The sequence below is a fragment of the Talaromyces amestolkiae genome (genome assembly GCF_001896365.1).
Source record: "Talaromyces amestolkiae strain CIB chromosome Unknown scaffold14.1, whole genome shotgun sequence".
NCBI classification, from domain to species: domain Eukaryota; kingdom Fungi; phylum Ascomycota; class Eurotiomycetes; order Eurotiales; family Trichocomaceae; genus Talaromyces; species Talaromyces amestolkiae.
This window is the reverse complement of record NW_024468050.1, coordinates 665,608-925,568: the sequence shown is the minus strand read 5'-3', so window position 1 is coordinate 925,568 and position 259,961 is coordinate 665,608. Positions and strand designations below refer to the sequence as shown.

General features: G+C 47.0%; 71 protein-coding genes across 71 annotated transcripts in view; 42 read left to right on the top strand and 29 right to left on the bottom strand.

Moving 5' to 3' along the window:
• Positions 1 to 4,624: 4,624 nt before the first annotated feature.
• On the top strand, positions 4,625 to 6,391 carry BHQ10_007252 (uncharacterized protein; the record flags this gene model as incomplete). Its single annotated transcript, XM_040879928.1, has 5 exons — positions 4,625 to 4,694; positions 4,757 to 5,022; positions 5,078 to 5,192; positions 5,256 to 5,658; positions 5,716 to 6,391. The coding sequence occupies 5 exons, from the start codon at positions 4,625 to 4,627 to the stop codon at positions 6,389 to 6,391; spliced, it is 1,530 nt and encodes a 509-aa protein (XP_040735756.1).
• Positions 6,392 to 7,554: 1,163 nt separating this feature from the next.
• Positions 7,555 to 10,441, bottom strand: BHQ10_007251 (uncharacterized protein; the record flags this gene model as incomplete). Its single annotated transcript, XM_040879927.1, has 4 exons — positions 7,555 to 9,488; positions 9,560 to 9,727; positions 9,952 to 10,225; positions 10,286 to 10,441. The coding sequence occupies 4 exons, from the start codon at positions 10,439 to 10,441 to the stop codon at positions 7,555 to 7,557; spliced, it is 2,532 nt and encodes an 843-aa protein (XP_040735755.1).
• Positions 10,442 to 11,216: 775 nt separating this feature from the next.
• BHQ10_007250 (uncharacterized protein) lies at positions 11,217 to 12,350 on the top strand (the record flags this gene model as incomplete). Its single annotated transcript, XM_040879926.1, has 3 exons — positions 11,217 to 11,588; positions 11,660 to 12,082; positions 12,153 to 12,350. The coding sequence occupies 3 exons, from the start codon at positions 11,217 to 11,219 to the stop codon at positions 12,348 to 12,350; spliced, it is 993 nt and encodes a 330-aa protein (XP_040735754.1).
• Positions 12,351 to 13,709: 1,359 nt separating this feature from the next.
• BHQ10_007249 (uncharacterized protein) lies at positions 13,710 to 15,774 on the top strand (the record flags this gene model as incomplete). Its single annotated transcript, XM_040879924.1, has 3 exons — positions 13,710 to 15,293; positions 15,349 to 15,610; positions 15,668 to 15,774. 3 exons carry the CDS (start codon positions 13,710 to 13,712, stop codon positions 15,772 to 15,774), a joined length of 1,953 nt encoding a protein of 650 aa, XP_040735753.1.
• Positions 15,775 to 16,421: 647 nt separating this feature from the next.
• BHQ10_007248 (uncharacterized protein) lies at positions 16,422 to 18,149 on the bottom strand (the record flags this gene model as incomplete). Its single annotated transcript, XM_040879923.1, has 5 exons — positions 16,422 to 16,934; positions 16,992 to 17,144; positions 17,198 to 17,641; positions 17,698 to 17,934; positions 17,988 to 18,149. The coding sequence occupies 5 exons, from the start codon at positions 18,147 to 18,149 to the stop codon at positions 16,422 to 16,424; spliced, it is 1,509 nt and encodes a 502-aa protein (XP_040735752.1).
• Positions 18,150 to 18,768: 619 nt separating this feature from the next.
• Positions 18,769 to 20,192, top strand: BHQ10_007247 (uncharacterized protein; the record flags this gene model as incomplete). The annotated part of the gene is made up of 2 exons (XM_040879922.1): positions 18,769 to 19,069; positions 19,126 to 20,192. 2 exons carry the CDS (start codon positions 18,769 to 18,771, stop codon positions 20,190 to 20,192), a joined length of 1,368 nt encoding a protein of 455 aa, XP_040735751.1.
• Positions 20,193 to 20,481: 289 nt separating this feature from the next.
• BHQ10_007246 (uncharacterized protein) lies at positions 20,482 to 21,277 on the bottom strand (the record flags this gene model as incomplete). The annotated part of the gene is made up of 4 exons (XM_040879921.1): positions 20,482 to 20,559; positions 20,618 to 20,985; positions 21,082 to 21,186; positions 21,274 to 21,277. The coding sequence occupies 4 exons, from the start codon at positions 21,275 to 21,277 to the stop codon at positions 20,482 to 20,484; spliced, it is 555 nt and encodes a 184-aa protein (XP_040735750.1).
• Positions 21,278 to 21,758: 481 nt separating this feature from the next.
• Positions 21,759 to 23,085, bottom strand: BHQ10_007245 (uncharacterized protein; the record flags this gene model as incomplete). The annotated part of the gene is made up of 5 exons (XM_040879920.1): positions 21,759 to 21,981; positions 22,031 to 22,167; positions 22,222 to 22,500; positions 22,562 to 22,873; positions 22,978 to 23,085. The coding sequence occupies 5 exons, from the start codon at positions 23,083 to 23,085 to the stop codon at positions 21,759 to 21,761; spliced, it is 1,059 nt and encodes a 352-aa protein (XP_040735749.1).
• An 860-nt stretch (positions 23,086 to 23,945) lies between these two features.
• On the top strand, positions 23,946 to 25,077 carry BHQ10_007244 (uncharacterized protein; the record flags this gene model as incomplete). Its single annotated transcript, XM_040879919.1, has 5 exons — positions 23,946 to 24,031; positions 24,356 to 24,412; positions 24,468 to 24,567; positions 24,622 to 24,955; positions 25,028 to 25,077. 5 exons carry the CDS (start codon positions 23,946 to 23,948, stop codon positions 25,075 to 25,077), a joined length of 627 nt encoding a protein of 208 aa, XP_040735748.1.
• Positions 25,078 to 25,608: 531 nt separating this feature from the next.
• BHQ10_007243 (uncharacterized protein) lies at positions 25,609 to 27,813 on the bottom strand (the record flags this gene model as incomplete). Its single annotated transcript, XM_040879918.1, has 5 exons — positions 25,609 to 25,640; positions 25,701 to 26,683; positions 26,746 to 27,437; positions 27,499 to 27,709; positions 27,791 to 27,813. The coding sequence occupies 5 exons, from the start codon at positions 27,811 to 27,813 to the stop codon at positions 25,609 to 25,611; spliced, it is 1,941 nt and encodes a 646-aa protein (XP_040735747.1).
• A 1,518-nt stretch (positions 27,814 to 29,331) lies between these two features.
• BHQ10_007242 (uncharacterized protein) lies at positions 29,332 to 32,069 on the top strand (the record flags this gene model as incomplete). The annotated part of the gene is made up of 2 exons (XM_040879917.1): positions 29,332 to 30,827; positions 30,878 to 32,069. 2 exons carry the CDS (start codon positions 29,332 to 29,334, stop codon positions 32,067 to 32,069), a joined length of 2,688 nt encoding a protein of 895 aa, XP_040735746.1.
• Positions 32,070 to 33,493: 1,424 nt separating this feature from the next.
• Positions 33,494 to 36,482, top strand: BHQ10_007241 (uncharacterized protein; the record flags this gene model as incomplete). Its single annotated transcript, XM_040879916.1, has 2 exons — positions 33,494 to 34,059; positions 34,115 to 36,482. The coding sequence occupies 2 exons, from the start codon at positions 33,494 to 33,496 to the stop codon at positions 36,480 to 36,482; spliced, it is 2,934 nt and encodes a 977-aa protein (XP_040735745.1).
• Positions 36,483 to 36,728: 246 nt separating this feature from the next.
• On the top strand, positions 36,729 to 37,274 carry BHQ10_007240 (uncharacterized protein; the record flags this gene model as incomplete). Its single annotated transcript, XM_040879915.1, has 2 exons — positions 36,729 to 36,998; positions 37,071 to 37,274. 2 exons carry the CDS (start codon positions 36,729 to 36,731, stop codon positions 37,272 to 37,274), a joined length of 474 nt encoding a protein of 157 aa, XP_040735744.1.
• A 354-nt stretch (positions 37,275 to 37,628) lies between these two features.
• Positions 37,629 to 41,904, bottom strand: BHQ10_007239 (uncharacterized protein; the record flags this gene model as incomplete). Its single annotated transcript, XM_040879913.1, has 5 exons — positions 37,629 to 38,315; positions 38,373 to 38,554; positions 38,611 to 39,096; positions 39,149 to 41,798; positions 41,866 to 41,904. The coding sequence occupies 5 exons, from the start codon at positions 41,902 to 41,904 to the stop codon at positions 37,629 to 37,631; spliced, it is 4,044 nt and encodes a 1,347-aa protein (XP_040735743.1).
• A 1,981-nt stretch (positions 41,905 to 43,885) lies between these two features.
• BHQ10_007238 (uncharacterized protein) lies at positions 43,886 to 46,878 on the top strand (the record flags this gene model as incomplete). Its single annotated transcript, XM_040879912.1, has 3 exons — positions 43,886 to 44,050; positions 44,122 to 46,636; positions 46,691 to 46,878. 3 exons carry the CDS (start codon positions 43,886 to 43,888, stop codon positions 46,876 to 46,878), a joined length of 2,868 nt encoding a protein of 955 aa, XP_040735742.1.
• Positions 46,879 to 47,292: 414 nt separating this feature from the next.
• On the top strand, positions 47,293 to 48,708 carry BHQ10_007237 (uncharacterized protein; the record flags this gene model as incomplete). Its single annotated transcript, XM_040879911.1, has 1 exon — positions 47,293 to 48,708. One exon carries the CDS (start codon positions 47,293 to 47,295, stop codon positions 48,706 to 48,708), a length of 1,416 nt encoding a protein of 471 aa, XP_040735741.1.
• A 256-nt stretch (positions 48,709 to 48,964) lies between these two features.
• BHQ10_007236 (uncharacterized protein) lies at positions 48,965 to 50,484 on the top strand (the record flags this gene model as incomplete). The annotated part of the gene is made up of 3 exons (XM_040879910.1): positions 48,965 to 49,131; positions 49,195 to 50,227; positions 50,278 to 50,484. The coding sequence occupies 3 exons, from the start codon at positions 48,965 to 48,967 to the stop codon at positions 50,482 to 50,484; spliced, it is 1,407 nt and encodes a 468-aa protein (XP_040735740.1).
• A 295-nt stretch (positions 50,485 to 50,779) lies between these two features.
• On the top strand, positions 50,780 to 53,114 carry BHQ10_007235 (uncharacterized protein; the record flags this gene model as incomplete). The annotated part of the gene is made up of 10 exons (XM_040879909.1): positions 50,780 to 51,115; positions 51,170 to 51,254; positions 51,313 to 51,523; positions 51,578 to 51,695; positions 51,749 to 51,868; positions 51,918 to 52,043; positions 52,097 to 52,110; positions 52,159 to 52,387; positions 52,453 to 52,949; positions 53,000 to 53,114. 10 exons carry the CDS (start codon positions 50,780 to 50,782, stop codon positions 53,112 to 53,114), a joined length of 1,851 nt encoding a protein of 616 aa, XP_040735739.1.
• A 126-nt stretch (positions 53,115 to 53,240) lies between these two features.
• Positions 53,241 to 55,513, bottom strand: BHQ10_007234 (uncharacterized protein; the record flags this gene model as incomplete). Its single annotated transcript, XM_040879908.1, has 4 exons — positions 53,241 to 53,779; positions 53,837 to 54,004; positions 54,901 to 55,103; positions 55,158 to 55,513. 4 exons carry the CDS (start codon positions 55,511 to 55,513, stop codon positions 53,241 to 53,243), a joined length of 1,266 nt encoding a protein of 421 aa, XP_040735738.1.
• A 394-nt stretch (positions 55,514 to 55,907) lies between these two features.
• Positions 55,908 to 57,172, top strand: BHQ10_007233 (uncharacterized protein; the record flags this gene model as incomplete). Its single annotated transcript, XM_040879907.1, has 3 exons — positions 55,908 to 56,003; positions 56,069 to 56,989; positions 57,044 to 57,172. 3 exons carry the CDS (start codon positions 55,908 to 55,910, stop codon positions 57,170 to 57,172), a joined length of 1,146 nt encoding a protein of 381 aa, XP_040735737.1.
• A 294-nt stretch (positions 57,173 to 57,466) lies between these two features.
• BHQ10_007232 (uncharacterized protein) lies at positions 57,467 to 58,257 on the bottom strand (the record flags this gene model as incomplete). Its single annotated transcript, XM_040879906.1, has 3 exons — positions 57,467 to 57,667; positions 57,778 to 57,965; positions 58,047 to 58,257. The coding sequence occupies 3 exons, from the start codon at positions 58,255 to 58,257 to the stop codon at positions 57,467 to 57,469; spliced, it is 600 nt and encodes a 199-aa protein (XP_040735736.1).
• Positions 58,258 to 58,494: 237 nt separating this feature from the next.
• Positions 58,495 to 60,015, top strand: BHQ10_007231 (uncharacterized protein; the record flags this gene model as incomplete). The annotated part of the gene is made up of 5 exons (XM_040879905.1): positions 58,495 to 58,543; positions 58,590 to 58,777; positions 58,831 to 58,941; positions 59,000 to 59,095; positions 59,149 to 60,015. The coding sequence occupies 5 exons, from the start codon at positions 58,495 to 58,497 to the stop codon at positions 60,013 to 60,015; spliced, it is 1,311 nt and encodes a 436-aa protein (XP_040735735.1).
• Positions 60,016 to 60,262: 247 nt separating this feature from the next.
• Positions 60,263 to 61,240, bottom strand: BHQ10_007230 (uncharacterized protein; the record flags this gene model as incomplete). Its single annotated transcript, XM_040879904.1, has 4 exons — positions 60,263 to 60,331; positions 60,393 to 60,813; positions 60,863 to 60,963; positions 61,022 to 61,240. The coding sequence occupies 4 exons, from the start codon at positions 61,238 to 61,240 to the stop codon at positions 60,263 to 60,265; spliced, it is 810 nt and encodes a 269-aa protein (XP_040735734.1).
• A 377-nt stretch (positions 61,241 to 61,617) lies between these two features.
• BHQ10_007229 (uncharacterized protein) lies at positions 61,618 to 62,641 on the top strand (the record flags this gene model as incomplete). Its single annotated transcript, XM_040879902.1, has 2 exons — positions 61,618 to 61,836; positions 61,892 to 62,641. The coding sequence occupies 2 exons, from the start codon at positions 61,618 to 61,620 to the stop codon at positions 62,639 to 62,641; spliced, it is 969 nt and encodes a 322-aa protein (XP_040735733.1).
• Positions 62,642 to 63,091: 450 nt separating this feature from the next.
• BHQ10_007228 (uncharacterized protein) lies at positions 63,092 to 64,833 on the bottom strand (the record flags this gene model as incomplete). Its single annotated transcript, XM_040879901.1, has 4 exons — positions 63,092 to 63,706; positions 63,759 to 64,435; positions 64,482 to 64,516; positions 64,580 to 64,833. The coding sequence occupies 4 exons, from the start codon at positions 64,831 to 64,833 to the stop codon at positions 63,092 to 63,094; spliced, it is 1,581 nt and encodes a 526-aa protein (XP_040735732.1).
• Positions 64,834 to 65,296: 463 nt separating this feature from the next.
• Positions 65,297 to 67,013, top strand: BHQ10_007227 (uncharacterized protein; the record flags this gene model as incomplete). Its single annotated transcript, XM_040879900.1, has 4 exons — positions 65,297 to 65,481; positions 65,535 to 65,814; positions 65,880 to 66,356; positions 66,408 to 67,013. The coding sequence occupies 4 exons, from the start codon at positions 65,297 to 65,299 to the stop codon at positions 67,011 to 67,013; spliced, it is 1,548 nt and encodes a 515-aa protein (XP_040735731.1).
• Positions 67,014 to 69,082: 2,069 nt separating this feature from the next.
• Positions 69,083 to 70,414, top strand: BHQ10_007226 (uncharacterized protein; the record flags this gene model as incomplete). Its single annotated transcript, XM_040879899.1, has 1 exon — positions 69,083 to 70,414. The coding sequence occupies one exon, from the start codon at positions 69,083 to 69,085 to the stop codon at positions 70,412 to 70,414; it is 1,332 nt and encodes a 443-aa protein (XP_040735730.1).
• Positions 70,415 to 71,288: 874 nt separating this feature from the next.
• On the top strand, positions 71,289 to 72,086 carry BHQ10_007225 (uncharacterized protein; the record flags this gene model as incomplete). The annotated part of the gene is made up of 1 exon (XM_040879898.1): positions 71,289 to 72,086. The coding sequence occupies one exon, from the start codon at positions 71,289 to 71,291 to the stop codon at positions 72,084 to 72,086; it is 798 nt and encodes a 265-aa protein (XP_040735729.1).
• A 677-nt stretch (positions 72,087 to 72,763) lies between these two features.
• On the top strand, positions 72,764 to 75,271 carry BHQ10_007224 (uncharacterized protein; the record flags this gene model as incomplete). The annotated part of the gene is made up of 6 exons (XM_040879897.1): positions 72,764 to 73,084; positions 73,140 to 73,943; positions 73,994 to 74,066; positions 74,122 to 74,386; positions 74,436 to 74,548; positions 74,598 to 75,271. 6 exons carry the CDS (start codon positions 72,764 to 72,766, stop codon positions 75,269 to 75,271), a joined length of 2,250 nt encoding a protein of 749 aa, XP_040735728.1.
• Positions 75,272 to 76,947: 1,676 nt separating this feature from the next.
• BHQ10_007223 (uncharacterized protein) lies at positions 76,948 to 78,446 on the bottom strand (the record flags this gene model as incomplete). The annotated part of the gene is made up of 2 exons (XM_040879896.1): positions 76,948 to 77,599; positions 77,659 to 78,446. The coding sequence occupies 2 exons, from the start codon at positions 78,444 to 78,446 to the stop codon at positions 76,948 to 76,950; spliced, it is 1,440 nt and encodes a 479-aa protein (XP_040735727.1).
• A 1,359-nt stretch (positions 78,447 to 79,805) lies between these two features.
• BHQ10_007222 (uncharacterized protein) lies at positions 79,806 to 95,563 on the top strand (the record flags this gene model as incomplete). The annotated part of the gene is made up of 8 exons (XM_040879895.1): positions 79,806 to 84,129; positions 84,180 to 84,428; positions 84,487 to 84,671; positions 84,732 to 87,146; positions 87,200 to 88,164; positions 88,525 to 90,503; positions 90,561 to 95,278; positions 95,423 to 95,563. 8 exons carry the CDS (start codon positions 79,806 to 79,808, stop codon positions 95,561 to 95,563), a joined length of 14,976 nt encoding a protein of 4,991 aa, XP_040735726.1.
• A 3,234-nt stretch (positions 95,564 to 98,797) lies between these two features.
• Positions 98,798 to 102,142, top strand: BHQ10_007221 (uncharacterized protein; the record flags this gene model as incomplete). The annotated part of the gene is made up of 2 exons (XM_040879894.1): positions 98,798 to 101,362; positions 101,420 to 102,142. The coding sequence occupies 2 exons, from the start codon at positions 98,798 to 98,800 to the stop codon at positions 102,140 to 102,142; spliced, it is 3,288 nt and encodes a 1,095-aa protein (XP_040735725.1).
• A 1,123-nt stretch (positions 102,143 to 103,265) lies between these two features.
• BHQ10_007220 (uncharacterized protein) lies at positions 103,266 to 106,812 on the top strand (the record flags this gene model as incomplete). Its single annotated transcript, XM_040879893.1, has 3 exons — positions 103,266 to 104,780; positions 104,882 to 105,156; positions 105,219 to 106,812. The coding sequence occupies 3 exons, from the start codon at positions 103,266 to 103,268 to the stop codon at positions 106,810 to 106,812; spliced, it is 3,384 nt and encodes a 1,127-aa protein (XP_040735724.1).
• A 500-nt stretch (positions 106,813 to 107,312) lies between these two features.
• On the top strand, positions 107,313 to 107,655 carry BHQ10_007219 (uncharacterized protein; the record flags this gene model as incomplete). Its single annotated transcript, XM_040879891.1, has 2 exons — positions 107,313 to 107,492; positions 107,578 to 107,655. The coding sequence occupies 2 exons, from the start codon at positions 107,313 to 107,315 to the stop codon at positions 107,653 to 107,655; spliced, it is 258 nt and encodes an 85-aa protein (XP_040735723.1).
• Positions 107,656 to 108,799: 1,144 nt separating this feature from the next.
• On the top strand, positions 108,800 to 109,906 carry BHQ10_007218 (uncharacterized protein; the record flags this gene model as incomplete). Its single annotated transcript, XM_040879890.1, has 1 exon — positions 108,800 to 109,906. One exon carries the CDS (start codon positions 108,800 to 108,802, stop codon positions 109,904 to 109,906), a length of 1,107 nt encoding a protein of 368 aa, XP_040735722.1.
• A 165-nt stretch (positions 109,907 to 110,071) lies between these two features.
• BHQ10_007217 (uncharacterized protein) lies at positions 110,072 to 110,852 on the bottom strand (the record flags this gene model as incomplete). The annotated part of the gene is made up of 2 exons (XM_040879889.1): positions 110,072 to 110,316; positions 110,375 to 110,852. The coding sequence occupies 2 exons, from the start codon at positions 110,850 to 110,852 to the stop codon at positions 110,072 to 110,074; spliced, it is 723 nt and encodes a 240-aa protein (XP_040735721.1).
• Positions 110,853 to 111,396: 544 nt separating this feature from the next.
• BHQ10_007216 (uncharacterized protein) lies at positions 111,397 to 115,329 on the bottom strand (the record flags this gene model as incomplete). The annotated part of the gene is made up of 2 exons (XM_040879888.1): positions 111,397 to 112,292; positions 112,341 to 115,329. 2 exons carry the CDS (start codon positions 115,327 to 115,329, stop codon positions 111,397 to 111,399), a joined length of 3,885 nt encoding a protein of 1,294 aa, XP_040735720.1.
• A 5,114-nt stretch (positions 115,330 to 120,443) lies between these two features.
• On the bottom strand, positions 120,444 to 121,600 carry BHQ10_007215 (uncharacterized protein; the record flags this gene model as incomplete). Its single annotated transcript, XM_040879887.1, has 4 exons — positions 120,444 to 120,506; positions 120,559 to 120,677; positions 120,748 to 121,437; positions 121,489 to 121,600. The coding sequence occupies 4 exons, from the start codon at positions 121,598 to 121,600 to the stop codon at positions 120,444 to 120,446; spliced, it is 984 nt and encodes a 327-aa protein (XP_040735719.1).
• A 569-nt stretch (positions 121,601 to 122,169) lies between these two features.
• BHQ10_007214 (uncharacterized protein) lies at positions 122,170 to 122,715 on the bottom strand (the record flags this gene model as incomplete). Its single annotated transcript, XM_040879886.1, has 3 exons — positions 122,170 to 122,368; positions 122,418 to 122,497; positions 122,554 to 122,715. 3 exons carry the CDS (start codon positions 122,713 to 122,715, stop codon positions 122,170 to 122,172), a joined length of 441 nt encoding a protein of 146 aa, XP_040735718.1.
• An 819-nt stretch (positions 122,716 to 123,534) lies between these two features.
• Positions 123,535 to 125,693, bottom strand: BHQ10_007213 (uncharacterized protein; the record flags this gene model as incomplete). Its single annotated transcript, XM_040879885.1, has 5 exons — positions 123,535 to 123,581; positions 123,632 to 123,900; positions 123,997 to 124,925; positions 124,975 to 125,282; positions 125,333 to 125,693. 5 exons carry the CDS (start codon positions 125,691 to 125,693, stop codon positions 123,535 to 123,537), a joined length of 1,914 nt encoding a protein of 637 aa, XP_040735717.1.
• Positions 125,694 to 126,982: 1,289 nt separating this feature from the next.
• Positions 126,983 to 128,169, bottom strand: BHQ10_007212 (uncharacterized protein; the record flags this gene model as incomplete). The annotated part of the gene is made up of 5 exons (XM_040879884.1): positions 126,983 to 127,047; positions 127,102 to 127,381; positions 127,429 to 127,886; positions 127,942 to 128,071; positions 128,131 to 128,169. 5 exons carry the CDS (start codon positions 128,167 to 128,169, stop codon positions 126,983 to 126,985), a joined length of 972 nt encoding a protein of 323 aa, XP_040735716.1.
• A 1,551-nt stretch (positions 128,170 to 129,720) lies between these two features.
• On the top strand, positions 129,721 to 131,875 carry BHQ10_007211 (uncharacterized protein; the record flags this gene model as incomplete). Its single annotated transcript, XM_040879883.1, has 2 exons — positions 129,721 to 130,311; positions 130,373 to 131,875. 2 exons carry the CDS (start codon positions 129,721 to 129,723, stop codon positions 131,873 to 131,875), a joined length of 2,094 nt encoding a protein of 697 aa, XP_040735715.1.
• A 109-nt stretch (positions 131,876 to 131,984) lies between these two features.
• BHQ10_007210 (uncharacterized protein) lies at positions 131,985 to 133,681 on the bottom strand (the record flags this gene model as incomplete). Its single annotated transcript, XM_040879882.1, has 5 exons — positions 131,985 to 132,208; positions 132,278 to 132,713; positions 132,769 to 133,391; positions 133,442 to 133,525; positions 133,579 to 133,681. The coding sequence occupies 5 exons, from the start codon at positions 133,679 to 133,681 to the stop codon at positions 131,985 to 131,987; spliced, it is 1,470 nt and encodes a 489-aa protein (XP_040735714.1).
• A 647-nt stretch (positions 133,682 to 134,328) lies between these two features.
• Positions 134,329 to 135,703, top strand: BHQ10_007209 (uncharacterized protein; the record flags this gene model as incomplete). Its single annotated transcript, XM_040879880.1, has 3 exons — positions 134,329 to 134,377; positions 134,433 to 135,630; positions 135,685 to 135,703. 3 exons carry the CDS (start codon positions 134,329 to 134,331, stop codon positions 135,701 to 135,703), a joined length of 1,266 nt encoding a protein of 421 aa, XP_040735713.1.
• A 228-nt stretch (positions 135,704 to 135,931) lies between these two features.
• On the bottom strand, positions 135,932 to 137,075 carry BHQ10_007208 (uncharacterized protein; the record flags this gene model as incomplete). Its single annotated transcript, XM_040879879.1, has 2 exons — positions 135,932 to 136,766; positions 136,831 to 137,075. The coding sequence occupies 2 exons, from the start codon at positions 137,073 to 137,075 to the stop codon at positions 135,932 to 135,934; spliced, it is 1,080 nt and encodes a 359-aa protein (XP_040735712.1).
• A 441-nt stretch (positions 137,076 to 137,516) lies between these two features.
• On the top strand, positions 137,517 to 139,507 carry BHQ10_007207 (uncharacterized protein; the record flags this gene model as incomplete). The annotated part of the gene is made up of 5 exons (XM_040879878.1): positions 137,517 to 137,581; positions 137,659 to 137,852; positions 137,908 to 138,637; positions 138,687 to 139,281; positions 139,355 to 139,507. 5 exons carry the CDS (start codon positions 137,517 to 137,519, stop codon positions 139,505 to 139,507), a joined length of 1,737 nt encoding a protein of 578 aa, XP_040735711.1.
• A 372-nt stretch (positions 139,508 to 139,879) lies between these two features.
• Positions 139,880 to 141,998, bottom strand: BHQ10_007206 (uncharacterized protein; the record flags this gene model as incomplete). The annotated part of the gene is made up of 4 exons (XM_040879877.1): positions 139,880 to 140,340; positions 140,410 to 141,288; positions 141,344 to 141,739; positions 141,800 to 141,998. The coding sequence occupies 4 exons, from the start codon at positions 141,996 to 141,998 to the stop codon at positions 139,880 to 139,882; spliced, it is 1,935 nt and encodes a 644-aa protein (XP_040735710.1).
• Positions 141,999 to 143,174: 1,176 nt separating this feature from the next.
• Positions 143,175 to 145,253, top strand: BHQ10_007205 (uncharacterized protein; the record flags this gene model as incomplete). Its single annotated transcript, XM_040879876.1, has 1 exon — positions 143,175 to 145,253. One exon carries the CDS (start codon positions 143,175 to 143,177, stop codon positions 145,251 to 145,253), a length of 2,079 nt encoding a protein of 692 aa, XP_040735709.1.
• Positions 145,254 to 145,504: 251 nt separating this feature from the next.
• On the top strand, positions 145,505 to 146,764 carry BHQ10_007204 (uncharacterized protein; the record flags this gene model as incomplete). Its single annotated transcript, XM_040879875.1, has 1 exon — positions 145,505 to 146,764. The coding sequence occupies one exon, from the start codon at positions 145,505 to 145,507 to the stop codon at positions 146,762 to 146,764; it is 1,260 nt and encodes a 419-aa protein (XP_040735708.1).
• Positions 146,765 to 147,143: 379 nt separating this feature from the next.
• Positions 147,144 to 150,787, bottom strand: BHQ10_007203 (uncharacterized protein; the record flags this gene model as incomplete). The annotated part of the gene is made up of 4 exons (XM_040879874.1): positions 147,144 to 148,211; positions 148,269 to 149,978; positions 150,517 to 150,626; positions 150,685 to 150,787. The coding sequence occupies 4 exons, from the start codon at positions 150,785 to 150,787 to the stop codon at positions 147,144 to 147,146; spliced, it is 2,991 nt and encodes a 996-aa protein (XP_040735707.1).
• Positions 150,788 to 151,569: 782 nt separating this feature from the next.
• Positions 151,570 to 153,836, bottom strand: BHQ10_007202 (uncharacterized protein; the record flags this gene model as incomplete). The annotated part of the gene is made up of 4 exons (XM_040879873.1): positions 151,570 to 152,787; positions 152,846 to 153,343; positions 153,424 to 153,561; positions 153,618 to 153,836. The coding sequence occupies 4 exons, from the start codon at positions 153,834 to 153,836 to the stop codon at positions 151,570 to 151,572; spliced, it is 2,073 nt and encodes a 690-aa protein (XP_040735706.1).
• Positions 153,837 to 155,965: 2,129 nt separating this feature from the next.
• On the bottom strand, positions 155,966 to 156,777 carry BHQ10_007201 (uncharacterized protein; the record flags this gene model as incomplete). Its single annotated transcript, XM_040879872.1, has 2 exons — positions 155,966 to 156,634; positions 156,700 to 156,777. 2 exons carry the CDS (start codon positions 156,775 to 156,777, stop codon positions 155,966 to 155,968), a joined length of 747 nt encoding a protein of 248 aa, XP_040735705.1.
• A 7,854-nt stretch (positions 156,778 to 164,631) lies between these two features.
• Positions 164,632 to 165,180, top strand: BHQ10_007200 (uncharacterized protein; the record flags this gene model as incomplete). Its single annotated transcript, XM_040879871.1, has 3 exons — positions 164,632 to 164,718; positions 164,770 to 164,957; positions 165,024 to 165,180. The coding sequence occupies 3 exons, from the start codon at positions 164,632 to 164,634 to the stop codon at positions 165,178 to 165,180; spliced, it is 432 nt and encodes a 143-aa protein (XP_040735704.1).
• A 126-nt stretch (positions 165,181 to 165,306) lies between these two features.
• On the bottom strand, positions 165,307 to 167,164 carry BHQ10_007199 (uncharacterized protein; the record flags this gene model as incomplete). The annotated part of the gene is made up of 5 exons (XM_040879868.1): positions 165,307 to 166,448; positions 166,501 to 166,638; positions 166,695 to 166,788; positions 166,850 to 166,906; positions 166,988 to 167,164. The coding sequence occupies 5 exons, from the start codon at positions 167,162 to 167,164 to the stop codon at positions 165,307 to 165,309; spliced, it is 1,608 nt and encodes a 535-aa protein (XP_040735703.1).
• A 573-nt stretch (positions 167,165 to 167,737) lies between these two features.
• Positions 167,738 to 170,672, bottom strand: BHQ10_007198 (uncharacterized protein; the record flags this gene model as incomplete). Its single annotated transcript, XM_040879867.1, has 6 exons — positions 167,738 to 167,754; positions 167,806 to 168,868; positions 168,918 to 168,959; positions 169,391 to 170,036; positions 170,090 to 170,338; positions 170,434 to 170,672. 6 exons carry the CDS (start codon positions 170,670 to 170,672, stop codon positions 167,738 to 167,740), a joined length of 2,256 nt encoding a protein of 751 aa, XP_040735702.1.
• A 2,414-nt stretch (positions 170,673 to 173,086) lies between these two features.
• On the top strand, positions 173,087 to 175,014 carry BHQ10_007197 (uncharacterized protein; the record flags this gene model as incomplete). Its single annotated transcript, XM_040879866.1, has 9 exons — positions 173,087 to 173,245; positions 173,473 to 173,502; positions 173,568 to 173,790; positions 173,862 to 173,896; positions 173,956 to 174,061; positions 174,118 to 174,172; positions 174,251 to 174,313; positions 174,379 to 174,477; positions 174,537 to 175,014. The coding sequence occupies 9 exons, from the start codon at positions 173,087 to 173,089 to the stop codon at positions 175,012 to 175,014; spliced, it is 1,248 nt and encodes a 415-aa protein (XP_040735701.1).
• A 1,168-nt stretch (positions 175,015 to 176,182) lies between these two features.
• BHQ10_007196 (uncharacterized protein) lies at positions 176,183 to 180,640 on the top strand (the record flags this gene model as incomplete). Its single annotated transcript, XM_040879865.1, has 8 exons — positions 176,183 to 176,284; positions 176,341 to 176,411; positions 176,479 to 176,537; positions 176,601 to 176,655; positions 176,706 to 176,797; positions 176,851 to 177,222; positions 177,289 to 177,609; positions 179,943 to 180,640. The coding sequence occupies 8 exons, from the start codon at positions 176,183 to 176,185 to the stop codon at positions 180,638 to 180,640; spliced, it is 1,770 nt and encodes a 589-aa protein (XP_040735700.1).
• Positions 180,641 to 181,953: 1,313 nt separating this feature from the next.
• On the top strand, positions 181,954 to 185,029 carry BHQ10_007195 (uncharacterized protein; the record flags this gene model as incomplete). The annotated part of the gene is made up of 3 exons (XM_040879864.1): positions 181,954 to 182,858; positions 182,910 to 183,472; positions 184,749 to 185,029. 3 exons carry the CDS (start codon positions 181,954 to 181,956, stop codon positions 185,027 to 185,029), a joined length of 1,749 nt encoding a protein of 582 aa, XP_040735699.1.
• An 800-nt stretch (positions 185,030 to 185,829) lies between these two features.
• On the top strand, positions 185,830 to 189,234 carry BHQ10_007194 (uncharacterized protein; the record flags this gene model as incomplete). Its single annotated transcript, XM_040879863.1, has 4 exons — positions 185,830 to 186,126; positions 186,188 to 186,446; positions 186,500 to 186,642; positions 186,697 to 189,234. The coding sequence occupies 4 exons, from the start codon at positions 185,830 to 185,832 to the stop codon at positions 189,232 to 189,234; spliced, it is 3,237 nt and encodes a 1,078-aa protein (XP_040735698.1).
• A 3,343-nt stretch (positions 189,235 to 192,577) lies between these two features.
• On the top strand, positions 192,578 to 194,526 carry BHQ10_007193 (uncharacterized protein; the record flags this gene model as incomplete). Its single annotated transcript, XM_040879862.1, has 3 exons — positions 192,578 to 192,647; positions 192,729 to 193,290; positions 193,341 to 194,526. 3 exons carry the CDS (start codon positions 192,578 to 192,580, stop codon positions 194,524 to 194,526), a joined length of 1,818 nt encoding a protein of 605 aa, XP_040735697.1.
• A 1,565-nt stretch (positions 194,527 to 196,091) lies between these two features.
• On the top strand, positions 196,092 to 198,770 carry BHQ10_007192 (uncharacterized protein; the record flags this gene model as incomplete). Its single annotated transcript, XM_040879861.1, has 2 exons — positions 196,092 to 196,850; positions 196,902 to 198,770. The coding sequence occupies 2 exons, from the start codon at positions 196,092 to 196,094 to the stop codon at positions 198,768 to 198,770; spliced, it is 2,628 nt and encodes an 875-aa protein (XP_040735696.1).
• Positions 198,771 to 199,169: 399 nt separating this feature from the next.
• Positions 199,170 to 199,985, bottom strand: BHQ10_007191 (uncharacterized protein; the record flags this gene model as incomplete). Its single annotated transcript, XM_040879860.1, has 1 exon — positions 199,170 to 199,985. The coding sequence occupies one exon, from the start codon at positions 199,983 to 199,985 to the stop codon at positions 199,170 to 199,172; it is 816 nt and encodes a 271-aa protein (XP_040735695.1).
• A 914-nt stretch (positions 199,986 to 200,899) lies between these two features.
• Positions 200,900 to 202,897, bottom strand: BHQ10_007190 (uncharacterized protein; the record flags this gene model as incomplete). Its single annotated transcript, XM_040879859.1, has 3 exons — positions 200,900 to 202,329; positions 202,379 to 202,576; positions 202,630 to 202,897. The coding sequence occupies 3 exons, from the start codon at positions 202,895 to 202,897 to the stop codon at positions 200,900 to 200,902; spliced, it is 1,896 nt and encodes a 631-aa protein (XP_040735694.1).
• A 10,397-nt stretch (positions 202,898 to 213,294) lies between these two features.
• BHQ10_007189 (uncharacterized protein) lies at positions 213,295 to 218,108 on the bottom strand (the record flags this gene model as incomplete). Its single annotated transcript, XM_040879857.1, has 9 exons — positions 213,295 to 213,519; positions 213,569 to 213,899; positions 213,951 to 214,164; positions 214,213 to 214,597; positions 214,649 to 214,790; positions 214,844 to 215,629; positions 215,681 to 216,574; positions 216,641 to 217,304; positions 217,364 to 218,108. 9 exons carry the CDS (start codon positions 218,106 to 218,108, stop codon positions 213,295 to 213,297), a joined length of 4,386 nt encoding a protein of 1,461 aa, XP_040735693.1.
• Positions 218,109 to 218,423: 315 nt separating this feature from the next.
• On the top strand, positions 218,424 to 226,716 carry BHQ10_007188 (uncharacterized protein; the record flags this gene model as incomplete). Its single annotated transcript, XM_040879856.1, has 7 exons — positions 218,424 to 218,544; positions 218,606 to 219,577; positions 219,635 to 225,571; positions 225,624 to 225,779; positions 225,830 to 225,911; positions 225,966 to 226,107; positions 226,159 to 226,716. The coding sequence occupies 7 exons, from the start codon at positions 218,424 to 218,426 to the stop codon at positions 226,714 to 226,716; spliced, it is 7,968 nt and encodes a 2,655-aa protein (XP_040735692.1).
• A 282-nt stretch (positions 226,717 to 226,998) lies between these two features.
• On the top strand, positions 226,999 to 228,121 carry BHQ10_007187 (uncharacterized protein; the record flags this gene model as incomplete). Its single annotated transcript, XM_040879855.1, has 5 exons — positions 226,999 to 227,016; positions 227,107 to 227,237; positions 227,397 to 227,666; positions 227,739 to 227,889; positions 227,966 to 228,121. The coding sequence occupies 5 exons, from the start codon at positions 226,999 to 227,001 to the stop codon at positions 228,119 to 228,121; spliced, it is 726 nt and encodes a 241-aa protein (XP_040735691.1).
• Positions 228,122 to 229,034: 913 nt separating this feature from the next.
• Positions 229,035 to 230,379, bottom strand: BHQ10_007186 (uncharacterized protein; the record flags this gene model as incomplete). Its single annotated transcript, XM_040879854.1, has 2 exons — positions 229,035 to 230,071; positions 230,127 to 230,379. The coding sequence occupies 2 exons, from the start codon at positions 230,377 to 230,379 to the stop codon at positions 229,035 to 229,037; spliced, it is 1,290 nt and encodes a 429-aa protein (XP_040735690.1).
• Positions 230,380 to 231,661: 1,282 nt separating this feature from the next.
• BHQ10_007185 (uncharacterized protein) lies at positions 231,662 to 233,047 on the top strand (the record flags this gene model as incomplete). The annotated part of the gene is made up of 1 exon (XM_040879853.1): positions 231,662 to 233,047. One exon carries the CDS (start codon positions 231,662 to 231,664, stop codon positions 233,045 to 233,047), a length of 1,386 nt encoding a protein of 461 aa, XP_040735689.1.
• A 9,723-nt stretch (positions 233,048 to 242,770) lies between these two features.
• Positions 242,771 to 246,467, top strand: BHQ10_007184 (uncharacterized protein; the record flags this gene model as incomplete). The annotated part of the gene is made up of 6 exons (XM_040879852.1): positions 242,771 to 243,502; positions 243,553 to 243,665; positions 243,725 to 245,260; positions 245,347 to 245,436; positions 245,499 to 246,167; positions 246,233 to 246,467. The coding sequence occupies 6 exons, from the start codon at positions 242,771 to 242,773 to the stop codon at positions 246,465 to 246,467; spliced, it is 3,375 nt and encodes a 1,124-aa protein (XP_040735688.1).
• A 7,607-nt stretch (positions 246,468 to 254,074) lies between these two features.
• BHQ10_007183 (uncharacterized protein) lies at positions 254,075 to 255,391 on the top strand (the record flags this gene model as incomplete). Its single annotated transcript, XM_040879851.1, has 1 exon — positions 254,075 to 255,391. One exon carries the CDS (start codon positions 254,075 to 254,077, stop codon positions 255,389 to 255,391), a length of 1,317 nt encoding a protein of 438 aa, XP_040735687.1.
• A 3,040-nt stretch (positions 255,392 to 258,431) lies between these two features.
• BHQ10_007182 (uncharacterized protein) overlaps positions 258,432 to 259,961 on the top strand; it is a gene marked incomplete at both ends in the record, with an annotated part of 2,805 nt that continues 1,275 nt past the window's right edge. Inside the window, one exon of the mRNA XM_040879850.1 lies at positions 258,432 to 259,961. This exon is cut by the window's right edge and continues 1,275 nt beyond it. Coding sequence (XP_040735686.1) covers positions 258,432 to 259,961 — 1,530 coding nt within the window.

Below are 259,961 nucleotides of genomic sequence, written 5' to 3'. Positions count from 1 at the left end.
TTATTATTATTATTATTATTGTTATTATTATTATTATTATTATTATTATTGTTATTATTATTATTATTATTATTATTATTGTTATTATTATTATTATTATTATTATTATTATTATTATTATTATTATTATTATTATTATTATTATTATTATTATATAATATAGACTAAGTTAGCTAGCACTAAGCTAGGAGTCTTAGCACTTCTTTTCTTTATATGATAGTATGCCCACTGCCTAATCAGAGGTGCCGCTGGCCACTAGGCTTAGATGCGTGTATGAATCAATCAATCAATCAATCGATCAATCAATCTAGTATTCCTGCTGCTTAATAGGAGACGCTGCTGGCTATTAGGCTTAGATGTGTGTATGAATGAATGAATCACTCAATCAATTAATCAATCAATCAATCAAACGTCTTTCTTATAAGTAGCAACGGCCTCTTCAAATCTAACAATAGCGAGGTATACGCCTCCAAGATCGATATATATATTATGTCTCGCGCATTTCGATCAGGTTTTTATCTATTTAAAATCAATTCATACGCTTCAATAGCACGAGACCACCCTTCGGCAGCGGCATTTGTGTTAGCTATCATCGTGTGATAATGTGCTCTGTTATCCGGCTTGTCTTTTATTGCGGAGCGAAGGACTTTTATGGAATTATCAAATACAAAGCAGTCTCTCAAATCTGCTGCTAAACAATATATATTCTTATAATGTATGTAACGTTCGATATGTTGACCTATGTCTCACAAGGCTTCAAATAGAATATTGAGCGCGCCTCTTCAATCCCCCCACTTACTATACGCTTCTGAAAAACCGCTCCAGTGTAACAGCCAAGACACTGTCTATTAATACATCTGCATAAGTCATTTTCACTTCATCCCAGCACTTCCTGTCCTTCAGAATCTGAGCCATGCATTTCCAATACTGATGATACGCTTTTTGTTCTGAACAGAGCTGCTCCGCCTGGAGGAATGTCTCGATGGCCCCTGTTACGTTGCTTGTTTCCAGGAATGTTCACATTCTGTAGTCCAGTATGATTTTCTGGTTGATAACGCCGATCTAGGGTCGCACTTCAATGCCTTCTCGAGAGTCTCAGCGGCTCTCACCTTGTCATTGTCCGGCAATACCAGTTTTCAAGGCCATCGTGGAGATGCCACCAGTCTGGGTATTCGGCTAGCGCCGATAGAAGAAATCGAGGACATGATGGATCGTTGGCCACTAAGTGGCCAAAGCCAGAGTTACCTGAATGTAGGCCGACGAATGGTAAGAACCCTCCGATTTCTCCCAGACGTTGAATTTGCGATACCTTTGTCCAGGCGTAGTCGCTTTGGGTTGCGGATTGACCAGTGTCTCCAGCAATCTCGTCCCACAAAAATATTTGCGCAACCTGTTTGGTCTGGAGAAACACAATTGAATTGAGTCCAGATTCTTTTCAATTCGTTCCTAGCCAAGCTCGTGCCAGAATCTTGCATATAAAGTGTGCTAAGTCTTGCACTTCGCTATTTGCCGTATGATTCCTCCAATTCAGAGCCGAACTGTATGTTTCATCTTCTGGGAAGCGTTTTGAAATGCTAAGAGCGAATTCCACAGTTTTTCTGAAAGCCAGCCAATGTAATATACTCTGGTGTATGTCGGAAAGGCAGTAGCGTTAGGGGAATATTCTTGTCTTGTCTTTGGTGAGAAATATGAACCATTTGAGCCTGGCACAAAGCAGCTCCTCAGAGGTGAAGAACTCGCGCACCCTGGTCGGTAGTCTTGTAATGAGCATAGGGTCATGCATATCCTGTTCCTCTTGATCCTGTAATTTTGTAAAATGTATGACCTAATTAAGCACCGCATAATCATTTTGCAGACAGCCTTTTAATCACTCGACTCAATTAGACAACTGAAAAGAAGCTATTGCAAGGTAAAATTGATAATGTGGAGCTGATAATGATCGAGACTGTGATGACTCTCGACTACCAATGTAGGCTCTGAAGGTTTCATGGGCTATCTGCACACACCATGTCGGCCATCTTTAGCAGCAATAATTGTCATAGTCGACCCGCAATCTACTTCAAGAAACTCACGGAGCGCATATACCTTTCTCTGAAGCATAGACATCATGATTTCCACAGCCTCGCTCGTCAAATCAGATTGGCTAAAAAGGACTCATCCGACGATTATCCGTGCCAGCTCTAAATTGCTGGCTTCATCAACCCGATTGAGGACTTCGGTATATATCCGAATCAATTTGCTGGGAGCATCGCTTTGATAGACCGTTGTATTCTTGGGTCGAGAGGCCTGGCTTGTCGAGAAGGCTTAGCATGGTCGATGCCTATAGAAATTGTTCCGTCCCTTTTCGACTACCAATGTCTCTGCGTGCTGTCCAAGACTTTCAAAATCTCTCTGTAAAACAGTAAATTCACACACCCGCTTTGACGTGGATAACCTTATATCATCCAAATTTCCGGTCGTAAGTCGATGATGTAACCATTAATTTGAATTCCCTTCTAGATATTGGTATCGGTCTACTTGTCTGAAGGGATTGACATTGGCACGTAGACAATAAGTCAAGAGTAGCACTGGTTTTGTTATGAGGGTGAGGCGGATCTTATTCCTTAAGCAGGCAATCATCAATACCGCCAATTACGATGAATACTTGCGACTTGATTTTGGGCAAGGGTGGTAAAGTCTGAAAAAGAAGCGAAGGATCCTTACACTCTTTCTTTTGGTCTTGTAAGTCTTGGAAGTATTCCTGAGAAGACGTAACAATCATCACAAACTGTGCTGTCAACATCTGAACTAAGCTCTTCTATGTATTCAAGTGCGGATTATTGCGTCGGTAAAGGAAAATGGAACAGCCGCTATGGGATGCACGGCATTCAAGTAGCTGTACTATATGTGCCGCTAGCACTGACTTTTCAAATCCTGGGGCCGCTGCTAACCACGGACCTATAGACTCTTTCCTTCTCCATTTAGTGAAGGGTTCTAGTCTCGGTAACCAAGCGAAAGAGCCTTCCTGTAGCCGCTTGCAGGAAGCCATAAACTGGGCCTCTCTCCCAACACGAGGCTTTTAGCCACCTCAGAAGCTCTGCGTTGCCCGGCTTCTTCGTTATTTCGTGAAATTTGCATTAGGAATCAATCGGTTGTTTCCCTTTCGATATGGTATGAACTGCAATCTGAAGCAGGAGTGCCCGATCGTACTCAACAATGGCTTGATGAAAAGCTGCTCCGACACCAGCATATTTATCCTGCCTTAGCAGGAAGACCGTTCCAAGTACCTGCGTTGGGCCTTGGTTAAAAAGATGATGCTTCTGTTTTAATATTAAATGCTTGCTGTAAGTAGTTGAGTAGACCTTTGTATGACTAGCTGATTCCAATCCCTATCGACTGTAGTCTTTTGTACCTCTGCTATGTGTGAGCACTGATAAGTTATTCTTTGGAGGATGCGCTAAAAGTCCTTGGACCGCGAGCGCTTCTGTTCCGAGAGATCGAGGACAATAATCTATGAGCTCATCAAAGACTTTACGGGTAGGAAGGCCTTACCAACATCACTTTTCAGTCTCAATACCAACGGGATGAGTGGATAGATTCTACCAGCCGTCTAAGATAATCGCCTGAGCACCCCATCTTCTTGTTTGTCTTGAGAAAGAATGGTTTGTATCAGGGCTGCCAGTTGCTCTGGAGTCGAAGTAGCAGTGAACTCATATTCTGCCGCATCAAACAAGACTCCTTGTGCGCCATGTGATATTCGCTCCTGATATTTTTGGATTGTTATCTGAAGCTGTTGCGATCCTAATTGGAGTTGCTGCGCGTGATCATCTGATAGGATGTTGTTATGATCGTTCACCTAGTTTCATGGAGAAGGCTCCGGTGGTGTTGCAGCTGCCACTCCTCCTTTCCTATGCTTCCTCAGCGACTTGATGAACATTTTGACAACCGAACAAACCCTTCAGGGCAGCAAAGTCTGTATCGAGCCATGATTCTTCAGAGGATGAAACCGGTGTGGTCCTTCGCCTCGTAATTTGGTTTGATGTGGACGCCTTTGAGGCTGCGCTAACTTGGCCGCAAACCCCGCCACCGGTATGAGGCTGACGCTAATGGCTCAGGCCACAACCAGGGTTATGATAGGTAGCTCCTAGATGCTAGGAAAAGGTGACTAAGAACGTCATTGTTTCTAGTTATGGCTATCTGGGTTCCTGGCTCCAACTGTAGCCAGCCGTTAACCTTGACTAGCCCTAGCCCTAGCCCTAACCAGGACTCCGAATCAGGGGCTTAGTTGGGAGCTCGTCCCATCCCACCACAAGCAGCATAGCTAGGCGGCATGCTGCTGATCTTAATTAGACTAGGCCCAACAAGCACGGAAACGAAAACGTCGCGGATTGGTCGTTAAGATAGCGTTGCATGGGTCCGGTCCTTCAAACCTGCGACATAGCAAAGATTTAAATAGCTACGGGAAGGGGCTAAAAAGTCCACTAGGACTGCAGCAAGAGCCTGGTCCATTTGGAGACTACCGAGTGTTCGCAGGGTGAGAACCTAAAATCCAAGAGTGACTACATAATGTTGAACATGCCTCAGGTTTCTCTTTTCCTTTCCCAGGCATGCTGGAGCTCTCACATCTTTGCCGCGACATCGAAACATGGCGTTTCCAGTCGTGACAGTCGCGGGAAATGGCTTCCTGAAATCGAGCGTTAGGTTTCAGATCAAAGGTAGCTATTTTTGATGGGCGTTTTGTACCATGAAATCTCGCAGGCTGACCTGCGTGAGATAGGCGTTGCGTACATCGGGGACAGCTCGGGTTCTAGTATAATCGATACGTTGGCCGATTCCAATGCCGACCAGTGTGCGATCGATGCACCACTTATTAAGGAACTAGGGGCCAATACCATCAGCGTGCACTATGTAGATCCGACTCAGGGCCATGATAAATGCATGCAGTCTTTCCAGGACAATGAGATATATGTCATTGCAAACATGGCAACCCAGAGAGATTATTCCGACACGGATATGTCAGGACTAGACCCCAGCTCGAATCTGGTAAGTGCGAGAAACCAATCGCTTTTGTTTGAATATTGACTTCTCTGCGTGCAAGGGTAACTCGACATGGCAGACGAGCGTCTTCAACCAATATGCGGCTGTACTTGATTCAATGGCCTCATATGAAAATCTATTAGGCCTCATTGTAGGCAACGAGGTAGTTGACAAATGTACGTGATGTTCGGCGACTGATCCGGGTCTTTCCCATACATACGATCTAACCGTCGATGTAGCCACTCAAGTCGACCTCGCTCCCTTCTTGAAGGCCGCAGTTCGAGATATGAAAGCATACGCCGTAGCTAGGCAATACCGTACTATACCCATCGGATACTTCACAAGCGACGACGATAATTGGGCCCAGCAAATGGCAGATTACCTGGTTTGTGGCGGCAATACGAGCGAAGCAATCGACTTCCTCGGATTTAACGACTACTCCTGGTGTGGCCAGTCATCAATGAACAACTCTGATTATGGGCAGTTGACGTCGGATCTAGAAGACATAGGCGTGCCATTATTCTTTTCAGAGGATGGCTGTACTTCAGTCCAGCCACGGACCTTTGATGACCAGGCTGCAATTTTTGGATCAAATATGTCTGACGTTTGGAGTGGTGCGATCATATACGAGTGGCGAAAACAGTAAGTATCTTCCCTGGCGCTCCGTTGAGTTTGAAATGAACTGACATGCCCTCTAAGAAGTGGCTCGGAGTCGGAATTCGGAATTGTCTCTTACACCACCTCTGCGCCCAGCACGCCGACACTTCTTTCTGACTACAGCGCCTTGAGCAGCCAGTGGGCTTCAGTGACCATGGCCGACAACGCACCATCGACGTTACCTACTCCGTCCTGCCCTGCGTCGACTGGATCTTTCTGGCCCGTCGACCCCAGTGCTGCATTGCCGACGATAGCGGGCCTCAATTTTGCGAACATAAAACCGGCCAGCGCTAGTTCGACTGCGACGAGTAGTGGCGCCGGCACCAGCACCATCACCAGTACCAGCACCAACACTGGCAGCCCCAACCTCGCTACCTCGGATTCTGGGCTCTCGACTGGTGCAAAGGCCGGAATAGGCGTTGGTGTTGCCTGTGGCGTAATTTTGGTATTGAGTGTTTTGTTCTGGGTTTTATATAGGCGCCGACGGCCAAACAGCAAGCTAGAGTCATCGTCAGCCCCCATTTCGGCAGGACCGGTGCCAGAATTACCAGCTACCAAGACCTGGCGCCATCCACCAAGCGAATTGCCGGCTGGAGAAGACGGCCAAGCACAGGAGCTAGACTCTGTTGCGGTCCACGAGGTTGGTAATGAGGCTCACAGGCCTGAAGGGGAAGAAGTAAAGCGACCGTCGAGTCGTGACAGAACCGTGTATAAGTAGTTGTGGCTTAAGTGTACATATATCATTTTCTTCTTACCAGCTAGCAGATCTGCGATACCTCCTCAATGCTATCCATAGACTATTATTGACAGCCTTCAATTTTGCCAAACATGCACCACCAATTAACTAACGAGCGTGGAGAAAAGCAGTGAACTGTCTTCTGCGCGGCATAGATTCCGTTGTGGCGGTGCATTATTACCTTCTAGAGTATGTATGTACCGGTAATACCAGCAATCTACGTGGCATTTGCGGGCCGTGGCAGTCAGATTAGATAGCACTAGCGTGCTGCAACATCAAGCTATGGCATTTGGACAGCTATACTACATCGCTACAACAACAATCAGTTTAAGTTATACACCTCATCCAACTTGCAACGTGACCTGATCAATTCCGGACTCAATCAGGCAGACACTCGTTAAGATTCTCTATTTATGTTCCCCCTTCCTTTTTAGCACACCTCCCCTTGTTGTTGATATTCAGTCGTAATTATCGCCGCCTGTTGTATCACATACCATCGCATCAAAATGGTGAGTTCACAAGCTCGACACACTACCAACCAGTTTACTGACTCGTATGCTGTTTTCCATTGTCTTAGGCTCAAACACCGCGACAGAAAAAGGCAAACGAGAAGTTCGCAAAACACGAGGCCTCGAAGAGGGGAAAGCCGCAGACGGCTGTCAAGAAGAGCACAAAACAGAAATCGCCGGTATCCATAGGATGGATAGGTTAGTGTAGCATTTGCCATGAATCGATGCACTTTCGATGATAGGATCGCTAACTGTCTTTGTGACTATTAGTGCTACTTGCGTTTGTCGTTTGCGGAGGATTGATCTTTGAGCTTCTACGAGTCGTGCCAGAACTATGGTCTGCAATTATGTCCTTTTTTAGACGGTGATTCATCGCATCACGGACTGGAATCGACATTACATCTCGGAGAGGGAATGAAAAGGGGGAAAAAAAGCAAATTTTGGAAGTGTCGTCCACCCTTGGAGTTATTACTATTACCTGATGTTTGCTGCGGCTTGTCGTCATTTCTTCATTTCAGGGTCAAGAAGAGCGTTTGATTTGAGTTCTGAATTTCTTATATACCCGTCCTCTTGCCGACGACTACTGTACAAACTCTCACTATCAGATATTGTTTCCTAAACAATCTGTGTATCTTGTCAGGCTTCTTCGCTTTTGACTTTCTTCTTCTTTTTCTTCTTGACGGCTTTCTTCTTGATGAGTTGGCCATCAGAAGGTAACCCCTGAACGTCTATTCGCTCAGATGCTCGTTGCATTTCCAGCCGAACACGCTCTATCTTTCGCATGGCCTCCGCCATTTCCAAATCTTGCTCTTCCCCTATCTGATCAAGTTGCAATTCACTATTCGATGGCAATCTGTGCGCTTCGCTCAGAGCCAAATGTTCGATCCCGCTACTGTCAACTTGCAGGAGACTTCGTCCTGTTTGAGTCCTCATATCGTTTTTTTTATTCTTTAGTCCCGTAGATAGAGTTCCATCAAAGTCAATAGTCTCGTCAGCTGCTATGTGGAATTTCCCTGGCTTGACACGACCTCGACTGTTTTTGTCCGGCCCTAGAGAGGGGGTGTTCGACGGTATGGTTGTAAGATCGATAATAGGAATAGAATCTATATCCAACTCGTCCCTATTCGACATATCGTGGACCTGATATAAGGGCGTGACTGCATCGAGAGAGGGCCCGTCGTTGTGACCAATGTAAAAAGGATCATCCCTATTCCGTTCCCGACGACTGAACCGTTCTTGACCGCTATTCGTGCTGGCATAGCTGATATCTGCATTTTCTAAGGTGATGTCCACTTGAGCATCAAGCCCCATCTCTTTCTGGGGGGGCAATGGCCCACTAGAGATATAATAGAAGCTCTTGATGTCATTGTAGGCATCTGCCTCAACCCACGTGTCGTATTTTTCATCTGCAGCTTTTGGTATTATGCCATTTATCGTTTCGTCCAGATTTAGATTCTCCGGAAGTGGGACCCTCTTTTGAGCGTCTACGGACACAGAGTTTAGATCTAAACCCCTGAAGAGACCAGGAATGACATCCGCAAGTAAGAACGGTAATTCGTGAAGATCTTTCACGTCCGGGTGCAACGCCTCCTTTGCCAAACGGAGAAGTTCAAGAAATTCAGTCGCTCGTTCTTGCACATCCAAGTCCGGGTGTGCTCCTAAGCCCTCCAGGAAAGTGATCAGACGCACAAGAATGAGAGAAAACTCCGTGTAGCTGCTAGCAGACCATGAACGCTCAGACGAAATCAATCGCAAGAACACCTTGGGTATCGCTTGTAAGTAAAGAATAAGGGCTGCTCCAGGAAGGTTTTTGTTATTCGGGCTGATGAGGATGTTCAGAATACGATCGGGGAAAGACAGAAGCTGCGAAAATTCACCAGCTATCCAAGCAATCGGACCGAGCGCTCCAACGTAGGCGAATAATGCGGTTTGATAGGCCTGCTGCACATCAACTAAGAAGAGAAATGATTCCCCCGCTTTGGTAGCCTTCTCACGAACAGCCTTAACGCGCACTGCAACACTTCGCAGTTCCGCACCTACTCTTACTGCAATATCCGTCTCTAGAAGGAGGCTCAGAGCGCCGTCACCCTGAGCCCGTTTGTGCGTATTGAGATGAGGCAAAAGCTTGAGCAGTTGCTCTAGGATTTCGACGTACCACTCAAAATCAATGATATCCGTATAGTTGTCACGTGAACATATGTCCAATATACGGCTAACGACGTCGGTCTTGTAATCAGCTGGCAAGTCATATGCTGCTTGACTTGGAACTATCGAAGATGGAGTATCCACGAATTCTGTATCGCGCCAATCATTCAGGCCTTCAACAGTATCATCCCCAACGTTTTCTTGAGATTCCGGCTTTTTGCTATTCAACAACTGCTTCAACAGGCGGTTGACGATGTCCTGTAATGTATCTGACGTTGCCATTTGCACGGCGAGCTCAAGTGATTGAAGCCTTATAGAAATATCTGGATCGTCCAAGCAGTCCATGATCACATTTCGTTGCATTGCAACAAGATACGGGTGAGAGATGACAATGCGGTTGAACGCAAGAAGTGCGACATATCTCACTACATTGATTCATTTGTCAGTCCTGAATCCTTATACTATCAATTCGAAAAATAGGCCATGATTTACTCACAATTGGGATCGGCATCCATGACAACCATGCCCCTAAGTTTCGTCACACACAAGCTTGCAATTTCATCACCTTCTTGTGTCCCTTCAGCCTCTGTAAGAATGCCTCCTTGAATTATACCATTGATACATTCATAGAGCAGAGACATTGCGGTTGTGGTTTGAATAATGCCTATCAGAGGTCTAAGTAATTTTCGTACAAGACGAGGTTCTAGTGGTGTGAGAGTTGCGAACTAGGTCAATTAGCGAGCATGAACACTGATCTTTGGCCTTTGAGGGTACCTGCCAACTTGATTATTTTGATTGCCATCCAATTATTTCCGCTGTCAACCAGGAGTTCAAAGAATCTTGGAGCTAGAGGCAGAAAGTCATGAGGTCTCCTCCAACCGAGCTCACAAATGACGTTCATAACGGCAGCAATGACGCTACTATCTTCATTATCGTCCATAAGGCGATCCTTCAGCTTTGGCCAAGCCAACCGGAGTGTCTCGGGATAAACCAAGGCAAACCTGTAAAGCACAACAATCGATTTTTTGCGAACGACTGCATTCGAATGCGAAAGCCGGGGGAGGAGATCGTTCAAAAGCGACATGGCGAGCGACGGAGTAACAATATGCGGTAGCGTTGCGAGTGGTAATGACAGATTCACGATGGACGATGAGACAACATCCTAAAATTTTTCGTGAGATTCAGATCAACCTAAGACTGATTAATGCACATTATTCCTTACCTTCTTCAGCAGATTCGTCGCCAACATCAGTACTTCTGTCTCGGCGCGAAAACTTTGAGCTGCCGCCAAGTACCCAATGCGCTTCTGTAAATGTTTCGACGAAGACATTACTTCAAGAACGTGGAAGGATGCCCAGGACATGTCGTATCCGAACATTTCGAGGTATATCAGCTTTAAAAGGGCGATTGTTTTCTTGTCTGTTTGACTGACTGTCAGACCCAGAAAGGAAACCAAAGTCGGTAAAACCAATTATGCATGTCAGCAAAAAGGATAGCACGAACCCATATCTGGAGACTTGATTTCTGACTTGCATTCCTTCAAGCTATTCTGTATATACTCCGCCTCGCTACCCTTGTGGCTCCGGAGACCTCTAATGAGGTCATAAAGAGATTTTTCGAACCTATGTTCCTTATCAATCTTGAGCACCACAGAAAGAGAAGCGTATAAGCACGTACATGGTAAGGATATTCCTCAAATCCCATAAGTATCGTGGTAAAGTATCGCGACCAGCGACGACAGCTTGAGCACCCCACCACGCCGCTTCGATGTTGTATCTATGACAGGTGGTGGAACTTCATTCATGGAGAAGGTGATGTCTGTATGGTATGTACCTATGTTCGGGCTTTCTCCTTTTTTCTCCTCTCTTAGCCCTTGAAGGCGCGGGCTTGAATGAAGGAGGAGCACGCTGTGTTTTGTGTATTCTGGGGATTCGGAGGAAAGTGGTGCCTTCCTCATTAAATCATACATCATCATCCAGTCCATATTTTGCCAGCAGTTCCTCACCGCCTACGGCGGCCATCGAGAAGCGTACGGACTGGTTGTCGGCTTTTAAGCTTAACGACCATCCTCTCATCAAAGAGGAAACATGTGCTTCCTCGATCTTTCTTCTACTTTCGCATGTGTATGATTGCGCAATAGGAGGATTTGCAGAATGGCAACCATCAAAGCAGATATCGAGCGAGGGCTGCAGCTGTCGAATCCAGCGGCTGCTCTCCATCTTTCACAACAAGCCTCCGCCCTCTTGAAGAAGCCCTATTCGTCGTCGATATTACCCTTCGCTACTTCCGAGAACCCCGAACAATGGATTGAGTATGAGCAACTTTTCCTCATATGTTTACGGACCGGCGACGACAAAGCTGCGCATCTTTGCCTGGATCGTCTTACAGAGCGCTTTGGCCCTGCCAATGAACGGATTATGGGGTTAAGGGGTCTCTACCAAGAAGCGACGGCAAAGGACGCCTCTGCCCTTGAGGCGATTTTGAAGGAATATCACAAAATACTTTCGGGGAATGCCGTTAATGTGGTGAGCTGGCTACCATCGGACTGTGATTTCTGAAGAAAGGACAAGTTATACTAAGAGAAAGCACTCAACAGCCCATTTTGAAGCGTCGTATTGCGCTCCTGCGCTCGATGAACAAATACGATGACGCTGTGTCGGCATTGGTGGATTACCTGGAAGCTTTCCCAACAGATGCCGAGGCATGGTGCGAACTTGCAGACTTGTATCAATCGAATGCAATGAGCGCCCAGGCGATTTTCAGTCTTGAAGAAGCTCTTCTCGTCACGCCCAACTCATGGAATGTAAATTCTCCTTCACCCCCGCATAAGAGGTATGAATCAGTGTCTGACTTCGAGGAACAGCTACATGCACGACTCGGAGAAGTTCTATACATCTCTACGACACCCACCGACCGAAGTATTTCCATCACGCAAACGTTATCGAGATCGGTCAAGCATTTCCTACGAAGCCTTGAGCTATGCGACGATTATGTGAGAGGATTATACGGTCTCATCATGGTACGACACCCCGTATTTGTCTAGTCCTTGAGCTTTAGCTGCAATTCGAGCGTATACTGACTGGGTTTAGACTGCGACGGAACTGATCAAACACATACAAAGTCGAACTGAGCAAAGCACTGACCTCGAAGTACCGTCCGTCAAGACGCTGGAGGAACTAAAGACTATAGCTATCCAGAAAGCAGAGAAGCTGATCCAATCACAACAGTCGACTACTCACCCGCTAGATGGTCTTGTGTCGCTTCGAGAGCTAGTGCAGCAGAAATAGAATTAGTGTTTCCATGTTAACGCATGCAATACCATTTAATCACGATCCATGAGGTTGTAAACTCTCCGGGGCCGTCTCTAGTTAGGAGCCTGCCTATCGGGTATACGTTGATTTCCTGAATGTCTGTTAGCTGCATAGTGGTTGCATCGGGTGAGCCAATAATTCGTCTGTAATGTAATTACACTTAGATCACAGCCTGCAGATCACACCGCATCGTCTTCTTCCATTCTCCAGACACACTCATACGGCCAATGGCTCATTAACTGGTGCTGGACTGCAAGTCAGACTGGATACTCATTGTCCCTAGCCAACCACGCACCAACAAAGTCATTCTGCTGCTGTCTTTGGGCATTGTCATCTGTATGGCTCCTACATAGGCAGAGACCGGCAAGGCAATACATGCATAGGTGAGTCAATCTCATAAGGCTGCACTGGATTATCTATTTCAGCATCTCAATTGACGTCCTCGTTGGGTAACGTTGGCATGAAGTGGGCTGCTTCGGGCAGCCAAACAACGCATGGTTGGGAAAACAAGTCAATGGTAACACTGGACAACGTCATCCCAGCCTTGTGTTTTGTTGCATCTGTTTCGCTTTCCATATTGTTCTCTCAGGTTCGCTCTCTGTTCGGTGTTTGGCCTGTATGACTGAGCAATGTGATACAGCAACTATCTCGTAGACCTGTGGAATGTTCGTTCGTAAGTAACTGCGGAGTGTAACCGAAGAATGGGGAGCTAACCGTACTGTCACTGTAATACAAATGTTATATTACTGACACATTACCACTGGCGCCCAATAATGTCTGTATCGGCATTACAGTCTAGTCCTAAACAGTCTGTTTAGGTTCCAGATCGCCCGCGGCCCCTCCCTCGCTGCTGCCCTGTGCCCAACTTCGCTCTTTCCTCATGGCTTCAGGCACTTAATCCCCATCTTCGAATCCCAACATCAGAAGAATCCAGTCAAAAATGTCTTCTTCTTCCCACAGTCATCCCCGTGCGAAGAGGCAAATTTAGGTACACACAATACCCAGCCTACTATAATTATCGTGTACCTTGCATTCATCTTTTCCTTCATCTACAAATTTCGTCCTAGATCTCTCACCATCATCCCCTCATCCGAGCCGAGCACACCACTTACTACTCATACCATGAAGAGCATATTAATAACAAATACTACAACTACTTCAATCTCTGTTCACTAAATTTCTGGCCTCCGGTTATTGACCTATACCTGTTTACCACTGTATGGACCCGGCCTGAAGAGCAATCGATCCCGACTCTACAACTATAACAACAACATCAACAACAACAACAAATCAACGTTCCGCCCAAGACTCTTATCGATGCCGTGAGTTGTTGCCATGATCAACCCGCGTTCAAGATACCTTGCTAAATCGTCTTCGGTTCCAAAACAAAGGCTCAATATCCAAATAAGCGATTCAGGGGAAACGTCCGATTCGGATCAGTCGTACACTGACGACGAAGGCTCCTCTGGTGTTGATGTTTCTCCGCCATCCGTCTCAGGCAGCCACCAAGAGTTTGGTGAATGGGCGGAATTGTCATACCCTGATGAGCTAGGATCCTCGGATGTAACATCTCATTCTCGCGCTTCCCGTCATAGTCGTGATCGTGGTGTCTTGCCGGCTTCTCGCTCTAGATCTGGCCGACGATACTCGCGCAGGGACGTTCGTCCACAGAGAGAAGCGTTTCACCAAAGGACACAGCGCCGTCATCGGTCGCCTGAATCTCCTGATAGCGCAGATTCGGCGGAAGATCTTGTAGAGGATTACGGTCATCATCGACCGGATAGAAGGGCGTGGCCMCCTGCCGCTGCCGCTGCCGTCGGCGGATACGCTCAGAGTTCATCATCGGGACCTTCCTATAATGTGTTTCCGAACGGAACAGCTGCACATCAACCACCGCATTATCCTCATCTCGGTGCCGCACTTCCGCCATCAGATCAATTAGTTCGCTTTGGTCCTCTGGCTCACATGGGGCGCTCAGGCCAATATGGAAATACATCACCGCCTTATGGCTACGGTGGTGGCTCTCATTTTCCTCCACCCCACGCTGGAGGCATGCCACCTTTTTTTGGTCACGATCAATTACCTGGTCACCCTGGCCCTCATCCCGCGCATCTTCCACCACACCAGCCGCGCGATCGAAGTCGGGGACAAAGTCCACCAGAACCCCCACCACTATCCCATATGGTCCCACATCACAGCAATGCACATTTTGGCGGCCCCCCCTTTAGCAGCCCTGACTTGATTCCGTATGGCGCAAATGGATATATGCCCTTCAATCCAAATTTCCCGCCGATGCCTCCTGGGATGCTCAGTCACCCGTTATTCGCGCCAATTCCTCGTCAACCCGAGTCCCCATCGTCGACTTCCCATTCAGAAACTGCAAAAGAGGCAAAGGAGGTGAATGATGCCAAGGATGAGGCGATTGCTAGACTAGAGAAACTGATATTGGACGAACGCGCAGAGAGAGAGGCGAGGGATGCAGCTCGTGAAGCTGCTATTGCGAAAGCTGCGGCAGACAAATTGGCGGCGGAAGAAAGGGCGGCTGCAGAAAAGAAGATTGCAGATGAAGCGGCAGCAAATGCGAGAGCCGCAGCATTGGCAGAGGCAGAGCAGAAGGCTGCAGAGGCAGCTGTCGCAGCTCAGAAGGCCGCTGAGGAATTAGCCGCAGCGGCGGCGGCAGAAGCTAGAAAGAGTGCCGAGGAAGCTGCGGCTGCGGCTGCTGAAGAGGCAAAGAAGGCTGCAGATGAAGCTGCTGCGGCCGCCGCTGCGGCTGCTGCTGCTGAAGCAACAAAGGCCGCTGAGGAGGCCGCAGCAAAAGCTGCGGCGAAGCCCCCACCCGAGAAGAAGAAACCTATCAAATTCAAAGACGCCGTTGGAAGAAAGTTCAACTTCCCTTTTCACCTATGTGCCACTTGGCAGGTATGTACCTCATCGATAATCGACTATAAGGCTGAAATACTTACTGGTCATTTAGGGAATGGAGGAGCTGATTCGTCAAGCATTTTTGCATGTCGAAGTCATCGGACCTCACGTTGCAGAAGGGCACTACGACCTCGTTGGACCGAGTGGTGATATTATCTTACCACAAGTCTGGGAGACCGTTGTAGAACCTGACTGGACCATAACCATGCATATGTGGCCGATACCCGAGAAGCCAAAAGAACCCGATCAACCTCCAGCAGAGGAGGCCGCTGCGCCACCGCCAGAGGAGCCCAAAAAGAAAGCGGACGCTGCAGGTAAGTTGACCGAGTCACACTCATCCACCTAGAATCGAGATCTAACTTTGATAATAGCTGCGGCAGCGAAGAAGCCAAAGGCATCTAGAGCTGAAGCTGGCTCATTTGCGATGTGGATGATGGGTAACAATCGACCAAAACCGAAGCAGCCTTTAAAAGCGTGAAAAAAGCTTGAGACTATACAGCAGCAAGACGATCCTTGTAGAAGCACGCCAGTGATTCTACAACTATTAACAATGTCAACTACGGGGTAGACCAGCGACCAGCGCGATGAGGCCTGCAAATTTCAAATAGCACGGTCTTGCATCTCACGTCCAATCGCGCCATTTTGGCGATTGAGGTTCGATATATCTCGCAACATGTCGCCGTCAGTCAGTATAGTTTCAGGGAGGCATGGCTTTTCCTCTCGAAGCCTCGGGATTGGTTTTTCATGTCTCAGTTTTTATTTTATTTCTCTTACTTATTCCATTTCTTGTTTCTTTTACATACAACTTGGAAAAGCGGATTTGAAAGCATTGCGTGGTCGTTCTGCAATTTGTCGGCGGTATTGTAAGGCGTGTTCTCGGGTTGGTTTTTCCTTGATTATTCGGGTTGCTTGATACCCCTTGCCCATCAGACGATAATGATAGAGACGTGAAAAGATTATGAGAGTTTTGATATATATTGTTAGATGCAGAACATTTGTAGCTCGCCAAATATGATGATACAATACGTCGAAATGTAGATTATCGTGGAGTCAAGCATATGCTTGGTCTGTCGCATTCGATTTCTTGCACCTCTATCTAGACCTGAATGTCTATCTAGAATGCATTCATTGCAATTCATCCATCATGTCCTCATCAATATCAACATTCTGCTCCCTCTTCCTACCACCACCACCGAATCCACCAGCAGCATCCCTCGAGGCGCCATCATTTCGTTTCTGCGCTTTACGCAAATGGCTGATATACTCCTTAGTAAACTCCAATTTCCTATCACTATTTTTTATGTTTTGAATGAGAAGCTCCAGCTTTTTATGCTGTGATCGCAATTGTTCCTCCAGGGAGACTTCGAGTTCGATACTGGGTTCGGAGGATTGACCTGTCAAGAAACGGAGCATCGAGGTATTTGAGTCTTTGGATGGGTGTATCAAGGAAGTCGAGAATCCTTCCTGGGCTGTGAGGGCCACGATGTATCGTTCAGTTTCTTGTACATTCATGCTGTTTGACAATGCTCGCTGAGAGACATCTGCTGTTGTGACTGCAGCAAAAGTGTTGCCGAGATTGCGCACTGCCTTCTTGCGAAAAGTCAGAAGCACTTGTTGTACTAGACCGTTGTTATTGTCCTTGAATGATGTCAATTCTTCAGAACTGAAATGCGATAAATACGTTTTAAGACTTACGTTACGCCATACTGTGTCCCCAATTTGTGCTTCATCTCTCAATCTTTCCCATTTTCCTGATATGAAAGTAGTCGCTAATGCGTCGTAAGGACGTGCAAGTGCTCTGTACGTCTTTAGTGCAACAGGCGAGGTAATCTTGGGCACTGACGCGGTCTTGAAATATTTAGTTAAAACTCCCTCGGCATGGGATAATGGGAAAATCTTACCGTGCCATTTTCGAGAAGATTTACTAATACCCATTTCTTGTAAGCTTCGACCATGATCAAGCTAACAGCATTCACCACAGGACAAGATATCACAATGCTTAAGAAATGACGAGCTTTGCTCCACTCTTTCAGTGCCATGTAAATCATTCCACCGTAGAGAAAGTACTGAAGATGATCCGTGTATGTGATTTTCATGGGTGGTTCAAATATATATGGAGGTTTGGCGGCGTTGGTGTCTGATTCACCCTGTGAGTGCTGTATAAAGAGTCGATCTGCTGAGCTTGGAATTGCAAATATCGTTCGATCAATAATTGGGCGTGCAATCTTGTATGCCTTAGCCAACAGACACAAACGAGTCAGGTACAGGTGGGACACGGTAAAGCTGGCGCATGTTGGATCCATTCGGATGATTGAGTCTCGAATAGGGCGAATCGCAAGGAACGGCTATTTGGACAATCATCAGCTTCCTTACTCCTTTCTAGCATTGCTGAGAAAATCACCTTGTTGTCAACTTCAGCAACTCTCGAAATAAACTCTATTACGACGCGCCATTCGCTTGCTGCACATCGGACCTGATTCGGGTCGAACGTTTTCAAAAACGTCACCGTCCTCGACCAAAGCAAGTTTCCAGGTTTCAGGTCCTCTGGTGACACATTCAGGCCTTTTCTTCTGATTCGGTTGACGTAGGAATGTAAGACGAGCAGATAGGCGAGAGAGTGGGCCGAAGGATCAAGAGCCTGTAACCATCAGTAACTGGGACACTCTACGTTATGAACGTCTAAAAACGCACGTCTAGTAGACTTTGTACTTTCTCTGGGGAGTCAAGGATACTACGGAGATTCTCTCGCGTAGAGATCAGGAATTCGTAAGCGTGCGTATCGTAGAGTTCGTAAGATGTTGTGTCCGTGTCCGCTGGGGGGAAAGAGCGGAGTCGATCAAGAACATCTTCCATGTTGACTGTACGGATGAGGGACTTGTAAGATGAAGTTGAAGGACGAAATAAGTGACTGGCTAGCTGGAGAGGAATAAGCCTTGAATGGTCACAGTGCAAGTCTCCAGTCAGCGCTCTTGACCAGTTTTCTCCAGCAAGCTGTTGAGTTGTGTTGAAGGGGTTTGTTGATTGTTCTGCTGGTTTGAGATGCGTCATTGATAAGCCGAACTCACCGCCTGCCTCATTGGCCACGCTTACCCCGCGGAATTTATTTTTTTTTTTTTTTTTTTTTTTTTTCATTATTATTTACCTTTCACATCCTATGCTGTATAAATGCACTGCCAATATATCTAAAATTCCGAAAAAAACAATATATTTCATAACGAGGAGTTGCATGATGTTTGCCAAGTTCAGTGTTGCTGCTGTCGTAGTCTATCAATTTCAAAATGTTGAGTCATACCGCAATCGGAAGATCCACAATATAGTTTCTGAAGATTGTACTCTGCGCATCAAGCACTCTACTTCAATATCCGATTGACTCTGAACGCACTACCTAGAAACCCTTACATCCGAGAGAGGATAGTTCACACAATCCGAACTCACGATCCTTGATACACATTTTGCCAAAAAGGCAACAACGATGTCTCTGACAGAGTCATCCGCCTCGGAGATCGCACAAAGCGCGTCTATTGCCTCTCGCCGACTAGCTACCATCTCGAACGATGGACGCAATTTCGCATTGACTACGCTCCACGCTGCCCTGTCCGAAAAGCGTGATTATATCCTTCAGGCCAACACGAAGGATGTCGCCCTGGCGACTCAGGCAGCGGCAAATGGCGAACTCAGTCAAAGTGTCTTGAAGCGGCTCGATTTGACCAGACCCGGCAAATACGATGATATGTTGAGCGGTATCTTGAATGTGAGAGACCTTGAAGACCCAGGTATATAGATTCTTCAGCATTCAGACATGGAAGACATATGCTGAGATTTCATGCAGTTGGTAGGGTTACGATGCGAACGCTTTTGGACGACGGACTGGTTCTGGAACGGATTACTTGCCCTCTCGGAACACTTCTCATAATTTTCGAAGCTCGCCCTGAAGTCATTGCCAATATCGCTGCTCTAGCGATCAAGTCTGGAAATGCAGCTATTCTCAAGGGTGGAAAGGAGTCCACCGAGTCCTTTATTGCTATAGCAGAAGTCATCTCAGCAGCTCTCTCAAAGACTGAGATTCCTATTCCCGCCATCCAACTCGTCAAAACTCGGGATATTGTCTCCTCATTGCTCTCACAAGACACACTCATTGATTTGGTCATCCCCCGCGGGTCAAATGAGTTGGTGCGATACGTGAAAGACAATACGAAAATACCCGTGCTTGGCCATGCTGATGGTCTCTGTTCTGCATATATCCACTCCGATGCTGACGTTTCGACCGCTGTGAAAGTCATCATTGATTCCAAGACTGATTACCCGGCGGCCTGCAATGCCTTGGAGACTCTCCTCGTCCACGAAGATGTTCTCGAAAGCATATTGCCAGCCGTTGCTGAGGCCCTGCTCGCAAAGGGCGTTTCCCTTCGCTGCGACCAAGCTTCCAAAGCAGCTTTGACCAAGTCTCTTACACCATCACAAGCGGCTCTTATACAAGACTCTGTCGAGCAAGACTATAATACGGAATTCTTAGATCTGATACTCGCCGTCAAAACGGTCCCTACGCTGTCCTCGGAATCGTCCGCCGTCCAAGCAGCTATTGCCCACATCAATGCACATGGGTCCAAGCATACCGACATTGTCCTTACTACCTCTAGGCAAGTTGCTGACACTTTTATGGCCGGCATTGATAGTGCAGGTGTCTACTGGAATGCATCCTCACGCTTTGCGGACGGCATGCGGTATGGCTTTGGCACGGAGGTGGGCATCAGTACAAACAAGATCCACACCAGAGGACCCGTAGGATTGGAAGGGTTGACCATCTACAAATATCTTATCAGAGGGGAAGGTCACATTGCAGCGGACTATGGCGGGKCAGGAAATAAGCAGTGGAAACATCAAAAGTTGGAGATCTAGAAAGCCTTGAGCATCGTCATGATTTTTGAATGAATTTCATTAAAAAGGAAACAAGAACACTCGAGAAAATAGACAGTGCACAAAATGATCATTTTGAACTCGTGAACCATAATTGCAGTCCCGTTCCACCAAGTGTGCAGATTTTTGTAGTTTTTTAGAGCACGGATATCCACCGACAAATAGCCCGAGAAAGTATGGTAATGCAATAATCGCACATATTTGTAGGCATACTTGGTGGAACCCCGCGTCCTTAATTGTCTGAGCCATTCCTCTAGTAAACTCTCGTTCCTCAGACCTTGAAACCGCGAGAACGTCTGCGACCACGAGCACGCTCGAATTTGCGACCCTTGCTTCGGACATATGGTTTCTAAGTTTTTCATTAGTAGCCCGATACAAAACAGATCGCTTCCCCAATTTTCACGTACCTTGTGGCTGTGAGGGCCCATGCCGAAGTGCTTGACGGCTTCGCGGGCGTTCTTAGGTCCACGGAGCAAGAGAGTGTTGGATCCAGTGGGGGCACGGAGAGCGAGCTGGTCGAGAGTAAGGATCTCACCACCGGCCTTCTCAATACGGGCGCGGGCGGTAGCGGTGAAACGAAGGGCAGCAATAGAGAGCTTGGGGACAGTCAACATGCGGTTGTCGTCGGTGACAGTTCCAACAACGACAACGGTCTTTCCCTTTTGTTCCTCAGTCACGTTGGAGACGATGCGAGACAAGCTGACGGGAGGTCGGTTTGTGCGAGACATGAAAAGGCGTCGGAGAATGACCTTGTTGAAGTTGGCATCGGTACGACCTATAAGAGAGAAAATTTGTTAACCTCCTGGTCTTGTCCTCGGCTGACGCCCGTTTTTTCTTTCGTGATTTCATTCGAATCCAAGGGGAAACATACGGGCCAGGAAGCGATAGAGCTTCACCAAGAGCTGAAGGTAGACGTTCTCGCTCTTGGGCGCCTTGCGGTGTGTGCTGCGCACATGGTGACGGTCCAAATCGATACCTGCCGCAATCTTAGTATTCGTTCAATATCAATGACATGATGGCTCAATTATCCTGTAGAGAGAATACGCCATTGCGATATACATACCCATGGCTCCTGATGTGCGGTGTTGGCGTTCGAGTTCGTATCGCACGTCAAAACTTGATGAGATTGATTCTCTAAAATTCGAGATGGAACGGGTTTGTGTGGGCTGAGCCCTACGCTAGTACGCTTTCGTGTTGTGGGTCCTACAGCAAAGCCAGAGCCGAAGCAAAAGGCACTAACTATAATGAGTATGGCCGAAAGATATATAGCTGTCAATGATTGGCCACTATACAAAGTCTGTATTTACTACGTTCGTATCTGATCTTTAGTATGGGTATTGTGTTTCATCTAATACAGCTAGTCCTTGTAATTACGGAGCTATGATATAGAATAGTAATTTTTAGAATGTACTCTGTAGGTAGCGAGCGGAGGGCCAACTTGTAGATCATGATTGTTGATGCTTATTCACAAGGTATAGACATATGAGTCTTTTGATATGTGTGTGCAGATTCGCAGTATTTTCAGGCAATATTAGCGTATCTCTATTTTTACTCTTCCCTCATGCCGACAAGTAGATCGCGTGTGATCTCAAAGCTGAGCCAACTGCTGGCCATGCTCGGCGCAACTTTCAATAAGTTAGGAACGATGCCTTTATAAAGACCCTGGATACCCTCTTGAGTTACGATTACTCTGATCGCATCCCAGATGGATTTGTATTGGTAGCCCATGCCAGTCATGGTATTGATTTGGAATCTACGACGGAGGACGTCACTGTCAGAATAATTAGTGGCATGTCTCTGTGTCGTAGCGTAAGACTTACAAAGGATATGTGCATGTCTGAGCAACTGCTCCAGAAATAGCTCCGGCAAGGAGTTTCCGCGCAGGGCTGGGATTCTTTTCTCCTTCGGGCGTGAGGTAAACACGAACGGACTCGTACACCATGAAGTTTAATCCAACCTAAGCACGTTAGATAGCTGTAAGTTGCTGAAACGTAATTCACGTCTAACTCACATATGGAGCCACACCGGCGACGGTCGGGACGATACCGCGGTAAAGCGCAAGCATGCCGCCTTCATTTTTGTACATACTGACCATAGTTTCGAACATGCCGGGCAGCTTTTCGCCGGCTTTTCGTTGGCCCAAGTCCGCGAAGGAGGCAGACTGTATCGAAAGTCTGGTGCGAACAATATCAAGAGGGTAGGTGCATGTGACGGAGGTGATTCCAGCAAGGGCTCCGCAATACAGTCGTTGTATGGGATTTAGATCAGCTCCAGGCGTTGCTTCTATGAACTGAGTGGGACATTAGTACCGCCTACATATCATCATGTGTGATGGCGAGTGGGCGCATTACCTTTTTGTAGAAATTATAGCTCCCAAATTGCACTGCCGAGTATGGAATGATTCGAATACAATTGGTTCCATTGCCGCGCATGAAACCTCTCCATCCTTCTTCCTTTCGCATCTTGACCAATGCCTTCCATATCGACAGTCTGTATTCTTCTCTACCAACGCTCTGAATTTGGAGTAGAATTTTCAACCTCTCGAGAGGTGAAACGATTGTTCTCGAGACGGCACCAGCGACACCGCCAGCAATGAAAGCTGCAACGACAGGTTCGGAAAGATAGGTTTTCGTCCTCTGCAAAAAAGGTGATGTGACAGGCTTCTGCGGGTTACGTCAGAAAAGGCGAACGTAGCGCTTTTTGCCATACAAGACGAATGCTTGCGAAAATGAAAGCAACAAACCGAGCTGGATGTATATCGACTTACTGTTGCATATTCGCTAGCTAAAGTCGGTAGATGTGAAGACTCGTGGAGCTTTTCGCCATCCCTTCGCAGGTTGTCGTCCTGTGCCGAATCCTGTCGATTGAGGCTCATTGTGTGGGATGAGGACCTACTTCCTCGACGGAGTGTCACTCTGCTTTCTAAACCCGTATCGTACGCCGGAGTTATGAACAGGACGCCGTGTATTGAAAATGGAGCTCGACAAGCTTGATCAACTCGGCTTTTAAGGGCGCTAAAACTCAGATCCAAATGCGAACAGTCGTTGAATCGGGTAATTTGACCTTGTCGCTACTGATGCCGGCCATGAAGGAAGATAGAAAGCCCAACGTAGCATAAAATAATCGCCAAGTGGCTCAAGAAAATATACTCAAAATGTGCCTAACCAAGGATGCAGAGTGTTTCTTCGGAAGCTTACGATAACGCCGGCCTTGTGAGCGGAAGTTTGCTCGTGACGTGGGATTTGAGAGTCGATTGATCCGCCGTATGCCTTGCTTGCAATGTTGGAAAGTAAGCCGCAACTGCTTCGTAAATATATGATTCGACAAGTGACTGCGATGTAAGCTGACAAGGGTGACTGACAATCAAAGATCCCCAGTTGTGACTTCAGAGATGAGACACGGATAGAGGCGAACCTTTGCCCGATAGTCGGTGGTACGGTACTGGAATTACGGGACGACTTCCGAGTTCTTGCGCAGGAATACACCCACAGCTGTACTACTACGTAATGATTTACCAGGCCCGTACCAGTCGTAATTTTTTCTCTCCTTTTTCTTACGAGTGTCAAGACCTGTGACGCCAGGCTTGGCATTTAGCCGCCCAGCCGCCCGGTCCTGCCAAAAGCTTCGTTCGACTGGCTGCTTTCGGTCGGCTTCTGTCTTCCACACACAAAGTCGACTTCCTATCGACGTTCGTCCATCCACCCATCATCATTTAGCTCTACTGAGTAGGGTATCATGTCTCGCTCCGGTGGCACAACTCTTTACGTCACTGGCTTCGGCCACGGCACTCGAGCGCGCGATCTCGCCTACGAATTCGAACGGTACGTCCCAACCGCCGATGGTCCACGACCACGACCTCCTCGACCCCTGCCCGATTGACTTCTATTATCCCCCTCCTCCGTACCTTTCGGCCAGATCTATCGGCTTCAGAAATCGTGACGCGTTCCTATTACGCTCCTCAACGTCGTCCTTTACCTTCTTCCCCTGCTCTAGTGCGATAGTGATTCTGACGACGTCGAAACACCCTACTCTCCTCCCGCTCATCGCTTTACTTACTCAATTTCATCGTTGACTACGTCTATATGTCTTATAAACGTGACTCTCTAAAGGTTCAAAGTTGAAACTTACTGACGGGAATTTCGCAGATATGGCCGACTTGTTCGGTGTGATATCCCTGCCCCACGAACAGCTTCCAGTCGCTTGTGAGTATTCCATGTTCCACGCCATGATAATATTTACTAACACGTTGCCGGTCAGGTTCGCTTTCGTAGAGTACGAAAGCCGCCGTGATGCAGATGATGCTTACCATGAAATGCACAACAAACGCATTGGCCGTGATGACCTGCTGAAGATTGAGGTGAGTTGCGCAGCTTGATGATTATGATCTTTTCCCATTTTAATCGTTTCATAGTGGGCCCGCACTCCGCCATCTGCATCCTGGCGCTTTGACTCTGGCCGTGACCGTCGTCGAGACAGAACTCCTCCTCGTCGAGGTCGTTCTCCCTCTCCTCGCCGCGGACGTGGTGACTACTCGCCTCGCAGAGATGAGAGACGCGACAGAGATTATGACCGACGCGACCGAGACCGCGATCGTGATCGCGAGCGCGAGCGCGAACGTGACCGATCTCGCAGCCCTGATGAACGAGACCGTGACCGAGACATCAAAGAAGAACGTGACAGACACGAGGACCGCGAGCGTCGTGATGATGAGCGCGACACTGCTACGAACGGTGAAGACAGAAAAGGTAGGCTTGCCACCAATATATGAGGTTGTCGAATTATGCTTTGAGTTGAAGTGCTAACTCTTCGCAAAACAGCCCTCGACCCGCTCCCATCAGCCCATGATGAACTCGACACAGCCGAGTAAATCTGATGCGCGACAAAATGTCTTTTTGCCATGGTTGCTCGGTAGGCGTTCTAAATACCTCTACTTCAAGTCTTCCCTTGTTGTAGCGACCAAGTTGCGCTTCATCTGTCGGTCCAACTTGTGCGAGGCATTAATTAAAACAGATCCAACTCGAGCAGGACGGCAAATGATCAGCGTAAGATTCTCCCTCGTCGCTATGCCATGAAAATTCTATCTTTCATCTTTTGAGGGTCTGTATACCTTTCGTAAATTTACAGGTTCTCTTTTCTTCTCGTTTGTCCTTTACAACTTTCTCGTCTTCGTGTCCTATGTGAAATAAAACGTATTACTAGTCTTTACAAAATACAACTACAATTGTATCAACACAGAATGTCTATCTTGCACAACTCATTGGGTCACAGTCACAATGTACTACTATTCATCGAATACTACCTGAAAAGCTGAATTGTCCAGAAGATCAGAGAGGTAACTATACTTTTCCAAAGAAAAAAGGGCTGTTAAAATGCGAAAGTAAGGCAAAGTAAACACATTTCACATCTTCTCGAAAGTGGCCATCAATGAACCTAGATACATAATTAGCAAGTTGATTCCACCAAGGGTTCGGATACATATCATATACTTACCGATGAAGGTTGTCACAAGACGAGATCTGACTTGACAGATATCTTCAGGCACCAGCCATATGGTCGCGCCCATCTTTCTAGCAATACTGATACTGAGCTTGGAATTGGCGTATGCGTCCTCAGGAGTGCGTCCGGGGGTAACCAAGTCGTAATCCACATAGCTGCTCTTCATGCCGCTCAAAACATCCAAAAGGAAGATACCAGTGCCGATAGACCCATCCTTGAAGCTGCGTATCGTCGATTTACCGCTTCCCTTTTGTGACATGTCATTAGCCCACCGAATCATTTCGGCATCCGTGATTTCACGCTTGCCCAACCGTTGTGCTAGGGAGGATAGAGTGTTTGTGATATCTTTGCGCATAAGCTGCCACACCAAGCCTAATGTCAATGTTCGTTGACCATCAGTAATATCAGCACCCTGGATACCGACAAGGGAAAAGCGGTTCTGCTTTCCGAGTTCGATGGCATAGTTTGTATTCTCCACAGCCTTAAAGCGGAGGATTTCTCCACCAGAAGCTGGAGGTTTATTAACATGCCTCCAGTTGACGCTGCCAGGAATAACCTTGTCGTAAGCCTGTAGAAGAATCGTGCCATCGCGGAGGTCGTCGAAGAGGGAGTTGACAGCGGGCTGTACGTCCAAGGAATTCAACCACAAAGTGAATACGCGAGCCTCTCTTTCGCCTTCTGCATCGAAATCTTCGACCTCGAGCTTCTCTTCTTCCGTAATAGGGTCGAGACCGGGGTGAGTGTTGAAAAGATTGGCAACGAAGGCCAAATTTAGTTTGGGGTTTCCAGCGACAAGGGACGTCGGAGTCAAAAACTTGCGACAATCTAACCTCTCGGCGTTGGTCAATACCTGCTCCGCGCGTTGAAGAAGGTCTCTTGTCTGCAAAGGTGATCGAGAACATAGATCTGGAGCAAGCTGGTTAAGTAGCACAGTGTAATTCTCGCCATCTTTGACATCAGTGGAGAAGTTGTTGACCCTATATTACAAAAGTCAGCCGCTGTACAGACTTGCAGACAAGCACGAAATTCTCCTACTTACCTTCGTTCCCACTTAGCATTCTTCAAGTGATAGTTGAACCACCGAAGCAAAATCTGCTCAGGGGGTAGTCGCAAAAATTGTTCCAGAGTCTCATCCTCCTCAAGCAGTCGGTACAATTCAGGGTGTAGCTTAATATCAATCTTTCCCAAGAGACCACGACGAATGATCTGCCAAATCAAACCTAAAATCAAATGTTCTCGGACCTCAATAATGTCGCCGCTACCGATGTTGACAACCGAGCAACCGATGCCTTTTGCGGAGTTGATAACGATGTTGTTATTCTCTGTCATGTGGAAGGCGTTCAATTGTTTGATCTTGGTGCCCTGTTTGTTCAGGACACGTTCGTCAATGGTATCAGGCACGCTGTCATTGATAAGTTTTGCTAAAACCAAGCCATCTTTGCATTTATCAAACATCTCGAAGGTGTCGGTCGGGAAAGGTAAAAGATTGCCAATGTCTGGATCGCCGGCGAGAACCGCATTGATATGCCTCGTGAATTCGGTTCTCTCATCCTCGTTGATTGTATGCGTCACATTTGCAGATGAGCCTTGAACGTGGATCTTACCGCCGATGCTTCCTTTGGATACATGGCGAGAACCGCCGCTGACAGGGCCGGCAGCGGGACTAGCTGCTTGGACTGGATTGGGAACTTTGGCTGGTGCTGCACCGGCGCCTCGGACCTTAGAAATGAGCTTTGGATGTTGTTAGCAAAATCGAAATCGAAGCTTGCATTCAAAATATTGCCAAGCATACATCGACATAGTCCTCAAACTCCACGCGGCGGGAGCTGTCGAGCTCCACCTCCTTGAGCGCTGCTCTCACCACATCGTACGGCTGACGCTCCGACTGCTGGGTGGCCTTAATCGCTGTCGACTCATCGAGGTAGCCTTTGTCGTCAATATCTAGCTTACGAAAAGCATCCTGTAAGCCGAACAGCTCGCTTTGCGGGAACTCCGGGTATTTCCTATATCATTGTAAGCACGCGAGCGCCAGCGCAAATAGGATGATACCAGGGAACACATCGCGATAAAATTTCAGGACATACCTTTGGAGTTTGAGGAAGTTCATCGTGGAAATTTTGCCGTGGCTGAATCACCAGGAGCGCGTCGGACAACGAGCCAAACAAGGCGGGGTAAGCTCAGGTCAACACAATGGAAGAAAGGAGAAAAAGTTCGTCAAAGAGCTGAGAAAAGAGATGACAGGAGGTCATTTAAAGAAACAAAGACAAGATATCAATGTTGCCTAGGCGTGGTCGTAAGAGGAGAGTGTAGGGAAAAGAAGGTATGTGGTCGCCTAGTAGGTACCGCCAATGACGCTGGCTGCGAAGGCTTAGACCGTGGAAGGCGCCAAGGATTGAGGTGGAAGGGGAAGGAAGGAACGAACGACTGGCGGGGKACCTTCCGTCTCCAATTGGATTATCCCTGTGATTGTATGTACGATAGTTCCGCGCATTATGAAACAGAGCATATTTCCATGAAACTACATACAAACCTCCTTATAGAGCAACCATAGGAGACTATACGATACGACCAATTTGATTTGGCATATTCACATAGACCCTGCTGCTTTTCTTGTGTTGCGAACCAGTCCAACCGATGACGTAACCGGGCTGTCCGTTCGCTCCCCCAGCTGAACTCAGCAGAGATTCGAAAGATTCGCCTGGTCTATGCCAGTCTTTTACCATTAAATGTGTTCTCAAGGTCTGGGGACAGCGGGAAGTCAAAGTCATCTGGTATGGCAATTGTCTCTTATAACATACGGTTGCGATTCTACCGATTCGTCACTTGGCCATACAGCCCAGCACCGAAGCGTCTCATAACATACACGCACACACAATGCTTCTAAGGTGGCTTAGTATTGTCACCATGTCGATAGGCCGGTTTTCAGTCTATCCTCCTTTTTGGTATAGAAAAGGGGTGTCATCGATGGGGGAACCGGTGATCTTTCTGTTCACCTGAGGACTATGCTATCCGCTTAGAAGAAGCATGCCGGGTGTGTTTGTTGTTGGAACTCCTGGTAGCTGTTCTTTCGGTAGCCTTTGACTTCCTCGATGATTGTGGAAGGTGTCATCCCAGGAGATGCTGTACATGTCACTATTGTGAAAGCGGAAGGCGCATGTGCCAAAGCGGGCCGTTAGGGAGCAACGACTGACTGGCGGGGCAGGTCGCACCTGCCAATTGCAGCAACCTCCTTCCTTCTTCCCCCCAATTACCTCACGCGCCTCCTTAAGGCGACGAGGTTATTTTCTTCGCTCATTTGTATTGCCGAGGAATCGCATTGAGGTGCTGCGTGTTGCCCAGTAATGAAACAAGCGCGCTCTTTCCAGGTGATGACGTAGACGGGGTTCCAGACGCTGTGGGGCTGGCCAGCTGTTGTTCCTGCCGTATGTATGTCCTCACCTCACGTGGCTGTCAGTTTGCCAACTTTCCAGTTTCTTCCTCATCATCAATTCGAGCTAGAAAGTACGTACAATGAAATTATTGAGCATCGCCGCCCACCCATCCTCGGCCAGCCCGTCAACCTTCTAATATACTATCAGACACATTGGCTCGTCTACCACGTTTTCCGAGGCTGCAAAGGGKGACCATGCCCGCCACGGATCCGAAGCCATCCTTTCTCGAATCGATTTCCCCGTGGTCAATAACTCGAAGTTCGACGCCGCAGAATGGGGCCGGTAACGCGTCGGAAACAGATACTTTGAAACAAGGCGCTGGAGAAGATCATATCACATCCTACAAGAAACGGCTCAGTTCTCTGCGATATCCACCCGATTGCCCACCCCTACAAACAAGATGGTTCTACGCTGTAGATACCCCGAAATCGAAGCCGGCGTTCACGGGGTTGGAGAAGAAACCGCCGCCTAAGCCCTTTCCTCCAGCGAAAAAGTTCATTCCCTTTTATATCAAAGACTCCCAGTCGATCGAGAAGGTCTTTCAGCAACTCCTTCAGCAAGAAGCAGAAACGCCCTCACAGGATGCGAGAGAGAACGAAACGACACAGATTCCAACCAAAGTTCCCGTAAATGAGGACTACCTGTATGATGTCGACGTGGAAAAGCGAGAACTTGGACCGGCCTACTGGTTGGGGCCTATTTATGAAGTTAGACGTGGAACGTGGTTCTTTCAGGAAGGCTCGATCCTGAGGCCATGCGAAGAAAATCTCGCTACTCAACTCGAAGAGGGTTACCTGAAAATGAGACCATGGCAACTGCAGAATACACAGAGCAAACTCGCATCAGGAGCCACTGCCCTGCCAGACGCAAAATCTCCAGCAGATCTGCCTCTTAAAGAGCCAAAATCGGTACATGGCACGCCAGTCAAGAAAATTAGCGATGAGCCACCAAGGGAGCGCTCGGATAGTCAGGGACGGTCTGGCAGTCAGGCGCTACTTGTTTATCGTCTGTTTGGCTCGTACATGAATAGCACCGTCACTTACCAGGATTCAACTGTGGCCTGGCTGAATTATGATGACTTCATGTCTCGCGTTAGTAGTACTGTCTACCAGAGATTTGGTGCTGTGGGAGGTACAAAGGTAGTGAGAGGATACGTTGAGCAAGGGGCTCAAAAGGATGTAGCAGATACTAAAAGCGCGCTACCCAAGAACTCAGCCGCAGTGACTCCAGCTACGGTTGCGGATGCTAAAGGAAAAGAGATTTCCCAGTCAGACCAGGAAAAATCTATCACATCAACCGACTCTCACGGCACTGAGTCGGTGGGACTGAAGTCCAAAATGTCAACCGGCGTCCGGGCAACGCTACAACGTCAGATGTCTTCTTTAAATGGAGAAACTGGAGACACTGCCGAGCTCGAAGAAGAGGCGAGAAAACAAGAGGAACAGGAAATGGAAGAAGCCAGAGAGACAGAGGGCGAAGAGAGGGACAGAGAGATCGATCACCTCATTCTAGTTACGCATGGAATAGGTCAGCGCCTGGGACTTAGACTGGATAGTATCAATTTCATTTCCGACGTCACCACTTTAAGAAAGACTATGAAATCTGTTTATGGCGCATCACCTGACTTACAGGCGCTCAATTCGCAATTTCCGGACGCAAAGAACAACTGTCGCGTACAAGTTCTCCCTGTGTTAGTCTCTTGTGCTTAAATTGTGGGATACTTACTGACAGGTGTATTAGGTGCTGGAGATATCTCCTAGACTTTCCTCGTCAGGGTTTGCGCCAGAATCGCAAAGAGTTCGACCTTGCTGACCCCGACAGCTTGTCTTCTGAAGAAGAACAGTATCCTAGCTTGGCCGATATCACTTTAGAAGGCGTACCCGCTGTCCGCAATTTGATTTCAGATCTGGCTATGGATGTCCTCTTGTATCAAAGTGGTTACCGGGAGCATATTATGGGCATTGTACAGCGGGAATGTAATAGGATATTCCAGTTATTCAAGTCCCGTAATCCATCCTTCAAAGGCTCGGTCAGTCTATGTGGGCATTCCTTAGGAAGTGCTATCATGTTTGATATCCTCTGTCGCCAAAAAGAAGGCTATCAGACAGGTTTCGAAGAAAATTGGAACAGACAGATTTCGAAGAGCAGTACACGCGACGCAACGACTGACTACCCTCTGGACTTTGACTGCAAGGAATTCTTCTGCCTTGGCTCTCCGCTTGCACTCTTCCAGATGTTGCAGGCGAAAACGATTGCGGGGAGGTCGCTCGCAAAGGGCTCAACTGAGAGGAAATCGACCTTGTCTCACAGCCCTGGTGCAGCAGCTCCACCTATAGGTAACCCAATGGAACAGGCGGTCTTCGAATTGAATCCAAGTGTCTCCTCTCCTCGATGCGATGAATTATATAACATTTTCCACCCTTCCGACCCAGTCAGCTACCGCCTTGAACCACTGATTACTCCGGCGATGTCAGCGCTGAAGCCTCAGCCCTTGCCGTTTGTGAAGAAGAGTATTTGGACAGCATCTGGCCAGAGCCTGTCAAATATTAGTTCTCGCGTGGGGTCACTCTGGACGAATTTCACAACCGGTGTCGCGAGCAGCTTGCTGAATCGAAGCTTAGGTATCCAGTCCGATGGAACATCCGGCTCGACGCATTCGCGCAGTGCTTCCCAACAGTCGACGACGTCGGACATAAATGCGTCTGGCTTGAAGGTACACGACCATGAATTAGAATTTCCAACCCTTATAGATTCAGGATTGGAAACACTCTATGAAGGGTTTCAGAAAGCAAGGCGGAGTGAAAATACGGCTACCTCCGGGGGCAGTAATAACGACGACGTAGAAGATCGCTCTCGAAAACTTAGAACTGAGGAGGCCAAAGTGCGCGCTCTGAATTCTAATGGCAGGGTAGACTACAGCATTCAAGAGTGAGTCTATCTTTTTCATATATCAAGCATTGATCGAACAAATTGCTGATGACATCAACTTGGATTCAGGGGTGTCTTTGACATATCACTGATCGCGAGTATTGCTAGCCATTTGAGTTACTGGGCGGACGAGGATGTGAATCACTTTATGTTGTCACAGATGCTATCAAGGATGCGAAGGAAACGCCAACGATGAGCTGTTGGACCAATTTAATCTTGAAAATACCCCACGGAAGATGTATAGAAAAATATACCAGTGACCATTCGAAAGGCATTCCCAACCTTCTTGCTACAATATATTCGAGATAGAAGCAATGGCTGAGGTAATAAAAATGACTTCTTCACTCTTATAGTTTAACAGACTAAGGTCAAAAACAACCCTAAACAATCTTGTAGCCCTAAGCTTGGCAGTGTGGAGCCACCAAATCTCTTTTCTGTTTTCTTTCCGCGCGTTGATTATTTTCCTTTTCTTTCTTCTTCCCAACCTCACCTCAATGATCTCCGACAAGTCAACGACATGGCTACCACACTAGAGAATGTTCTTAATGTCTGGAACAGGACTCGACAGAATAGCCCCATATACAATTTTCTTTTGGAAGATGTGGAAATTTACGAAGCCAGCAAAGGCCTAGTTCGCGCGAGACTACAAGTTACTACACGCCAATTGAACTCCAAAAGCGGCTTGCACGGCGCTTTCTCAGCCTGCGTTGTTGATTGGGCTGGTGGGTTGGCCATCGCCTCACACGGTTTCGAATCCACTGGCGTAAGCACGGATATCCATGTGTCGTACATATCGAAGGCAAGTCTTGGAGACTGGCTTGAGATTGAAAGTCGCACTGACAGAGTTGGTAAAACACTCGGGTTCACCAGTGTGACGATTTCGAAATGTGGTGAGGACGGCCAGCTCGGCGTAGTTGCGCAAGGTTCTCATACCAAATACATAAGACAATAACACTGGATAAAATCATTTTATCTGCAAACCCGCTTTCTTCTTTGCATCTGGCATGATCGCATTCTCTTTGATTGCTGGATTCACTCGGATCGCGGAGAGGAATTTCGTCCAATATGCTTTAGATACCTTGTGTTTTCGCTTTCTATGTGAGGCAAGGAAATGAGAAGACGATACATAGTTAAAAACAGGATCGCAAGAATATACTTACCATGAATTTCGTGGATAATTGTAATTTAACCATCGGGGCTGTTGTATATGTTCTAGAGGTTGGGTTCGTTGTCCGCGTATAAGCTTCACCTGAGGCGATCCGCCGTCACTTGCCGTCTCTGACAGCGGTTTGCGACTTCCCAACTTCCCTCCGTTTCCTCTTCGTCTGCCTATCTCGATACCTCAACAACACCTTGTAAACCACATAACTCCGATCGGTGCGATCTCCTTTTCCAGCATCAACATATCCGCCAATGTAGATAGCTACTATGGATGAAGCGGTTGCTTCTTCACCTTCCTCGCCCCCGGAAAACGGACAACCTGTCCAGACCTCCACAGCCGATGACGCCGGCACGAAAACAAAGACCGACTTAACGGCACCCCCAAATGCAGAAACCTTTCCATCGTTGTCCGGACACTGGCTTTTGAGCTTTCTCGAGACGGCCGACAATACTGTGCTCCTTGGACTACTCGGCGCTTCGGCGATTCTCATATATCTCATCCTCGGGAGACTAGGACTACTTCTCATCGGTCTGGTTTCAGGATTCTTCTTTCATGATTATTGGTTAGGACTCATCACGGAAAAGAGTTCAGGAGATGAAGGAAGTGTCATTGCGTTATATTTCTCACGCAGGCGAAGAGAGCTTGGGATTGAAGTCGCCTCTCGACTTCTCGACTGGAAACCTCAGAATGATGTTCTTAGAGGGGATCAAGAAAGAGCCGAAGCTGCATCAGCCGATGGGGATACGGCTGTATTAGATCTATCCAAGTTTCCTCCCGCGACTGCTGCTGCTCTTACGGAGTTAATAGATTCTATGATGAATGACTACGTGCTGTGAGTGTTCATGTCTGTCCGGCTTGCGGCCTTCCAGCTAACTTTCTGAGTACAGCCACTGGTACAAGCCTATATTGCCCACCGACGATTCGTTCCCTCTTTCCTGCAGAAAAATCATTGTCAGATTTGTTAACTCGCTTTCGACGCATATGACCCGTAAACGCTCGGCGGACACATTTCTTCAGTTCGTTACCAATTCGAGTTCCATGATTATCGTGTTCCTCAACGAATTATCTCTTGCCTTGCCAGAGGCAGCCCCCGATTCATCGTCAACCGAAGAACATGTCAGGCAATACCTGAAAAATTACCCTGACAGTAACCTAGCCAATGTACTGTCAATAGATCAACAGCAGAAGAAATTGAAAATGGTCGCGGATGATGTGCTTTTCAACTTCTTAGACTCCTCTGTTTATAACTGCGACACGCTGAAACAATTCCTTCGCGGGATCTTTGCCGGCGTCGTCCTTGAATCAATCGTTACGAGCTGCTCAAAACCAGACTTTATTAATAGCTGGATAGTTCATCTTTTGAGGGAAGGCGAGCCGCAGATTATGAATGCGATTGATGCCGGGCTCGAAAGCGCCTCTCAAGGTGATATAGCTGCTCTATCAGGAATCGCAGGAAACGCATCACAGGATCTAGGAATGGCCGTGCGTGGTGTGAAAGCAAAGAAGACGGCGCATCACAAACAGGACATTTCCATGATGCCTAAGTACGACAGTGATGGGACCGTCCTATCAAAGGACCTTTCTGAGGAAAAGAAGAACGGGGAGCCGTCCACAAAAAGTTTTCCAGGAACTGTGCCAAGCTCCACCGAAGGAAAAAAGTCAAAGGAGAACCGAGAGGAAGCCTCGCAACGGCTGCTTGAAACTGTAAGCCAGGAGCATAGTTTGGCCGGAACAACGAACATCGGTGCTCGAGAGGAAGTGGAAGATGCTGTGCATGTTCTATACGGAGCTTCTGTAATAGTTGACGATGTTTCTATGCCTGGTGATAGGACAGCAATGAAAGCCAAGCCGACGACTGAATATATGCTTCAGATAGAACCGGCTTCCACACGGTACCCGGGCTGGATGATCTTCCGAAGGTATCAAGATTTTGAGTATCTGCATGAAGGGCTCTCGACATTATCCAGATACCATCATGTTCCCTTTCTAGACGTCCATCCTGTGCTACCTAGTTATCGTGACCAAACAAAGTCGTCGCTGGCGAAGGCACTGGAACGATATCTCCGGGATGCATTGGAACATAGAGAATTTGCTAAGTCTGAGCGCCTTAGACGATTTCTCGATAAGGATACTGAACTCAGTCAAACACCGACTTCTGGAAAAGCGGCATTCAATCTGCGTGCGTCAAGCACGTTTGAGAATATGGGAAAGAACGTGTTAGGCGTCTTGTCGAATGCGCCCAAGGGAGTTGCAGGAGGCGGTAAAGCCATGTTAGAAGGAGTGACTGGAGTTCTCGCTGGTGCAAACAGGAGCAGAAAGAGTTTGGATATCACATCGAGAGAATCAAAGAACCCCTCGGCTATTGACTTAAACGACTATCTTGGTGCGATCCAAGAACATTCACCCGAGGCTATCTCGCAAGATCTATCTCAAGGCCCGGGTAGCCCGACAGACACCGATCAACCTGCCAGTGAATCATCTAGCGATCCCATCGAAACACCCAGAACAGATGCAGGAGACCAGGGACTGGCTACAGATCAATCATCAGAGCAGATCCCTTCGTCGAACGCACAGAGTGGGTCAATCAGCCCTAGATCATCTGCGGCCTCCCCGATATCGATGACAAACCTTGAAAAGGACACTGCAGGTCTTGAGATCCCCAGTGATTCTGCCCAAGTGCAAGAGGGAGAAGTAAACACGGCAAAGTATCGAAGAACGAGCGTTAACCAGCCCCGCACGACCTTAAAGCCTTCAGGAAATCCCATCACTGAAGACGAAACTCGCGTAGCCGTCGAGCTTATATTTGCGGTCATTAATGAACTATATACATTGTCTTCTGCCTGGAATTTCCGAAAGACACTACTAAATGCGGCAAAATCTTATATTCTACGCCCACGCAATCCACATTTGGAACAAATTCGTGTCCTGGTTCAAGACTCGATGATTGACTCCAACACGACGGACGAAGCGATCGCCGCCAATCTTCTTAAAATCCGACAAAACTCTCTACCCACGGAGGAAGAGATGAAAGCCTGGCCACCTCCATTAAGCAAGGAAGAAAGCGATAAACTCAAGGACGAAGCGAGAAAGCTGCTGATTGAGAGGGGTATGCCTCAAGCCCTGATGAGCGTGATGGGTGCAGCAGCATCTGGAGAAGCGCTAGGGAAGGTCTTTGATTGTCTTCAGATTGAGGAGGTTGGACGAGGATTCATGTTTGCTCTCATTTTGCAGGCATTAAGAGCCGTGATCCTCTAATCTTTCCCGTTTAATAGATTATGCCGTTTTTACAGCCTCATTGTACTCTGTAAGTTAGTCGGTAATGTATGGGGCTCTCCACAAACAGGGCGATAAGATAAGTAAATCACATGGACCCACCCGATTAATAGCTACGGTGATCGCGCTTCTATTTATCAACAACCTCAATTCACATCACAAACCGCTTCTCTAAGCCGTCGATTCCCAAAAACTTACACCCTCCAGTTACATACGATCCAGCAGAAAATGTCCTACAAATCCAAGAAGCGCTCCAACGATTACCAATCCGACGACTTCGTCGTGGATGACACCAACAAGAACGATCGCGGCGCAAAGAAAGCAAAGACAGCATCGTCGGGCGCATCATCAGCAACACAAAAGATAGACTCCAACGGCGACATTTACTGGGATATTTCAAGCCACCGCAGAATCACAATCTCCGAATTCAGAGGGAAGAGTATGGTCAATATCAGAGAGTATTATGAGAAGGATGGGCAGGAACTTCCTGGGAAAAAGGTACCCTAATTCACCCTGACTGTTTTCCTCCTGGCGTGAAAAATGAGCTGACTCTCTGTTGGGTTGATACAGGGTATTTCGCTTCCAATTGAACAATTCAATGCGCTCATCGGTTGCCTACCCGAGATTGAGCAAGTGCTTTCTGCAAAGGGGATTTCGGTGCCCCGACCTGCGTATAATGGGGCCTCAGGGGTTAAGGAGGATGAAGGAGAGGCAAGCGGGAAGAAGAACATTGATACCACAAGCGATGAAGACGAGGACGAAGACGATGCGTGAATGGTTGGCTGACTGTCTTCCAACGAACTCTAATACTCGACGATCTTCAGTGAACTGGCGGAAGAATGATACGCAGGTGTAACTTCGGACACTCTACCTTATTTCCTATCCCTTCGTCACTCAGAATGTGGTTATGTTTCAACAACCGAGATGAAAGTGACATCGCATTTGAGTAGTCTGCGCTTCTTACAGTCGATGATTTTTTCTCGGGATCAAGATGGGCAGGCCCTTTCTTGGCTTGGTCACAGCTAGATCAATTCACACCTTCAGAAGTCTACACTCAATGTCTTAGTCATGTTCAATTGGTCGTAAATCTATGCACATTAACCAGCCTAATCTATTTACATTCTATGGCTAAATACTCGCCTCCTGAGTTGCCAAAATATTCGCAATCGAACCCCCCTTCCACGCATGTCGCGCGTCAAGCTTCTTCTGCGCTATACTTTCCTCACCAGGAACACCCCACCCACCACCACCAGGCGTCATAATCACAATTCTTTCTCCGGGCTGCATCTTGATACTATTCTTACCTCCAAGGTTGATGATCCTATCTTCCATGACCTTATTGCCGTCTTTATCCTTTTTGGGGATCTTGCGAACCCACAGATTGTGGCCTGTTTGTGCGTCTTCGCCTCCCTCTAGGCCATAGGGTTTGTAGACCCGTCGCTCAGAGAGGATGGATACTTGGACTGGGATGCGGAATTCGATATCTCGTATAACACCGTCGCCACCGCAGTGCTGTCCCAGTCCACCAGACCCAGGCCGTAGACTAAATTCACGCAATATGACTGGATATCGTCGCTCAAAGACTTCGGCGTCTGTGATTCGTGTATTGGTCATGTGTGTGTGAACTCCGGATGTGCCTTCCCAGTCTGGTCCGGCACCGCTGCCTCCGGCTATGGTTTCGTAGTATCCGAAGCCCTGGGTTGCTTTTGAGCCGGAGACGTTGCCGCCAAAGCCGAAGGTGAGATTGTTGGTGTCTCCTTGGGAGGCTGCGCAGGCATTGAAACATCTGAGGATTACATCTGTGACTCGTTGACTCTGCATCTGAACTTTAGTCTTCAAATCCGGCAGATAATCCAGCTTCAGCAAACTTACGGTTAAAACATTTCCACCAACAACGGCTGCACTTTCTGATGGTGACAGAAAGGAGTTCTTGGGGATGTGAACTTTGATAGGCTTCAAACATCCTTGGTTGAGTGGAATATCCTCGGAGATAAGACATCTCAGACAATATATGATTGCTGAATATGTAACAGCCTCTGGTGCATTAATGTTGCCTATTGGGAAAATAATCGTTAATCTTGGTCTTATATGCCAATGTATGTATACATACCATAAACCTCAGGACCTGTGCCCGAAAAGTCAAAAACAGCCGCTCCCTCTTCTGCATCAATTGAGATTCTCAATTTAATAGGACTTCCATCATCCATGTAGTCGACAGCCGTGAGATCCTGGCCCTCAAACCTCTGACTCATCCCCTTGAGCAGATTCCTGACACTGAGTTCGGCATTTTCCTGGATCTTGATCATATAATGCTGCACCACATCTTGACCATATTCATCAATCAAATTAGTAATTAGATTTATGCCCTTCTGGTTTGCTGCAATCTGCGCTTTCAAATCGTTCAAGTTGTCTGCAAGACACCTCGTGCCACTACAGTCTGGGTACTGAGCCGGTTCGTGGTAAAGCAGCTCCGTGATACGTTCTTCATTGAAACGGCCTTCTGAAACCAATTTTTCGGATTTGATTGCTGCACCTTCTTGATAAAGCTCTTTGGAATGAGGTGGCATACTCCCAGGCAGAATGCCTCCAATATCGGCTACCATATGTAAGCATGAGACTCCTCAGGAGAGCGACTGCGCACAACTTACCATGATGTGCTCGAGACGCTACGTAAAAGATAATCTCCTCACCGGCAAAGGCAGGTGTGATTACAGTAATATCTGGAAGATGGGTACCCCCAAATTCTGGATGATTGGAAACAATCACGTCCCCCGGTTTGAGCCTCCCCCTCCAGATATTTGCTTGAGTTCGCACGCATGTAGACATACTTCCTAGATGCACTGGAAGATGCGGTGCGTTGGCAACCAGCCCTCCCTCAGAGTCAAACAAGGCACATGAGTAATCGAGTCTTTCTTTAACGTTTGTGCTCACGCTCGTCTTCTGGAGAGCACGACCCATCTGTTCTGCAATAGCCATAAATCGGTGACCAAAAATACTCAGCATGATGGGATCGACTCCACTGGTATCAGCCTTGACACCAAGAACATCATTCTCGCCAATGTTGATGACTACGTGTGTCTCTGTGACAAGCGCAGTAGCGCCAGGAGTCACAACTACTGTTTGTGTATTGTCAGCGACGATTGCGGGTCCTTTCACGCGGTCATTGACTTCAAGATCATCGAGTTTATAGATGGGTGTATCAAGACGTCCACCCTCGAAAAACACTTTCTTGATCTGGTATACTTTCTTGCTATCGACGTCACGAGGCTTTGCTTCCTTTAATTGCTGATCAACGGTCTTGTCCAATCCTTGGAAGCTTCTGCCAATACCACGAGCTCGGACATCGTCGACAATAATGTCTCTGTCCGGCAAAACAAAACCGAATTCTCGCTCATGTTGCTTGACGAAGGCTTCCCCAAACGCCCATTCATCCCCTTCGTAGAGAGCACGAGCTTCTTTGGGAGTTGGTTTGATGATCATGAGCGACGATTCAGTACCTCGATACCTCATGTTGAGGTACTCTTCAAACATAATTGACTCCTCGTCGAAGCCTTGGGCACGAAGTTTCTCCTCGGATTTGCTCTTGAGCTCGGCCATTTTAGACTTCAATTTCTTCTGCACATCGCCTGTAGACCAAATCTGAGATTCAGGTTCCTGTCTTTCGTCCACAACATCCGCCAAAGCCATGCCATATGCCGAGAGCACAGAGGAGTATCGGTGCACAAGGATTTGCCGTATGCCTAGACCCTCGGCGATCGCTACGGCATGCTGACCACCGGCACCACCGAACGTGGCGAGACGGTGTTTTGATGTGTCATGGCCTCGGGCTTCAGTAAGTGAACGGATAGGTCTGGTCATGGTTTCGTTACTGATCTTGATGAAACCGTAGGCAACTTCGTCCGGAGTCATCTTATCTTCATCCGATTTGCACAACTCCTCGTTGATCTGTTTTGTGAGGTTCTCAAATTTCTTACGGCTAGCCTCTTCGTCCAGACCTTCATTTTCATTCTTGCCAAATATTTTGGGGAAAAAGTCGGGCAAGAGCCTGCCTAAGAACAGGTTGGCATCCGTCACAGTCAAAGGACCTCCTTTTCGATAACAAGCAGGTCCAGGATGAGCACCAGCAGATTCAGGGCCCACTACGAAGAGACCGTTGCGAAAGAACAATTGGGAGCCGCCGCCAGCAGCGACGGTGTTGATATCCAATTGTGGAGATTGGATAGTCACCCCTGCAGTGGTTGTTTCAAAGACATGCTCGTATCTCCCTTCTCCGTAACGGCTAACATCGGTACTTGTACCACCCATGTCAAAACCAATGACCGGAGTCTTGGTCTTAGGGTCATAAGAAGTCAGAGCGTAGCCAACAACTCCTCCCGCTGGCCCTGAAAGTATAGCTTTGAGTCCTGAAAACTGGCTGACGTCGACAAGGCCACCATCCGATTGCATGAATTCGCAGCGTGCGCCTTTGTGACCACTGCTATTCTGCACAGACTCTGCGCCTAGTCCACCTTCAAAGCCAGCCTGAAACCCAGCAATATATTTCTTGATAGTAGGTGTCAGATATGCATCTGCACAAGCAGACGTTGTTCGTGGGACTAGCTTAATCATTGGCATCAATTCGTGGCTTAGACTGATGTGCTCAAATCCGATTTCTCGAGCCAATTCACCAATTAATGCCTCATGGTCTGGGAAAGTATATCCGTGCATGAGACAAACAGCCACGCTGCGGAAACCATCGTTGTACAGTTGCTGCAATTGATCCTTGACGGTGTCATTTTCTGGCCTCCGCAGGATCCTCACTGCTTCCGATGAAAGACCGCGGACGACTTCTGCATCTGACGACGTCTGTTCACGGGTCTGAGTTTCTGTTCTTGTTCGTTTCGGGTCCTCTGCGTAGTCTTCTAGAGTCACCCGTTCCTCAATCTCAACGACTTTCTCATAAAGAACTTCCGGACGTCTAATTGCCAAATCGAAGATTTTCGGACGAGACTGGTTTCCAATCTGCAAACAATCCTTGAACCCCTTTGTAACAATCAGTGCAATTCTTTCGCCCTTTCGTTCGAGCAGCGCGTTCGTTGCCACCGTCGTGCCCATACGAATACTTTCGATTTGGGAGGTATCGAGAGGTTCGCCTCGGGGGATCTCGCGACCTGTGAACTTCGAAAGCAAACGGCGAATGCCCTCCAAGGGTGCATCACCGTAGTTCTCCGGGTCGACTGAAAGTAGCTTGATTATGATATCGTCTTCTAATTTTCCAGTGCCCGGGTTTCCGACACAATCGGTGAAAGTGCCACCGCGCTATGGTTGATGATTAGTATGCAAGTAGGCAGAATCGCCGATATAAGAATAAATTCGGAAACTGTACATCGATTGCAATCCGTATCCCTCTATCAGACGTCGCCATTTCCAAATTTGTTTGGTCGACGATTTTATATCCCCTCGGTATCTATATGTATTCGTTCCCCGCAGTTCGACACTCGACCCGTGCAGGCAAGGAGCTGCTCAGAAACGAAGTCGCGAAATCTCACGTCCTTGTTTGTGCGAATATCATACAAAGCTGTATCAACTGCAAAGACCAGCTGAGGACGGTATACGTACGTGGGAAGGTTGATGATATGCCAGACTAAATGATGACGAAATAGCAGAGCTGACCAGTGGTTCTGCCACCGCCTCTATACTTTAGGCTTATATACTGTACAATGTACATACTACATATTCATGTCCAATGGCACAGCGACTTCAATAATAGAACTATGATAGGGTTTCTGGTGTATGTTCCGAGCGACTACTGATCGTTTATCTCCGTTGATGCAAATAGGCAGCCCGCCGTCTAGTGCTGAGAGCTGGCACATACATATAGAAGCCGAACGGAGCTGCTGCCTTTCTCCTTCCTCTGACCCAAGGTTCCTGCTTCTCATCCACCGTTCCACAAGCAACGGAACCATTGATCTTGTCCCTGTTCCTGTTCCTGTTCCGTGTCCTTCAACATTTCGTACGTTGGAACCGCGTGTAACTCATCCACCACAGGTCCTTCAATAGACATGACTCGGGAAATTGTCAATCTGTAAATATGGGTTGAGAATTCCTCATTGTGCCCATATCAAATTCGATAATGGGATGTTATCAAGGCCGATGCAGTTAGGGCGTCTCCTTTGTCGGCGGGATTCGATTCGATGCGCGTCTGAATCACCGTTGATGCGGGGCCAGATTTGTCACTCCTTCCCAGCAGCAATTCAATAGACTGGGTACTGACACAGAACCTAAAGTGTCAATAGAACAGATACACATTGAGATGCAAGTAGAGAGAGAGAGGAAAGAAGATGGAGGAAAGAAAGCAAGAAAGAAAACGAAAGAGCCCCAAAGGGTGAAATTGCAAAACATGCACCAGCGACAGTGTTATTGGGCAGGTGCCTGGTGGGTCGCTCCTGCCGTGCGTAGTCCTCACAGTTTCCCCCTTTCTCTTCAGCCCAGCCAATGAAACAGCCCACGTCCCTTCCTGTTCTAGAGCTGCTTCATCTTCTTCTTCTGCTCTTCTTCGTCAACCGTATTCTTCCTGTTGTGGCTTKTGTGCTTCGTCCTGGATGGACGCTTTGCTGTGATCTATCATCTTATATTCCTGAACGTGCGAGCACTCTTCGAGTATACTGGTATATACATTTGCATTTCGCTTCGTTGCATCTCTTCCGTTGCATTTCCGATTAGCGAGCACCACCACATCGCGGCTTGACCGATTTTGCCATTTGCATACACCACTCGTCGAATGACATTTTGGACCGCCGGATATACGTCGATAATAAGTGACCGGACTGTAGAAACTGCACGGTTACATTGAGGACGCCGTTACACTGCAATATCGCTCAAGATACGGACGACGATTACTTACACGATACTCCCCATCGATCGGTAATGGTTTAGAGTGAAGAATCCGCCGATTGGATATATATTGGAGAATACAATACGTGAACCTCGGCGCCATGATTGTTGAATCATGAAAACGCCGGTCTGAGTCTGGTTGCACAGCAGAGACACCTCGTTGCACATTGACATGCTTCGACCGCTCCTCTCGGACCCTGAACAATAACAGCAGGATTATATATGATACTACATCTAGTCGCATTCCGAAGTCTATATTCATTTATCAATATTTTGGTGATGAAATCCAGTCGACTGGCATAATCTCTTTTCAGATCGACACAACGTTACCAGACATTTCGAACATACAGCCATTTCTACTCCAACGGACGCCGAATGCTAATATGGAAGACCCCGTAAATATATCGAGCTCTTATAGTGGAGAGCACAGCGCAAGACATGATCATGAGAGAACCGAGTCCAGCTCCACGTCGCCACAGCGTCGCCGACCGCGTGGGTCATCGCAAAAGGCAATGCTTTCCAAAGCTTTGGCTAAAGCGAATACTGCAGTATTACTAGACAATGCAGAAAACTTCGAAGGTGCCATTGAAGCCTACCAAGATGCGTGCGAGTTACTGCAATTTGTTATGCTCCGGAGCAATGGAGGTGACGTGGAGAAGTACAAATTATTGGAAATAGTGAGTGATCCACGTGGAATTATCGTCTCCTGGTCTATCTCAGAGTGAGAGTTCGCTGACAGAACTCATAGCGCAAAACTTACCTAAATCGCATTCAAGAACTTCTTCGGATACAACTTCCTTCCAATTTTAATAAAGACAAGGCACTGCCTGAAAGACCGCCAAGCGGCCAAAGTTCTACACCTCAAGAGGAAGAACTGCCAGTTGAGCGGCACTACACCGATGAGGAGGGCGTAGAATATCTTGCGGGACAAAACACTGATAATGATGTGCCCGCGGTACCTAGTCTCAATACCGTGCGATTGCCATCTATATCTGGCCCAGATCTCAATTTCTCGTTTGAAGAATCGAGTACAGATATGAGCGGTGTCAACTCACGGGAAACTGAAGCACGGGGATCATCGCCTTCTCCTACCCGTCAAAGATTCATTTCGGACCCGGCTGATTATCATGATGATCCAGAAACACGAAGTTCGACAGCGCACGCATCGCATACCTCTGAAGGGCAGGCTCCAGTCAATGATAGCCAATCTACTTCATGGCTGGACACTATCGACGAGTCCGGGGCTTCTTCACCTGTGTCCACAAAACTATCCTTGTACATAGGTGGTACGCATTCACATCATGCAAGTAATGGTACAGAGGCTGAATTTGATGCTGCGCTAGACGCAGCCGTTGAAGCAGCCTATGATGAGGGTTTGGAACCCGCGCTGAACGAACAGGAGGGCTTTTATGATGATGACGATGATTATGATGATCACCGAGATGACGATTACGATCACGATGATGTAGTATCAAACGCTAGACGAAACATTGAAATTGCCAAGCAGCGAGTGCGGGAAGCCGAGATGGAGGCCCAAGCTGTTATGGCACGAGGCTTGCAGCAGCGGCTTATGATGCAGGACGAATCTGCGCTCGTGTCCACCTACAATGCTGATGCCGATTATATCGATGAGGAGGCCGAGGAGGAAGAGCGCATGTTAGAGGAGATGACGAAAGGCTATGTGATGGATGATTTTGAATTCAATCTTCATACCAAAACTGCACTTCCTAGACAGTCAGATTCAAGTACAGTCTCCGGCAGAACATGGGGCAGCTCGATCACATCAACTTCGGCAAATTCAGCCACGGCCGGTACCTCTCTTTCGACGCTGGCAGAGGAAGGTATTTTCCCCGGTGCGACAATGCCGACCAAGCGACTTCCCCCGGTCCCAAAAATACCATCGGGAACCACACAGCAACCTATTGCACCTAACATGTCACCATCTGCGGGCGTACGAGCTCGTCGCTTCTCCGGATCTAATACGAAGCAATTGAAAATCGACACTAAGCGTGTGACTGCGGGCTATGAGCCAACCAAGAAAGAGCCGTTTTCAGCACAACCGGCCGGTCCTCCATCGCCAGTACTACAGGTTGAACCCAAGACAAGCTTACCGATATTGACTAGCTCAATGTCCAAACCATTGCCGACTGGACCTTCTCAAAAGAAGGGTTCATTCGACGTTTCAGCGGTAGGCCAGCGTAGTGCAAGTCTGACAAGGATACCTACTCTTGAGGGAGATTCTGTTGCGCGATCTGTACAATCCTCGCCTCCTAGAACAATCAACAAGATAATTTCTGCTCCCGGCATGCTTCGCAAGAACACGTCATCGTCTAGTCTAGCAGGCATGAGAGCAAGGAATATGTCAATTTCGACCCCCGACATTAATGAATCTCCTAATACACCATCAAGCAGCTATTTTCCTGCTTTTGATTTCCAACGGCAATTAGCAAATGGCCTCGTACCTGCAATGCCAACGCCGAGCGGAGCGTCATTTCCCTTGCTGACTTCTAAAAGTCTCCACCTCTTTGACAACGATATACATTCGCCGACTACTCCCGGATCGCCTAGCTCGACGATCACCAACGCTCCTATACCTCTGGAACCTTGTCCAGAATCCTTCTTGTTGCGCCCTTTCTGGCTTATGCGATGTCTTTATCAGACTATTGCACATCCACGTGGTGGATATCTGTCTACCAAGCTGTTCATACCTAGGGAGGTATGGCATGTGAAGAACGTCAGGATCAAAGCTATTGAGGATAAAATCTCACTCTGTGACTTGTTGACGGCAGCTCTTCTGAAAGTCGCTCAAGTCGATACATATGACGCAGATGCTGTTTTGGAAGAAATGCAGACTTTTGAGAATATTCTAGATCAAGTCCAAACAACATTTGCAAAGAAACTTGGCAATGAGGTTGGGGTTCAAGGAGCGCTTCCATTGTTCAAAAACGCAAACATTGCTGAGGAGTCGCCGATAAATACCGAGAATATGGCGTCCAGGAGTTCGAGCCAATCTAGCAGGTCTGTTCTCACTTCTTGGCGAAAACTTCGATCGAAGAGCTCGGCAGCAGCGAGCACTAGCACGGCTCCATCGACATATAGGGATAGTGGTAAAAGCGGTTTGAGTATGAGTACGTTACCCATGACAGCTTCTCCTCCTAGTGGTCGCTTCACGAAGCGGGATGTCATGCAGCTTCAATTGACTGGCCCGAATGCGAATTTTATGGGAGCATTGGCGCGATTATTCGATGCCGCCCAAGTTCTGGGTAAGTCCCTTTTGGTCAGACACCTCTGTAAAGATAAAACTAATCATCAATCAGATCAAATCGCGCGCCAAGTTGAAGACCCCGGACTGAAGCATTCATCGCCCACGCATGTCGGACTGGAGTTGAGCACTCGTCACGCCGCAGAATTCTTCGGATTCTATGTCTGCCGCTTCGCCCTGAATGATGTGGGCTTGCTACTCGATAAATATATCAAACGAGGCACTGAATGGGTGCTCGTATAATGAAGCCGATTGATTTTTGGCGAATACTTCTTGTGTATCTATCTTTGATCTATTGATGATGATGAACGATATTGATGAGCTTTTCTTCTTTGAGATACCAAGACAGCCGTTGATATTGGATGTATTTACATTTTGACCTATCACGAGGAATCTAAACAATAAATGGAGTATTAGACAGTCAATGATTGATAAAGAATAGTACGTAGGTAGCTTTACTGTATGCGGCAAATTGTGATGGCATTGGCCCGTCGGTGTGGGGACCAATGCGGGAGCACGGTAAACAAACACCACGCGTCTTCTCTAACTATTCTTAACCACCACCTTGCTCCGTTACGAGACCGTCATATTTCATACTTCTGTCAGTTGACTCCTCACTTACAGTCCACAAATTAAATATCCGTCGCGTAACCACTCATGCCACGCCCACCAGTACGACGGGCTCGCACCGTGCGCCAGGCGCCGGAAAAAGGCTCTATCAAGCCAGTCGAGAAGAAGTATAACACAACAGCAGATGAATCGCAAGCCAACATCGCAACGCCTCGACGAGCCGTCCAGAATCAAGGGAAAAAAGGCCAAACCGATACCCAGCACGGCGCTGACTTGACTCCGACGAGAGACCCCAACGAAAATGTCATTGCTTCCTCACCAGCAGAAAACACAACTACGACCAGTATTCGACCCCCGACTCGAGCACGCGGCTACTCCTCTACATTATCTCTAGTTGGACGAAAGGGGGATTTCAATTCACGAATCGGCAGTACCCCTGGATTTGAGAGCTCTATTCTGAGCAATTTCAAGAAGCGATCGAGACAGCCGAGTCTGTTACAAATGATGCAGGCAGATGATGAAGACTCATCAGATTTTGACGATGAGGATTTTCTGGGTGGCTTTAGTCCCCAGGACGAATCGACGCCATTGAATGTTGCTAGAGTTTCGAATGCTGCGGAGAGGCAATTGGCCGTTTCTCCTTCCCGTCCTCCGCCAATTATTGTGTCGCCGTCATCTACGGAATCCAGGAAGAGGAAGCGCCAGTCGGGAGCAGTAAACGATAAGCACGTCGAACCAGTCTTGCCCTCGTCGAGAAGTAGTTCAGTGTCGACACTTACTCCAGTTCCAGAATCTCCAGTGGCCGGATCGAGTGACGAACTTCCCAGTTTTACTATGGCTACACCTATGAGTAATTCTACGGCAAGTCCTGTACGATTGATGACCGTCGAAAGGCGGACTGCTGCAACATCAGAGGAAACGAAGTCTTTGCCGAAAGTGACCACACTCAGCCTACAAACCAGATTTCTTCCACAACGCCGTATCCGCCGTCGTCAGCACACAGATGGCAGCGATGACGAAGACATTGATTCAGCCAATGAAGATCCGGACGAGGACGAATTGACTCGTGAAGTCATGAGGAGACCACACCGATCACGAAAGAAGGCCTTGTCTACCGCGACATCTAGAAAGACGAATGCGAAACTGGGCGAGTCCAATCGAGGAGGCAAAAAGGACAAACGCGACAATACCAAGGGTACAGGTAAGGCTGTTGATACCCAAGGCAGCAAGTCGCAACGGACATACTCTCGTCAAACCGCAGACAAAGAGAACGACAAAGAAAACGACAAAGAAAACGACTATCTCTCTGACAACTCTTCGCTTCTCTCCTCACCACCGCCATCGGAGGATCTAGAATCAGATACTGATCTGCCATTGCATGCCTCGAAGAAGCGGATAGGCAGTCGCGAGCTGCAAAACGCAGCGCTCAAGTTTGCAGAGGTGGATCAATGGGAGATGGAGTTTGAAGATGTTTCCAATTTCGAGAGCAGTCCTATGCGATGATTCTGGATAGGCACGGAGTAGTATATATGATATCCCTGTTTCCGCTTTGTTTTGCTATGTATGTCCAATTACGAATTCTAGCTTTTTTTGAAGCGTTTTGTTCTGACTGATTGTTTAATATCGAATGCGGGGCCTTATCTAATGGAAAATCGCGCGGGGTCCAATGACAGCCGATGCTACCCTTTTGTTCAACATCAACACAATCAGAGCTTTTCATCTTTTACTCATCGATAATTGTCTTGAAATTTGAGCAAACATGACTTCTACCGAGGGCATCCTCACCGGTAAATACCCTGCGAAAGCACACGCTCGTAGAGTCGTCGAGTATCTGCGACAGAATGGTTTCCAGGGCGACGGCGTGCTCTATCTGGAAGCCCAGAAGACAAAGATGATTGAAGACAATGACTCTGAGCAGCCATTTAGGTAGATTACCCTGAGACGTCGAACGTAACATGATTGGGTTAAAACATAGCTGATTTCGACAAGACAGCGTCGGTTCTTCTTCTATCTCTCCGGATGCTTGCTCCCAGATGCACATCTCACCTACCACATCAGCACCGATAAGCTCMCCCTCTTCATCCCGCCTCTAGATCCAGAGTCTGTCATCTGGTCTGGTCTCCCCGTTTCGCCTGCTGAGGCCAAGGAGCTTTACGATGTCGACGAGGTCTTGTTCACGACCGATATCAACCCTACTTTGGCCCACTTAGCATCTAAAGTCGGCACAAGCGGATTCGTGTTTGCCATTGACGGGCAGATATCCGGTGATGTCTCCTTCAAGGACTTCCCAGACACCGATAAAGTAGCCCTAAAGACGGCAATTGAAGAATGCCGAGCTATCAAGGATGCATACGAAGTGGCCATGCTTCGCAAAGCGAACGACGTTACTGCTCAGGCGCATGTGGCTGTTCTCAAAGCAGCCAAGTCGGCTACTAATGAGCGAGAGCTCGAAGCGGCTTTTATCGGAACTTGTATTGCTCAAGGATGTCGCGAGATGGCGTATCATCCTATCGTTGCTAGTGGAACGAGCAGTGCGACCTTGCACTACGTGAATAATGATGAGTCTCTGATCGACGCATCGACAAACAAGAAGAAACTGAATCTTCTACTTGATGCTGCGGGGGAGTACAAAGCTTACTGTGCGGATGTCACGCGCACATTCCCTCTGTCAGGCAAGTTCTCACCCGAGTCTCGAGAGATCTATGACATCGTACTTGAAATGCAAACCGAGTCACTTGCCATGCTCAAGGAAGGCGTCCTATGGGAAGATGTTCATATTACAGCTCACCGGGTCGCCATCAAGGGATTGCTAAAGCTCGGTATACTGCGTGGCTCGGAAGAGGAGCTTCTCGAGAAGCGGATCAGTGTCGCATTTTTCCCGCATGGACTAGGTCACTATCTTGGAATGGACACCCATGATACTGGTGGTCACGCAAACTACGCGGATAAGGACAAGATGTTCCGGTATTTGCGAGTGAGAGGTAAACTTCCTGCGGGAAGTGTGATTACTGTCGAACCCGGCGTATGCCTTTACTTTCTCTGGAGCTTTACATGATGCTAATACTCTTGCAGGTCTACTTCTGCCGATTCATAATAGAACCTTATCTCAAGGACTCTGAGCTCTCAAAGTATATTGACGCTGACATCTTGGAGAAATACTGGGAAGTTGGTGGTGTGCGTATCGAGGACAACATTCACATCACCAAGGAAGGATATGAGAACCTTACGACTGCACCGAAGACTGCTGATCAGGTCGAATTAATGATCAATGGGTCATAGGCTAGTAAAATGATGTAGCTTAGAGACACATACAGAAACTTCAAAGAATAAAAGGAATTAATCTAATTAGATGACTGAATGTAACATCATGAGTGAAGCACGGCTATTCGCGGACAGCCCCGCCTGACTGATAGCTCGCGATAGCACAATTAAATGCTTTTCTTCACCTCCACAAATCGACTCCATACATTCACAGATGCAAGCACTTCGCAGCTGGAGGATACAACTACCATCAATTACCTTTTATCAAACTCCCAGAAGATTTGGCTGCAATATCCAGATTCGCGCGTTGAACATGGCCGCAGCAACCACGACGCCCATCCTCCGCCCTCGTGACCCAAACACGTTGAGCAACTACACAGCTTGGCGCTCTCGCCATATCACCGCGAACTTCGAGATTGACTTCAGCAACAAGAGGCTCGCCGGCAATGTGATTCATCAATTGCTCTCCAAGACGCAAGCCGCGACGCGGGAAATCGTCCTTGATACGAGCTTTTTGGATATCTCGCAGGTGAAGGTGGATGGCCAAAAGGCGCAGTGGGAGTTGCTGCCGCGCTTTGAGCCGTATGGGAGTGCTTTGAAGATTGTACTCGAGACGGGTGTTGAGGAGGGTAATATTGTGGAAGTTGACGTAAGACTTCTTTCTACTTATCGTTGGATACAGGCTGATGAAAAGAGGGCGTAGATCTCTCTCAAAACCACCGAAAAATGCACTGCGCTGCAATGGTTGACAGAAGCGCAAACATCGAACAAGAAACACCCATACATGTGTATGTCTCTTATCCAGTATGATAACTTTAAACATATTTCTAATCATCCAGCGTGCAGTCTCCCAATGCCAGGCTATCCACGCCCGCTCCATCTTCCCCTGCCAGGATACGCCCGATGTGAAAACCACATTTGACTTCAACATCACCTCTCCATTTCCTGTCGTTGCTAGTGGATTGCCTGTGCGCGATGCCAATGCGAAGTCTAACAATCTCTACAAGTTCAAGCAGAATGTTCCAATTCCTAGCTACCTTTTCGCCGTGGCTAGTGGGTGCGTACTTCACTTTTTGCGAGCTTCGATACAATGGCTGATGTTTTCTTCTAGAGATTTGACCGAAGCCCCTGTCGGCCCACGAAGCGTGGTTGTGTCCAGCCCGGACAAGATTGATGATTGCAAGTGGGAACTCGAAGCGCATACCGAGAAGTTTATCGAAGCTATCGAGGTGGGCTGAATGCAGTTTATAATTGAGAGGAGAGCAGAACTGATTTTTCGCAGAGAATAGTATACCCCTATGCATGGGGCGAGTACAATATCCTCATTCTTCCTCCCAGTTTCCCATACGGCGGTATGGAGAACCCTATCTATACATTCGCGACTCCGAGTTTGATATCAAAGGTACTAGCCTTAAAACTATGGCCGAGCCATGCTAACCACGATTTATCAGGACCGAGAAAATGTAGATGTCATTGCTCATGAATTGGCTCACAGTTGGAGCGGTAATCTAGTGACCAATGCATCTTGGGAGCACTTTTGGTTGAACGAGGGCTGGACTACTTATTTGGAACGTAGAGTGAGTATCTACCTCTTAAAGAATTTGCAAATCGACTAACAATCGTGTCATAGATAATGGGTGCAGTGTGAGTTTCTCAGCCAGGATCATCGACTTACATCACTAACCCTGGTAGACACGGTGAAGCACACCGTCATTTCTCAGCCATCATCGGCTGGGACGGGCTCACGGACTCCGTCAAAGAGTTCGGAGAGGACAACGAGTTCACCAAATTGGTGGTTGACCTGAAAGGAAAGGATCCCGATGACGCTTTCTCCAAGGTTCCCTACGAAAAGGGATTCACCTTCTTGTTCTACCTTGAGAATCTATTGACCAAGGACTCCTTTGATAAGTTTATCCCTCACGTACGTAGACTCTCTCTTGTATCCTCTCATACAAGACTCTGTGAAAGACTAACGAATGATCGCAGTACTTTACTGTTTTCAAAGAAAAATCCCTCGACTCTTATGAATTCAAGTCCACCATCCTTGACTTCTTCGCCAATGACCCCGTAGCCACCAAACGTCTCAACGAAGTCGACTGGGACTCATGGTTCTACTCGCCCGGTCTTCCCCCCAAACCAGACTTTGACACCTCCCTCGTCGATATCGTCTACGAATTAGCCGACAAATGGAAATCTCTCTCGTCTTCCTCGTCAACCTTCACCCCATCAAAGGAAGACATCAAGGGTTTGAGCGCCAACCAATTCATTGTTTTCCTTGAGCGAGTCACCCTTTTCGAAGACCCAGCACTCAGCTCAGACTCGTTCCGTTTGATGGGTCAAGTGTACGGCTTTGCAGACAGCTCGAATATCGAAGTTACAAATCTTTATTTCAGATTGGGGTTGAAAATTGGCGATAGGTCGGCCATTGAGCCTACCGTGAGGCTCTTGGGAGAGATTGGCAGGATGAAGTTTGTTCGACCTTTGTAAGTCTTTGACCTTGAGATCCCAGGTGGTTGTACTAATTGCATAACAGGTTCCGTGCTCTCAAGAATGTTGATCGTCAGGTTGCTGTTGAGACATTTGAAAAGTACAGAGATTTCTACCACCCTATTTGCCGTGGAATGGTAGAGAAAGATCTCGCAAAATAAATAGCTAAAAGAACTACTGTATACAGGAAAGTACCAAATATGTGGAGTTAGGTGTAATAGTGATGAGATTGTCATTTGCATCAATGCATCATAATGAAAGTATTATAGTACAGATAACGAGGCACCCTACTTCATCCCACCGAGCTTCATATCAACCCCCCTAGGTCCGAATATAGCCTTCTTCTCCTTTCCTCCAACAGCAGCAGCAACAAAGTCCGTACCCACGAGATCAAAGACCAAATCCGCTTCATTCGTCTTGGCCAATTCCGAAAGCACACGACGCATATAAGCCACCACAGTAGCGACTTGAGACCAGTCAAGGTCGCGGCCGTCATGTGATGTGCCGCTTGCTTTCCATATATTTCTCCATACGGCTGCGCCCAAGACTGCGTCGCCTTTGACGAGTCCCTCGTCGTAGGCGGCAAGAACGCCGCGCCATTGGATGAAGAGATCTTTGAGGTATTTGTTGCGGATGCTACGGCTGGAGATGTTGTGGAGGGTGGCCATGCGTTGTTCGGCGTTGTGCGAGAAGTGGTCGAAGAGATGGCGGGAGTGGGTTCGTACGCTTTCGGGCGATGGTAGGGCGCGGATACGGACCGTCAGCAGGTACATGTGCAGAAAGGTCACCTGCGACCATGTGGAAAATGTAGGAAGCAATTTGAGCTCTGTAGGAGTTTCAAATAAGTAAACCTGCAGATATAGAAAAGATTGCTTAAGCTTACCTTTATACCACCATCCCTCTCCGACTCCAAGTTCCTCACCATTGGCGGTCTTCGGTACTTCGACTCCTTTTAGGGCTAATTGTGGGATCTCATAATCCGCTTGAGACGAGCAAGCCTCGTACAATTTTTGCGTAAAACCATAGGATACATATGTCTCGGCTGCACCTCCTGATGTCAGGCTCTTTAGTATGCCAGAGCTGGCACTGGCGGCAGGTGTTGACGAAAAGTTTCGACATGAAGGGATCAACGCCGATCGCGCCTCGGATCGTCTAGAAGAAATCGTGTTGTTTTTTGCTGTAATTATGTATCCTGGGCGAGTCGGCAACGAATGGCTTATTGTATGTACGGATTTGGACTGTTTGGGATAATCGAGTTAGAACGATGGCATGCGAAAATTATCAATTGATGCAAATACCTGTTCTTTCACAAACACGCCCAATCGTAAGCTCAAAGAGCAACTAGGACAAAATAATTTGCTTGACATCTTGACTCTGCTGGTTTTAGGATTGTATGAATAGAGCTGTGAAGATCGCAGCGTTGGCTGGTGAAGTCATAGAAAAAGAGATTATTCAGCGCGTCAAATGATTTGCTCGGCGGTCTTGGGAAATGTTTGCAGTGTTTGACCCCGCGGGAGCCCACCAATCACGATCGCGGATTCAACTGATATTGAATCACTGAACGAGAATCACTGCAAGTCTCGAATGATTATTGAGTGGGAAGAACAGTTCGTTCCAGAGAATGATCAACAATTGGTAGAATTTGAGCGAGTCTGTTGGGATCCCTCATGACTGCCGCAACATCCTCGCGACCGCTGGCCAGGGCCTAGCAACTGTTAGCGCGGAAAACAACTCGGGTCCATAGATCGAATTTACATACCTTTCGTACATCTTCATAGCCCATTTCTCGAGCTTGGTAATCTCTAATCACTTCGGCTTTGTTGAAATCTACGTATATCCTCGTATCCCTGAGCCTGAAAACAACGTTGTCCAAGCGCATAAAAAATCGAGCAAGCAAAAGAAGGCAATCAGGCATAACACGTATTTTGCAAGACAACATAGAAATACCATTGTCGGCCAGTTCGTCCTCGTAGAGCATCACATCATCGAAGAATAAGATTGGGTCTGGTCGTTTGAGAAGCTCGATTGGGATTTCAACGTCGGATGGGCCGAGTGCTGCGACGTCAGGTTTCTCGGTCCCTTTGTAGTCGGTGCTATACGACCAGTCGAAAGGCTTCACAACCTCTTTGATTCCGTCGTGGGTGTGTTCCCTTGAAACGGTCAGTCCTACTACTCAGAGTGTTTGTAAAGAATAGTATATCTACCGGCTCTTTTGCCATTCCTTCGAGTATGCAACTTTGAGCATTGCGGCTCCAGTCTTGTCAACTTTGTCCAAAGCATCGAATGTATTGAATGCTATGCCCCATCCACTGGCGTTGTGCTCGATCGCTATGAAGTTGTCGCCGAAGATCATTTCCGGAGGGGTGATTCCAAGTCTGTTCGTCATGCTTTCGATGGGACCCGCCTTGAGGATGGGTAATTTTTGAGTCGTGATAGTGAAACCTTTTCGAAAAAAGGTTTGTGGTCGCGTATCCATCTTTGTTTCAACATTTGGCGATGACCATTGGGTTGACGGGGTTGGTGGAGTTGACGTTGAGTTGCTGGTGTTGGCTGTGGCCATGCTGAACAATGGGATATGTAGCGTCTGTTGTGTCGTTCGCGAGAGTTGATAATCCGAAATGTAGACAGAAGAACAAGAAGCCTACAGTGATTGTCGCAGTCATCGATAAGTTCATGTCTGCCCCGCAATGGATGATCCGCGCTAACCCTCCGAGCTCAGCGGGAGCCGTTGCCCAGGCGATGGCTGGCTTCCCGTCGCTAATAAACATACCTTCCCAGTTCCTTCCTCTAATATCACTTCTTTCTATAACTACCTCTCTCTTCCTCATAGCTCCAGCTGGAATCCCACATCAGTCGACCACCTCTCTATGAGTGATTATCACTCATAACACTTGTTGTATTTGTCTCTTCTTGTTCCTTGTCCACCGCAGATCTTCTCTTCTCTACTCACCACGATGGCAACGAAGACTTTGGAAGCTCGGTTCGAGCATCTGTCGGTCAACGATGAGAATGAACACCATGGAACAACAAAAGGCCACATCAAAGCCAAGGTAAAGACTTGACTAGGAGCTATTCAGCGGTCTGTGCTTCGTCATCATATGCTAACTTACCAAAGGGATCCTTGTCAACCGCTGTGTCTTTGACTGGCTTGGGTGCCGGAAACCCTTCAGCAACAAACTCAGCCCGCAATCAGCTTCTCAAGATGGCTTTACAAAACACAACCGAATCAAAAGCAAACGCTGGATCGCCTGCCAACAAAGAGCAACAGGGCCGATCTGAACACAGCGCCACGGTGCTCTACGACCAACCAGCCCCTAAGCAACTACACCTCGGCATGTTTGAGATTGGCAAAGCCCTTGGAAAAGGAAAGTTTGGTCGCGTCTACCTCGCTAAAGAGCGCTCTACTGGATTCATTTGTGCCTTGAAGGTGCTTCACAAATCCGAGCTCCAGCAAGGAGGAGTCCAGAAGCAGGTCAGAAGAGAAATTGAAATTCAAAGTAACTTGAGACATCCCAACGTGCTACGACTATATGGTCATTTCCACGACAGCAAGCGAATCTTTCTCATCCTTGAGTTTGCTGGCAAAGGTGAACTGTACAAACATCTTCGCAAGGAGCACCGTTTTCCCGAGTGGAAGTCTGCTCAGTATATTGCACAGATGGCGGCTGCTCTGAAGTACCTACACAAGAAACACGTTATTCACCGAGATATCAAGCCGGAAAATATCTTGGTTGGTATTCATGGAGAGATCAAAATCAGTGACTTTGGCTGGAGTGTGCATGCGCCAAATAACCGAAGACAGACAATGTGTGGAACACTCGACTACCTCCCTCCCGAGATGTTGGTGCGAGGATCGCAGGAGAACTTTTACAGCGACAAAGTCGACCTTTGGAGTCTCGGAGTGTTGACTTATGAATTCCTGGTCGGAGAAGCACCGTTTGAGGATACTCCGGTCATGACTCAGCGAAGAATTACCAGAGCCGACATGACAATCCCTTCATTTGTCAGCCCGGAGGCCAGGGACTTCATCAAGAGGGTAGGTTCTCAATCTTCGTTTGTGATTATTGACAGTTAGCTAACTTCTTCACAGCTCCTTGTTCTAGACCCTGAGAAGCGCATGTCTATTGACGAAGCCCAACAGCATCCATGGATCTTGAAGCATTGTGCCAAAACAGAAAAGACTACGCAGCGTAGCTCGAGCCAGAAAGAAGGCCGATAGGCATATTTTTTGTGTTACTTATTTTTGCATTTTATGTTGGAGTTTAGGGTTTTCAGTGGGTACGGGGATATTGGAGTTATGCAGGATAAGCGTCTCGGGTACACAATTTCAGCTGACAGGAATTGAGTTATGTCTTCTATTTATATATGCTTCAATTGGGAGAGTCATCAAACGCCGTCATAAGCAGTAATGTACAGGGTATATTCGAGGTAAATGGTTTATGGAATCGATCGAATCATCGATAGATCTCGTCAAAGGGTCGCGTATCGCGGAAACAACTTTCCCACACCTCATTCACGACCTTTTCAGCATGTGCTTCATCTTTGCAGAACGGTCTTGCGCGTACGGAGAGAATTGCCCTTCTTCGAACGCATTCCTGGTGTTGTTGCGTGAGTTTCCATTGACCTCGTCGGAAGAATTCTCGAGCCCATCGACACTCGCCGCTGAGAGAACTAGCGCGGATCTGGAAAGCACCGTCAGTACATTGACCTTTCGCTGCATGACCGAGAGATAGTAGATTAGGAAAGAAATACCTCGGTGCATGCCGCATGTCTCAAATCACTATCCCAGTCCAACTTAAATCGTAGATGGTCATACGCATGTACCATCTCGTGTGCCATCGTATCCTCCAGATGACCTTGATCACGCATCTCGTTTGCGCAAATCTGAATACCGAACTCGGGGTCGAAACCGCCTGCTTTCCGTTGTGTACATCGCCGGCAATGGATATTATGACTTCCGAGATCGCCGCCTAATTGGCGAATGTTGTCGCTTAGATATTTGACAGTAGGACCTAGACAATTTGTAAGCTGACAGATTCACGGCAACTACAAAGCCTACCCAATTTCCCGGGTGTATATATGTGTAGACTCACTGAATTGCAAAAGATAGTCACGCTGGTCTTCACAACGCTTGCAATCTGCGGCCTCATTTCGAATGTCTTTGGCAAGACGGAATTGCTCTTGTCCTTCGGGGGTCATTCGGCCAGTCAAAATGGAGAATATGTTCCTCCATTGCGTCGAGAAGTCGTCGCCTGGTGTATAACCTGTATCTTTGGCGGGCGTTGGCGAGTTTGAGTCCGACATTTTTCTGTATTTATATGATCTGTGACAATCAGAAAAAAAGCAATCAAGCAGCGGAGAAAAACAATCTGAAATCGGGACACAAATTGAGCGGTGACTTCTGGCAGAATAATATTTGGTCCGATATTACTCCGCAAACGACGAAACTTTGTTTTGTTGGTGTTCTTCTTAATTTTCTCTATGCTTGGTACACTTCCTCGGAATTCATAGATTTGCTTTTCTTGTTTGTTTTGGACAAAAATGGAGACATTCAATGGATCGCAGAGCTTGACAATCGTCATAAAATTAGGTATGCTGCTCGGCACTGCGTGAAATTATATACTAATGCGTCACAGGAACGAGTTCAATTGTGGATGAACGCACACACGAACCAATTCTATCTATATTATCCTTGATTGTTGAGACAGTCGCAAAACTTCGCAAGAATGGTCACAGAGTCATTTTGGTATCTTCAGGTGCCATTGGAGTTGGACTGCGCAGAATGGATATCGATGAGAGGCCGAAGCACCTGCCGCGGATACAGGTCACTAACCTAATTGAATGAATGAATTTTATTTGCTAACTGGCATGATACAGGCGCTTGCTGCTGTCGGTCAATGCCGGCTCATGAGTTTGTGGGATAGCCTCTTTGGGCACCTCCGAATTCCTGTCGCACAGATTCTTCTTACTAGAAGCGATATTGCAGATGTAGGAGCACATGCACCGAGTTTCCAGGATATGAGACACGAACTAACATATGTTTCAGCGCACACAATATATAAATGCTCAAAACACCTTTTCAGAGCTGCTAGACATGGGTGTACTACCCGTTGTCAACGAGAACGACACTCTTGCCGTTGCAGTATGTATTCGACAATATGTCATGTTTGTAAATCTTGCTGATCCACGTATTAGGAAATCAAATTTGGAGACAATGACACGCTATCAGCTATAACCGCCGCCATGGTCAGGGCAGATTATCTCTTTTTAATGACTGATGTGGACTGTCTATACACTGCCAACCCGAGACACGATCCGAATGCACAGCCCATCGAGGTGGTTTCCGACATCTCATTACTAGAAGCTGATGTCTCGACATCCGGATCTTCGCTAGGCACCGGAGGCATGAGCACAAAAATTGTTGCTGCTCGTCTTGCTACTAGTGCCGGCGTGACGACTATTATTACAAAAAGTTCGAAGCCGGGCAATGTGCATGATATTGTGAATTATCTGCAGGAATCTCAGACTGGACTACCTGTGTTCGAAACAAGTACCCAGCCAGATTCGGCACAGCAATTGACAGACAAGCCGATCTCTGGTCTTTCTTTACCTCCGCTGCATACCCGCTTTATCCCCTCAGCTACACCGATTCAATCCCGTTCATTCTGGGTTCTGCACGGTCTCGCTCCTCATGGAAGTCTATATATCGACCAAGGCGCATTCAGCGCCTTACAAAAGAAAGCCAGTCTTCTCCCGGCAGGTGTCCTTGCCGTCGAAGGCCATTTCGGCCAACAGGAAGCAGTGCGCCTATTCGTCGTGGAGAAGCGTTCACCGACCGCCATCGATGGCGATTTCATGGCTCATGCCGAGGAGCCCCGAGAGGTTGGCAGGGCTATTGTGAATTATGGCAGTCTTGAGATCAGTCGGATCAAGGGTGTGCGTAGCACTCATATACAGGCTGTTCTCGGATATGCGGACAGCGAATATGTGGCTCTACGCGAGAATATTTCTTTCTTCCCGAAGGAGCTTTCGAGTGGTACTGCTACTCCTAGCCTTGCATAGTGATTACCGCTGGTGAACACACATGGTTATAGCCTATATGAAGCAAATTTGATGAAGATGAGTACGCGGACGAGATACTAGATGTATCTAAAAGGTTCCTGTCTGAGGTCGCCAGGACAGAGTTTTGCACAATATTCATTTCATTTACATACAGATACAAGGTGGACAAAAAAGTTTTCTCAGAATTATTGCTCAAATATTCCAGCAGTCCAACGACAGATTTACCTCAGAGCCTCATGCTAGCATCTCATTCCTCGTCAGCCCATCTTTTGAGAAACTTTTGCATATCATTCTTGGGGTGCGGCGCCGGGGTTGCCTACGCGGATCAAAAATAAGCACCGTTTCAGGGAGCCATCTCGAGCAGCAACGAAACTTACAGGATTTTCAATGAGAGAATCGGCCCAGGTCCTCGAAGCAGTCAAGGTAGTTTGCCATGTAGGAATTGGCAAGAACGCGCGAGCTACACTGAAAGTACTCGTCGGAAACTGGGGGGGGCCGCTCTTTGCTGTGATCGTGGTGGCCGGACGTTTGCCCATAGGGGCATACTTGGTTAAGCCCTTGGATTGTTCGGGGTACGGAACGTCATAGACTTCTTTGGCCGGGACGATGGCCGCGGGGACCACCTGTCTCTTTCGCAGTTTCAGGTCCTGGTGGGATTCGGAGGTGTCGTTTGCGGTGAGCGATAGTCCATATTGGACCAACTCTGAGAATGCGCCCGTCATCCCGGTTACGGAGAATCGCTCGGAATAGTTGACGACTGTTATGTTGTTTGGTCCTCTAGATATCATCTTGAGGAAACTAGACATCATGTCAGTGGGGAACTGGAAGGGCTGATGGGGATTCATACTAGGCATCTGGGTATTCAGGGCCAAGGTCAGGTCGGATTTGAAAAGAGACAGAATAACCTCTGTCGAAAACACCATTTAGTACAAGTAGCGCTAGGTCCTCCTATACATTCATACGTCAGTCCGTGCCAGCTCATATGTCAGAATCTAATTTCACAAACCGAGTACTCAATATCAGGACCCCCAGCACATAGGAAGAGATCATAGTCATGAAGGTCGAGGAGACTGGGCGCATCTCCAGAATCTTTCCAGTAGGCAGTCAATATGTCATCACTGTTGACAGTTGAACCCGCGCCGGGCTCTACAAATTCCACGTCAGCAAAGACTGCTAGAGGGAGAGCTATGAATGCGAGAAATAAGGTTGCTTTGGCCAATTTCATCCTGCCTTCTAGATCGCGGTAGTGTATACTTGGTCGGCGAGTTTAGATTGAAAACGACTACACGAACGCGTTCACAAACGGTACAAGGTAGAAGAGCATCCTGATAAAGCTCCTGGCTGAATTACCGGGCGATTGTACGTAGTTGTGTATGCCCTTGAATGCCAAACAAGAGACAGGGTAGAAGGTGATTGGCTCTCAGGGGGCTCCGGGCCCGCCTTACATACCAGAATTAGGGCTGCTGAGGCCACCGGAGAGTCTCCCATCCGCTACGCATGTCAGTCCTCTACATACCTCGACTACGTATTTCCAACTGAAGATTTAGTAACGATAGTGCAACAGACGCGTGGTCCGCCCGCCGGCCACTTTTCGACTATATCATGGATCACTTCCCCGCAGACTGGAAGGCTTCGCTCGAGTCCATCGCCACTACTCTCCTCGATGGCAACCCAATTGCCATCCTGCTGGCCCTCGTCGCTACGCTCAGTCTTCCTATTCTCTTGCACCTATCCTTCTATCGCAAAGTAGCGAGTCAGTCTCTGTCTACCTTTGTGTTACTTGGACCGAGCGGATCTGGAAAGACTGCTTTTCTGTCGTTGGTATGTTCTCAATTCAAGTAACAGCTCGTTTAACCTCTAACATGTGTTTCTACAGGTCGAGTCGGCTTCTCTCCTCAAAACCAAAACACCATCAACTGCAACCCACACCTCTCAAACATCCACATCTACGACCGTGACTCTTTCCCCCTCCATCCCCGTATTCTCCAATCGCTACCGCTCCGTGAACGACCCCAGTCTCCCCGACGCTAAACGAAATGCTGTCAAATACATCCTGCGCGACACACCGGGCCACGGTAAATTGCGATCCGCGCAATTGACTCAACTACAAGCAGAGCTCAGCTCAAAGAATAAGAAAGAATCATCCGTGCGAGGAATTATCTTCTTCGTGGATGCTGCATCTCTAGCGGAGGGAGCGGAGAATTTGCGCGATTATGCGGGTTACTTATACGACGTCCTCCTCGTGCTACAGAAAGTGATCTTGAGTAAAGGGAAATCGTCCGTGAAAGCCGGGGCGAGGACTCCGATATTAGTGGCTGCCAATAAGCAAGATCTATTCACGGCCCTGCCACCGGGATCCGTTAAGCAGAAACTCGAGTCGGAGATCGATCGGATTCGACAGACGCGTCAGAAGGGATTGCTGGATGCCAGTGCTGGTCCTGAGCATGATGAGGATGAGGATGAGGTTTTGGGTGGAAATGGTGGTGTGTTTACGTTTCGGGGGTTGGAGGATGATATTGGTGTCAAGGTTGATGTTGTTGGTGGATTTGCCACGGCCGAGAATGAAAAGGATACAAGTACGAATGGAATCCGGAAGTGGGAAGAATGGATTGGGTCGTGTCTGTGAAGGGTTCGATGTTCGGCCATAATACGTGAAATTTCGGAATCCAAGAACGGTCCTGGGTCGAGGCACTCGGCTCCAGCTCTTTGGACTGGTACTGTGAACCGTTTTTCTATAGCATCGAGCGTCAAATTCCAGCCATTGCTATGAAGACGGAACCAAGGCGTCGTACCTGTCATGAAGCTCGTCCAGGGATTATATCATAGCTGAGAAAAGACTGGGCTTCGTGCGCGGCGTATCGCAAGCGAGATCTGCCGAAAATCGGTCGGTATACCAAAGGCACAATTAGCCTGGAGATCTCGTTTAAACGTCCATTATCGTCCTAATCCATTTCTTTGTACATATTCTATAGTCTATCAAATAAGTACCAATGACGAACAAGCAAAACAAACCCCGGCTATTAATAAAAGAAACATCACCCCATAGTAATCATCAGCAAACGAAGTACAAACATATCTAGGCTTTGGTATTGCTCTGATGCAACAACCAGGTAAGCAAATCAACCTTGGTCGCGACTGCAACAGGCTTGATCGTTCCCTGCTCGTCACGCTCAGTCACAATCGCCGCACTATTCCATTCAAAAAATCGGTTGAGTACGCTGAGAGATGTATCCCAGGTAATCTCAAAGAATTTATTGCGATTCTTAGTTTGGGCAGCCTGACCGTCTGTCTTGTTGGAGGCAGCCTGCAACGATCTAGAATCGGTGACGACTTCCGGTATTTTTGAGAAGTCAAACATGACCTCTGAAACGGGGCTCTTGCCTGCAGCGCGGCCGCGGGAAATCCAGCTCAAGACATTACCCAATGTGACGAGGCCCGCGAGTTTCTTGCCATCAGCGGTGAGAACAGGGAGTTGGTCGAAACCTTTCTCGCGCATGAGTTCGATTGCAGCTTGGCAGGTGTCATTCGCTCGGACTGTAGTCACGGGTTTGAGTCTCAAAGAGCTGACCTTGCCGTTGGCGAAGACGTCCTTTTGTTCGCGAGTTATAGGTGTTTCGGATGTGGTAGTTGAGAGTTCGGATGGCACAGTAGGAAGTAGATCATTGGCAGCTAGCCAGTCGTCATCGGCAAACTATATCCTTGTCAGTCGTTGCCATTAACTGTAAAAGTTTAAATTGACATACCTTGGTGAGATAGCTACGAATACTGTCCGGGCAGATAACCACTACGACATCATCCTTGGAGATTTGATTATCCTGGTGTGCTTTGACAAGCGCAGCGATGGCGCTTCCACTGCTTCCTCCGACCAAAAGACCCTCCTCGGCGATCAATCGTCGAGCGTACTGGAAAGACTCTTTATCATCCGTCTTATACCATTTGTCAACCGCAGACTGATCGAGGACTTGAGGAATAAAGTCATAACCAATACCCTCGACTTTGTACGGCTCATTCTCATGCTCAACATTCAGCGATGCAGGAAGCGCGAGAATCGAGCCTTGTGGATCCGCAGCAATGACCTTGACTGCGGAATTCTGTTTCTTCAAGCCCTTTGATATACCGGTGATGGTACCTCCAGTACCGGCACCGCCGACAACCGCCGTGATCTTGCCCTCTGTTTGAGCCCAGATTTCTTGCGCGGTACCGAGTTCATGCGCTAGTGGATTATTCACGTTGCTGTATTGGTCGAGAATATGCGCGTTGGGGAGTTCTTTCTCGAGGCGCTTCGCAACTCCGATGTGGGATTCGGGAGAGTCGTATGCGGCTTGTGTGGGAGTACGGATGATGTTGGCATTGAGAGCTTTGAGTACGGAGACTTTCTCGGCGGACATTTTCTCGGGGAGGGTGATGATGGTTTTGTATCCTATTTAATTAGCACCTGTGCAGACAGTTCGTTTTCAAGAGCTCACCTTTGACTGCTGCCACAAGCGCCAGACCAATACCACTGAACAAATCGTCAGTTATCCTTCTTAAAATCTGTCATAGGCAGCACAATGGTAAGTCTTACGTGTTGCCACTTGTAGGTTCAATCAATGTATCTCCGGGTTTTATCCTGCCCGACTTCTCGGCCTCCTCGATCATGCGGAGAGCAATACGATCTTTGACACTGCCGCCGGCATTGAAGTATTCGAGTTTTGCATAAACAGTGGCTTCAATGCCGAAGCTCTGTGGTAGGCGATTCAATCGGACAAGTGGCGTGTTTCCGATGTGTTCTGTGATGCTGTTCAGCACCCCAGGAGGGACGACCGATTGCGAAGCCATCTTGATTCAATAGTGATATTCGTAAGGATATCAAGGAGATGAGCGCAAAGAGAATGAAATTGATATTTGTTATAATTGGTCTGTCTGGCTGATTCAAGAAATGTGAAAAGAAGTAGGTAGTACTATGGGATTAAAAATTGCGCAATGGGTTCGGCGAGTTCCATGATTGTTGCCCCTCGCCGCTTCTAGCCGCCTCAATCATACTTTGCTGTCGATGTGGATCTCCGTACATCATCTGATTGAATGTTTTCTTCTTCAGGTCGGTAAATTAGTCACAAATAATATCAAAGATGGGGAAATAAAAGATTGAGAATAAAAAAAGAATAGAAATGAATGGCGGGAGATGATCAGCGCCTTCCTCATCAGCCTAAATTGGTGGAGCTGGGGCAAGTGGAGTTTGCAGCTGCATCAACATAAACAACTTCACCTTCTTACTACTTTACGCTTTTACAATTCATGAACAATGCAAGACCTCTCTAGAGCGAGCGCTCTACTTGCCGCAGCTCTTCAGGATCATGACATTAAATTCAAAAAAGAGGCTATCGCCGTCGAGCTGGACGATGGATCACCACAAGGCAGAACCAATGCTCAGTGGGTCATGGAGCATATCAGTTCTAGCACATTGCTCTCCAAGGATGAAGTTGCTTTGTGAATATGCCCTGGCACTACGAGGTACGAATAATACACACTAACAGCAATAGAGTGAAGAGCTTAGAACGATCTGGGGTACTAGAGACCCTTCTCCGACAATCCGATTTGACATCCACGCGAGCCCTCACCGAAGAAGAGATTCGCGAAGCTACCGCAACGTTAAAATTATCAACTGCAACTTGTGCGAAACAGGTTTCGACATTAAAGTCTCAATTGGAAATCACCGAGCGGCTACAAACTGGCAGTCGAGCGGCCGATCGAAATCAGGACCGATACATAAATGCGCTGAGCAGGCAACATTTGTTAGAAAAGCAAAAATTAAAAGCTATGGTACGCTCGACCAATCTTCAAAGCATATTCGCATTGATCATATTGAGTTGACTCATATCGCTTAGTCTGAAGACATAAAGAATGATTTTGAAATCAGAATGCAGGAATATCAACAACAAAAGCAGGCAGAAAGAAAGCAGCTGCTACAAAGCATAAGCTCAAAACTAGTGGATGATGACGAGGTCCTTGTCACAGCGGAAAGAATCATGGCGGATTCGGAGTCGACAGAGGCAGACGGAAAAATGGAGAAACGGGCATTGGATTTGATATCCGTTCTTTCGAGATTGACCTCTGAAGAAATTCGTTGTCGATTAGACCGATTATATCTCGAGGTAATTTTGTCGGATACTGAAGTCATGGCGGATGTATCTGGAAGCAAGGATGTGAAGATTGCATTAGAGGAAGACTTGGAATCGCTATATTCGGAGATTGAAGTCCTGTCTGAGATGTCTGCCAGACAAGAGTTTGGACAGCCTATGCTTGGCGAATTGCGAAGGAACAAGCAGTTTTTCGCTCACTCATTGGAAGAGAACCTGGATTCGGTATGTATCCGCATGTGACCCCATTGATAGCCTGTTGTTTATGCTATTTAGATCCTGCAGGTCCTTTCGCAGATGACACGCTCAACCGAACAAGAAATTGCTAGTATGCAATACCGTCAATCGCATCGCGACACTCTGGATCAATTGTCTATTCTTTTCAAGGAAGAAGTGGCTAGCAGAGAAGCAGAACAGATTCAAACCAAAAAGGCACACCGCAGGCAATCTTCCCTATCTTCACCTATCAAAGCTTCACAACCGCGAAGCTCAAACGTCACTCAATCCTTGCAGTCTTTGGAAAGCTTTTTACGACGCCTCGGCATCTCGCCCTCAGCTTCCCTATCCGCAAATGAGCTAGCTCTAGAGAAGCGGGCAGAATTGGCTGATATCCTCCACCACAATCTGAGTGTGGCGGCTATAATGCCACTTTATGAGTCTCTCGGCCCTAGTGACGAGGCGAAGGAGCTTCTAACGTCTGTTTTACATGCTGACTCGCATGCAGAGCCATCATTAGTTGATGTCACCCAAAAAGAACATCTTAGTGATCTCGAGAGAGAACTTGCAGCTATCCAGAAAGATATTGAGCACGTCAATCTGAATGTCCTTGTGGAGCCAGATAGGTCTCATGATAAGTTTATGGAGAAGTGGGGACTGTCGTGATTCTAGCTTGGCCATTCATGCATGTTGTATGAATTCGTTATTTCTCAAAACCTGAGGTCTAGACTGGCTTAGTTGAGAGAAACATTACTCTCCAGAACTCTGGTCTCTCGCCATGCCGAGATACTGAAAGCTCTTCCGGGGAACTATCTAAGGGAGTGATCGAGACATGATGTTTAGACTAGATACCTGCGGCTGAGTGACTTCAATGCCTTCGCAAGGAGGTCTTCATATCGTGAATGCAACTATGACCATTATTCAACAATGTATAGGGCTGCACGGAAGTTTTCGTCAAATAATCGAACGCTCAGTGACGTCTTTAGCGTGGCAATACAACCATGAAGCCAGGTTCTCGCGAGTAAAGAGCTTCAAGTCATAGTCCAGTCTGCAAGACGGTACATGGTGATACTATTAATATCCGAAGATACTTGGCGAAAAGCCTAGACTACCATTTTCAAAATTGGACTCGCTCTTTATTTTCTAATCAGTAAACACCGAAAGTCCGAAGAGAATACTTCAGTAAGCAGCTTGAGTCGATGGGCTGTGGCTGTGTTGCGTATACCCAACTGCGCCACACCTTCACCATCTGCGCTCACTCTGTATGGCCAAAAGGCGCAGAAAAACTTTTCTTAGTACTTACTATAACGTCACTGACCTGCTTAGAAGTAATATCCGAGCGCCCAAGCTCTTCAGTTCGTATTGTAGTCTGATAGACCAGACCCAGCCACCAGTTCGTATGCAACGGCCCGTCGCCCAAGTCAAAGTCCGCAGCGGACCTGCATGAGTCCGAGCTTATTTTTTCTTCCTACTCCTACATAGTATCTCACGACTAGACTCATTCGACGGTTTACGAATTGGCAAACTGTGGCTTGCAGCTGAATCCTATTCCTTGCACATATCGTACTCAAGTGGAAGTCAAGCCACATGACTTGACCAACTGAAGTTGGGGGCATGTGCCACACTTACTATGTAGTCCCTAGTCAGTGTGTGCCTTGAGGATACTCGCCACTGCACTGACTTTTTTCGTCTTGACTAAAGCGACTAAGGCACTCAGCTTGTCAGCCTTGGTGGAGGTCACCTATAGAATTGTTATTAATTCGCTTCCCTCTAAACCCATCCGAGCTAAGTCTGTGATCTTTTGGACCCTTGCCTAGGGCCGCTAGGCATACATTCATACTTATTACTCCGTACTTGCATAGCACGACTGCATACCGTCGTACAGACGCATATGCAGGATAGAGCCTCTAAATTCCTTTATGCAACTTTAATCGTTGCTTGGGCCCCCTGTCTAGGCGCAAAGCTGGACGTGACTATGGTAGCTTGGCAGGCAGTAGGCAGCTGAAATCAGTACGTATTCACTACTTAGTCTGTAGCACTAAGATCGTGTGACATAATTGCATATACTTTTTTCTATTCTTATTTTTTTTTATAGCTCTGAAATTTCTCTTATGCTTTTAACTAAGGGCATGGTAGTAAAGACGTGCTTCATCATACTGTTGGGGCCGGCTGACGACTTCCATGAGATTAGTAGCGGCTTTCCCGTGACATGCGAATCGAATCATCCGTTGGATTCTCTCATGCTACACTAAAATCCTCCGAGAAAATATACAACCCTGCTAGACTCAGGTCGAAAAGTGGAGAGGAACTGAGAGCAGGAAACATTTATGCTCACCTTTACTTACCTATCTTGAGAATTTTGCATGCAACGGCTCGTACCATCTACGATACCAACAGACCGTTATACCCGAAGCTAGTGTGGCTGAAATTAGCCTGATGGGTTAGCAAGCAATGCTTGATAATTTTGGGTTGTACGTGAAGCATGTGAGAGAGCTACCTAAAAATCGCATGCTCAAGCCTCATCAAGCCACACTATATAAGCGGCGGTGCGCCTCAACACAATAAGAAGTCATGAAGATTCACATCAATAACTGACAAGGCTTACAACCTCAGGTAAGTTCTTGGTGGTGGCCTCTCCCCCTAAACTTCTAACAAGTTAAATGACCGTGTCTGATCATGTCATCTAATAGGATCACCTGCTATTCGAGCAAGCCAAAGTTTGAAATCAAGTTGAAATGTGTTTAGTCAAGCGAACAAAACGTATTGTTGGTGACGCTGAACGATCTCAAACAACCACATACTACTGTTCTCGAAGCCGCAACGGTCGCACATGTAGCCTCACGCGCTACGAAGACGTCGAGAAACGGTATCAGGAGTCGTCCAAAGTCGTATCCCCCGAAACCCCACGTCGTCGTCAGTCAACAACCAAAACATCAAAAGACAGTATCTGGAAAGTCTTGAGTGGTCCATTCTCCAAAGAGAGAACCGGAAAGGCGCACGACGATCAGGCCCGTAGCCATAGAGACCAACAGGCTACCAGTCATCCTCAAGCGCAACCGCCACTGTCGACTCAACCTGACCCCATGCGCGATCCTTTTCGACCTCCAGAGCAAGCCGATCACAGAAGGATCGTCAGTACTCCGTTGGTCATTGATAGATCACCTAGAGAAACAGTTGAGTGGGTTCGACCTGCGACAGCACCCGCTCCTAGGCCGGCCAGGCCTCCAAGACCGAGAACTCCAGTGGAAGAGCGTCCTCGGGTGAGGCAGCATCCGGTCTATGTTCACCAAAATGAGCCGGGGGCAGAAAGACATCCAATCTCTATACACCAACTTGAGCCCGAACCAGCCAGGCGGCACCCAGTTTCTATACATCAAACTGAATCGGACCCAGTGAGAATCGAGATGACTGGTGGCCGGCGACCAGAAAGTGACCTTGATGATCATTTCTCCACCTTTGCTACTTTTCCTTCTTCCTCTTCCTCTTCTTCGTCTGAAGTAGTAACGGAGTTTGAAGAAGATGAGTCATATGAAAACGATACAATCGACGAGCCCTATCGACCTCGACCTCGAACTCCAGAGGTGGAAGGCACATTACGCCGCCGACGAGATCGTGAGTACCTCAATGCTCGACTAGAAGCTCTTCAGGCACAACGCCGTATGGAAGATGCAATTCGAGAGCGGAGGGAAATTGAAAATCTGGCCAATGACGTGCGTCATGTGTTGATAAGCGGCCGCGCTGGTGGTGCTGGCGCTGGTACCTTGACACGGCGTCCTACAAACACAGTCAGGGAAAGTAGACCGATGATAACAGCACCGCCAGAAAGAGCAGGAGACACAGCGGAAGACATGGGAGGCTTCCGCCGCCACTCGACCGTTATTGCACGACGGAACTTTACTCCTCCATCATACGTGATACAAGAAGAGAATCGTCGTGTGAGAGAGGAGAGCGAGAGAGTTATTGAGAATGCGCGCGCTAGGCGCAACACGCAGGACCCCCTGGATCCTGCTCCCTTTCTTCGCGAGAGACATGGTGGAAGTAACTGGAGGCAATCCTACTACCGATAATCATGCATCCTTCCAATTGTTCCTAGATTGTTCGATGATATCGAGGTCATGATGGCACACGGCTTGTATGATTTGTGAATTTGGTGTCAATCGTTAGGCGCTCGGTTGTCATGTTACGAGTGATGGCGTCTGTGAGATGGATTTTGGTTTGTACGACATTGCTGACCATGGTTGCTTTTCCTTTGTAAGAGAGTGTGTTTTACTCAAAATAGGTAGATAGATAAATGACAATGATAATTGCTCGTCGCAGCATCGAGAGTGTTGTTGGACTAGAAGTTGTTAAGGAGAGAGGGAGCGGGTAAATGCAATTGACTCGATTCGAGGATCACGTGTTGTGATTGGTCTGAAAGATAAGGTGGATCACCCGAATCGGGTTGGACCCTTCAGCAGAGGGGAACAGCCAGAATTGGAGAAGAGAACAGAACACAATCTGACGGACAACCTCCTTATCGCGTGTGGATCACTGATCATGTTTTTCACCGATTGTGGACGTCCTGTTCAATTGTTGCCACATTTCTGTGAGTTGACTACTGCACCGCTGTCGCCTTCTCTGTTCTAATCGGAGTCGGAGTCTTTCCACCCCCTCATGCTAACGACGAGATAATCGCCAATCTAGAACATACCCATATCTACCGCCGCGACCCTCGATGCTACCACGACCACGGCTATAACGATTTCAAATCGACTTTCTGTCTACTGCTTTCTACCTTAGATCGTTCAGCGGACGGTACTGGTGTTCAGATTTCAAGCCAGAGGACAATGAGAGGTTTATTCAGAATATCACTGTGCGCCTGTAGTCTCAGGTGTACTCAGGATACTCTCGTCTTGGATATCCTCAATTTTTGACCGCTGAGCACCTCCAACTCCCTCCACAATGACCGTCCAGACAGAGCATGATGGTGCAAAGGAGCTCCTCCAGCATGAAAACGCGCAATCCGGAGCGTCTCCGATTGACGAACGAGATGCGCCGGTATTCCAATTGCCTGCGATCGACGCATTGAAAGCAATGACGGCTCATTTGACGGAATTGGCGCGTGTTACCGGAGATGTCCCTACGACGCCTTATGCACAGCAGCAGCCTCAGAGCTCGGAGGACCCAAATCAGGATATAATCGCCGAGAAACAGATGCCGACTGTCAGTATTACCGAGTTACACTGTGCAAGCGACGCCTCTGCGGGCTCTCCTTCCGCCGGAGTGATCCAGCATAATGTTTTGGTGAAAAGATTCTACTCGAAGAAAGCTCCACCCATCTCACTGGAGGATTATCTTCTTCGCCTCCACAAATACTGCCCCATGTCGACTGCTGTTTATCTTGCAGCGAGCCTTTACATTACGAGAATGGTGTTTACGGAAAAGGCCCTGTTCGTCACTCCCCGCAATGTCCATCGTTTGGTGCTTGCCGCTCTCCGAGTGGCTATGAAGGCATTGGAAGATCTGAGTTATCCTCATGCTCGCTTCGCCCGAGTCGGTGGTGTAGCAGAGCGCGAACTTACCCGGCTTGAAATCACGTTTTGTTTTCTTACAGATTTTGATCTACGTGTCGATGCACATGCACTACTATGTCAAAACAATCTACTCAATGGGACGCCCGCACCGACGGAGAGTAACAAGAATACAAGCATTGGCGCTTCAAATATTCCTACAACGGAAGCCGCCGAGGTTCAGGCATAATTTTGGATTTGGTTCGTTTCTATACCCGCACTTTACATCTTGCATATTTCGGCCTCCTCTGTCGCACATTCTTCTGCAACTGGTTTCGACACCAGACGATTCATTATTCTTGAATTTTGTCAAGAATTTGTCCAGATAGCCATAAATGAACATATATTGAAGCAATCTCGTGAATATACGCATTGCATGTACTATATCTTGTCTGCTTCATCAGTGTATATTAGTTACGATCATCTATAGCGATTTTTGATACTTATACATGGAATCATCATTTTCGACAGCAGAAATAGTATTAATATATACTCACTCAGGATAATGAATCCGCTAAGCCTCAGCGCGACGGCTCAGCCACAGGCAGGCTACCGCAATTCCGACCAAATAGTAAAGAGTTAGCGCTCGCCGTTCAGCCCGCGGTGATAAATCATTCAACAGCCATCGTTCTTTCTCTGCCACTGACCATTTTCGCAAGCTTGATGCTCGCCTCTTTCTCTTCGTCTTTTTTTTATGAATGTTATGTCCGTTACTTTGGCGATCCATTGATGTAAATTTCCTCCTGCGCGGCAAGCCACTTATCCGATCTTGATACCGTGTGCCCTTCCATTGCAAGCGCAAAATCGAACTCCTCCTCCTTGACGATCGACTCCGCCCTTATCTAGAAAAAGAAAACATACCGGAAAATGTCCTCATCCACCTCGGTTGGTCAGTCAAATGGCACCCCGGCGCCGAATCCAGGCATGCAAACAATATCGATGAACGGGAAAGCTTCCGTGGCGCCGCCACAACCTACGACAGACGGCGTCGAGCTCAAGAGCATGACTGCCAGTAATGGTAATGGCAATGGAAATGGCGCAGGAGAAACCGGCAGACCTCCGCTGCCCATTGAATCAGATATCATGCAGTTGGCGCGTTTAGGCGAAATTGGCGCCATGCAAAAATTGTTTGATTCGAAGAGATTCAATGCCAAATATAAAGATGAAGAGGGTATTACGCCATTACACGTGAGTCAATGACCCCCCGGGCTTGAATATTTGTCCTAATTGTCCGATTTCTTAGTGGGCAGCCATCAATAATCAGTATGCAATGTGTCGGTTCCTGCTCGACTGCGGCGCAGATGTTAACGCAAAAGGAGGCGAGTCCGTTGCAACACCGGCCATGTGGGCTGCACAGAGATGTCACTACTATATAGTCGATTTACTCTTGCAACGAGGCGCCGATCCTCTTCTCACCGACGTTCAGGGTTACAATATCTTGCACTTGGCCACTATTGACGGAAATGCTTATTTGGTGTTCTTGCTACTACACCAAGGTATACCCGTTGATATCCCGGACCCCCAGGGACATACTGGCTTGATGTGGGCGGCATACAAAGGACTTCCGGTCTGCGTGGATCTGTTCCTTCAATGGGGCGCAAATGTGAATGCGGCGGATGAAGGAGGTCTGACGCCATTACATTGGGCGTTGGTAAAAGGGTCATATATGTGTGTTCAAAAGGTGCTCGAGTATGGCGCGGATCGATTCGCAAATACCAGAGATGGGAAATCTCCGTCTACCGTGGCCAGTGAAATGAGGTCACTTCGAGTCTGGCAGCGAGCCTTGAATGATTACGGCTACGATAAGAGTGGCAACTTGAAAACCCTCCCCATGGGCATGACCATGTTTGTGCACAATAAGAGTGTCCTCACGAAATACTTTTTTCTGTGGCCATTCCTGACGATGTTTATTGCCATTTGGTTACTGAGCAATTTGGCGATCTACATTGGGCTTCCAGTGGCTGCGGTTTTTATTTTTGGTATGCATTACGCCGCTCAACAAGTTGCCAACAATGGCCCTGGAGAATTTCGAGTCTTGCAGAAAACAGTAAGCTTCTTTGGTTCTGCTCTGCTTCTATGGCTAACCAAGCTTTATAGCCGTATCTAGCTGGTGTCTTTGCGGCGAGCCTTTTCTGGGTTAATGTTACATATCTCTTCCGTGTACTTCCCGGTAAGTTTTTTCCCTTGAGAATGCGAGACATAGGATCGGAGACTCATATAAGCAGTGACATGGTCTACACACCCCATTCTCAATGTTCTCTTTGCCGTATTTGCAGTCACTACGACCTATTTCTATATATTCTCCATGGCTGAAGATCCTGGCTATATCCCGAAGCTCAGCAGCCGAAACCAGCAAAGGGAAACCATGCGCGAGCTTGTCGATAACTGGAAGTTCAACGAAGAACATTTCTGCATTCACTGCATGGTTCGCAAGCCTGTGCGAAGCAAGCACTGTCGACGATGCTCGCGATGTGTCGCCAAACATGATCAGTCAGTATTCTAGATTCAGGCTGTCAAGCGTGTGACTAACATTGTCCAGTCATTGTCCATGGATCTACAACTGTGTAGGCGCCAACAATTTACGACACTTCGTTATCTACATATTGTCTTTGGAAGTTGCTATATTGTTCTTTATTCAGCTAGTAATTCGCTGTAAGTCCTCCGCAGAAAGTATGCAGACCATGCCTAACATTGATATTAGATATCGAAGTTCTTCCCGCCCCAGAAACGCTCTCATGTAATGTTATCAACGATAACCTTTGCACAATCATATCTAAGGATACCTTCACCCTCTTCCTCACCTTCTGGGCCGCTCTGCAATTAGTATGGGTCACGATGCTCTGCTGCGTCCAGTTAGTGCAAATCTCCAGAAACCAAACCACGTTCGAAAACATGCGAGGCTCAATCAGTACAGCCGGCGGAGCCTCACAAGCCATCACATCCGCTCTTGTAGCCGGAACCCCTAACCCAGCTGCCGCAGGTCTCACCGGTGCCGGTCACGGCCCAACACCAGGAGCCCCCCCTGCTGGTGGTCATGGCCACGGCCACGGCCATCACCACGGACGTAAAGGCGGTTTCCTAGGACAATGGATGGGCCTACTCGGACTCGACACATTCTTCGCAACAGCGCAAGGCCGCTCAACCCGTCAAAAGAACCCCTTCTCCCGTGGCTTAGTGACTAATTGCCGCGATTTTTGGCTTGATTCTGCACCTGTATTCCGTACTCGGAAACCCGGGTCTGGCATGCTTGACGGCGAGGTAGTGGATTACTATAAAATGTACGAGCCACCATTGCGAATGTCACATGGGGGCAGCTCTCGAAATGGTGGGAATTATGTCAGTGTTGCTGGCGATGAGCCTGAAAGCGCTGTTTGAGAGCCAATCATGTATCCGTGCACGTGGCACCTGCATGCATGATACGATTAAATGCTCCCCCTCACCATCTTCTCTATTTAATCGATTTTAATCTCTGAGCGTTTCCGTCACGGGTGACTCCAACCCGGTCTCTAGCTTAGTTTTCCAGCATCTGTAATTTTTCTTTCTTTCTTGTACGTATGTATAGAAGGACACAATACGATTTAATACATGGACTCTTACGAAAAGACGTGACATTACATACACATATCCCCGCTGAACGAGACTCGATACTCAGGCACCCAAATATGAAGTCCCAACGTGTTCATCAAGCAGGCCCTCTAAAGCTCCAACACATGATGGAGCAAGTATTTCGGGTTAAAGCGTATGTCATCGAAGACTAGCGAGACGTAAGCTGAAGAAGACAAGAGCTCTTGGGAAGCTAGTACCAAGACATGAGACTTGTTTGGTGTTGTGAAGCCTTAAATGTCTGTGACAGGTGCTAGTTAGAGACCTTGTCAATCGCTATACATGGCATGCAATTTTGTATGCCGTTCTATTTGCCAATTTTTACATCAATTCGCTAGTATCTATGCCAAATCGCATGCGAATCTGTGTACTAATTTGTACGTCAATTGGTACGCTAGATGTAAAGTATGTGGCTCAAAGAGTCTGGCTTGTGGTATTAAATTTTTGCGATTTTCACAGCCAAATCCCTGAAGGGGTAGTTGGTTAATCACGCTCGACTGTGATAGTAATGCCACCGAGAGGCCCGCGGATATTTTGCGTCGGGGGATCATTCTTTTTTGTACTCTTCGCTGAATTCAATGTTTTTGTGGACAGGCACTTGCTTGCGTGTTCTTAGCGCAAGGATGCATCCTGCGCAGCCTTGAATATATGCCGTATTTTGACTGTTAACCACGTGCGAGTGCACATTCCTTACGGTCTTTCTACCTCCGATTCGTCTGTCTCGCCGGGTATAGTCGATCGGCTAGAACAGGCACGTCGTTAAATTCCAGCGGCAATCGCGTTATGTGCCAAATTGGGCATGTGCCTAATGTTTAATCAAATGGAAAGATTTTTCTCTTTCAAGCCATCTGATTTGTGTACAAATGGTGTATACAGTTTGTAACTTCGTACTAGTGCGTACTGAATATTCGTACTCGCATAATTTGCGAGTCATCGGATCAACCTTATCTAGTGAAATACGGATTGATGCACTGAATTATAGGAAAGTGGAAAAGGAAGAAGCGTAATCGGAGAATTTCAAACGTGGCTGTCATGCATTTCCTACATACTCCGTAGACGAGGCCGTTTATCGGCGTCAACATCATCGTGTACGGCATGAAAATTGAGGTGGAGCAAATCCACTTGGATTGTTATCTGATCATCTGATAAAAATTTTCAAGCACTCAGAATGAAACGAAGAGGACAAATGATTTGTGGATTTGATCAGATAACACGAGGATTGCCGGTTCATGTGGAGGCGTCTAACAGTAGTGCGTGCTACGTACGTAGTCACTGCCATATATAGCTAGCTGATTGTTGTGATTTCCCACCTACTTCAGGTTGCTCAGGATTGAGCCGGTAGAACCGGGATCATGTCTCATTTCGTTGTCCTAACGCCCCGAGATCCATACTCATGCTTCATGCTTCGCGAAAGGAAAAGGTCTACGCTATATGACACGATGCAAAGGCTATAACATGGAACGAACACCGCTCTTTCCACTGCCAGCAGTCCTTAACCCATTGAGGTAATCACCAAATATCGATTCCACCATCTCCCCACTTCGTGTAGCCAGCACGGAAAGCAAACTGTCACTGATTCCATGAGTGCTTTCGTTGCAACCTTGGAGCCAAATATTAGTGCCCGAGCCGACTTTGTCGCGGTCTAGGGCCAGGCTATAATCGCGATTCACTTTCCAGCTGCTCACTTCCGGATCCGTACCTGCATATGACGGCTTGAGGTGCTCAATCGAAGCGCACAGTTCCTCGTGCGTACTTCGTGTGTAACCTGTTGCAACGATCAAAGCGTCTAGATACAGGACTTCCTCTTCTGTGGTGTTGGCCCGATTTTGAATCGAGCGGATATGAACTACGAGCCGGCCATCCGGAGCCGACTGGTCGATATGTACAATTTCTCTTCGTGGAAGAACGACTCGCTGCCAATCGTTCTGGTCTTTGCTCTTGACCTTTTGCATATACATATCGTGGTATATCTGCTCGATGAGCTCCATTCGAACCACACCATAGTTTGTCGCACGGTCAGAGCTGATTGACTTTTGGCGCTCCTCGTCGGTGGTAGCGTAAAACGCGTCAATTCTTTCCGGATTGAAAATCTCATTTACACTGCAAGTACATGATCAGTAGATAGAACAGATCAGTTGGAGGAGTAGAGGCTAGCTTACAAAGGTGAATCGTCACTTGGTCGCAGAGCGGAATCCCTCATTATCAGTGTCGTCTTCGCATTCGGATACCGTTGATATAGATCATGGAAGATCTCCGCTGCGCTCTGCCCGCTTCCCAAAACTGCAACGTGATACGGTTTTGAAGTATCTCTCAGCACGTCGAGGATTCTCGTACAGTAATTGGACGAGTGCAGAACTCGTGGATGATGAGGAATACCTGGCGGGATCCTAGGCTTCCCTCCAACCGCAATTATCACATTTTTGGCCTGCCGCGAAATTACCTGACCAGATTTGACGTCTCTTGACTTGACGATAAAGGATTCGATCTTTCCAGATGAACCAGTTCCAGAGGCAGCTTCTGTAACTTCCAACACCTCCTGACCGTACGCCACAATATCCACAAAACGACTGGCACACCAGCGCATATAGTCCCCAAACTCCAACCGTGACGGCAAAAAGGTTCCTAGATTCGTGAAGTCCACAAGCCTTCCCTGGCTTTTCAAGTAGTTCAAGAATGTAAACTCACTCCGTGGATCACGGACCGTGGCTAGATCTTTGATGAATGATATTTGCATCTTGGATCCGGGGACCATCATACCGGCATGCCATGCAAATTGCTGCTGTTTTTCTAGAAAGCAAATTTTGAGTTTCTTGTAGTGTTTTCTCTGAATTGCACCTTCTAAAGCATCGTGTAATGCGATGGCAATTGCTAGAGAAGCTGGCCCGAATCCCACGCAGACCAGGTCATAAGATTCACTATGACCGGATTTTGAGGACGAAGATGGCATATTGATCTTGTATCGTCTCGTTGTTGAGAGTGAGTAGCTTAAATCTGGCTGAAAATTCTAGTAGCTATCGTTCTGTGTACCTGCACCCCGCTAGTCTTAGTATCAAGTACCGAGGGTCGACTGGTAGGGAAACTTACATATTCTAGAAAGTCAACCCTGTGTATACTATGTTGAAAAATACTTTGAATATTCACTGACTGGCCTCGTGATATATCATGCCCTAATGTCAAACTGCAAGGTAGGGTATTCAAATTGACTACTGAGGCAAAGTATCGGTAAGTAACTTTTTGACGGAGATCGAATTGAGTAATGACGAAATTCGGATCGTCCCCGAGCTTAATTCCCTTTAGGTAGCCTGACTATCTGGTAGGGCGGCCTAAATGAGGGACCAGAGGGTCAGTGCTAATGTGCGATCCATCCCTCGATTTTGTTCATCGATCTGAAGGCAAATGCAGTACCCCTCCTACCACACCACTTCTATGGTATCCATCGAGGTCATTCGCCCGACTTGCCGATCGAAAAAGTATGTATATCCGAGACCGAGCGTCTCGGGTTTAACTGGAGGCTGGTCAACTCGAATATCAATGTGATTCACACTAAGTGGGATGTATCATTGGAAGGAAACTCTGCGTTCATCGACGGCGTTGATGACTTTCTGCTAGTACACGCCCACCATCATCAATCCTACTCACGGCGTTAATTTAGCCCCTCGGCCTCTGACAACGGGGACAGGGATTGCGCAAGCTACGTAGCAATCAGGTATAGACGTACGTATTGAAGCTGTACCGTTGTTGACTCCACTTTCGACTTGATATCCACACCACGGAACCAAGGCCAAGGAGGAAGTTGTAGTCGAAACTTGACAGACCAAGGTCGAGAGTTCTGAGCTTGTTTTAGTTGTGTTGATGGGTTTTTCGTAATTACGTACTTTCCTCAGGTAATTTGGTTACCTTGGGTAGTCGCGCCTTCCGTGTGGGAGAAAAGTTGATGATGACACGGTCCGGGTGCTTCCTTCCTTTTCCGACAACCGTTCTCGATGATGTCGTAACAACTTGGTATTTCCTTGGTAAATAAGTATGTAATTATCGCGTATCGTGTATTGTGTATGTTTTAATGATCCAGTCGTCTACCTCAACAAACTACTTCCCATAATCATTACTCACTCCTGTCAAACATCTGACTGTTCACTGCTCACTGCCCCTCAGTGGGGATAGCTTCTTCCCTGGCGCCCTCGGTGGAATAAAGTGATATACATACACCATCACGCTTCAATCATGACATACAACAGTCGACGGTAAAAGTCATAGACACCAACACCGGAGCTGTCATGATCCAGCTCGCATCAGAGCTCTCGCCATCATGGATAACACACCAACCCAGTTTCCAAATATTTATCCAACAACGGGGGACGATTCCACAGCGACAGAGGTCGCATGGTGCTGCACTATCAAAGAACAAAGTATCTCATTCGAGGCCTTGGGAATATCATGGGCGGCGCTTCTCCATGCTTATACGGGTGAGGAGGAACCTGTTTTCGTGCTGAACCAGCGCACAGTCAGGGCGAACCTCGGTCAAAGGAATTTTGCTCCGATCCCGTTGGACCAAACAGGGCAAGCCGAAGGCACTTCATATACAGCCATAACTATCACCGGGCAAGGTGTAGATGATCTCTTGAAAGCAGCCACAGGCCGTACGCTAGGCAAGTGTTCACTATCTATTGATGTCAACCTCACGACAGGCATTGGTGCTTTGCGATCACAGGTTGGCATCTTACCTGGTCATCTGCAAGAGATCGGACTGCAATTCGCAGACTGCCTGAAAAATTATACTGGGCTTGTGGTCTCGGATACGAGCTCTAATGAGGAATTGAGGCTATCTATCGCCAACCCAGAACCATATGAGTTGCCAGGTCCTTCATTCCTCCATCAACTGGCTTTTCATCACGGACAACTAAACTCTCCAGCCTTGGAGTTTCTCAACGTTGATCATTCCGTTCAGAAACTATCGTTCCATGAATTGGACAGCCTCTCAACCCAGTTAGCGCAAAGCCTAACCCAAAAATTTGACTCTTCACGCCCATCTCCCATAGGTCGAGTGGTTCCGGTGCTCCTTCCCCAGTCAGTCGAACTGTATATTGCATGGTTGGCTGTTTTGAAAGCTGGTGCAGCATTTTGTCCGCTGAGCACTGATGCACCCGAAGACCGCATTCGCTTTATCTTAAAAGATGTCTCAGCAGATGTGATAATCACCCACAGCACATATGAAGACAGAGTCGGCAGAGCAGCAGATACTCCACTTCTCTTGGTAAATAAAGATGTTCTGCAACCTCCTCTCTTCTGGCAAGAGCCTAGTCTCTCACCTGAGGATGTCGCCTATGTCATGTACACTTCTGGTTCAACGGGCAGACCGAAAGGCGTGGCTCTATCGCATCGAGCGGCTACACAGTCACTACTAGCGCATGATACCATTATTCCGCCTTTCAGGAGGTTTCTTCAATTCGCTTCACCAACGTTTGATGTATCGGTTTTCGAGGTTTTCTTTCCTTGGTTTAAAGGGGCCACACTCATTGGATCAGAGCGAAGCAACATGCTTTTAGACCTACCTCAGATTATTACAGAGATGCAAGTTGATGCCGCTGAACTAACACCGACTGTCGCTGGAGAGCTTTTGCGCAGTCGTCAGAGCGTGCCATCTCTCAAGGTTCTGCTTACGATAGGTGAAATGCTAACGAAACGGGTGGTGGAAGAATTTGGCACCTCGACAATGCAGGAGGGCATACTCCATGGAATGTATGGCCCGACTGAGGCGACGATCCACTGTACAGCTGCACCGAACTTTCACTCAGAATCGAGAGTCAGCCTCATTGGCCGCCCTTTAAGGACTGTCTCAGCCTTTGTGGTTTCGTTGGAGGGCTCGCTACAAGGTTCATTGGAGCCTGTGATATTGCCTATAGGTCAGATTGGAGAATTGGTCGTGGGCGGGCCACAACTAGCCATTGGTTATATCAATCGTCCTACAGAGAACTCCAAGGCTTTCATACGCAGCAAGAGATATGGTCGGCTATATCGAACGGGGGACAAAGCACGGTTGCTGCCCAATGGGGAAATTGAATGTTTCGGTCGTGTGTCTACAGGGCAGATTAAATTACGAGGCCAGCGCGTGGAGCTTGGAGAAATTGAAAGTGTTGTTTCTATGGCTTCAGGAATACGAAGTGCTGTTGTAGGGGTTGTCAGTGGAATATTGCTTGCATGGATCATTACCGATGATGGCGCTCTCCAAATCAATGATGTCAAACAATTTTGCCGAAGCAAACTTCCTGTTTATATGGTCCCCAGAGACTTTCTGGCTGTTGATGAATTCCCACGTCTTGAATCTGGAAAGGTAAATAGGAAGGCTCTGGAAGCCGAGTATCTCACCCGGCAAAAAGATACATTTGCGGAGATAAGCAGGTCTTTTCGAGATCCGTTGGAGGAGAAAATTGCCGGGATCGTCAAGAGCGTAGTCGGTACGTCAGATGATAGCCTTTCGGCTGCAGGGCTAGACTCCTTGAAAGGCATCAAACTGGCTGCCAAGCTACGAGAGGTTGGAATCAATTTGGACGTCGGTACACTTGTTTCTGCCGACTCCGTGAGTGATATATGGGATCTTGCTCAAAACGTTCGACAATTACCAGAGCCGAATTTTCGCGCTATTGACAACATATTGCAACCTGTCGTGGAGGCAGGACTTTCTGTACTCAGATCAGAGGGGCTGGCGTCTCGAGCCGAGAGCGTGGAATTATGTAGCGATGTTCAAGTGGCTATGCTTTCGGAATCACTTCGAGACAGTAAAGCCTATTGCAACTGGGTTGAGCTGAAGTTTTCATGTGGCGTTGAGCTGTACGAAATAAAAGCCGCATTCAGTAAGCTTATAGAACACAATGGCATGTTGAGATCGGCGTTCTTGTTACTTGATGTACCTGATCATCCTTTCTGTCAAGTTGTATGGAATAGGGATACTTTGACAGACTACTTTCAAGACACGACATGTTTTGACTATGAATGGGGTATGAGTAATGACTCCAACCTTATGATCCCATTTAAGGTCCAATTGATCCAGAATAAGTCATCGGTTCGAGCTTTGCTACACCTCCATCATGCAATCTATGATGGCTGGTCATGGGAACTCCTGCTTGACGACCTTCAGGCACTCATTTCTCAGAAGCCCTTGATCAGCCGAACACCGTACTCCGCAATAGTGAAGCATTCCATGACAACGGCTTCGTCAGATGCGGCTTCAAGATCAAGATCATACTGGGTGTCTTACCTGCAGAATGTAACTCCAGCAAACTTTCCAAACTTTCACGGCCGACACGGCGTCTCAAGAGGAAGCAAGAAGGTTACCCGGATCATGAAAATCTCCTCAACGGATCTCGAAACTCAGGCCCAGGCATTGTCAATCAGTCGACAAACGTTCTTTCAATCATCGCTTGCATATATTCTTTCATGCTATCTCGATACACAGGACGTGATCTTCGGTACTGTCTTCTCAGGTAGAACGATACCAATTGAAGGGATTGAATCAATAGTCGGACCATGTCTCCACGTCTTACCGAATCGGGTCAATCTCTCATGGGTCAGGACAGTCGCTGATCTGCTATCTGTCATTCATAGGGACAATCGAAAAGCCCTAGAGTACGGAAATTTGTCACTACGTGAAATCAAGAAAGCTGCCGCGATCGAAAGTAGCAGCAGGCTGTTTGACTGTATAGTTGTTTGGCAGGAAACCCTTGGAGCATCTTCCAGCTCATGGACCTTTTTCGAACAAGTCGCAGCTGCAGACTATCTGGAATTCCCACTGACCGTTGAACTACAGCCAACGAACGGGCAGATAAAAGCTGCTGCCATTTTTGACAAGTCGATCTTCCCTGAAGCTCAAGTACATCTTCTACTAGAGCAGATCGAAGCAATTACTGATATATTTGTTCGCTCCCCTAAAGCATTGCTCAGTTCGATCAATATTCAGCTACCTTCTACTGTTTTATCCATTGAGAACAGCAACTTTGCACATCTAGAGAACCTTCCACATTTGGCATATCATCTTGAGCAGACTGCGATCAACTATCCTACCCGAATTGCCATTGAGTTTGTTTCTACATTCGACCCAGATACTGGCTCTATAATTTCGAACGCTCTATCTTATAGTGAACTTAATTCTCAAAGCAATCGTCTTGCCCGCTATCTCCTCAGCCGTGGCATTTCAAATGGGGACCTTGTTGCTATAATATTGGACAAATCCATTGAGCTGTATATTGCAATATTAGCGGTCATAAAGATTGGTGCAGGTTACGTGCCCTTAACGCCAGTGACTCCTATCGAAAGAATCCGTGCTATTCTGGATGAGACGAATCCCAAGACAAGTATTATTGATACAAGTCTTCTCGCGGAGCTACAATCTATGAATTGGCTTTCTACTTTGGACTTGAGCAGTGTTGACATGAAGCAGTATTCCGGAGAGAATGTTATCACAACTCACCACGCCTCTGATATTTCATATGTAGTCTATACGTCTGGAAGTACCGGAAAGCCTAAAGGAGTTGTCATCACTCACCACAACCTCCAGAGCAATATTGCGACACTTGCCGAGATATATCCTACCGGTCCAAACTCGAAGGTTCTTCAAGCGTGCTCACAAGCTTTTGACGGTAAGTTGAATTTTGAAATCCTGATTAGGAAGCTCACTGACAAAGTTAAGTATCGGTTTTCGAAATTTTCTTCGCATGGAATACTGGGATGACCCTCTGCTCAGCAATAAATGATATAATGTTCCGTGACATTGAAGCCGTCATCAGAAATATGCACATTACACATCTGAGTCTCACCCCGACTGTAGCCGCCTTGATCCGCCAAGAAAATGTACCAGAAGTTAGATTTCTAGTCACAGCTGGTGAAGGGTTGACGGCAAAAGTTCACCGCGAATGGGCAGACAAAGGGTTGTACCAAGGTAATTTCAATATGAGAAACCAAATCGTCGAAGTGCTTTAGGTCTAATCACTTCTCAGGCTACGGTCCATGCGAGACTACCAATATCTGTACTGTCAAACCCAAAGTCACCCAGCTTGATGACTTGAGAAACATAGGCAAGCCATTCAAAAATACCTCTGCTTTCGTCATCTCTGATAGTCCTGTCTTTACCCTTCTACCCAAAGGAAGTGTTGGTGAATTTTGTTTTGGTGGCGACCAAGTCGTAAGATCATGCTTGTATCTTTCAATTGAGTGAAATCATGGTAGTTAACCACAGTTCCAGGGTCGGGAATATATCAAGCAAGCTAGTTTGACAAAAGAAAGGTTCATCGAGCATCCAAAGTTCGGCCGTTTGTATCGATCCGGAGACTTTGGACGACTATTGGCGGACGGGTCATTGATGTTTACGGGCCGTCGAGATGACCAAGTCAAACTGCGTGGCCAGCGGATTGAGTTGGGCGAGATCAATAGCACGATCTTGCGTAACACCCTGGTTCAAGACTGTACCTCAATGATAGTTGGCGACAAGGATCGAGGTCAACAGCAACAGCTTATATCCTTTTTCGTTGCACGGCGCCTTAGTTCAGGTGAAGGTGAGGGTGATGATCAGCAAGCCGGTTTGATAGATGCTATTTTTAAAGACTTGTCCGCTAATTTACCACCTTACATGATTCCTTCGGCCCTGATTCCTTTGGACGTGATCCCAATGACAACCGTGAAAAAGATCAATGTCAGAAAACTCACGGAAATGTTTAGTACATTGACTCCGAACAATCTTCAAAGCTACTCGCGTGAGCAAGGGTTATCCGCTACGAACGTTCTAAGTCCTACTGAGCAGGAAATTGCCCAAATCATCTCTGAAGCAACTCATACACCCTTGGAACAGATCAGAGTCAACACCTCCTTGTTTAGTATTGGCCTTGACTCAATATCCGCCATATACGTGGCAAAGAAGCTTAGAAATTCAGGATATGGTCAGGTTGATGTCTCGCTAATATTACGCCATAGTTCAGTTGGACAGCTTTCGAGAATGGTTGCAAAAACAACAGATTATCAGAGCCTCTCAAAATCATCGAACTCCATTGCAGAAAGTAATGGCATAGATGGGTTGGACGTCAAGGCGATTCAAGAGATCAAAGATGACTTTGAAGGTGCCGGCCATAGAGTTCAATTGGTCATCCCATGTACTGCTCTACAGGAAGCAATGCTATCCCGAACAGTTTCTCATGGCAAGAATGCTTATTGGAATCATATATTGTTTGATTTCTATGGAGAAGTCGAGAAGCTTCGTGAGGTCTGGCAACAAATGGTAACAAGGCATGATATACTACGCACATGTTTTGTTGCTACTAAGGATGCAAGGTTCTCATTCGCGCAAGTCATAATCGAGGACATCTCGCTACCCTTCTCAGAACTGAAGACAACAAGTGTGAATCTCGAAATAAGCAAGCAGAAGTCGAATCTTGCACAACAAAATGACGAGAAGCACAAGGTTCCATATGCTCTGACGCTTATAACTGACGTTGAAACGGGACAAAAAATGCTACTCTTTTCTCTTCACCATGCAATACATGATGGTGAAGCAATGTCTCTGCTCTTCAAGGAAATGGAGAATGCTTATGAGGGAAAACCGTTATCACCTACCATCCAATTCCACGAGTTTGTCGATTACATCACAGTATACCGAGGTCTCGACGAGTCATTTTGGTCCAGCTACTTAAGCGGCATGGCTTCTTCACATCTATGCGGCCAGGGAGCACTACCCAACAGCGATGAGGTGTCCCAGATACGGACAACTAGACAAGTACTTGAAATTTCTCTCACAGATTTCGAGACAGGATGCAATAGTTTATCTGCAACACCGTTGAGTGTGTTTCAAGCCTCGTGGGCACAACTTTTATCAGCTTACCTACAATCTCCCAACGTATGTTTTGGTACTGTTTTTAGTGGCAGAACAGCACTCTTAGATGGTGTGGAAACCATCATCGGACCATGCTTCAACGTGCTTCCTATACGTGTCAAAGTGCCCCCGAAAGCACTAAACACCGATGTCATCAAGGCCGCACAGGAAGCCAATGCGGATATACTGGCGCACCAGCATACATCTTTAAGACAAATACAGAAGAAGTTTTCTAAATATGGGCGATCTCTTTTTGACTCTATTGTCTTGTTTCAGCGTCCTGCTGCTGAACTAGACTCTCGGCTATGGGAAGTGGTGTCAGAAGAAGGTGAAATGGATTTTCCGGTCATCCTTGAGATTGTGCCATCTACATCGCTTGACACCATTTCCATTCTCCTTCACACTGATACTGCCCAGGTATCACATGAAGATGCTCAAGTAATCATGAAAGACTTCATTGATACGGTGATCCATACGATTGATTACCCGCTTGCCAGAACTTCTGAGGGTACAGGAAACCATGGACTGCCGTCAATTGCGCTGATGGCTAGGGAGAATTTGGTCAACGATTCGATTCACACGCAAGCTTCATCAACTCTAACGAAGGGTTACGTGGAACTCACTGATAAGGAGAATCTAGTCAGAGAGGTCATGTCTGAATTATCAAGATACGAGCCACAGACTATTAGACATGATACAACCATATTTCAGCTGGGACTTGACAGTATAAATGCCGTACAGATTTCGAGGATGTTGAAAGACAAGGGTTATGCAGTATCAGCTGCAGATATTCTCGAGGTAAGCTACTGTGATAATACTTTCGAGGCCGATACTAAACAATAACCATACAGAATCCGGGTATGAGTCAGATTGCAAAGCTACTCACGGAACCTACGAGCGAAGCATTACTTAAAACTTTCGAATTTGATTCTTTCCAATCAGAGCACAAAGATTATGTTTTGAACAGTTTGGATCTCGAAGACACGGACGTTGAATCAATACGACCGTGTAGCCCTGCACAGTTGGGTATGCTGGCTGACTTTATCAAATCGAACGGTGACCTTTACTGCAACCGCCTGGTACTTAGAGTCAAGGAGGATGTAGAAATTCATCTATTGCAAGATGCGTGGTCAAAGGCCATGGCTCGTCATGAAATGCTGCGAACTGGATTTGTCCGTCTTAACGACCCGAAATCTCCATTTGCGATGGTAACATATACCGCGAAATATGCAAACCTTCCGTGGGTTGAAGGCAGTACTACGCCATCGAAAGAGGATAAGCATAAACTACGAAGGTCACTTTTTGAGAAGCTGCATCTGCCACAATGGCAGGTCACTCTGCGTCATTCACCAGCGAATATCGATTTTGAGTTCACGGCTATGCATGCTATCTATGATGCCCAATCCCTAGATTTAATACTCACTGATGTTGCCCATCTATACAAGGGGTCCCAACTCTCGCCGCCGTTATCTATCAATCCAATTTTGGGACATATACTCACAGCGGCATCGTCAATCAGCTCCGAAGCAGAATCATTCTGGAGCACAGTCGGCTCGGAGTATCAAGTCACCAGATTTCCAAACTTGACTCCTTTCAATGTTCGAAATCGTGACCTGACCGTGAGCAGTCAAGTGGCATCAAAGTCACTTACGGCAATCAGCGAAAAATGCAAAGCCCTCGGTGTGTCTTTACAGGCAGCAGGGCAAGCGGCATATTCCAGACTGTTGGCGAATTATACTGGCGAGACCAACGTCTCGTTTGGAGTTGTTCTTTCTGGTCGTGATATACAAAACAATGCTGAAGGGGCAGTATTCCCGTGCTTGGTTACAGTGCCTTTCCAATGTCGTGTTCAAAAGAGCAACAGAGAGCTCATTTCATCAATTATGAAAACGAACGCTTTATTAGTGAAATATCAATTGACGCCACTGTCGAGAATTCGGAAATCTTTTCAACGAGAAGGTTTTCTCTTTGATACGCTGTTTGTCTATCAGAAAATGTCCCATAAAGAAACTAAGGGGCAATTGTGGGACATCGTGGATGATGATGCTAGAGTTGATGTAAGTTACTATACATATTTTCCTCTTTTGTCAGTGACTCCTCTAACACCTTGGCAGTATCCTATATCTGTAGAAATGATTCCTCAGGGAGAACAATTATTGCTACGGCTGACCTGCAGAAACGATGTTATCCCACCACCACAGGCTAGTCTTATCCTCAGACAATTGGACCGTCTCCTTTTGGATAGTCTTTTCTCCGAAGACTCGGACTGTACAATGATACCTGAGGTACAATCTGAATTACTCTCAGTTACGCCTGCTAAAGAGCCGTTTATCCCCTCTCCAGTTTCCCTATTGCACGAATTTGTCGAGAAAACCGCGTTAGAGACACCACGCAAGCTCGCCCTTGAGTTTGCTTCGGGTGTTACTTCACATGAGATCACAAAGCAGTCATGGACATATCTCGAACTCAACCAAATGGGTAACAAGGTTGCAAGACTCTTGCGATCGGGTCACTCTAGGGAAGGCAGTCTCATTGGGATATGTTTCGATAAATGCCCCGAGGCTTACTTCTCTATCCTTGGGATTCTGAAAAGTGGTCATGCATATGTAGCCCTCGATCCCACCGCGCCGCTTGCCAGGAAGCAATTCATTATTGACGACTCCGGTGCCAAAACCGTATTATGTGCTTCAGACAGGTACGATGAATTACGACGATTAACCGGAGCTGAAGTGATTGCGATGGACACTTCCGGTCTATTAGACAGCATCTCATCAGAGTCTCCAATTCTATCCAGAGCAATCGACCCTCAGGATACATGTTATTGCTTGTATACATCAGGAACAACCGGAACGCCTAAAGGCTGTGAAATAACACACGAGAACGCGATACAAGCGATGCAAGCCTTTACAAGATTATTCAGTCCGAACTGGAATGATGATTCGAAATGGCTACAATTTGCATCTTTTCATTTTGACGTTAGTGTCCTTGAGCAATACTGGAGCTGGAGTGTGGGAATATGCGTCGTATCTTGCCCTCGTGATGTCTTGTTCCAGGATTTGCCCGATACTATCAACCGTCTTCAAATCACCCATATAGACCTGACACCAAGCCTTGCTAAGCTGGTCACACCCGAAGAAGTTCCATCACTCTGCAAAGGAGTTTTTATTACAGGTGGAGAAGCCCTCAAACAGGAGATCCTCGATGCATGGGGAAAACATAGGGTTATTTACAACGGCTATGGGCCGACCGAGGTCACCATTGGCTGTACCATGCTTCCAAGGATGGACGAAAGTAGCAAATCATCTAATATTGGACCTCAATTTGATAATGTGGGCTCATACGTCTTTCAGCCAGGCACAACTATTCCCGTCTTGCGGGGATGTATGGGTGAATTGTGTGTATCTGGAGCTTTGGTAGGTCGAGGCTACCTCAACCGCCCAGAGCTGACCCAGGAAAGATTCCAATATCTGGATGCCTCCCAACGAGAACGGTTCTATCGTACAGGAGATCTCGTCAGGATATTGCATGATGGCAGTTTTCAATTCAATGGCCGAATTGATGATCAAGTTAAACTTCGAGGACAACGGCTTGAGCTTGGAGAAATCAACTCCGTGATTCAGGAAGCTTCTGATGACGTATCAGAGGTGACAACTCTTGTCACAAAACATCCAAGCCAGCAGAAGGAGCAACTTGTAGCATTTGTCTCGAGGAAAGGGGTTCGGAATAGTTCAGCCAATTTACTAGAGATTATCCGAGACGAATACGTCAGGGAGTTTCTCACGTGTATCAAGAAGGCAGCTCAAAATAGGCTTCCTGGATATATGGTACCAACTCATATCATTCCTGTTCTATTCTTGCCTTTAACCCCGAACAACAAAGTCGATGCAAAGGCCCTAAAGACTTTGTTCGCGGAACTGTCTTCGGAACAGCTACAGAGCTTGAGTTCACTGACCAGCGAAAAGAAATCGATGGCTGAAAAGGAGATTCAAGATGTGATACGGGTTCTTGCTGAGTATGCTAGAACTGAGCCAGCTGAATTTTCGCCCAATACAAGCATATATGATGTTGGCCTTGATTCAATTTCAGTCATTGGACTTGCTCAATATTTCAGAGATGCTGGGTATCAGAATGCGCAAGTTTCGCTAATCATGAGGAGTAAGTATATCCATTCTCTTTTTAAGGAACCTCTTGACTGATGGACCTAAAATGAAGGCCCCACGGTTGCAGGAATTGCAACTTCCTTGCAAAAGGACGTGTCCAAGACGTCGGCAGTGAATGGCGAAATCGAAGACTGTAAACAAAAACTCAAAGCTTTCGTTTATGAAAATACTGTCACTGCAGCAGAAAGAATTGGCAAGCGCCCTGAAGACGTCGAGGCCATTGCACCCTGCACGCCACTGCAAGAGGGAATGATAGCGCGGTTCCTGGAGAGCTCGCGAAATCTCTACTGTTCTTCGTTCCGATTCGAACTGAAGCCAGAAACTGATATTGACAAGATGCGGCAAGCATGGTTTGAAACTCAGGCGAGCGTTCAATTGCTTCGACTTCGCCTGGCTGCGCTAGCAGATGGATATACTCAAATCGTGTTGAAGCATGACCAGCTACCATGGATCGAGGCGACTGCCGCAAATGAGCAAGAACTTGAAGCTATTGCTGATCATGAGTGGCAAGCATGGTGCAATAGCCTGAACCATCTTACCAATTCTCTATGGCGCTTGGTCATTGTCAGGTCGTCCAGCCGCAGCTTGCTGAATATAAACATATTCCACGCCTTGTACGATGGAAACAGTCTCCCGCTATTATTGGAACAGGTTTCTTTAAGATATCATGGACAAACAGTCCCAAAACAAGGACCGTCTTTCATAGAAATTCTGCCCTACGGTCCATTACGAGTGTCCTTGAAGGCAAGAGAATTTTGGAAGGGACAGTTGGTCAATGTTCCAGAAGATCGAGTGTTCCCAGTGGTCGCAGATACTGCATCTGAAACGATTTCATTGACTCATGATTTCCATGTTTCTGGTCTCGAAGAGATAAAAGGTGCTCTACAAGTCACCGAGAATGCTATTTTCCATGCGTGCTGGCTTCTTACGCTACACGAACACTTTTCGAGAACTCCGTCTTTAGGAATCGTGGTTTCCGGCAGGGCACTCGATTTTCCTGGTATAGAGTCCGTCGTTGGTCCACTTTTCAACACTATACCCAGTTACATACCTTTCCATCATCTGAAGACAAAAGCCGACTTGATAAAATCATGCCACCACTATCATGTCTCAGTACTTCCTTTTCAGCACACCCCTCTTCGGGATATCAACAGATGGGCAAGACGAGGAACAGTTAATCCTTTGTTTGAGATATTGTTTGTGTTCCAAAAGGAGTATGGTAATTCGTCTCTGGCTTTATCAGAAGATATTTGGACGGAAGTCGATTCAGGGGTTGCAAATGCTGATTTCCCTCTATCTTTGGAAGTCAGGCAGAATAATGGTTCTGTAACTGCGACCTTGGCATCGCAAAGCCACGCAGTATCGGAAGATACGGTAAAAGCACTCGTGGCTACTTTCCAGCTTATATGCAAGGATATCCGGAATAATTACTTGTCTGCTGTTCCTGAGACAGATATCCCTTCGAGCCAAATCAATTCAGCCCAAGGAATCTCTCTGCAAGACAAAGGTAAAGATTCCAATGCCACCATTGCAGAGTTTGACTGGAACCCAGCATCCATTGAGGTTCGTAACGTTGTTGCAGATCTTGCAGGAGTAGGTGTCGCCACAATCAATTCAGCGACGTCTATCTTCGAATTAGGTCTGGATAGCATTGATGCTATAAAGCTGTCCTCGCGGCTAAAAAGCCGCGGATTTGATATCTCCGTCAGCTCAATAATGAAATTGCAAACTATTTCTAAGATGCTGGAGACCCTTTCCACACTATCAATATCTTCGAGAGTTAAACCGCAGGTTTCTCTTTCTCGAATCCAAGAAGAGATTACGATCAGTCTGGAAAAGGCCGGAAGATTACCAGCAGATGCAGTCAAGGTCTTGCCTTTGACAGCACTTCAAGAATCAATGGTTGCCGAGATGATCGCGTCGGAGTATCAGCGTTATTACGGCGTTGAGGTTTTCGAGGTTATGGAAGGAACAGACTTTTCGAAACTTCTTGCTTCTTGGAAAGCCGTGATAAATGCTCATGATTTACTACGCACAACATTCATTGAGATCGAGGATCCCCAGGTCTCCAGCTCATATGCCCAAGTCGTGCACGCACTGAATGAGCAGAAAGCAATTCCTTTCGTTGATTTGGAAGAGCGTTCGATAGATCATTTCGTCCAGTCGACAATCTACAATAGTACTCGTTCCGAGCTTGAAATTTATGGAGTCCGAAAAAGCGACAAGTGCTACATTGTTCTCGCTATGGCGCATGCGCTTTACGATGGCTGGTCGCTTGACCTTTTGCATTCTGATGTTGAGCGATCATACTACGGAGAGGATGTGGTTCGTCCATCATACGAACCAGTCTTGGAATCAATACTCAACGAAGCAGGAAATAAAAGTAAACAATTCTGGTATGCAACACTAAAAGAATTCAAACCACGAAAATTCCCAGGTGGTAAATACCCTGGCGGCAACCAATCCACACTGCATCGAACTGAAGCATCTTTTGATGTACCTAGCGAGGATATAAAGAAATTCTGCCGGGACCATGGCGTCACAGTGCAAGCATTAAGCGTCACGACTTGGACTGTCGCTCTCGCAAGCTTTGTCGAGGCCCTTGATGTAGGCTTTGGACTTGTTCTTTCCGGTCGAAGCCATACAGATGCCGATGAGGTCATGTTTCCTACAATGAACACCGTCGTCTTCCGGTCTATACTTCATGGTACTCGATTGGAAATGCTGAAGTATATACAGAGCTCTCTAAATGCGCTAATCGAGCATCAGCATTACCCACTTCGCAGAGCTAGTGGTGAAATTACAGCTGGTAGTTTGTTTGACACTCTTTTCATCTATCAGAAACGGCCCTCATCGCCGTCGTTGAGGAGGCCCCTGTATCAGTCTATCAGTGGAACAGCCGACACGGGATACCCACTATCAGTAGAAATGGAGCTCATGAGCGAGTCCATGGTTTGCCGTCTTGCAGCTCGGGACGACCTATTCGGCACGAAGGATGCAGCTAATATTCTTGATCGTGTAGCTCAAGTTTTTCAGTGGATAATAGCTGAGCCACAGCATGCGACAGTTGAGTTTGCCGATGCTGGAATGAGTATTTGCGGAGGGGCTTTCTTCACGGACAATCGAAATGAACCTGGGATAGCTTCAGAACATAGAGAGACCTTTGCAAACCAGGATGAATCACAACCATGGTCTGAAAACGAGTTGAAAATCAGACAAGTTCTTTCGACTGTGTCAGGCGTACCTCAAGATAATATCAGCAAGGACAGCACACTATTCCATTTAGGTCTTGACAGCATCAGTGCAATTAAAGTGTGCTCATTGTTGAGAAAGCAGTCCGTCAACTTGCCAGTCAGCGCAATGCTCAAAGCCGGATCCATTGCAGGCATGGCGGTAGTCGCAGTGTCGGAAAACCAAAGCTCCCAGCAAGATATATCCAGCGGAGATACAAAGGCTACTTTGGAACAATTATTGGGTGATTTTGAGATCGAGAAGCTTTTATCATTGAACAAAATCTCTGCAGATGACATTGAGCGTACGCTACCGGTTACTGCGGGACAAATGTATTGTCTTGCAAGAAACGCACAGAACTCGCGACAATTCTACGCCAGCTTTTATTACGAGATTAAAAGAGTCTCGAAACCTCAATTAAGCCGAGCATGGGAGCTTCTGATCAAACGGCTCCCTCTTTTGCGCACTACATTCATTGACACTGGTATCAGAGAAAGGCCTTGGGCGCAGATTGTTTGGAAGCACATAGGGAACCCAGTTCAGTGGCACGAAACAAAACAAGACCCTAATTTCCGGAATCCACCTTCCCGGTCTATCACTACAGGCCCTGTCTCTTTGCACGCGGCAGAAAGTGGGCAAGGAGTGGTAATCAACCTGCATATCCACCATGCGCTTTATGATGCAGCCAGTTTGCCCTTGTTGCTTGACTATCTTGAAAGATTATGCAGCGAGGTGGAAACACAAGTGAATAGTGGTGCGGACTTTGCCAAGTTCATAGCATACCAAAATATATCTTCGCCTTTGGAAGTGCGGGAGGACTTCTGGAAGGGATACCTTGCTTCGACTCGACAACGGCTCTTGCCGAGGGTTGATCAAGGTTCGTTTAGAGTCAATAGAGTTGAAGCCTACCGGCCAGGCCTGATTGAGAACGTTGAGGCCATAGAAAGCGCTGCACGGCAACATGGCCTTAGCCTTCAGTCTTTGTTCATGGCAGTATATGCAAAGGTACATTCTGAATTGCTGTTAGAAGCATTAAGAAAAGACGACGCAGAAGGCGATGAGGATACAAAGGCAAACGATTCCGTCATTGGGGTCTACTTGGCAAATAGAGGATTCCCTCTTGAGGGACTACAAGAAATGATCTCGCCCACTCTAAACATGGTACCACTACGCATTGCTAATTCCAGGTCATCACCGTCCTCTTCACGTTTGATCGAAAGCGCTCACCAAATCCAAAGAGACCTCCATGAGATTAGCGGTGTGGAACACTCGGGAGCATCACTACTCGAGATCAGCGACTGGACCGGTGTCCGTGTCGACACATTCGTCAACTTCTTGCGACTCCCAGATTCGGTAAATAATGAGGACAACACAAATGCAATTACCGCAACATCTAGCAATATCCGGTTCACCCCCTTACAACTTCGTGATATCGCACATGGCGACCATCCAGCACCATTTGAAAATACACGTGGAGATCATGAGCCAGACGGATCTGGTCAGGTCAAGGCCAAAGACGAAAAGGAGGCAATTTACATGGTACGTTTTTTCCATCAACACATATTTATCCCTTGCTTCACAATTCTTGAAGCCCAAATAAACCCTCCATTTGCCCTCTCTCAGTCTCGGCCGCTCTAGAAGTATATGATTGCTCAATTTTAACGTCAATATTATTCCAAACAGGATTGCATAGATATCGAAGCCGCCGTTCGGGGTGGAAAACTTGATGTTGGCGTTTTTGGCCCCGAGACACTTGTCAGTCAGCTGAAGGCCGAGGAGATTTTGGGTAGTGTACGAAGAGAGTTGGAAGAGTTGTCGTTATAGTTGTGAGCCGTAAAGCGGCGTTCTGGTTGATAGTCTTTTTTGTTTCATTCAATGTTTGTCATTAATTTATGCGTTCTCCTTATAAATATGATTTAACGATATTCTTGTATATTTCCTCTTTTGGATCACAATATATATAATGCATTCGTGTTTACTGGTAGACGGCCGACTGAAATCCAAGCACAAACTTCTGTCGATTTTAGGAGGTGCCCTGATATTGATGCCAATAAGAACTATGTGGCTGTTTCAGACGTTACTTAGCTAGATCCTTGAAGATGAGCTTCGGAATGAAGGGGCCACATTAGGGCAACTAGATTTCGGACAATGCACCCACTATGTACGTACAATTTCGCATGGGCCACTTAATGGATCTCAAGAGGTGGATAAGGGTCAAGCGTCAAATAATTAAATGGATGTAACATGTGTGATGCTGTGTAGTAATTGAGAACAAAGACGACAAAAGGTGGCGCATTTTTTCATCCCTTGAGCGAAATATACCAAATACGTGCTTATGTACTGCGTAGTACGGAGTGCATACTACGTATCCGTAACTAAGACGAGTGGGTTTCGTGGCGTCGACAAGGCCTCGTTTCAGATTTGACTGCAGCATATTGCTTGTTATCCGGGTTCGTGGAGGGTTTGTCTCTGCGTGCCCTCCTGTGAGGCTTTATCTTTGATCTCCACTACAGTGGTATCAATGATGGAAAAGGTGTTAATAACCCCCCCCTTTCCCCTATTTGAAATATCCATTGAATGAATATATTCAAAAATCAGATAAGCAGTTACAAAATAATAATTAGTTTCACAGTGCATTTAAGCAGTCTAGTTGGGAAGTGTGGAAAGAGCGGAAAAAAGGGGGGGGAGGATTTCACGCATTTTTTTATGGTACTTTGTATGCCCTGAGATGCAGCCAGTGATAAATGCTGAATATTGAAGGTATATTCCAAGATAGGCACTGGATTTAATGGGGTGTAGGCCGAAACAGGTCAATGTTAACTAGATAGTACAGCCGATACCGATATTGCTGGCCAGGTAAGAGGGTACCAGAAAAAGCGAGAAAATTGACAGATCAGCATGTCGTAAGCAAGCTCTATTGAAATTCTATATTCAGGACACGATATTCCAAGTGCATCCTGATATTGTAGATGTCAGTCAGGTGGAAGCCATGTGATAGATGCTGGCAGTTTGATGGACTATTGACGGTCCCTTCCTTCGTCGCTGTCGTCCTTTCTTGCTCTGAAGGATGGAGCGCCGAGTTTGCAAATGAACAGAGCTTCAAACAGCGTGGTGGTAATCAAGGGGTGGTGAAGGAATGCAAGGGTGAGGAAAACACCGTGAGACGGGCAGGCGATGCGTACTGATAGCTGGATAGGGCCGGGAGGAGCCAGAGGCTTCCTTCCGAGCTAAAGCGAACAACAGCTTGGCGCGTGTCGCTCAGGTGACTCCCGGCCTACTATTGGCTCTTTATTGACGATGGATGGTCCGACGATTCATAGGCGACGAAACCACGGTAGTGGTACTACACTACGTACATATTCAGGGGTACGTGCAAGAAATTGCAATTCGGCACGACCAGGAGATAGATCAAATCAAAAGCAATCACCTACGTGATGGTCAGCGACTTGAGATGGACACGGTCGCTTGCCGGAAGAGGATTGTCGCTGCCAGATTGGGATTTGCCACAGTTTATTGTTGTTGTTGTTGGTGTTGTTGTTTGTGGCGAATAGTAGTAGTAAACAGTATGTTTACGGTGTACTTCGTAGTATGTGGTGATAAACAGCGAGCACTGCTACGCACTACATACTATGTAGGACGCACATCCACATCGTCATCACCCCCACTGACGACGTAGTAGGTAATCCGTAGGTCGAGATGGCAATCGATAAGTAATCGATAGTCGATCGTCTCGGTGGAGAGTGAAGATAAAGAAGAGATAGAAGAGATAGAACACGCCAAGCCAAACAAACTAACAAAAAGTCGGTGGGGCTTCCCGAAATGTCAACAACAACGCGCGACTGTCGCGTTCGTTCGCGCGGAAGGTGCTACCTCACCCAACTCCCCCATCGCTCCTTCCAGCCCAACCACACCAACCACACCAACCTGTCACCTTCCTCTTAGACTTTCTGCCCCATGTCCAATAACCGTCCATCTTTGGCTCCGTGTCTCTGCTAAAATATCTCTGACAGCGGATCGACTTCTACGACATCACTCTATACACTCTCCATAGTATACAACATCGCATCTCTGCATCAACGCATCCCCTCTCGACGCCCTCGATCTCGATTAGTGCATACTCTGGAAGAAGTACAGTCACTCATTGTGCTCAGCTCATTGCGTCTCCCCCATCGGCTACAAAGCACGGGGTAGCAGTTGACAAGTAGCCTGATCACTATTGTCGGGACAAAGAACTTTCCAGAGGTCTGGCACGGAGGTCGCTCGGCTATTTAATACTACCTCGTCTTATTCACGATCGCCATCGCTTCGAGAATTCCCCTTCGGCTTCCCTCGAACCACATTCCTGTCACCATCGGAGTGCTGCGTCCACATTCCAGACCCAAACTCTCCACCCGGAATTGTCAGACATCGCATTCCCTTGGTTACTCGCCGTCTGAGGTCATACCTTCTTTGGAACATTCCACAGCTCGAACACAAACGAATCACCAACATCCCGGCCGAGCCAGAACTGCCTCAGAGTCCAATCTCGTGTTTCACCCCAGGCGCGTGCCTGTTATCGGTGGGGGGTGGAAGATACCTGGTGATTACGGCGCTACACATCGGACGGACGACGTCAGAAGGTGTGAGTCAATACCAGTCGCTAGCTCATGGAGGTATCAGGGAGCCCTTGGAATTCCTCCTAATGACCTGATGTTTCAGCGCGACTGGATCGTGGCACAGCAACCTGAACTCCCCGATTCGTACCATCTCACTCGAACCACATTCCAATCGACGTCCTCTCTGCTTAGCCTTGACTTGGGCGGCATTGCCACTCTTGGTTTCTTAATTGAGCGATACACTGCTGTTGTAGGGCAACTCTGGATAGACTCGTTTTGGTCGTGGTCACCGGTTATACCAAGCAGGTACTTGAAAACCAAGAGACAAAGGTCATTGTGAAAGCCAATTTAACTGACACTCTGGTTCCAGTTCTTACATATAAAGCATAGCAACCAAGGATCCAGAGTATAATCACTTGTGTTCTGTGTCGGAAGCATTTTCCGCACAGCATTCCTCAGAAACATGGTCGCTACATTTTCACCTCACCGTGATGCTGGCGGCACGCTGCACCTACCTTCACCTACTGGAATCCATCATGTGGATGCCAGCTCGGCAATAAGGCAACTGCGCCGCTCTTTGTCGCGCTCGCCTTCTAAGAGTTCTGACTTTCGGTTTTTGTCGCGCCCGCACTCTCAAACGACTCCAAACACACCCTTTATTTCCTCCCCGCTCTCGCCGTCACGTCGTGGGAATCTCTTTTTTGTCCCCGCGACTACATCAAATTTGTCGGCGGCTACTCCAGCACCTTCGAAACCGACATTCTCATTAACTACAGATACCGCAGCTCTTCCAGCCACGCCTGTCGCGATACCATACCCCCCAAGCTCAAAAATAACTCGCCCACTAATGCGCAGGACTGGGTCTCTGCCAAACACGCGTCAACGTACCTCTCCAAAGAGTCCCTCAAAGAGGGTTTTGCATCTTTCGAGTGATCAAGGGAATGCGACTGTTACACCACCTGTTGTGTCATTAATTGAGAACGAAAATCTTCTCCAAGAGCCTAGTATCATATCGTCTGAGAACTTTCAGCTCTTTTCGAGCAATATTTCCACAGACAACAACAGTAATTTCACATTCAAACCAAGCGCTAATCGCATTGAAAAGCGACGCAGTGGTAATTTTGGGTCTCTGACCGCAGCAGTTAGCCCTCTGAAAAGAAGTGACGGGGCAATGAGCCTCGACCACGCTGAATTTGCAAGTCCCTCAGCAAAACGTCGCAGCCTTCATAGCGTCAGTGGAACGCCCGATTTCAGCATATTTGACGCGGCCGACAGCTTTTCATTGTCGTCCAACGAAGCCTCAGACGCCATGGCTCSCGAAACTGAACCACAACCCTTTACTTTTTCCAGTCTACCAGGAGGCAACTTTGCGACTATCCCAAAACGCTCATCATCACTACGACGTTCGACACTTCAGCAACGCCAGGGTGAAAAATCGCTCTTTAGTCGTTCGCGGCTAATGAATGTGGATTTCCCAGACTCTCCGTCCCCTCCAAAGAGTCCAATTTCCGCCATGCAACAACGCTACCCTCTAGGCAGTGGCCTTTCATCGACCCCTAGTCACGAAAATCTATTCACTCCACAAACACGACCTGCATCAAGCAACCCACTATTTGCGAATATTCAGCACGATATTCCCAGTACCACACCGCACGCGGCACATCCTCTTTCTCGCACCATCACACAGTCTTCTTCAAGCTCCAGTGTGGCCGATGACTCACCGACACATGAACCTATTCACAAGATTGATCGTCCAAGGCCGATATTTAACTTCTCCAAATCGCTGCCCGTGGGCGCCGCCAGACCAGAAGCTCCCCGCCAGTTCACGCGAGAAGATTCCAACGCTTCCACAGACTCTTTTGCAACACCAGAGAATTATCGACAGGCGAAGCCATATGCTGCTGCATTCATGTCGACTGGGCTGATATCAAAGAAGAATCGAAATGTAGAGGACCTTCAGGGTTCATTTGGCTCCAGCAAGAATATGCCAGACACCCCTTGCAAGCGATCGTCAACTTTTTTGCCGTCTGCCCAGAAGGCGCTGCCTGTTCGACCAATTTCGCGACCAAGACTAGCTCGCCAAACATTCGTTGCGCCTTCCACCCCATCACACAACGCGGTACCAGCTTCGGGCCCGTTTTCTCGGGGTAATGGTGGCTTAAGCAATGTCTTCAACCGACCTTACTCGTCACGGAGGGATAGTTTTGTGAGTGTCGATGGCGACGATCGATCAATCTCTAATTCCCCTTCGGCACGTCACAACAACCAGGGAGCGATCGATCTAGATCTTCCCCCAACTCCAACCAAGCAAATTTTCTCCACAAGTCACCTGAATGGTACACCCCTCGGCGACCCATCTGTCCAGTTGCAGATCGATGCTCTAGAAAGTACCACACCTTGCACCCCGAAAGACAACAACATCTTTCCCCCGGACCCAAGTGGACTATCGATCTCGGCACCCAACGAATCAGCATTGAGCCTTGATGATCTGAATGCATCTACTATAACTTTTCCGGCTACTCCCACTGCACCACGTGACTACTTTGCGCCAACTGGACAACGGAAAAGTATGTCTCTGGGTGGTTTCAGTGCTATGGATGTTGACAGCAGCTTGACGACCCGTTTCGATAAAGTTGAGCTCATTGGTACTGGAGAGTTCTCGCAGGTTTATCGCGTGTCCAACTCTCCCGAGAACTCCCAATACAAATCCATATTTTCCCTACCGTCCGCTGGTTCTACTTCTCCATTAGCCTTGCCTGATCGTGTCTGGGCTGTGAAGAAGTCCAAACAAGCATTTGGTGGTCCTAAGGACCGTAGTCGGCGGATGCGAGAAGTTGAAATTTTGCGGGCTCTTGCCAATTCGGACCACGTGATTTCTTTCATCGATAACTGGGAAGATCGAGGTCATCTCTATATTCAGACTGAATATTGCGAGGAAGGCAGTCTGGATATCTTCCTTGCTCAAGTTGGACTCAAAGCCAGACTTGATGATTTTAGAATCTGGAAAATTCTTTTAGAATTATCACAGGTATTTTCATCCAAGCATTTCCATTTTTGTTATACATTTCTAACCTTTCTACTGTAGGGATTGAAACACATTCATGATTCCGGCTTCATCCATCTGGATATCAAGCCTGCTAACGTTTTGATCACCTTTGAAGGTGTGCTCAAGATAGGTGATTTCGGCATGGCTACGACATGGCCTGCAGAGAAGCACATTGAAGGTGAAGGCGACCGAGAGTATATGGGTCCAGAAGTTTTACTCGGAATGTACGACAAMCCTGCCGATATTTTCGCTCTTGGTCTCATCATGTTTGAGATTGCTGGAAACGTTGAGCTTCCCGACAATGGAGTATCATGGCAGAAACTTAGGAATGGCGACATCAGTGACGTCCCAAGCCTGACATGGAGCTCGGAAACAAGTATATTACGTGATGCATCGGGCAATCCGTTGTCTGAGAGTTCCTCTTTTGACGAACTCTGCCGCTCTGATCCCGCGTTCGAGGATTCAGGTGTAGATTTTTCCAGGTCTCGCAATCCCAAGCCACAGTATCTTTCCCGCAGCGGAGAGTTGATCGAACCTCCCACTTTCATGATGGACTCAAACCACCAAGACTCCTTGGATAGACTTGTCCGATGGATGATCACCCCTGACCCAGCTAGCCGGCCGACGGCTGATCAACTTCTGGAAGCATATGGAACGCAGTGGGCTATGTCTCGCCGCCGCGCTGGAGCTACTGTATTCGAAGGCAACTGGGGACCGGCAGATGATATCCTTCAAGAGGACGCGGAGATGATTGATGTTTGAATCCAAGATGATACCCATATTTACAACGTGGCGTTTACCGGCGTTATGCACACTGATTTTGAATATTGATACATGAATCGAGTACACAACCTTCTTAGCATCTTCATGGCTGTCACATTCGAAGTGATACCATGGGCATAAATCGGTGTTTTCAAAGATCCGGTCATTTCCCTGATCTAACTCATACTTTTTTATCCTCCGTGGAGCGTTTGACTTTGCCATGGATATACCCACCACTGAAGAAGTGGATTGCAGAGACGGCGCTACTTTTGTCAGAGTACATTTTCGTTGAAAGTTTCCAGGTCTTTCTTTATCATTCAAGCGTTTGAGTGGTCGCCTTTTTCTTTTGTCGAATCTGTCTTTTCCAACTACTACACCCGTACGATATGGTTTTATCAGCGGTCTATTTTCTCATATCCTGTTCTTTTTTTTTGCCCTACATCTGTGACCTGTTTGCTCAAATCCTTGCATTGGATAGCTTGGCCCAGCTTCCTCTTCAATTCTGCTTGAAAGAAACGAAACTTAATGATGTAAATGATGAATACTCTGTTTTTAATTTTCAACCTAAGATCTCAGCTTGTTCTCGATGTTTTTGCATCATGTATAGTATGTTATGTCTGGTCGTATACAATCTGTCTCTTAAAGCTACCATGCTTCTTAGCGTAATCATACTTTTCAGCGTAGCATCTCGTCTATGGTATACAGGACATAGGTATATCACCGTAACTCACTTGATGATCTTGGAGTTTTGAAGTTAGGGTTATTTGCCACATCCGTACTTGGACAAAAGTCTTGGCGTGTTCAGACTTCCGTGGATCAAGATTGTGGTGATAGCTGCCGCCGCCGCCGAAGCAAAAGAGACTTCTTCTTTCTGGCACTCCAATTATAAGTGGGTTACTCTGCTTACAACCGAGATTCTGGTCCTAAAATCCTGCTTTTCACTTATCTATGGGGTTCCGCATCGCATATTCTAAACCTTGGATGCCGGCTTCAAGTCTTCGTTCGCTGACGGACTAGCTCCGCACGATAGCTTTGCTAGCACGGAGAAGAAAAGTCTCGACTTCACACCAAGTCGCAAAGGAGACATTTGTGTAAGCAGGAAATCCGAAAACGTTACGGCACCATGGATACTCGCACGTTCGTCTCCGACTCCCTCCTGCAGTTTACAGGCGCATCAGATCCTACAATCGTCGACTTCGTGATCGCCACCGCAAACGACGCCAAATCCACAGGCGAACTACGAGATAAATTGATACCTTTCCTGGAAGGCGGCGACGATCATGGAATCGACAATTTTTGCGCCGATCTCTACGGGCGTGTTGGTCCTGGTGGTGGAAGTGCAAAATCGAAATCGCATGCTATAACCGAATCATCATCGAAGAAGCAGAAATACAGATTAGTGGAGATGGAGGATGAGAATGTGTCGTCCATGGGTCCGCCGAGCGTGGAGTCGTCAGAGAAACGAAGGCGAGACAAACGGAAGGACGAGTCGAGGTCGAAACGTTCCGCGCGCAATCGCTGGGAAAGTGATGAAGACGATCATGCGCATGAACGCAATCGACGTGATAATGATCTCAGTAGCGACAGCAAGAGTAGGAAAAGAGAACGGAGTCAAGGAGAGGCCGACAGCCGAGATCGGAATCGAAGGTCGCGCAAACTACGCAGACGAGATGATGACGATTTCGAGGATCGCTGGGGTGACGAGGAAGTTTTATCTGAGGAAGAGGAACATATCGATGAACAGGCGGACGGAGAGCCTGCGTCTCCTCGGTCAGTCGCATCGTCATCTGCTGGTTTGGATGAAGAAGCCAAGGCAGAACGAGATCGGCTTCGCGATATAAAGGAACGAGACGAATTCGCCAAACGACTTGCCGAAAAGGAAGATTCTAAGTCGAAGAAAAAAGTTGTTGAGGATCGTACTCGGCGAGCTGGTGATAGTAGTCGGCGTGCTCTGGCTGATGATGCTGACGCCAGAGGTGCGGCAATGCCTGATCTTCGATTACGATCTCGACAGGAGTACTTGAAGAAGCGAGAAATGGAGCGGATAGCTCTGCTCAGGAGGCAGGTTGCGGAAGAAGCGATTGAGCTGCGCGAAAATCCCGATCTTAGTCGGCGAGAAAAGGAAGAGTTTGCTAGAAATCGCGAGGTGCTTCGGATTGCCGAGGAACGACTTCGTATTGATGATCATCGCGATGGGTATATGATGCCCGAGGATTATATTACAGAGAAAGGAAAGATAGACCGGAAGAAGAAAGAGGAAGCTCTTTACAAACGATACGTTGACCGCGACGAGCAAGGCCACGAACGATTTATCACGGAGCAAGAAGAATGGGAACGTGAGCAGACAGCTAAAGCGAAAGCACAGATCTCACGGGCAGAGTTTGTTGATGAGGGAGATTATGAATATGTATTTGATGATGCGCAGAAAATCAACTTTATCATGGATTCTAGGCTTGAGGGCGACCAGAAACCTTTGACCAAGGAACAGCGGATGTTACAGCAACAACTGGATGCGGCAGAAAAGAAAGCGGCGTCTATTGAAGAAACTCGAAAAAGTCTGCCTGTATACCAGTTCCGCGACGAGATCATTCAAGCAATCCATGATCATCAAGTTTTGATTATCGTTGGAGAGACGGGAGTAAGTCTAACCCTAACCACTACAACCCCAACCCTAATCCCCTTCTACAAATCTTCGTATATATTTTCAGTTACGTTACTAACCACAAATCACATGAAAAGAGTGGTAAAACGACACAAATCCCACAATTTGTCCACGAGGCTGGATATACGAAGAATGGCATGAAAATTGGATGTACGCAACCCCGACGAGTGGCTGCTATGAGCGTCGCTGCTCGCGTGGCTGAGGAAATGGGGGTGAAGTTAGGCAATGAAGTTGGCTATGCAATTCGATTTGAAGACAAGACCAGCGACAAGACTATTCTTAAATACATGACGGATGGTATGTTGTTACGAGAGCTGCTGACAGAGCCCGACTTGGGTGGTTATTCGTGTCTGTACGTTTCCCCAACTCTTCTGTCTACTTCTTCGAGAAACGTGTTGCTGATAGGAAATTTAGTATTATTGATGAAGCGCACGAACGTGGTGTTAGTACAGACTTGGCGATTGCATTGCTGAAGGATATTGCCAAAGCAAGGCCAGATCTGAAGTTACTTATCTCGTCTGCCACGATGGATGCGCAGAAGTTTCAGAAGTACTTTGACGACGCGCCCATCTTCAATATTCCCGGTCGCCGATATCCAGTCGATATTCATTACACTTCTCAACCGGAAGCTAATTATCTTGCAGCTGCTATTACGACCGTCTTTCAGATCCATATCACCCAAGGCCCGGGAGACATTTTGGTTTTCTTGACTGGACAGGAAGAAATCGAGGCAGCGGAACAGAGTCTTCAAGAAACCGCGCGCAAATTAGGCGGCAAGGTACCTGAGATGATCATAGCTCCTATCTATGCCAATCTTCCGACAGAGCTACAGACGAAGATCTTCGAGCCAGCGCCACCGGGAGCCAGAAAAGTTGTGTTGGCTACGAACATCGCCGAGACCAGTCTGACGATTGACGGCATTGTATATGTCATTGATCCAGGGTTCGTGAAAGAGAATGTATTCAACCCACGAACGGGAATGGAAAGTCTAGTTGTGACACCATGTTCGCGAGCATCTGCTGGTCAACGAGCTGGTCGAGCCGGTCGCGTTGGTCCGGGCAAATGTTTTCGACTATATACCAAATGGGCATATCACAATGAGTTGGAGGAGAGCACAACACCAGAGATTCAACGTGTGAACTTGAGCGGTGTCATTCTCATGCTCAAGTCTTTGGGTATTGATCAACTGCTGGACTTTGATTTCATGGACGCACCACCTGCCGAAACAATCATTCGCGCGTTAGAACAGCTCTATGCATTAGGAGCGCTCAACGACCGGGGAGAACTCACAAAGATTGGAAGGCAAATGGCCGAGTTTCCCACAGATCCAATGCTGGCCAAGTCTATATTGGCTGCTGATAAGTACGGTTGTGTTGAAGAAGTGCTGTCGATTATCGCTATGCTCGGCGAAGCCAGCGCTCTATTCTACCGACCCAAAGACAAGAAAATTCACGCGGATAGCGCCCGCGCGCGGTTTACCATAAAATCTGGGGGCGATCATCTCTCCTTGCTAAACGTGTGGAACCAATGGGTTGATTCTGATTTCAGCTACGTCTGGGCCCGCGAGAACTTCCTGCAACAACGCAGTCTGACCCGCGCCCGCGATGTACGCGATCAACTGGCCAAACTGTGTGACCGGGTTGAGGTATCCGTCACCTCAGCGGGAGCAAACAATATAGTGCCCATCCAAAAGGCCATTACAGCCGGATTTTTCCCCAATGCCGCACGCCTGCAACGCGGTGGTGACAGTTACCGCACCGTCAAGAACGGGCAAACGGTCTACTTGCATCCGTCCAGCACGCTGTTTGAGGAAAACCCGAAATGGGTCATTTACTACGAGCTTGTGCTTACAAGTAAAGAGTATATGAGGGGTAATATGCCTTTACAGCCGGAATGGCTGACAGAGGTTGCTCCGCATTATCACAAGAAGAAGGATCTGGAGACGCTGGGACTGGATAAGAAGGTGCCTAAGGGGGAGGGTGCGGCTGGGGAGAGAAGCAAAATGTAATATATACCATATGGAAGTTTTAGCTATCGCCCTTGGAATATTATCCGCCACCGGAGTGTTGCGAAAAATGAATACAATTCAAATTCACACTATCCACCAGGAACGTAGACGGAGATGTAGATGTATGGCGTCATATCTCGAATAATCCACGAGCCAATCAGAGAGTGTGGGGAGCTAGCCAATCAGCATCCTTGTATTAGCATCAGCTTCCCCAGCTTCCCGCGGTCACGCATCGCTGTGTCTGAGCCGAACCTCGGCTTAGCCAACTTCTTTTCTTGAATCCTTTGAGTCACTACAACTTACATTCCTTGTTTTTCTACACCCTTTTGCACTGCGCAGAAGACTCAGATAAAGGCAGATATACGTACGTCCACACCCTTTACGTCTGTGATCTAGCAAGAAACCCTACTAATTCGTATCACATGCGCGAATAGTATTCCATAGGAATCACGAATCACCACTCCCCAACAAATAACAACACCTCACAAGACCAGATCAAAATGTCCGACAAGCAATTCACTCCCGCCGACGTGGCTAGCCACAACACCGCCGAGAGCGGTCTGTATATTATTATCGACAATGGCGTGTATGACGTTACAAACTTTGTCGATGAGCATCCCGGTGGTGCGAAGATTCTGAAGCGGGTTGCTGGAAAGGATGCGACGAAGCAGTTTTGGAAGGTATGCATTTCTCTTCCCTGCAAAGCATAATTGGCTGTCGAGGGGATGGTGAGGTGGACGTTGTGCTAACCTGCATGTTTCATAGTATCATAATGAGGGCGTGTTGAAGAAGTACACGCCCAAGTTGAAGGTTGGCGAAGTCAAGGATGCTGCCAAGCTATAAACGTGTCTCGGTTTTTGCTGCGACTGCGATTGTGAATATGTGAGGTGCAAGGGCGATAGAAGGTCGATCTAGTGTTTTTCGTCATGGTGTGGATAGCGATTTGGTTACCAATTCATAGGTAACACTACCAGGTCTTTATCTTTACATAACAGGTTGAATTTCATTTATATATAGCACCCAAAGTGGACGTTATATCCTGTTACTAGTACATATTACGAAAATATATACCTTTTCCGGATTCGGTACTCTTCTCTCCGATGAGCAGGGTCGGCGCCTAGTGCGGTACAGCTGTATTACTATCTTTTCTAGCGGCAATTCTATCGGTTCAGCGCTTGCAAGATGCAAAGTGCAGGCGATGACCGATGCAGGGACCGGGATTTTCTTTCTTGGTATCAAATAGGAGGCTGGTATCTGTCTCGAGGGTCCTCAGCGGTATCATCCACCATCAACCCAGAGAAACGTTCAAAGTTTCCATTTCATTTTAACAAAGAAAACTCTGGAACCGCCCATTGGTACTAATTGTTAGAAAGCGACTTATTCCCACTAGAGTAATGGCGCATCGTGCCGCGCAGATGCAGAGTCGTATACAGCCCAAGTACCTTGTGAGCAACTCATAATCCACACCAACCAGTGGCAACCACACACCCAATCATATAAACTATATCACACCTTATTGGCAGTCCGAACAGGGTTTGCTGTATATACTCGACTTTAGCTGACGCTAATGCAGAAAATTCCACGATACGAGGACTCGGGATGCAGTGTGTCTCTAGGGTCCCTAATAGACCCTCCCTGTCTTCACGAATCAGCTCTTCGATATCATAAATTTGCTGACCCTCATACTGCAACTACCACGGAGCGAAACGTAAGAAGAAATTATCCCGACCTAGACTCATGACTAGTGTTCGTTGAGCCTTTGTTGGGTGTGGGCATGCTGGCACTGTAGCAGCAAACCGCTGGCTAGAGTTTCCCAAGGTCCTCATCGCCTGTCAACCACGCGAAAAATCTGCAGGGCATTTCCTGCTGGCTTGATATTTAAAGAGGGAACTATGCCGTGTAAGCGAAATTGTCGTCAAGCCACTTACTCTTCAAGTCATCTTTACCAGACGCCCAGTTCAAGACAGACCTCTGCTAACTTCCCAAAATGGCAGACTTTGACCCTACCTCTGTCAATCTCGACACAGCCGACCCAGCACAGATCATCTGCTACATAAACGCTAGCAGCAATGAATACAATGGCCACATGGGAGCACGGATCTCATCCATCTTCGTGATCCTCGTCTGTTCCACCCTGGCAACCCTCTTCCCCATCGTGGCTCGTCGCACACCAAGCCTCAAAATCCCCGTGTACGTGTATCTATTTGCACGCTACTTTGGTACCGGTGTCATCTTAGCTACTGCTTTTGTACACTTGCTCGATCCTGCCTATGATGAGATTGGTCCCGCTTCCTGTGTCGGCATGACGGGCAACTGGGCCGTGTACTCGTGGCCTCCGGCTATTGTATTGACGTCTGTGGTGGTTATCTTCCTGATGGACTTTGCTGCCGAGCTCTACGTCGAGTCCAAGTATGGCGTGAACAACGAAACCAACAACATGACTGGACGAGCATCGATTGTTCAAGAGCATGACCACGCTCTACCGGAAAACATCGATGCCAGCACTAACACCAGAAAAGTCGCCGAGACAAACTACAACGGCAGCGACAGCAACAACAAGGACTGGGACACATGGAGCGACATGGACTCCACCACCGCCGAAAAGTCCTTCCAGCAACAGATCGCCGCTTTCCTCATCCTCGAGTTTGGTGTCATGTTTCATTCTGTTATCATCGGGCTAAATCTGGGCGTTGCCGGCGATGAATTCAAGACCTTGTACCCCGTCATCGTCTTCCATCAGAGCTTCGAAGGTCTCGGAATCGGCGCCAGAATGTCCGCCATCCCCTTCAAGCGCGGTAGCTGGTTGCCCTGGATTTTCAGCGCGGTGTATGGTCTGACAACACCCATCGCAATCGCAATCGGTCTCGGGCTACGCAAGACGTACAACCCCGGCTCAAACACGGCTAATATCGTCTCTGGCGTCTTTGACTCTGTCTCGGCTGGCATATTGATCTATACTGCTCTTGTGGAGTTGCTGGCTAGGGATTTCTTGTTTGATCCTTGCAGGACCAATGATCGTCGCCGGTTGGCTTTTATGGTTATCACCACGATTTTGGGTGCGGGTATCATGGCGCTTTTGGGTAAATGGGCTTAGTCTCGTATCCAGTATGGATGTGCTTTGCAGATTGCTTGCATTCATCTCTATCTTCTACCAGACATTCAACATCAAGCTGGGCAGGCTGTGCCCTAGCAAAAATTTTCCTTGTGTACTTGTACTTTGACGACATCAATAGACCGAACTTAAAGAATACCTCCTCGCTTATCCCTCCCTCTTCATGATAGTAACCTTAGTACTCCCCTCCGCGCCATACTTTGCGAAATCAATAGTCAGAACCTCAACGTCCCTCCAGCCATATCTCCGATACAACGGATATCCAGCATCTGAAGCCTCCAACCATGCTTCTGTCACGCCCAAGGTCTTAGCATCCTCGAGGCCCTTATCCAGCATCTTGGAGCCTATGCCTAGTCCTTGAGCCGAAGGGTCAATCGTCAATGTTTCCAGTACTATTCCACCAGTCTTGTAAGTTATTTCATCGATAGTCAGAGAGAGAAAGAAACATACAAGCAACTTTCTTCCCACCAAGATTCTTCGTCCTCAACTTCGCCATCCCACCAAAGAAATCATTACACACCGTCGGATTCGCAGCTCCTTCCCAGGGTAAATCCTTCCATGTATCCTCCACAGGAAACGGGACATCCGCACAAAACCTCCACGCCGCAAATCCAACTATCTTCTCGATTGCATCACCTTCTTTCAAGACGGCTTTGTAGATGTGAAAGTCAGGACTGGTTTTTAGCCGCTCGTTTAGGCCCCGAGCGCGGATCGCGTAGCCCTCTGTGCTGGGGAGACCAAACATTAACCTGTTCAGAGACAAGGGTTGTTCTTTGTCTGATACTGTCTCAGTGAGGCCCGCGGTGTTGGTTCTGCTGAGAGCATAGGCAGATGGGCCGTCAAAGGCCATGGATTCTATCTGTGCGAGGGCCAATGTGTCATTTTCGTCCGCGGGGACGATTGAGATGTCTGGTTTGGATTGCGCCATTTTGTCAACTCGTGTCTTTTATCCTTTATCTATTTCTTTGAATTGATTCCTCCTTTTTGTATATAACTCTCGTTTGCGAGATAGTACTCGAAAATAATAGAGAAATGACTCAGAACAGTGATAAAAATTCTCAGAGAAAGTCACGTAGGATCCACCCACGTCGAACACGAGGAACGGTATCAAATCAATTTATTTCTTGACTCAAGTGGCTCCAGCAATCAGTACGTACTTATTGAATTATAATCGTGATATTAAATCCTCAAGGTACACTTTAACTGTTAAGTGCCGTTGAATTGTCCGTATATTTAATTTAAAGCGCAATATGCAGTAATAAAGCTAAACCCGTTCAGGTCCCCGATGTTACAGTACTTCAAGAAGATTGCTTCAAACAGCCGACCTCAAAGCCGACAATGCTCAATTCAAATGGTATCATCAACAGCTAATAGATAAAAGAAGATAAATGACAGTCATGTCGTAGAATCGCTATCAATCCTGTACGGTAGGCTCAAGGAGTGTAAGATATGATACAAGCGGAGGAAGTGAATCAAAACCCACGAAACAGTTCGTCATTCCGATAGTGGAGTTCACTTCCATCCTCGGACCTCGCCAGGTCAAAGCTATTTCTGGCAGTCCACTGAACGTTGTCAACTTTGCGAGGTGCTCGATTGCGTTGGCTGTGGTTCGCGAGATTTGTGGTACGGGATCGAGGATGTTCGACGCGATCGATGAACGCTTCCATGCGCACTGTGCCCATTGGATCAAAGAAGCTTCCGTTCCCAATGCTGGATGGTCCACTTGCTTCGGATGTACGACGACTGACGCTGCTTCTTCCGCTCATCAAACCCGGAGCGATACCCATAGATGATGTGGCGTAGATATCAGAGGAAGCTGCTGTAATGGCGCTGTAGTTGGAGGGTAAAGTCGCATGGCTGGAGAAGCTGCGGAATGCTGCTGCCAGTGGAGCTTGAGCCTTGGGCGCTGTGTTGCTACGTTTCCGCGTATGACCTGCGTATCTAGGAATAGTGGGCGGATCTGCTGCATCCATGATCGGTTCGAGGTCAAAGCCGGTGCTAGAATATTCAGGGTTAAGTGTTGAATTGTCGGTAAAGGATCGTTTGCTTGGCTGCGGTCGAGGTTTGCCTTTGGCAACCCTGATCGAATCTCGAATAGGGTTTCGACGTAGACTGGCTGTTGGTGGTCGAGTATCTTCCTGTGGAATTGGTGGCGGAATTGCAGGCAGTTCACCCATGCCGATGGAAGTGTGACTTAAGAACGAAAGTGCTGTCAACCATACATAATGACGCTCGATGGACAATGCCGTAAACTTCAGAGCACGCTGAGGTGTAAGAATAAGGATTGATCGGTTGAATGGAGCCGTAACATTTGACCCTTTCGGCAAAGGTGTGTCATCTTTGACATCAAGCACGGATTGAATAATAACTAAAATATTTTAGTAAATGTGAATAAAACTCGATCATCACGACTCACGTTTTCGACCATTTTTACCCAGGAGTGCAGGTCCGCTGGTCGGCTGCTTACTACTCCACATAACAGCGCGCTCGTAAGGAGCCAGCCATACCCATCGCTTGTGTCTTACTCCAGTGCTTGTAATGCTTGCAGAAACCTCTTCGGTACTCTTTCCAGGATCGATCGTGTCTTTATGATCAGACATGCCGAATGATTTCCGTCGACGAACGTACTTGAACATCCACTCGCCAACCATAGTCTGCGCAATGGCGTCAACGACATTCGTTGACTGATGCTCAGAAACAGGTTCTTCTATGCTGTACGACTGAGCCTGGGACCGAATCGAGCCTGGACGGCTAGACGGAATCCTACGCGCAGCTCTCTTTGGGCGATAGATGACAGCTTCATCTGTAGGTATAGGTGGAAGTGGCGGCAGTTGGGGACTATCCGGAGCATAAGATGAATTGGACATTCCAGACATGCCAGAGGCAGACATTGGAGGAGGCGATCGACTGCCAGCTCGCTCTTGTTGGTCCTTCTGCATGGCGGTTGCCGATCTGACTTTGCGCAGTGTAGGTTGTCTGGTGATACGTCGCGATCGTCGTCTGGTCGAACTATTTCCATCACTGTAAGGCGTGGGACTTTGACTGTCACTGTTCGTGGTTGGCACATTCCTTGAGCTAAGTCGTACTGGAACGGGGAATGGAGGACGAGCTGCACCAGTAGATGCACTGTCAATGCTAGGGTCGCTTGGACTACGGGGACGGTTTCTCTGGTGTGCAGCAGCGCCGTTGGTAATCAATGTCGATCGACGTATGTCAGGCTGTTTTGACCCAGCTGAGCCCTTCGACTGAAGAGTTTTCCGTCCAGCATTGTCTCCACCTTGCGCAGTTGAAGGCAAATCAATATCGAATTCATCCTCTTCGCGTAGGGTATCATTGCTCAAGCCCGACCGATTAACTAGTCGACCAGACCGCAAAGTATAGGAAGCCATGGGACGATTGAATATCTCGTCGTCGCTAAAGACATCGGGAAGTTCGGGTAACATTTCTGGCAATTCATCATCATTCGTGTCAAATCCAGCAAACAGGCTGCTTGATCGAAGCGGTCTGCGGATATCAGACTTATCGTCTTCTGCCAAGGGACCATTGTCATTGTTTCCAGGATAAGCTTGAACAAGATCTGGCTGGGGTTTTGCTTTCTTGTCCTTTTCTTTCGAGTCGAACGTTCTGTTCAGAGGCCTATGGGGAGAGCGTGGAGGAGGCGACATGAATGGCATTGAAATCAGTTCTGCATCGACCTTATCTTCCTTGTCTAAGATTGCTGACGGGAGGAGGCTAGCGGGGAGCTTGACTGGGCGCTGATCGACTTGAATTGCTTCCGTTTGCATACCAACGGATCGCATGTCGTATGACTGCTCATATTCTGTCTGAGTTGCTATGCTCTTCGTATGCGGAGGCAAGACAAGGCTGGTGCGTGGTGTTGCTGGCTCCGATCCTGGGGGGATAATAGCAATCGTTGGCACGGTTGGACTGTTTAGAGTTGTTGGCTGGACTTCTTCCGGAAGACTTTGAGTCGATTTGTCGACTTCAGATATCGCATCAGTCTGCGTGGAAATAGAGACAGTTGGTAATTTGAGGGGTACTGCAGGTTCTGTAGGAGCTTGTGTGTCAACGGTAACGGGCTCAGTAGCTGCGATGGAAATCACAACACTGTCGGTCTGGCACGACGTGGAAGACATTTCTACAGCAATCGGTTCGACCGCAGTATCTTTCATTTCGGGGACCATAGTCGAGGCAATTTCAGGCTCAAGTTCTGGCTCTTTGACAGCTTCAACGTCACTTGCAGGTAGCAGAGGGGATGGGGGCGGTGTAAACTGGATGCCAACATCGCGATATTCCGGTTGTCGTTTGACTTCTGTAACATTGGCTGTAGGCGCAGACTCGTCTAAATTGATGTCCCTTGCGCCAACAGCCACATTTCCATCCATAGATAAGCCTAGTATCTTCCGTGCTTTGAGAGCTGTATTCAAAGACGATTGTGAAGCCACAGAAAGAGGCCGCATCTCCGGTATCTCGTCTACGAGATCCATATAATCTTCCTCGTCCTCGTCAAACGCCAGTTCGTCCGCCAGGTTGAATCCATCTCCCTTTACACCATTTGCGTTGGCAAAACTCATCGAGGAGAATCGACCACTATTCAAGGGCTCTCCGTCATATGTGCTAGCGCTACTTGCACTCGTTCGGCGTCGGTCAAAGGCACTGCTGGATCGGACGCTGGCGCTATCCAAAGTCGTACTGTTATCCTTCGCGGCGTCCTCGTCGGCGTCATGTATTTTCTGAAGATTGCCTGCAGCCTGTGCCGCTGCGACTTCGTGTAATATGGTCTTAAGCCTATTCTCCACAACGTGCACTTTTCGTTCCCAATTTCTCCTCTCGGTGTCCCAATTTTCCCTATCTCGTTCCCAGAGCGATTGAGATCTATCCACTTCATCCTCTTTGGACTTTAGTTTCTTCTGAGCTTGTTCCAAGCGTTTGCGGACGTCCGTGATATTTTCCACGGCCTCGTCTCGCTCCTTGGCTATATCGGTAATTGCTGACAGAGTACCTCCTTCGAGCAGGCTCATCTGTTTTTTCAGGGAGCGATTTTCTTTGGTGACCTTGGTCATGTTTTCATTCAGTAACTCATACTCATTTTGTGACTCGTCAAGGCTCGTCTCCAATTTGCCTATTTCCTTGTTTTTGCTCTCAAGTTCCCGCCTCAGTGACAGGATCTCGGAAACTAGGTTTGCGTGAAGGGTTGGTGTAAAACGGCGCGGGTCAAATGTAGAAAAGGGCTCTTCCTCTGCATTGTCGGAACCTAGGTCGTGATCATCAACAACGGGAGAATATGGTTCAAAAGCCGATGAGGGTATCGCGCCAAGTGACGAATTCCTTCGATGATGAGACGTCGCCCTCGACGGTGCTCGAAAGGGCACCGGTGGCGGTGAGGAGAACGTATCTGAGTCCATTGTAATTTCAATCCACTTCTCCAAATGAATATTGCCAATTGTTCCCCGGTATTTATGGAAACATGTCGTCCAGCATGAGGTCAGGTACTGTTGAGATGCACGCGGGCCCAGTCACAGGTCCAGCCTGATCGTTGCGACGGTTGTATAAAGAGTGAGGCTCAACCTGTAGCCGAATGATCGATTTAAATGAAATAAGGAGATATTCAAGATTGACAGAACGGAGCAAAAAGAACGACCAGCGATATTCGACTTCCGTTAGAACAGAGATGGGCTGGAAGGTAACAAGAAACTGTAAGAGACATAAATTGATTTAGTATCTGTGCACTACCAAATGAACATTCTCTTGAACCCTCTGCGATTAGACTTTGTGATATATGGAAGGACTGAACTTACCAATAATGAGTGAATGGCGTTGAGCTCGCAGATCGTTGACTTCTGCGACAACTTGCCACAAACTTAAAGCATATTGCACTTTGCAATTGCTGTCAATGAAGACCTTGGGACGGTGATGGAGTAAAACAACAGGCAGTTGAAAGCAAACGGTTGAATGAAACAATATCCAATCGCGCTAACCAACGAAATAGAGTCTTGCGCTGCTTAAGGTTTTAAGGAGAGAGCGCGACTCGCGAGACTGCGACTACATAGTACATACGTACCAACACGACGACGAGCAGGTGCCACAGGAGTGGAAATGACGGCCAGCCCTCCCCCCACGCAGTCTAGCACTAGAAGACGACTAGTACGACTACGATGACTAGACATTTCCTCCAAGCTTGGATGAACGGACCAGTCTTTTGGAAACGTTCAGAGCCGAGAGAGCTAACTCAAGAGAGTCATTCACCCTAAGGGAGTGGGTCCTCTTGGCTTGGAAGCTCGCGATGAAGTGAGAGGATGCATGAGGCTTCTCGGATTCTCTGCTCAGAGCGTTCATTATTCCTCGAGCTCTGGTGGAGATGCCTGGCTGCGAAGTGGGAGACTTACGGAGTACGGGTTCGAGCCATACTGAAAAAGATGGTAGTACGGGATGCTACTCCGTAGTTAGCATGGTCAAGAATACGCGATGCGTTTTAGTACGAATTAGCATAGAAAAACATACCCACTTAAGTGCCAGGCAAGGTTCTCCTATTTTTCTGATTTGTTTTTTTTTTTTTTTTTTTCCTTTGAGCGCTGATGACATAACAGGACTGGTCGATATCTCTCCTCGCGCAAAAAAGCGCAGAAGACGAATCAGATGAACGACTGCGATATTGGAGATCCGCAGCAATACTGAGTCAGGGGCTTGATTGGATATTGATCATGCACAATTTTGGCACCAAGCCCGTTAGGCTTCAATTTAGGCTTGCAAATTAGCACGGTCTGCTCTCGCTGGTGGCGACGCTGGGCTAAGCTAGTTTAAGAATTGACACCCTTGCGTCTGTTCGTGTCACCAGCTGGAAACATGGAGTCGATCGCTGTTCGGTGCTGCTTTTCTTTTTCTGTCGCTAGCGCGTCTAGTTCAAAGTGCTCTACATGATGCATCCTGTACGTGGTAATTAACAATGGTTTTGTCCAGGTCTCGCTCGAGCGGTAGTCGCGGCGCGGAGTACGAACACGTCGCGGTACGGAGCACGGAGTAGATGCGATGAATTCGATAGAAATCAAATAGCATGGACGACTTGTCAATTCAAGAGTCAAAGAGCGCACTAGGACAGTAGCATCCGCAATCCCGGCGAGACGGCATGATTTTTGTGATGGGGCTGCGGCCATGCGAGAGACGGAACGGCCACCGTTGCAATCACATTGAGCAGCAAAGGTTGATTCGACCGTCACTAGATTCGTGGCAGAGCAGGGTTTTGAGGACAATGTAGATGAAACATTGAAACATCGAACGATAACGAGGTATGAAAGAAGACCGAGATGAACGGAAAGTTGGACAGAGATAGAAAGGGCTGCAGGAAGAGGAAGAATGATCGGCGAGGCAGGAGCGACCCGCTCCTTCTTTGGGAAAGCGCAGACCCGGAACGAGGAACTGAGGAAGGGACCAGTGGACCTCTCCTTCCGTGGACTCTCTCCCAGTCTCCTATTCAACTACTACGGTACTGTGTATGTACTACATACTCCGTAGATTATCATCCATATTATGCCCGTTATTGCAGTTCGTGGCCTATATCACAGCTTCTTATTGCAGCTGCCTCATAGCCCGCAATCGTCATATTCAATGCCCTTCGCCTCGACATCCCCGACTATTCAATGCTGAACCACATGCATTCTAACGGCACGAAGCATTGACAGCACGCTTGCTGTCAGGGGGCTTTATCTCTGATATTAACTGGTTTACGTATCCAATAGCCAGGCCACATTTCAGTTAATGTTATGCTCTCAAAAGTCTCGACCGCCGCGGCTAATCCGGAAGGTTCAAAGCTTACGTGAACGATAAGAAAAGGGGTTAGGCTCTGCGTCATGCTCAGCCGTGTCTCTCGGCGTCTTGCATTTACCTTTTGTGTAGCACGGAGTATAACTACCCAGTATGTACTACTCCATACACAACGATCAATCGAGATTCTGGATACGGCGAATTGGCAAGATGCAGTCGTTACCGCTAATCCAGACCGGATAATGCCCTCTTTGGGTCGAGATTTGTATGCAAGGGCCACTTGGAGTTGTACGTGTGCGACATATTATTAGGCCACCACGAGCATTTTGACATTTGACAGATCGATCAGTTACAATCTTGACTCAATCAGCGATCGAGTATCACTCCTCCTTTGTTTCACAATTTCAGATTCGGATAGCCTGAGTCACGGAAACTGCACTCCGGGGTCCGCACCACTCTTAGATTGGACATTAAATTAGTTTCACGGTCTGGCTACTGGTATGAAAGAAAGATGTAAGGTTGCTCCTCATACAACCTATACGTAGTATGTTTTCGACTCATTATTGTATACGTATCACATTCTTCATCCAGCTTCCTTCTCTCACAGACTCGGACTACATGATATTTGCCATATTATAGACCGCTCAGTCTCTTTTAAATTATCTCAATGCCTCGATTGTAACTTCCTTGCTTTAGATATCGAAGAGCGCTTTGTGATCGCATCGTCAAATTTGACAGGATTCCAGGGGACACAGCTCAGTAATGACTCGAGTATATCGGACGAGTCAATACGTAAGAGGAAAACTTTCCGAATCAATCAATATTATGGGAATATGAAGCAATTATTGAAGAATCAGATGCTTCTTGGAACGAGAGATGACTTTGAGGGGCTGTCTGGCTGTTTATGCTTCGAGTGCTAGTACACGCGAACATAAAAGAGAAAGGTCTTTCCATTGATGTTTTACAGAAATCATTACAACTCTCGAACTAGGACAATGAAGTTTTGCAGATCATGTATCGATAATAGTCGATCTATGTCTGAAAGACGAGATTCAACATCGGCATGATTAGGGCTCGCTCGATACGAAACGAATTTAACAACGATTACCTGGATAGGTAATTTATCAAACCATGGTTCCGCTTTTCCGCCATTGACTACAATAGTCACAGCGAACACAGCACTTGAAATTGCATATTGACAGGCTGATAGGTGCATGGTGTAATCATCAATCTGGAACGAGTCGCCACAAGATCAAAGAAGACTACAAATAAGAATTGAGGAAAACTAAGAAACCCGGTGTCCAGTCAACGCAACCGGAATGGGTGAGTCTTACGAATAGTAGCTGACTCAAACGGAGACCAGACCATACGCGACGTCACAACAGCCTCGGCGTAGCCATCACCTTTACTGATAGTAGCCTAGGTGTTTAACGAATTTCTAGGAAAACCTAGAGCTGCATAATTGCTTTCCCAACAATGTCCATAATCATGTTCGCACAGTGCAAGAAATGTAGTAAAGACAGCATCCAGATGGTATGAGGCAATTTGGGATCTGTGAGTAGTAGTAGTCTCTTGACTGTCTACTGTAGTTCCCCTAAGAAATAGGGTTGGCTCTCATAGAGTCTGTGTTGAAGCCAATCCATTGCGTGCATACGCTCCTTAAAGACTGTTTTGTATATTTTCAATCGTATTCCAGTGAAGTCAGGCTTTACGTCGTTGTGGATTTTGGCCGTGATCTCCGCCTTCAGTGATACGGTTTCATCTTGACGGACATATGCTTAGGATGAGATTCATGAGAGTCCTAGGTTATCAATGGAACCAGTGGAAACTGTAGCCGTCCGTGCTCACTTTTGTTGTATCAGACTTCATCCATCATGAAGTCTTGAACTTGAAGAGGCACATGGTATTCTAGACTTCCACCAGTCAGGACGTATCTTGGATTGATATAGAACTGTCCCACATACAGGATTGAACAACTCTTTGTGAAAGGCCTCTTTGAGACTAATGGCTAAAAATGAATAGTATAATATATCTTCGATGATAAAAATATATAGGGCGATTTTACACTTGAGCTACATTGAGCTTGACACGATAATATGACTGGATGTATCACTATGCGTAGTATATGACTGTGTTTACTGATATGCATGACTTCACTCACAATGCCGATTTCGTTAACCCGACAGAATCATTCGACCCATCTAAACCAGCTGTCACTATTGATCACGACATCAATTGAACTCGTCTGAACACTGCTCAAGATAACATATGCATTGCCTTGCTCTTTTTCACCGGTCCGCTCTGGCCACACGCAATCAAAATTATATCAGCAATGTCGATTGCATTACTCGGCCACGAAGTGAATTTGTATACTCGTGCTAGATATACTTCCGCTATCAACCAAATTAGGACTTGGGTTGGATGATATGCTAAACTTGCTCTGTTGGGTGGCTTCTATAACGGGGAAACTTCTATGGTATGGCTCTAGACTCCCTCTCCCTTGATTTCATGTTGCTCTTTGGGGCTATGTAAATATGGCAAGCAATATGACCTAGATAAAGTTGACCTATACTCTATAGCTCACTATAATCAACTTTACTACTATGTGTATATAGAGTTACAAAATTCGAACGGGTTTGCATATCACCTAGCCTTTAGTAGCGACATTACTAGAATGGCCAATACCGATATAAAAAATATCTCATTCAAATCATTCTTCATGTTACCGTAACTAAATGAACACTCAACGTACGTCTGAACATCAAAAATCCATCACTGCATATTCATCACAAACTTCCATGAGCTTCTTCCTCGTACCAGGTTCCTAATCCAGCTTTAGCCAGTCAACCACACAATTCAACTTGCTAGACACTCACAGTACCACCATGACCCGCATCCGGAATCATAAACAACCTCGACCCCGGCCACGCTTTGTGCAGTTCCCACGCCGTCTGCGGCGGACAAACGACATCATATCGTCCCTGAATTATCGTCCCTTTTTCCTCATCAGTACAAAAATCCACCCCCTTCTCTACCCACGGGACTAGAAAAGGTGAACCACATACCAGGAATACCCCTAATCCTCCTCATATTCTCTTCCTTCAATATCTGCCCTTCCTCCAACCACGCTCCATTCGCCTCATAATGCGCCTCCAACGTCGCATGCGCCATCACCCAATCCTCATCCATCAACTTCTCATACGTCGAAGGTGTATGCGTCAACGCCCCAATCGTTAATTCCCATCTATTCCACTCCCGCGCCGCCTCAACCTTCTTCTTTCTTGCCACTTCGTCACCCGACTCATTCAAGATATACCTATAATAACTCTCCACCGGCGTTTTTCTTTCCTCATCATCCAAAAACTGCAAAAACCTCTCGTATTCTGCAGGCCAAATTCTGGCTGCACCACCACCGGGCAACCGCGTCCACTCGATCTCTTCCTGGGTCGCCGTAAATATCCCTCTTAGCACCAATGAACCCACCATCTCCGGAAATCGTTGCGCATAAAGCAATGCAAGCGTCGAGCCCCAGGAGCCGCCGAAGAGCATGAACCATTTCTTCACATTCAGATGTTTGCGTATCGACTCAATGTCATCCAGCAAATGGTGCGTTGTGTTTTCTTCTACGCACGAGTTTGGCAGGGATTGACCGGCGCCGCGCTGGTCATAGAGTACGACACGGTAGATGAGTGGGTTGAAGTAGGAGGTGTTGGAAGGGGAGGTGTTTCCTCCTGGGCCGCCGTGGAGGAATATCACTTTCTCTCAGTGAGTAGGTGATTCCTAATGTTGGTTTGAGAAAGACGTACCTGGCTTTCCGTTTGGGTTGCCGTATTGCTCGTAGTGTAGTTTGTGGATTGAGCCGACAGACAGAAAGCCCGTGTCAAAGGGAGGGTTGTGGGTGTATCCTTCAACTGTCATTGAGATATGTGTTTACAATATTCAAGGATGGTTTCCGTTGATATGTTCGAGATCACGCGGTATGTACTGCGAGTTTATACGTGTCGATTCGAATGCAACGGTGATGTGACTCATTAGATGTCATTGATAACGAGATGCTCACCCCACAACTCCACTAGACGGTATCTGGATTTGATAGCGTGACATCTCCAGGAATGCAGCATTCCAAGGCCATCCTAAAAAGCAAATAAGTAGAACACTCTCTCCACGATGTAAAATTTATCTGAACTTCGTTGCTGAGCGGTGGGTTCCACTATACAAACATCTACAGCCAATAACCGCTACAATATAAGAGTACTTCATCAACAGTCCAAACTTAATATAAACGCTATATTACAATTAAAAGAAGAAAATTGAGCCACTAGGTATAGGTATAGGAATTCAACAAGTCAAGTCAGGTTAGGTATAATGCGAATCGAAGCGAAGCAGCCAGCAGTCCTTTGTTTGTTCATTCATCGTGCTTGTAGTATCTTATCTGATCCCCTTCCTTGCTTAGATAGAATTGAAGATCAAAAACATGGCGAAATGATTTAAAGCAAGAAAGCAGCAGCACCGAAAACAGCGGCGAGACCGGCACCGGCACCGGCAGCGACGTGGGAAGCGCCACCAGTGAAGGCGGGGGAAACGGCGGTAGTGGTCTTTCCGGCAGCAGGGGCAGGAGAAGGAACGGAGCTGTAGGGCTTGGGGGAGCCGGTGCCGAGAGGGGCGGGGACGGCGGTAGAGCTGCTGCTGTTGGATGTTAGTATTTCGCTGCTAGAAGTGAAAGTGCAGGACGTACCAGGAGTTGCAGATGGTGACGGTGGAGCTCAACAGAGGACGGGTCACGGTGTACGAGCCGGTGAGAGTGACGGTACCGGGCTGCTAACATTAGCAATCATGTTCATTGCGACATGTGACCAAGTATGGGATCATACAGCAGTAACGGACACAGTGGAGCTTCCAGCGACGAAGGTGGTGGCCTCAGGGCAGTATGTCTCGTAGGAAGTGATGACCTCGGTGACAACAGGAACGCTGGAGCTAGCAGAGGCGAGAGCGCCCGCAGCGAAAGCGACGATGGAAGCAGCAGTGAAACGCATGTTGACTGATGTTGTTGGTGTTGAGAAATGATTATATAGATCAAAGATTAACAAGAAGTAAAACTGCAAGACGTGGTACGTAAATCGAGTTGATTTAGCAGAGCGTGAGTGTAGAACGAATGTAATCGGCGTGAAACGACCGGGACAGTTGGGTTGATTCAAAAGAGTGAATTGAACGGAGTGGTTCTTGAGGTTGTTGGAGAGAGAAGAAAGAGCGAGCGAGGCGGCGCAGAAATAGATGGGGGAAGCGGCAAAGGGGACGGCACGCTAAATATACTAAAGATACAGCTAGCACCGACTGAGTTGGCTGGTGGGGAGCCTACTCTCGCTGACTTTGAACTCAACAATAATGTTTTTAAATCCTTGCAGTCGTTGATTCCTGGCTGACTACGTACAGTCAAGCAGCGAAAAGTAAGGATCGCTACTGGATCATCGGTATCCTTACTTGACTCACTCAACTCAAGTCTTGCTGTGTACTGTAGCATGCTAAGTATCTTCTTCATTCAGGTTACTTGATTACTTGCAGATCGTCAGGGGATTGCTCTGATCTCCTGTATTGGTCGTATATAATACATCTAGACCGTATTGAACCCACGCTAACTCCACGGCGGTTAGTGCTACTGCCAGGAACAAGCCAATCATCTCCATCACAGAGGATTTAATTAAACCATATCCACATTGGGCCGGTATGGAGCTGTATCGGTAATATACAGTAAGGACGTGATACCATCAAATCTACTTTCCAGTACTAGTAGAAGAGTAGATGCAAGGACAGAAGGACTACTTATTTTACACTCACTATCGTACACGACGTACTGGTTATCCCTCTACTCCAAAAATCTCCTTGACAAGTGCCTTTTTGTTCACTACGCTTTGTTAGCGTCTTCATCTCCAAAGAGAAACAGTAGGAACATACCCTTGCCCATTGCATTTCTCGGAATAGGCCCATCAAGAACCTTGACTTCGTGCGGAAGTTTATACGCTGCGAGACGATCGCCTAACAGTCGACGCAGATGGAGTGGACCCCATGGTTTGTAAATGCCGCGGCTGCTTGTCTCGTCGCCATTACTGTCAGTCAGCCCTTGCGATGCTGTGTGTTGTTCTTTCAGAACGATTACCGCGGCCACTCTCTGTCCCCATGTCTCAGACGGGAGACCGACGACAGCTGCTTCCGCAACTTCAGGCCTGTAAATATTAGACTTGCTCTGTCAAAATAGATGAAAGGTGAATGAAAGGTAAGGAGAACGTAAGGCAAGGTAGATGAAGGTAAGGTGTACGCACAATGATAACAGCTCCCGCTCAACTTCAAGTGCGCTCACTTTCTCGCCTCCTGTTTTGATGATGTCCACACTAAGACGGCCCTGGATAAAATACATTGGCCCACTAGCCCATTCATTGCGGCTTCCCCCGTCACTGCCCTCGACTATCCTTCGCACCGCGACGTCGCCTGTGCGGAACCATTTCCCCTTACCATCGTCGTCTGCAACAAAAGCCTCTTTGGTGGCTTTGGGATTACCCCAGTACTCACGAAAAATCGTGGGTCCGCGTAACTGGATTTCTCCTATTCGTTCACGGCCTGTCTCTTTATCGATCTCTTCGCCGGGCAAAATTACTTCCTCTTTGTCCGTATCCCATAATCTGACCTCAACCGATGGTAATGGCCAGCCCACGCTACCGTCAACGCGACCTCTGCGGTCTAGTCCACAGCTTATAGCCATCCCTACTTCAGTCATACCGTAACGCTCCAAGAGGACATTCCCATCACTCAATTCTGTCCAGGCGCTTTTTGTCGGCGTCGGTAATGCCGCTGATCCCGAGATATTCAATCGTAGATTTTTCCGCGAAATTGCCTTTCTGGCTGCAGCTTGAACGTCGTCGGGCAATGAAGGAAAATCTGCCATGAGCCGCGTGTACAAAGTTGGCACACCTGTTAAGAAGGTGATGTTCTTGTAGGCCTTTGGATTCTGGCCTCGTCGCTGCTCTAAGAATCGCGCAGCTAATCGATTCCAAATAGCAGACGGAGCCGCTGGGACTGGCATGAATTCAATTGTCGAGCCCGCAAGAATCGGGACGAGGAGCGCATTCACAAGGCCGTGTATATGGTGTAGTGGAAGAAGATGTAGCAGTCGGTCTTTGGGAGTATACTTCCAAGCCTCGATCAAAGACTGCGCTTGGGCTTGTAACGCGGATAACGGTAAAAAGACACCTTTCTGTATGATGATTAGTATGCACCGCTGTGCTGATCTGCAAATAACGTACCGGTCGATTCGTAGTCCCAGAAGTATACAGCATAAGACCTCCTCTTGCGTCTTGTACATCGGGAAAGTCGACTTTCTGTGATATCTCAAAGTGACCACGCATTGGGACACCATCTATCACATCGACAATCAAATCATCTGCGCTAATGAACCAATTTATCATTTTCCGAACTTTCTCCCCTCCAATTTCCGTCAAAAGTAACATCTTTGCGTCCGCATTATCTAGGATGTACTTGACTTCAGGGTAAGGGAGACCAGGCAACACTGGGACTGCAATCGCATCACTGGCCAGGATAGAGAACAGGTTCACTTTTATAGTCAGTCTAATTCTTTGAGGCCAAGAAGCTAGGACACAGTACCCACGGAATAATAATCATTCGTCGCCGCAAAAGCAACCCTCTCGCCCCTGAGAGACGATACTCCTCTGGTGGAACATTTCTTTATGAGTCGCTTTTGTGATTCAAGAATATCCCTAGTTAGGTCTGCATAGGTGAATTTGCGTCTCGTATTGAAGTGTTCCACGGCTACACTGAGCGGGTCGTGGGTGGCAAGAGCTTGGAAGAGGTTTGATCTGTTCGATGGACTTGCATTGACTAAAGACGATAGCCTGCGATGTTGGCGGTGGTTGTTTGCAATGAGCTGCTTGACCAGGAAGGTGCTGCCTCGTGATGCATCGCGACGGACTTGCGCACAAGCCCTTAGCGATACACGAATGAGCATGTTGATTGCTGATACCTACATAGCCTTCCAACGTTGGCTTATGTCATGCCCTGTAGAGTTGTTGTCGTAGATAAAATCTGAAGCTAGAGACGTTGATTGGATCTGACGACTCGACTTCCGCGGCAATGCGAGTGGAGTCTGGACCTTCCCTATGGAAATTTAACTGATGTCACCTGTTCTCTCTCTCCTTCTTCATATCATCAACAACGACACATACACTATAATATCAATGCGAACCCTAAGTACACAATTACTCAACAGGCGCATCTTTGCGACCATTCCCACATCAACGTCGCCATACCGATCAGCCATAACCCGAATGTCCTCAACAGCTTCATCCACGACTCCGGTCGAGGATGCGATGCGGGACAAGGTCTCTCAACCCCATGCAACTCTTTACTATTAACTGAAACTGACACTTTATGATCACAGCTTGTCGCAGAATTCACCCCCACAACCCTCCAGATCCGCAACGACTCACATCTCCACGCCCACCATGCGCCGATGCAAGGTAGTACATCCAAGGAAACCCATTTCCAGTCCGTCCCTCTCCCTCTATTTGCGTGTCGCACGCACACGCGCAGCTGCTCACGCTTGTCCATCTAGTGTAACAATAGTCTCAGACGCATTCCAATCCAAACCGCAACCGGCGCGTCACCGAATGGTCTATTCACTTTTCAAGGAGGAGATGGCCCGCGAAGGAGGGATACATGCGCTACAACTACGCACGAGGACGCCAGAGGAGGAGAGGAAGCAGGCTGAAAGGGAGGCCCAGAACTGATCGGCTATATCCGTGCCTAGGTACGATAGAGGACAAAAATAGCGATTGTTTATACTAGGTATATAAAACGAGCATACAAAGAGAGCAAATCATTTATTATTAGAACAATCTAGCGCCAAAAAGAAAAGAACAGGAGAAATGAATGGCAGGAAAGGAAAGACAGACAGGAAACACACAAAGAAGCAAATCTAATATGTACAACGGCAAGCAGCATCAGACTTGCCATTGATCGATTCGTTTCATTGACGAGCTAGAGAGCGTCATGCAGGAAGAATAGCTTTTGCAACATAACAAAATTGGAAAACGACTAGAAAAGTAGACTACAATTGGGGAATCGGCGGAAGCGATAGTGATGGTAGGTGGATACAAGAGCAAAAACAGGAAAGGAAACACGAATTTTCAGCTGTACAGACTGCAGGACAGGAATTATAGTAGAATAAAAAGCAAAAGCCTGGATATTGGTCATCACACGCTTCGTTAAGCCAGTTGGTATCGGCTGATAGTGTCCTTAATGAGACTTGTTGGCTTCGGTGACACCCACGGCGACACCGACGACAATCGCAATAATGAGGACTGAAAATGTTAGCTTCTAGCTGAGGAGATTATAATCAAATAGACAATACTTACTAACGACAATCAAAATGTACCACTTCCACCGTCTTGCGTTGCGAGCACTGACAATAGCGCTGTCAATCTGCTTGTTGGCGTTGTCGACGTTCTCAACGACATCATTTGCGCCTTGGTTGATTTGTTCCACGGCGGGTTCCTGCTGTTGAACCAGTTCGGCAACTTCCTGGTACAAACGGGCCAATTCAATCATGTCCTGCTCGATCTTGCGAATGGCGGTCGATCGCTCCAAGGCTGCCTGTCTGGCATCGTTGGCCTGTCGTGTGCGMAAGCCAGTAGACTAAACTAATTAGTATTATGTCTTCAACAACAAGACGATAAAAATACCTGGAAGCTCTGCTCCTGTCCGAGCAGAACGGCCTGCACACCCTGATCAACCTGATCCGGGGTAGCATCTGGGTTGGCAATCTCATATCGTCGGCGGACCTGCTCCTGAAGACGCTTCTGGAACTCGGACTGAGCCTTCTGGTATTGCTCGATCTCCTTTCGCAAGTTACGGCTGGTGACATCGATCTGAGTCTGAACGCGCGAGTCGCCGGATCCTGGGGTCTGCTTGATCTTCTTCAAAAGGTCGCGGAGGTAGCGGAATGTGTTGTTGATGTCGTCCTCCACGTAGTCGAGGTTCTGGCGAGCAGCCTGGTCTTCCTTGCCCGTGCTGGAATCGAGGAGCTCGTGCTGCGCCTGCGCAAGTCGGGTTTCTCTCTTTGTTCGGAGTTCCCGGAGACCATCGTTGATTTCAGTGCACTTGTTCAGAATGCTGGTAGTGTTATTTGCCTGGCCCAATTCTGTCGTCACGCCGTTAGTTATGAATATCAACGACTATTAGCTGGTAGAACTCACCATAGCCGCCGTTTCCGGACTCGACATCGTTGTAACGCTGGGATTGAGCGGGGAAGTCTCGCGATGGCTGAGGAGGGTCATAGGGATTGGTCTGCTGGCTGTAGGGATCATATTGGCCGTAGCCACCACTCTGTTGGTTGCCGTAGTTCTGATACTTGGTGATTCATGGTCAGTGGATTTGAAGCTCACAACGAGGCGCGCAACCGTTGATGACCGGGTCGAACTCATTTTTGGTGATGGAATGACTCACACTCATTCTGATTGTGTATAGTAAATTCTAGAAGCCCGAAAATGTCGAGGTGGTGTTGTATCCCGAGGGTCGTCGACGAGATTTGCGTGGAGGCAACGGCAATCGCAAGCTGGCTGCTGATGACGGTTGCGAGTAAAATATGGCCTCTGCAATTGCGTAGAAATTGCTTGCAAATAAGGTATACGGATTAATCTATTTAAAATAGATCCAGAATCCACCGAGATGAAGAGTGAAGGAGGAAGAGAGATAGAAAAGGTAGTCGGAGTAAGATGAAATCGGTAGGTAAGTAACACGGGGCAGGGAAAATAATTAAGAGACTGAAACACAGCAGAGACACCGCAGTGACAGACCAGCCATTCAGCTAAGCAAGCTGTGGCGCCAGCGGCTAAAGCGAGCCGCCGCTGCCATTGGCCGGGACGTAAAGCACAGCCCTTGTACCCACCATGCTCTCTATTCTTGCAGTACTTTACATAGTCTGTACAAGTGTGTACCTTGCAATTTTTCGATAAAGGCAGCAGCTTTTAATATTCTAGAGCACTGTAGTTGCTCAATTGAGCAGTTGTATAGGTCTCACGGCGTGGCTGTATCTATTTGCATCAGGACTCGCTGGTATGAGCTACAGCTAATCACTAGTTATACTACATAATAATAAGCGTCCAGATTGAGATCCACCGATGATCAGCCCCTTTCCATGAAGGTTGGTGAATGCAATTATGTTTGACAATAGTGTCAATTGCTCAGATCAGGCTTTCGCCAGTATGTATTTATTTCTTCCAGAGATCAATACGTACTTAGAAGACTACTTGCAACAGCATTCCTGGCGTTACCGGGCCACCACCCAAGCTGAGCACAAGCTTTACACAAACGACCAACACTTCAGCCCTGCTAGGGATCTTCGGAGGATCCATACTATATTACTTAGGATTGCCAGCTAGCAGCTACATATCAACACTCCGAACTGCGTAGGGGTTTGCGAAGAACTTCTCGTGGCGATAGACAGGTGTTTTGTTGATCGCCATGTCATAGTGGGACACCAGGCTGCAGAATATTTTCCTGCCAATGAATTTGACTGCAGGTGGTGGTGGTGGTGGTGGTGGCTAAGACTGACAGGCTGTCAAGCATGAACCTATGTATGTAAAAATAGCAATCTGCAGAGTTGAGAAATGATCGCAAACGTTCTCTTCTTCAGATCATACTACTTCCAAATCCGGCGCCCACTATTGGGTGTGACGGTGTAACCATCACGTTTCCTGCGTTTCTCGAGACGAGAACGAGACCAGAACACGTGCCGACATGTGACCTTGTTACTAAGCAGTGCTTAGTAATCAGAGATCATGCCAAGACCATTCTGGCAGTCACGCGGGGACGAGGTCGGAGTTACCCCAGATTAGTCTCCGTTGGCCATGCGCTTGACAGAATTGACACTAAGCAGAATGTAGTCGGACTAATTTACTCCTCATTTCAGTAACCTCACTCCTGCTTATCCATCATGGAAGCCAATTTTAGCATCGACTAAATCGACAATCAACATGTCGCCCAAACGCAAGTTCTCCGATGTCGACTCCCCCGCAAACTACTCGACGGAGATGATCTCCACAGACAACGCCCTTCCTCTCAAATCCCGGAATCTCGGTCGCAATGCACACAGGCGGAATTCTACCTGGAGAGTCATGGGTGACAGCGCTGTGCCCTCATCGCTTCCACTAGCAAATATGACCGACGCCGTGCGAGAATTGATCGATCCGGACTTTCATCCGGAACTCGAGCAATTCCTGTTTGGTGACGAGTCGCCCCGGTTTCTCAAGCCGCTGTCGTCTCGTATTGCTTCTGAAGATGTGGAATATCTACGATCGAAGGGTGCTCTGACTATACCAGAACCGTCGCTGCGGAAAGAACTACTCAAAGCATATGTGCAATGGGTGTATAGCTCGTTGCCGGTATTGGATTTGCACAGTTTCCTAGAGGCTGTTGCTCAGAATGATCCAGATGCCAATATAAGTCTGCTGCTTTTCCAAGCAGTTATGTTCGCCGGCACTGCCTTTGTCGATCTAAGACATCTCCAAGATGCTGGCTTTAAGACTAGAAGAGAAGCTCGAAAGGCTTTTTTTAATAATACACGGGTCGGTACTTCACCCTAACATGATGTGGAATGCATCTCCTAACATGATTATCTTTGTCCAGTTACTGTATGTCTTTGACTACGAGGATGACCGCATCGCAATCATACAATCTATATTACTAATGACATACTACTACGAAAAAGAGGAAACACTACAAAAAGATATCTGGCATTGGGTTGGTGTGTGCTACACTCAAGCACAGTCAATCGGATTACATCGTGACCCTTCCAAGTCCAACATGACTGCTCAGACAAAGCGGCTGCGGATCCGGCTTTGGTGGTGTCTATATTCTCGGGATCGACTCATTGCTCTTGCTTTGCGGCGGCCAACGCAAATCAATGAAGGTATTTGCAACGTCCCTTTGGTCGCACTGACCGATTTTGATATTCGACCATATGATGATACAGTCGACGATATCTTATTGGATTGCAGCTACACAGGGGAAACATATCTTCAGCGGCGGTTAGCCATTATATTTATTGAAACAGTCAAATTGTGCCAATGTCTGGGCCGAGTGCTTTTCGCGCAATATACGCCGTCAAACTGCGTTTCTGGAGTCACGAAAGAAACTACAATCACTTTGGTGCCGCGACAAGCGTCCGATGCGGAGCTGCAACGGTGTGGTCAGAAATTAGATGCTTGGCTAGGCAACCTTCCGGAGGAGGCAGTATGTATCACGACACGAGAAAGGAAGGATCTCAAACTTGGAGATGACGTCTTGCTACTTCACGCATCAATGCTGCAGATGATCTACCACGCTACATGCACTGCACTATACAGACCACGAGCGTCTTTAAATATCGCAAATACGTTGACCAGCTCAAAGACATCGACCAGCGCAGCTCAGAAGAAGATCCGAGATGCAGCATCTGAAATTGCAGAGACCGTTCAACGCTTACGAAATTTTGGACTGACGCCATATTTGCCTACATACGGATTGACGGTTATGATACCGGCTGCAGTCGCGCACTTGACCGACCTGAAATCATCCAATCCAGCAGTCAGAGACGAAAGCAAATGGAATTTTCGTTTGTGTATCGAGATTATAAGCGACCTGCGAGACATCTACCCAGCAGCTGACTATGAGACTGCATGTCTTGAAAAGGCGTTCCAGCTACAACATGGACAGCAGCCAATGTTGACATCGGTGTATGTTATGCAGAACACTGTGGATAGCCCTCAGGCGGCTCCTACGTTTGTCAATGCAACGGAGCTAGATCTGTCGATACTCAGACAGAAACATCAAGCCTCTCGGATTAGTGAAAGCCCGACCTGGGATATGAATTGGGAGCAGGACCCAGATATGCCTCACCGTGATCGACATAATAGGGACAATGACCTTTGGACTATTGACCTTGATAATGATATGGATTCTCAGCCTTTCCTGTCAAGGCATGGCCCCGCTGTTGATCACGCTGACAATGGAATCCCACCGCATATACTAATGATTCACGACGATAACGATATGATTGAACTCCAAAAAACGGGTATATCGCCAATGATATCAAGCGAAGGCCAGACGATGATTACAGGAGATCTGGAGAGAGACCTAGGCTTTATATAGGTCATGTCATCCATGCAGCCTTCATAATGAGCAACGATGTATGTCTATCTCTAGCAAGGCGTATCTAACAATCTCATAAATCTAAGCTATTTCTAAGAGATGAGAGAGGTCAATCACCCTTCTTCCCCCACCGCGTAGCCTCATTCCCGTCCTCCCAAACGCTCTCCACATACCCCAAGCGTCTCTTCACCTCCTGCACCAATTGCTTATCGCCGGTGTTTTTACCTAGATTGTCGCTCAGTTTCACGGCGGGACGACCACCCGCAGAAGCGATTTTGATGACGATATTGAGTGGGATGGACTTTGCGTTTGTTGAGAGTTTGGTAAAGTCATCTACACCACATATCAGCTATACAAGAACCTAAAGCGGATAGAAAAAAGGAAATGGGAAGGGTGACGAACTAGTGAAAAACGTTCCCACGCCAAATGTAGGCTGAAACCCAGCTTGTTCGGATATAGCCTTGTATTCTAGACAATTGTCCACTTTGAGCGAGTCTGAGAAGACAATCACTTTCTTCTCGGTTATGCCTTGCTTGTCGTAAAACTCGCGAACGAGTTTGACAAAGTTTTTGGGATCGCCTGAGTCTTGACGGATACCCGTAAAGACCTGCGCGTATGTCTTTTGTGGCGCTTGTTTGGGGGTGTGATGCGATGGTGCTGAAATAGGCGGTTTGATGTCTGCGAGGCTTTCGGGTGTGTTGATTTCTGTTGTTGCGGCGCTGGAAGGGAATGTTGCCTCTAAGCCTCGGCTGGGTGTGGTGTAGTCTGGGATGGGTTTGCTGAATGCTTCCAGGAACGCTGGTGTACCGAATGTATCTGTCAGCGCGACGCCCAGCACCTACCAAAGAATTAGTAATGGAGGATTTCCGATTTGAGCACAAAGGGAGACGAACGCCCTCCCCGAAACATCCCAACCAATACCTCAACCCCATTTCATTTGCATTCTCATAATCATTCGTATAAGCCGCAATCCCCATATACCATTCATGAGCCACCGTCCCCACCGGCGCAACGCTATACTTCATCGCAAAATGCACATTACTTGTCCCTGAAAACTTCCCCGGAAACCCCTTCTGTTGCGCATCTTCGGCAGCTCGGCAAAGTCCCTTCATCACAAGGTCGTGGGTATGATAATCGCGTCTGCGTCGCGAGCCGAACTCAGAGAATATGCAGCCGTGCTCGAGTAATGTCATGCCCTTGGCATATGCTTTTTCTTCCTGCCCGTTGTGGTTCCAGTCTGTGTCGCAGAATTTGAAGTATGCTTCGCTCGTCAGTGCGAGTAAAGGGATTTCGTAGAGAATGGTTTCAACCCAGAGGCCGGAGACAGCGTACTCGAGGACGCCTACTGCGGTATCGTCGTCGTTGGTGCTGTCGTCCGGTGTGAATTTAATTTGGAGTTGTTGTGAGGGTTTGAGGCGGAAATTGCGCAAGTATGAGAGGTAAGCGTCATTGAAGTAGGGGCAAGATTTTTGGAGAAAGTCAATTTCGTCGGGAGTGATGGTGATGTTTTCAAGGCCTTGTTTATCCTTTAGCTGGTGAGACTTGGAGATGAAATTTGAGACTCACGCTCCATCTGCTCCAGCAACCATTTATACGCCTGGCGCGACAGCTTCATGTCCGGAGTGCGATTTGTGAAGCCATAAGTAACCTCTATCTGCGTATCAATATAGTCAATCCTTATGGACGAATAAGAAGGAACTAACCAACGTCGGGAAAGTACTTCAAGACGGCGCATTGCATCGTCAATTTGTACAGATCCGTATCGAGAAGGGAGGAGATCCCTTCTGGGATTGGAGAGTCTCCCATGATGCTCTTCACTTTTCTCAATGTAATTAAAGAAATTATGAAGAGAGCGAGGAGAGTCTTGGTGACGTTGGCTTGTAAGGGTCGAAACTGCTTGCGCGTCAAAGGTTAGTCACTGCGGGGACTTGCGACAGATTTGTAAGTTGATAAGATGAAGACCCCGCAATATCAGTTAGATCTATTGCTATAGTGAGGTTAACAGCACAAAAAAGAGAGATTTCCTTCTAACTACCTGTCACGGGAGGCAGCAGGCAGCTACGAGGCTTTTTTGTATTCATAGCGAGGCAGTGTTGCTACCTAGAAACTCTACATGTGGTCTACCGTTGAAGATTGAAGGATCAGAAAGTTAAAATTAGACATTGTAGTGACTAACCCTTTCAACCAGAGTAAAGATGAGCAGGCGTTTAACATGAGCACATACTATACTACCACATCATCGCCTCGTGAGTACAAAATAATATAGGATTGTCAATAGAGCACATCAAGTGTTGACAATAGAGCAGCCGATGACGCGGGCAGAAGATTATCAGATCGCGCTTTCCCCTATTAGGCTTAGATCACATGACCTTAACGCCAATCGAGGCCTTCAAGACGGAAATATCTCATCATTGATCATCGCAACACCTTACCAAAACGTACATATCATCAAAATGACATCGGAAGACTGCGCTACTGTCCTTGAGCAATTTATCCACGATGGTAAGTAAGCCGGATCAGCGTGAAGGAAGAGGTAACTGACAAGAACGACCGACAGTCGCAAATTTMCCCGCCGAAATCACGCACTTGATGGAAGAAATCCAAGCCAAAGACAAAACCATCCAAGAATGTCGCACAACGATCAACTCGCGCGATAACAGCATACAGAAATTCATTAAGCTCAACGGCAGTCTCGCGCCGAATCCCAAGGAGGAACAATACAGCAAAACGATTCTACAGAACCTTGACCGATGCCAGAGCCTGCAGGATGAAAAGATTCATCTAAGTGAAAAGGCGTGTGTGTTGCTCGATCGGCAGATCAAGAAACTGGATATCAAGATTCGAGAGTTGGTCAAGGATGGAATACTGTCGAATGMCCCGCCGTTACCGTCGTTGTTGGACAATAAGAATCAATATGCAGAACTCCCTGCGGCGTTTATGCAAGATTTGGCAGCCGCAGCGGCAACAACGTCTGATACTTCAACCGCATATACACCCTTAAACCCTACGTCTGGAAACGCCGCGACACCCGTATCGGCTGCTCAACGAATGGGTCAAGCCGCTTCCCGTGCAGCTAGCATCAATCCTTTAGCTGGTCATCAGACTCCGACAAACCGTGGCTCTGCTCCATCCACCCCATCTGCAGCGACCTTGCATCTCCAACAACGACAACGAGAATCATCCGCGGGTGCAGCTGACAGTAAACGAAGACGCTTGAATGGGTCACTCGGCACACTCCCCACCGCGCCTTCGAATCTGCGTCAATCATCGCTGGGACCCGGCACTCCCAAGGCTGGGACTCCAGCTGCAAGCCGTGCGGGGAGTGCAGGTCCTCGTGCAACGGGCATCATTAAGAAAGCCGCTACCAAGAAAGTGGCTCCGCATCAACAAGTTAAGAAAATCAAGGCTGCCAGCAGCACTGCAAAAGTCATCAAGCGCTCATCTAGCGTCGGCTTGAAAATGAAGGGACACAAGAAGACGCCTTCGACTGGAGGCATGGACGATGACGAGGACGACGATGATTCTATGCTTAGTAGTGCCGAGGTGTCTGAGTCGGAGGGCGCGAGCGTCACGACTACTCGACGTATGGCCGGACACGGTCCAAATACCATGGCAGATTCTGACGAAGAACTGGATGATGATGAGGATGAGGGTGGTGAAGATACAAAGGTCTATTGCACTTGTCGCAGTGTCAGTCATGGTGATATGGTGGCTTGTGATAACGACAATTGTCCGTATGAGTGGTTTCATTGGAAGTGCGTTGGATTGACGAGGGAACCATTGGGGACTTGGTACTGTGATGAGTGTAGACAAACTTTGGGTAAATAGCCCTTGCCGTCTTCTCTGGTTCTGTTCTTTAGTTTATATACCCATTAGTTCAAATTGATGTTCAAATTATACGAACCAACACATCATTGAGTCCTATCTAGGTAACTCCTCCACAATAAAGTACACTGTGAACTGCTATGCATCAAGGATCCAAGATAATCCGATCTCACCACAAAACTCCACTCGCTATGCAATATGTTTGAAAGAAATTTCGATCTGCACCGTTGTTCAGAAACCAAGAGCTTTCCCAAACCACTCATCAAAATACTCGCAATTCTCTGGACTCACGGTGCCACCTGGTTGGCAGATCTTGAACACCGGACATTGCCCACAGGGCGCTTCGGTCATCCCATTTTTTCCGTTGAAGATTGTCTTTTGCTGTACTTCCGGCGGCCGATCTGAGTCTGCACGAGCCTTGATGATCTCGTTCGGCCGTCGTACAGCTTTGTAGTTCGTGTGGTCATTCAAAGCAATCAGTCGGCCGTCAAAGCACATCATACGAAGGAGTTGGCTAATACTGCCTTCGTCAAGCTTAACAGGCGTGATGCCGGTCTTGTTCACCTCGACTGTGATTTCGCCTACCGTTGGGTAGAATTTGTAGTCTGCTGGATATGGATAGTATTTCTTCTCCTTTTCGGAGGCTGTTGTTTCGGTATGTTTCACGATTTCGCCTGTGTTGAGCTTTTGCCTCTTATTGTTGCTGCCGCCAGCGCTGTGTTTGGACACGACTTCGTACCAGGATCTCTTGCTGACTTGCATTTCAATATAATCGGAGAGGACACCAATAAATTCCGCGTCAAGAACACCGTCGGTGAACCATGCTCCGCCTGTGACGTCCTCGGCCGGTGTGAGCTCCGCGAGCATGTACACCTTTTTACCGGGATGTTTGACATTGAAGATTGACTTGATGAAATTCTTCCCTTCGAGAGATTTCAGAGCCTTGTCTAAACTTGTCTTGTGGAGATCGGTTCGTTTGCCTAATTGTCGTATCCAGATACCTGTTCGGCCGGTGGAATGGATTACATTGTAAACTAGTTTTTCGGTATCGTTGAGGCTCTGTATTCTGCGGAGCCACAGATTAGACCCCCTCATGATAACGTGCCATAAAATAGAAATAGGGTGCTCACTTTTCTGCATCTTCCTCCGCTATGACTTTCCAAGCTAATCGATTGTCGCTGTCTTGGTAGACTCGGAAAAGATTCTGGTCAACAAGTTTCTGGGTACACTCAAGCAGAATCTCAAGATTCTTGGCCGGAATGATTCCAAGACTTAAAATATCGCGTTGATACAGTAGCTGACTGCCAGAGAATTGTTCTCTGCATCGCGCGTAGATACGGTGTGCGATATCGTCTGCTGTTCCAGTGGCCGCCATGGTCGTGGTTGACTGAGTCAACGGCTGTTGTTATTTTTCGTGTAATTCAGTTGAAGCACCTCTCAGTCACCGAAGCTTTCTGCAAGATATCATTTTTGAGTGAGTAGCTCGCTATGACCGAGGGGTAGAAGAGCACTTTGTCGACGTGTCACGAGTGTGAAGCTTAGATGAAGCAAAAGAAATAATAATCTGAGGCCGCGATAAAAGAAAAAGCGTGGGCTGCTTTCCTCTATCAGGCCTAATTAGGACTAGCGCGGGTCAATACCTTCCCCACCCCCGTTGGCCAATTAGATCGCGTTCAAGCTCGAAATTTCCAGAAGCTCAGTCAACTGTCTCTCTTTAAAGACCGCTACTCCCAACCTCAGCCATCAACATACTCTCCGAAATTCACGTCTTTCTCATCTTGTTCACTCCTGTTGGATCCCTTTCCGACATATCATCATGGCTGACGCATTAAAATCAGAGGGCAACAAGGCCTTCTCTACCAAAGACTACGCTACTGCTATGTACGTTCCCCGCTCTGCAATCGACCGACATCTGATGGATGAAATCGTGCGCTGACATGACGATTTCTTTTTGACAGTGATAAATTTACCCAAGCTATTGCCATCGAACCTCAGAACCACGTCCTCTATTCCAACCGATCGGCTGTCTATGCCGCGACTTCAGAGTACCAGAAAGCTCTCGAAGATGCCAATAAAGCGACTGAAATCAAGCCCGACTGGGCGAAAGGATGGAGCCGAAAGGGAGCTGCTGCACGTGGTCTAGGCGATCTTCGTATGTTCTGATTTGCATAATTCAGGGTGGACTTTGAATGCTAATATATGTACAGTTTTGGCCCACGATGCATACGAGGAGGCGACGAAATTGGAACCTTCCAACGATCAATTCAAGGCTAGCTTCAATTCAGTGAAGCGGGCCATTGATGCTGAAGCACAAGCAGATGGCTTCCAAGGAGACACTGGCGGTCTTGGTGGCATGTTCAGCGACCCTAACCTCATTCAGAAATTGGCCAACAACCCTAAGACGGCATCTTTGCTCGCCGATCACGAGTTCATGACCAAGTTACAGAAACTTAAGGACAATCCCAACAGTATCGGCACAGAGCTGGGTGATCCCCGATTCCTTCAAGTCATGAGTGTCTTGCTCGGTATCGACATGCAATTCGGTGCTCCACCTGAAGCCGCTGGCGGACCGTCCGGAGCTACCGAGGCCGAGGAAGATGTTCCCATGCCAGACGTTCGACCGACACCAGCAGAGCCTAAAAAAGCACCTGAGCCCGAGCCTGAGCCAGAGGATGAAGACTCTCTGGCCAAGAAGAAGGCTCAAGAAGCTGGTGACGCAGAGAAGAAGATCGGAAACGACTATTACAAGAAGAAGCAATTCGCCGAAGCTATTGAACATTATCAAAAAGCTTGGGAACTCAACAAGGATGTTACCTATTTGAACAACATCGGTGCCGCCAAATTTGAGAGTGGTGATTACCAGGGAGCCATTGAGGTTTGCCAAGAAGCCGTTCAGGAGGGCCGTGAACTCCGAGCTGATTTCAAGATCATTGCCAAGTGAGTTCCAATTTTAAATAGCGTTCCAATGCAGTACTGACAGTAGCAGGTCGTTTGCCCGTATTGGTAGCGCATATGAAAAACTCGGCGACATGGCTCAAGCAATTGAGTACTACAACAGATCTCTTACCGAGCACCGCACTGCCGACGTCCTCACTAAACTCCGTGCCGCCGAGAAGGCCAAGATCAAGGCCGAAAAGGATGCTTACATTAACCCCGAAGAAGCCGAAAAAGCACGTGAACTCGGTCAGAAAAAGTTCCAGGAGGCAGATTGGCCAGCCGCCGTCGATGCATTCACCGAGATGACCAAGCGTGCCCCTGAAGATCCTCGTGGTTTTTCGAATCGTGCCGCCGCTTTGATCAAGCTCATGGCATTCCCTCAGGCCGTCACGGACTGCGACGAAGCTATCAAGCGTGACCCAGGATTCATTCGTGCTTACATCCGTAAAGCGCAGGCTCTCCAGGCCATGAAGGAGTACAACAAGGCTCTTGATACCTTGACCGAAGCATCTGCACATGATACCGCGGGCAAGAACGCACGCGAAATCGAGCAGCAACAGAACAAGATTTTGGAATCGCAGTACAGTGCTCGCGCCGGCGAAACTGAAGAACAGACTGCCGAGCGTATCCAAAAAGATCCAGAGGTATGCTATCCCTCTCTCTCTTTCCTTGTATAAAAAGTTTAAATGGAATAAACCTAAACTAACATTTCTATAGATTATGTCCATCCTCCAAGACCCCGTCATGCAAAGCATTCTGCAACAAGCAAAGAGTGATCCCGCCGCTTTGCAGGAACACATGAAGAACGCTCAAGTCCGAACCCAGATTCAGAAATTAGTCGCTGCTGGCGTTATTCGTCTGGGACGGTAGATAATTACCTTCGTTTCTAGCATATCTGTTTCTCTTCTATGATGTGACGATTGTACGTCTTATTCGTATCGGTTAGGTGACATGGCGTGTATTTTTCTACTGCAGATGAATATTAATACCTTTTCATCATGACGCTTTTCTGCGGTTCTGGCCAGAGTGTAGAGCGCTGTTGGAATTGTACAATTTATACTGAGAATACTTATAGTGAGTAGTAGATTGTCTGAGGGGGTGGAGAAGGGGAGATCAAAACGTCCAAAATCGTTATTCGTCAACACCAGATCTGAATGTACCTAGATATCTAGCTAAATGGGTTGTATATAGCAAATTCGATGTGAAACACTTTCCAGAAGATAGGTAGGCGGGTAAACAAAATCACAGCTTCGTCTTCCCTTCCAAACTCTTTACTCTCGCCCTCTCCTCAAAATACTCCTTTACCCGACCCCTCGCAATTTGAATAACATCCACATCCTCGATTGTAGGTGGCACATTGACTTTCCTCTCATAGTCACCATGCTCAACCGCATTCTCGACTAATTCTCTCAACACTCGCCGCAATGTCTTCCCACTCCGCGTCTTGGGGATCATGCCGACACCTTGGATTATTCCGCCCAATGAGGCGATGGCGCCGATTTGGTCGCGAACGAGAGCGTTAATCTCGTTGAAGAGTTGTGTTGGAGGTGTCGCTGGTAGATTTACAGTACCCTTTTTGTTGGTGGATTGCTGGCGAGGTTGCACGAACGCGAAGGGAAGGTGGCCTTTGATAGGGTCTGGGATGCCGATTACGCTTGCTTCGCCGATGAGGGGATGGGAGAGGATGGCTTGTTCGATTGCGCCTATGTATCTCGTTAGTACATATAAGATTGATTTGTCGCACAACAGTAGAAGCGGGGAGAGGGACGAACCTGTGCTGAAGCGATGTGCTGCAACATTGATGATATCATCAGATCGAGACATGACATGCACGTATCCGTCTTGATCAATCATGCCGGCATCACCTGTATCAATCCATCGACCGTTGAATCGCAATAGGTAGCTCTTGTAAAATCTTTCTTCATCATTGAAGAGAGTCCTGAACGCTGTTGGCGCCAGGGGAATAGCTAGAACGATATTGCCCATTGTGCCCCGCTTGACTTCTTGTCCGTTATCGTCGACGACGCGAACATCAAAACCCGGCATGGGCTTTCCTGCCGAACCAGGCTTGATTGAAAAAGGAGGCTGTTGCCGTTCCTGTTTTGTCGTCGGCGTATAGCCTAGGTCACTTCGCAATGCCAGTCCAGTGATTGGAGAGCCTGATTCTGACGACCACCAGTTATCAATAACTACAGCACCAGGCGCAGCTTGCGCTGTGAGAAGATCCTGGAAATTCTGTACAATGGTAGGCTCACTGCGTTCACCCGCCAGAAATAGCGCCCTCAAGGTCTTGAGTCCTCCACGATCCCCAATCTCTTTGAAATATTTGTTGTCTGGGTCGTCCTTGCGAATTGCGCGTAGAGCTGTGGGTGCTGTAAAAAGTACATTGACTTTGTTTCGCTCAACGACACGCCAGAAAGTGCCTGCATCTGGGGTACCCACGGGTTTGCCTTCGAACATGACGGTTGTTGCTCCAACGAGTAGTGGTGCGTATAGGATATATGAGTGACCCACAACCCAGCCGATGTCAGAGGCGCAGAACATGACGTCTCCAGGTCCTTGAATGCCAAATAGATACTTGATTGATAAGCTTAGACCGACTGCGTGTCCGCCGGCTTCGCGTACGACACCTTTAGGCAGACCGGTCGTTCCTGATACATTCAATCAGTCTCTCACGACATTCCCTGGAGAGTAGCTAGAGCTTACCGCTGGTGTAGATGATATATAATGCCTCATCACTCCTAATTGGCACCGGGGTAGCCCGAATATTCCTTAACTGCCCACTTCTCACGATGCGTTGCCAATTGCGCTGTCCACCAACCTTGTCCGGCTGATTCCAACGTAGTTGATCTCGCTGCCATATGATCACTTTCTCTGGTTTGAATTTGGACTGTGCGATGGCTCCTTCGACAAGTGGCCTGTAAGGAATGGGGCCCTTGGATCCTTCGATGCCACAAGACGCAGTCATTATGGCTCSTGGTTTTGCATCGTCAATCCTCTGGGCGAGAGAAGCTGGTGCAAAGCCACCAAAGACAGCGGCATGGATGGCTCCAAGACGGGTGATGGCGAGTGCTGCAATCAGAGCTGCCGGAATCATGGGCACTGCATGAAACTGTCAGTCTGTCATCCCCTAAATTTCAGTGTTTTTATGGCTGAACAAACTATAAATGATGACAACATCGCCTTTTCGAACCCCTTCCTCTCTCAAAACACCTGCCAGAATCTCGACTTCATCCTGCAATTGTCGATATGTATACTTTGCGTTTTCGCCGGTCACGGCTGACTCCCAGACAATAGCCACATTATCCCCATTACCATTTTCAACATGTCGATCGACACAGTTGTAGGTTGTTGAGATCATGCCATCAGGGAACCAGCTCCAATGGTCATGACTGACAGTGTCTTGGTTTCCTTTGAGGGTGATTTGCTTGGTAGTATGTTTGATTGCACTCGATGGCTCTTTGTGCCAGTGAAGGGATTTGGCGTGATGAGTCCAAAAGGAGTCCGGATCCTGGACAGAGTGCTCCTGCACTGAATCTTGGGGGTGCTTCATCATAAGATGGCTCTTCTCCCATATATATAGCAATACACTAGTGTGTTTGTGCTGATTAGAGCAGTGTCACAGTAGATAGTTTATATGTCCAAATCCCCACAAATAATGGCTTTGTCAAAATTGTCGTTCAGATAAGATATGATGGGATGAGATAGCTTTCTTTAGCAGCATCGAGTTCCATCGGTCCGAGGCTTATCCCGAGGGAGACAATAACAAATGACAAGTAAGCCTGTCCTAGATCAACGACCGAAGAAGTCGGGGTCGCGATGTTGTATTCCGAGATAAGCTATAATGCCCACTGGCCGGAGTGCGTTTGCGTCTGAAGTTGAAGAAGAGGAAACCTTTACATTTCATCCGGTATCTACAGATACAATAAACTAATTATGGCAATCCTGCGGCTTGAGGAGGAAGGCACGACGCTCGAGATGGGGGCCCCACCCCCACATGTCCAGCTCCTTCCCCATGAAACCGGAGCGGAAATACGGATTCCGGAGTCCGGTCTCTCCTCGCTTCTGACTTCGCTCTGCTTTATTCTGAAGATTCAGACTACAGGCATCATTGGCAGCTTGCTGATATCATACGATGCTCTTCGATGCGAGACGGCTGCCGGCATGAACTGGTCGCGTGGATCAAGCAGTTTGTGATAAATAGCCCCGTGTAACACGCCCCCGTATTGCGAGAAAGAGGAAAGAGTGGTCGGTACAACCTCCCAAGACAGTCGAAGTCTTCAAAATCCTTTTTGTTTCCATGGGGAAAATCCCATTTACATTTATTCTGCCAGTTATATCTACGTCTGCTAGCTACCGCCTGCTGCACTAGGACTAGCGTTTCCAATGACTCGACGACGAGCTTGAGACGATGGTACTTGCAACCAGTTACATCGAGAGCGTGGATGCGGCGCGTGAGCTACCAGAATAGGAAAGTAGACTGGTGCAAGGATACAATGCATGCTTGAAGTACGAGGCAAATCAGCCCTGGCCCGACATGGCTGCAGCCGACCATCATACACGTAGCGGACTGGTACCCATTGCGCCTGCGCCTGTCAATGAGAATGGTGCAAATCAAAAGTCGGCTCAAGCTGTCATGGCATTTAGTTGCCGAACCTGTGCAAAACGCAAGGTGAAATGTGACAAGGTGACACCAATATGCTCTAGCTGTCGCAAGGCCAAACTCGATTGCTTGTATCAGGCTCCTTTGTCCCGATCGCGGAAAAGAAAGCCGAGTGATGATGAGCTCGAGAAACTCGCCCGGTACGAGCGAATTCTGTATGAACACGGTTTGTTGGATGCCGAGCCGTCATCGCCTGCAGTCGGAGAGACGCCAGAGGAACCAATATCTCTGCAATGGAACGAACCCGGAGAATCTGGTTCTGGCAAGCTCCTAGCCAATCAAGGCAAGTCACGATATATTGATAGCCGTTTCTGGCACAACTTTGGAGACAATGAGATACAGGGTATGCTCGATGGTGAACATGAAGACGATGATCAAATGGCCAGCGGATCGATGATCGACCCATTGACAGGGGCATTTCTGGGTTCTCAACAAGATCTTCTACAGTATCACCCGACTCACATGAAAGCTATGTCTATGTGGGAGACGTACACAAATCGTATAGAGCCTCTATGCAAGATCCTGCATGTTCCATCCACCGCCGAAATGCTAGTGAGAGCTTCTAAAGAGCCTGAAAAGGCGTCCAAAACCGACGAATGCCTGCTGTTTGCCATATACCACTTTGCAGTCTTCAGCATCACTGAAGATGAATGTATAGCACAGTTCGGCAAGTCGCGTGCAACAGTAATGGAACGATATCATTTTGCAACGCGGCAAGCTCTTGTTAATGCGTCCTTTCTTAAGACTACTGAGTTACCGATCCTACAGGCTCTCGTCATATTTCTTATACCTTGCGCATTCTTTTACGACCCCAACACGTACTGGATTTTGACTGGTGTTGCAACTCGCATAGCACAACGAATGGGGCTTCATAGAGATGGGGAGACTCTCGCATTACCGCCATTTGAAGTACAAATGAGAAGACGGCTGTTTTATCGACTTTTACCTCTTGACGCAAATGCAAGCCAAATGTCAGGCGTTGGTCTGTCAATTCTGTCCCTTACTTGGGATACCAAAGAGCCATTGAACGTTGATGACAACCAGATTTGGCCAGGAATGACCAAGGCACCGCAAGAGAAGAAAGGTGCCAGTGAGATGATCTTCTGCTTGGCTCGTGCCAGTGTTGGGAAATATTTTGCTAAGGCAGGAAGACCGAACAATGGCTCGGGCTCCGCACATTTCAAAGACTATCAAGAGGCTGAGCTGGTCATTAGTAAGGCGGAGAGTGAAGTAGAGGAAACTTTCATTCGGTACTGCGACGTTATCAATCCATTGCATTTTCTCACAGTATGCTCGATCAGATCGGGAATTATAGCAATGCGTCTCCGGATCCACCTTCCCAGAATTCGGAATCAGACCGCTACTGATGAAGAGAAGAGAAACACGTTTCAATTTGCACGGAGGATACTAGACACCGACTCTGCAGTATGTGCTAATGCAAGCTTAACGAAGTACCGCTGGCACACGAGACCGTTGTTCTTATGGGGCACTTGGGATTCATTGGTAGTTGTGCTAACGATCCTCTGGCGAAATTGCGATATTCTCTCAGCGTTAGAAGTTGACGCGGCTTGGAAAATTCTGGAGTCGGTCTTCTATAATCATGACGAACTACTTGAGCTCAAGCGAGCCTTGTACTTGGCATTTGGACGACTTACGTTGAAGGCGTGGGATACTCATCCACCGAGCATCAGCGTTCCGGAGCCGAGCTTTATCACCACCTTGCGCTATTTACAGAAAAGAATTCCTCGGAACCGGATCAAAGAGAAGGCTCGTAGCGTTGACACCGAAGACATAGACGCAAATTCAACACCGATATTCGATCCATCATCTGCAAATGATGCGAATCCGTCTTTGAACGGCTATTTTGAAAATGCGGACTTTGATTTCAGCCTTGAGTTCAACCTTGAAGAGCCAGATTGGGCATTTTGGGATCATTTATTACAAATCTCATAACACAAAGAAGTCAGAATAAACTGTTGTGTTCATAACAACTCTTTATACAATCTTTGATAATGCCCATGATTGGTCAGTCTCTCGGGTCCGCATCGACCGAGCTGGTCATCGATCAAACCAATCAGACGGCCGCTCGTCTCGGTCTCAGCATCCTGATATCATTGTCGATATGATCCTAACTAGCATTATATAAGAGGCTCGCATTCTCATCATTGCGTAAAATTTCCAAATTAAAAGCAGATCTGAACAGAATGTCTAATCTCAAAGTCCTCATTGTAGGCGCATCCATCGCCGGCCCATCGGCTGCATACTGGTTCGCCAGAGCCGGCGCAACGGTCACTGTCATTGAGCGCTTCCCACAGCTGCGTACCAATGGACAAAACGTCGACATACGTACGGTCGGGGTGACGGTCATGCGCAAAATCCCAGGAATGGAGGAAGCGGTACGAGCCAAAAACATGCCAATGGACGGCTTCAATTTTATCCGCGACAACGGTCAGAGTATTGGAATTTTGAAACCCACAGGCAACCCGGATCAACAATCACTTATATCAGAATATGAGATATTCCGCGGTCATTTGTCACGGATATTGGTTGATTTGACCAAGGATAATGAAAATGTCAAATACGTCTTTGGTGAACAAGTCAAGTCGATGCGGACTAACGACGAGAAAGATGGTCCTATAACGGTCGAATTTGCAAATGGCTTTCCGACGTCAAACTATGATCTAGTCGTTGCCTGTGATGGCGCAAACTCAAGGACACGAGTCCTTGGTCTGGGCCAGGATGCCCGGACTCAAATTGAACCTCTGAATATGTGGGCAGCATACTTTTCCGTGGAAGAAGATATCCTTCAAGGAAGCAAAATGGGGATGTCATACAGTGCTGTGAATGGTCGTGCCGTGGGTTTAGGACCAGMCCCTTCAGGTCCGAACCAAGCCACACTAATAACTTTCCATCCTCCCAACGACCCCTCACTGCAACAATTCCGCGAAGCCTCGAAACAAGGAGACGCTACCCTCAAGAGCTTTGTAGCTCAGCATTACAAAGGGGCAGGCTGGAAAACAGATCAAATCATGAAGGGTATGCTAGACTCAAAAGACTTCTACGCCAGCGAATTCGTCCAAGTCAAGCTCCCGACATTCCGCAAGGGTCGTTTTGTCTTGGTAGGCGATGCAGGGTATGCCGGGGCCTTGGGATCCGGTACATCTCTCGCTATGGCTGGGGCATATGTGCTAGTAGGGGAAATCGGTAGACACCAAGACGATTTGGCCGCAGGTTTGAGAGCTTACGAGGAGCGAATGCGGCCGATTATAAATGACTTGCAGAAAGTTCCGCCGTTCTTATCTAGTGTCATGGCTCCACGAACTGCTTGGGGGTTATGGCTACGAAATAATATTATCGCATTTGTTTGTTGGTCTGGGATTTTAAGAGTGGCGGAGAGATTTTTTGTTGGTGCCGCTAGTGATGTTGACAAGTATAACCTTCCGGACTATGAATGGAAGGATTGATGCAGAATGGATATCACAAAGTCGTGAGAGATTCCTACCATTCAATATTTGTGTGTTGAGAATGGTACTTGAGAGCGGATCGGCTTGAAGTCTCCGGTTGGAAGTGTAGCCAAACTAGAATAATCTCTACTTCTCTGCTCTCCGAGAAGATTTTGTGTTACTAGACATATTATGTTATCTCCGAAGAGAAACAAATGTCAATTTTCCCAAATTTAGTTCGTGGGCTTCAAGACACTACCTAGGTATGTATATGGCTTTATCGACCCTAATCTTATAGTTCAATTTAGGTACAAATTATTCGTCACAATCGGCCGTATCATAAACACAACCCCAAAAGAAAAGAAACCCCTAAAAGTATATATCATGTCCTCAATTATACTCAGTGCAACCATTCATCAAGAGCCAACTCGTCCTGTGCATCATCATCGTCACGATTCCCAAAGAATGTGCCAAATCGCTCCGACACCTCAATCAAATGCTTAATTCGATAGTAACTAAGCGGCACTTTCTTCCATCTCGCATATCGACATGCATTAGTTAAAATGTTTCTGATTTGTCTTCCGTTCAGCTTTTCACCTCCCAAGCTCTCTGCACGTTCATAAAGATCCGAGATATCTGCATCTGTCTCTGAGAACTCCAGCTGAGATAAAAATTGCTTCCAGATAAAGTATCGTTGATGCGAAGTCAGGGCAGGATAGTGAAGCGCAAGATTGATATGAGATCGGGCCGCCTCGTTGAATCTGCTGACGCGACTGCTCGTTAGAATCACGATGCCATTGTAGGATTTCGTCATTCGCAAGAATACAGCTGTCAGTGCATTGTGCTCTAGATCCCTTAGGCTTGTTTGTTCGAGAAAGATATCAGCCTCGTCAAGGAGCACCACGCAGCCCCAGATACGTGCCAAATAGAATGCAGATTCGAGATTCTGTTCTACCACCTCTGCTTTCGTCCCCAGGTCGCTGCAGGTCACCCTGTATAGTGGCTTCTTTGCAATCTCGGCAATGTTCTCTGCCGTATGCGTCTTTCCTGTTCCAGGACCACCGTGGAGTAAGAGAGTAAGACTGTTACCTTTCCCGGCATCTAGATCCTGTGAGTTTGTACTCTCCAGGTAATTGCTGACCAGCGCATGAAGGAGGTCCTTTGCCTCATAATCTATTTGCAAAGTGTGCAATGCGGGGAATGCTTCTCCTCGCCAAACTACATCTGAGATCTGATCGACGTTCAGGTCGCACCATTTGTTCTGGTAGAAGTTGTATCCTTTGATTCTCGGAGGCATGAGCACTGTGAAATCGTCTCGAGGAAGATTGTTTCGGACCATCTTTTTCTTGCTAAGTAGTTTTTTCGGTGGAAGGGAGTACGGGCGATACACTGTATGGATACCCGTCTTTTTGCTGTTGGGATGGAGGCTTTGATATGCTTTCATATCAATCATGTAATGTTGTTCCATCTAGAGAGATTGATTAGCTGAGAATTTCTCCGATCAGAATTCTGTCTGCAAACTTACCCCATTACCAATTAGGTCTTGTTCGTTGGTCTGATAAGAAACTAGCTGCCGCACGCGACATTTCCATAAGATTTCCCCCCGATGGTAAAGCATTTTCTGTATGTGTTCTGGAGCGTAGCAAAGTGGGAAAACAGCCAAGTCCGAAATAGGCTGGCCTTGAAGCTGCCTTGTTTCTGTACTGTCTCCAATAGCTCCTGGTAACGATACATCCAGGGACATCTCAAGTTTGAGCTGCTTCCATCGCCCAAAGAAGCCACCATCAAACCCCCAGGTAAATCCATTCAACATCCACTTGGAAGAAACACCGAGTTCTTGTGGTGACTCGTATGCATTGCCCGGCATGTCGTATTTGGTGGCAATTGACGGATTTGGGGTTGTTCGTATACTTTCAACGGGCCATGATTCAGCCCTATAGGCTGTATATTCACCGTTCTTGTTTTCGACCAGAATGTCATTCTTTTTGACAAGATACTGCAGATACTGGGGCAGGATCTCTTTGCGTTGGAGAAGGGTATCCACCGCGTTGTACTCCTCCCCAAACTCTTTCATCACATACCCCAGGAAAAGATCGAGTTGATCTTGAGCCGGCTTTGAAAGCCTTTCTTTGATCTTTTGTATCTCCTGCCTGCTATGGTAAATGAACAAGTAGGGCGCAGAAAGCTCATTTTTGGCCCAATATCTGCTGAGCATGCTACTATACTCCTTTTTGTCATCGAGTATCATTTCCAAAGCTGTTTTCAACTCTTTGGAGACTGGATAAATGCTTTTAGCACCGCACGTTGGCTGATCAACTTCTTCATCTTCGCAGCTTGATTTGGACTCATTTGTTCTCACTCCTTGGAATCGATTATAGTCGTGAAAGACCACAAAGGAGATGTCGGGATTTGATCTCAAGAAATGGTCCAACCTGCTTACTCGACGACTGCATTGCAGCGAGGTATTCCCCCAACGATCATGCGTCACAACTGGTGGATCCGTGAAGGTATTAAGCGATCTGACCCTGATGGCTGGCGATACTTGGTACCTATCATTGGCTTGTCGGTACGGCTCATCGCTGTCGGAGTCTGACGAGTATTCGTCGCTTGACGTTCCGCGTACGTTCGGCCGGACTTCATAACCCAGACGATATAGTATCTGATACCTCGAAGGCTCCATCTGCGTTTGTTGCGTTGCTCTCAATTGTCTTTGCTTGCGTTTATCTTCCAGGTCCTGGATTTTGTCTTTCAGGCGTTGGATTCTCGACGTCGTGTAATTGTCATCCTCCGCCTCAGAATCTGTCACAACACTTTCGGCGCTCGAGTATGTTGTAACAACAGATTTGCTCCCATTGTCGTTATTTGGGAGTTGAGCATGTAGCGGGCTAGGGGTAGGATAATACCCTTTACTATCCAGCACATTACAGGGCGTTCGTGACGTGTCCGGGGGTTGTATTACACCGCCCTCACTTTCAGTATCAGATGTCAGCGTGTATATAATCGGTGCTGAGCGTTCTTGATCGGGTGCTCCTGTGTGTGAATCGTTATACGATCCCATCTTCGTTGGAGGATCAGGACCGCCTACGGCTGAGCGATCGTCTCTCCGGACTATGACCGGAAATCGTTTCTTTCCAGATACACCACCACCATTCAACGGATTAAGAACCACCAAATTTTCAGATAACATGGCATCAGCTACGTCAGCTCTTGAAGAATCCATTTTGGTAAGCAGCGACTTTGAGGAAGTTAAGTCCAGCAAGAGAGTGGGTGCGGGTAGCGATATTTTATTGATGAGAAAAATGTCAGAGAACTCGTAGGCAGGTTACCAGGAGTATAACTATAAGTTAAAGGTGTCAGAAATTATTATGTTATAAGGCAGAACCAGGCGATTGTCGAGGTTATAACAAAGGTGAGGGGTTCCGGTCGGACGTGCAAGGCTGTGCTGCCTATGCATGCGGCTCATGTCGAATAGACCTAGACAAGGCTGAATCGAAAAAGAGGCGACTCTAGAATCTAGATGTACTAATCATCGTTTTATTTGAAGGACATAGAGGATCACTAATCAATAATTCCCAGGTCTTTAACTATAATATCGCTTCAATAATTTGAGCCCTAGTTCTTTTTGTGCGCTTCAGAAGATCAGATGTCTGCTTGAATCTATATTCGACTGTATCAACCTCAACATAGATAAAGCCCCTGGAGTTGATTTGGACATACAATGGGTGCTCAGCCGAACCAAGCAATCTAAAAGTCCAGCCTTCAAAACTACTGACTGATATACCAGAAGCAAGCATCCGCCGCAACGCCAGATTGCGCTCCTGAGGAGACGTTGACGACACAGCGTCTGCGAGGACTACGACTTTGTAGCCGTGTTTTTGTGACTCTAAAGCATCGATTTAAGCATGATATATGTCGGGAAATAAGTTGTAAAATTTACTTACCAAAAGCAGTCTGCGAGACGCAAATATGCGCCTCAACCCCGACGACGACAACGTGGTCTCTTTTCTCCAATTTGAGAGATTCAAAGACTTCTTTGGTCAACATTGAGAATTTCACTTTCTCGAATTCTGGTATATTAACCGCCAGGCGTTGTTTGATGCTTGGAACGCATGGGCCATGTTTGGATACACTCTGTATTGCGATTATGGCTGGAATTCCGAATGGTTTAAGTGTTCCAAGTCAGCAGCTTCCTGTTGACTATGACGATAGGGCTTGTCAATTTTAAGATGAGACATACAGATATCTGCAAGAGTGCAAATGGACTTTTCGCTGGAAGTTGTACCAGATCAGCCTTGTCATCCCGAAATGATTCCATAAGCCGGCGTAAGTGACATACACTAAATCAAATCTATGGAAATGTTGGCATTTTGTCTGCACATCACATATACTTTTGCATATCTAATCAGAACTTCGGTCAGGATTCTGATTAGTAGTCGGGTGACTCACAGCAGAATGGGTTTCGATAAGCCGCTCGTCGCGTTTGCCTTTCGTCAGGCAGTGACTGATTCACCTTGCATAGCATGAAGATCTTGATATTAAAGAGCCGTGTATTCCTTTTATCCTCTGTCCTAATTCGTAAAAAAATGATATGTTTCTAAGCTTTTTAGGTGAGCAGTGGCCGACCACTGCCGGACAGATGCTAAAGTCATCGATTGTTCCTAGCCAACAGGTTGAAGGCTCAGACTTTCATGACCCAGAACCACTTTTGGTCCAGAGCTCGACCCGGGCTCCTCGGTTGTATGAAGTAAGACGCCGGTGCCGCATATATGCAAAAAACAACAATTTTCGCACGGTACGCGATAGAAGCTAGCAGCTACTCATTCAACTCATAATGTCGACGTGTTCGTGCCATTATAGTATTCCGGGTTGGGGTCGATCGTCCAAGGATCACCCATCTCTCCAAGAAAAACGTTCCAATTAAGCCAAGATGCATCAGCACTCAGATCGCCATTCATATATGATGCAGCTTGCGTGAATTGATCGGTGCTGAGATATACACCGGCACCATTGGTGTTATCAATATATGGCAAGCCTGTCAAATCCGATACGCCGGTTGGAAATAGAGAGAATGAAGTGTTTCCCACCGAATTGAACTGACTCAACGTGTTCGTTCCTGTGGCACTTGACACGTTTAAAACTCCACCGTGGATATGCTGCTCACTCAACATTCTAGTCCGGACCTCAAGTACTCTAGACATCAACTTCGCAAGGGGTTTCAGCACTGTTGCAAGATCCGTCTCTACCATCAACGCAGAACAGTAATCAAACCCTTCTTTTGCAACCGCATAAGCCCGATCGCCAAGTTCGCCATAGCGGGGTGTGCACAGCTCTGCAAGCAAAACTGCCAAAACCTGCCACTTGAGCCACGTCTTGGAGAGCCATGCCCATGGCGCAAAGGCACTATCAGTAGCTTTCCACAGAGTCCTCTCAATAATTTCCGTAGTGACTTTGAGAACATCAAATTTGTCCCACGGCGGGAAGGGGCTGGTTTTGCTGGGAAACATTGGTCTTCGAAGGAGGAGTTGCATGTTCAGCACGATGTCCTCGGCGGTGAACTGCACGAAGCGTTGAAAGTCATGCGAGGGGCACTCAAGTCTAGAGCAGTATTGTCGAATATATATCTCGAAATCTGATACGATTTGAAGCTTCTTATCCCAGGTCTCCCATGTACCGGCTGTATCCGGCGGGAATTCCATCAATGTCCTCGAACATACAGTAGCTTCATGTATCACGTGTGAAAATGACATGTCATGTGTTAAATCCTGGCGCTTGAGAGGGGGTGCGTATTTGCCAGCGTCATGATTGACGAGTAACGGTTTTCTCTGAAAGTCCTTGAGGGTCATCATGGGTCTGGTGCCACGATCAATCGAAGTTTGCGAATCCAGCATGCCGATACAATACCAAAGGCGCGTTTTCAAGTCGTCGCCAACGGATACTGGATTACCCGGTTCTGTTAGGGGAAGACCTAGGGCATTTCCAACCCTGATGGCTAATGCCAGTAATGACCAGGACAAAGCATACTGCTGGCAGACCCTTAGTCCCATCTTTCAGATGATTAGCATGGCGTTTTCGTTTACTTCAGGCTTTCAGTTCGAAACCTACCAAGTAGAGAACAAAAGCCTGCAGAGCAAGCTTATCAGGATTCGTTAAAAAATCCGAGCGAGCCAAGGCAATTTCCACAGCTCGCCTGTGTCGATAGATGAGATTGCTTCGACTTTCGGAAAGCATGGCTTCGCACTCGCTCTCAGTCATGGCACATACTGCCATGAAGTAAATAGCACGCTCGACAGGACGCACCATGCAAGGCGTGCCTTTTTTCAATTCTTCATACCTTTGGATAATGGCAGTCTCGGCTGCAGGCCAGTAGGTTGCTTTGAACAGGCAGTCAACGCGATCATGATAGATATTTAGGAGGGTTTCTCTGACATTATCAGCCACTGGCGCTACTAGTTCATCATCGCTTATATGTGGTTGATAACCAAACAGTATTGAAGTTGGGGATGTGTCTGAGCTGGGTCCAGATTTTGCTGAAGGTTCCGATGACAAATAACTGCCGTTGTCTTCGGAAGGGTCGTCAAGAACTTCTCTGATACCCGCTACCTGTTGAATATTAGCACAAAATGGATACCACTGAAACGAGAAACAAATCAAGCGCTCATGCTGCCATAATGGTTGCTCACCTCATAAGAGAGTTTCGCAAAGAAATCCTTCGCCAGCATTGCATTAGCCTTGATAGGTATTGGCAACGGAACAGTCTGATCAGAATCCGACTTTGACGCATCCATCGCACTATTGTCATTGTTCCTCTCTATTTGCGTCTACTAAACAGTCAGAACATACAACAAACAGACTCTCACTGGACCCAGATACTCACCCCTAGTTGCTTGACCAGATCTTCTAGCTGAGCCACCCTCGTTTCAAGCACCGTCTTCTTCTTGGTATTCCCACTTCGCCCTCGAGGATGGCGCGCACGTTGAACAGTTGTGCAATTCGTTCCTGCATGTTTGCAGGCTGAACACGGGGAGCCCTTGTCGCATTTTGTCTTGCGTTGGCGGCATTCATCGCAGCTTAGTTTTACGATTAAGGGATTCATTGTAGTTTTTTTTTAAATAAGACATGAATATCGTGAAAGATAGACATGAAGCATGAAATGTAACTTGGATGTTGATCATTGTTGGATATGATTTGTCCATCTTAAGAAGGAGCTAGACCGTATACAGCTAGCTATTAAAGTATTTACGTAACCCTAACCCTATCGCAAGAGAACTACCCAACTCAAGTACTTCTAAGGCTACAGTACCATTACTTGAGCCTCAATTAGTGGTCTGTAGTATATCATTTGATTTCCACATATAGATTATCAAGCTCATAGCGCCATACATCTTGAGCAACGCTCTTGAAATCGACCAAACTCAACATGATATCCTGCTCAAGCTCACCCAGTTGCCGAGCAAATACGTCCTCAAACCCCAGAAGAAAGTGCCTATTTACTGCAGAGACATTAACCGGCTGACCTGGCCCCAATGTCGGCAGCCCAATCTCATACGTAGAAATTGAGACACTCTCAACAAGCTCCCATTTCTGAAATAACCATTCCCGTTTCCGACGCTGATAGAAGTTACCAAAACCATCTTCGCCTGCCCCTCAAAACTCTTTTAACCACCACTTCGCATTCCAGTCCAATTCACTCTTCGAAATAGCGGATCCCGTCTTCATAACAATAGTAGGTCATCTCCTCTCCGGCGGGGAATATTTCGGCACATAAGATTATATCATGTTTCCTCCTGAACCGATCATCTTTTGACGCAAACTCAAATGCTCTCAGACAAGCCAGCTTTCTACTCGCATGATTCATATGAACCAAATTTTCGAATCTGGCACCGTGCCGTTGTCCCGTGGCGATTTGTATGGTCTGAGTGGTCAGTTTTACGAGTGCGAGTTCTTGGGCTGGGATGTACTCGTAGCCGCGAGCGTGGTCGTGGGAGTGGATGAAGTATTGGTCACAAGTTTTCTCGTCGACATCTGGGAAGATTACTTATTGGTTGTGGTGATCTGACTGATCTGGCTTCAACAGATTGGACCCGTGGAGAAGGGTACTGCAACAGTGCTTTTCACTTTGAAAGTCATACTGAGGTGGATTTGCCGGCACCCCGAAGTTTTCGTGAATGGGCGTGTCATCTGCCATCAATTAATCAGGGCACTTGCCTCACACTTCCACAGTGAAAGGAGCCTCAAGATTAAGGGATCAAGAGAAAGGGACCGTTAGTCATCACAACATTAATATAGGTTTGGCGTCTTCATGTGACCAAACGTGCCCTAGTTTAGACATCATGCATGCAGCACGGATGGATATATAATCTTCCCAAGAGCAGGTAGCTTGATTTCAAAGTTCATTTGGAATGATCCAATCCTCTATCTGCATAAAACAATCCCTCTTCAGACATACAAAAAACAATGACTATGGAAGTCGCGGCTTTGTGAATATACAGGCCAACAACAGCGAGAGAAGATCAAACAGAAATCATGCTTTCAATAAGCAGTCAGTGAACAGGGTATCTCATTCGGAATATTGTATGTATATTTTTGTTGCGGTATACAACACGCTCCTAACCCATTCCGCTTCTTTGAAAGGTTCTCCCCATACCGCATGTTTTCTTTCTTTTTTTTGATATTTGCTGGTCGTGTCTTTGGTGTTCGAACGTCGGAATTGATTCGTTGTGGTCGTCTTTCTCGTGAATCTGTCGAGTTTTCATTCGATCGAAGCATGTAATCTATACGACGTCCGCGTGCACAAAATGGCGTAACCTCAAGATGGTGAATCAATATCCATCCGTAGGCAACACCGATGGTCCTGCATCGTGCAAAGCAGAAATCGCTTCCTGAAGCACCATCGCAAGACATAGGCAGAATCAATCGAGATTCGCGATTCAGCAAAGAAGAGTATAGTGGGAAAGGTTGGAATATGGGAATATAAACAAAGGTGCTGAAAGTTCAAACGAGAAAAGCTTAGAAAGAATCGACTGTCCCAAACATGAAATGATGACCCAAAGAGGAAAAACCATCGAGGCCAAGAATAGTCAAGTCGCCATAAGGTATGCATATACCAAGTTTAACAATGAGAAGACAACACGAACCACGCTTCACAATGCAGGGGTAAGACAGGAAATAGAAAAAAGAGAAGAGAAAAAAAGCCAACGTGATTGATCATATGATGTTTGGCAATCATAGAACAACGCATCTAATTCCACCCCGATGTTGCCGGGCACGATCAGTTCGGAACGTTCGAGGGTATTCCGGATTCGCATCGCGGTCACGGTGTTGACCAGGAAAACCTGTCGTCCGTCGTTCTTGCAATCGACCACCGCCGTGTTGTTGCTGTCGCTGTTGGCGCAGGAGTCGAACGACATCATAAAACGCTTTTTCCACATTGATGCAGTTCTTCGCCGATGCCTCCACGAATTCGCAACCGAGCTCCTTGGCTAGAGCCGAACCTTCTTGTGCAGAAACCGCTCGTTCTACCGTCTTGTCACTTTTGTTACCAACCAACATCACTGGCACCGGGCCGGAGGAAACTCCTAGAGAAGGTCCTGTCAGAGGGGAACCGAGGTAGCTGGCACCAGTCGGAGAACCCGAGTTGGCCGATTCCTTCACTCTCTGGATCTGGTTGTAGAATTTGGTGATGCGACTAAACGAGGCGCGCGAGGTGATGCTATAAACCAGTACGAATCCTTCGCCATCGCGAATCCACTGGTCCCGAAGCGCAGTGTACTCTTCTTGCCCGGCGGTGTCGAGAACTTCAAGCATACACGATTGCTGGTCGATGACAACTTGCTTGCGATATGAGTCTTCAATGGTCGGGTCATATGTTTCGACGAAATGATTTAAACAGAGCTATTAAGAAACTTCGTTAGAATGCGACTTCGTAAATAGCGACCACCAGATAGATCGGCTCATACCTGAATTGTGAGTGCTGTCTTGCCAACGCCTCCATCTCCCAGCACCACCAGCTTATACAATGTCATTTTGCCCGCCATGGTTATGGTTATTTCTGTGTCGCCAAGTGATCGAACCAGATGAATTAATGTATGTATCAAAATGAAGAATGATATCCTTCGCCAAATCCGGGGTGGTGGTCAAGACTCCGACAGCTATAATTGTATGAGATTGCAAGGTAGTCGGTAAGTGGTGGCGGACCAGCCTCAAAAGTTACGAGGACCGGTGGGGGTTTGGGTGTGAGGGGGTGACACGGCGACAATGGGTTGAAGCACCGGCGGAGTCGCGAAGTCAGGATATGCTTTGTTGAGGCGGGAAATCAAGCGTGTGCCCGAGTCGAATGGCAGTTGTCCAAATGTGAAGTCATCGAGTATGCAAAAATATGAACGTGATTGGGTTACTGGTATACCAAAAAAAAGCTCGGAGTTTGAAAATACGTTGCTCCGTAGAGAAAGGGTCTGAAGGTAAAAGGGAGAAAGTGGACGGTAGTTGGTAAATGCAGTGATCCACGCGATTCCACGGTGTGAAGAAAGCCACGCTAGGTCTGAAGCAGGATGGAGAGCCCGAGTGAGTAAGTGAGTGAGTGAGTGAGCAGGACAGACGGGCAAGGAAGAGAGCAGAAGGAAGAGACGAAAAGAAAGAAGGCTCTGAGGGGGGAGAAGGCATACAATTGGGGGAGCAGGAAGGAGAGAGGGGGCGACGAGACTGAGAAGGATATTGTGAGGGAGTAACTATGTAAGTAAGTATTGAATTTGTGACGGCTTACCTAGGTACCGTTACCATACCATACGGTGCAGGTCGGATGGTGACAGGCGCAACGGCGGTAAAGCGTGTCCGGGCCGCGTACGGAGACAGTGAAAAGTGACAGAACCAAACGGTACTTGCAATACGAGCAATACCAACACTATGGAATTGTCGTTCGTTAGAGCTACTTAGCTGCTAAGCATCAATCGAGTTAGGCGATAGGGACTAGCGACGACGAAATGAGGCCTGGGCTGGCCTGGTACGGTATGGTACCAGGCCGTGGCTCTTACTTATCGCAGCACGGGCGCTGATTAGCTACAGCTGAATTAGCCGCGGGGAGTGAATACCCGCTCAGACAGAAGCGGCAGGCCAAACTTTGGTCCGGCCGAACTTTGCATGTCACGCACTATCAACTATGGACTATCTACGCTGTGATAGTCGAGTAGTCAGTAGTGCTCGTACACTACAAGCTGGGTCAACACATACATTCTCTGTCATGTATAATTTCTATGGACGACTACATTACATAGTATTGCAGGAATATCAATGGTCAAGTCGGTCAATCACCGTCCGAGCTGCGGTGGGGCATGGATGGGGAACATGCCGATTTCAGAGCCCCGCTGATTGGCTGGGCATGGCATGATACTCGACTACTGTGTACATATTTTCGCGGGCGATGCTGTTTCTCATGCAACATCACCTTCCATCGAACGCTGCTGAATAAAATAAATCGACCAAGCTATGATACACAATTCCACGGGGAATAGCATGTCGATATATCGCATCGGACGGTCGGATGGGTGTTGTCGAGTTGGCTCGGCGGCACGTGCTTGTGGCAGCATGTGGCAGGKACTCCCTAAGGCGGCTCCTGCCGTCCGCCCAAATTATCCGTGCTTCTTGCCTATCCCAATCCTCTGCATGCAAGCTTCAACTGCCACCATACACTGAGTACTCCATGACTCTCCAATTACTCTGCTGGCCAAATGGTCATATTGATCCTCAGATCCGAGATCTCATCTAAAACGCCACAGTCCGACCAAACATGCGGAGAACTGCCGCTGTCACCGAGCATCGTGTGCCGACCGTGAACCAGTGGTAATATGCGATCCACTCGCCAGCTTACAGGTCTTCGATTTCCAATCTGTCGGAGAACCCGAAAGCTCTATCTCAGGATCGGACTCCGCCAGAAAGCTGCTTCAAAAGCAAAGCACGTCAGAGTGCGGAATTCGAAACTCATTCCTCATCTCGCGTTGATCCGGCGACCGGGATTTGCGCTTACCGTTGCGATCGGCAGTCCGCTTTTTTTCGAGGAGAGAAAACCCATGCCAGTTGGGAATTGGGCAGCTTTCACGTGTTTCAACGTTCGTCCATCGTTTGCATGGTTGTCGTACTGATGGCAAGTCTCCGATGGATGTCTTCGACAGCCCAAGACTGCTGCTGGATTCTCCGTATATGCTCCTTCAGATTAATTCCTTCCTGAGAGAAGGTTCAACCTTTAACGAGCATTTTCATGACCCACTAAACCTAGCTCGATGCGAGCTTGACTCCTGCCACCACTAGTGACCACTAGCCCCTAGCGAGCCCCTAGCCAGCGTTATTAGACTAGCTCCCCCGGAACGATGGCTGGATTTAGTCCAAAATGAAAAGCAATTCCACAAGTCGAAGGTTAAACGTCAAGCGAAAGCTCGATATACACTACGCTCTGTGATCGCAACCGGGCATTATTCGATGATCATTGGCATTGAAATTGGATGATATGTGGAAGAAGATGCCACTCAATGTCATTAATCGACAGACCATAACAGTAGTACTAATCACATACGACTCCGTGCAGACGGCATATGCCTTTTAGCGGCTCCATCTTCATACAAACAACCTCGCATGTTGCACGTTTCAACCCGACAAACTCGTTCCAGCAGTCGCAGGCTGCGTACGCCGCACAGTGCGCGGAGAACGGCTTATGGAGCACGGTGGACTTTTTTCGGCGTAGAATCATACTAAAATGTGCACTGGCCAGGGTCCAGGTTTAAGTAAGCTAGCTCAATGAGGCAACTCTTACACTAGCTCCATCAGCAATCCGACAGCCAACAATGCCTTGTGCAGTCTACTACCAGCAGAACGGGCCAAGACAAGTCAAAAGTCAAGACTTCAATTCCACTTCTTAGACGGGATGATCCCGACACAGCCATTTCACTTGAAATTGCCGTTAGTTTACTCCGTACCGTGGACGACAAGGAGTGTCTTCCTTCAACACGGAAAAGATCATCAGTGAGTGGTTATTGGCTTACTCCATGCACTTACCTTTCCGTAATTGATTACAACATATAGCTTACGCCCTCTGACAAGTTACTGTCTGTGTTTAGCTTCACACTATAAGCAGTCAACCACTGCTCCGGGACGTAACCAGGTTCCAGAACATTCAACTACAGACCAGGCCCTAATCAATACGTTGCATCTAGCCACCCGTGCTTGGTGCTGCTTACATAGGATTGCTAATAAGTAGCTTTTTACTGAAGTAGGTCTGTACTCTTCAACAGCGGCTAGACAGGGACTTTAGCCTCAATACAAGATGGCTAAACAGAGTCCAGACACGCGTACACTTATCCTAGAAGCCGGGGTCCAGGGTTCAGCGGTTTATCGGATATATCCAACTGTTCGCCCTTGAAAAGCTCTTCCATTGGAATGTTATGAATTTCATAAACATGGGCAGGCTTGACTAATAACACGCGCCGGATAAAATTAATCAATCCATGTAAGTATATTAATACCACCTACAATTATAGCTAAGTATAAACGACCCCTTGCCACTTGGAAGCTTGGAGTCTGATTCAATTCGAAGTGAGGCGGAGCTTTAGTAGTGCAGAAGACACGGATGTTAGTTATGTAAGTAGAAACCATGAGCTTCATCCGTGATGTCACAACCTCTGATTTTGGCATTCTAGTGTTTCCTACTCCGTGCATCGAATTGCTAGCTCGAGTCTCTCTAGATTCGAAGTAGATTCAGGTCTAGACTATGGCTTKAATAAAATGCCGATCTAACGAATCTACTCGTCATGATGAGCCTAACAATTAGGCAAAGGTCGGGAACCTAGAGGCAGTAGGTTGAACGCCTTAGAATCTGGCCTAGGTACACAGATACATGAATTTCAAAAGTATTGACCAGTAGGACGACAAGCGGGGTAATACACTTACTTCTATCTGCGTTATCTATTGGCGTTCTTTGTCTGCAAAGCGATTCATCTCAAATCTGACTTAAACGAAGCATTGTTAGAGATAGCCAACCGGAGTAGTTGCTGAGACAGCGCTTATGGAGGCACCGTGATAGGTTCTTGACGTATAGTTGCCTAGAGCATCGACGCTCAGGAAATTTGTTTACCACGTGATCTTAGTGTATCAGTCTTATACACCGATTGAACCTTCGTTTCATCTTTAATCATGAACGAACATGCGCGCGAGAACTTTCAAGGACCACAAAATGGCGCGAAACCAGAAAAAAGGAAAATCCCAACTACTCTCCCTCCCTGCAGAGCTCCGATACATGATCTGGGAATTCGCTATCGGGTCTGAACTCATCCTTCTATATCCATCTAGCGTTACTGCAGGTCTGTTCGTAATTGTTGATGAGGCTAAATCCGTTGTGGTCACAAAGAAGCATATCCTCAATGAGCATTGCGCTAGCTTGCATGGAGCAGAGCCCTCAATCCCATCAGCATCCAAGAATAGACCAGGGCATTTCCCATCATCATCATCATCATCGTCGTCGTCGTCGTCAGCAAAGAAAAAGCTACCCCCAAAAGGTCCAGAAGCCGCATTTAGCTGGCTATACACAAACAGGCAGATATACGCTGAAGCAAAACCTTTCATCGATAAATATTTGAAAGAATCCCCCACTATCCACATTTGCGACATTCTTCTTTTTTATTCTCTCATTCATCGTATGTTGGGAACTGTACCACAAGCAATTTACAACAAAAGCAACGCCAACCGCAACAACAGGCGCGGGCTTGAAATCCGCTCGTTATCGCTGTGCGTCAAGATCGAGATTGAACATGACCTTCGTGATGGCTTTAATTTATCCTCAGAAGTTGGAACAGGAAGAGGATGTACAGGACATGGGTGGACCACAGGTCATGGCATGTGCCATTGCCGACTGTGTGGCACCGCTAACCATCTAATCGGTGCCGCAGATCACTTCCCTCAGGTGCAAAACTTGATACTACGAGTGTATTTCAAATGTAAAGAGGGTCAGGGCAACGACCGTCCTGTGATAGGCCGTTATTTGAATGGGAACTTGAAGTATGGGCAGCTGTATCGCCCAAGGAATCCATGCGCGCTTACTCTAGTGCAAGATTCTGAACAAATCGACGATTTTGTGGTAAACACTTTGGCGCGGTGCTCGCCCTTTCGCCAATTCCTGGGAAAGAAGGATTCGATGAAATCAGTGGAAGTGGTGTTTTGTACAGAGTGGATATCGCATAATCCGAGAAATGAGTGTTTGAAGAAGAAGTGCTGGTGTCAGGGTAGGCGTATCGATGCAGATCAGCTGAGAAGCACTGGTCTTGGAGAGGCCATTGGAAAGCTTTTTTTGCCGGAATGACAGGCGACGATCTGGTCTAGCTCAAACCATGAAACAGACTGATGAGGTTTAAAGTGAAAATCGGCCTTCATTAATCTATACCTAGTATTACCTACGCTGTCCACGGGGCAGGACGCTGATCCGTCCTATATCCCATCCGGCGTACGACAGCATCGGTTCTTCCGACAGCTACTTTCTCTTTCGTAAGTACTAGTAGTTACAGTACACTATATTAGTGGTACGACTATCATATGTATCACTGTGAAAAATTACCAATTCCGGAAATTTCTGCTTCGTAGTGCTCGCGCTCACGGACTTGAGATTGCTTAATATCGAATGTTAATATTAAAAACGGTCAAAAGGAAGCGACTACGACGGCCGGAGATGTTTCATCTTTACTCAGCAGTCTTTTAGTGTTATAGTTTAGGGAGCCTATAGCAATAGTACAATGAGTGTCATTTTGGGTTGCCGTAGAAAAAAGGGGGAGGAGCTAGGATTATAGTCTGTTTGCATGTGCACCATGACATATAAAAACTTCTATTGTATTTTGTCCGTGATTCGTTCTCGTCGATATCGGTACCTCAGGATAATGATACGGTAATTTGACCGTTGGCTAGTAGTATACTGATGAACCCGTCATTGCAGCGCTCTGCAGCATAAGAAATGGCGCACATCCCTTCCTATCCTGGAGGTCTGGATTTGAGCTATTCACTACCATTATCTCAACTAGATGACTAGCTTCAAAATTAAACCACTTTCCAACGGCGTAGAATAGTGCACCATTTTCCACCAGGAAGTCGACAGCTTCGTTGTGGCCATACCATGCTGCGTATGACAACAGGGTCCAACCCATTCTCGATCTTTGAAATTCGGGTTTGCCCCTTTACCTCTCAGAGTCCTGATACAATCCACCTGAGTGTTTAGACCGCAGTCGTAAAAAGTCTTCCTTTGATCTTTGAGGGATCGGAAAGTCGAATCATGCGGTCAACCAGGGGCTCAGCAATTGCGGAATAACCATTCCTTGCAGCAGCAATGAGCGGTTTCCTGATACAGATCTCAACCGTGAGCAATCGTGTCACTGCTCCGGCATGGTCACAGTTTGCTGCATGCCATAACGGTGTACAGCCCTCAACATTCTTGACATGATAATTTTCTCCAGTTCGTGAAAAGGCATCTATTATTTTCTCCAGCCCAAAATGTGCTGCCACAAATAACAAGCTTATTTGTGCTTCTGCTCTTAACCATTAATTCGATATTTCCTCACTTCATTGTCCCGTGCCTTGCTTCGCTCGACGATATTATCTCCTTGCATTAGCATAAGTAACCTTTGATTGCCGCTTCGAGTCCCACAGCTCCCAATCTTGTCCCTTTTAGTCTCCTCATAGCTTGGAAATGAATCGAATATTAAATGGGTTAGGGATTTGAGTCTCGCTTGGTCTTTGAGAAGCTTATTGTTCGCTTCATCCAGTCCGTAAATCTCCACATCGCCAAATATCCTCTGGAGGGGAGTGGTTCTATTGTCTGACTTTTGTAATGCAGCACGAGTATGATGTCCCCGATTTCGTATTGCATAATTATACAGGGAATTATGCCGTATCCGAAAGTCATGCTCTTGAGCTGTGGTGACAGCATTCTCAGATTCATTTGAAAAGTAAGTATGTAGCACACACAGTCGCAAGATAACCTAGAGCAGTGGAAAACCACCCAGTCCACTTTGATCAAGCCTGCACATACAGAGGTCACTTCTTCTATTCTCGGTACATTGTCTTCGCCCAGTGAGCATGTGTCGACCACGAAAGCCAGACCATGCTGTAGCTTCAGCAAAGTCAGTCGCTATTTGATCCCTTTGCTTCTATTTTGGCTGGTCACGCCTAGTGTGTCCGCTCCTGACATATTCGAAACCTGAACGCATGACTTGAAAAGAAAGAAGAGAGAGAAAAATCTCACACAAGCTCTCAACATGTATACAGCTCATCATAGAAAGAGGGCATGGCCCGTATTTGCTTCGCCTCACGTATTCACCTCCTTCGTGCTAAACCGGGTTGGCATGCAAGTGGTAAGCAATTCTTAAGAAGGGACCAGGGCTGGTACATATCTGGGCTATGTATTAAGGCAATGCCTAACATTAGATATCTCAGAATTTGACTAACCCTAGAAATTTACAGCTACCATGATGTGCAAATGATGTATCTATCGGAGGCCATTTGCGGGGTAACAATTTCACATTTAGGGTAGGAGTGAATTACAAATCTTACCTGATTTTAAATCTTCATCTCCAATTCCATGCTCCTACAATAAATTCATTGGACCAACTAGAGCGGGCATAAACGATTTTAGATATACAACTACTTTATTGTTACGGAAAGAACGTCAATTGATAGAATAAAAATCTCGAAAGACGGAATCATGACAGAATCAGCTTTCCCGCCATTATCATTTCGCCCTCTTCTTGAGGAAATCAGTTCTCTTCTCAAGGAGAGGAAGGAAACTGTTTCTGTAGCTGAGACGGTATATACCCCCTGTCTTCTCTCTGATCAAAAGATCCTATCCAAAAGACTAACGCACATGCCTTCCAATGGTATACCAGGCCGCAGGAGGAATCATCTCAGCGTCCCTCCTCTCTGTCCCCGGTGCATCCGCCTACTACAAAGGTGGATTAACAGTACGTACATCCTCATCCACGTTTCAATTCCAGATCATTAATTAGTAAAAGTTATATACCCTCGAGTCCCGCCTCGCCTTCGCCGACTGGACATCCGAGCACATAGCAAACTACAAAGGCCCAACAACCGCAATCGTGGCAGGACTGGCAGAGTCGACTCGCACAAAGCTTAAGTCTACTTATGCCATTTCCGAGAGTGGCACGGCGGGACCGGGGGGKGGGAAGGCGAGTCGGAAGCCGTACGTTCTTCACTTTTAGACAATGAGCTTGGAATTTATAAGGTATCTGTTACTGATAAAGAAAAGAGGAGTGGTGTTCATTGCCGTCGCGGCTCCAGGTGGATCGTATACTAGGGAAATCGACACCGGGTATGGCGAGGATAGAGAGAAGAATATGGTTGGATTCGCAGAGGAGGGATTGAAGTTACTTCGGGACGTGCTCAAGGGGGATGCTAAGCTATAGTCATTTTCACATTTGATAAATTGAAGTAGAGGATTGATATTGTTCCAAATCAACGATCACCCATTAACAAAACCAGACTCCGTAGTGATTGAACATAAAGTTTGATATACGTATCCAACAAAACATCTATTCATCCTTCCACGGAACATTGAATGTTCCTACCCAGTCCTCGACTTCTTGTCGCAATTGTACAATTTCTGAAATATCATCTCCGTTGCCGACGTACTCTGTGAATGCCTTTAAGACACCAGGGTTCTTGCGTCCCTTGGCTTCTGCGCTCTCCTTTGCTGCTTTGTCAAGCTTTTGTGTGATGGTGACTGCTCGGTCGACAATGTCACCAACTCGTCGGAAGTCCTCTGGCTGGAAACCCCGAGAAGTCATGGCGGGCGTTCCGATACGGAGACCGCCGGGCTTGAGCGCGGACTTGTCACCGGGCACGGTGTTCTTGTTAGCGGCGACGCCGCAGAGTTCGAGGACTCGCTCAACGCGCGCTCCATCTACGCCGCGGTTCTTGAGGTCTACGAGAACCAAATGGTTGTCTGTTCCACCGGACACAATGTTATATCCTAGACCGCCTTCGTTGACTGAGTTGCCGAGTCGGTCAGACAGAGCCTTGGCATTCTCAAGAACAGTGAGTTGATAGTCGCGGAATTCCTTGGTCTGGGCTTGTCCCAGAGCAACCGCAAGAGCTGTAATGGTGTGGTTGTGAGGACCGCCCTGGTGACCCGGAAAGACAGAGGCGTTGATGGGATTTTCAAGATCGTACAATTCCTGGTTTCCCTTCTTATCCGTACGACGTACACCCTTTCGGTAGAAGATCATGGCACCACGAGGACCGCGCAGTGACTTGTGTGTTGTCGTCGTGACTACATCAGAGTATTGGAAGGGAGAGGGGATGACGTCGGCAGCAACAAGACCTGAGATATGAGCCATGTCACTAAGTAGATATGCGCCAATCGACTCGGTGATTTTGCGCATTCGTGCGTAGTCAATCAATCTGCTGTAGGCGGATGTGCCTGCAACGATCAACTTGGGGCGGTATAGATTGGCTAATTCTTCGACTTGGTCGTAGTTGATCAGACCGGTGGACTCGTCGAGACGATAAGGGACAGTTTCGAAGTATTTGGAAATGAAGGAGATTTTCTTGTTCGGGATTTGGTAGCCATGAGACAAATGTCCGCCATGTGGCAGGTCGAGTCCCATAAGACGGTCGTGGGTGTTGAGTAAAGCCGAGTAGGCGTACAAGTTTGCGGGTGAACCCGACAGAGCTTTGAAAAGTCAGTTGATATCCTCAAGCCCACCTCATGTGTATCTGCTAACCTTGGACATTGACGCCCCATTCCTCGGGATCCAATCTAAAAGTCTCCAGAGCACGTTTCTGGCATAGTGATTCGGCCTCGTCGATGAATTCGTTGCCGCCATAATATCTAGCTCCGGGGTAGCCTTCGGAATATTTGTCTATGAACCGGCACACATTAGTAGAGGCCACATGATATCCGCATGCCATAACTCACTTTGCATCACACTGCCAAGCGCATCAAGAACGGCCTGGGAGGTGAAGTTCTCGGATGGAATCAAGTTGATGAAATGCTTCTGTCTTCGTTTTTCCTATTGTTTATAGTACCATAAGCATCCCTCATGGCTGATTATCATATTCAAATGCACGCACTTTTTGTAGGATGGCAAATATCGTGGGATCAGCTTCTTCGAGGTGTGTGGAGAGCAACTGCGGGGATCACGTCAGTCAGTAAGCGTTCCCAAGAGCATTGAGCTGTGAGCTCGACAGCAACAAGAAAACAGTGCATACCTTTTGCTGGCTATCATGATGGCCGTCAGATACATATCGTTTCTGAGACGTCACTTCCGAGGGGTGAATGCTTGTAGCTTTGCGTGAACGATATAGCGTCGAAGTCGCAGCTCTGAAAGAGCTTCCGTTGGTCGCCAACAGCTTCGAGGCCTGGCGGCTGCAACGATTGAAGGACATCGTGTATTATGGAAGCGATTGCCGCAGTGCAGACCGATTGACAACACAGTTTAGCACAATTTAGACGGTGCCAGACGAGCAATCGGGACTTTTATCATTGGCAAGTCATGCGATTATCCGCGGAGAGCACGAGATAACGGTCAACGGGTGCCTGCCTTGTGGCCTGAGGCATTCAACGCCGGCTGATTTCCGCGGGAAAATTACCGGAAAAACCAAGCTGCCGTGCCATTATACCCGATTGGGACTCCCGCACACGAACTTGTTTTCCTTCGCTCTCCGAAACCTTTCTTCCTTTCCTCTTCTCTTCTTCAACACAACTAAATCCAAGATGAAGAGACGGCCTTTGTCGGCAGTTGCAGCTCTCACAACCACGGCCTAGCGCTGTCAAGTGGGCGATGCTGATATGTCCCGGGCCCAAATCACCATCCTTTTAGGGACAATTTGAGACTATCCGATTGGAAGTGTTGTGTGTGTTTTGATGCTATACGCGTCTACTTCGACCCTTTACAAATTACCATACAATACAATTTCTCCAATGAAGTTCATTATCAACAAAAAGAATTATTTCATGTCTCATAAACCTGGCCAGTCTATGTATTGTCAGCAAGTCATGTAAACAAATAATGTCAGCAAGGACTTACCAAAAACTGTCCGCTCCTCCGCTTTCTTCGAGATAGTTACAGCATCACCAACTCGTACTTTAGCCACCACATCATCCTTTAAAAACCCATAGCGTCCAAAGACAGGCTTGTATATTGCACCCTTGTCGACGCGTCTGTCCTTGTTCAGTTTCTTGTAGATAATCCCATCGTCTGTCTTGTGGAAATCACCCGTCTCAAAGTCGACGTCCAACGAGCGACACCGAATACAGTTCGATGTCAATATAAGCTGTACGTCTTGACTGTCATCGTCCGTAGCCACACTCAACTCTGACCAAAAGTCCTCTTCCCATGCATTCTCAGCCCCGCCAACTACCACGTTAGGTCGGAACCTGGTAACTTCTACTCTTCCTTCACCTGCCTGAAACCGACTTGCTACATCTTTGACTGACTTTTCATTCACCACCATATACGATGCGCAATCAGCAAAGGTGAGAATTTCCTCGTCTCGTTCTTGTGTGGTACCGGCTCCAAGAAGAGGTACATAACTCGTCAATGTAGACAGCCACCCTCCTCTTTGGTCAGACTGGCGAGCAATATTCGGATTCATGGATCCCAAAACTCTCCTTCGATTCATTCCCGTGTACGTCAACACAACTTGAAATCCGAAGCATTCACTGAACCAGTCGTTGTATTTCTTGCCCATGACGTAGCCCATCATGGGACTTTGATGCATCGTCACTGGGATTTTTTCGAGTCCATCTACATCTGGTTCCAGCGGTACCACCAATGTTCTTCTCGGCTTGTTCTCGGAAACGGGTGGTTCCTGATACGTGACAATAATCTTCTTTTCTTGCTGCTCATCGTCATCAGGTAGAACGAGATCTGTGAAGAACAGTGACATTTGCGGGAAATGTGGGACATGCATATTTCTCAAAGTCGGCTTAGTCCTCTCTGTTTCGATGCCGCTGTTATGATCGTCATTTCCAGTGGCCGTTTCGACTTTGAGAAGCATAAAGCATCTGTCGTAGAGGATGCCATGACGGGTGACAGTGGCCTCTTGGAGTTTTGTGGGTTGGAGCGATTTGATGGGGTAGACGTATAACTGTGCACATCAGTTTATCAACCTGATATTGTGATATGTTTAGACATACCTCGCTGATATACATTTTCATAACTTCGGGATTATTTTTCAACTATTCAATGTTAAGTTAATGTTTTCAACATGCATTGATGTGCGGAGACAACAATCTGATGAATACGTTGAATAGATATCTGGATGATCTCGGGTTCGACTGCCATATTTGGATATTAGAGCCTGTCGATTTGTAATTACAGTATCTGCAGCCAATCCCATCGAGAAGCCGTAGTAGTATACATATTAATTTAGTGGATGGAAATCAGAGTTCGGCCTTGGATTTCCTTTTTTACTATGTGATCCCAAATCTAGGCGATATCAGTGCAAATGTGATTACAATATTGACTATAAATTCGTCTAAATATCGCACTCAGAGCTGTGTCATTCCACAACTCATCAAAGATAGATGTAACAGAAAGGCCCCGCTGTCGTGCTCATAAGCTCACTCATTGCTATCGGTTGGCCCGCCGCGTATCCCAAATCGATCACTGTGTCGAGCGTCGTATTCGCCGAGGGCGGATAATTTAAAAACGTCCCGGTGCCGGAGATGGCATTCTGGCGCTGTGCGAGATCAAGATTCTGCCAAATCCACCACACGCGATCAATCATGCCATGGTGTAGCCAAAAGGCAGGATCACCGGGCGACACAAACACATCGCGGCCGGGGTCGCCGCCCATCGAGTAGTGGCCGCCGCCGTGTACACCAATTGCACCACTACCCGGGACACCCTGCATGGCAAGCTGGAAGTCGGCGACGTCGGCATTGTTAAGGATCAGGCTCACTACAGACGTGAAATTGGCGTACTGCTGAATGAGGGCGGTGGTCAGATCACGCTTCAAGCAGCGAGGGTTGTAGTCGAGAGGATTGGCCGCCGCGGCTGATTCGCCCCCAGGCAATGCAAGAGCCACTGGGCCCAGATTTACAGTGTAATTGACAAATGGGCCACTGGTTACACAACCGCCTCCGGTGCCGAGAGGCAGATAGATATCAGCATAACCGGCAAGTGATAGGACTATGTCGCTGTCTGTATCATTTGGCCCACGAGGCACCCCGTTACCGGACATAGACGTGTCGCTTCCATCGAAGACTGGGTAAGTCTCCAGAGAGTTGGCGGCAGCAGGCCAGTTCCAGTACCTGGGACCTGTCAGCGCACTGATGATTTATTATCATGAAAGTCAGAAACTCACGGAATAGTGCCGGTGTAGCCGCACTCGTTGATCAGGGTCTGCTCAAATTCCCAGGTGAAGTAACGATGCCATGCGAGGAACGTTCCAGTATAGTGGATCTCGAGTGTCTGGTTGATATGTGTAGCCACAAAGTCATCGTATCGTGTTTTCGCTCCCGGGACCAGGTCAGAAGGAGTCTTAGAAGGCTTGCTCTGGAGACAGAGCACTGCATTGATATATGCTTTCTTCTGTTTCGTGCTGAATGTGGACCTGGTAATCGTTAGGAGAAAAGAGAAAAAGAGATTGAGGCACAGAGGAGAAAGAAGTGGCCTAATCAGCAGACGATGAAGAAGGAAAGAACATACCACTCCCGACGGATTTTCAGATTGCTCAAGCTGCAGCCGCTACGTTTGTTGGTGGTGCTGTTGTCAACACCGTCTGTAGAGACGTTATAGGCATATTGGCTCAAAGTGTCCAATTGCGAAGCAGCCTGGGATGTTGAAGTTGATGCCGCCGTAGGCAGAGTCGTTGAAGCTGTCTGCGCTAGGACCGTAGTGCTAGATATAAGAGCCAGCGCTCCGGTAGCCAGAGTGGTATAACGCATCGCGATCTATGGAAAGATGGAACCCTAATTATTACGCCTTCACAGGAACAAACGATTCAAAGTCTTGGAATCAGAGGCCCAAGAAAGAAAAATCTCGTCTTCCTCCCCTTCTTATACAAGTACCGGCAATCACCTAAGACTATGTAGGGTTATCGGAAGATGGGCCGAGACAACAAAACAGAAATAAAAACAGGCGGCTAGTTAATGCCACGATCAAAAGCCAAGTAGGATGGGGACTTTTTTCTAGCGAGCCCTTACTAGAAACAGTGTACACCGAGACCGAGTGGTCTATACTGTGCACACAAAACGGTCTAGACAATTGATTAATATCAGACTACACGCTTGCACATTGTACAGCCCACGTTGTCAATTAGAAAACTATTCCATAAAGAGTTCCTTAGTAGCTATGACTATTATTGTGGCTGCATTAAGGCCAACACACAGGAGCAATTGTATTCGCTCAGTCAACTCTTAGCCGCTGTGCCACACAAGCATGCATTCAACCATAGGCCAGGAAATTTTTCATTGCTACCTTGCCAGCATGTGGTGCAATCAACATGGCACCGAACGTCCCATATAGTGTGGAGTCAATCAATACGGGGATCAGGGATCTTCGGTCTTAGGCTTTTAGCAAGTAAAAACATGTTAGGATTATATTATTCGGCCGGTTGCAAAGTATTTCCTAAACTAGCCATTTTTCCGGGAATATTCATAAGCTAGGTTTATACTATTACTTGACTTAGGCCGGTTGAAGTATTAGACTTGAGACGGCTTCAAGAAGCGGCACTGAAGAGGTCTTTTATAGGTGGATTACTTGGTTGGTTGGTTGGTAAATCTACTTACAGTGTAATTACCGGTGCAGATTGTTGTAGTGCTATGACTCCCACAGGTTGAATACTGTAATAGAGTCAATAGACTAACTTCTCGAGGGTGTACAATCTACCGGAATGTGGAAGCATAGGCACAAGATACGTAGTAATTATGGGCCCCTTATTGGAGGTATTACTACAACCCCATTTCCGTTATCCGGCCTCTTCCCCATGGCCCGCTTGATCTGGGAGATCCCGAAACCCTTTGCCCCATACATTAGTACGGAAGTGGCTCATTGTTGGCTCAATTATGGAACATGCAGTTTTTATACGCCCCTATTTACTAGGAACATTGTGCAGGTACTAGCACATGCAAGAAATATCAAGTAGATATACAAATCACTGCAATTGAAATATCAAGGTAAGATGCCATACCATCAGCCGCTTGTGGAGTAAGGGTCTAGGGCCTCTGAATAACGTTTGTTAGCTTCACTAGGAATTCGTATTTGTATTCGACTAAAGTAGCGCCGGTACCATCGCTAGCCTCGGAGGAATCGCCGCAGACTCCGCATGTACTCCATATCCCAGTATGTTTATATGGACTCATGGAGTAGTGKGTGTGATTATTTCCACGCCCTTTTTCACTTCACCATGCTGACAATGATATGATCTAATAACATACCTTGTCATAGTATGTCGAAATATCAAATACACATTGTTATAATTCATGGAGTGCTATAATTTATGCACTATATCAATTGATAATGTTTTCTCCGGGATGTGAACTGTACTTTTGTACGTCTTAGGCTATTACCCGACGTTACACCGACGAAAAAACTTTTGTAGCTCGATATTCCGGAGCTGTCCTCCGTACCCTGTCCTCCGTCTGCCTCTGATAAATGAATGCGGTTTGGGACAAAGTTAAGCCTAATGTACACTTTACAAGGTTCTTCAAGTTCCAGAACTGCCCATGGTCAAGTCACACAGACCTCCGGATTCAGATGGCGTGGCCAGTAAATCCTATTGGAGCAATTGAGTTCGCTAAGTTTTTGCTGTCGAGTTCAGGCAATGCCCGAAGTTTGAAAGGCAACGAAAGGAAAACCTCATGTTGATGATTGGTCTTCTACTCCTAATCCTTCCGTGATGTTGGTATCCTGGTAGGCCGCGTTTCAGCACACTATAGTCGTATCACAGTCATCTCCTAGTTTACTACTGGAATATCTCTGGTCAATGGTAGCCACCACGATGTACGGAGTACACTATCATGCATTAGCCCCAACTTAGTCAATTTTGTCTTGTTCCAGAGCGCCATCAGTCAGGTACGCGGTGATCTTGCATCTACAACTCAAAATTCAAGAGTAAGCCATCCATGTCCAAGCCCCCTTGTCGTTCCAATGGCTAAGCTATTGTGCAATTGCCGTGGTACAACAGAATTAGCAACTCAAGTTAATGGAGGTCTCCTAGACTTGCATTGGTGTAGCTCTTCTAACATTATATCTCTCACTAGAACTTGACGTTATAAACTATTTGAGCCATTTTCACCTCCCGCCTTCTGCTCCTCCACATGACAAAACAGAACGAAGCCGTCGACATCAGGATAGCATAATGTCAACCGCCGCCCATTTGGGAGGAGCTGGACTGCCAGACGACAATCGCGGTCCGAATATTCTTGCTGCAGTCTCCGTTACTACCGGTGCTGCACTAGCAGTGGTCCTGGCCCGTCTATACGTTCGATGCTTCATTGTCAGAAATGTTGGTCTCGATGTGGGTATTATTCTTCCTATCACTTTCTTTTCAAACAGAAATGGAATTAGAACGAAAACAACAAAAGACAAAACAAGGAGAGCACTTTCTGGGAGCGATCGGTTTCCGGGGCCGATAGATGTGTCAACCAAGACGCCTGCTATGCCTTTTTTTCCTTCTACAGCCACTTTCAATTTTTTTTCATTACTGCCATTTTTCAGCAGGTCCGCTGACTCTGAAAATACAAGGACTATTTTATGACATTAACAATGGCACTGGTACGTTTCTCACCCTTACATTCGTTATAGATACTCTCACTATTTAAAATGACTGACAGTGACAGTCTGTAAGCGGATGGGCGATCATCATTCCAGAAGTAGCCCATGGCGCGGGACGACATCTAGCCTATCTCGATCCGGAAGTTGCTACCACAGGCCTGCACTTGAACTTTGTCACCCAGGCAATCTATTTATGGGCTATTGGCTTCGTGAAGATCTCAATTGGGCTCTTCCTGATTCGCTTTGCGCCGAACAAAGGGTATAAGATGTTTATTTGGACCATAATAGGTAAGAATTGTGCAAAGCCGAAGGGTGCTCTCTGACAATGTAATATACTAACTGATGTACCTTGATTTCAGGCATGATGGCGATCTACACTACGATATGCTTCTTCGTACGGAAAATATACCTCCGCATGATCTCGCTTAATGACCGAACTGATGAGTACGATAGACACTTATCTTCCAATGTAAAGACATTGCATCGATCTGGGATAGCAATGTGAAATCTAAATGTTTTACACCAAAGCAACTTATTGAGCTCAGCTACACCAACACAGGTCAGCGTGCTTGAAGAACAGAATATTGGTCCTAAAGCTGACAGGCCCTCATGAAGCTCTTAACATCCTTACGGATTTGATTTTCGCCTTTTTACCGGCTATCATGCTTCGGTACGTTCACAATCAAGTTGCTATAAACTCTGGGATGAAAAGAAAGGACGGTCTCGCATTAACAAGGATACGAAACAGGAAACTACAAGTCAACGCGCGAACCAAAGCATCTCTAGTCTGCATTCTCGGACTCGGCGTCTTGTAAGTTTCTTGCCTCATTACCTCAGTAAAGACCATGATTGGCTGATACCAGCTTTCATCTATAGTGCATGCGCTGCAGCATTCGTCAAACTTTCATTCCTTCCAAACTACGGAAAGACGGGAGATTTCCTTTGGGATTCGACAGACCTAACGATTTGGATCACGTATGGACACGCATCATTTTATCCTTGCCTTCAGACTTCATCTAACATTTGTGTCGTAGCACCGAATGCAATATTGGGATTATTGCTGGAAGCCTACCCTGCCTCAAGCCCTTGTTCAAAAGACTTCTCCATAGCTACAGCTCTGGCTCTCGCAGTCGCCTCTATGATTACAACAAATATGACCAGGGAACCAAATTGCGCTCACTCTCCCGCAGCGTAAACAAAAGTAAAGCTAGCTCTGGAGGAGTGCTTCGATCTGGTCACGCCCATGATGACAACAACGCCATATCCAACAAGATCAGTCATGTCAAGCMCCCCGCCACGACGATCTCGGGCATACACAATGATAACAGCAGTGAGGAAAGGATTCTTCCTGTCCGAAGTAACAGCCGTGGTGACGGCATCATACGGACAACTGAGGTGCAAATTACCACGGCATCGACTGGGAATGACACCGAGAATAACAAGGCATGGACTAGTAACACCTCACATGAGGCGTGGGAAACGAAACATGATGTTGAGGATCGGGTTTTCTAGTTCCTGGACTGGCCGCGCAATACAACGAGCTTTATGCCTAGGTGTGTAAGATACTGCTTAATATCGAATATTGAGATGTTTAGTCCCATGCTGTCTCCTCGAGCCTCCAATTCCAATTGAATACTAACTGCAATGTTTTTAGATGCACGAACAACAAAGACAGCTTTGCTCTCTGTATTATACTGTCTAGCGAAGACTAAAAATTTAACCTTTTATTTTTATTAAAAAAAAATAAGTTTCTTGCTTGGCTATTTTTCTTAAAACAATTCGGATCTGTTCCGCTCTTCAGCAATGAATGACCTGAGAGTTTCTACCCCGCGTTCTTCCATGGTTATCATTAAAGTTATTTCTAACATGACATTGTGCAGTCGAAAGGTTTTGTTCTCCCAAGCCGCAGAATGAAGTGTGCCAGGTTGGCTAACACTAGCTCTCTTTTACCGCTAACGTATATTGATCCTCGTAGGCGCTACCTAGGAATGCTTCGGCCAGAGACCTATCAAGCTCAATGGGGTCAACATGTTTCTAGGTTTCTAGCATAACGGGCGATGCTTATCATCCTCAGATAGGCCCGAGGCGCAGAGATATGCGATAAACACGAAAACCCCTATATCGAATAAAGCCAAGTAAGTGTTCTACGATACCTTAGCCAGACGGAATGCCATTCCGTTCTATGGACGAGTTCAACCCCATCAAAGTATCACATAGCCATGCTAATTCTTATGATAGGAATTCATTCTCAGTCCCGTAGCATTTCCGAAGCTAACCCTCGGAAAGGTTGATTCCTTCCGAGATGGCATTCCGCTGTTTGCTAAATGACTAACTACAGTGAGTCAAGGCTAGTTAATTAGACAGACCCCGATTGGTCCGCACCCTGCAATCTGTTCTGGGTGGGAGAAGGAGAGTTCAGAATTGTCGAACCGAAGCTGTTGACTTTTAAGTTGTTGATTTATGATATCGTAGCCTAGGTGCATTTCTAGATAGAGTATTTGCCCGTTGTTTGCTTCACCGTACCCCGCAAGATGGAATATATACTTGGCAAAATGGCCAGCGTATTTGTCGATCTGTCTTACACTCAAATAACATTACATATTGGACTATCATAGTCCTCTAGGGTCTACTCATTCTCAAATTTCTATTTATGATCCTATCGTTGAAGTATCTGCCCACAATGAAACGCAATGCAAGTAAGCTTGAGCTCGGCCCTGATGCCATATCAGAGCAAATTACAGCTACCAGAAGTCATAACTTGGGAGAAGTTCAGGAGGTGAAGGTAATTTAGGCATCATGATGGTATCGCTATAACTCTAGCTCATATCGAGTGCACAGAAAGGCTTTTCACGTTTCACGATTCTCTCCATGACTATTGTTCTTATGGCCACATGGGAGGCATTTTCAAGGTACGCCTGGCGGATCGTCGTCGTCACTTTCACTATGATAGAGAAAGCTGATGAGTGTCTTATATAGTACGATGGCAACAGCGCTGACCAGTGGTGGGCCAGTGTCCTTGGTTTACGGGTGTATTCGTCAGTGAAGAATAGCATCTTGCTCACTGTTCGAGGAGCTCATTTACTGACTACGCTGATTAGTGGCTATAATTGGCGCCATGGCTACCGCAGCATCCTTGGGGGAAATGACATCGATGTATGAGAGTATCGTCACAATCCATACGAATAGCTGCTGATATATCACAGGTACCCTACAGCAGGTGGCCAGTATCACTTCACAGCCAAATTGGCCCCCGAGCGATGCCGAAATTTCCTCAGCTGGCTTGTCGGATGGATAGGTAAGAACTAGCCATGCAAGACTGAAGCTTTTGTTAATTTATATCTGGCGTAGGTACTTTTGGCTGGATAGCCTTCACTGGCAGTGCTCCCTTTCTGGCAGCGACGATGATCCAGGGTTTACTGATCTTGAATTTACCGTCATATGACCCTCAGCGCTGGCACGGCACACTCTTATACTGGGCCCTTGTTGGGTTGAGCACGATTATCAACATATGGGGTAGCCGGCTCCTCGCTGTGGTGGAAGGATTATCGCTCTTCATCCACCTAGCTGCATTTCTCGTGAACTTCGTTGTTATTTTGGTGGTAACGCCAACGAAAAACTCAGCAAGCTTCGTGTTTACACTTTATGAAAATAATTCGGGATGGTCAAGCGATGGAGTCGCGTGGTCCATTGGTATGCTGTCAAGCTGCTATGTTCTAACAGGTAAGCTCAGTCGGAAAAATCCTAACTGCACCATCAAGACGTATGGCTAGAAATTATTTAATCTAGGTTTTGACGGAGCCATTCACCTCGCCGAAGAAATGCCTAATCCCGAAGTTGCGGTGCCATACTGTATGTTGAGTTCAGTCGCCATCAACGGTACTCTGGGTTTTGCCTTTGTGCTAGCAATTCTCTTCTGCATGGGCGACATAGACGCAGCACTCGCTACTAATACTGGATACCCTATCATTGAGATTCTGCGATATATAACAGGATCCAATGCAGCTAGTACTGCCATGACTTGCACGTTTATCCTCATGGCACTCTTGGCTACTGTTGCATTGTTTCCATCCTCATCTCGGATGGTGTGGTCATTAGCGCGTGACAGGGGTATGTCTTCTTATACTTATGTCTAGCGATCATGTAAATCACTTACACCCACCTCTTTAGCAATTCCGTTCCACGAGTATCTTTCCGAAGTGAACACGCGAACACAACTACCCCAACGCTCAATCCTTGTAACCAGTGCGATTCTTATATTACTCGGATTTATCAATATTGGGTCTACAGCAGCATTCAATGCTATTTTATCTCTTTCCGTGCTTGGAATACAGATTTCATACGCAGTTCCGGTTGCCCTAATGTTTTGGCGGCGACTTTCGTCGGAAAAAAAGACTCTCACATATGGACCATGGAAGTTAGGGCGCTATGGGGTGGCGATCAATGCTATCTCCATGGTTTATCTGATCTATACTAGCATCTTCATGGTGTTTCCAGCGAATCAGCCGGTTACTGCATTGAACATGAACTATTCTTCTTTGGTTTTCGGCGCTGTGTTAATTGCCAGTTGCATCTACTGGGCTTGGAAAGGTATGAAACAGTACGATGGTCCTAATATCGTTCTTCGACCTACGGCATAGATAGGATTTTTAGTGGTGATTGGATGTGAGAGTTGTTAGTTTTGATGAGATGTCGACGGCAATTGTATTGCGTTATGTCTCCTATTTCCTCACTACGTAGTGCCCCATTGCAGAAAATTACCTATATATTGTAGCTCATTGAGCACTATGGTAAGACATACGTAGTTTCAATTTGGGCCATCTAGTACGGGCCTAAAGATAAGCAGAGTCCACTCTGTGAATTTCTATATATCTCTGGCCAATACAAATGTAGTGAACCTGTCTCCGCTTTCTCCGCATTTCGATAGGATAACCTTGAATCTACGTACGTGTTTGAAGTGCTTGTTCACTATTTCGATCATCAAAATAAATTTCTTCAAAAATGTCCGTTTGGACAAGTTGAAAATATGACGCCACGGATACCAAAGCCTTTGAGTCGGCTCAAAACTCGTAGTAAGTATTCTTTTTTTACTTTCGTCTTCGTCATTTAGATACTGCGACTTACGATAATAGCTGGCTGTTCTCGGTGCAAACAAAGGGTAAGTGAAACTCCTCTCTCGTTCTCTCAATAGAAATTTCCAAGAATTTATAAGCTCAAAACCGTATTGCGAAGAAAATCAAATGCGACGAAACTCTTCCTCATTGCAATCAGTGCAGACGTAAGGATTTCGAATGTCCAGGGTACAAGCGTCCTTTGAAGTGGTCATCCAAATACGAATTAGGATGTACTCAAACACACATGAGAGATTCAAGCACGGGGTCTCAGTCTCTTGGAAGAGCATCGGCGAGTTTCATAACGTCGTGGGAAGCCTTTCCCTCGCAGGCCATAGGATCGCGAAGTATATCCACTCCTCAATTGAGCACAATCGCTTCGGGGGACACTGAAGATCCGAGTGCCAGCTCTTCTCATGGTACCCTGCATGTAGAAAAGATTCCAGGCGAAGAAATCCTGTTGTGGGACCGGTCAGACCTAGTCGCGAATCATGAATATCGACAAGATCAAATTGACAACGAACCAACACAAATGAGTGATACTTCAGTAGTATGGCTCGATTTCCGATCATTTATGCCTGAGCCTCTCGAGGACGATGATACAGAAATAATCAGATACTATTTCTCTACCGTGTGTCCCATCAATTCGTGCTTTGACTCTGCACAGAACTTTTTCCGTACTGAAATTAAAGACCTGATGAGCTTTTACCCTTTTATTTACCACTCCATCTTATCAATGTCGGCAGCTCATCTCGCGTCTAAAAAGGTGGACAACTCTATACTTCTCCTCAGACATAAAATCAAGGCCATTTCTGCTCTGGGTGACGAGATCAAGCGGCTAAGGGATATCGGGGAGCCCAAAGATGGTAGTACGGAACAGGTTTTGCTTGCTACTATTATTCTCGGTATGACCGATGTAAGTGTCTAATATATTCACTCATGTGTTCAGTTTTTGTCTAATAAATACTCTCAAGGGATGGCACAACCCATCATCACTAGGCATCACTCATTTACATGGAGCGCGAGTCCTACTCAAAAGATGGCTATCAATCGATGAGCAGAATATAGCACTCTCTGTGAATCACTGCTCTTCAAGAACGAAAAGCTTCATAAGTGGGATTATGGCATACTGGGAAGACGTGGCGAGTTTTGTTTCAAATCAACCGATGGACATGATAGCCTACATGGATTGCTTCAGCAAACCTGATCATACAATTACATACCAACCAAATCCATGGACAGGGATTTGCACTCCGCTATTTGTTTATATGTCCAACGTTGGAACTCTAGGAAGACAAAGATCAATGGTACAAAGATTGACATTGGAAACAGCTACTACCGGAATTAAAGAGTCCCTTGACTCCGGATTGATGCAACGAGCCTATGAACTTGAGAAGCAAGTTCATGAATACCGACCACCTGACCATAGTCAAATAGGCGACACAGACGACCCCAGGACACCTGTCAGCCATCTCATACGTATTGCTCAGATCTATCGACTGGCTGTGTTGTTACAACTCTACCAAAGCTTTCCGGAACTCCTCGAAATTGCTTCCGACAAGATGGTACAACATGACACGCGCAACAATACTCTTTTGAGTATGCTTGCTATGTCATACAGTATCTTGACACTCATTGCGGCGATTCCACGTACTTCAGGCGTCAATTGTTTACTTACTCTTCCCTTGATCATTGCCGGTAGTACGTTGCAACAGACCGCGCATTGCGTTCCAGAAGTCATCCTCAGTCTACCATCTCGAGATATTATCGCGGCAGAAATACTTGCACTCAATAACCAGGACAATGTTATATCCTATTGGAGAGACTTTGTTAGGGAGCGGATAACGGCAGTCCATCAGTATGTCGGGGTCGCAGCGATAATCCGTGGTCTGGAGATACTAGAAAAGGTGTGGGCTCAAGCTGATCTCAAGTCAGCTGCAAGTAGTTCACTATTGGGATCCTTATCAGCCACCCTTGTTCTCTGGCCAGATGTCATGGCTGATGAGAGGCTTGAGACTATCTTGGGCTAAGAGTGAAGAACTAGATGATAAATTTCTACACGATGTTATCTCAATAGATTACTCGACCTTTCTTATTTACATAGTACTTTCAACAATATAGCGCCTTTTTGTTATTTTCGTATTCATTGAAGTGGGACCGTTCATGAACGTTAGTTGCATGGACACTGCCGTCAATAGCCCTAACTCGTCCGAAAACGGCAAAAAAGTGCGGCGACGCAAAGAGACACGATTGGCCGCCAGCGCCAGCGATCATCTAGCTATGATATTATGCAACATCGTGTTTTATGATTTCAATGGCCTACAAGAGATAGATAGCTCCTTCTCAGTTCATTTCCTGAAGTACGCATCTCAGCACTTAGAGCATCCGACATTTTTCAATTTCGAGATCTTCTCCATATGCAAAATGGTACTTCAAGTAAAGCGAAAGACAGAGCTCTACAGAGTCGCCACATTTGGCGGAATACCCAATGTAATTTCCGGTCAGTACGTGCATTTGCAGCCAATTGAAAAATGACACAAAGGATTTCTTGGGGACCGAAAGTGACAGGATTGTGAATCCCATTGTGGGATCATGGTTTCGTATTGAGAGCGTACCAGAAGCAACACCTCCAAGATATGAGTACGATGAAGTTGGAGTTTTTGTTGAAGGTAACCGTCCTTCTTTCTCCCTATAATTCGTTCGATCTCTTCACTTGCTTACGTGAGCGTGCCATATAGGTGAAATCAACATTTGGGATAAGACTAGCCAGCGCACCACAGTAAAGCAAGGCGATACTTTCTTCTTCTCTCGAAGAAGTACCATTACCTCATGATCCAACAGCTATGGTATAGCTTGTAAATGTGGAAGGTTGTAGAGAGGACTGAGGTAGCCAAAACAGCTAGGAGTCGGGGATAGAACGTGTCTCAAGCCAATGTCTGGTGCGATAAGTTACCATGCCAAAGAGGACCTCTTTTAAAAAGCTCTAAAGGCGTTAAATAGAGACAAAAAATGTAAATATCGTGTCATGAATGCTAAAAGAAATACACCGCTAGAACGTATCTTATTGCATCTTGGTAAAAACTCGGCGATTAGGCTTTAGGATGATCGCTGCGTTTCGTCGCATCAAGATATTCTCGGGGCTGGAATTGCTGTCTCTCGCGATTACTAAATTGGCGAAAAAGTGCGTCGACAGGCTCCAAAGCCGGTAATTAGTACACCAAGGCAAAAGGTGAAAATGTTTGCCACAGTACTTTTAATTACCTATATAATATGCTCTGGAGATTCTAGTTTTCCTTAAGTGAGATGTTCTTCAAATTAATTCTGTCATAGAGAACTCTCCAATATGTCACGTTCTAAAGAAGGATTCTTATGGACACCAACCCAGGAAACTGAGGGTCTGCTTAGCGACGCGGTACAGCAGGGATCTCGTAGTATTCAAGATTACTATGATGTTATTGTTGTTGGTGCCGGATTTTCGGGCCTCATCGCTGCTCGAGATCTAACCCAAAAACATGGGCTTAGGGTCCTACTGGTGGACGCCCGGGATCGAATTGGCGGCCGTACCTGGACAGCAAAAGTGCAGGGCGAGGAGATCGAGATGGGAGGCACCTGGGTTCACTGGAACCAGCCACATCTTTATGCTGAGCTCCACCGATACGGCCTACATCGCAACCTCAAGACGTCTGCTGGTACGTCCGCAGCTGAAATGCAATATTTCAGGCCTGGTCCAGGACAACTAGAGGTGGTGCCGGCCGAAAAGTACGTGGCAGTGTTAGAGAGTGTGGCACAACGATTTTTCTCTATCGATGGGTTGGAAAGCAGATCACTTATGCCTTACCCCCATGATCCGTTGCGGCAACCATCTCCTTGGCAGGCATACGATTATCTAAGTGTGAAGGATCGGCTAAACCAGCTACACGATATCCCTCATTGGGAAAAGGAGCTGTTCGAATCAAATCTCAACACATTTGGCAGCGCTCCAGGAAAAGACATCGGCTTTGTTGAAGCACTACGTTGGTTCACATTGGGAGGACATAGCATGGTAGGGGTCTTTGAGCTTGCTGGTAAATTTAAGCTTGGAAATGGAGGAATTACTTCGTTTGCCCGAGCCATCTGGAACGAATTTAACGGAGACTCCTTATTCAACACCCCAATCAATGGAATCTACCAGGGAGATGGTGGCGTGGAGATCAATACAAGCCACGGCCAAATTTTAAGAGCTAAGCTTGTTATATCGACTATTCCACTGTCAGTCTGTTGCTTAGAGAAAGAGGGATAAGAACTGACAACTGTTTATAGTAACTGCCTGAATGACGTTCAATTCAGCCCTCCACTTTCCCCTATGCGCCAGGCAGCAATCGCAGAAGGGCACATTAACAGGGGGGCCAAGATCCATTTCAAGCTACGAGAAACCCTGCCAGGTTGGTTCTGGACCTCAAACGGCTATAATGGATCGGATTTTGTCTTTGCCTTTTCCGACCATAATGGAACCCAGCCTTCAGGTCCGTCCGGCACATGGTGTATCGGCTTTGGTTACAATGGATGTCTCACCGATAAGAAGGATAGCAGGAGTATCTTGAAAGCTTTCAAGCAGGACATAAATCCTAATCACAATGTCGAGGCCTATGCTACCCATGACTGGATGAATGATCCATACGCCAAAGGTGTATGGGCCTGTTGGGGACCTAACTCCACTTCAAAGTATCTGAAGGCGCTGCAAAAACCTCATGGACGTATAATCTTCGCTAGTGCTGACTGGGCAGCTGGATGGCGAGGTTTTATTGATGGTGCCATTGAGCAAGGCCAATTCGCTGTTCGGGATATAATACAGTTGCTGGAGAATGATCTGTCTACCGTCTCAGGTAAGCTATAGTGTCCTAGACACGCTATTTCATCTTTGACTGCTGAGTTACACAATGCGTTTGTGCCGATGTATTTCGTGGTTTCATGTAGTGGAGCGGGCCTCTCGCATTGATGATGATAGCCGGGGATTTGTCAGTGTTGGTTTAGAATTCCTGCAAGTTGTGTGTTATCAATTGGTTTTGGGAGAGAACCGCACTTGTGGGGGTTACTTTGGTGACAGTTTAGCTCGAAAGTATGTACCTAGAAAATGGGTCATATAATAATTGACAAGCCGTACAGATGCTAAACTAAGCCAATTTCTAGTGTAAACTAGACCTCTGACGGAAATGCATGCATCAATTCGTGGAGCTTACAAGGGAGGCGTCAGGAAGTTAATTCTCTCGATTACAACAAGCTCTCTTATGAAATGATGGGTTCTTTGTCGGTTCGTTTCGCGTCATGACTAGTGCAACAAGATTCAAAGAGAGTTTCATGACAATTAAGCACCGATGATACAGATTGTGAGCTAACATCAATCTGAGTTGTCGCCCTAATCTCTCCCGGACACCCCTCGCCGAGCATATTATCGCGGAAAAGCGAGCCATCTTTTGTTGGAGATGCCATGGAAAACATCTGGTAACCTTGTCGCTGAGCAAAATAAGAGTCTTTCAAGTGCCGTGAATGGTCAGTACCCGAATCTGCGTTTGAGGACTGTTTGTACGAGATAGAGTCCCAGAGGGGTTTCAATGTCGGTAAACAGCCGGTGAATATAATGACAAAGGTTTCCGATATGCTCCATAGAGTTAAACCATATTCGCCCCCTTGATCATCCAACATGAGTCAGAGGAGAAAAGAACGGATGAATCGAGCAATTTACGGAAGTCGGGCACTTACAAGTGAAGTCATCGTCACTAAGAGAATTGAGCTCTATTGTCTTGACAATGCCGCAAATAGCAGCCCTATATTTTGCATAAGAAGAAGTCAGTCAGGAAAAGAGAGCAACAAAAGAGCAAACGACGGCTTACATGGAGCCTAGGCTTAGTACAACGGACAAATAAATTCTTCTTTGGGTGGTGACGTTGAGGTTCCAAAAGATAGTTGCTGGGAGTATTGACAAAATCACATCCGCCATGATGTTTTCGCCTATAGTCATGGGCGATGATGCACCAAGATTAGCAAACAAATACTGGATAAAAATGTCGGTGAAACAGACTATTGGACGCACTTGACATGAAATATGCAAAATCTAGCTGTGTCCGCGGGGGCCAGCAGCTATGCGGCACATCTGGGTTCCAGTTCGCCTTGATCGGGCGGCACTGGACAAAATTGAATATGCAATTCAGTATATTGATAATTGCGGTCAGGACCATGACCATCCATACTACCCATCTCTGCCACTGATTGGAGCGGCCCATGAGGCGGAGGATGAGACTACCCACAGCAGCCTTCCCAGTCGCGAAGGACAAGATATTGGCGGCTCGAAGGAAGAAATTTATCTCGAGAGCATCGATGATTTCATCTTCAGAAAGGAATTGTATATGTCGATATCCGCCCACGTTGGACTGGGCTGTAGCTAGAGCTGCACAGATAATGAGTAATCCCTGTCAATCGAGATGCAATGTAAATCACTATCGTTTCAACGAGTCATACTCTTGGGAGCAATACTCACCAGGGTAACTAGCATAAGCCAGTCGTCCCAACTGATCCTTTTGATCATAGTCCTTGCATAAAATCTCGTAGAGACAAAGATGACCGCAACTGCACTTTCAGTCCATAGGATTGCCATAACCACCGGGCCTCTGTTGACATCTAGCACTTCTGAGCTTGACATTGTAGCTCCAGATTTGTGACTATATTTTCTGTCTCCGGGTTTGGCTACATATCACTTTTCGATGTCGTAGTAGGAAGTGGTGGCAGCAAAAGTGTTTAAATCATGAGCCGACATGATTAAGGAAAAGATCAATTGATTTTTCGAATTTTGAATACGTATGTTTAAATCACTATCAGGAAGAAATTTACGGTAATTTACGGTAAGAGAAGGAGGAGCACCAGCTGATTGAAGGAAGCTGACTGCTTGGGAAGCACAAGAACAACTTTCCCAGGAAACCATGCAATTTCTCGACTTGCCAACTGCATGAAAGCCATTAATGAAAACATCGGAGGGTGTACAATATGCAATGCATGAGACTCGTCGATGCATCCTTACCCAGGCAATTCCGGCGAATATCCCAGCGCTGTGTAACCATGGAAATTACGTGTCTTATATGTCTCCTTGCTCTTATTCCCGCGTGCTCGATGTTTGCTTTCTCCTCCTTCCCATTCACAAGAACAAAACATACATTACGAGTACTCTTCATTTCATCATTTTATCGTCATCATGCCTAATAGCAGAACTGCCGCGGCTAAGCATAGCCTCCTACCTACTATCGTGGATCAACTAGCCCGAGATGAACCCAACAGTCTCTGGGGGGAGTATCCCAAGTCGAAAACCAGTCTTAACGATGGGTACGATGAGCTGACGTACAGGCAATTTGCCAATGCGGTGAACGCAGTTGCTCATCAAATTGAGAAAAAGATTGGTAGAAGGGATACCCGAGAGCCTCTGGCTTACCTTGCTAGCAGCGATCCGCGTTGCTCTATAGCCCTGATCGCAGCCATGAAAGTGGGCTGCAATGTGAGCATATGCTACTGTCTCTGGACGTCAATGTTATGATTCTGCTAATGCTCTCGTTTAGTTGCTTATGATATCTGAAAGAAACAGTGTCGCTGCCAACCTCAAGCTTCTAGAGGATACCGGTTGCTCTGTGCTCCTCATAACAGATCAGACTTTTGCACCTGTTCTGTCATTGCTGTCGGAAACAACATTGGAAGTAGTGGAACTGCTTCCATTGCATAGGCTGCTCCATGAAAAACAGCCGGACTACGTTTTCACCAATCGGCTTGCTGAGATGAGAACAGAAACCGCATTTACCGTTCATACGTCTGGGTCAACGGGTAAGAGAACAAAAAGATACTCTTTTCTGCGCTTCTAATCAAACCTTGAATAGGATTCCCCAAGGCGGTGCGTATTTCTCATGAGTACATGTCACGCATGATTCAGAACATGGGGTTAGAGGCCCCCGCTGGTCATGAAATGTTAAGCGATATCACGGGGAATAATCGATGTATCCTCCTTCTTCCTTTGGGGCATGTAAGTTGACCACGAAATGTAAATTCCAGGAGGAAATCTGACTTGGATCCCAAGAATGCAGGAATATATTTCGGAGTACTGAATGCTTTTTTCAACAACACCACCGTTATACTACCTATTCCAGGCGTTCCTCCCAACGGGGAGCTGCTTCAGGAGATGCTTCAGTACAGACAAGCAGATTGGGCAGCGGTGGCTCCTTTGACACTCGAAGAAATATCCAAGGATACCACTCTGCTCAATGAGATTTCAAAAAAATTGAAGATGGTGGTCTATTCCGGTGGAAGTCTGCCAAAGGTGTTCGGCGATGTCATTGCGTCGAAGATCAAATTAACGACCCAGATAGGCTCATCCGAATGTGGGCCTATACCTACAATGTATCGGCACGGTTATGACTTTGTAAGGGATTGGAACTATCTCCAAATCCACCCTTCTGTCGGTGCTAAATTTGACCCATTGCCTCAAGGCGTCTTCGAGCTTATATGGGAACGCTCCCCTGAATTTGAGCCATTCCAAACCGTTTTCACCGTATATCCAAATTTGTATGTGTACCGTACGAAAGACTTATTCACACCTCATCCAGAATTGCCGGATGTTTGGACTCATGCATCTCGATTAGACGATATCATAGTCTTTCTCAATGGCGAAAAAGTCAATCCTATTGGTTTTGAAAGCAGTATATGCAAGCATCCCAATATTTCAGCTGCCCTCATGTTCGGTTTTCAAAGATTCGAAGCCGGCCTACTGATACAACCAAGAGATCCTGCATATCCTCACACCACTATTGAAAAATCTCGGTTCATTCAGGATATATGGCCAATAATTGAACAAGCTAACAGTATCGTCCCTGCTTATGCGCAGATATCGCCGTCGCATATTTGCTTTACAGAGCCAGACAATCCAATCCTTAGGACTCTGAAAGGTTCAATACGGCGCAGTGCGACTCTTGAGCAGTATGCCACGAAGATCAATCAGCTGTATGCAGATGTGGAGCAAATATGGACTCTAGGAACATCTCACTCCCAAGATCTCGAGAACATAGATGCTATAGAGAACGTTACGAAACGAGCAGTTCTAAAGGCAACCAAGTGGACTGATGTCGAAGCTAATAAAAATTTCTTCGAGCGGGGGATGGACTCACTCCAGGTCTTGCAGCTGGTACGTAAGCTTCGGGTCGAAACCTCTCTACGCACAATCCAGCCCAGCACGATATATCTTCGCCCGACGGTCACTGCTCTGGCACAAGATTTAAAAAAACTGATCGCCGAGAAATCCAATCCGGAGAGCACTCAAAAAGAGGAACAGGTTAGCATCTTGTCTAGTATATTGAATGATTACACCGACAAGATAGACCAACTTCCTTTCGATACCGCAACCTCTGCTACTGCTCATGCATCGATCAAGCAGGTAGTCCTCCTGACAGGGTCAACTGGATCGATTGGCTCCTATATATTGAAAGCTCTGCTACAAGAAGATTGCGTATCCCACATCTATTGTCTGAATAGATCTGTGGACTCATCCACTTTACAGCAGGAGCGGAACAAGTTTCGAGACTCAAGTCTTCCTACTGAGTTCGCAAAAGACAAAGTAACATTTTTATCAGCGGATCTTTCTGATTCAAAATCGCTGGGCCTTCTCAAAGGCGTCTACACCACTATCGCTGAACGCATCACACTTATTATCCATAATGCTTGGATGGTGAACTTTAATGCCCCCTTGCCAACATTTGATTCCCAGCTCTCAGGGATAGTGAATTTATGTTCACTATGTGGACGCTCTACACTCAAAGCACGATTTGTTTTTATCTCATCGATTTCCTCGGTTATGAGTGTCGATCAATCATGCATCCCTGAATCTGTCACTACTGATATGAGTGCGCCCCCTTCAATTGGTTACTCACAAAGCAAGTATATCGCCGAGCGTCTTCTAGCCCACGCAGTTTCCAAGCATGACCTTGAAGTTAAGACCCTACGTCTGGGCATAATTGCTGGGGCATCTAGAAGCAACGGTCGATGGAACTCTGCTGACTGGATTCCCGCTTTGATACTAGGCTCAAAAGCTTTAGGTGTAGTTCCAGAACATTTGAGTGGAAGAGGCAGTGAGAGTGACGATATCATTGACTGGGTTCCTATCGATGTTGCTGCGGATACAATTGTCGAACTAAGCCTGGGGAATGTCAGGGATCCCAACCACAGTGTCAATGTCTTCCATATATTGAATCCCCATCAAACAACATGGAAAGCATTGCTGCCATCAATTATCGCATCTATCGAAAGTCGAGCAAATAGTTCTATCCAAGTCGTTTCCCCAGCAAAGTGGATTTCGAAGTTGCGAACCAGTGCGTCAGCAATTCTGACTAGCAACGAGGATGTTCCTGATAAGGCCACGAATTCTTTAATTCAGGTAAATCCTGCTTTGAAGCTCATTTCTTTCTTCGATACACGTTTCGGAGTCAATAGTCAAGTGCATATTACAAAGAAGTGGGAATATAGCAAAGCAGAACAAGCGAGCAGAAATTTGAGATCCGCACCGGCAATTGACGGAACCATGATGGCGCGATGGATTGGACAGTGGATTGAGCCGCATCTGCAGTAAATTGGAGAAATATCTTCTGAATATCTGACAATGCTTGACAAGGGGTCATGGGCATTGGGACATATGTGTCCTGGTAATTTATTCGTGGCCAACAGATTGTTTTCTCCCCCATCCTTTACTTGCTTTCTACAGGCACACGCCCGTCAAAGAACGTTATGTGGGACTGTTTCAAAGATTAAAGTTTCCAATCCAGTAATCACTGCACTATCAGAATGGTATTTCATGAGTACATAAAGCTTGATATGCAAGTAGCCTGCATGTCTGAGCTGTACCTAGTGCTGACTTCCAATAATTTTCAATAAAGAGGTGGCCGAATAGGCTAAAACGGAATGGTCTTGCGTACATTCATGCATATTCTTTAGAAACAATTTCAAAGAATGAATATTATACCAAAAGATCCGCCACTGGATTGATCGACCATAGAATCCCGTTGTCACCGACTGGCTCCGGAGCAAAAGAAAGAGGACCGCTAGTCAAATCACAGCAGTCCGGATCACCCGGAACACCCCAGCATTAACATAAGAGCTTGCTTTTAGGGCAAAAAAGAGACAAAAAGTTTACATACAACAGCTGGGATTCGCTGGTGGTCACACCCAACTACTAACCAGCCGGCGTGTGGCTTAAGTACGGCTGAGCGGACGGGAAGCCCTGTTCTCCACACCCTATGGTCGTATGTGCTTGAAAAAGAAATGTAATGGCTTATATCGATAGTGATGAAGAGGATGGATGATCGTCTTCTTTGAAATGCGAAGCTTAGGGTAGCAGAAAGAGCTTAAAGTATCAGAATCCTACTCTTATTTCCGCGTACGGAACCCCTTTCTTGCCGTTCTTCTGCACCTTGATGAATATCGAGTCAAATCGATAGATATAGAAGCCCGTGTAGTCCACTGTCACATTATCTTCCAATCTTTTACTCATTGGGTATGAATATCGATGTATTTGCCATTCAAGTTCGCCGTAGACAGACAAGACATTTCGAAACATGCGGACTCTCACATTATTATGCGTACCCTATGAACGCCATCCCACAGCTGCTCAAAGGCCCCCAATATACGCCTGTAATATGATTGTCGAGAGAAGGTGGTCGGAGTTCTGTGACCACCACGGCATTTGGGTCCGAAGCAAATGACCAATTGAGCATACGGCTGAGCGGACGGCAAGTCCTGAATTCCACACAGATCTAGCCAGCGGCCGATACTGATCAGGTCATAGAGCATGGGTTAATAAGCTTCTATAGGGCTTCGGAAGCCATAGCTAGAAGGGAACGTTGCAAAACTATACGTTGCTAAGTACTCTCAGTACTCTCGTTTGGGTGTGAGAACCTATTACGCTGCTCTTCTGCGTCACACCATTTGGCTCTTGTTTACTCAAGCAGCTATTGTGGTGTTTCGCCACCTGGTGTCTGTTGCATCATGTTGCTGCTGTAGTCTTGGACTTCCTGAACTGCAACCATATCATGCAGCGCCTTATATCAAGTTTCCAGCATCATGACAATATTTGCATCTCTTCCGACAGTATGTGGAAATTCATTGCTCCTTGAATCACGAGCACAAGCTCCTCGATCGGGGAGCATCTTGATTAATTTCTCGCCTCGGCTTGAAAGATCACGGTACCATTGGTAAGTACGGAGGCCACTGATCCATTAGCTAAGATTTCATTATGCAAAGAAGCTGCGGCATCTGATAATGGCGAACCGCATCAATATCGTCGACTGATCCCCGTGGAAGTTTGGCAATCCATTGAAGACACGCTGTCTCCGAATTCGCCCCGTAACAGGCAGTGTTTAGCAACGAAGTTCCTCACTCGGTAGGTCACAGTGTTGGAGTAGGATTATTTCCATCTACATTGAAGTTGACTTCGTAATGATTAATGAGTCTGCGAAGAGCTTCGGTGCGGTGCTTCTTTTCCCCGCGGCAACGTAAAAGGGACTCGTTACTACCCTTCGGAGGTTTATTTCAATATATCTCTTCAGAGCGTCGACGTCGTTGAGCGCGACGATTTCTTGGAGAAGTGCCCTGTATTCAGTCTCATATTTCCGCCGGATCTCGCAGTCCGGGCACCCCGACATATCCAAGCTCATGTTGATTAGTGTGAAAGTCCATATAGCCCATCACCACTGCCTATTAAAGCTTCATTCTCCTTGATCATAGATATTATATGTCTGCAATTCAAATCTTGCTCTGAGATGTGTCGTCAACTTATGGTTATTGGGAAGGCGCCAAAGTTGAAGTGAGAAGGGGAACCGGATTCTGAGTCAGTAGAACATTCCACACCGCCCACCAAGAAGACGATGGGAAATTTTGCCATTCCGCATCTAAAAAAGCCAAAGTAATTCTAGATATAGATCATCCAGCAGACTGAACTTTGGAAGTCGAAAGTCGTTCTACGTTTCCTCGAAAGACTATGTTGCTGCACAATTACACTGGCGATATCATTAACCCTTTTCGACCATCCAGGATATATCTTATGCCATGGAGCTACTCCCAGGCATGCTCCGTACGATCAATCCTCATTCGCTCACCACAACCATGGAAAAGTCCAGGAACACCCATCGCGAACCAAGAAACAGGTACTTCTGCTCGAGTACCAACATTCGAACGCAAGTAATTCAGATTACAGTCTCCATGCCGAGGCTGCTGAAACGCATGTCATCCTCCGTACTGTCGAGCGAGTAACAAGAAGAGAAGAGGAAGGAGAATAGACGATGACGCAGGCACTGCACCGCCACATTACAATTGCCTGCAGCCTTCCTATTGGACGGGTATGCTGCGCCCCATTATGTAATCGACGCTCGTATTCTTCGTTCTTGCTGTCCTACGCAGAATGGGCGCATGAAGACTAAGTGAATAAACACAGTCTTAAATAACTGACCAAAGTTGTGCTCTGCAACTTGGAGTCGTACTAGCAACGGCTGTTCAGAGGTCGACTCGAGCGGTTAAAACTAGCTTTAGCCTTTGCCTTACTTTGTTGCCTCACCAGGCACACGCACCCCTCCCCACACCATCTCCGATTTGCCAAATACATCATCACGTCACTTGTTTCTTTTCTTCCAACAATAACAACTCAGAGAAGTATCCCTTCGTCCAGTAACTATTACTCGATATAGCGACATCCTGTGAAACACCTGAAACTGATCKCCCGCCTGGTCCGTCTGATCCGCAACAGTCACGAGTCCCCTCCCCTCGCCAGTGGCCCGATCTTGCCGATTCATCGACTTGGGTAGCTAGCCGCGCACTTCCACCTTCGCGAAAATCTACAGAATCTGCCATCTACAATCACATCGCATACGAAGGGGCCCTTATCAATTAGCAGCTATCGCTGCGTCTAACAAGCTACGTACAACATGGACAACAACACAACTTTACGGAGGAAAGATACCACGAAAGGCCCGCCGCTGAGGGTGCTTTCTTTAGGTACGCCAATCTCATGCCCTGTTGAAGATAACCAAGAAACATGAAAGATAAAAGAGAATCAAACTGACTGCTTTTGTGTAGATGKAGGTGGCGTACGGGGTTATTCAATGCTTATTCTCCTTCAAGAGTTAATGTACCGGACCTACGTCGAATGCGAAGGACATGCGCCGCGACGAGACCAAATCCCCAAACCATGCGACTACTTCGATCTCATCGTCGGCACCGGAACCGGTGGGCTAATTGCCATCATGCTAGGTCGACTGCGACTAGATCTCGAAACTTGCAAGGAGGTATATGTTCGCATGACCAAAAAGGTGTTCGAGACCGATAAGACGATAGCGGGGATCCCGTACCGGTCAACGCTTTTCAAGGCCTCCAAGCTCGAAGAGGCTATTAGACAATGTGTTCGTCAACATACAGTATACGAATCGGAAGGAAATGACAGTACAATCGAGCTTGCCAGTCCGATGCAACCCGTGCCGCAGCGCAGTATGAGTCGCGCAAGCTTCAGCTCGACCAATACGTCAAGGGCACCACCATCACCAACAAGCCAAAGAAACTCTATGTCTTTTAATGGATACGGATTTAGATTCGGAAACCCGGACGCTGCGCTCTACGACAATCGAGAATTTCGCACAAAGACGTAAGTCCATCCCTACTAGTGAAACATAGATCTTGTCTAATTGACGATAGAGCTGTTACCGCGGTATACAAAGGCTCGAGGGCCAACACGCCGCCAGTTTTACTACGCTCTTACGATTCTAGGAGAGAACCCCCTCCTGAATTTGAATGCACGATCTGGCAGGCTGGCCGCGCTACTTCGGCCACTGGCCTAGCCTTCAAACCTATACAGATCGGCCAATATGTATTTATTGACGAAGGATCTGGAAATTTCAACCCCGCACCTCAAGCACTTGATGAAGCTGTCGTAAACGAATGGCCCGGCCGAGAGCTCGGTGTCTTTGTTAGTGTTGGAACCGGGAAGCGCCCAGCGGGAACTAACCACCAGCAACATGAATGGTGGGAAGGGTTCTTTGGCGACGCTCTAGGAACTTTTGCCGAAGCTCGACGACGACTCATTTCGAAGATTGAGGGTTGCGAGGATACTCATCAACGGATGCTCTCGGATCATCTGGCCAAGCGGAATGTGAAGAAGGAGAATTACTATCGGTTGAATGTGGAAGTTGGTGTTGGTGAATTTGGAATGAACGAGTGGAATCGCCTTGTTGATATCAGCACAAATACGCGCCGATATCTTTCGAAGCCAGATGTACAAGGAATGACATTAGATGCTGCATCCAAGTTGGCTAGAATCGAAAGGATGCATCGCCGTCTGGCATCCCGCTCTGGCGCAGAATCTACTTTGCCTGACTCTCAGCAGCAGTCAGCACCGCAATTACCTCCTGCCCCTCCCGCTGCTATTGTGGTAGCACCTCCCTCTAACCCCATGGCGATTGAACTACCAGCGGAGGAGGTTCCGGCAAGTCACCGAATGAACGTTCACGCACATCCTCCTCCTCGTGGTTCAGACGAGAAGATTGCGATCATGGGTCCCGATGAATTGGGACACGAATCTCATCTTGTATCGCCAGTCGCAGATATGAACACGCCACGCCGGTCGGGCGAGTTTTTACACAGCGCATCTTCTGGGTCACCACGGCGTAGTACCGAGTKGGAAAGCAATATMCCCCCGCCATTACCGCCCAAGACGCCCATTCCATACCCCGATGATGGAGTCAGTGCGGGAATCACAATGCCTCTTCCAGGAGCGGTACCCCGTCCTCTGCAGGCTCCTCTTGGGGGATACCGGCCGCCGTATCCTGTTGACGGGCCACCAGTGGTCGACAAACTACGAAAGCCGACATATAACGTGCGATGATTGTCTTTCTGTCCGACTGATGTATAATGTCTACTACGAGCCGATGAACGGGGCCGGTTTGGATAATGAACTACGGCCTTTTGATTCTTTCTGTATCTGCATTTGTGATACCAAGGTTATTTACGAGGGTGTTGGTGTTTTCGACCTTCATATTTCATGTATTTAGATAGATGATAACGAAGCATTGTGCAGAGATTCTACAGGGCCTTCGTAAGCCACTGATGTAGTGAGCAGCGTTCACCGTGTCTCAAACAACAAGAGTGACGTCGTCTGTATGCTTCGTAGTCTGTAGTCTGGACTCTTGCAAGACTCGAACGAATATGGCAGCGATCCACCCACCAATCAACATCGCCATCGGAGATTAAAACGACGATCCTTCCCATTGGCCAGACCCGTCGAGGCTGTGTATACTTCTAACCTTATAAAGGCATAGCGTCCTGTAATGCTGTGGCTGGGAATCCCAAAGAGGCAAGATCGCACAAGCCACGTGAATTACTAGCCAATCAGCGCCCGACAACGACATCCACCACTCGTCTCTACTAAGGACAGCCAATCAGCAGTCAGGAAAGAAGCGGGAACAGCCCAAAAATAGTTAGTGGGGACGTAATCTGCTTTATCGGCGGCGTCTGTGCGATAGTCTCCCTGGACAACAGCAGAGAGTACGCACTGAGAGTACTACTAAGTATGGGGTCGAGTGGTTGGGCTGGCTGTATATCCACCTGTTAATGCTACGTAAGACTGCTCCGTAGGTAAGGACTAAAGTTAAGGGGCAATCTGTCGTTGATAATTCGATCGCTTTTCGATTTCTTCTTCTTCCGTATTCACGGAGTACATACAGTTCATGCAGCGTTACGGATTAAGGTGTCGACACTTGATTGCCTGAGACATACGGAAGGCAAAGCTGACGACGTGCATTGGCGCCTACTTCTGACACGGCCTGTTTCACCTTTCTCGCAACGACAACTGTCAACCATTTATTCTCTCCAGGGAGAGCTTTTGTATAACCTCTTTCCCATCGGTTGGGACCTCCTTGCACTCGACGTCGTCGTCTCAAATCGATTCTGTGACTCTAATTTTCGTCAGCTGTTACAGATTGTCTAGACCGTTATCGATAACGCTCTCACTCGAGTCACTACGACGAACGATTCCACCGACGGATTTTCTGCTTTACATCGTCCACTTATCGATACCGATTTAATATTGAAGCAGAGGAGAAAAGTGACGGATTCGAGCCAGCTTACGCTGCCCAAGTCATCGTATCGTTCCGTCTTCCCCGCCATTCTGTCCGATCTGCACATATAGCCACCCGGAACGTTGGTTTCAGTCGTACATGTGACGGATCTTGTGCGAGAGACTTATGGCCTAGCAGAGTCCACATTTATACTCTTATACTACCGACAGCCACCAATTTCCTTTGTGCAAATCCATTCTTGTCAAATTCCGGCGTCGTGGATAAATACTTATCGCCCTAAAGTATCGCTATATTACGACAAGGCAACTCGTCGACCGCAACGGCGTCGATTTCGAATCCTACAACAGGCCGATAGTGGCCGCATTCCGCTGTCATGGATATGACAGCAGCGACCATGGACCAGGCCCAGGTCTTGTATGCTCGAGCCAGCTCATCGCAGCCTCCTGTATACAAAGTGATCGGTATCACACTCGCCATTGCCTCGGGACTGTTCATCGGTGTTTCGTTCGTCATCAAAAAGGTCGGCTTGCTGAAAGCCAACGTCAAATACAATGAGGAGGCTGGCGAGGGCTACGGATATCTGAAGAATCTCTGGTGGTGGCTCGGAATGACTTTGATGATTATTGGTGAAACATGCAATTTTGTCGCCTACTGTTTCGTCGATGCGATCCTCGTTACTCCCATGGGAGCCCTGTCCGTCGTTGTGACTACGATATTATCTGCGATCTTCCTGAAAGAGCGGCTCAGTTTTGTCGGCAAGATAGGCTGTTTCAATTGTATTATTGGAGCGACAATAATCGCCCTGAATGCCCCCGAACAAGCTTCCGTCAGTGATATTCAAGGAATGCAGCATTATGTTATTGCTCCTGGGTTTCTCACATACGCTGGAGTCATCATTGTGGGCTGCTTGTTCGTGGCTTTGTGGGTTGGTCCCCGCTACGGAAAGAAGAGTATGTTTGTCTACATCACGGTCTGTAGTTTGATCGGTGGGCTCAGCGTGGTTGCAACTCAGGGTCTGGGGGCTTCAATCTTGGCGCAAATTCGTGGAGAGTCGCAGTTCAAGCACTGGTTTCTCTATGTGCTGCTTGTTTTTGTCATTTGCTCGTTACTGACGGAGATTATCTATCTCAACGTGAGTACTAAACCATAAGCCTGTTGAAGGATTGTGCTAATATCGATATAGAAAGCTTTGAATATTTTCAACGCCGCTCTCGTCACTCCTACCTACTACGTCATGTTCACCAGTTCGACCATTGTCACATCCGCTGTGTTGTTTCAAGGATTCTCTGGCTCTGCAATGTCTATAGTGACTATGGTTATGGGCTTTTTGACTATCTGCTCGGGTGTAGTCTTGTTGCAATTATCCAAATCTGCCAAGGATGTTCCCGATGCAGCTGTCTTCAAAGGTGATTTGGACCAAATCAGGGAAGTCAGCCAGCAAGAAGCCTCTGAAATCGAACCAAAGGCGGATGCCATCCGAGGTACCGCAGCGATCATTCGTCGAATCTCAGTTTCCAGACAAAAGATGGAAGAAGAAGAGGCGAAACGATTCTTCAAGGAAAAACAAGAGGACCAATTAAGTCAGCCGGGTGACAACGAGATCATAGAGTGGGATGGGCTCAGACGACGAAAGACGGTTATCGGAGATCATCCAACAATGACACCTAGATCAGCCCGCTCTGTTCGAACTCCTCATCCGCCTTTGGGCATGACTCGATTCCCCACTGAAGACGATGATATGCCGACTCGTTCGCCTAGTGGTAATCATTCGTTCCTCAGTGATGTTCGCAGTCGGGCGTCTACCATTTTACAAACCCCTCTCCATTGGAGACAATTACATGGTGACGATGAACCGCAGACTTCGGTGCATCCAGTGGCATTAACGGAGATTGCTTTAAACAATAACAAGCATTCTGTTGATACTGCTTATCATGGCGGCAACGATGGCCATTTGGAGCCTCCGTTCCAGCCTCACACAGGGAGAGAACGTAGCAACACTCCTAGATCGATTGTTTGGGCCGACGAGCGGCCAGACTCATCGCCAACTCGGAGCAGCCGACTTGCGCCTGAACCACCACATCAGTATGCACGACGTCAATTCTCATTTACAACGTTATTCGGACGGAAAAAGTCGAATGAGAATGTGCCGCACGCTCCAGTTAGCCCTGGTCGTGGGATTCTGCGGACCACAACACCTCGCAGTGCAGTGAAGGCTGCTACCGAGGAAGAACGACTTGGTCTAGTCAAGGGAGACCGACAATCAGCGAATATGGAACACGACGTAGACGACGACGCAGACGAAGTGGGAAGTCTTGACGAGAAGATGATTCGTTCGTCGTCTCCTGAAATGTTTGATTCGTCCATCGATAAGGCTCTGGAAGACGTAAAGAGACAATACAACGCCCGACCTCATCAAGTTTCTACCTCGTCGTCAATTTCGACAACAACCTTCCCACCTTACGAAGACACACATCTTTACTATGAACAACATGGCCACGTCCCTCAGTCCGGACAGGTCGGTGGGTATCATACAATCCGCCGAATCTCATCACCTCCCCCTCCTCCTCCCTCTCTTCCTACGACTCGCCCTAATACAGGCTCCTCATCCGTCTCTGCTGGTAAAATGAGGATGAACAACCCCCTTCCTCCAATTCCAGATACCGCCAGCCCTACAACTACTATCTCCCGAGACCCGGGCTCGGATTACGTCCACGTCCCCATGGACGACAGCCCGCCCGCATATTCAACTGAGCACGGGCATGACAATAACGACGAGCACGATTTCAACCCTTCAGAATTTGGCGTCATATCGCTACCTTCTTCGTCATCCTCAACTTCTCCCCCATCATCATCATCCGCCGGCAGGAGGTATAGGGATAGTTACCGTCGTCCGGGCCATAGCCATGCCAGCAACAGCGGCAGCCGAAGCCGCAACGTCGCCGCCAGCCACGGCCGACGAAATCCACGAAGCAACAGTGACAGCAGCACGAGTAGTAGTGCAAGCAACGACGCTGGAACGCAACGATTAGTTCGGGAGGACGCTTTTATTTAGGCTACGACTGCATATATAGATTTCTGTTTGACGAAGAGCGAGTATAATTGTACATATATACCCTGATGATTATGTATATTGACTTTATGTCCATGGAATGGCATTGATTACAATGCGGACAATGATTTGATAAACTAGCGAATTGAATGAACACGATTCAGCCAATATCTTCATTATTTCTCGTAGTACTAGACTTGTTAATCATGTTATACACACTCTTCTGTCCAACCGGTACTCCCACCCCTCCTCCTACTCCATCAATAGTCTTATACCTATCCAACCCATTTCCTCGCCCATTCGTAGATGCAGAGGACGAAGAAGGCGCGAACCTAGCCTCGGGCAACTTTTTCCCAGCCTTGATACTCTCAACAACCCTACCCAGCCAACACTATTAGCAACTCAACTCGTCCAAGCTAGGAGAGGAATAACGCACCATTCAACATTAACATACTTAACCCCTTTCCCAAACCCGCTTGTTTTTGCCAATACCTCCTTTTGCATTTTACCTGCTGAAAGTAAACCACCTGTTTTCCTCCCACTACCACCACCATGACTTGAACTGGCGGCAGCGCCGAGAATGACGTGCGTAACCGATTTCCGTGCTAGATACAGCGATATGTTACCACCTTCCTCGGCAACTAGGCGTTTGAGTTTGTGGTCTGATATGGTCGGGTATGTAGATCCGTTGATGTAGAATGTCAATGATGCGAAGATTCCTTTCCTTCCTTCTTCTGTAGGTCTTGATATTTCCGACGGTGGTGGTAGAGTCGCAGGCTCGAATGCGAGTTTCTCCTTCATCGTCGGTTGACGCTGCTGTTCCGATTGTGCTTGCGGCTCCGGTTTCAATAGCCCGTGTTGGCCTTGCTGAGCTTGTGGGTGTGGCTTTGATATACCCATGTACCGCCTTATATCCGCTACACCGAGCTCGTTCCTCGTCGCTTCGTGTGCGGACATCCATTTCCATTCCCCTTCCTCCCCTCTTCCTCCTCCTCCTCCTCCTCCAGTCAGATTATCCCTCGATGATGGTGCTGTACGATGGTCGGATCGGAATTGTCGCGCCAACTTCTCCCGGCGCGTATCGCGCCATTCGGTCGTTCGCGAATACGGGTTTTCAGCACGTTGATGGCCCGTTGAGGATGTGTTCCAAGGGTCGAAGATGTGGTGGTTGCGCGGTTGGGAGTGGGGTGGTTTCTTGTTTGGGGATGGGTTTGACATTGCTTTATTTAGCTGTGGGCTCAAGCTGCGCGAGACGGTGGGAACAGATGTAATTGCCAAGATAATCTGTAAGCTGTGAACACGTCTGATTAAGCCTTTATTTGGGAAGGTCGAAGTTCTTCCAAGAACTTGGTCGTCCGAACCAAAGATTAGATGGAGAATTCGGGTGCGCCAAGACTGGTCCGTTATCTTATCGATACGCATCATTGTTTCTGTTTTTCCTATCCGGGATAATCGATTATCTTAGTCTTGTATGTTCTTACTGGATGGAACTTACAGTCATTTTTATAGAAATGTAATAATGAATGGAGTTTTATGTACCGGTATCTAACCTAGTACGCTGGTAACACGTCTCGTCTCGTCTCATCTTCACAATCATCACGTCTTTCAAACACAACAACAAGCAGAAAAAAACTCGCACAGTTAAATCAAGTCATCATCAGGTCCCGTTCGAGACAGGCATCATAAGAAATTCGTATCATCATGGTCGTTAGAAGTAATTTGTTGGAACAAATCAAGCGACGTGCCCAGAGAAATCACAAAAGCAGCAAAGAGAAAGGCAAACAAACGAAAAGTGGAGACTTAAAAAATCCCACCGACATGAATCAAGGCGAGTATCGGACAAATACCCAGCGTTTATCGTGTCACACAATCATCACCATTGTCGCACACGACTTTCGTCGCATGGGCAAATGATAATATATATATCAGCCGAAAAATCGAAGAGAAACGCCAATGTGAAAAGTCACTTGATAAAAAGGAAATCTGCCCTCTAAAAATCAATGAGAGAGTTACCAACAATGTAAAACGAAAAAGACCGGTTCTTGATTAGTTCGACCCTTAATTTTTTGTTCCCCATAATTAGGTCATAATTAGGCTGATTATAATGAAGTCGGTGGTGGTTTTGCTTGAAATCAGCGGCGTCGCATCACTCCTCCTGCCGGAACGGGCTGCTGCTGCATTTGCATGAAAGCGCCGCCAACAGGGGGCTCCGTCAAAGTCTTGCGGCGCTTGGACTCGTATTCATTCTCACGACCATCGGGTCGCGACAAATGGTCTTCTTCATCATCGCGCATTCTTTTGGTGGATCCCATAGAAGGCCCATTCACGGACGAATAGCCAGAATAGTTCGATGCATATGCAGTGCTGGGAGCGTATGAGTCGCCGGCAGGKGCTCCCCGGGKGTCGCTGACAATGTTGGAAATGCTACCTGCTGGTACAACCCTTGGAGGGGTGTTGTAGCCCTGAGACCACTGCGGTGGTGGGTTGGCGCCTGCAGTACGCGGTGTCATCCTATCATTACCATTCTGATGCGAGGGAGACCCGCCTAGCTGATGGTCTCCAGCAAGCGAGGATACCGAGGGATTGGTAGTGTATGTATAAGAATTGCGGCTTGCATAAGAACCAGCGACATTGTCTTGTACATACTCAGGCTCCTGCTGTTGGCCGTTCTCTTCCTCTGTGCCGTTGACTTGACCATTTGGCTGATTGTATCGGTCAACCTTGACCTCATCGTGCTCCTGTTCAACAGAACCAAGAGACGGTCTTCCAGAACCAAGATCCTTCATAATGGGCTGACCATAGGTGAGAGAGTGGGCAGGTAGCGGCTGCGAAGCGTATTGACCTTGTGTTGAGGGGGCTGCGGAATAGTATGACTTAGAGCTGTCATAAGTGGGCTGGTTCTGGTATGGCGGCATGCCCTGAAGGTTGTTTCCTGGTGGCGTGGTGGCCGGCGTTGTGGGCATTGACCTCGTATTGTTCATTCCATTGTCGATAGGGACATTTTGAGAAGTTTGGACGGCAGAACTCATGTTCTGGTTGTTCCAATCGTAAGTGCTGCCTTGGTTAGGGATACCGATCAAGCTGGATGCACTAGCTGGAGGAGTGGGGAAAGTATGAGCACGATTCATATCTGGCCGGCCATTTGCTTGAGGGGTGACGGAAGAAGCCGATGCTTGTGGCATGTGAGCAGAAACGGAACCGTTCATTGAGTGGTGGTGATGAAGTGTAGGAGGCTGGGGTCCTTGGGAGGTTCGAGCACTCTGGCTGCCCTCAAGTCTACGCTGTTGCGAATCGTGAACGACCATGTTGGTCCGGTTAGAGTTTTGTGGGTGATACAAAAGACCACCGATGTTGTGAACAAATAATGGGTAGAGCAGGTCCGTGATTTTCTCCTTGTTGGCGAAATCGAGGGCTCTCTCGTATGGGATCCATACACCCTTCAGATGCATTGGACCGATTTTCACAACATGGCGAACCTTTTCGCTTTTCAGTATGCCATCGCGACGGCCTCTGGTCATACCAGCAACATTTAGCAACTTGGTACCATTGATCATGTGGTTATCTAACGGATATTAGCGAAGCTCGATAATTCCAGAAAGGAAGTAACTCACCTTCACGTCGGGCCACACATACACCCTTGGCCTCAACCTGGTAGCAGAGACTGCCTTCATCTTCCCACAAGGTTGCGGTTACTCTCGGCTTAGCTCCTGGCGGACAAGTCTGACCAGTTGGATCGTGGACAGCGTTCTGCTGGGACTGTGCTGCTCCGCTGACATATCCATGTGGTGTTACAGTATGGCTGGTCATAGCTGAAAATCATGTTAAAAGGTAACTATGTGATGAGAGGCATGGATAAACTTACCTGGCAGAGGCAGTATTTGAGCCGGGACCTGGCTGCTAATTGAATTAGATGCCGGCTGTGTGGTTGAAGCAACGCCATTAGAGTATGGATAAGAATAGGAGCCCGGTGTCGACGGGTAACCAGCAGATCCAGGTGGCAGAAGAGGCGGCGGCTGCTGATAATGCGAGTATGGCACCATTCCGCCAGCTGTTGCTCCATGCGAGCCGTAGGGCTGAGGCGAGGAAAAGTGTGACGTATGTACGTCCATGTATGATTGTGTCTGATTCATTTTGGGGTCTTCTGAAGGTGTGTCAGAGGGAAAAGAAGAGTATCCTTGTTCGGAGACTGAGTACTCAGTCACAACACCGCGAGAACCGCCCTGCGATGGGAGGCTTTGGTCTACTTGAAAAGGGACAGATGGCAATCTGGGAAAATTGTGTTTTTCTTGAGGGTCACGGTAGAACCACGGAACGTCGACGGAACCACGAGTATGAACTTGGGCAATCGACGGAAGCTCCAGCTTTTCGGTATTCTCCGAAAGTCAGCTATGCCTTGAGGATTTTCTTTCCTTCTGATGTCTCCTTGGTAGACGTTTGTATAAATGCAGAACAACGTGCTGGGTGATCGTAGCAAGTTCGTGTCTTCGTGACGGAACGCTGGAAATGAATCGCAAGATGCGAACTAAAACAGACTTTTGGTTTGTTTTTCTTGCGGAGATGCTGGCTCTCGTCGCTATTATATCTTGGTCTCGTGGCGGACAGCGCGCAAAGATGTAGACATTCGTAAAATCACAATGCGCTGCTTTGAAAATATGTATGTATGTGTATATGCCACACGAAGACGTCGTAAATTCTTGCGTTTAAGGTCGTAAAATAGCGGGTTAATCACGTATCGATCTCGGACTTTTTCTTTATCGCTCGTCGTAATTGTCGCTTAAAAAACTGACTGGCTAAATAGTCGGTCGAAAATGTTGACAATCAAATCTAAGACGGGCGATGCGAGTCACAGTTGTAGCCGTCAAACATGCAGAACGCACAATGTATCGAAACAAAACGAATAAATCAAACGATCGTATCGTAAGCGCAGGTCGTAACGGTCGTAGCGGTCGTGTAGAAAGAGGAACTGTCGAGGCAGTTCTCTTGACTCTTCCTTGACGTTTTCTCTCTTATCGGCGGAGAACGCGATTTGAGTTTTCTATAATGCGGGTAGGTAAGTTGATGAGCGGAACACAGCAAAAGCGACAACAAGGTATCAACGTTGAATAAGCATGAGCGGGTGTCTTTTTTTTTCTCGTGTTTGATAGATGAATACGTTGTCAAATCGCAATAAGCAGAAACTATTGCCAGATGCAAGCGCAGTCAATCGCGCAACAAGACCAGATGGTGGAGAAGTAGGGTAGGTAGGTTAAATGCATGTACAGGCGGGAAGGKAAGGTTAGTGGGACGAATGGAGAGGAAACGAGCATGTTAAATGAAGCACATCTCAGGAAAAATAAGATGGCTTGAATTAAGGAGTTTGGGTCCAGATCAGACGAAATCGAAATCAGGTAAGAGAAGAGAAATAAAAATGGCGCGTACCCTGGCAGGAGCAGCTGGACTGTACGAATCCAGTGGATCGATCAATTAATCAATCAATCAATACATGGGAAAGTGGAGAGCCGAGAGAGTGAGCGTGAAGGAAGGGAGGAAATAGAAGAGAAGAATAGAAGAGGCTGGAGCAGGTCACTTGAGATGATCTGATCTCGAGAGTGAGTGAGGGAGAGAGAGAGAGAAGGGACGACGGAGAGAAGAGAGGAAAGAAGCTTCGGCGGCGGCGGCGGCCGGCGGGCTAGAGCAGGAGCAGGGAGCAGTAGCAGCAGACGGCAGGTGCCAGGCGGGCAGGTTGCAACTGCCAAAACTGTCAGTGCCAATTGCCAGCAGAGAAGGAACGCAAGGCAGATCGATCTCCGGCGGACTGTATAATTGGGGCAGCTTGGTGATTGGAGAAGGGGATGATAATATTTGGGATTCAGGAAGATGGTCCTCAGCGAGATCGGGATGTACGTACACAGAGCAAAGACTTCAGGATGATGATGCTGCTGCTGCTAAGAACATCAAGGGAAACAAAAGTATCTGTGCTTCGTGATCGGCTGGGGAACCCCCTTGGTCGAGTGCATGCAGGACGACCCGGCTAACTTAAGTGCAGACGACGAGAGAGAAACTGGAAACGCAACGAGAGGTGGGGGAAAAGTGGTTGGAGAGGAACTAGTCGCTGGAGTAAATTACAGTAGGCGTATCAGTGTATCGTCTCTGAGCCTGGGAGTCGTATGATTAGTATGTGTATATGTACTATCGTACAAGCAGAAACCCAACAGGGAAAGACCGGTCGATCTTTTGGTCTGAGCTCTGTTTTAGCGGGAGGCTGGGATGATGGCCTGTAAATAAGTAAAGATACAGGCCGAATACGAGAAGTATACCGTTACATACAGTACGATCGGCCGCGGTCGGAACGGAACGTTCGAGTGGAGAACTCTGTCCTCATACTGAGTTTGTCGACAATTTTGGTGAATAGCTATTTCTCGTTCTAGTGCCATCAAAAGGTTCTGTTGAGACTCAGTACATCGCCCGTCACAATATCAGATTGTTGTATACGCACCACGTATGAAGACTTCTCCAGATGCGTTGTCGCGACGGATGGCGCCAGTGGGACGACGCGATTGGATGAAGATAACCCTAACTTGCACTAGACCGTATGGGGTACGTGCTTGTAATCAATACACATTACTAGGTACGGAGTAGTGATCGTTCAATGTTACAAAGGGTCCGTACACTCCAGTGGTCATGGCAAGGCTGAGGCAAGGAGATGGCTACGAATACTACGCCGTAAGTATGTACTAGTACTGGTCTTGGTCCTGCTGCGCTCTGACGAGATAGCGACGGCTATCTAGCAGTAGGCACGGACTAGCTCTCGTCAAGTGGAGCGGCACCCTTGCAGCAACGCAGCCTTACTATCAGTGCCTCAGAACCTAAAGCCTATCGAGTATGATGGAAAAAATTAAGCGTAAATTCGTCCGCCTTCATCGATAATCAACCTACACAGAGACACAGAAACAGCCATCCTCAGCCAGGACACCATAGCTAAAGAAGCTCCGCGGAAGGGTAATACGTCGTGTTACACGGTTATGTAGGGATGCTTTGAACGGGCCGGGACTGGGCTGGATCGGGCTTTTACTCGGGCGTTGAGGGGTACGAGCGATACTACGGAGGACTAACACGGTATTAATTTATCTGGTAAATTACCATCTCGTACCACACCATTTGCAGCATTGTAGCACGATCTTTGACTTTCAAGCTTCTACGTACTATGCGAGTATTGGTTGGCTGGTCATGGTTGTTGCCATGTGTAGTTCTGTGCAAGGAACGGGAAATACGGAATACAATCTCTATTCAGTTAGTACTTGCTCTTCTTTATCAGCGCCGTACTCCGTGTACGTAGTATGTACAAGAGATTATTTTAGGCTGACGGCTGATCGACGGCGGAACCGCATCGTGCATCACGATCTGTCAGTATCTACAGATTCTATACCTAGGTGTATTCGTGTCGAAATGAGTCTATTAATAAGTCCATATAAATTTATCTTGGGAAGCTGAGATTATTTGCTGCGTTTTCGGGCCCTGCATGTTTCCCTAAGAGAGTGTCGATTTGTTTACCCTTACACGTTTAGGGCTCGCTAACCAGCGGTCAGTGCAAGTCCGGCGCTGATTCGAAGAAGAGCCGAGCAACTAACTTACAGAATGAGACATTACCATTGCACCGTTCTGATTGGCCGGCTGAAGAGACTCCAAGACACAACCAATTTGTACATGAAAGGAGATGGAAATTAGAAAAAGCAAATATCAGTCAGAATCAGAATCCACTGGTGTCTTTCATATCCCTTTAGCCTACTCGGGTAACCTCCACGAAGCTATTGGAGATCTGTTTGATGGGGTTGTGATACATGCCATCTTTAGAACTGAGTAAAGCCACGAGGATATGCACTATGCGTACATTGACATTGGCATATGTTGGACCGTTCAGTCTGTCAGTGTCTGTCAGTGTCACCCATAGTCGACGGGCGGCTATATAGATGATCGACGCGGGCCAATCACATAGCCGTATCGAGCGGTAAGGATATCAGATGAAACACGATCAGATTTTCTAGCAGCAGAACGCTTGAGTCAGGTGTTCGGTCTACTTGGTCTTTCTGATCGGATTGGCTGTTCCTTCCAGCTGATTTGTCGAGTTGAGGCTGTTTCACTTGCCGCCGTGCCTATCTTCCAGCTTCACCTACGAACAGAAACCACTTTGATTGTTCCGTGACAAGTATATTCCGCACTGAGAATACCACTAGACGAACTGGGTTATCCGTTTGCTCGCTATCTCGTCGTGTACAGGGAAGCACCCGGTCGATGCACTGACTCTAGTATCATGTACTCCGTACGTATTGTATGCATGATGGTGGGGCGGGACAGGGATCCGCCAAGCAGGGTTCTGTTCTAGCCTTGCATTTTTTGCTGAGTCTTCCTTGGAGGGAGGCCACTGGTTCACAAGCGACCAACGCAGAAGAATGCCATTTAGCGTTCTTTTTGTCCTGCTTCTTTCATGAGTCGCGCGCGTTTTTTTGCTTTTGACCTGGTTTCTCGGTCTGAATATAGGTCTGAATATCGGTGAAGAAGGATTGGGAAGGTTTTTCGAGAAGTTCTAGATTTTGCATCGGTGCATTTGGTTGAGTAAGACGTACATAACTACGGAGAAGTACTACGTAGTCTTGCGCCGAGGCTAATATCAACTTAATCGCTAACTGCTAGCCTTTATACGTTTTATGTCCATGAGCCGCCTATTAATATGACATTTCGTTGTATTAGTGAATTTAATGGGCGGCCAAGAGTTTCCTTGTAAACTACATGTTCACTTGTAGATTTGTACGGACTACATAGACATCGTCGACCGATGCCATAACCCGTGCCATCCCAAACCCTAAACTAACACCCGGCGACTATCCCAATACCAACAGGATACATACATATGACCAGTCACAAACCCATCATTGCCTCTCAACAACTTCGAGTTCTGATACATTTTAGATTCCACCACCTACACACCGCTCTTACAAGGAACATTTTGATATGCATGTGAACCACCAAAAAAAAAGGGTACAGCTACATAGTACATAGACATACATATGTGCGTTTTAAACCAACGCTGTGATACCTACCTCTAGTTAATTGTCTATCTACCGTCCGTCTTTTGTGTAACCATCACCAGCAGGATTTTCTTCTTCTGACCACCCCCTTGCTTCGCGAACTAATCATGATGAAGTAAAATCCTCTTTTGCCGCTGAAACGAGTGTCATGATCATCATGGATTGACTAGCTATGGTAGGGTGGTCAGCCATTATCACGTCATTAGCTCCTTGTTGCGTGTGTATGTGTAACATAAACCGAGACACGCCCCCCTTCTCCAGCTCACCGTTCTTTTGTGGCTGTCATTTTTCTGTGTTTAGAGATAAGACTTGTTATAGCCTTATCTTCGGGTCTAGCTCTCGAATCTTGCTGACTGACCGAACTTTTGGGCCATCCCGAGTCAGCTCTGAGTCTGGATGAAACATTCGAACCTTCTACGATTCGTATTCCGTGTTACTTGAGATTTTTTATAGCTGAAATTAATGTTAAAACTATGATGCAGGACATATCATACCACAATTTTGTATTATCATTATCACTATTACTATTCCAAGCTATGCTCTCCGCATGCAAGACTTAGGGCTGATCCGGTCGTACTAGGAACGTACTGCGTATGTATGTACGGAATCTTGATGACATTGCTTATTGAGCCTCAACAAGCAATTTTCCACAGTATGCGTCAGTTGTATGACTTCTGTGTCTAATCTCGGATTCTTTGTCCTACGACTCGTAGGACACACCTACAGATCATCTGACGTGAAAACAGAAAACGAACCGGTCGGGACAAACACTGGACCCTGCAGGAACGCACACCACTCTTCCCTACCATGGTCACGCGCCTACCTTGTATACTCCGTCAACAGGTTCCTACATAACAACTCAATTGAACATGAAACATCAACGCACGAAATACTTACTCAAAGTGAAACTCAAGTGACAAGCAACCGCTCGACATGAACATGTTTAATCATGCGTGTCAGATAGAAAACGAGCATCGTTCATGCCTGTCTATGTAAGTAGCTACGGCTACGTGCATTAACTTTTTTACAAGATCCTGGAGTTACTTCAACTTACATGACATTGCTGATCTCATCTAGCATGGAAGGCGCGGCTATGCCGAGTCACAGAGCACCTCCAGTCTTCCATGCTTTAGTCTTTAGCTGCTAGCAAAGTGGTTATTATCATGAATGGATAACTGTGCTTCCAATCCTTGAAATTTGTAGCCAATCCGATCATGGAACTGGCGAATCCAATATATTAATGTCACATGTACTATTGACGAATTAGTCCTGGTTCCCTATTTCGAACTTTCGTACTAAATTCGAAATGGTGCTTAGTACTCATAAACTAAGTTGCAAAGGCTCCTATTGCGGACCGAGCTCCCGTCTCTTCAATTTTGAGTCGATCGAATTGTCGCAAACGATACAAAGATACGAGCAGAAGGGCAGGGGGAGAGAATTGTCAAAAGAGGGGAAGGATGTAGTGGCGTGTCATGTTAAGGCTCGCTACTATTATTTCTTTTGATACGGAGGACATCAGGAATGTGTACGCTAGTTTTGATACGAATATTGAATTTCCGTATCTCTTTGACATAACTTAATACATGTATGAGTTAGCTAAAAGTTAGCAAATTTTGTGCCAGTCCAATGAGTGACGGGAACGTTTATATACTTTCAATCGGACGACCTTGCTTTTTCTACAGATGTAGACTCGACAGAGTTAGATTGTGTATAATCTTGCCGAGTCAAGTATTTCTTTCGCTATATCAGCCCGAACTAATCTAAGAGGGATGGGATGTACCAGTAACGCTAGATTAAAAGTACATCGTAACAATATTGACATGAACTGGACGAAATACATACTCAGTACGGACGGAGCTGTACAACCAACTACTTTAGTCGTCAACGCCACCTTCCAAACCCTAACGACCCCATACAACAAATCAAACAGCCAATCATTATTCGTTCAAGTCATATGAGATTTCTGAGTTTCTATACACAAACAGATCCTTTCATCCTTGTGCCCACTTACTTTGTCATGGCGGCTGCAAGGGCTTACGCACCGCTGCAAGTAGCCGGCCCGAGCTGCGGGCTGGCTGCGTGGTTTTTTCTTTGTTCAATTTTTGATGAATCCAATTAAGTAGATACGGTAAGAAACTGATTTCCACATATCGGACCATGAAAGTCCGGATTTTCCTCTCGCTGAATGAATAGACCAGTCATCGCGATTATGCACAAACTCTTAGCATATATCCATGGTTCAATCAGAGAGCATGCATGAACATTCCTGAGAGAATCTAAAAAGCCTGTACCTACCATGGGTTATTTTGGAAGCAGGCAGAATTAGATTAACCTCGCATTGCATTCCCGTGCTTACTTCCGCAGCGGTTCAGTTTAGTGTCATGCTTAGTATGTACTCTAGTCCCTGATTTCATTTCCTTGTATGTAACTACTAAAATACATAGCAGATGAATATGTACAACGACGTAGTACGAACTACGAATTGCCCGCTCGTGCACGGATTTAATCTACTGTACAGGTAGCTACATCTTACATACATCAGCGAGTCTATACCGAAGTAGATCTTAACATTCGTAAATTTTATTCTTACATGCCTAGGCCAGCGAATGCAAGGAATGAAGGTAAACTTCTGACAGCATTGTTTCTTTCCCCTCTCCCGACATATCCCGGTTATGACAGCTGGGTATGAATGTGCGTACTGTAATAGAAATACTCCGAGACTTGCTGTTCAGTGTTGGTGACCCGCCTTATTTTAGTACGTATTCTGATCGAGAGTGTAGTTCGGATTTGTCATTTCGTCTGTAAATGGCAAATCTGTGGACAAATTCACGCTCAATCAAGTAGGTGGTATTTCATTGCAAGATAGATTAGTTTGTTCCTATCCCTGCCCATGTCCGAGTAATACTCGTGACTACTCGTGATTTGCAATCGATTCGGCAAATAGACGACGCTCGAACCGAAGTTCATACGCGCATTTGTATGTTACTCTGTATCACTCTGTTCTGTACGTACTGTATCCGACAAGACACTAACCAGATCAAGACTAACAAAATGAGGTTCGGCAAGCTCCCGTCCCCGTTTCCGCCGACGGGAAGCCCCACTTTTTCCATCTGTATGTGACTTCTTTTCCTTTCTTGCTTTCCCTCTTTCGCGTTGCTCTCTTTCATTCGTTGGCAGCGGGGAAATATATTTCACCTGATGTACAGCGCATACTCTAGTGCCCCCTTTTGGTGCGTGATGTGCTGCTCTTATTGGAGTGTCGTTCGTTGGTGGACTCCACTTGGTACCCGCTGCGTTGCAGGATTGACTGGTGGATAGCACGACCACGTAGGCCATCACCCCTCTTTGCTAGTCCCTAGTATCTTCTACTAAAGTCTTCGGTACGGAGTACGTAAAGACTCAACTTTGGTCTCCGAAGGGCTTTGAAGGGCTTGAAGGCTTGTCAGTCGTGGTTCGATATCACCGTTTGTTCATATCTTTCAGCAGTGTGTGTCGTCTCCGCTGGGCGAATAATCAATAATTCCCTCCTGTGACTAAATACCAGTGCCAGCTGGCCCCCGCGCCTGACGGTATCAGGCCTAGTTTGTAGTCCTCCCTTTGCTTTTTCTTCTTTATTTCTCATCTGAATTCGCCGAGTCCACGAAGTTACGGAGGTACTTAGTGTGGAATCACTTTACTCATCACACCACATTTTTCCGGATGCTCATTCCTCTTGCTCATCAGATTGATAAGAGATTAATTTGCCTCAAGCCTTTGAAAATGGTGTTGAGGCGACATGATTCGTTGATCTAACATGACATACATACTAGATCAATAGCACCGAGATAGTATTACTTGTAATCGACTGACCGCTCCAGATCATGGCTAGCTAGTCAGTTATGTCTACCCCTCCCCATTCAACCTCTTCTTCAACGTTTCAGGCGTTCAGCTGTAGAAGGACAAGCACCTTCCAATCAGGTCTTCGAACCCCGACAAGGCCATCAAAACAATAGGGTGTAGCGTCAATCGCCGAATCGCTGACAACCTATCAATTCAACCCCCTTGCATTCGCGAGCGGCAAGTAATCATTTCGCCATTTCATAAAATACGTAGGCCAATAGATAACTATGAAGCGCAAAGTTTCATAATTACATAACTGGGTGACTACTCCAGACGGAATTTCGTAACAGAGTTGACTCCGCCCCCTCCTTCTCCCTCTCCTGGTTTTCCATTCGCCTCCGCGCATGTAGATTAATGTACAACAACGTCAAGAAAAGACCCTGAGCTGCAACAACCCGTCTTCGCATAATCAGCTAACCGAGAGAATCTTAAATTGTATGCGCGTGCAAAACTTAACTTGCTTATTAAGGCGGACTGATTATATTAACTTGACACTATGTTTTTACACCCATTATAAAGGTCACTAAGGGCTATACTCACGTAGCCTAGATACTAATAAGTTTGCTAGGTTACGAAATGTGGATTTAACTCTGGAATTAACTCGTAAATATTTCTTCTTGTCTGATGAAGACGACTCAATCACTGACTCGCCATTAGATCTGCTATTGTACTAGATATTTACTTCAAAATTATGTGACTATTGACCTGAAATCCATTGCATATGATTCAGATCTATCCATTGACCTATTTGGCAATATTAGCCGAACAATGAAGCCGATGCATGACCTCAAAGGGAAGAACCGAGATAATCTCCTAAAGCTTATGGGTGGAAACCACCACCGGAACGTAAAATTGGATGACAAAAGAGGTATTGAGTCTAGCCAGTCCTCTTGGCGATCTCGATGATATATCTGTGCGTACTAGATAGGTCACAACCCTAGAACGAGACTGGTAGATCGTCAAAATAAGATATACGAATGAAGGTTCCTAGACACCTTCACGTGTCTGAGTTCTATAGTATATACCAAGGGGTGAAGTAGAAATTCGCCAATTCTCTCACCTCTCATTGATAGTCACAGAGAGACCTTCCTGGATCCTTAATATTGATGGCTTATTATATGACATGTCTGATGCTTGACATATATATTCAGAAGCAAAGGATCATCGGACCAAAAGACCCATGGCAACGGATCTAGGATGATTAATCCTAACCCCTTCGTTCATGGTCCACGATAGCAAGGTCTTCACCCTTGTGATGATTCTCGGCTGGATCAGCTATTAAGGAGGTCTAGACATGCTGTCGTCAGGACAATGGCCAATACTAGATGAAAACAAGACAATAGTATTATCGACTCTATTTTTCCTTCACCAAAAAGCACAGATTGATCCAATCTATGAACAATCATCTATTCAAATCCGCCCCTTGAAGATATATCCAATACAACCACAAAACCCCAATCCATGTCCCTATTCATCCAAACCATGCCATTCGTTTCATTTATCCCACGCGTCCCAAGCCGTTTCCCACCGGACCCAGGGACATTCAAAGAAACACCTCCCGAGCAATGCAATGTACTGAACGAAATCTAGTTCTTTTCAAGTGCCTTTTCAGCCTTGGCAGAGAATATCTGCTGCCATACCTCCATCCATTCTCGTTGTTTATGTGAGAGCATCTTTTGCGGATTGCGCACTATCTCTGTCATAATCTCGCGAACTCGAATGCTGAATCTCTTGAATGCGAGCATCTGTTTCCAGTCTCGGACAGAGAACCGCAAGCGATTATTGTCAATCGAGATAACACCAGAATACATCTGATCATTTTTAATACTTATATCAAAGTAGGGAAGGCTGTACACATACCTTGAACTCTAGATCACCACATAACAGGGCAACAGCAAAGCTTTCCACTGCGCTAGTCTCGTGCGCGTTGTAAAATCGATTACGAGTCTGCATTATATGATAATACGACAGCCATTGCACAGATGAATCAACCCGTTTGTTGACGGATGTAGGATGAAGCGATATGTTCTGATTATTGGCCACGTTACGCCATCCTTTTCCTTCGCGTGTCACGAGCTTAGGATAGAAGCTCCATGCTATGACCGAGTTGACTATAATATCATTTGCGCTGTTGACATTTACTCGTTCCGGAACAACGAAAAATTGTCGGTTGCGGCCGGTTACTCGGGCTCTGCGTGTCGCATTAGCTTGCACTCTCCGTGTCTAGTATTTAGTTGCATACCTTCGAAGAGCAGTCTGCTCCTCCATTTCTAGCTTTAGCAGTCCCGCATCGACAATACTAACGAGCAATTGGGTCTTGACGTCTTCTATATTCAGCAAAGTCTGGGGACTAAGAAAGTTCTTCCGGCAGAACGAATACTCATTCACCCCGGGAGTTTCCCGAATCCGTTTCCAGGCGAGATAAGCATTGTAAATTGTCAATAGGTCCGAGTCACCTACATTCTGTTAGTGATATCGCTTAAGCGGCGTTAAATGATATTTACCTCTTTTGAATGACAGTCGAGCCGCGTCTCGCTGTGAATTCGAACCGAGTGTGTTCACAAACGGTGACTTCGATGATAGAATTGCCGCAATACTAACACAAGCATCCAGACACTTGAAAATAGCACCATATATTATAAGTTTGCCGAGCCATACGTCTAATGGAAGCTTTGCAAGTTGCTTTCCCAAGGAAGTCAAACCCTCAGCGCCTGTGAGCGCCTTGACCTCCTTCAAAGATTCAATAGCCCTGCGTATATTCTTCGAAGATGGTGGGTCCAGAGCTTCAAGAAGAGTGGCTTCAACCTCTCCCATATTACATATCTTGACACGAAGCACCAGGTCCTGAAGCGAAAGCCTGAGCATTTCGGGAGTTTGTTGCTCCGATAACTATACCAGACTGTCAGGATCGGATTATAATAAGACCACCTTGGTACGTACCTTGTTGTCATGACGGTATTTGGTGAAGAGGTGGAAGCATATTCCTTTCTGAACACGTCCAGCTCGTCCACGACGTTGTTTTGCATTGGCACGAGATATGAAAGACTCCACTAATCGTGATAGTTGGCGTTTCTCGTCAAATCTTGCAAGTTAATTAGATGTCAAAACGGAGCAAACGGATGGCGAAATACCTACCTCATGACCTTCTCTTTACCAGCGTCAATCACCGCCGTGATGTCTGGAATTGTGATACCGGTTTCAGCAATGTTGGTGGCAATCACAATCTTCCTAATTCCCTCAGGCGGTACGAGGAAAGCTTTCTCCTGGTCTTCGCTAGCAATAGACGAGTGGAGCGTGTGGATGATCCATCCTTGATTGAAGGTTGGATCAGAGCCAATCTCATCATGGAGCCTACGGATCTCTGCTAAACCTGGCAAGAAGACCAGAATTGCTTTGCTGTACTGAGTTAAGTCTTGTCTCGTTGCAATAGTCGTCAAAAGTTTGGTAATTAAGCGGTAGTTGAGCCGATACTCGTCAAACTTCAGCACTGTATCCCTCGCCTGGGCCGGATAATCTTCCAATGTTTCCCTCAAACCTCGGCTCATCTCATCAGACAGTCCTTCATCGGATAGATTTTCCTCCTCATCGTCGTCAATAATAGTAGAGGCCGGATACGAATCATCCAAACGATACTTTGTCATATTGATAGCGTCCTCAAGATATCTGACTTGCACGGGAAATGTCCTTCCAGGAATGTTGAGTACTGGCGCACCACCCAGGTAGTCTGAAAATTTTTTAGCATCCACAGTGGCAGACATGAGGACCACTTTGAGCTCCGGTCTCTGAGCTAATAATCGTCGAAGAACAATCAGTAGGAAGTCACTGTCAATACTCCTTTCGTGTACCTCGTCAAGTACGATATGCGTGACATCTTGCAATTCATTTGGCCGTTCCAACATGCGAACAACAACTCCAGTGGTTCTTAGATTGAATCAGTATCTCAATTTGCAGAGGAGTAGGGAGTAGACGCACGCGAATATAAGTCTTGTACTTTGGCTAATCTTACTTTCCAATCTAATGGCGAACCCTACCAAGGACCTATTCGTTCCTAGATCTTGATGTCTTTCACCGAGCTCTTCGCTCACACGCCGTGCTAGAGAAATAGCGGAAATTCGACGGGGCTCGGTAACAAATACTTTGCACTCACGGCCGTTTGCAAGCTCATTTTCCATAATGAATGATGGAATCTGGGTACTTTTACCACTTCCAGTTTCACTGCAAATGATGACAGCTTGATGATCTGCCAAAGTATCCAAGATCTCCTGCTTATAAGCCCACACTGGTAAGTTCTTGCGAGATTCCGCCATGTGCTGAAATGAGGGGTTGTTTGATTTTTCTTGCCACAAATTTTTCAGACCACCAGCATTGATCTTGGGAGTTGTCGATTCGGCTTTTCCTAAGGGCTGCTGTTTATTATTTCCGTTTCTTCTTCTGAAATTGTCAGACAGAACTACATCCTGCTCAAATTTGCCGTGATTCTCCTCAATCAGTTTTTTCAAGTGTCGTATCGTTTGCTTGTCAGATTCATCCTCTTGTTGCTTTTTCAGCTCGGAAAATTCTTTGTAGAGGTCTCTCCATACATTCGGGAGCCTCATATAAGCTTTGTTCTCCTTCGTACTCGAACCTGACCCAGAAACGAGCAAGAGCGCAAGGGTAGAGATATACCCTTTTGCTTGCTCTTTTTTAGCCGCGGCAATGGTGTCCATTGATACAAACACGGTGAATGCATTGGATTTGATAGTGGTTCCCTCGATTGATACTAAGAACGGTTCTTCCTGTGGTTTGGACCACTTTATTTCGACGGCATTCCGATTCGAGAAGGAAGTGACTGTCAAATCTTTCCAGACAATTTTCGAGCCCGGGTCTCTGAAACAAATCGTTAACCACTGTTCTGGCACCAAAGATGAGGAGATTTTATTTTAGAAAACTTACCTGGCCTTGCATACTTCTTGAAGAAGCTTGTCAGGCTCGACGCCGCCAACCGATACTCCAAAGTCGCGTATGCTTATGGCACTGTTGGTCGTTTCCTGGAATGGAGAAAGGTCGTCGTTCACATCTTCTGTGAAGATGCCACCTAGAAGACCTTCATCACCGGATTCAGCAGCTTCTACCATAACAAAGTCACCCGTAGCTTCAGATACAGTGGGTTGTGTTTCCTTCTGAGATATAGCCTTTGCCCCAGAAACTGCTCGTTCCTTCTCCCGAGAGAATGCTGACTCTCTCCACAAATCGCTTAATTTCTCTCTCCACCTCATTTCTGCCACGTCATGATCAAAGAGAATGTCGCTCTCAATTTTAGCAATTTTCAGCTGGAGTTTCCTGACCCTCGGGTCAGAAACATCTTTAGTGGCCTTTTGTCGCGCTTTTCTTCCACTCCCCGAATTTTGGTCAAACAGTTGAGAGTCTAGTTGATACATTCGAGTTTTTAAGGAGACATATTCATCAGCAAAGTCTTCCGGATCGAGAGAGCTATCGGAATCATCGTTGAAGTCCGGTTCGATTACATCAATTATTGGATGGTTGGGGGCAGGCTTGATCAGAGGATTTCGGCCTTGGGCTATGGGTAATGCTTTCGTAGGTGACTTCACCTTTGTACCTAATGGATGAATCAGTCGGAATATTCGGAACAAGGTAGTTAGGGTATAGGAAAATCACTGTTGAAGAATGAAAAGGCAGCTTCTTCCGGTGTCCACGACTGATCCTTCTTCTTGTCATATGGGTCCAGCTCAGAAGGTGCACATTGCAACGCCAACCAATCTAAGGACTCCTCAAGATTCCAATTTACACTTTTGGAGCTGTTTGAGAGACCAGAGTAGTAAGTTATGATATATTTCAGCAATGAGTCTATTCGATCGTCTGAAAACCCAAGTCCCTGGATAGCCTCTTTCAATGTCCAGAGCCTGGCAATCAGTTCTTCCTCTTTCCCAGCATCCAAGTCCCTTTCAGGGGGGATTTCAAGGTGGTCTTGCTCAACTTGAATAAGAGCCAGGACCTGGTCTTGGATCTCCTGCGGTATCCATTCGTTCAAACTCAAAACACTCGCCTGAGACCTTAGCACCCGACGCTCAGTCTCAAATCTGGATACTTGGCGAATAGCTTCGTTCTTAGACTTCGATGCATATTTGTCGACTAAAATTTGGAGTTCTGCTTCCTCAAAGTGCTTTTCAAGTTCCTCTGGAGAAAGATTCTGCAGACTCTGCTCCTTAGCACTGCCAGATTGAGATTGATGAGTCTCTGCTGGTTTCGATGTCTTTTCGTCTTCCGATGCAACTACTGAAGAATCTACCGTTGAAGAGACCGTAGTTGATTCGACTGCTTTCGGCTTTGAAGGCACCGAGACAGTAGCGAAACCTCTAGCTGGGTTCGATGCTGGTTTCTTTTTTCTCTTGTTGGGAGGCATTTTTCTGTGGGTGGGTCCTTTTATATGTAATGTTCCAGCGTCACAACGTACAAGACGCGTCCCAGCAAAATATCATACGAGAAGACACGATAAAGCCTAACCGTGAAGAGATATATCTGTTAGAGATAATTTGAGGAGAAAGGAAGAAAGATAAAGGTTGAGGAACATTGACGTCTTTGTACCTTGCGGGCAGGCAGGAGCGGTGCGGGCAGCGGAAGGCAGCTCCCCACAATAAACCTCAAAATCTTTTTATGACACAACTGCGGGACAACAACGCTGAGTCAATTCAGCTCGACATGGTATCACCATCCCAAAATGGATGAACTGAAATGGGATGCTATACGCAACGGGGATCTGGAGACCCTCAAGAGCGTTGTTTTGTCAAGCTCGACTGCTCGCCGCGCGCGTGCCCTCCACTCGATCCGCGAAAAGAACGGTAAGGCACTCACCTCTACAAATCTGCCACTGAGTGTAGCTTACTGAGAAATTTTTGGTAGGGGACGTCCTGTCAGAAGAGAACAGTAAACCTATCCTGGACCTCCTCATCCAAACATATCCACTATACATCGACCGAATCTCTCGATTAGCCGTTCAGCAATGCCTTCGCACGATCCTGAAATCCATAACCGAGCCGGACGCGAAGTACTTAGCCGCAAGACTACAGAAGGAATGTGCGAAACCTACTCTATCAGCCGCATCTGCCTTCGTGCTCGTTGAGTGGTGCTGCATCCTTCTCCAACACCTCAGCAGTATCGATGCTCCTATCGGTGCAGTTTTAGATGTTATATCTGCCAATGCGAACGTCTTAGAATTGTGTCTGGGAGAGACATCGAAACCAACCGTGCGACAATCCGCCCTGCGAATAACTCGTCGTGCGCTGAGGGCTATTTTTACGTCCCAAAGTTTGGGCGGGGAGGCGATACGCGAATCAGTTTCAAAGCTCACCACGGGCACTTTGGCCCAGAAAAACGCACCTTTTATTGGCGTAATTTCCGGAGTTTGTGCACGTCTTGTGGCACGAAAGGAGGTTTTAGCTGGGTTAAAGAAGCCGATATTGGCTTACTATACAAAGGAGATACTGGGTTCGCGAAGTCAAGTGCCACCGCATATAGCAAATGGGTTATCGGACTTTTTTGCATCATTCGTCACCTATGACGATGTAGTCGCCGATATTGTACCAACGCTAGAGAAATCTATTTTGAGGTCCCCGGAGATTATACTCAACGGCATAATCCCGCCTCTTTGCTCGTCACTTCCTGTGGAAATCGATCTTTCCGAGCCCGTCAATGCTCGTCTATCAAAGCCTCTTTTGTCCAGTCTTAAGTCCACGAATGCCATCATTAGACAAGGTGCTACACAGTCGTTCCAAGCTCTGATACTCAAATGCAAGACCGAAGACCCTCTGCTGAAGGTGGCCAACGAGATCATAGGGCCATTGAAGTCTGGGAAGATCTCGAATGCCGATCAACGTGCGTCGCATGCTGACGTGTTATCAGCAATTCCTTGCTATAAGACTATATCCTTAGAAGCAGTCACGCATTTGGTTACAGTGGGTGCTAAGGAGTCAAGCGAAATTGCCCTCGTATCAGAAGTCAAAGCCATATGCAAACATCTGGCCTATCTCATCAATTCCGAAATATCTGTCAAAGATGAAACGATCACGGCTATTGCAAAGGCATCCGCAGATAAACGTGTACCTTTTCGTAAATTGTGGCAGCTGCAGATTGCGGATTTATTTTGGAACACCGATCTAGGGAAGTTGACTAGCTCATCGAGCCAAAAATTGATTGATGCTGTCCTTACGAAATTGAAGGATTCGTTCACAGAGTCTGTCGCCAATCCTCTTCCATCTGCGCAGAGTGGTCTGGTTTCTGCCGCTTATGGTTACGTTTCACTGTGCGGTTTATTAAAAGACTCGCAGGCGACCGCAAAATCAGAATGGAAGACTATCGTTCAGCAATCAGTTTCACTGACACCTAAGCCGTCATTCTTATTGAACCCGAAGGTCTATAGCAAGTTGACCACAGACGAGGATTTTCGATGGAAAGTGAGGGCACTTACCACAGTTGCAAATAATTCTACACTACGTACTTATGATGCGGCAAGTCAAGGGGCTTGGGGTCAAGCGTTTATTTTCACAATCGCTAGTCCGAGCGTCCCTCGAAACATTAAAGACGAGGCATGCCAGGCTCTGACAAAGGTTTACCTGGAAGATGCTACGACAGCCGCAAATGTTATTGTCAATGCATTATGGTCTTGGGTGTTCGCTCTGTCTGTTGCTGACAAGGAATCTGGTGCAGTAGCTGCAGGTCAGGGAAGCCAGGATTTACTTCACTTCGTAGTGAAAGCCATATGTCCCAGCGCATCCGGTTCACAGCCATTCTCAGATGATGTTCAAATTGCGCTGAAAGATCAGATGATCAAACTCCTTATTCTTTGTCGCCAAGAACTGATACCCAAGGCATCCTGGATTGACCTTTGCTTAAAGATAGGCCTAGATCCTGGGAAACTTGTATCCGATCAACCTGAAGACTCTATTCAACAACTCATACAGGTATCGGAAGACCCTGTGCAGTCAAAGATCCCACAAGCAGCTGATGCTGTTGGAAGCGCAGCAGCAGATCTAGCTTTCGTTGCCCCGGACGCGATGATACCACGTATCGTCAAGGTAATTAGTGAGGACCTGGCAAGTGATCGTATCGCCAAATTTACCCCTACCGATGCTGCAATCACTCGCACACCAGAAGGGACTACTTTCGTGGATGTACTCAACACAAAGGCTGCTCAACCGCTGTCAAATAAGAATATCAAGGACTACGACACTTTGAAATGGGAAGAGGAGCTCCGAGCACAGATAGCACAAAAGACGGGACAAACAAAGAAAAAGCTAACGGCAGACGAACAACAAAAGGTCAAGGCACAGTTGGAGAAAGAAGCTAAAATCCGGAAAACTGTGCTCTCTGAAATCAAGAGGATTGAACGAGGCTGCGTAATCGTTCGCGGGCTGGCCACAGGACCACCAACTGACACCGACGGGTGGATAAACACCGCAGTTACAACTCTTCTTTCTCTAGCTCGTCTTAATGCCGGCCTATTTGTGGGTGATGCTGTTTCAAGAGCGTATATTGCTTGCGCGGAAAAGCTCTCTTCGAGACTTGGCCTACTACGACCGTTTATCGGAGTCGCGACCCTTCGAGCAATTGGCAATACTAATTTGTCCCCTGACTTAGAAGCCGAACCACTAGGAGATCTCGTCACAAGGATTCTATACAGACTACGCTTCACATCCGAACAATTACCCTTCGAGCCAACTTCACTCGCCTACCTTTTGCCATTGGCTGGKTTWGTATTGAGTCGAGATGGCATCGAAGAGCAAAAAGGAGAGGATGGCGGCGAACAAGTTCTATTGACACTAGAATTCCTGTCTTTTCACTCTTCTTCCTTTTCCGACACTAGGCTGCCCCGTCGTGAGGTCCTACAGCATCTCATTACGTCGCTGCACAAGTACTCGCAGCATTATAAATTAGTCAAGGATACGCTGCTCGATCTGTGCAGATGTATCTCCCAGAATATTTCAACGGAGGAACTCGAAGTTCTCTTTGAGGGTACGATTGCTCCGGATGTTTCAGTACGGACTGCGGTTCTTCAAGCAATTGAAGCTGAGATCGATTTAACAGACCTGGATTTCTCCGAGCATATCTGGCTGTGCTACCACGATCAGGTGGAGGAGAATGCAGAGATCGCGGAAGCTATCTGGGAGGACAATGCCCTTGATGTTGACGAAACGTCGTATCTGAAGATTCTCAAGTATCTGGATGTTAAGGACGGTCAGCTTCGAGGTGCCGCGGCTCGAGCTCTTGCACATTCTGTCGAGCTAAATCCCTCAACATTCGACGTTGTCCTTTCTGGCTTGCAGTCTAGATACTCGGACGAAGTCAAGCCAAAGGCTCCCGGCAAAGACAAATATGGAATGCCCTTGAAAGCCGACGTAACGGACGTTTGGGAAATCAGAAGTGGTATCGCTTTGACCTTCAAAGCGATGACAAAACTTTTTGAGAAAGATCAGATTGTGTCATTCATGAAATTCCTGATAGACAATGGTCCCTTGGTTGACAAAAACGCCCTGGTCAGAGAGCAAATGGCAGATAGTGGCAGATTGATCATTGAGCAGCGAGGACAAGATAAGGTCGAGGAACTAATGACCTTGTTCGAAAAGACACTCGAAACTTCCGACAAGGCCACTGAAAGCTCTGACTGGCTCAATGAGTCCGTCATCGTACTTTATGGATCCTTAGCAAGACATCTAAAATCCAAAGACTCGCGATTGGATACAGTTATCAAGAAATTACTTGCCGCTCTTCCCACGCCATCGGAGATGGTTCAATCGGCGGTGGCTGGGTGTCTTCCTCCCTTGATTAGATTGTCCGGCCCCGCTGAAACCGAGGGCTACGTCAGCCAGCTGCTAGACCAACTTGTTCAGTCCAAAAAGTATGCATCGCGACGTGGGGCAGCGTATGGACTCGCTGGTATCGTTCAGGGTAGAGGTGTTGCAGCCCTCCGAAAGTACCGTATCATGTCGTCTCTCACAGATGCACTCGACAATAAGAAAGACCCGAACCAACGTCAAGGAGCTCTTTTGGCTTATGAGCTCTTCTCTGCTGTGCTTGGAAGAGTCTTTGAACCCTATGTGATTCAAATCGTGCCCCATTTGCTGACAAGCTTTGGCGATCCTAGTATCGACGTGAGAGACGCCTGTCTCGACGCCTCTAAAACCTGCGTTGCAAGTTTGAGTTCCTATGGTGTGAAGCAGATTCTTCCGACACTTCTTGAAGGTCTTGATGACACACAATGGCGTAGTAAAAAGGGAGCTTGTGATCTTCTAGGTGCTATGGCATATCTTGATCCTCAGCAATTGGCCATCAGTTTGCCAGATATCATTCCTCCACTCACTGTTGTACTGAATGACAGCCACAAAGAGGTTCGCAACGCGGCCAATCGCAGTTTGCAGCGTTTCGGTGAGGTCATCAGCAACCCCGAAGTGAAAAGCCTGGTTGGAATCCTTCTCAAAGCTCTTAGCGATCCCACGAAATACACGGACGAAGCATTGGACTCGCTTATCAAAGTGTCATTCGTCCATTACCTTGATGCCCCTTCGCTTGCTCTTGTTGTTCGTATATTGGAGCGTGGACTCAGCGATCGATCAAACACAAAACGCAAAGCTGCTCAAATTATCGGCAGTCTTGCCCATTTGACCGAGAGAAAGGATCTTATTTCTCATTTGCCCATTTTGGTCGCTGGCTTGCGTCTGGCAATTGTGGATCCCGTTCCTACTACACGAGCCACCGCTTCCAAGGCTCTCGGATCTCTCATTGAGAAATTGGGAGAAGATGCCCTTCCAGACCTTATCCCGAGTCTCATGTCCACCCTCAAGTCGGACACTGGAGCCGGCGACCGACTGGGATCTGCTCAAGCTCTTTCGGAAGTTCTCGCTGGTCTCGGAACAACGCGTCTCGAGGAAACCTTGCCCACTATTTTACAAAATGTTTCCAGTTCCAAGCCATCTGTCAGAGAAGGTTTCATGTCATTGTTCATTTTCTTGCCGGCTTGCTTCGGCAACAGCTTCGCTGCTTATCTCAACAAGATCATTCCACCGATTTTGGCGGGTTTGGCTGACGATATTGAAGCAATCCGTGAGACGTCTTTGCGAGCAGGTCGTCTCTTGGTCAAGAACTTCTCTTCCAAAGCCATTGATCTCCTTTTGCCTGAATTAGAGCGCGGCTTGGCCGACGACAGTCACAGAATTAGATTGAGTTCAGTCGAACTTGTTGGAGACCTTCTTTTCAATCTTACTGGTATCACCAACAAGGTCGATGCTGAGGAACAAGAAGAAGGTGCAGCCCAGGCTGGCCAATCTTTGCTCGCAATTCTCGGGGAAGAGAAACGAAACAAAGTGTTATCTGCTCTCTATATTTGCCGCTGCGATACATCTGGCTTGGTAAGAAGTGCAGCTATCACAGTCTGGAAAGCTCTTGTGGCTACGCCTAGAACACTTAAGGAATTGGTGCCAACTCTCACACAACTCCTCATTCGCCGTCTTGGATCATCCAACATGGAACAGAAGGTTATTGCAGGCAACGCACTGGGAGACCTCATCAAGAAAGCTGGTGAAAGCGTCCTGGCTACTTTGTTGCCTTCACTTGAGGATGGACTCAGAACATCAACCGATGTGGATGCCAGACAAGGTATCTGTATTGCACTTCGGGAATTGATTACCTCGGCGTCGCCAGAGGCCTTGGAAGACTATGAGAAAGTCCTCATCTCCATTGTGCGGGTTGCCCTGGTTGACAGCGACGCGGAGGTTAGAGAGGCTGCAGCTGAAGCATTCGATGCCTTGCAACGCATTCTAGGCAAGAAGGCAGTCGATCAAGTACTGCCATATCTTCTGTCTCTTCTCAGGAATGAGGAAGATGCAGAGCAAGCTCTATCTGCTCTGTTGACTCTGCTTACCGAAACCACACGTTCGAGCATTATTCTTCCTAATCTAATCCCCACGCTGATTACATCTCCAATCACTGTCTTCAATGCAAGGGCACTCGCATCTCTGGCAGAAGTTGCTAGTTCCGCCATGAACCGTCGTCTACCCGCAATACTCAATGCCCTCATGGATGAAATGATATCAACTAAGGACGAGGAACTCCGATCAGAACTTAGCACCTCTTTCGATACCATCCTCGTCTCTGTTGATGAATACGATGGTTTGAACGTTGCTATGAACGCCATGATGACATTAATGAAACATGACGATCACCGCCGGCGAGCAAATGCTGCTGAACGCTTGGCTAAATTCTTCTCCGATGCTGAGATTGATTATTCAAGATATCACCAAGACCTGATTCGCGTGTTCCTCATTTCGTTTGATGACAGAGACAAGAATGTTGTCAAGGCTGCCTGGTCTGCACTTAGCCAATTGACATCACACATGCGCAAAGAAGAAATGGAACTATTGGTGGTTTCTACACGGCAGACCCTGCGGCAAGTTGGTGTCTCTGGAGCTCCTCTTCCAGGTTTCAGTTTGCCCAAGGGTATCATGGCAATTTTCCCTATCTTTCTCCAAGGTTTACTCAATGGAAATACCGAGCAGCGAACGCAAGCTGCATTGGCTTTTGCAGATATCATTGACAGAACTGCAGCGGATTCTCTCAAACCATTCGTCACTCAAATCACCGGTCCTCTTATTCGTGTTGTTTCTGAGAGATCTGTGGATATCAAAGCAGCAGTCTTCTATGCTCTCAACAAGCTTCTAGAGAAGATACCACTAGCTGTCAAACCTTTCTTGCCCCAGCTTCAACGCACTTTTGCCAGAGGTTTGGCAGACACCACCAGCGAAACTCTACGAAATCGGGCGGCCAAGGGTCTGGGTATATTGATTACTCTTACGCCTCGTGTGGATCCTCTTGTTGCGGGTATGTTTTGTTTGAAAATATTGTTATCGATTTTGTCACTAACCTCTCGCAGAATTGGTTACCGGCTCCAAGACAGATGATGACGGAGTCAAGAACGCCATGATGAAGGCACTTCTTGAGGTCGTGGACAAGGCAGGTGGTAGCATGAGCGAGGCATCAAGGAACGCAGTACTCGCTCTTATAGATGACGACAGTAGCGACCGTACAGGTATGATAGTAACTCATTTAGTCGAGTTGGAAGTTTCTAACAGTATACAGATGCAATGGCCATGACCAACGCCAAATTGCTCGGTGCACTGGTGAAGAGCCTACCCGCGGCCACAGCTATACCATTGATTAAGTATGTGCATTTTCTTTCACAAAATCGAGAAATCATACTGACTGTAACCTGTAGATCTCGGGTGTTGACTACAAACTTCTCTCATGCTTCTATTCTGGGCTTGAACGCTCTTCTTGTGGAGGCTCCAAAGATGCTGCTAGAGAATTTCGCGACCGAGACGCCGTCATTGATCTGCCAGGGAGTGTCAAACTCGGATGTATGTGACTTTAACCTTGATTTACTCAATACTAATGCTAACCCTCTATAGCCCTACGTATCCGATAACAGCGTCCTGGCAGCAGGAAAATACATTCTTGCTGAAAGCGAGAATAAAAACTTCGAGTCAACAAAAACTGTCTTCGATAGCCTTGCATCAGTGATACCCTCCGGCCATCCAGCAGATACTAGACGTCTCGCTCTTGTTGTCTTGCGCACCATAAGCCGTCTCCATCCCGAGTATACCAGGCCACACCTCGCACAACTCGTGCCGCCAATTTTCAGCAGCGTTCGTGACCCAGTTATCCCTGTGAAGTTGGCCGCTGAAGCTGCTTTCCTTGCGATCTTTGACGTGGTGGAGTCCGAGAGCGCTGTTTTCGACAAATATATGGCTGGACCGGGTGCGGAACTACCTGCGGGCCCGAAACGAAGCATCTCGGACTATTTCAAGCGTGTTGCACTTCGACTAGCTACTCAGGCTCGCGAAAGACGAGAAGCAGAGGGCGGCCAGGGTGGTTTAGGACTTTCTAACGATGAGGTCGAGGATGAACGGGAACTATGGAGTATAGGAAGGGTTGACTTGGGCCAGGACAGTTTTGGGGTTGAGTGATGTGACGACATGATGAGTGTATATTTTTCTTTACATAGTTATGAGGCAAAAGTTGGGTTCAATTCTTTAACATGCTCAAGAGTCGACTGTCTTTTGATATGTAGATAAGACATATGATTGGTGGTGGTATGGCGCTAAACTGTATCTGGACATGAAAAGGCATGATTGTGATCTTGATTGCCCACTGCAATTACTTCAACTCTTGCAAAGTGTAGTCTTCCAACATAGAAGACCGAAATATCGTATTCCTTCTATGATTAATATGAGTAAGCATCACTCACAATGACTGATCGTGAAGCAGTCGAGATGAACAGGAGTCGTCGGTCGTCCTAAAACAGTCTAGCGGGTGGGGTTGAAGCCCTAAGGTGGATGCTTCTGCGGTTCGCTTAGCAATTACCTAAGCAGCACCCGCTCCGTCCAAGGCTATCCTCAAACTCCCTCGCTGAAATCGCCCGCCGTCAATCGATCCGTCCGACGAACTTTTTAACGCCAAACGACCGTCGACACGCCGACATCAAGATGTGAGTATATACCAGGAAAACAATCTTTACGACGAAAACTGTTGCCCACGATTCTTCAGCCGATGCATTTCCGTCGATAAGTCGATGAATTCGATGGTTTCAACTTTTTCTCGATGCATTGAAAAGGCGAGCCGAGACTGATATTTTTCTTCTCTACAGGGTCAACCTCACCACCCAGAAGCGCCTTGCGGCGTCCGTGATCGGCTGCGGTAAGCGCAAGGTCTGGCTCGATCCTAATGAGATGAGCGAAATCTCCAACGCCAACTCTCGCCAAACTGTCCGCAAGTTGGTCAGCGATGGCTTGATCATCCGCAAGCCCGTCACCATGCACTCTCGCGCCCGTGCTCGTGAACTCAACGCCGCTCGCCGAATTGGTAGACACCGTGGTTTGGGTAAGCGCAAGGGTACCAAGGATGCTCGTATGCCCAGGTATGTTTGTTGCTAGGTCTACAATGAGGGATATTTTCAAGGGGATGGATATCTAATACTGTTTGTCTACAGCCAAGTTCTCTGGATGCGTCGCCAGCGTGTTCTCCGCCGTCTCCTCGTCAAGTACCGTGCCTCCGGCAAGATCGACAAGCACCTCTACCACGAGCTCTACCACTTGAGCAAGGGTAACACCTTCAAGCACAAGCGTGCTCTCGTTGAACACGTTAGTTTTGTCCCCTATCTTTCAATCGGATATACTATAGGGATCGCGAGCAGATTTATTGACATGCCGAAAACAGATCCATAAGGCCAAGGCCGAGAAGCAGCGTGAGCGTGTCCTCAAGGAGGAGATGGACGCTAAGCGTGCCAAGACCAAGGCTGCCCGTGAGCGACGACAGGAGCGTATCCTCGCCAAGCGAAATGCTTTGACTGGTGAGGAGGAAGCCCAGGAGTAAATTCTGTAGGGTTGGACCTGGTTGTGTGAGAGAAGAGTGGAAGTTCCGAGCGAGGCGGGAAACAAGATACACAAAGTGAATACCCCCATTAGTGTTTTAAAAGAAGCAAATTACACTATTGGCAAATTTACTTTTCGTCAAGAAAATACCCAAATGAAGAAGGTCGCGAAGAAAGCTAGAACTTTCTTGTCATTTGGGTAAAAGCCCTCTTATCTTTATTTTTTTTTAACGACGGCAGGATCGGAAATTCTTTGCATTTGGGGTTTTTGTTTTGTTTTAAAGCAAGTACGAAAAGAAGAAATGAAACAAAATGAAATCTTTCCAAGATGAATGGTCTATCTTTATCAGACATGCTGTATGACCTATTCCCTCTTCCTGTCTTTACGCCCTCGAACTCGACTTTGTGTTGAATATAAGATGACTGCAGATAATTGTCCTCACTACGTATAATAATCTCGATAATGAGTTGCGTCATGACTTTGTGCCACAATGTACCACGTACCGAGGTACTAAACGCAGAATAGACGGCGTACGTTCTCAACCGTCGTGCTCAGTCATCAGTCGAGGGTGTGTAAACTGTGAATATCGTATTATTCTCGAGAGAACGTAACAGATCATATAGATTACAGTAGTCGTAGTTGTTGTCATTTGCATTTACCAGACACAGCTGGTGTCTACATCTAGCTTGAACTTGGTACATTTGAAGCAGTGTTTCGATGGACGTAGCATGTTGGTATCAAATCTTTAGGGTACAGTAAAGGATCAAATCAAGATATGTAAAAATGGAATATAATCAAAACGCCACCTCCCCTGTCCCAAACACGGCATAGTGGCATTAAGTAAAACGATTGGTATGTACAAACAGTAAGTCCAAGGGCGTTAGAGCGTTTTCGTTTATATAATCAGATTTTCATCACGAAACATGTCGTGGGAAGTTGAAGTCCAAGTCTGCGAAGTATCCCCCCTTTTGAGACTTTTGTCGTTCAACCATAGGGGTCGGATGAGCCGAGGAGTGAATAGTGGGTGGTCTCTCTAGATCAAAGGGGTCGCTGTAGGTACTGCTTCGATCTTCGGTTTTCATTGATTTTCGATCAATTGACTTCCAGGTCGGCGGTCGAGAATAGAATTCATGCACTAGGGGTGAAGATGAACGAGTGTTCGGTATGTTGAGGGTCGATCCACTGAGTGTGCTTCGAGTACTATTACGGTCTCTGTTATTGACGCCGTTGTTTGTGGCATCCATATCGTCGTCGTCCACACCACCATTCCGTATCGTCAGCGGCATTGAGAATGCTATCTCGTCTTCGTAGTCTGTATGAGAGAATGGATCCGCCGAATCGGCAAATGGGTTCTCTGGTCGAGTGTTGTTTCGTTCTGTTTCTGTATTGGTCGAAGGAGGATCCGCGAACGGATTGGCAGACTCTGTAATTGTTCGTGGAGCAGAGGACATGCCTGCTCCCTGCATTGAGTTCTCTTGTGGGTCAGGACGACTAACAGACAACTTTCTTGCAGTAAAGTCAGGCTGCGATTGCTCAGGGGAGTCGTTATCTTTGTTTCGTGACATAAATTGAAAGTTTCGAAGATTTGCAAAGACCGGTCGAACTTTGTCGATGATAGCAGGTATAAATGCTGCCACAGGTCCCGGGTTGAATCTATCAAGCAGACTCGTAACCCCCGGGAACCGTCCAGCCATACCCGGGCCCTTCTCTCTGTCATGAAATTGGGTTGATGTACGTCGTTTACGTCGACGAAAGTATGCGCAAAGAATGACCAATGCGACAACGGCTACAGCACCTAGAGAAGCTCCAATAGCAGCCGCAATCACATTTTTCTTCGAAGTATTGCCCGCCGAATCTCCCGCAGTATCGTCTGGTGATGTTTGTGTTGATGAGGGGTCTGCGCTTGAGGATGTTATTGCTGGTAAAAGGGTCGCTGCTGCAGCGGTTATGGCTATATGACATTAGCCATGGTCATTCCTAGCGTCAACACAAAGATAAGAACATACTAGTGGATGTGGCCAAGATCGTTGTCGCAAGTGAGGTGATGCTGGATACGGGGTGTGAATCCGTGGATTGTGCAATTGTTGAGATAAGGCTGGTACTAGGTGTGTCTTGAATAGTTGATGTACTGAAAGAAGACAAGACGTCAGGAAGATCAGCAGTCTCTGTTGCAGCTGAAGTCGATGTCGCTGTAAAAAATTGCGTCCTTGGAATCACGGTGCATCTCCTTCCACTAAGCGTTGTGATCGAAGTTGCCATTTCTAGTCTTGATATCCGGCCGTGTGTCGTTCAAATCAGCGTGTTGTGTGATCGCACTTGAAGAGAATCCGATCACTGTTGAATCATATTGTGCGAATATACATTACAGGATACCTGCCATGCGTCGGGAATGAGAGTGTTGCCAAGTATCAAAAGTGATGAAGCGAGGAAGACGTGTTGCTACAGATACAATCCGACTGTCTCGTCGAGCTGTCGAGCCCGGCTCGGCTACGCGCATGACGCAGAGGCTTGTCCGGCTCAAGACTTGGAAGCGTGTAAGGGTATAATGTTTCAGAAGCGCGATAGTGAAGCACGGAGAGTATTGGGGGTTCTCAGGGGGTGTCAGTGGCCATGCGGCCGTCACATTGCGGACGTCCACCAGTAATACCTCCTCCACGAAGTACTATTCTTGGAGAGTAGCCATGACGATGACTGGCCAGTAGCCACCATGCATCTTGTGAATATACCGTAGCCCGGCGCATATAGCATGGAGACAGTCGCTGAGGACGATTGACTGGAGGTGGCATGTTGAAGCGTTCCTGGAGGAAGGCGGCTATGGGCTTGCTTCTGCCCAATCAGAAGCCACAACTTGAAACCCCAGACGTTTCGGGGCTCTCGTCACGTGCTTCTCCTGCAACATCGACAACTTGTCACTTTCTTAGTATTTGGTTAGACAGTTCCTGCAGTACTCATAGTAGAAGCACAGGTGCGGAAAAGTCAAGCATCCTGCCTTGGGATGCTGTAGTCGGTCCGAAGCGGTTCGGGCGGTTTCATGTAGTCGGTGAACATGTAGATGCAGAAGTGTAAAGCTATGGCATGGTGTCTACCCCATTACATTAGGTAGAATAGAACAGCGAGTATCATGAAAGAGATGACAACACTCAGAACAGCATACTGGAAGTACACGCAGGTTGATAGTTGTATCGCCCACGAATGAGAGAATCATGGTGGAGGAAGGGAAGGTGGATCGACCGGTGCGACCCGTTGGAGCTTCCCCACCAAACAATTCGTCCTCTCTCAACATCCAGGAACGACCAATGGTCATCAGAATAGCCATAGCTGAAGCAAATCTGTCCGAATCAATTGGCTTCCTGTCCTGTAGCATTAAGAATCAACTTGCTATGTGAGGAAGGTCGTTTTACATCACTCAGAATGTTCGCGTGGGCAGCTGCAGGCAAGTTTATATCTATTTCCTGCAAGGCATCTATGTCACGAACGCCACTCACAACAGACAGAATGCTTTTTAATTTCATACTAACAAGCTAAATCAGGAGCCCAGTCGATGGGAATTGACACCGACCAGGAACGAGATCCACCAGCTTCTCCAACGCCACTAGAATTCCCTCAATATGTCGGATTCAATGACATAGACGCTCAAAGTACAACAGACTTTCAAACCATCTACCGGAATCTCTTAACACTCAGGAAACCTCAGGACATTACAATTGATCATGTTAGGGCCTTGAATCTGAGAATCGAGACGGACGTAGAGGCTCTTCAGATCATTTCTGATGAGGATCTACAAGGTCTACCCCCATTGATCTGGGATAGAATGAACGATGATGACGAAAAAAATCCATCTGAAGCCCCTAAGATGGCAAATGGCGTCCCTTACCCACCCTACGAAAAATACGAAATTGTCATGAAGGAACTATTGATCGACAGTGATGATGCATTCAGAGAGGCTGCAAGAATGCCACCCAAGCCCGGACGCGATAGAGTGCGATTGACTCAGACACGGAAATTCTGGTCAGGACTTGAGCGGATGGCGCAGTATTGGGACACCAGCCAGGATGAATATTATGAAAGACCGGTTGCAGCTAAACCGGAGAGCAGTCAAATTGTCAATGATACCCAGCAGCAAGAACCTTCTTCGGAAACAAGCGTCAGTAGCCCGATGGACATGAGTGAATCACCGACTGAGGAAACCAAAACCTACGAACGTGTCTACAAGGGGAGGCGTGTTGGTACAGGAAGTGAAATGCCGTCTGATATCCGTGAAGATACGATGAGAGGACTTATCGAGATGGTTGCATGGCCTTTTCAATGTCAGGCATCTGTGCCTGCAACGCCGCCAAGGTTGAATGTCCAAGGTCTACTATTCCCCGTACGCCATACGTTGATATCTGGCAGAGTACCCCAGGATCGCCAGGCTGCACGAAGCGGGATACTAGAGGGACCCTTACTAGGCGTTCAATGTCGGGAGGAAACAAAATTCATCACAGAAGAAGTAGGATCTTGGAGCAAAGAGTATTGTGACTTGTTCCGTGAAGTCGGTGCTATGCTCCTATTAGCTCAAGAACGTGCTCGTGAAGGCGAGGTTGAGGTCAAACCGGGAGAGGGCAAATGGTGGACCACAGTTCCTCGATTTGGTGGTGCTGAACATGAAGGTGTCACGGGCGAAGCAGCAAATTCGGATAATGCAAAAGAGAAAGAAGAGCAAAAGGACAATGACAACAACCAACAAAGTGTGCATAAGCGTTCTCGCTATACAAATCCTCTCATTTCTTCACGGCGGGCAGTGCGAACACGAAGATTGACGCCTAGCGAGAAATGGAAGGTTATCGGACCTGGGGCTAGTTTGTGGGATAAAAGAATGAAGTATATGCAGATTGGAAAGCCAAATGGCAGTCCATATGACGACGTAAGTTGCGTCACAACAAACTGAGATTGCTTATGCTTAGCTAACTCGCTATCCAAGATCTACATGCTTTCGTGTATCAATCACCATGTCTCTATCTTGCATCTTAAAGTCCATCGACGATACATTGACTGTCTCACGACAGGTGAGAGTGCTTTGAGGGATCAGGGTACTCTGGAACAACCTTGGAACATTCTCAAACTACGTCGAACCAAGTGGTATGATTTGTTGGATTCAGAGCAACGACTTGAAGTATTTCACAGTCTTTGGAAGTTGTATCACTATATTATGAAATGATGTATTCGCTCCAAACCTAAAAAAGGACTATGGCGCTGTTCAAGGCCCCATCTGACAAAGGCAGAAGGTTTATGAAATGGCATTCACTGCCACTACCACTAGCTCATGGAACCGAAAAGTGTACATAGCCATTTGATGTCATCAACAGTCAGCTTCTTGTTGAACGACCTATACTCAGCACGCAATCAAGCCCCTGGAATATTAGATTTATTCGGGTTGATCCATTCCGTCAGCGTACAACTCAATACCTGACTTTCATTCATTCAATGTTAAAATAACATTTACAAATCCATAATTTGCAATATAGTTCAGTCTTACCGGAAAGATATGCTTATTCAAGCTCACACTCGCATTGCCTAAGAAGTAAATTTCTTATCCAGCTACGTGCCTATCCTTACTGCTTTAGACAATACTCGTCTCGAGTCGGTCTGAAAGCATGTAACTAGAAGCCTTTTGGACGCAATGGAACTACTACAGAGCACATCCTGCCCTACCAAGATACCCAAATAGGGGTAGAGGCATCGACGGAATACTAAACCGTTATCACATACAAACATGTTTTCAATGCGCATTGTCCATGATTGACCGATAGTTCCGGCCGTTTGTATCTTTCCGAATTCTGTTGTGGTGGTTACCATCATCTGTTTGTCGCAATCGGAGTCTTTCGGACGGAATGCTTCGTCGTATGCATAATACCGGAAGTATGGGAATGGTGACTATTCGTGGAGCTGGTTTCATTTGCCTCTATCTCGCTAATTTACGCAACAATTCAAAAGACTAGATAAACGATTGGAGGAAAATCAAAATTAAAATCAAGTAGAAGTGTTTGGCTGGACATAATGGTTCGGGACACTAACTAGACCAGACCGAATGACAATATTGCGTTTGAAGCTACGTTTGACAAACGCTTTTTGCTCACCAGTAGCTACATTACTTGCCAGATAGAGTATTGTTTTTTATTTGATTCCGGATTGTTTGCTGCTGGTGACTATCTAAGGGCTACACATCTAAATTCGGAGTACATCTTCCTCCTGAAGAGCGGCTCCTAATAGTCACCCCGCTAGCAATATTGCAAATATTTTCATGTTGAGGCGTAGCAAGCGACACCGATGATTACCACGTTTTCCATGTACAACCTGAAATGCACAGAGAGATGAAGATAGCATCTCTCACCGGCTGTGTTATGTGACCTACTTACGTGCTACAGGTATCTCTTTCGAGAAGGCCTGATATCTCATCACAAGCCCAATCATCCATGTGCGCACCATCACCCACCGCTCTTTTAGTTCTAATCTAAACCACAACTATTCCCTGAGAGACTAATGCTTGCCGCGAGAAACGAGTATATGGAAATATATTTTTTCTTATCCGAGCCTGAAATCATCCCCACCCCCGGCAGAGGAGAAATTGCAGACGTAGGACGAGATTTGTCGAAATAGAAACAAGATAAATTTTTTTCCTGATAATGGACAGACATTATTCACCTTCCTCTTGACTATTGTTTGCCCCTTCAAACAAGAAAAGATTGAATGAGCTGCATTAAGGCGCATGAGGCATCTCATGCATATCTACGTGTGTACCTTCTTACATGTATATGCAGTGCCAACATTTGAAATAGGAGCGAATCTCGTCTGTGGAATGTAAAGATGCGTGAGCTAGCTACTTGACTTACATATACGTGTACACAAAGTTGTGGAATTTCATGCAGGGCTCAGCCCTTGGCTTTCCCTCATGATTGCACATTTAAAGGGTTTATCCATGGTATATCCTTGCCCTGCTGTACGGTGTAGTTGCTAGCCCTAAGACACAACACACCAGTCCCTGCCTGAGTAGGTAAGGGTAAACGATTTCCAACGCTATGTAAGCCTGAGGGATTAAATGAACGGGTATCTGAGCGTACATATGTATATATTACATTCAGATGTATTTAGTATGTACGCCTGACGCTAAAATCCAGAGTTTTTCAAGGAAGCTTCATACGATGCGATTCGCAATCGTGGCACAATTGGCATGTCCGATTTGTAGCGGTCAACCAAGATCGATACGAAGCCATTGTTTAATAGCGAGATGTAGGCAGAGTATGACCATTTTACTCAGTCCAGATTGCAATAGTGGTTACATAAGACATAGTTGAACTATTTAGAGATCGTCCCGTCTTGTTATCACCCCTGTCAGTTGTGTTTCGGTGTGGAATATTTAGGGTTACCCCGCCGAATGCTCCCCTCATTCTGTACATCATTCTGGGCGAATCCTGGGCGACATTATGTATGTGATGGAACTATTCGATGGAAGAGAACTTCCTGGCGATTGCCAGAGTCCTGACATCTCATGATTGTCAAATTTCGCAATATCAAGTCGTGAGTCGTGACGTTGAGATAATGTCAAACCTTACATTCCACCTCCAAGCCAGCGACTCAATCTAAGCAACGCCTCGAGCACATCCCGAAACATCCATGATTAACCTCCAACGGCCCGAGCGACTCACATACATCAATCGTCTGGAAGTATCCTGATCTTCGTTCTTATTCCACCCTCAAAAAGTGGCTGGGCAGCCTGGAATGTGAGGGKCTGTTGGAAAAGCAAGATAACGGTGTAGGGTAGGTAGCACACATACTTTACGTGCTTACAAGGTATATCCCTGTCGGTGTCAGAGACAGCATTGACAACAACAGTGAGTTTTGAATGATCATTGGACGCACCGCGCGTTCTCAGTAAATGTAGTAAAGTGATTTTCGCATTTCTAGTACGTACGGAGTTGCTCGGCCTAGACCCAACAATATTCCAACTTAGGGTTTACGGTTACCTCCTTTGGCTCAGGCCGGGAAAACGGGAACATAATAGGGCAAGTGTATGATAAAATATCAACGCTATAATATAGGTTAAACGACTCACTGACCATCCCTGACTCAAATCCGTCAAATCATGAATGCCTGTCGATTGACTCGGTTCAAGTGACAGCAGCAAAAGAAACGAAGGAATAAAAGCCATGGCTGGATCAAATGAGCGAAACTGGGTTGCAAATCGGAGCCTGTGCACACTGAACCTTCCGCTGTCAAAGCTATCTTAACTAAAAGAGTTACGGAGTACGGGCCCGCTGGCGATCAGATCTTACTCTTTATTCGATACGATTTTCAGAGGCGACAGGGATCGCCAAGTTTAACATCTTGCATTATACAGTAGTACGTACATACATAGTAACTATATTGGTTATGTAACTCGGTAATCGGTAAATTATGATGCAGGTTAGAGGTCAGATCACATTTCATTAGCGAATATCACTTACGAAGGAATACATGTATACACGTAAATTTATACGGAGAAAATAGGTACCATCGCACATACCTCTTACTTCCCGATGTGATGATGTGACGGATGTGATCTATCGAGTTGAGGTGTAAGGAACTGTCTGTTACGACTTGCGAGATTACAGCTTACAGGAGATGTATTCCGTACTGTACGCAATTCTACATACTTATTACAATTGAATTGAAATTGAAATATCGAGTACAGAAATACGCTGTATTTTTAGATATTACCAGCTGACCTTGGGATATACTCAGTTCCGACAGAACGATCCGGGTCAAGCACCCAGTGCCGCCTTGCATGATCCATGTTAAATAAAGAACATACAAGATCCTAAACGAATCTTTAGTATTCCTTCAATGTGGGCACTGAAATCTACTATTGGTTAGTCTTCCTAAGTACAATCCTTTCGAGTCACAATCCAAGGTCACAACAAAGGAATTGAGGCCTAGTAGTAACATGGACTCCTCCCGCTTCGAAGGATCCGTCAAAGAACTAACCGTGTACAATGTAATATGAAATTTCGTTATGAGTGTCAAATACAAGTCTCGGATCGTTGAGCCATGTCTAGATAGGGCGTCACGCATGCAACGTGAATCAATGCGGTTACTGTCTTTGTCCTGAGTCGTTTCTTAACTTATGATTCCTTCCGCCTGATATGAGCCGCTTGAATGTGTCGGGGCTTTCCACTCACTTGGAGTCGAGGGGATTATACTTTCGACATTTGATACGTACATACGTACGTGATTGGAGAAGCCATCTTGGTGAGACACTGAGATGAACAAAAATTACCCGATCAAGTAATACATCGGAGAAACCCCATCCAAGCCTTGGAAGTTGGAAGTCAACCGCATTCTTAATGCATGATGCATATCAGATGGTATGACATACGTACAAAAAACCTTCACTGTGGCGAAATGCCCATCTTATCAAGTCATCCCTAGTTAGCACTCTCAACAGACAATGAATGGTCGAGTCAGTCGTTGACTGCCGCCTTGCTTGAATGAATGTTATGCAGTGCAGTGCATCGCAGTGCAGGTATGTATTTCGATCTGATCAAGTGATCCATGCTTATCGACGCAGGGCATGTCGCTATCAGACTATCGATTGGAATGTGAGGCAGCAACAGCACGTGATGATTCCACACCGAATGTTCGAAGAGTCAAGATCGAAAATACAAAAGTACGTAGTAATTAACCCGAGGGCTCGAAGGAATGATACAAAGTCACGGCACGGGAAACTATCTAACGGACCATCCCATCCAGTCATAATCTAGATCGTGAGCACACAGAATCCTTCAGAGAATGCAGGGGCGACTCTATGTAGTTACAGTCAGCATTCAGAAAACTCCGTACATGGCAAATCGCACTCATCATCTCGACTCCTGTCAGATGACCGTCCCATTAATTCCAAGCGAAAGGGACTAGTAGCGTACTATGTGGGTATTGCTGTTCCTTGGTAACTGCAGTTGTCCGTAATGGGTATTGTACATCGTAGTAGAGTTTAGCTCCTGACGAATCTCATGTCATTGGTGAAGGCTGGTGTATTTTCCGTGACGGGATGAGGCTGTTGTATGGTAAGTTGTGTTACAGTTCTATGTATGTATGAAAAGTGGTATCTTACCGGACTTGTATGATCGTATTGTATTTGATGTCTTATATGGATCAGAGCTGGCATTGCTCCAAAGCTGTTTATGATCTCAAAGATCCAGTGTGCTATTTACAATCACATTCAATGAAAGACATCTTATCAACTCTTGTGTGTATGTAGTACTAATTATGGACAGCAACGAATACATCACACGTACTACGTAGCCTACAAATCCCGAACTCCATATCTCGCTCCTGTAACTAAACTCCTAGGCAAATAAGTGTAAGATTCCTCCTGCACGCTAGGCGCGGGAACAGCACCAATGCCATGGTAAACCACCCATACTAACCCAAGCCTAACAAACCCTAACGCCAACCAACCCTTGTCCTCCCAGCCAATGATCTTCCCAAATCTCGACATCTTCGCAAGTTCGCTGTGGGACGGAATATTCCGTGGATMCCCCCTCGACGAGCCGGCAACACACCGAGTTTTTTGATTTGACCGGATCATGGATGACTCAATTTTTGGTCCTGCGCATTTGCCATTGAGGCGTCCCATGGCGGTGGGAAAAATTGGCTTTTGCGATTTGTGTGAAAGTTCATTACTTACAAATTTCCAGAGACTTCTTGTCGGTGTATAAACTTTATCTATCATTTCTGGTTTTTTTTTGGGCGACGTGAATGGGTCTTGATAGAATTTATTCTCCGTTTGGGTCGATTTCTATGTAAAACGTGCCATGGCTTGGAGACACGTATACACCCCTGGAATTATTACGTAGTATATTAGTATAACTTAATGGTACGTACGGAGTACGTCGTGTCTTGATTGCGGATCGGTTCGGCCCTTGAACCAGGATAACTGAACTAGCCAACCAACACTTTTGTACGTCGAAGATCTCCTATTTCCCGGTGGACGACTGATGGTCGGTAACCAATGACATCATGCCATCAATATCAAACTGTTTGTTAATGAGATTGTCGTTTATGACAACGGCAATGTTGAACGATCGTTTCCACCAAGTATGGAGAATCGAGGAGCAAAACAGAAAAATGACATACGTAGTAACGTACCTGAACACATGTCCGTATTAAATGACCAGGCGCTTGAACGCTTGTTGAATGAATAGTCCGTAACCTTTTCTCCGAGTAGATAGCTAGCACTGCGCCCTCTTCAAGCGGCTGGCCTAGTCAGTAGGCTCAGAGGCTGGCGTAACTCTTCAAGCTCCCAAAACTAGTGGCAAACCGCAGAATTATTTCTCGATAGAGCCAATCATCGTGGATCCTTCAAAATTATAAAAATAAATTCCAACACTGTCCCTTTCTGCTGGCATTAGTCCGTACCACGATCTCGGGTCAAACGCCCACATACGGATTACGTATTCTAGTACGCTCGTACGCGAGTAAGTAAGTTTCCAATACGTAACCACCGACTAAATTCGGCATATCTGTATTTTACCGTGTAATACCGAGAGTACTATCGGACGTACGTATCTGTACGAGAGTACCAATGGCTACCATGTCGCCTTACCCGCTCCTAACCGTGGGGCTGGAACCAATCAGGGACACAGAGATGCTTCAAGCGAGGTTGGTTGTGCTGTATATTTACCAATTTAGGTAAGGTGTATCTCACTTCGCCTTGTTCTGTCACCTTCGTGACTTTAGTATTTTTTGGGAATCGCGTAGTCGTAACTACTGTTTTACAAGATATGGGAAGTCGTAGAATTGTATGCCCTCTTCATTTTATGCTACACACTGTACACAGGCAAAGGCCATGCGACGGTTGTGTATCTTCAATTGTGCATGGTCTACCCTGAAGAAGCACGACCGATCCCCATCCCCCTGTCATTCTCAAATTGATACGTACCATAAAATAGGTTAGACTTATTAAACGCTTAATTAATCTACTCTAAGGACTCCACTGAGTCCACTCTTTGTCTTGCCGTAATTCCCGTCCCAAGAAATGTCAAGAGGGTGGACAAGGTTGCATTTCCTGGGTAGATTTGACTCGTCGACAATTGCTGAAATTCCCCTCAGATTGACAGTGACAGATCCGACGATCCAGTTTAATATGTACGACTGTATATGGATGTATGAGCTTGATGATGACTTCAGGGGCGGGATGTGTATCATACTACTACTACTATGGATACGTACCAAGGACTCGCTATTCTTCATACGAACACCGAGTACATACCACATTCATACAAAGATTGACGATATGATAGCGTTGACATCAACATGACAGTCATATTGTCAATACTGTCAATATACCAACATAATGATATTATGCCTCCTCCTTGATTTGGACTGTTGTTTGCTTTTTGTCAAACTGTCACACCCTCCCACGTGCTTTTCGTGACTTGTAGTGTCACAATCGGGCCGCAATGGGGAACTGTTAGGTGTAACCATACGATAGTAAGGATAGTTGATTAGCAAAAACTACTAACAATATAGAGCCTTTGGTCATTTGGCGACAGCAAGGTTCTTTGACTGACTCGACTACCTAAGCCATAAATATTGCGTTTAACGGCTACAATATAAAATACGAGCGCTGATTCGTATTGAGCAGTGTCACGAACTCGGGGCGCCTGCATTGAACTTATATTGAGCAGTTCAGAGGTCAAAACTAAGGTTTCTGCGAACCCGAGTGTCTGGTCTGGGGCCTGAGCTAAATTGATTCATGGCGTGCAAGAGAGACGGCACTTGGATCCTATTCCTGGGAGACACCGTCTTTGCTTGAGGATGTTTGACCGGGGTGTGGTGGGGGAGGGGAAGACTGCATACAGTGACTGTATGAGTATCATATCGTTCATGAATTGGCCTTCTCCTCCGGCCCATATACTAGTTACTCACGGAGGATGAGATTCAAACGAAAGCACCCCTACACTAAGCATAGTCGCATACAACTCTTTACGGAGTCTTGCATAACAAACAAACGCTATGCTGCGTGCAAGCCTTTTTCTTATTTCTTTTTCTAGTGGTCATTTGGCCATGATCTCAATCCGGTTTAAGGCTCGAGGCTAAGTCTCAAACTATCAGTCCGGATTTCCCGATTCTATCAGTTCCGTTTGCTTTCGCAATCACCAATACGAACCAAAGAGGACAACGAAGGGAACATCAAACTTCTGCCTTGGGCAGCTACTCAACCCTGTATAATTCGTTATAGTTGTTGGAAAATATAGACCCTCATGATCGTGAGGTTTTCAATCTGGCTACTATTGGTCTCGTTTACAATCAAGTGGTGTAGTCTTGTATCGCTGACAGAAGGAAGACGGACCACGGAACGTTGCTGATTGATCAGTTTCTCGTACGGAAAGCGTAATACACTGCCGTAACGTTCAGTGAAACGAATGATACAATCTAAACCAAGCTCTAGTCAACCCAGGCTAACCTGACTGATTAAGTTGAGTTGTTGTTCTCCACAGGCAATTTCCATAATCTGAGCTACTCATTTGCTAGAATTAGCAGCACGTCGTCAGTACACTTGCAATCTTGACAGTCCTTGCTCGACTTGGCCACTGCCCGCTGTATCAGTGGGTATCGCTACGGAACGGAGTGCGACATCTGGTAACCAGCAATACGCAGTACGTAGTAAGTAATGTATCCTTGCTGTTTTAACTAGTTAAACATCCTTTCCCTTTCCTCCCACTTGCTCAAACCCAATCGTGCCTGCCCTCCGCCTCATCACATCGATCATTTTTATTCCTTCCTTCATGTCCATACGCACCTAGAGATCATATCGTCTCTTTTGTCTTCTTATCCCTTGTGGAGTGCTCCATCTGCTTCTTGATTATTTACCCGGAGTTGGTGGTTATTTTACCCTTTTTCTTTTTTTCCTCCCTACGGAGTGCTCTCCACCCACTCGGTCTTCGTTTCTTTTTCCTCTATCGGGATCTTTTAGTCAACTTAGTCGCTCCAACTAAGTTATCGCGCGTTTGTCAGGAAGGAACCCTGCTCCTCCTACGAAGCTCCGCGATTTCCTTTCGCAGAACCCGACAAACACTTCGACTCACATCTGCTACAATTTGGCATACACAAAGAATATCCTCCGGAATTATTTCTTCTTGTCTTGATCCATATATACAGTAAGATATAATTTCTATTTATACAACACACTTCCAGTCCTACAGCTTGCTGGAATTCGGACGAGGCGCGGCGGGAAAGATTCCATTGGAAGATGAGAAAACATCAGACTAACCGAGCGATTCTTGTCGCTCTAGGGAAACAACCCTGACGAAATCGTTTGCTCGACCCCCAAGCATTTGTTACATACGCAGCTGTTTGGCTGCTCGATTGTTAGGTCGTTTGTCTCGGTCACTTACCGACGGATTCAGTTCTGCGTCGTTGCGTAACGCTCGGTATAAAGCGTTGTCGGGTCGTTGGCCGCTAGTTGCTGCAGTTCTAGACATGCCGTGGAAATAGACAATCACCAGTGCAAGACCTTGTGGAACTAAAGAAGGTTGCTATCGATACACTATATTTGTCTGAAGCTGGGATAATTGTGTGGAGGATTACTGGAAGCAGATGGCCGGATCGCCGTGACGCCTGATCCATTGCGACAATGGAGGCACCAATCCCGATGGACAACAAAGCAAAGAATATTCCTTATGGGACAATGATGCCACCCCTTCATCATCCTCAGACGCTTCACGGTCCTCCACCTGGTTTTCAGCCAACACCACCACCGCCGCACGATCAACCTCATGGGCTGCCCGCACCTATACCTCATACCAGTGCTTACGAATGGCGACAACAACCATACCCTCCATCGCACTATGAAGCTGCTGCTCAGCGTCGCCATTCAAATCCAATCGCCCACCCTCCGCCACAGTCGCAACCGCCTGGTCCAGGACCTCCCCCTTCGCATTCCCACGCCCCTTATCCTCCACCACCACCACCACAACACCCTCCCGCTCAGCCGCCAAGTCGAGAATTACCTCAACCTCCGCTAGGGGATCCATACCATCGTCCAAACAGCCTACCAGCTCCCGCGCCATCGCATTCAGTATCAGAGCCTCATTCTCCTCGACCTTATAGACCTATGAATGGCGCACAACCTGAGCCTACCCCGCATTCCGCGCCTCCTCCCAGTGATTATAGAACGTCGCGCATACCTTACGCCGGCCCTGGAGAGCCTCCAGCGCCGGGAATCACTAACGGCGAACATACTGGCCCGCCGCCGGGCTACTTGCAACATGCCCCGCCTCATCACGGTCAGGCTCCTCCAGGAGCTATGTATGATGGTGGTATTGTACCTTATCCACGTCAGCGAAAAGCTGCCAGAGCTCAACAGGTATGATCTTTTGTCTCGTTAGACTTTGAATGCATTTTAATATCGCGTAGGCTTGTGATCAATGCCGAGCACGCAAAGCCAAGTGCGATGAAGGTCGCCCGGCATGCAGCCATTGTAGGGAAAACAACATTGAGTGCAAATACAAAGACATTCCTCCACAGAAGTAAGTCATCTTGAACGAGATAGTGGTCTAACTAGGGTATCTACTGATAGCCCGCCTAGGCAAGAAAAGTCCACCCAGTTGGTCTTGGACCGCTGCCAGCACATTGAGGAAACCCTGACGGAAAGAATCGCGGGATTGGAAAAACTCATACGATATTTCATCGAGAAAAGCGATGTCCCTCTTCCAGTCGAAGCTTCGCCTGAAAGTTCACCTGAAGAACCACCTCAGAAACTTGCCAAGGACACTACTACAACGCCAAATGCTTTGGTAGAATCGAAACCGCCGACCCCTGCTGCGCTAGAGTTATCTGGGGTGGATTCGAAGAGAATTCCCGAAGCGAAATTGCTTAGCTATATAAATACCGTGCAGCATATGCAGTCTCAACCTCTTCCCAAAGTTCAAAACCAAGAACCAGAAGGAGAATTATCCGTCCCACAGAACCATACGACAGCTGCCCACAAGCTACTCAATTGGAAATCAATTCGGAATATATTGGACCGTGAAATTGACCCGGACTATGTCTTGAGGAACGAAAGAAAACGAGGCTTGATTCGCATTTATGGGTGCGGTGAAGGAGTTGGCCACGATACTGAGTACTACTTGCGGCATGGCCCTCAGTCCCCTCCGCCTCAGCCTCAAGGGTTAACCGGCTCTTCTGCTAGCCCTGCAACAAACACATCAACTCCACGTGTTGACGAAGAGTATTCCCAGGCTAATTCGCCCAATTGGGGCTATGGGCTACCAATGCCTCCCCAAGGTCGAGTGAAGGAACATGCTGGTGGTCTCGATCCATCAGGTCATCTCAACACCCATCCTGATGTCGTTAGGCGTCTCGTTCGCAGCTACTTGTCTAATATGCATATTCTTCATCCCTTTATGGATGCGACAAGGCTAAATCAGAAAGTGGAGATGTTTATCCAGCAATATGCGCCTCCTAGAAATAGCATGATAAACAGCGCGACCGAAGGTCGTGGTATGAAGCGAAAGCGCTCGGCTGAGCACATGCACATGGTGGCTCCCGAAATGTCTCCGTCACCAAGCTTGAGCTCGGAGAAATGGCCTTCTCACAGGATAGAGCACTCGATCGATAACGCGATAATATTAATGGTGCTTGCTGTAGGCGCGATCTGTGAGCATAAAACTGCACTGCCTGGCTTTGCACCAGATCCAAATGAAAGGCCCCGCGCCAAGCAGGAGTTTGCATCCTCACCAGAAGTCCAAGCTGTGCTCAACGAGATTCTTTCACCAACGCCTGGGCCAGCCTCGGGGCTAAATGCTCAGGCGTTTGATACTCCTAATTTCCCATCCCCGGATCCTGCATGGGAGTGGAAGACCCCAAGCCAAAGGCCTCACTCCAGATATGGCCTAGAGAACAACAATGAAGCGTCTTACCCCAAAAATGTAGACGTGATTCCAGGCTTAGCCTACTATGCGTATGCTGCGGGTATCCTCGGCGAGATGCAAGGTGGATGCGAATTGCCTTTCGTACAAGCCTCGATTCTTGCAAGCTTTTATGCCGGTCAACTAGCTCACCCGTTCCAGAGTCATGGATGGATTTGCCAGGCTGCTAGAGCCTGTTCATTCTTGATTCGAGCGTAAGTTCTCATACCTTGTTCTGCTGATCATGTCTTTTGTTTTGGTAAGCTTGTTTTCATTGTTACTGACACACGCGAACCAACAGAATTGATTATAATAACATTCCCGCAAGGACCACCTTTCCCCTGAAAGAGTTATGCGAATTCGCTTATTGGACTTGTCTACAGCACGAAAGGTCAGTTGTCATTTCTTGTCGTATACCCGAAGATCGCCAGAGAACTGATGCATGCCGACCAGTGACCTTTTGGCCGAATTAGATCTGACGGCCAGTGGCGTATCTCAATCCGAGACGGAGATCGAGCTCCCCAAAGGCTATCTCACTATGACTGAGCCTCTCGTGATGTTCTACTACTCGGCGCAAATTCATCTCCGTAAAGTCCTGAACCGAGTCCACCGAGATCTCTATGACATCAAGGTCGAGCATCTGCCTGATAAAATTCTGGGTGTTCTTGGTCTGAATCTCGATGGCTGGAAGCAGAACTTGCCAGAGGGGATGCAGTGGCAGGAGGGAGACGAACCTTCGAGCGACATAAACACTGCACGTCTACGTGCAAAGTATTATGGTGCTCGCTACATAATCTACCGACCCGTCCTTGAACGTGCCCTACATTCTAAGTCACCTAGAGCGGAAGGGAAAGGGAAGACAGAGAAGGATTCCAAGCCATTGGCTTCGTTCAAGGCACATGATTTTCAAGCGCCCAGTATGACAAGGTGGTCCAGTGAACCGGGACTGCGCCCAGATTGGGGAGAGAACGACCGCACAGAGACAATACACTATGACGAGCTAGATGACGAAACGCGACGCGCATGCGAGCAATGCATCACGGCTGCGATTCAAAGCACCAAAGCATTTCATAATATCAAGGGTCGACCCATCGTGACCAATATTTTTGGGACTGCTCATGCGTAAGTTCCTTCCTTTCGAAACGATCTGTTACACAATAGTTGATGAAGACTGACAAATATAACAGCCAATTCGGCAACATGCTTGTCCTTTCCGCAACTTACATGTCTAATCTTAGTCGACTGGTCGATGCTGATGAACTCGAGCGTCTCCTCCAGCGCACCATTAAGTTCCTCGCCATGTACAAGGATATCTCACCGACACTCATGGCCGATGCTCAAATCCTCTCCGGCATCTACTACAAGATTTTTAAAAAACCACTTCAGGCGAGCTTCACCACGGAATCTTTCGGCAGTACATGAATCTATTTCTCTCGGAGGTCAACAATCTTTCTCTTATCGGAGACATCGATCCATACAAGTTTTTGACATCGCTCTTGGCCTACTATCGCCATCTATACCTAAATTAAATGCTTTTGTCTTTTTTTGGCGGACGGGCATCTGTTTTGAATACTTCGTTTATCTCCTTCAACTTCCGGCCCGTGGAATACAAACGAAAACCAAGGCGATTTACTACACATGATACCATGACGCTTCGTTATCCCTCAGTCACACGCACATATACATATATTCTCTCAGGGTCGGCAAATCTGCAAATTTTTTTTGGAGCGGGGAGGTCAAGTTGTCTTTTTAGTATTCACTTTTTCAGCATCCGTTATTTTCTCGGTGGCAATTGTCATTTCAACAAGGGGTGGAAAAAAATTCTTTCGTATACCACCTACTAGCATCGAATGAGCGACGGCGATTATTTTTTCTGTTTTTGCAGCCTTTGGCTTTGGATTTACTGTACATTTTGGAAAAAACTTTTATATATCATCTTGTCATTCTCGTTTGGCTGCGTCGGTTGATGCATTGTTTGTTCTGGCTGTCTATCCTATATACCATTTTAGAGGGGAGAAGTCAATTAAGTCCATCATATCATCAGATTTACTATTTTTATTTTGAAAGCAGTTACGTGGCGTTGTATAAGCTCAATGTCCATCTTAAGAAGCACGACGTATCAAGACTTATCAATTTATTATACTTGAAATATAAGAAGCAAAGTAGACACCTATGAAACAGATCAGGCTTTGCAGTTTGATGTTTTCCTATTCTGTGCATTACTTACTACATATATGACCACAACCAGATAGTGTGTCACTCTTTCATGCAGATATCCTCACATAATGCAGGTGGAAAGCATTTCCTACTAGTACTTCAGCCTAAATGCAACCTGTCTGGAGTATATGCATTAGATTGTCATGTACATACCCCTCGTGAAACAAACTCGAGACAAACTTCTAACGAGCCCTGAGGGGTGTATGGACAACGACGTGGCCATAATAAGTAGGTACTCGAACTAACAAAGACAAGAAGTAAATGCGTCAACGAACAAGTCCCCCCCCCCGTAGTGCTGCGATCCAAAGACCCCAGCCCAGCCAGCCAGCCAAAATCATAATGACAGCTTCAATATGGGCCGTGCTCCACAAACCTCGGTTGACCCCATCTAGTGGCTTTTTAGCTCTACGCCTTTTTTGTCTTTGGGAATGAGGGGAAATCCGGGGGTTAGGTATCTTCTATCTAGCCCCTGCTGGTCCGGACCGAGCTGAGCTTGCTGTCGTTCTGTTGTGCGACACATGCCTTACTGAAAATCTCGGTTACCGCTTTTTGTTCAATTCATTCTTAAAGTCTTCAGGTCTGTTCAACAAAGACTGAGAGATAATCTACTTTGTGGCTCAACCCACGTCTATACTCAAGAGGAACAAAAATGCCGAACCGGATTCTACCACGAGAAGGTATTCAATCTCCAGCTAATTACTGGTTTTTGTCTCGAAAAAAAAAATCTGACCAGAATATCGCAGGATTTACGGCCGACTTTGTCGGGTCAGTTCTGGGAAGGACTGTCTTCTCCCCCGTCAAGACACTTCTGGCCGTTCTCTTATTCCAATATGCGCCGCCCAACGCCCCCTACCTACCCCAGAAGCGCGACGGAGTACTGAACTGGCTACGCATCGCCTTTGCATTGGGTTTGGTCAGCAGAGTAAATTCCTGGCTCGGCCGACGCGCCATCAATCGCGCCACTAGCGACAAGTATGACTGGCCTCACGAAATACAATTAACTCAAGCCTATACAACTAATTATAGGAATATTCATCCCAAAATAAAAGCTCGCCTACCAATGCAGACGTCTGTTCTCATATCTCGATATCTCGTCCCTTTCAATCTCTCGTCTCTTTTCGTATCTTGATGTCTTGTCCCTTTCTGTATCTCTTCAGTTTTTTCAGTCGTCCACCTTGAACAAAGCACCAGAAGATGAATGGGAACGTCCAATAACTATGACAATCCCGCAGGACGTCCATCAGATTGCCAGTCCTCCATTGGGCATGGGACTGGGTGGGAGGTTTTGTCATGGACTGGTCTCGATGGTATCTTCAGACCTTTTGAAGTCAGTCGCGATTTATCAAGGACGCAGCAGAAAAAGAAGGAAGGACTTTTGTCAAAAGGACCTCTGGACATGTTCTGCATAGTATCATCATGCTCTTGGTTCTTGTGGGTGTTCTTTCGGCGTCTATGGCTCCTTCCCTTTTTGTCACTCCTTCCCCTTCTATCGCTCCTTCCTTTTTCGTTACTCTTTCCATTTGGAATGGCATCGAGCTTCCCCCAATTTTGTTCTCTCCTCACCCTCCCATCATCTATCGTCTGCCATCTGTGATCTGTCGTCCGTCGTCTGTTGTCGCGTCGCTCTCGTCTCTGGTTGCTCGTTTCTTGTCGTCCGTCTCATTTCTGTCGTCTGTCGTCTGTCGTCGCATCGCTCTTGTCTCCTGTCGTCCATCTCTTGTCGTCTTGTGGCTCSTCTCTTTCTTCTTCATTCTCCATCCAGGAATGTCGACTCTCCCGCTTGATTCCAGTAGTGATATCGCGGAGTATATGCTGGACGTCAGTTGGCGTTGTCTCAATGCCCCATCTGCATCGGCCAATCTACGATTTCCAGCTGTGGCGCCTACAAGACTTGCCTTATCATGTCTTTTCCGTTCCCTTAGTCTTACTTTTTGTCATGGACTACTAGATGTCATACAAGCTAGTGAGCCTCCTCCTATTGAGTGGTTTGAGACACTCTCAAACCGGATACCTATGAAATCCTGGGGTATCTACATTCTCGTCCTTAGAAAAGATGGAAAGTGTCGTCCAGGTCTTTATGTCGGCTCAGGGACTTCGCAGAATGGAGTTAGAACGCGGATGCTTCAATATTCTCATCCTTTTCCAACGATGGCTTCTCATTTCGTCAGAAAGTCTATTCATAATGGTTACTCCATCGTCCATTATAGTCTACTCACCTGGTGTCCAATTCCCTCTCCAGGACAGATACCAAGACTCCGTGCTGCTATGATTATTCTAGAGACAGCTTTTACATCCATTTTCTGGGCTCTGCGTAGTCATAATAGTTCATATGGTGGTTTAGACACTACATGTCCATGGCCTCGAGACTCCTTTAGTTGGGACGGCTTATGCGGACATAGTCCTCTTGTTGAGGGAATCCGGTCCAATGAGCACGGCCTTGGCTTTTCCTCGGAGGAGCTTGAGCGACTCGCAGCTGCAAAGAAGTATAACTATAAGCATCGGCAGAGAGACCGTGTTCGAAACTACAGACTGAAATACAGACAAAAATACCTCCAGTCTTGCAGAAACTCCGAGTCTCGTAGAAACAAAGACAGACGCCGTCATACTGATAGACTCTATCGTCAAAAAAACAGAGACAGAATCAATCAGATTCGGAGAGACTACTATCACAAGACCAAAGACAGCCCTTATTCGAAGTTAAATCGACTACGTCTCATACGTCAGAAGCATATTATCAACAAGACTTACCACTGTGCAGCATGCAATATCTCTTTTGATAATAAGCATGATTTTATTCAGCACAAGAAGTCTCTTAAACACGTCAAGAATACCCCTAATCTTGGGACTGTGGAATCTCGGATCCAATATATTTTGAAGTGTGAACCCTGTGGAGTGTCATTTGTTGAACTCGCCAAGCTTGTTCAGCATCAAACAAGTAAGAGACACATCCAGAATACTCCTGAACTTGGGGCTATGGAATCTCGGATGGATCCTACTTTAAAGTGTGAACCCTGTGGAGGGTCATTTGCTCGACTCTATGACCTCGTTGAGCATAAGAAGACTAAAAAACACATCCGGAATACTCAAGATCCTGTGACATCTCTCACGTGTGAAATCTGCGGAGTGTCATTTACTCGTCCATCTGGTGCGAGGCTACACAGGAAAACACAGAAACACATCAAGGCACAGATGTCAAAGGGTGAGACTACTTGAGACAAGCTCAATCTTGTGTCTTCTTTCATCTTAACGTCTTCTCCTTTTAGTATCCTATCCCTTTTTATATCTCGTCCCTTCTTATATCTTGTTATTATATTTTGTCCCTTCTCATATCTCATCCCTTCTTATATCTTGTCCTTCTCATATCTTGTTCCTTCTTATATCTCGTCCCTTCTTAACTCTTGTCCCTTTCTATATCTTGTCCAATTTTATATGTCATGTGCCCACGCTTGTCACATGCTCGAGCTAGCCGCATACTAGATAGTTACAGCTAGCCGACCACTTAGTCATAAATATCATCATCTTTACACCCACGTACGCGTCCACTATAGAATGGTAGCATTGTCCTAAGGCGTCCAGCCAGGACAGAGCCAGAGCGATATCCGTATGGGTCGTCCTCTTTTCTTCAATTCGTCCAGAATTGATGGGGGAATGTATCTGTTCAATATCGTCCAATTCAAACCTCTAATCAACGCATCATCAGCAATAATAACAACAACTACTACATCCGATTTATAGACGAAATACCACACCAAATCTTGGACTGTATACTACAGCTACACAGCTTTCTATCACTCAAGACGCTCTAAAAATGAACTCATCCCGGATTCCTGCAAACGCTGGAGGACGTCCTCACGAACCACCAACTACATGACCAAGACTACCCACTTCATGATTGCAGGTATTATGGACCTCTAGAATAGGTAGTAGCCCAATACCTTACTATAGCAGAATCAAAGTGGATCGCTAAGCATATCGGATTCTGCCTACCATCGAGGAAGAGGAAGAATAGATTGGAGCCTTAGGCATGAGATCACAGGTATCCGGAAGTAATCTCATGGAAGGATTTCTACAGTCTGAACTAGCACTATGAGGTGGACGAGACCCCTCCAAAAAAGATCCGAAAATTGAATTGATTTTTCATCCCCTCCAGTGTGTATTTGTTTCCTTGCTCAATTGACGCCGTCCTGTTTTTCATGTTTCCTCCGAAATTGTCCGGATGGAGCACAAAAGTTCGTTTTTACAGATTTTCCCTGTTTTCCGTCCAATTTTGTGCATTGCGCCTTTCCAGATTGCTCCGAAATTGTTCGGATAGAGCACAAAAGTTATTTACCAGATTCACAATACCGACAGGATGATTGTGCTATCTTTCGGATTCTTAAACACGCTTTTATCTTCATGTTTCCTCCGAAATTGATACGGATGGAAGGGTTTGCACGGTGTTTATATGCCATTTTACGGCCAGCTGTCACGTGCTCGAGCTAGCCGCATACTAGATAGCTACCTAGCTAGCCGACCACATAGTCATAAATATCATCATCTTTCCACCCACGTACGAGTTTGCTCGGAAAACTGCGGACGTAATAATCAATGGCTCTCATGTGGGAAACAACCCCGATAGTTTCCAGGGATTCCTCGAACGTTTCAGAGCAGGTCTATGGCCGACGGCCCTACAAGATGCGGAACCCAAAAGTGATGATGATTCCGCTCAATAAAATAACACTGCAAGGAATATCGACAAAAGGAAGGATAAGCAGCTCACCAAACACTAGAAATAATTATATCCTCCATCCGAAGGCCCAGCGACTCTAGTGATCATTCTGGACACAGCAGAGATCCTAGCGACCCAGACAATTCAGACAGATCATCTTCCGACTCTGACTCCGACGACAACCATCACAGTCATCGCCACCATTACAGACGAACCGTCCACCATCACCGGAAGACATTTAAAGCCAAGGATGTGTCGCTATTTGACCCAAAAAAGTTCGTCACATCCTTCACCAAACGAATCAGGTAATTAGCACGGACGTACGGCAAGGAAGCCGTATTGGAGGTCGTACCTCTGTGTTTGAGAGGGGACGCAATAGACTGGAACACGCATCTTTCTCACGGATATGATGCATGAATCCCTTATGAAATGCATATAACAGCTAGAGTAACGCTTCAAGAAGAGTGCATACAAAGCATAATAGGAAGCGGATAAGCTCAAGTTCCGTTTTGAAAGGGAGAAGGACCTGTCACTGAGGAATACGTCGGATAAAAGGTCATACTCCTTCACAAAGCTGACATTAAGGACGAACAGGAAGGGATCATTCGAGTATGGGAAGAACTAGATCCCATCTTGATGAACACCATTCGTCTAGAAGGACTATCGTTGGACGAATTCTCGACAGCTCTCCTCCAACGGGATGTCCCCGCTAGACTCCAATGGAACCAACTGAACCGCGCTGCAGATGGACAAGTATCGTCGTCCAAAAATTACTCCAAGGCGGGAAGATACAAGGATAAGAGGACGGAGTACCAAAGACAAAGAAGTCGAAAAAGACCCCAAAAAGTCGACTTCATCAAGGAACGGGAACGCATTCGAGCAGAAGCGGTGGACGCAACACAGTATGCACAGAGCCGTATGGCATTCTACTTCGACTAGAAACATCAGCCGGTGGAGATGAAAATGAGGTCTACATCCGATTAAAGAGGAAGCCTGGCCACAATGAATACAAGGTGGACGGATCTTTAGTACTTCCACCTCTGAAAATGGGACTATTTCCTATCAAAAGACGAGTTGGTAACCTAGCAGCCTATGAGCTCAAACTGCTACCCGACCTGCGCATACATCCGGTGAGCTCTGTCATCCATTTGAAACAAGTCCCGGAGGACGAATGGGACCGTGACGATAATCCCAGAAGAAGTACACCAGATACGAGTTCCATTCGAGATAGACTAGGTCATAGACAAGAACAGAGACCGAACCAACCAGGCTTAAAACGGAAGATCTGGTATTACCTCGTCATATATAAGACTACAAACCAGACGACATAGCAACCGACAGCGATCGTCTCAACCCAATGCCCAGCGGAATTTGAAGACAAAACGTCTCCCCCCACATTATCCCCGACAACTCTTCGGACGACTTCCCAAAGACCCGACGATCAAAGCGACCAAGTGCGGCTCAACGAGACCGTACAAGATCAGCCCTGATCCTTCCCACAAAGAACACGACACTATCCTTACCACCAACATCCCTTACCCCGTTCCATACATTCTCGAAGGTTACCCTCACAGACAGTATCGCTACGACTCACAACAGATCTAAGAACAAGCGCACCTCACTTCTGTTCATTTCTCCAACCCATGCTGGTCACAATCTGAAGACAGTATCGCTACGACTCACAACAGATCTAAGAACAAGCACACCTCACTTCTGTTCATTTCTCCAACCCATGCTGGCCATAATCTGAGGTTAGATCGACAAGCAAGTGAGCAATCAAGTGAGAAATCAAGTGAGACCAAATACATACAAAAACCACCAGAAAACAGGCGGTTTCACGCAAATCTCACCTCATTTTCATCTCACTTACCTCCGCTCTTTTCCTCACTTGCGATCACTCTTTCCCTCACTTCTAGCGCCAGTTCTCTCACCATTCTCACCATCCTCAGTTCCTCCGTTACTCACCACTCTGATCAGTCTTTACTTGGATCGGAGACTATACTCCGACCGCTAGAATCTACTCAGTCCACTATCATCATCCTTTCATTCTACATCCCTTACGACCGTGACCTTGCAGCAACCTGTACCACATCCATCATCCAACATGGCTTCGTCTTCAACCCCGGACTACGACGGAATGACGAAAGACGAGCTAGCACAAGTGGATGTAGTCAAGGCGATGTTAGACAAGGATCGTCCATTTGACACATCCAATTCGGGACGAGATTTGCAGCGTTTCACAAAGCGTCTAGAAAAAAAGGTCTCTGAAGAAGAGAAAGGACGTCTACTAGACCTCATCAGCGACGTGACCTTTAAAGCACAGAACTTCCGCAACGTCCGTCCGGAACTCGAGGCGTTATATGCGTACTGTCGGAAATGCCACACCAAAAGATATGTCACATGGGCCCAGGACGCGAGAACCAAGTACGTGGTGAAGGCAATGAAGAAGAAGACTCCCATTGACGCCATACTCACTTACAAACGGTCGCACGAAAACGAAGACGACGAGGACGATGAAGACGATGAAGACGATGAAGATGATGAAGACGATGAAGACGATGAAGACGATGAAGACGATGAAGACTTCATCTTCGAGGAAGAGGAAGAGGAAGATTCGGATAACGGTGATGAGGACGATGAAGATTTCGAGAATGGTGTCCAAGACGTCGACATTCCTGAGAACTATGAGGTCGAAACTCCTGAGAATTATGAAATCTTTCCTGAGAACGGACGGAAGGACGACATTCACGAGGATGGACAGAAGAACAACATCTACACGATGCAAAAAGAAAGCATCGAGATGCCACCCGTGGAAGGTCTACCACCCATCGCACTGGACTGCTTCACAACTGGCATGGTCATCAAGTACGGAGCAGAAGGAACACACCAAAACTACAAAGTCATCCACACCGAAACATCTACTCGAATGGGACATTTTAAAGTGGTGGAACACAAATTGGTTGTGTCAAAACCGGTTGAAACAGTCTCATTTCCCCGGACGAGTCCAATCTGGAATATCATCCCTGCGAAGTGCCTATTAAAGGGATGTAAGCAAGGTACACTAGTCATATATGGAAACCGAGCCAATCCAGATGTGGACTTATACGACGATGACGAGACGATTCGAGGTTACTTCCGAGTCACACATGGCTTTCCAGAAGCTATAGGATGGAGAGACTTCTACAGCCTAAACTGGTGGGTGGAAGAAGAGGAAGTACATCCAACGAAGGTTAGACGAGACGAGCAATATGAAGGAAACAGGACGGAGTGGACGAAGATTTCGGACTATCTATCACTATTTACACCATATTTCGGGCTCTTACATCATGTTATTGCTTTCCTACATCATGTTTCTATTGCTAGTTGGAACCGAGGACAGTTCCATCTTCGAAGGGGTACACCTGTCACGTGGTCGAGCTAGCCATATACTAGATAGTTAGCTAGCCGACCACTTAGTCATGAAGAAGAATATCATTATCTTTTCCACACTCATACGCGTCCATTATAATACTAGTTGGAATAATTGAAGATCGTTCTCATGTTGCTCGGACTCTGTACCGTCGTATGATATCATCAATTTGACCACTCAAGGGCTGTTCGTCTTGTTTGAGACTCCCCTCCCAGCCACAGCAGAGACAATTGAAATGTTGCATGCATGGCTGATGGGTCGGACTCCATATATAGTGTAATGCTGGAGGCACTTGCTCGCAGCGCTCACAGCTGCCAAACACTAGACAGTAAGGGCCACTTCCATGAAACTTGCAGCACCAACAGATGGAGAAACGGAAGTCGTGAATATTTGTAGGGCTTGGTTTGCTGATGGCTATGAGGTGACCGGGTAGGTAGATATGCTTCTGGATACCACATCGGATACAGAAACGACGGCTATTTTCAGAGTAGCCTCGAGACCGTTTACCCTTGCTTTGTTTATCTGCAAAGGCGTGAATTGGGCGAAGCTTTAGGCATTGGTTGCATGCGAGGTAGTCAATGGCAGTGTATCTGCAGGTTTGGTCAGTCCGGTAAGTAACAATGATACTGGTATATTGACGGTGTAGACAAACATTGGCCAAGTCTCTACCTCACAGATAAAGTCTAGTTTCGCTCCCCTACTCGTTGGCGGCTGACGTACTACAATCTCATTGAAGTAGCGGTTGGTATATGCCAGAGCGATGCGAGCAGTATAACCCAGATAGTCGATTATGCTGAGCTGAATCTCGACAGGAAGTGAACTCAATGCTCCGTTTGGACTCTGGTTTGAGTGTGTCATTGCCGGTCGTTTCGTAATGCAAGGATCCTCATGGGTGTACAGCTAAACATGCCACGTTTTTCAATCAATACGCTGCGGTTTGAGTGTCCTTAAGAACATAAGTTGCTCCGACATGCCCTGCACTTTCAGCAACAATGATGATGCTCTCACCGGAGGAAACTGATTGGGATGATAGCACACTTTGTTGAAGAACAGAATTGTCAACTTGATGACGATCGAACTCCAGGGCTTCTAACAGCCCCATGAATATAATCCACCTTTTTTCCTCGTCTAATGTTTAGTGTAGCCAAGTAAAGACTTTGTTATATCGAGTTTTCAGTAATACAGCATAGTATCTGAGTGTAGGGGTAGCCTGGCATCTGTCAGTGTTAAAAGCCAAATACCTTGCCGTAGTAGATATATGTCGCTGATGACTATCAACTGATATTGTTTGTCTGGGGAAACCTTTAGCAAAGGTCTTTTTGGCACACCCCTCACTTCTCATACGCAGGTTTGTGGAATCCTTCAATATTAAATTGTCAATGCTTAATATATAGTCCCAGCACATTTGCTGAAAGAAACAGAAGCACAATCATAAAACAAATGAGCGCTCCGTTATTGGTATATCATTGCGTAGTTCGATATACCTTACCACATACATTCAGAGTGTGAAAACTTCAGCACCAATATACTATTTTTTTATGGTTGGTTATAATCTGTCGTTAACAAATTCCCATTTAGATGGTACTCTCCGATAAGCTCGCCGGATCGAGTCCGGCACTGGTCATGAATTTTTTTAAGTGTTCCCTTTACCATACCTACCCATCATAGACAAAGAAATACTGTCTTTCCATCTTGCTTCTTTGTCTTTTTTTCTTTTTTGGCCATAAACAACTATTTTCTAAATGAACACTTGATGGGTACTGGCGGAATGAATTCGCGTCGGGTCGATGCGACGCTCGAGAAGATGCACAGTTTCCCTGTTTTTGTCCCCATAGCTGACCACCAAGAAACTTGATTTACCTCCCATAACATAGTTTCCATCCATCTTCACCAAGTAAAAGCGACAATAATGTTCCGTGGAGGAAACAAGTAGAGCAGGACTCTTTTTCCGTGTGAGGTCATTACCCGAGGTATCTCTCTCTGTATTCGGACGGTTACGTATCACCCAACGGTGTCGAATTTGCAGTATCATGTATGTTTTAGCAGTGTGTGGGGACGTCACGCCGGTGTAAAAACAACATTGCATGTAATCTATATCTTCCAGAAGCCGGATTTGCTCCTCTCCTCTTTAGATTCGGATCCCGGAGTTTAGCAATTACCACCACACCATAGTGGCTTCTGTTTTTCTCTTCTGCCTAGGTTGCTTGTGCCACTGTAGCATACAGAGCAGTCATCGTGGCTTACCAGTAGTTAATAATTAATGTAAACAGGAGTACCCCAAATAGCCCTGACGTGGGAAGCTCTCATTGGCGTGGACTGAGTTCTGAACAGATCGAAATGGGCCAGGCCAGGCCCAACAAAACGGTGACGTTACGGTTGGCTGTTGGCGCCTGAGGAATCAACMCTTCCCTTCCTTCCTTCCTTCCTTCCTTCCTTCCTTCCTTTCTTTCCTTCCTCCACACTACACTTTATCACTTCTGCCTCTTCAGTCGACTTCTCCGCCTCTGATCGACCATCTCTGCACGAAATATCCCCAGTCAGAATCAGAACTGCTGCAAACGTCGAAAGCATCTACGCCGTGTTGGTGTCTTGCTGCCAGCACAGTGACTGCATTGCTTACGTGCCTAGCCCCCGATTTGATCGCACGACAATCCGCTAACTGCCGCCTCGCCGCATCTCGCCGATCCAGACACAACCCCCAGCCCTACACTCAGCCAACTGAAGTCAACCTCCCACGTCCACCCCCCGAATTTGTGGCCCTTCATCATTTGTTCCCTAAACTTGTATCCTGACACCTCCAACGACTACTCGCTCTGTCGGCTCAACGGACCCTTTGGGCGTCTACGCATAACAAGATCCGCCAATTACGGATTTTTCTCTTACCGAGCTGCAGGATTTCGACAACAGTTCATCATTATCCAACATCACCCGAGCACCCTTACCTGATACATTGCAGTTCCTATGCGTGCTCAATCACGGTGAGCATCCTCATTCGACTGGATGATCGCACTCACGTTGTCGTTCTGTATCCTTTCCTTCTCTTCGACCCATCATGCCATCCAATGAAGCCTCTACACCGGCCAATAGGCCTGCTCAAAGATCTTCATCCCGGGCAAGTCCATCATCCGGAACGGGTCGCAGGAGTCCTGCTCTCGACGGTGACACCAAATCTCAAAACCAACCTCCACGCCTGACCGGACCAGCGATATCCCTGGTACCGCGATTACCGACCCCAAGAAGTCTATCTGCGTCGGCGTCGGGAAACAACTCGACCAATTCGTCCCGCGAAACCTCTCCTGTCCGCCTCACTTCTCGCGTAGTCAGCAACAACCATCAACCCGCCCCAAATCGATCAGTCTCGCGAACCAAGAACAGTAACAGCCCCAGCCCCAGTCGCGGCGCCAGTGGCACAGGACCTGCTTCTACCCCTACAACGACGGTCTCCTCTACGCTGTCTCCTGCCGCTGTGCAAAAGGCATTCGCTCAACTCGGTAAACCCGAATTACAACACCCTGCTCCCGCTGACAAGAACCTCGATGTTTCCGACCCTGACCGTTCGAGTATGCCACCGCCGCGCACATCCAGACGGCGAAGTTCCATCACAAATGGTTCGCGGAGTCCTTCGCTGAATAGTACCACTCCCAAACACTCGGAGACGACGACAGAGTCTCTCGCAAACATATCAACAAAACGGTCTTCAGTAAGCCCGGAAGAAGGTCGGGTGTCGCCAGTGAAAGCTGTCTATGATGATTCTGAGATCAGCGCCCGTCGTCCCTCTGGAAGGGGAACCGGTCAGCCCGGAACTGTCCTAGAGACAGTACAAGAGTCCAGTGTTCCGTCCACGCCCGTTTCGATGCCAGCGAACTCCATCACCGAGGATGTACCCTTTAAAACCACCGATGCTATCCAACAAGCAGTGGAAAGTGGTAGTGAAAGCGGCGGAAATAAAAGTTCTGGATCGAAGGAAGAAAAACGCCGGTCTTCTATTACGACTCGGCCAACTGGTGCTATTCTGCCACAAAGATCCTTCACGTCACTCAACAGCGGCCGAGGTAAAACAAGCGATGGTTCGGTTCGGAATATGATCGTCGAGACTGAAACCGTTACATCCATACCCCAGGTGGCTGTAGGTGTCGGTGCCGGAGAACGAGGCAGTTCGGCTCGCAACGATCAAGGAGGGACCATCAGAATGAAACCTAGTGTTGAGACAATTCGCCCTAAGAAGGAAAAGAAAAGAACTACCCGCAAACCAGCAAACCCTCCAGGTACGGCTTCCTCGAAGGCGGACATATTTGAAGCCAAAGTCGCCAGTGCTATTGATGACGCAGATGTTTCTGATTCGGATGAAACTTTCGTCTACGAGTCTAACCCTCCGGAGCCACTGCCTAACCGACATCGCTATCATTCTCGAACTCCGAGTGCGACGTCCATGGCCAGCCAAGCCGAGCAATTTGCGAGCCGGACTCGTCTTGCCGGTGGGGGTGGAAGTGGTGTGTCGGTGAAGCGAAGTATGAAATTTACCAATAATCATAACAACAATCTCGATGGCGATTTGGTGGATATGGATCAACGGAGCGTCAGT